General features: G+C 33.7%; 18 protein-coding genes across 20 annotated transcripts; 6 read left to right on the plus strand and 12 right to left on the minus strand.

Annotated features, from left to right (window-relative positions):
* The first annotated feature begins 2,691 nt into the window (after positions 1-2,691).
* On the plus strand, positions 2,692-4,485 carry LOC145571889 (uncharacterized). Of its 2 annotated transcripts, none has more exons than XR_014096646.1 (2): positions 2,692-3,307; positions 3,964-4,485. XR_014096646.1 is itself a non-coding variant. In XM_081630916.1 (2 exons), exons 1-2 carry the CDS (start codon positions 3,683-3,685, stop codon positions 4,354-4,356), a joined length of 417 nt encoding a protein of 138 aa, XP_081487042.1. In that variant the 5' UTR covers positions 3,545-3,682; the 3' UTR covers positions 4,357-4,485. The 2 variants fall into 2 exon arrangements, 1 of the variants encoding a protein (XP_081487042.1); XM_081630916.1 differs by lacking the exon at positions 2,692-3,307 and adding an exon at positions 3,545-3,706.
* A 264-nt stretch (positions 4,486-4,749) lies between these two features.
* LOC145570798 (uncharacterized) lies at positions 4,750-6,838 on the minus strand. Its single transcript, XM_081629936.1, has 4 exons — positions 6,314-6,838; positions 5,985-6,128; positions 5,031-5,903; positions 4,750-4,953 (listed from the first exon to the last, which is right to left on the minus strand). Exons 1-4 carry the CDS (start codon positions 6,836-6,838, stop codon positions 4,750-4,752), a joined length of 1,746 nt encoding a protein of 581 aa, XP_081486062.1.
* A 22,517-nt stretch (positions 6,839-29,355) lies between these two features.
* LOC145570799 (protein ACCELERATED CELL DEATH 6-like) lies at positions 29,356-33,647 on the plus strand. Its single transcript, XM_081629937.1, has 2 exons — positions 29,356-29,649; positions 32,913-33,647. Exons 1-2 carry the CDS (start codon positions 29,356-29,358, stop codon positions 33,537-33,539), a joined length of 921 nt encoding a protein of 306 aa, XP_081486063.1. The 3' UTR covers positions 33,540-33,647.
* A 2,113-nt stretch (positions 33,648-35,760) lies between these two features.
* LOC145570247 (callose synthase 10-like) lies at positions 35,761-81,497 on the plus strand. The gene is made up of 51 exons (XM_081629285.1): positions 35,761-36,224; positions 38,625-38,722; positions 38,908-39,071; positions 40,514-40,622; positions 41,702-41,812; positions 42,417-42,542; positions 44,148-44,237; positions 47,930-48,027; positions 48,162-48,279; positions 48,391-48,519; positions 49,037-49,113; positions 49,203-49,281; positions 51,341-51,433; positions 51,522-51,621; positions 51,737-51,860; positions 51,957-52,143; positions 52,215-52,267; positions 53,114-53,174; positions 53,594-53,675; positions 53,768-53,817; positions 56,612-56,698; positions 56,933-57,018; positions 58,864-58,894; positions 60,477-60,565; positions 60,689-60,770; positions 60,855-61,015; positions 61,243-61,363; positions 61,451-61,548; positions 61,640-61,730; positions 61,809-61,969; positions 62,068-62,177; positions 62,262-62,396; positions 62,574-62,642; positions 62,755-62,917; positions 67,031-67,148; positions 67,369-67,488; positions 68,311-68,426; positions 68,519-68,602; positions 69,023-69,135; positions 72,766-72,818; positions 74,233-74,409; positions 74,727-74,774; positions 75,349-75,507; positions 75,711-75,824; positions 75,934-76,022; positions 76,127-76,285; positions 77,659-77,761; positions 78,914-79,033; positions 79,327-79,377; positions 79,473-79,655; positions 80,965-81,497. Exons 1-51 carry the CDS (start codon positions 36,017-36,019, stop codon positions 81,199-81,201), a joined length of 5,685 nt encoding a protein of 1,894 aa, XP_081485411.1. The 5' UTR covers positions 35,761-36,016; the 3' UTR covers positions 81,202-81,497.
* A 633-nt stretch (positions 81,498-82,130) lies between these two features.
* LOC145570248 (uncharacterized) lies at positions 82,131-90,745 on the minus strand. The gene is made up of 6 exons (XM_081629286.1): positions 89,533-90,745; positions 89,304-89,402; positions 87,388-87,498; positions 86,921-87,193; positions 86,283-86,534; positions 82,131-82,634 (listed from the first exon to the last, which is right to left on the minus strand). Exons 1-6 carry the CDS (start codon positions 90,556-90,558, stop codon positions 82,455-82,457), a joined length of 1,941 nt encoding a protein of 646 aa, XP_081485412.1. The 5' UTR covers positions 90,559-90,745; the 3' UTR covers positions 82,131-82,454.
* A 1,888-nt stretch (positions 90,746-92,633) lies between these two features.
* LOC145570250 (lysine-specific demethylase REF6-like) lies at positions 92,634-100,573 on the minus strand. Its single transcript, XM_081629287.1, has 7 exons — positions 99,381-100,573; positions 97,963-98,041; positions 97,760-97,827; positions 97,524-97,674; positions 96,521-97,155; positions 95,538-96,257; positions 92,634-94,618 (listed from the first exon to the last, which is right to left on the minus strand). Exons 1-7 carry the CDS (start codon positions 100,252-100,254, stop codon positions 92,907-92,909), a joined length of 4,239 nt encoding a protein of 1,412 aa, XP_081485413.1. The 5' UTR covers positions 100,255-100,573; the 3' UTR covers positions 92,634-92,906.
* Positions 100,574-102,873: 2,300 nt separating this feature from the next.
* LOC145571890 (DNA-(apurinic or apyrimidinic site) endonuclease-like) lies at positions 102,874-109,615 on the minus strand. Its single transcript, XM_081630917.1, has 9 exons — positions 109,366-109,615; positions 108,132-108,224; positions 107,473-107,617; positions 106,401-106,602; positions 105,081-105,159; positions 104,799-104,860; positions 103,786-103,872; positions 103,543-103,646; positions 102,874-103,184 (listed from the first exon to the last, which is right to left on the minus strand). The coding sequence occupies exons 1-9, from the start codon at positions 109,591-109,593 to the stop codon at positions 103,099-103,101; spliced, it is 1,086 nt and encodes a 361-aa protein (XP_081487043.1). The 5' UTR covers positions 109,594-109,615; the 3' UTR covers positions 102,874-103,098.
* A 1,366-nt stretch (positions 109,616-110,981) lies between these two features.
* LOC145570251 (CBBY-like protein) lies at positions 110,982-114,587 on the plus strand. Its single transcript, XM_081629288.1, has 8 exons — positions 110,982-111,367; positions 111,899-111,969; positions 112,398-112,556; positions 113,191-113,257; positions 113,599-113,694; positions 113,883-113,929; positions 114,057-114,137; positions 114,242-114,587. The coding sequence occupies exons 1-8, from the start codon at positions 111,053-111,055 to the stop codon at positions 114,363-114,365; spliced, it is 960 nt and encodes a 319-aa protein (XP_081485414.1). The 5' UTR covers positions 110,982-111,052; the 3' UTR covers positions 114,366-114,587.
* A 1,660-nt stretch (positions 114,588-116,247) lies between these two features.
* On the minus strand, positions 116,248-116,969 carry LOC145570800 (uncharacterized). Its single transcript, XM_081629938.1, has one exon. The coding sequence runs from the start codon at positions 116,967-116,969 to the stop codon at positions 116,256-116,258; it is 714 nt and encodes a 237-aa protein (XP_081486064.1). The 3' UTR covers positions 116,248-116,255.
* An 8,350-nt stretch (positions 116,970-125,319) lies between these two features.
* On the minus strand, positions 125,320-126,219 carry LOC145570253 (photosystem II reaction center proteins PsbY, chloroplastic-like). Its single transcript, XM_081629290.1, has one exon. The coding sequence runs from the start codon at positions 126,043-126,045 to the stop codon at positions 125,470-125,472; it is 576 nt and encodes a 191-aa protein (XP_081485416.1). The 5' UTR covers positions 126,046-126,219; the 3' UTR covers positions 125,320-125,469.
* A 334-nt stretch (positions 126,220-126,553) lies between these two features.
* Positions 126,554-133,572, minus strand: LOC145570252 (uncharacterized). Its single transcript, XM_081629289.1, has 10 exons — positions 133,365-133,572; positions 132,201-132,420; positions 131,044-131,136; positions 130,857-130,958; positions 130,321-130,488; positions 130,146-130,234; positions 129,659-129,780; positions 129,299-129,483; positions 128,837-129,121; positions 126,554-127,913 (listed from the first exon to the last, which is right to left on the minus strand). The coding sequence occupies exons 1-10, from the start codon at positions 133,502-133,504 to the stop codon at positions 127,392-127,394; spliced, it is 1,926 nt and encodes a 641-aa protein (XP_081485415.1). The 5' UTR covers positions 133,505-133,572; the 3' UTR covers positions 126,554-127,391.
* Positions 133,573-134,974: 1,402 nt separating this feature from the next.
* On the minus strand, positions 134,975-140,594 carry LOC145570254 (MA3 DOMAIN-CONTAINING TRANSLATION REGULATORY FACTOR 1-like). The gene is made up of 5 exons (XM_081629291.1): positions 140,526-140,594; positions 140,294-140,381; positions 139,691-139,942; positions 137,194-137,288; positions 134,975-137,053 (listed from the first exon to the last, which is right to left on the minus strand). Exons 3-5 carry the CDS (start codon positions 139,929-139,931, stop codon positions 135,239-135,241), a joined length of 2,151 nt encoding a protein of 716 aa, XP_081485417.1. The 5' UTR covers positions 139,932-139,942; positions 140,294-140,381; positions 140,526-140,594; the 3' UTR covers positions 134,975-135,238.
* A 3,943-nt stretch (positions 140,595-144,537) lies between these two features.
* On the minus strand, positions 144,538-148,923 carry LOC145571892 (pentatricopeptide repeat-containing protein At5g50280, chloroplastic-like). Its single transcript, XM_081630918.1, has 2 exons — positions 147,537-148,923; positions 144,538-146,447 (listed from the first exon to the last, which is right to left on the minus strand). The coding sequence occupies exons 1-2, from the start codon at positions 148,349-148,351 to the stop codon at positions 145,133-145,135; spliced, it is 2,130 nt and encodes a 709-aa protein (XP_081487044.1). The 5' UTR covers positions 148,352-148,923; the 3' UTR covers positions 144,538-145,132.
* A 681-nt stretch (positions 148,924-149,604) lies between these two features.
* On the minus strand, positions 149,605-156,717 carry LOC145571893 (putative Ufm1-specific protease). The gene is made up of 12 exons (XM_081630919.1): positions 156,032-156,717; positions 155,061-155,320; positions 154,827-154,914; positions 154,535-154,710; positions 153,931-154,021; positions 153,128-153,250; positions 152,833-152,880; positions 152,616-152,692; positions 151,654-151,742; positions 151,415-151,526; positions 150,938-151,040; positions 149,605-150,178 (listed from the first exon to the last, which is right to left on the minus strand). Exons 1-12 carry the CDS (start codon positions 156,582-156,584, stop codon positions 149,949-149,951), a joined length of 1,950 nt encoding a protein of 649 aa, XP_081487045.1. The 5' UTR covers positions 156,585-156,717; the 3' UTR covers positions 149,605-149,948.
* Positions 156,718-157,781: 1,064 nt separating this feature from the next.
* On the minus strand, positions 157,782-164,512 carry LOC145571894 (protein STICHEL-like 2). The gene is made up of 8 exons (XM_081630920.1): positions 164,311-164,512; positions 161,976-163,623; positions 161,679-161,898; positions 161,033-161,218; positions 160,709-160,933; positions 159,003-159,678; positions 158,360-158,417; positions 157,782-158,200 (listed from the first exon to the last, which is right to left on the minus strand). Exons 2-8 carry the CDS (start codon positions 163,563-163,565, stop codon positions 158,126-158,128), a joined length of 3,030 nt encoding a protein of 1,009 aa, XP_081487046.1. The 5' UTR covers positions 163,566-163,623; positions 164,311-164,512; the 3' UTR covers positions 157,782-158,125.
* Positions 164,513-180,224: 15,712 nt separating this feature from the next.
* LOC145570255 (AT-rich interactive domain-containing protein 6-like) lies at positions 180,225-192,972 on the plus strand. Of its 2 annotated transcripts, none has more exons than XM_081629292.1 (14): positions 180,225-180,345; positions 182,700-183,280; positions 183,426-183,840; positions 184,016-184,055; positions 185,528-185,580; positions 187,581-187,626; positions 188,148-188,237; positions 189,762-189,869; positions 189,953-190,004; positions 190,125-190,197; positions 190,920-190,986; positions 191,081-191,131; positions 191,856-191,948; positions 192,597-192,972. In XM_081629292.1, exons 2-14 carry the CDS (start codon positions 182,746-182,748, stop codon positions 192,696-192,698), a joined length of 1,725 nt encoding a protein of 574 aa, XP_081485418.1. In that variant the 5' UTR covers positions 180,225-180,345; positions 182,700-182,745; the 3' UTR covers positions 192,699-192,972. The 2 variants fall into 2 exon arrangements, with proteins under 2 accessions (XP_081485418.1, XP_081485419.1); XM_081629293.1 differs by lacking the exon at positions 192,597-192,972 and adding an exon at positions 192,032-192,240.
* A 37,864-nt stretch (positions 192,973-230,836) lies between these two features.
* LOC145570256 (putative pectate lyase 18) lies at positions 230,837-233,832 on the plus strand. The gene is made up of 4 exons (XM_081629294.1): positions 230,837-231,041; positions 231,466-232,212; positions 232,834-232,972; positions 233,194-233,832. Exons 1-4 carry the CDS (start codon positions 230,926-230,928, stop codon positions 233,413-233,415), a joined length of 1,224 nt encoding a protein of 407 aa, XP_081485420.1. The 5' UTR covers positions 230,837-230,925; the 3' UTR covers positions 233,416-233,832.
* Positions 233,833-238,278: 4,446 nt separating this feature from the next.
* On the minus strand, positions 238,279-238,833 carry LOC145570801 (mitochondrial import inner membrane translocase subunit TIM17-3-like). Its single transcript, XM_081629939.1, has one exon. The coding sequence runs from the start codon at positions 238,831-238,833 to the stop codon at positions 238,279-238,281; it is 555 nt and encodes a 184-aa protein (XP_081486065.1).
* Positions 238,834-244,043: the final 5,210 nt, after the last annotated feature.

Below are 244,043 nucleotides of genomic sequence, written 5' to 3' on the forward strand. Positions count from 1 at the left end.
TTAAATTAGTTTGAGTTTAATGATCAATCTAATATAATTTAATAAACAGTAATGATCAAATGTTTCAATGAGACTAAAAGCTACTTAACACGATAGCCTGGTGATCTATGTGGAATTCTACAAACATATTATAGTATTATTATTGTATATTTGTATAGCAGTTCGAGTTTGATATCGCTTTTGTTGCACGCATAAAATTAATCTATGGCTTTGGTTGCCTGTGAGCGGTGCGCCTGTGTGATAGCAGCGGCGGTTATAGTTGGCGGTGTGGTGGTAAATGAAGGCAAGTCTAGTGTAGTTAGTCTTCAACGAAAGGGTATACGATTGCCAAACACATTTCTATTCTTCTAAAAATCTAACATGAAAACATCATAAAATCCCACATTTTTTTTAATAAAAAAAGTGAAAATTTCTTCAAATGTACGTATTTGTGGCTTTTTTTAATGTCCCACAGGTGGTCATTCAACATTCATCATCTTTTAATAATATTCTTTGCTGCAATTATAGTAATGGAATAATGGTTCAACATCATTCTTTTTGTTTTTGTTTTTGTTTTTAATGTACTTTACTAACCGTCAAACTAAAGATCTATGGAGTATAGTATAGTTTACAGTTTTACACCTTAATCTTTTTTTTTTTTTTTTTTTTTTGAAGGAACAGTTTTACACCTTAATTAATCATTTAATCGTGAATATTCCCTTTAATTTTACATTTGGCAACAAATAATACTTTTTTTTTTTTAGGAAGCAACAAGTAATACTTTATAGCTTAGTGAAGATTATCATGAAATATAGCTCAAAATCTCGCTTGATAACATTTGTAACACTCCCACATTTCATGAGCTTAGAGTTGTTACCACATGCATATTTTATGCATGTTCTCTTCAGCTTAGTTTCAGTTCAGGTTAGCTCCAATTAGTTCAGTTCTGTTCAATTTCTAATTTTATTATCTCATAAAATATTCATTTTAACTCTATTCAGTTCAGCTCCAATCAGTTTATTTCAGTTCTATAAATCAGAACAGGCCCTTAGGATCAACATATAATTTGTCCTCGCTCTTGCACAATGAAAAAAAATATATTAAGTCGTACACTCTTAAATAAACCTAACTCACATTAATTTATTGGGGACCATTAATTATAGAGACAATAAGATCATAGAATTATTAATAAAAAAAATATCATTATGTTAAAATAATATATAATTAATGGTTATCTTGTTAAAATAAAAATTATCGTGTTATTATAAAGGTTGTCATAAGAGGTGAATTTTTTTTTTTTTTAATGAAAGTCACTATGCTAAAATTAGGATCAATATGTTCAACATAATGTCAGTAGCGAATTTATTGTAAAACAGACCCACACAAGTTTTTTCCATTAAGTCGTGCGTGATTAGATCAATCTAGCTTCCTTTTATTTTACTATTTGAATATAGGGCAAAAGTATATATAAATGACACATGACATGTAATATAAAAAAAAAAAGATTACAAGAAGTAAATATTTAAATTTGAGAAACATGAGCATTGGAAAATAATTTGACACACAAAAAAGTGCTTTAGGCACACCATTGTGAGAGTACATTTTTCTAAACACCTCCCACATAGAAATGCACCAATATCTATAATAGGTGTGTCATATCAATTTCTGTAGGCATTGTATCGTGTAGTAATATTCAATAGTTGTTTTTGAGCAAAGAATATTACAAGAGATAAAAGAATGGCATAGCATGTGTTTACAAAGAAAAGAATAAAAAAAAAAAGGCCAGAACTTAATTGAGGTTTATAAACTTTTCATCTAGGTAGGTTTGGCATCATCTAGTGAAAAGCATTTTTTGTACCAAAATGCATATAAGCATTTTTCGGCTAACTCTGTGCCAGCAGCCGCGGTAAGACAGAGGATGCAAAAGTAGTAAAAAAAAAAAAAAAAAAAAAAAAAAAAAAAAAAAAAAAAAAGAGAGAGAGAGAGGAAATTGTACCATATTTGTGTATAAAATTGTATGTAATGAACTATTATTTATTTATGAAGGAATGTAATATCACTAATATGTAATGAACTAATGACTAAATGATTTTATGGTAGTCATTGTTAAAATGGCTACCACTATACTCAATTTTGATTGACTGATTTTTTATTTATTTTTTGTTGGTCAAATTTATAATTTTGTTGAACATGGTCTGAATTCAATTCAGTTGATTCTAATTTGTGCAAAAGTTAAAGCTTACTAAAAGAAATTAAGAAATTTAATTAATTGTGCCATGATAAATTTACATATATATAATTGGAAGTAAATCTTAATTATTACATTTTTTTTTTTGTGTGTATATTGACTAAATATTAGTGAAATATTGCATCCATAGATGGTTGTTAACTCATTAATCATTACTACATCCAAGTTAGAATCTTTACCAAAGTGATGGCCGGGATCATTGCTTAGTTTAATTTGTTATAGTTTCCCTTTTGATTTCAACAGATCTAAGATTGATTTTCATCACCCGGCTGCCGTTGTAATTCTTTAAAAGCCCCAAAAAAAAAAAAAAAAAAAAAAAAAAAAAAAAAAAAATCTTAATCATTACTATCCCTTGAAAAAACAAATCTTACTCATTATGTAAGAAAATGAGCAAGGTATCCAGCTAGGAGTATAAATAAAGATGGGAACGTGAAATAAGTTTAATAGGGAAGTCAATTAAAACTCACATTTGTATTTTGAGTTGCTCTTGCAAAAATAAAAATAAAAGGACTATAGTTTCATTTCAGCAATGAAAAACAAAATGGGAGACACGGAAAACTTAGGAAACAGCATGGAGGTGATGGATAGTAAGCTTCGCGATGCTGCCATGGAAAGCAACCTGGCAAGCTTCGTGGAGGATGCACGAAAAAATGAAATAGAAAGTGGCTTAAGTGAAGAGTACTTTCTGAGTCAAACCGAAGATATAGAAAATATACTTCACTTAGCGATCAGATATGAGCAAAAGGATTTCATAGAAAAAATTGTAAAGGGTGAGTTATTGCCAAAAGCTGTAACTAATCAGCTGATTAAGCAGCAGGACAAGTTTGGGGACACCCCTCTTCATGATGCGGCATGGGTGGGAAACTTCGACATATTCAAGATGGTCCATGAATATGATCATAACCAGGCAGTGGTCACAAATAGACATGGCAACACGCCGTTAGGATGTTGCTGTTTTCCACGTCAGGGTGGAGATCGCTACTTTCTGGCTAGAGCATCATCTTCAACTAGCTCATGCAACCAACAATTTGAAAGAGACGCCTCTTCATGTTGCAATCAAAAACTACAAACATATAATTAGTAAGTACTCCATCCATCCATTCGTTCGTTTTTTTTTTTTTTTTAATTTAAGTTTTTTTTTTTAGTTAGGAAATTTTGACAATTACCACCTTCTACTTTGGTCATTTTAGCAATTACCACCTTGTATTTTTTTTTTTGAAAATTACCACCTTCTCTTTTTCAAAACACCAAAACTTACCACCTTCTCTCCCTTTAACGGCCACATGACGTCATGCATGGCCCACCGGTTACCTTCCCCTCCCATTTCCCTCCTATTTATTTTTCCTAACTCGATTCTTACTTCTCAGTCACTATTTTTCGCCCAAAAATTCCAGAAATCTTCATCTCTCTCCTCCAAATCAAATTTAATCAACAATTAGCTGTGGTTGCTGCAACATGACTTTGATTCCGAAAAGGCTGGTATGTTTTCTTCATCATAATTTTTGTTTTTTGGGGGTATCAATTTCTGTTAGGGTTTGTGGTTGCGATTTTGGGGATTATGGTAATGTAGTTGAAATTAGGGTTTTACGATTTCAATTAGGGGTTAGGGTGTTCAATTGGTGAACTAATTAACCATAATTTATGAATAATTACCTGGTTCTGTAACTTATAACCACAATGGGTGAACTAATAATGAACTAATTAACTAATTAACCACAATTTATGATTTTTTGCAGACTGAATTTCACATCTGCAAGTGTGGGTATCCTGCTTCGAATTTGACTTCATGGACCAAGCAGAATCCAGGGAGAAGGTTTCAAGCTTGCCAATTTTATGAGCAGGACACTGATAGCAGGGGTTGTGACTATTTCAAATGGGTGGACCTTGAAATGACTGAATGGCAAAAGGATGTGACTAATTCACTCATGGCTGATGTGAATGCTCAGAAGCTGGAGTTGAGGATGATGAAGAAGGAACTGGATGATGTGAAAGCTGAAAAAAGAAGCCTTGCACTTGAGAATGAAGCACTGAAGAAGGAGGTCAAGTTCATGAAGAAGCATGGACTCATGCTCCTTGCATTTTGCTATGTGCTAGTGTTTGTGGTTGTTGTAGTCCTTCTGTTTAAGTAGTTCTGGTAGCTTAGGTTAGTTGGTTGTTAGAAAAACCTTGTTGGTTTTTTTCTTTTGTTGAATTAGGAAAGAATTAGGCAATGTTTTGCCTAGAATGAAGTGTATTGTATTGAATGAAAAAAATGTATCTTTTGGATCCTTAAATGAAAAATGACACTTTCATTCACTTTCTTGTGTGTTGCTTAATGCTTTACATTTTGTATGCAACATAAACCAAATAAAATGAGCATATAAACCAGAATGGGCATGCACTTTAATTAATCATGGTAATCAAAAGCTTGTTCAACAAAATACCATTGTTTCCAAAAGCATACATGTGGTGATATAACCATTGTTCCTAAAAAATTACAGACCACTTAAGTGCATTAGAAATTGTTGAAACATACCCCACTCCTACTTGTACAAGCTACCTAGAGACTTTGTCTTCCCTTTCCTAACAGGCATCTTGTCCCTTGCCCTGCTTGGTGTTTGTTGCTGTGGTTGAGGTTGGTTCTGACTTTGCTGAGTTAATTGAATTGGGTGGTCAACAGCAGACTGTGAAGCATGCTGAGAAGAAGCAGCAGCAGCAGAAGCTTGCTGGGATCCAGTTGCAGCCACCTGTCACATAGAACAGAACATAATTAGATCCTGAAAAAGTTAGTAAAAGCTTGACAACCTTAGGTTAAATAGATTACCTTACTCAATGCCCTAACTTCCATCTTCTTCCTTTGCTCTTTAACCCAAGGTGTGTCTGAAGGAGGTCTGCCACCTTTGTCAACTTCTTTGACCAGCTCAGTAGCAGCTTCATTCTTGCAAGTCTTCTTGTTGTGACCCAATTGCTTGCACTTGCTAAATCTTGTAGTCTTTTTAGGAGGGGCAGCCTTATCTTGATCTTCACCTTGCTCTTTCTTCCTTTTCCTTGACTTAGGTCTTCCTGGTAAGATCCTTATGGCAGGAGGCAATGGTATCCTGAATCCCATCTTCTCCCAGTGCTTAGCATCTGGTACAGGAAGTATAGGAGTGCCATAAGCTTGCAGATAAGTCTCCCTACTGTATGCCTCATCAACATAATCATTTGGATCTACTCTTTTATCCATCAAACAAGCATAGGCATGTATGCAGGGAATTCCAGTGAGCTGCCAATGGTAGCATGTACAGGTCCTTTCTTGAATATCAACAACAACTTGGTCTCCACCAAACTCCACCTCATAGTTGTCATCTCTTGACAGCTGCACAATGCATCCTCTAGCCACATGTTCAATCCTTTCAAGTGTCTTGGTGATGTAGGGCATATTCTTCCCATTCAGTTTTTGCACTCCCTCCCATTTCTCATTACACCTCCTCATCATATACCTTCTCATCCACTCCATTTGAGTGAGAATAGGTTTATCTCTTGCCTCCCTTATCACTGAGTTGAATGTTTCACACATGTTGTTCAGCAACATGTTTGACTTGCAATTGGTTGAGAAGGAATGCCTACACCAATGCCTTGTTGGGATGTTCACCAAGTATTCATATGCATCTTCATTGAGAAATTTGATACTCTCCATTGCAATTTCATGATCAACCTTGAAGGACAGGAGAAAATAAGCAAAAAAAAAATAAAAATAATGCTGAATTTACAGGAACAGGAGGAACAGGGCATATACCAATGTTGTTGCCCTTGCTGCTTGCCAAAATAGGTCTTTGAAAAGGGTCCTAGTGAACTGAAGCTTGAAGTTTGCCCAGATATGTCTTACACAATATCTGGTTTCTGCTTTGGGCACTACTTGGTTAAATGCTTCAAGTAATCCCTATTGGCAAACACACACAAACACACATCCAATTAGTAACATGTTAAGTAAGCAAATTCAGCAAATGTAAGTGAAAAAAATGTATGTAAATGAAGCTGGAATACCTTCTATCTGTCTGACATAAAGGTTCATCCTTCACCTTCCTCACCAGACAAGTTTTTCATCAGCATTTGCAGAAACCAAACCCAAGTCTCAGTGTTTTCCACCTCCATAGTTGCCCAAGCAAATGGAAATATGTTGTTGTTTCCATCCTTCCCAACAGCAACTAAAATCTGTCCTGGGTATGCACCCTTCAAGTGACAGCCATCAACCCCTATGATAGGCCTACACCCCTTTGTAAACCCCTCTAACAAGCCATTCAGAGCCATATACATTCTCATGAATATAGGTGGCTCTGGCCCATCCAAACCATCAACTGCTACCCCCACCCTGCTGCCCTTGTTGTATTTGGTAATTGTTTTCCCATAATCCCAAACTCTCTCATATTCTTCAGCTGCAGAACCATAGATCTTGAGCTTTGCCCTAGCTCTAGCCAACCATGCAGTCCAATAAGTGATTTTAATCCCAGTTTCAATTAACACCCTCTGCCTAAAAGCTTTCAATTTCCAACTAGAATCAGCTTTCCAGTGCTCTATGTACTCATCTCCTAAGTACTCTGAATTCATCTTCTTGTTTGCTGTAGTTCTTACACAAGTGTGGTCTAGTCTCATAGAATAGATTACCTAGTAACTTTCCCTAGGATTGAACCTAACATACACTGTGAAAGGGCATTGGTTTTCACAGCTACACATGGGTTTTCTACAAGCCTTTGGATTCCATGGACACCCACATTTGAACTTGCAGTAAGTCCTAATTCTAAACTTATCATTGTGCAAGAAATAAAAGTCATACCTATTTTCTACAGCATGTTGTCTTAAAGCTTGCCTAGCAACAGTACTTGAAGTAAACCTCAGCCCCACCTTTAATGTAATTGGTTTGCTGAAATCAGTGAGGGCATTAAATGTTGTGTATGGTTCTTCTTCAGAATCTGAACCATGCAAGCTCCTTAGCTCCTCTGAATCATCACCTTCTTCTTCTCTCACTTCTGCCCTGCCTTGACCTGGAACCCCATCTCTTCTAAGCCCCTCTGCTAGACTGCTCTGTACCTCCTGCAATATACCATCCCCTCCCTTGCTTGCAAAAAATTCATCAACATTCAATTCACACTCTTCTTCACCAGGATTCCAATCAACATCTAAATCACTTGGCTCAGAATTGGATGAGCCAGATTCTTTGTCATCCTTTTCAAACAATCTCCTCTTTGTCTTCTTCACCTTCTTATGCTTATCACCCTTATCATGTTTCCTTGCCCTGCTCACTTTCTTACCCTTTCCTTTCTGTGCAACATGCTTCACCCTAGGACTAGATCTAATCCCTTTCAAAGTGTTCACATGCCTATTGAACTCTCTCTCTGATATCAACACAGCCTCCTCAACCTCCCTAGGTTTTCTGATGGGTATTAATTTCTGAGGTTTGGGCTTGGAAATTTGTTGTGTAGTAGGCAAGTTGGGCTGAGATTGAGCTACAGTTGGGCCTTGCTGGTTGGGCCCAGGTTCATTAATTGTGAGGGATGGCAATTTTGTCCTATATGTTGGCATACTCAAAGCCAAAGATTCTGGTGTGGGCTCCAAAACAGGCTCAATTGTGCAATACAACTCCACTATCCCCATCTTATCAACAGTGTCCAGGAATTTGTCAATGTCCAAATCATCCTTAAACTCTCTCCTCCCACTGCCAAGTGTTCTTCCCTTCAGCCTATACCATAACTTAAACCTTTGGGGAACATCCATTCCTGCATCCCTAAACCCAGTAGCAGCAGTATTGCCAAGTGTTGAAACCCTCATGTCTCTCACACTAACTCCAGTAGTTAAAAATGTCCAACCACCTTGATACTCTACAACCCTCCTATTTTTATGAGTCTTAGTAACAAATTCACCTCTTAATCTAATCCTTAAATCAACAAACTTGGGATATATACTTTCTTCCATACTGCAGCACCCAATGCAATAAAAAAAAGCAAACAATATATAATCAATTGCTTGTGGTCAACAACATACACACCAAGCACAGTAAACAACAATAACATAAGCATGCATAACAATTTTAAGCAATATTCTAATGCCAGACCAACCAATACTCAAATCGAAACCTGCAGCTTTCAATTTTTAATTATTTCCACTAATTAAACAATAAAAAACCCTAATTTACAACTAATTGATGAATATAAAACCAGATTGCACAAATTAACATGCAAATACACTGTCAAGTTCTAGGGTTTGTCAATTACACTTTACAGCAAAAAATTACCTCGCTTTTTAACTCCGTTTTGCAATTTCCAAACAGCAAAAGCTCCTAGCTTGGTCCCCCCCTTCAACAATGACGTCTCCAACCCTATGCTAGCCTCTTACAGCGCCAGGAATAATGTACTATTCTGGGCAATTTAGCAAGTACTTTGACTAAGAATAATGAGGAGAGAGAGAGAGGAAGTGACAGGAGAGAGTAAAATCTCAGAAATTTTTAGGTGGGTGACACTAGTAGAAAATACTAAATGGCAAGCGGTTCAAACCCTCTAATGGCAAGCGGTTTTGAACCGCATGCTCTTAGGGGGCTTGCCATTAGCTTTTTAAATGGCAAGCGGTTCTGAACCGCCGCTTGCCATTTGTAGTGAATGGGCAGCGGTTTTGGCGCCAAACCGCTGCCCATTATGGCTATAAATATTTTTTTTTTTTTTTTTTTTTGCTTTTTCACTTAAATTGAAATGTAAACACTTAACATACATAATAACATAATTATTTTCATTAATCAATTGTTATAATATTACATTTTCATAAAAAAAATAATAATAATAATTAACAAAAAAATCTGCAAGTGCATCACAAGCACAAAAAACTAACAGCAAAAATTATACATCTCAATATAATTAAAAATTACAATTATACTTGATTAAAAAAAAAATACTAGATCTAAATTACTATAATACATCTCAATAAAATTAAAAATGTTGTTGTTGTCGGTGCTCGTTGGTGTTGTTGTTGGTGGTGCTCGGTGTTGGTGGTGCTCCAAAAACCAAAACCTCATGAAATTTGAACCCAAAACCACGAAATCGAACTCAAAAAATCTGCCACAAAACCCAAAATCTTAACCTACAAAATTGAACTCCAAAAAACTGCATCAAAACACCAAAATTCGAAACCCACAAAATCGAAATCCATCAAAACCCCAAAAATTTAAACCTATCAAAACCCCAAATATCTGAACCCAAAAATCAAAACCTACAAAATCGAAACCCAAAAAAGTTAATTGCTTGGTGAATCGGTGTTGCACGGTAGATTGCTGTGGTGGGGGTTGCTCGGTAAGTCGGTTATGGTGGGTGTTGCTCAGTGTGTCAGTTTTGGTCGGTTTTGCTGGGTGTTGCTTGGTGGTTTGATGTCGGTGAGATGAAGAAGATGAGAATGGAGAGGAGGAGAGAGAAAGGAGAAGTGATGCGTGAGAAGGAGAAGAGGAGAGAGAAAGAAGAAAATGAGAAGAGAGAGAAAGGGAATGCGTGAAGGGAGAATGAGAGTGGGGTGGAGGCGAGAGAAAGTAAATGAGGAGTGAAGGCCCGTAAAATTTTAGGGTTTATTTTAAATGGCAAGCGGTTTGGGGTTGAACCGCTTGTCATTATAACTAATGGCAAGCGGTTCAACCCCAAACCGCTTGCCATTACATATAATGGCAAGCGGTTCAACCCAAAACCGCTTGCCAATCTATATCAGAAGTTTTTTTTTAAAAAAATGAGTTTTTAGAAGCGGAATTTAAAAACCGCTTGCCATTTGGGGCTTCCCATTTAGTTTATTCTACTAGTGTGAGGATGAATTGATGACATTAATGGTGAATGAGAGAGAAGAGAGACAGGGGAAAAGAGTGTCGAAATAGAAATGAAAATAAGGAGGGAAATGGGAGGGGAAGGTAACTGGTGGGCCCTACGTGACGTCACATGGCAGTTAAAAGGGGAGAAGGTGGTAAGTTTTGGTGTTTTGCAAAAGAGAAGGTGGTAATTTTCAAAAAAAAAAAAAAAAATACAAGGTGGTAATTGCTAAAATGACCAAAGTAGAAGGTGGTAATTGTCAAAATTTCCTTTTAGTTATTAGCAGTATTATTGAGAGAAAATATGTAAGCAAATATGTTTTGGGTATAAATATCACACTATTTAAAAAACATTTTAGAGAGTATTATTACTTTATTAGTCATTAATGAGGTCAAATAAGTGAATAAACAATTTAGAGGGTATAATTGTCCAAACACTATAAATTAAAATAAATTTGTACATATTAATAAGAGTATATATGTAAATACACGTTTTAAACGGTATAATTGGTAGCATATTATTCATAAGAGTAATCTTATACAAGTACTTTTTATAAGATAGGTTTTTACGGAGTATATATGTTAGTAAGAAAACTAAATCAAAGGTAACAATAATTGTCAATTGGTTTTAGTTTTAATCTACAATTACTATGATGTGGTTAAATTATCATCTTACAAAGCCTAATATGTGACCAGGTTCATGGAAAATGTTTACTGATGATGAACAAGGGTTGAACACCAATGTAGCGTCATGGTTGGCAAATGAGACTACGAAAGTATATGATTTGACAAAATTGCTGTTAGAGAAAGACAAGAGTGCGGCATGTTTGCATGACAATAAAAATATGACCCCGCTGCATAGAGCAGCTTTCCTCGTCCCAACTTTTGGTGTTGGAGTCGTTAAATTAATAATTAATAAATGTTCAGAATCTGCAAAGGTGAAAGGTGATTTTGGTCAAACCATCTTACATTATATGATAGATTGTGTAACCAGCTACAAAACAGGCAAAGAGTTGCTTAAAATTCGAGAAATTAACAGCCTTAGGAATTCCGAGGATGAAGCTGGAGAAACACCGTTAGATCGAGCTTGGAAAATGAACATTAAAATGGTGCGAGCTCTACTTGATTCCCCATTGCAGCAGAAAGTACATGATCCCGCATTGCAGCAGAACGTACATAATTCCACATTGCAACAGAATGTACATGATCCCACATTGCTGCAGATTGTACATGATCCCACATTGCTGATCCCGCATTGCAGCAGAACGTACATAATTCCGCATTGCAATAGAACGTACATGATCCCACATTGCTGCAGATTGTACATGATCCCGCATTGCAGCAGAACGTACATGATCCCGCATTGCTGCAGAACGTCCATGATCATTCTAAATCACCAAATGTTTTCGCTCAAAAACTAAATGATTTTGAGGTATGGCCTTAACTACCTAATTTTTTAGATGTTTTTATAGTACGGTCATTTGAAATAAGACTACTATAGTATTTTAATGATTAAACAATATGATCAATTCATTTTTTTCACATTATAATATGAACACAATTAGCCTTTTAATATCTACAATGCTAATATAATTTTTAAAAAATTAAGCGAGCATAAAAATATATTTTTTGAAAAATTATAAAATTAAAATTAAAACTACATAAATGAAACTTAAAATTGGATGGTTCTAATATATATATATATATATATATATATATATATATAAAATATAATAAAAAAATACAAAAAATAAAAAAAAAAACTAAAAATTGGATAAATAAAAAAAAAAAAGAAAAATTTGATAATTACTATCATGCATTGTTGTCAAAATTGAAATTACCACCTCAAGTTTTTTTTTTTTTAATCTTACCACCTAGTTTTTTCCAATGATAAAGGGATACACTCCAGTATATTTTAATTGAAGAAAAATAAGTTAATCACAAAATTTATCATTATTAAAATATTATAATAGTCATATTTTAATTGAACACTATAAATTTTTTTCTTTAATATTTTATGCCATGCTTGCAAGGATATGAATATATATCCCTTTTTGCATAAGGACTTAAGTCGTATTGGAGAGATTGTCCCCATTTTTTTTTTTTTTTGTAACAATTTGTTTGTAATGTATTGGTCCAGATGGTCAGGAGACGAAGGAGGAAAATGGAGGAATATGGAATAGTAGATGGCGTACATCTCCAGTTTCTAAAGTCTAAACTCCGCAAGTTTGGAAATGATTTTTTATTCTCACGAGATTCCAAGGGAAGAAATCTGCTTCACAACTTAATGCAATTAGAAAGGGGAAGTCCTATAATAAAGAAGGGTTTTTATGATTTCATCTTACGAGTTGCTGACAGTCATCCAAAACTCGTTAGTCAAACAGATTTTAACAGAGAAACTCCTGTTCATGTTCTTATGCGAAATTCTCTTAATACCAAAATCTGTGTCAACGCTGATGATCAATCGGGCCAACCAATTGAAACATTAGAGATGTCTAAACTGGTACCAGAGTTACTTGCCTTGTGTTGCAAATATTTTCACATAGCTAAAACAACCAGCACAAACAAGTTTCAAATTGCTGAAAAAGCCGGCGCAGACAATCAGCCCGACACCGAAATAGACGAATTTAAGTATAATTCCCCATGGTTGGTACAAAATGTGGATGGCAATACACCCCTTCACGAAGCATTCAAAGCAAAGCACATTAATTCAATACGGAGAACACTGTTAAAGCTGGATACCCACATTACTGCTAAAATGACCAACAAATATAAAGAAACACCTCTCCATGTTCTAGCGGGATCTTCCTTTGGTAATGACTATCTCCGTCAAATATTAATATCCATGCTTGTTTTTCTTTTTCTACCTATTCTCGACTATAGTCATGCACTCATGCTCAATTATATTGCTAATACTCCATATACATTAAAACAACATTAATTAACATCACGTTATTCTTATTAATAAAGTATATAACATATTTTGGGTCTCAACCATCAAAATATAATTTTGATTGAGTTAATCCTTCAACAATTCTATGTATTACTAATTTATAAATATTTGCTCATTGCACACTTTTTTTGACACAATTCTATGTATTACTAATTTATATTTATTTTTCATCAAAAATAAATTATAATTGTTTTGGTTGAGTTGCTCATTACACACTTATTTGCGAGAAGTGTATCAAAAATCATTAAATTAAAGGTTAGGGAAAAAAAAAAAAGGAATTCGGTGGTATAATTTTTCCGTGGATCACTAGGAAACTAATTCCTTACCTTATTTTATTATTATTACTATTACTCTATATAATTTATTTTTATAACTTGTTACTTAACTTTGTGCGGCAGGCCACATTATGTGGCCGGTTGTAAAAGAACAAAGCAACCCTTGTAATATTGTCCAAATAACCCCTATAATACTGACCGAATAACCATATAACACTGACGAAGTAACCCTTATAACATTGACCTAGTTACCCTATAACGGTAACAAAGTAACTCCCATTATGACTTACGATACAGTGTGACCAGCCACATTTAAGAATTTGTGAATAAAAAATGTTAGGTCAAACATCATTGTCTTTCACAAGAATTTACCTCTCATTTATCACAAACTTATACTGTATATGTTTCTTAATTATATATATTGCATGATCAAACATGTTGGATCCAGTCGAGTGGCCGGAACAAATGTATGATTTGATAAAGGAATTGGTGAACGCAAACACTGAAGCTGCACTTAGTTGTGACGAGAATGGTCTTACCCCGATGCTAAGAGCAATTCAAGCTGGTAACATAAAAATATTTGTGATACTGGATGGTCTTTATTTCCAAGCTGCTGATAATAATCATCTTGAGCTTAATAATAATATTCAATCAGCCATTAGTGAATACCTTCAAAAAGAAAAGTCTCGTGAAAAAAATGGAAGTATATCAAGTGCTGATCCTGATGATGATCCTCTGAAAAAGGCTGAAAACCTTGCAAAAAAGTTATTGGTTGACGATAATGACCATACACTATGGCATATGCTACTAAAACAACCAGATGCCAAGACTCATGAACTTGTAGAATATGTTGATGTAACAAAACCGCATTTGATAGGGTTGTTGAAAAAGGGTGACAAGGAGGGAAAAACGCCATTGCATTTAGCGCTTGAAGATAGACAATTTAAACATGCACGTTGTTTCCTCGATTGTTCACTCAAAGAAGGATAGAGCCAGACAAAGGATCTTCTAGATAAAAAAGACGAAGATGGTATTACTCCCGGCGATCTATTGGCATCTTTTACGGATCATCCTAAAAAGGTAATAACTACGTTACATAGATATATATACATGCTTTATTAATAAAATATCAACCTAGAAGTGAGCTAGTTAAATTACATTTTATAGAGCACGAAAAAGGTCAATTCTCAATGAATAAGTTACTTCAATTCATACTACTCATACTACATTACATCGTGCGTCTTGAGAGTTTTCGATATCGCATATGTCATTTAAATACATATATGATTGAATTGTATAATTCATAAGAAATAGTTTCATTTTGTAAAAATTGTAATTTGTACTTATCTCATCTAGAAGAATAACTGGGACCAATTCCATTTGGTGCAGTTGGACGAGCTTTGGATTGTTTTGAAGGAGGTTCCTGGAATTAAAGATTACCGAAGTATGTATGATATTTCTACATCAGAGATAAAAGACTATGTGAACACAATAGGTGTAATAGCAGCACTCTTGGCGACAATAACGTTTACAGCAGCATTAACTGTTCCTGGTGGAGTAATCCAAGATGCTAAAGATGAAAAGCTTATAGGGACTCCACTTCTTGTAAATATGGCAGCATTTCAAGCTTTTATGTTCTTTGATATATCATCAATGTGCCTATCAACAATGGTCTTATTTTGTCTTCTTTGGATCTTGGCTGCTGGCAATAAACGCAACTCGTTGATGTTAATGGATTCAGCATCTGGCTGCTCTCAATATCATTTCACACAACTCTTTTGACTTTAATGGCGGGAGTGTATGCTACAACCATCCATGTTAAGCCGTGGATTGCTATCTACACTTTGGTATTTTGCTCTTTGCTAATGCTACTCATGCACAAAGAGCTTGTAGTCAGATTTCTAGCACCCTATGGTCATAAGTTGCGTTTTGGTATCCGTTTAATAAGATGGATGAAAAGGGTTTCTCTCCAAGAAAAAAAGGCATGACTAAAATACTCTTTGCTGCTCGTCATCAAGTTTCTTGGACCTATATGGGTCCAGTTGTATATGTGTTTTCTTGTTGTCATAAGTTTTAGTTTTAATTTCTAGTATATTGGTGATCATTAATTGCATGTACGCATAATAAGAAAGTAGAAAATGGCGTGTAGTGTGTCTCCAACACATACTTCCATTTGAAAGGTCGAATGAATGAGATTGACTATGTTTATCACCAATAACAGTGTTATGACTCTAATGTTTGTATTGGATTGTGTTGGAATGTTGGATTAATAGTGGCTTTAAAATCCTTGTTTAAGATTCCTTTAGGATTCTTTTGAGTTGTACTATTTAAACAACTTTTGTAACCTTCTAATTGATGGTGCATTATGAAGGTGTTAGTATACTTTGTTGGAAATTACTAATTAAATATTCAATTGATATTCTCAATTGATTATTGTGAGACTAGTAACATTATCTTTTAGGGTTATAATGCAAGTAGTCTATATATATAAAGCCATTTTCATAGTTGGTAAGACATACATTACATGATAGTGTTATCTCTTTAAAGATTATTATTGAGCAAAACTCTAATCCCCCAAACCCTCACCCTTGTGTACATACATGAATGTGTGGGAGTACGTGATGTTAACCTTGGGGAACAAGTTGTAGTATTTTGTACCTTCGATCTCCGACATTTTTTTATATCAATTATTTTATCTAAGCCTTGATATAGCCTATATTTGCAACAGATTGTATAAGAAAGTTCGTATTATGAAACATTTTTGTAAGCGTGTGAGATATGTAATGAATGAAGTACATGCTACAAAAACAAAATAAATTAACAATGTGATTACTAGTTTATTAATTCATGTAATATATATTGCTTGTTTTAGACATGATATTGTAAGATTATGAGACTCTATGAATGGATAGTATTCCATGGATCAATATTTATAGATTTTGCTATATGTTGAATATTTTAACAGTTTTTGAAAATCTACTCGTTTCGTGTTTTTTTAAGTTTTACAATTTGACCGGCACATAGTTTTAGGCAATTTATTGACTTAATTAATATAAGAGGTAAGTGGGGTAGTTAGAGTATTGAAAAATTGTAAAAGAAATATAGTGGAGTTAATAGTTTATTGAAAAGTAAAGAATATGAGTGGTGGAAAGATATAATATATATGTATATAAAAAATAAATAAAAAAAAAAGTAGTAATAGTGGGTTTGGGTGGGGACCATGAGAGGAGAGATATATAATATTTTAATGTAGCTTTTTGCCAAAAAAGGAAGTGTAACACTTATTAAAAACACGACCGGATTTGATAAGTGTAACACTTATTAAAACACAAAGGGAGTATCAAAATATGATAATGTTTACATGTAAATATCCCTAATAAATCTAGCTTGTATGTGACGAGAATATTTGAGTAATATTATTCAATCACACCCGTACATCCATAGCAAAAGGAGATCATACAAGGTAAATCCAAAAAAAAAAAAACCATTTGGTAAATATATATAAAAACAGAACATGTGGTAATGTACTAATGTGTATCATGCATTGGTGTTGCGGTGGATTTATAGCCAACTAAATTGTCTAATATAATCACAATAAATAACAGTGCCTTGTCGAAGAAGACAATAATAAAACAAGCTTTTACGGCCAAAAAACATAACACCATACACTATTTTACCAATAAAAAATCATTCCCTACAGCTAGATTTAAACAAATGTACCATATACACAATCACAATTTATTTATTTATATTTATTAATTCTTCATCCCTCATAGATAGATATATTAAAAATTATTTTATTATTATGGTCGTATTGGAGTAATTGGACATCCATCATTTTTGTTCCATATTATCCTTCAATTCGTCATCTCAATTCTTCAGAATTTTTGAATTAGAAATTGACTCAAAAAATTATAGGAAAATATTGAGCCTAATAAATGACAAATTATTTTTACTGACCATCACCTGTTATTGCGGCTAATTCAACTGAACTTTTATCTTTCTCAATTTTTTTTAGGTAGTTTTCCCATTTTGAAATAACTTCGTAATTGTTACTACTTGTTATAGTATATCCTTGTCCATCACCTTTTATATCTTTTTTAGTGAATAAGCTTCTACTTTTGAGCAGTTGTTTTAGCTTCTTTAAATTAAAGTGGTAGAAGATGTGTTTCCAAAAAAAAAAAAAAAAAAAGGTGGTAGAAGATGTATATAAAGGACTATATTAGTTCAAAGTTGAAGAAACGTGAGCATTGTGTAGTATTATTCAATGATTGATTTTGTGGCAAAGAATATTAAAAGAGTTAAAGATAGGATATGGTAGGTCATGTTAAAAGCTTTCAAATTTAAAAAAGTTAAAATGTAAATGAGGTTTATTTCGGAAACTTTTCATCTAGGTGGATAGGCATTTGGCATTTGTAAATAGTGAAAGACATTTTTTAAAGTAACAACAAAAAGAAAGAATAATTAATAAGTGTACAATAAGTTAATTAAATTGGTACCTACTTTATCTCTTTGGTTTATCTTTTTCAAATGTTATACTTGTCTTACTATATAAGGAATTTAATACAGAAAGATTATATCTATGAGTAATTTCTTTAAGGAATTTGTTGACTGATGATATTAGTGATGAAACATTGAGAAGAAAGTTAAAGCAAAAATGGATGGACAACTTCAATTATCGATATACGAAGTAATAGTTTAGTTACATATTAAATTAAGTGAGTTTAATTTGGCTAAAAAAAAGCTCAAACATAAATGGCTAATGATGAATTTATCCCTACCTTTATTCTCAACTCTATCAAGACAATGATGAATTAGATTTGATTGAATGAACACAATGAACCCCCCAAAAAGGATGGTTTTTATGGAAAAAATGACAATTTAATAAGAGTGTTTAAAAGTTTCCAATTCAAATATTATTAAAAAAAAAAAAAAGAATTACAATAATTGGATTTTTATTTACTATTTTCCAGCTTTCACATTCTATCTAGCTAATTATAGTACAAATTCGTTCTGAACTACTTGATTGACATCTTCCACTACAACATTACATCAAATTTAAATCTCAACATGCAATTACAATCCAATAGTAATGTTTTCACTTTCTTGACATGACTATATCAAATGTGCATGAGCTGAGATGACATGGAACTAAAAAAAAAAAAAAAAAACTAAACTAGTTCTAAATTATTTTGGCGGTAAAGAATATTAAAAATTGTTAAAATTTAAAAATTTACAGAAACGTGACCATCGTATAGCAATTTTCAATAATTGTTTTGGCAGCAACGAATTTTAAAAGTGGTGAAAGGTTGACGAGCCAAGCAAAAGCAAATACGAAAGGTATAAAAGGAAGAAAGTATATACTCCCTCCGTTTCGTATTAATCGCAATAATAGAGTATTCATAAAGTTTAAGAAAATTTATAGGGTAGGTCCAAAAAGAGGATTTATAATAATATAAAGTATTGTTGGTAGGAGAGAATGAAAGAATATGGGGAATCTTTTTTTTGCCTTCTCATTGATTGAACTATCAATATATACACATTACAAGCATTCCTCTAGGCTATAATCTAGGAGAGGAATAAGGAAACTAACTCCAACAGAGGAGAGGAATAAGGAAACAAGTACAACAGAATATATTTACATATATATCTCTTAACACACCCCCGCAGTCGAAGCGGGAGGACCACGGACGCTAAGACTGTCCCGAAAATCGTTGAACAAAACTTGTGGAAGCCCCTTGGTAAAGATGTCTGCTATTTGATATCGAGAAGGGACATGTAGAACACGCACCTCACCACGCACAACCTTCTCCCGTACAAAATGTATATCCATCTCAATATGTTTTGTACGTTGATGTTGAACAGGGTTACCCGACAAATAAATAGTACTCGCATTGTCACAATATACCAAAGTAGCCTTTTTAACCGGACAATGTAACTCTAAGAGAAGATTACGAATCCAACACGACTTAGAGACAACATTAGCAACACCACGATACTCTGCCTCGGCACTAGACTTTGACAAAGTAGGTTGTCGTTTCGACGACCAAGAAATCAAATTATCTCCCAAAAATACACAATAACCAGATGTAGACCGCCTCGTATCAGGGCACCCACCCCAATCTACATCAGTATATGAAACAAGAGAACTAAAAGTAGATGGGTAAAGATGAGACCGTGATCCAAAGTACCCTGAATGTACCTGATGATTCGCTTTAGAGCAAGCATATGATCTACTCTCGGGTCATGCATATGTAAGCATACCTGTTGCACCGCATACGAAATATCTGGTCTAGTGAATGTCAGATATTGAGAGCACCTGCTAAACTTCGATAAAGGGATGGATTCTCATATGGAACTCCAGACGTAGAACTGAGCTTAGGCTTGGTGTCAACTGGTGTAGCAGAAGGTTTGCAAGAGGACATTCCTGCACGGTCAATGATTTCCTTAGCATATTTTCGCTGTGATAGAAACATACCACCCTTATGTCGTGTCACTGCAATGCCAAGAAAATAATTCAAGGGACCAAGATCCTTCATAGCAAATTCCGAGCTAAGAAGGGCCATAATAGAGCAACGGAGAGAGTCAGAAGAAGCAGTGAGTATTATATCATCAACATACAGTAAAAGATATGCCATGTCGGACCCTTTCTTGTAAATAAATAGTGATGTATCACATGTGCTATTAGTAAAACCAATAGACAACACAAAATCAGCAAATCGCTTATACCAAGCCCGGGGTGCTTGCTTAAGCCCATATAAAGACTTACGCAAGAGACATACATAATCTGGATGAGTCTGATCCCTGTAACCAAGAGGTTGAGGCATATACACTGTTTCCTGTAACTCACCATGAAGAAAGGCATTCTTCACATCCAACTGATGAATCGGCCAGTTCTTAGAGAGAGAGAGACTAAGAACTGTCCGAATAGTGGCCGGTTTTACAACCGGGCTAAATGTCTCACCACAATCAATGCCCACCTGTTGAGTTTTACCATCACCTACAAGTTGGGCTTTATGCCTCTCAAAATCACCGTTAGACTTTGCTTTATGAGCAAAAATCCACATAGACCGAATAACATTAACACCAGGCGGACGGGGCACCAACTCTCACGTCTTATTTTTAATAAGAGCATTAAATTCGTCATCCATGGCCATTTTCCAGTTCAGGTCACGAAGGGCATCAATTGGATTACGAGGTAAAGGGGACCTCGTGAGCGTAACATGAGCTTGGTATTTTTTGTTTGGTTTAAAATACCATGCTGACTCCTTGTGACCATAGTGGGGCGTGAAATTGGATTAGGAGGAGGAATAGGAGTAGTTGGGCCTTTGTCATTTTGGGCTATTGGTGAGGAATGAGATTGAGGAGATACGGCCTGCTGAGGAGATAAGAGTAATGGTGGAGAAGTGGGCTGGTCAGGTGGGTTTGCTACTGTTGGGCCGTGTGGGCTAGAAGGAGCAGCGCTAGAAGGAGAGTGGGTTATGGGATTTGGATTTTCTTGAGTGGAAGATTGTTGTAGATGATATATAGTATAAGGAGACAACCCATCACTCAAAAAATCATATGCCTCCAGAGCTGGAGTATGCAATGTAGCAAAAGGGAAAGTATTCTCATCAAAAATTACATTATGACAAATGATAATTTTGTTAGAAGAAAGATCATAACATTTGTATCCACGGTGGTTTGGTGGAAATCCCAAAAACACACAAGGTGTAGACCGTGGTTGTAATTTATTTATAGAGGTAGACGGGAAAAGAGGATAACACAAGCACCCAAAAACCCGAAGATGAGAATAAGAAGGAACCCTTTGATATAGAACTTTTAGAGGTGTGTGATTTCCCAAAAGTTTACTAGGAAGAATATTGAGGAGATATGTAGCCATTTGTAGAGCATGATGCCAAAAAGATGGGGGAAGAGAGGCGTGGGAAAGAAGAGTACGGGTGATATTATTAATAGACCTTATTTTGCGTTCGTCTTTCCCATTTTGAGGTGAGGTATGAGGGCAAGATAATCGGAAAGACATGCCATTCTTTTTACAGAAATCCCAAAAAGGTCCATTATCGAACTCCCTCCCATTGTCACATTGCATGGTCTTAACATTACGTTCAAATTGGGTTTGAATATGATTTTTAAAAATTAAAAATTTCTCATAAACCTCAGATTTTCTAGCCAACGGAAAAGTCCATAAGAAATTAGAATAATCATCCAATAATAAAACATAATATTTGTGACCCGCAGAACTCAAAATTGGAGAAGACCAAATGTCACTATGAATAATATCAAAAGAAGAAATAGTACTCGAATTAGAAGACTCAAATGGCAATTTAATATGTTTCCCAAAAACACAAGAACGACAAACACTTGAACTATGACGACGATTACAATCAACACTTTTATTGACTCTAAGAAAATCTAAAATAGCATTTCCCGGATGACCCAACTGATCATGCCATAGAGTGGGAGAGATGGCGGCTAGAGCAGATGAACAAGTTGGAGTGTTGATGGAAGAAGTGAGAGGATATAGATCACCCCGGCTATTACATCTCATGAGAGGCATCCCCGTCTGAAAGTCCTTCACAGAAAACCCAAAAGGATCAAATTCAACCGAAACAGAATTATCAGTTGTGAATTTTCTAACAGAAATGAGATTTTTGATGATTTTGGGAGCATGAAGAACATTATTTAAAGATAATGGAGGATTAGGATAGGGTAAACAAGTATGACCATAACCATGAACTGGAATTGAATGACCATTTCCGACAATAATACCACTAGAATTATTGCTCAAATTAAAATAAGACGAAAAATTACCGTTCAAGGATGTCATATGAGTCGTTGCACCAGTGTCCATATACCAAGACGGATCAGGCGGATTAAGGGTCATGGTGTGCATAGCTGAAGCAATGTCCGTGGGAGCATAAGTGGACTGACCAGTTGGAGAAGAGGCCGTATAAGCTTGCTGAGGTCTCGGACCCAATACCCCAGGCCCACGGTTTGTTGCTGGACGGGCCCAACCCTGCGTGGGAAATGGACAGGGAAGAGAAGGCCATTGCGGCCAACCCCATTGAGGGTATGGAGGCCAACCAGGATACCATTGTTGCTGCCCGCCTTGGTGTTGTTGCTGACCGAAACTTTGACCACCATAGCCCCGACCATTTTTGCCGCCGGAACCACCACGGCCTGATTTCGCACCCCCGGTGCCACGACCACCACCAGAGTTCTTACGGCCTCCCTGATTTTTGCGGCCCTGCTGACCCTTGGATTGACCCATATGAGCAGAAACAGAGGTTGAGTCATCGTCATCATTCGGAGCAGCAGCCACCATAGCAGAATCCGAGCCTATCGCCGCCTCTTTGGCCATGCCTGCCTCCTCGAGAGTGAGCATTGATCGGGCTTGGTAGAAGGGGGGAAGGGGGTCACTCTGACGAATCAGAGTACCCACACCACGGTATGCGGAAGTGAGGCTAGAAACTAACTGAAGCACAAGACGATTGTCGGACACCGGAGCTCCGACGTTTCGCAATTGATCAGCCAACGATTTCAATCGCTGACAATATGCAGATACATTGGGATAGTGCTCCATTTTTGTGGTTGAGAAGTCATGCTCAAGAGTTACGGCACGAGAATGCTTGTTATCCTGAAATATTTCACGCAATCGATTCCATGCCTCCATTGCAGTCACATCAGGTTCAAGAATGGTATGCAACAGATCATTCGAAATTGTGGCATAAATCCAAGAAAGGACTGTGGCATCAAGAGTTGACCACATTTCGCTGTCACCATCATCGGCAGACGAAGAAGCCCCTTCCTGTTCTTTTTCCTTGCCTTTGGCAGAAGGAATTATGTGATGCAAAACCTTATGAGATTTTGCGTGAACCTTAAACAATTCCGCCCAAGTGGAATAGTGTTCCCTGTCCATGTCAAGAGTGATGGAAACGTGGTTCTTGATATTAGACACTGTGAGAGCAGGATGAAAAGAGTGTTTAGAAGATGACATTGTGGTTGCTAGAGAAAGAACAGAGGAGAAGAAGGGCGGATTACAGAGCTAGGGCGCAGCGGAAAAGAGATCGAGAAAACCCTAGTCTCGTGATACCATGAAAGAATATGGGGAATCTTTTTTTTGCCTTCTCATTGATTGAACGTATCAATATATACACATTACAAGCATTCCTCTAGGCTATAATCTAGGAGAGGAATAAGGAAACTAACTCCAACAGAGGAGAGGAATAAGGAAACAAGTACAACAGAATATATTTACATATATATATATATAATAAAAAAAATAGTATAAGTGGGGTTGGTAGCTTTGAAAGACAAATAATAACATACAGAGTATTTCTTAAAGAAAGGTTTTATTTTTAAAGATCTTAAAATGAGGTTAGTGGGAGAGATAAATTATAAAATAAGGGTGGGTACTTTTCAAATATAAGATTGTTGCAATTAATACAAAATGGGCATAAAAAGAAATTGTTGTGATTAATACAAAACCGGTAGAGTAATACGTTAACAAAATTGAAATGTAGAGTATGATAAGTTTGCATACTATAGGAAGTAAATCTTACTCATTACAATACCCTGAAAAAAAAAATTAAAAAAAAAAAAACAGAAATAAATCTAACTCATTACGTAAGGAATATGAGCAAGCTAAGAAATCGAACTATTCCGTAGTATGTAGTGAAGTAAAGCATATTATGCGAAGTATATAATAAGAACCCAATTAAGAATGCTAGTCGACCAAAATTCAAAACTCACATTCTATTAAAAAAAAAAAAAAAACGATCATTATTCATTTCAGCAATTGATTTAGTTTATTTTTATTTTTTTCAGAAAAAAAAGGGGGGAAATTCGCGAGACATGGAGGTGATGGATGAAAAGCTTGTTAATGCCGTAAAAAATGGCAACCTGGTAAGCTTCGTCCAGGAAGAACGACACAATGAAATAGAAAGTGGGAGAAGTGAAGAGTATTTTCTAAGTCAAACCGAAGACAAAGAAAATATCCTTCACTTAGCAATCGTATATGAGCAAAAGGATTTCATAGAAAAAGTTTTAAAGAGCGAGGAGTTATTGCCAAGAGCAGTAACTGATGAGCTGATTAAGCAGCTGGACTATTACGGAAACACACCTCTTCATGATGCGGTAAGGGTGGGCAACATCGAGTTTTTCAAGTTACTCTTTGAATACCAAGAGGAGGCTACGGTGTTGACGCCGGTGAGGATGGCCTTGAGTATGCATAACAGAGACGGCAACACGCCCTTGCACCTTGCGCTTATCAAAGGCAAGAATGAGGTAGCTACATTGTTGGCGAAGCACTGTCCAGACCTCACTCTCGGTATGAAAAACAATGACGGAAACACCCCTTTTCATCGGGAAATTCCCTGTTTCTCATGGTGAGAAACAAAATTTGTTTCTCATGATGGCATTTTCGTAAATAAATCAACAACTTTTTCAATATTGTGGGCTCCACAGTTGAATAAAGTTGAAAAAATTGTTGATTTATTCACAAAAATGCCCCCATGAGAAACGAATTCGTTTCTCACGGTGAGAAACTGGGGCTTCCTCCTTTTCATCTTGCCGCAGAGAAGGGCAACATTGAGTTTTTCAAGTTGCTCTTTGGATACCAAGAGGGGCAGCAGGAGGCTAAGGTGATGACTCCAGTGGGTATCAACGCCAGCTTGAGTATGCTGAACGATGAAGGAAACACACCCTTGCACATTGCGCTTATCAATGGCAAGGATGAGATAGCTTCATTGTTGGCGAAGCACTGTCCAGACCTCGCTCGCACTAGGAAAAACAATGACGGAAACACCCCTCTTCATGTTGCCGCAGAGGTGGGAAACATCGAGTGTTTCAAGCTGCTCCTTGTATATGATCTTAAGCAGGCAGAGGTCAAAAATGGAGATGGTAATACGCTGTTACATGTTGCAGTTCTCAACTCCAGGCATGACATTGCAACATTGTTGATCGAACGATGTCCAGACCTAGTCCGTGTAACCAACAAAATGAAGGAGACTCCTCTTCATCTTGCAATCGAACAATACCGACAAATCATTAGTAAGTTTTCTGTTTTTTTTTTTTTTTTTTGAGAACCATTAGTAAGTTAAATTAGAGAATACTTTTGCAATGATTATAATAAATTGGTAGTCATTATAATCTTTAATCTACACCGTTGACTATTAATGTATTTGACTAATTACTTAATGATTTTAAAAAACTTTTGCAATACAAATAGATTAATAAAATATCTATAATCAACCCACCTAGAGATTTAATTTACACTATAACTGTCAAAGTAATTAAGGGCTCAAAGCTTGAGTCTTCTCATTGATCTCAAATCATATAAGTAGAGTACAAAGTTTCCTAAGATAACATCACAAGATATTCTAATAATTATCTTGAGAGAATAAAGGCTATGATTAAGGAAACTAACTTAAATGATAATAATGAATAATATTCTCCTAATCTTTCCTAACACCCCCCCTCAAGTTGGAGCGGGTGGAGTGAAGACGCCCAACTTGGGAAGAAGTTGTTCAAATTGCGATTTGCCCAATGCCTTGGTGAAGATATCGACCAATTGAACATGAGTAGGAACATAGGAGGGATCAATGAGTCCATCGATGATAGCATCTCGAACAAAGTGACAATCAACTTCAATATGCTTTGTTCGTTCGTGAAACACCGGGTTTTTAGCAATATGCAATGCAGACTGACTATCGCAGAACAATTTAATAGCTTTGGAATGATGAACACCTAAGCTCGAAAGAAGACCCTTCAACCACTTTAACTCACAAGTGATGGCATACATGGAACGATACTCTGCATCTGCCGAACTAGTAGCCACAGTTGGTTGCTTTTTGGTCTTCCAAGAAATAGGTGAGAGGCCTAGAAACACCAGCCATCCTGTCAAAGATCTGCGAGTTAAGGGGCATGCAGCCCAGTCTAAATCACACCAACCCTGCAGAGTTAGTTCACTGTCAGAACGTAACAAAATCCCTTGACCCGGAGTACCTTTTAGATACCTAACAACTCGCAGAGCTGCCTCCCAGTGTTCTTTTCTTGGTTCCTGCATGAACTGAGATAAAATATGAACCGAATAGGCTAAATCTGGCCTAGTGACTGCAAGGTAGATCAACCTGCCAACAAGTCTGCGATAAGATTCAGGATCAGAAAGTACGGGACCACTTGCTAGACCAAGCTTGTGGTTTTGTACCATAGGAAAATCGGCGGGCTTGGAACCTAATAATCTTGCCTCTGAAATAATGTCAAGGGTATATTTTCTCTGACACAAAAACAAACCAGAAGAACTACGGGCAACTTCTATGCCCAAAAAATATTTCAGAGTGCCAAGATCCTTCATATGAAAACAGTCACTGAGATATGCCTTGAATGCCCTTAAAGCAGCGGAATTATTCCCAGAGATAATTAGATCATCAACATACACAAGCACATTAATTTGTGTGCGACAATTAGTGTAAGTAAACAAAGAATAATCTGAGTATGACTGGAAGAAACCATATGCCTTCAAAGCAGAAGTAAGTTTGGCAAACCAGCATCGAGGAGCCTATTTTAGGCCATATAGGGATTTTCTAAGGCGACATACCTTATTAGGATGCGATGACTCAAAACCCGGAGGAAGTTTCATGTAGACTTCCTCTTCAAGATCACCATGGAGGAAAGCATTGTGGACGTCCATTTGATGGAGCTCCCAATTTTTAGAAGCTGCAACAGCGAGAAAGGCACGAACAGTGACCATTTTAGCCACAGAAGCAAATGTTTCGGTGTAGTCGATGCCCTCCTTTTGATGATTGCCAAAGACAACCAATCTGGATTTCAAACGTTCAATACTCCCATCAGAATTATATTTGATCTTGTACACCCATTGACTCCCTAAAGGACGCTTGCCAGAGGGAAGATCTTCCATTGTCCATGTGCCATTTTTTTCAAGAGCCTGAATTTCATTTTGCATTGACTTTCTCCAACCTGCATCCTTCATAGCCTCCTTAAAAGACCTTGACTCTTTGCCAGAAGTAATAGCTGCAATAAAATTTCGGTAATATGGAGAAAAACTGTCACAATTTATATAATGCGCTATAGGATAAGGAGTACCTGAGGGATGCTTTGGAGACGGAGTGTTAGGAGAGTGAGATGGAGATGGACTGTTTGTAATAACTGTATGCGTAACAAAGTCTCGGTGTTTGACATTTGGGAATTTTTGTCTCATACCCCGGCCTAAATCTGCCTGAGCTTGTTGTTCGGTGTTTGAGGACTGCTCTGTTGCAGGAATGAGCTGCTGTGTGGCTCCTGTTTGCTGCTGCAGCACTGCAGAGTGCTCCTTGCTGCCGGAAGTTTGCTGCTGCAGCTCTGCAGTATGCTCCATGCTGCCAGCAGCTTGCTGCCGCAGCTCTGCAGTGTGGTCCGCAACCAGTCCGTGGCCAGCAAGCTCCTGCCGCAGGCTGCTTGCGGACTGGTCTGACTGCGGCTGTCCGTGGGCACCTGCAGCTTGCTCCTGCTGCGTGGGCTGCTCACGCACCTGCTGTTGGGCCTGCGGTACACCACCTTGACCATTTTGAGCTTCCCAAAACCCCATAGTCACATCATCAAAATCATATGGCACATCTACATTTATTGGCACAATATTTTCCGGAATAATATTGGACATTATCGGATCAAGAAAAGGAAAGACATCTTCAAAAAATTTCACATCACGAGATACAAAAAATTTTCTCGAATCAAGATCAAATAAATTCCAGCCTTTCTTCCCAAACGGATACCCAACAAAAACACATTTTCGACTCCGACTTGCAAATTTATCTCCCTTAGCTTGTTGATTGTGAGCAAAGCATAGACACCCGAAGGTCCGAATAGTGGTATAGGAAGGTGTGGTGCCAAATAAAATTTCATAGGGTGATTTGTTATGCAAGATAGAAGAAGGAGTGCGGTTAATTAAATGAGCTGCAGCAAGAACACTCTCACCCCAAAAAAATATAGGCAAATTAGCCTGAAATCTCAACGCCCTTGCTACATTCAAAATATGTTTGTGTTTTCTCTCAACCCGGCCATTTTGTTGTGGAATCCCAACACATGATGTTTGAAATAATATGCCAGTTGCATTAAAGAAATCCCGTAAACAATTAAATTCAGTGCCATTGTCACTTTGAACTATTTTAATTGTTTGTGAAAACTGTCTATCAACCATTGCCACAAAAGACATGAACATACGAAATACTTCCGTTTTATCAACAAGCAAATAAATCCAAACAGCACGAGAGTAATCATCAACTATTGTCAAAAAATAACGAGCACCACAAGATGATGCATGTTTATATGAACCCCACAAATCACAATGTATTTTTTCAAATATTCTAGAGGTTTTATTTTCACTCAAAGAAAAACTATCCCTAGGGTGTTTAGCACGAAAACAAACTTCACATGCTTTATTCAAACTACCCTTACAATTATGAACGGGAGGTAGAAGTTTTACAATTCTTTCCGAAGGATGACCCATTCGCTTGTGCCACAGTTCTAACTCTGTTGAAGACTCAGCAATAGCCACATGTTGCACCGTTGCTCGTCCTTCGAAGTAAAACAGTCCATCCCGCCTAACACTCGTTCCAATCAGCTCCCTCGACTGGTCCTGTATAGCACACATATGAGAGTTAAATTGGACAGTATAATTAGTATCATCGATCAATTGTGATACCGAAATTAAATTGCAACGTAAATCGGGAACAAATAACACATGTTTAAGGACAATATTCGATGACAATTGAACCGAGCCTTCCTTTGTGGCGTTTACAGTTTTGCCATTCGGAAGCCCGACTGGACAATGTGAGATGATTCGAGTATCAAAGAGCCATTTGTCATTACTCGTGACATGCCTAGAAGCACCTGTGTCAACAATCCACAAATCATTGTCGAACTCACCATTCAAACGGTCATCGGGCATAGGGCTAAAGAGGGAGCCAAAAAAGATGACATTAATAGATTGAGGGAAGCATATAGGGACGCGACTGGCACATATGACAAGAATGGTCTAACACCTCTCTTAAGGGCGGCTCAGATTTATAACTTGGATACAATTTCAGCATTTCTTAGTCAATCCCCTGAAGCAACATTTATGGCCGATAAAAAATATGGCAAGACACTCTTTCACCTGTTAATAAATCGTCCTTCATACTCTACTCAGAACATTTTTAAACAAGTTCCAGAGATAAAAAGATTACTTGGCTATAATGATTATGAGGGAAACACGTCATTGCATTTGGCAATTCAAGGTGGACGCTTTGACCATGCAATTTATTTTCTTAATGATATGGATCCTAAAGAGATGAACGATTTTCTAAAAAAGGAGAATGATGCCGGTACAACTCTTTGCGATTTAATAAGATCTGCACAAGAGATTCCTGAAAAGGTAAGTTATTATTCTATTCTTCATTCACAAGTTTATACGAGTACATTTATACTACGTATCACGGAAAGTAGGAACACAATTTATGAATTAAATGGAAGGATTATATTTTATTGACGCGACCCACAACTCAGTTAGAATATGACAATGTATAGAATATACTATGTATAAAGCTAAGCTATGCTGAAATTACAAATTCGTAGTATACACATAATGATAGAGTATAAAACATATTCATGGGTCTCAACCAACAACTATCAGCTTAAGCTTTTGGTTGGGTTATTAGTCCATTAACTAGATGTCAAGATTCAGCGTGACACAAAGGTCATGGGTTCATATCTTATCCATCCTCCACTTTTAAGTGAGAATTATAGAAAGAACATATTACAAAAACGTAAGCTATATAGATAGAGTAAATTAACCATATTGTTAAAATGTAACTCGTGATAATTTTTGAGCATATAATTTAGTAAACAATAATAATTTTTACCCCGCATATAATAGTAAACATTTTTTAGAATCATTATATTTTTGGGCTAACCCGGATTCGGGGATATAGCTAAAATGTTAAAGTAATAATAAGGAGTATATGTGTTCACCCATTATATTTTTGCCTTTTATTTTTAATGATGTGTCCTCTCACCCTCTTTTATATTTGTTGTACTTAATATTATATTATGCCCTTGGTTTTGTTTATTTTAACAAATAACTTTTTAGGAAAATTATTTTCCATGTAAATAATTTTGAAGGAATACACAATTGTAAAAATAATTTTTCCTTTGTCTGTTTTCTTACAAAAAAAATATATAGGAGAAATTTTCTCGAGGTTTTAGAGAGTCATGTAAGATTTAATTTTCTTAGCGCGTCATGTAAGATTATAAATTTTAGTTGTAGCCAATTAAATAAGAGATTATTAATTTCTTTTAGAATTAATTAATTCAAATGTCACGCAAGCAACATTGGCGAATGATATTTTTAAGTTTAAATTAATTAAATATAAAATATATTTTTTTGATACTAGAAATTTTATCAAAATATGTAACAAGTTTTAGCACATAAATACAAAAAAAAATATTTTAAAAATTTCAAACAAATCGTGCATCGAACGGGTAGTCTCTTTTCGATGTGACATGGTCAACGCCGGAAAATAAAAGTCAACGATGACTTTTCAACCAAGGGTAGTCTCTTACAACATTTACCCTTTATAAGGTAGTTTCTTACAACATTTTTTTATTAGGTAGTTTTTCACAAAAAAAAAAAAAAAATGCTTTATAAGGTAGTTTTTCATAAAATATCTCTTTTAATTTTCACTTGGGAAAATTGTTTTCTATCCCTTTAAATTACTCACTAAACTGGAAACCTCAAAATATTTGGGAATTTATCAACAGTACACACCTGGTTTTGACTTTTATCTTTAATACACTTCATTAAACTTTCATTATCAATGGTACACCCAAACTAAACTACCTTTTACTGCTGTAAGCAAAACGTTAATCACACATTAATTGTGATTAGTGGAGCTGGTTCAAAAGGAAGGGAGCTTAAAAAGACTAGAATGCCCCTCCCATTTAATCTTACCAAATTTCCCATCATCCACAAAATAATTGTGGTAAATCAATATGATTTTGGAAAATGAAAGCATGTAGTAGATTAAGCCATTAAGGGTAGCTGGGGTGGATGACTAAAGTGATTAATTAAATTTAGGGGTAGCTGATTAAAAAAAAAAAAAAAGAAGAAGAAGAAGAAGAAGAGATTGAGGAAGATACAGGTCAAGGACGACAAAATCTAATATATATATATATATATATATATATATATATATATATATATATATAAAGAGGAGTTTTTTCCCGGGGTTTTAGAGAGCCACGTATGATTTATTTTTCTTAGCGCCATTAAATAAGAGATTATTAATTTCATTTACAATTAATTAATTCAAATGGCACGCAAGCAAAATTGGCGAATGATATTTTTAAGTTTAAATTAATTAAAATATAAAATATTATCATTTAATGTTAGGAATTTTATCTAAATATTTAACAAATTTTAGTACATAAATACAAAAAAAAAAAAAAATATTTTAAAAAATTCAAACAAACCGTACATCGCACGGGCTTCATCTGGTTGAAGTCCATTTGAGAGTGCATTTCCCGGAAGCCATGCATTGTACAGATGCATTTATTTGATTCCATTCTTTTAATTTCAATTTCTAATTCTTTAAAATAATTTTGAGGATGAATAAGTGCTCTACTTCCCCCTTTGTCGAAATCAAAATCAGAATTTAAACTCCTTCCACTTACTATAAACACCTAATTAAAATCACTAACTCTTGACTGGTCACCTGGAGTATCGATCTTTGCCCATCAAATATTGCAAACAACCCCAGGCCAGCTCCTTGTCATCTATCTGTTTAAAATCAGAAATTAAAGTCCTTTCACAAGATGAAAACCATGAGTTATATGCTTGAACACTTTGAGAAGGAGATGAACAGGGGAGATGGAAATATGGGGGGAAGAAGGTGAACAATTATTCAAGCCTTCAATATTAGGAAGTTAATGAGTGGGAGGAGAAAATTAGTCTAACAATAGTAAGTCAAATTAATCAAAATTTTAATTACTGGACGTTTGATTAACATTTTGCTTACAGCAGTTAATGGTAGATTAGTTTGGCTGTACTATTGATAATGAAAGTTTAATGAAGTGTATCAAAAATAAAAGTCAAAATCAAGAGTGTACTACTGATATATTCCCTCTGTTAAAGAAATCGGACCGTCAATCCTTTATAAACTCTTCTTATTTGTCTTCTAACTTTTCCCGTATATATACTAAACCTCACTTCTAAAATTATTCTTACACCTACTGACCTTACACTATCAAAAATATCTTAAACTATGAGTCTGGGTATTTCATCATATTTCATTGGGTTTAAAGCAAATAAAGTAAGTACCATATAATTATTATATTTGAAGTACATTGAGAAATGAGAATAATTATGATCAAGAGTATTATATTTTGTTTTCTAGTAGAAACAATTTCTTAAATGCACTTCGTTTATTTTGTTGGTTTATGCAATTAGTATGTTAAAAGGTATGAAGTGAGATATACATAAATTAAAAATATATATGCGACTAATTTTAGGACAACCAATTTATAATACATGCATTTATAAGGTAGTACAAGGCATTATAACAAAAACTAAGTATGACTAAGTTGTTGGTTACAAATGTACACTGACTAAGACATACATATATACCTTTTGGTACACAGCTTCTAGAAATTTTGAAAAGACATGCACTAGTGGTGGTGGGCATTCGAAGTGTTTGGGATGTTCCTACATCACAGATTCAAGAATATGCAAACACAATGGGTATTGTAGCAGCTCTCATAACGACAATAACGTTCACAGCAGCATTCACCGTTCCTGGTGGAAATGTCGAAGGTAATAAAGGGTTTCCAGCTCTGATAAGAGAGGCAGCATTTCAAGCCTTTATGATCTCGAACATATTGGCAATGTGCATGTCAATGATGGTCTTATTTTGCTTGCTTTGGGTCATCGCTACAACAGATAAAAGCAAGTCAGTGGTGTTAATGGATTTTAGCCTGTTATTGCTACTATTATCATTATACGCTACTTTGGTCGCTTTCATGACGGGAGTGTATGCTACAACCATCCACACCAAACCCTGGATTGCCATCATCACTTTAGTTCTGTGCTCTTTGTTGATACTGCTCATGCACAAAAAACTTGTCATGGATTTAATGGTTCCTGCTGTCAAATTAGGATATACTACATGGTATGGTTCGAGCAATTGCAAATTGTGGAAATTAAAGCTCTATGATTTGAACTGCATGCAACCCGGCCTCTTCGACCAGTGTTTAAATTGGATTAGATGATTGATTAATGATGTTGACCATCCATCTTGGCAGTTGGCTTAACTTCTTTCTCAAAATTTCATCAGCAAGTAACATCATCGGTTGCATTTCCTACCAAAAATAAAAGATATTGTAATTTTTTAATGTCATTTAATTCTTTACATACTAAAATGTTATAAAAATGTTATGGAAAATATCAAGTCTACTTTGTTAATTTATATATCAATGATTTCCTCTGTTTTCCATTAATCTTTATCTTCCTACTTATTGTAGTATTGGAAATCTAGAATCTGCGAGAGTTTAGATAAAAGTAGATCATTCTTTAATTTTGAAAGGAAATATTGTATGGGAAGATACCGATATCAACCAATTTACAGGTTGCATGGGTCTAAGTTAAATATTATAATAATTATATCGGCATTTATGACGGTAGAGATAACGGCTGGTCACCAAGCAGCACGTGGCATTGACCAACTAACACTTGACATAAAAGTGGTGCCACCTGGCAGTTGAGGTGAGTTTATCTTAATTAAAAGGTAGCATTTATTACTTTTTCTCTCTCTTCATATCATTTCTTCTTTCTTTTAAACACTTTCTGACTTTGTCATCGGAGTGGTTATCCCCGGCTCGGCTTTGCTTCAATTTGCTCTGCTCTGCTAAAATCTGCTCTACTCTATTCTGCTGACTCCTGCTCTACTCTTCCCAGAAACTCAAAAGAATAAGGCCAAGGGTCTGTTCTCATAGACTGAACTCAGCTGAACTGAATTGAACTAAACTGAATATTTTATAAGAGAAGGGAATTAGAAGCTGAAATGAACTGAATTGAAAATAAATGTATGAGAACAACCCCTAACTATCACAACCCTAACCACCGAAGCTACTTTAACCACACACCAACCTTAATTAACTTGTAAACACCACTTAAAAATTTAAAAAAGCATGAACACACCTTAAAAATTTGATTAGTTAAGTGGCATAACTTAAAAAAACTAGAGAGTGAGGGATAGCTCAAGTAGTCAAGTGGTTAGAGCTTTCCTCCCGATTTCAGGAGTTCTTATGATCGATTATCACCCCGCCCTTGTGGCTCTTTACAAAAAAAAAAAAAAAAAAAAAAAAAGGCTATTTTACCAAATGCCACTGAGTACTTACAAAATTCACCAAATGCCATCAAAGTTTTCATAATTCACCAAATGCCACTGACAAACAATACAATGACACCTCATGCCACTAAAAGCATATGGACGTTAGTTTTCTATTAATGCAATTCTTATTTCACCAAATGCCATTACTTTGGAAAACTATTTCACCAAATGCCATTACTTTTTAAAATTAATACACAATAATTATTTATTTTAATGAATAAAAATAATACTTTTTTTCGATTTTCGTGACGAATATTGTTCGGGTAAGGTTTTGGGGGTCATTTTGACCCTTTATGGGTACAAATTAAACTCGAAATTGGAAAAAAAAACGTAAATATCCCGTTTCGCATTTTTTTCTGAAAACAAAATTACGATATCAACATACAAAATGGGGCATATATGTTATTTTTTAGTCAATTTCAAGCTCAATTTGTTCCCATAAAGAATCAAAATGACCCCCAAAACCTTACCCGATCAATTTTGATGGTTAAAAAATAACGACACGCTAATCGAAATATTTTTCAAACACACAAAACGGAGCATTTGCGTTATTTTTTTTGTCAATTCTGAGCTTAATTTGTATGCATAAAGGGTCAAAATGAACCCAAAACCTTACCCGATCAATTGATGGTTAACAAATAACAATACGCTAATCGAAATATTTTTCAACACACAAAACGGAGCATTTACGCTATTTTTTTTATCAATTCCGAGTTTAATTTGTAACTATAAAAGGTCAAAATGACCCCCAAAACTATACCCGATCAATTTTTGCCACGAAAATGAAGGAAAAAAAATTATTTTTATTAATTAAAATGAACCAATCATAATATAACACGTGTCAAGATTTAATCTTAATGACTAACTCTAACATTTGGTGAATTTTTTATAGCTCGATGACATTTGATAAATTTTGAAAATCTTATGGCATTTGGTGAATTTTTTAACTACTCAGTGTCCTTCGGTGAAATAGTTGGAAAAAAAAACTTAAAAAAAAAAAAAAAAAAAAAAAAGAGTACATAAAATCCGGACACTCCCAATTCCCGCGATCTTTAATCTGAAACTGAAAAGCTTAAAGTCCACCACGCCACCACCATATCGTGTGTTCCCATAATTTTTCTTTTTTCATTCAAAAGTTTTCCCCCATTTTCTCTCTCCTCCATTCGCAATCTACAAATCATCACTTCACCCCTTTGTCTTCTGAGATTTCTCACTCTTCAAACAGTTTAACCCTAATTCTCTCAAATTTGTTCTTCAAATACTCCAATTTCCCCCCTTTTATAATCGATTTGATCACGCAATTGGTTTCTCGATTAAGTTAGGGTTTCGAATGTTGTAATTGAAGCGAAAAAATATATGGCAAGAGTTCTCGATAATTGGGAACGCCTTGTTCGAGCTACTCTCCGGCGAGAGCAGCTTCGGACTGCCGCTCCTACTCATGAGCGCCACCCTAGCGGCCTCGCTGGAGCTGTTCCACCTTCGCTCGGTCGTGCTTCCCATATTGATGCTATTTTGCAGGCTGCTGACGAGATTCAGGATGAGGATCCTAATGTTGCTCGCATTTGTATGTTTTTCTTTCTCATTTCTTGTCAATTAATGGTATTTTATGATTGCGAATTCGTGTTTTTATGATTTTGGATGCTTTTGCTTGATATAGAGTGTAGTTGTTGGAAATTAATGATATTAAGTGATTAACAATTGCTTAGAAGTAGAAAAAATTGTGGTATATTTTCAAAAATCTTCTTGTTGGTACTTTTTTTGAGCAAAACTTGAATAGAAGTTATAATTAAGACCTGCAAAGTGTTGGATATCAAGCACAACGTTTTCGGTGATTACATGAGCCGGCCTATGTGACTCTGTGAGAACGAGTGAGCTGGTGGCTTAGTGTGGACTTTATGATTTGATGCTTTACTGAGTTACAAACATGATGTTGTATGATTACGAGAAAAGGTGGAAAGGAATGGAGAGGCAAAAATATTGATTAGACATCCTATACTTGGGAGCATTGTAGCTAATATGTACAATACTTAGATTTGCTTGAAAGCATGGTATGTTAAGAATGGGCTGTTTTACCACTCTCAATCCTTATAAAGCTACTAAAGCTTTTTATACTTTACACTCATGGTGCTGTCACTTACCTAAATGGTATCACTTTTGAGTCTTTTACCTTGACGAGAGTCATTACCTTATCCCTCATCTTGACGGTTGACGCTAGCACCTAGTGGCCTAGTGGGTGGTATCCGGGAAAGGTTTGATGATTCTGTACTGCATAAGGCTCAAGCATTCACTTGATGTGAGCTGTTATGATTACCAGCCTCCTTAACCTTTGTGCTAATAAGTGTTGTGATTGGTATTTCTAGCTGAAAAACCAAATGATTTCTCCATGTCCATGAAAATATTGTTAGTGACGGATTCCTTCTTTGAGAGGTCTCAACATTTTGTTTCCCTTCAAATGACGTGGTAGGAGTGTCAAATAGGTGTGAAATTAGTGGACTCAAAATCCATATGCCTTAGAAGAGTCAGAACATACAATAACATTGTGGATGATTCTCCTTTACAAGTTACAACCTTGCTTGTCATTTTTGTTCCCTTATCATATTCTTTTCATTAGCCTTACTCCAAAGTAGATCTTTATATTCCAATCAAGTTCTTAAGGACCAAATCACCTCCAATCAAAGAAATGTCTATTGTTTGCTCTTTCCAATATAAACCACTTCGTTTGTAGTTGTCCCAACAAAGATAAAGAGCACAACCCAACCTCTGGAGTTAACCCAAAAAGCCTGAAATAACAGCCATCTCACTGTGAAGGAAGACATGAAGATCATATCTAGCACCTCTATGGCAGTTGATGTCTTGTTGAGATCAAAATTCTGCTAATTCTGCTTTAGCAAAAATTTGTTAATTACCAGGGCATAGGCTATGTTCGGTTCAACTTATTAAGTTGATATCAATTTATTTCAGAAATAATTGGATCAAATCTTGTCTTTTTATTTGTTTTATTTATCATTGAATATCTTCATTTTCGTAATTCAAAAAATTATGAAGTTTCATATATGAATCTAATGACATCTCATTTGCGAATTTTGTTATTTTTTTAATTTTTTTTTTAATCTTACGGATTAGTGTACAGATTAAGTCAAAGTTTGGTCAAATGTGGAAATCAGATCATACCAAATCAGAAAACTTTAGATGAGATCATGTGAACTAAACATAGCCTAACTACCTAAATCCTCCACATTTTTTCTTATTAGCCACGCATATAATTATATGTACTTTGAATTTATACAGGGCATCATTTCTGTGCTCATAGTGAGCTTTCTATTAGGATGTTTATGTCATAATTGAAGAGCGCAATTCTTAGTCTCCACCTCTACAGTACATAACATACATCATGGTTAAAGAGCCCCACTCGCCTTTGAATGTGCAAATTATTGTAGTTTTCCCCTTGAAGTCACCCTCTTGCGCTTGCTAATAATGGTAAATAGATTAATAGCATGAAATGTACTATTTTGTTGATCTAATCATTGAATTTGGGAAGCTACTGCACTTGTTTGATCAGTTCTTCCCGTTTTCATTTCACTGTGTTGTTTAAACTGCTTCCCTTACATTTCGAAGCAAGAAAAGTTTTACGTAGGAATTGATGTAAGGGGAAACATGCAAAACTATACTCATATTTTTTAAACCGGTCAATAAATAGTAACTGTGTTGTTGCTGTATAATGCCTAGACAGCTGCACCATTAGCTCAGTGCTGTCATGGGTCTTTTGCATATGATGTTGAATGACATTGAATTTCCCATTGATGTAACTCTGTTCCTTTTTCTTTTACTAGCTACTACTGCTTTAATGTATGTATTATTAGCATGGTCTTGTGGCATAAGTTTGATGCAAAATCAGCAATGTCTGGTCTACAATCTATATTGCCTGCTGATGTTTTAATGTAAATACCTTTGTACTGTCTTCTAGTGTGTGAGCAGGCATATTCTATGGCACAGAATCTGGATCCTAATAGTGAAGGCAGAGGTGTCCTTCAGTTCAAGACTGGTTTGATTGCTGTCATTAAGGTATTACATCAATTGTATGTAATTAGATTAATTCCTACCTAATTTATCTTTGAAGCTAGTGCCTAGGGGTGCTAATATGGTTTATTATTTAGAGGCAATTTTTTTTTCTCTCCAATGTGCAAGTATTCCTCTAGATTTCGTCCTTGATTATTGTTTGAATATTTGTAAATTGCTTGTTTATGTAGCAAAAACTTGCCAAAAGGGATGGAGCTCAAATAGATCGTAACCGTGATGTTGAACGCCTATGGGAATTTTATCACCAATACAAGAGAAGACACAGAGTGGATGATATTCAACGTGAAGAACAAAATTGGCGAGAATCTGGGGTCTTTAGTACCAATTTTGGAGAGTAAGTGGATTTTCTACTCTGATTTGTAATGTTTTATATTGCTAATCGAGTAATCGCTTCTTGGCCTATTGGGATTTTTACTCTGATGTGGTTCATAGACTGCTTGTATATTACTTTTTTTTTCTGCTTTTTGTGTTTGATCCTGTATGGTGCATTATCTATCTCTTCATAAATTTATATGGAGAGAGTTGATTTTGGATTGCAGCTTTTTGTATGGCTTATTCACTAGCTATAACCATGTTAATTAAAAATACTATCTTGTTGCTAAATTCTCATAAACTTAGGATGGAAAAACCTAAGATATATTGTTAGTCAAAGTTACTATCTTATTGTTTAACCTAAAAAACCACTAGGATGGAACCTAAAATGTCTTCTCTTCTATTAATTTTTTGATTTCCTTTTTTTTTTTGTGCATATCATGCCTCTTTGTGTTGACTTTTTCCTTTGCATCTAAGTTTGATCACATTAGAAGTTCTCTTTGAATTTTGTAATAAATTCTTCACTTAGTTAACGAAGTTAATGTTAACACCTTACCAGTATTTTGAGTTTCTAATAGCATAATTGTTGTCTAAAGTACTCTGAATGGCTGTTGTGCAGCCTCAGATGTGAGTATTTGATTAATATTGGTTCCAAAAGGCTTTTCATGGGAAAATTTTATACTGCAGATATAGGGATATGCTTACAAGTGTCCTATCTTATGATATTGAGAGTTGTATAGAATTACTTTCCTTCTTTTATGAATGTTTATTCTAGATCTTATCCATTTTCTTAATGTCCATAGTCATTTCGTCTGTTAGGTATCTGACTATCTGTTACAAATACTTAAGCTGAAAGTAAATTTCCACAAATCATTGGCTAATGGTTTGGATAGCTACCTAAATTGCTAATCCCGTCTCCAAATGGTGAAAGTGTTTTAATATTAACTATCACTAAAACAGGCTATACTGACATAATTGATGGACACATGTCTGACCTCTTATGAATATTTTTCCCACCTTAACTATTGTTGACATCATCCTTTTTTTTCCCTCTTTTTTTATTTTTTTTATCCTAAGTTCCAAACTACTAAATATTTCTTTCAAAAAATTTAATGAGATTATGACTACACATTTTTTGAATAAAGAATAACAACTACTATTTTAATTAAATAAATAGTTATTTAATTCGTGCAATGTGCTGGACTAACCAAGTTTGGCTTAATTGTGTATCTGTTCCGAAACTAGGTAGCATTGATCTGGTTTCTGATTTTCCAATGCTTCATGCACATCCGTGTGTTCTATAGTCATGAAAACCAGTATCTGTAACATCTTTACAAGCTAACGAGTTTCTCACTTCTGCACTAGCTAGTTATGGATTTGATAATTCTTTTTCTTTATATCTTATGTAGAATTTTATTTTATCAGTTTGATGAGAAACTACATTTATATATTCTGTTCTTTCAGATTGGTGGAAATGAGGAAAGTTTTCGCTACATTGAGGGCTCTTGTTGAAGTGATGAAGGAATTAGCAAAGGATGCGGCTCCTGAAGTGGGAAGATTAATCTTTGAGGAAGTATGGTTTAATTATGGACTGTTCCAGATTTTTGAGTATTTGTATAAACTATAACTCTCGTCATATATTATTGCTTCATTGCTTGCACTTCCTCTGCAGTATTTACAAATTGAACCAATGAATATAGCTTGTATCAATCACCAAAAAAAGAAGATAGCTTTTAGTAGAAAATATAATGCACCAAATGAAGATTTATACTTCCTCTGTTTTAATTACTTGCAACGCTTTGCCTTTAGCACTTATTTCATTACTTTGGCTACCATTTATGCCACCCTGATGCACCTTCTATCAGAAATCTTCTGTTATTTTATGGTGGGTACTGATTTGTGGATTTAGATAAATGTGAGTAGTTAATCTGAAGTGCAGTTATGTAGTGAATTTTTGAAATTATATGATTGCTAGCTCTAAGTTATATTGGGTTTTGTGTAGGGATTTGTATTCAGTTTAATGGTGACTATATAATTTTGATTGACCATTTTTATGTTCAAATGGAGGTAAGTTAATCATGCTCCTCTAGAGGTTCATATCATCTTATAAAATCATAAAACTTAAAGGACTTTGAGCATGAGTGAATCAAGAAATCTATTATCTCCATTGACCATTGTGTTTTAATTTTGAATTGATTGTGCTCCATCAAATAGTCAAAGAGGGTGCTCTTCTTTGCTTTGACGATATCTTGGAAGGGTTAGATAATATGTATACTCACTCTTAGAGAAGCAGAGCTGTTGGGATCAATACTTTCTGTACTTGTAGTCATTTTTAACCTTGTCTGCCAGTCAAAATCAATGACCTTACATGTTTTTGCGTTGTACAAATGGCAAGTAATTTTTTTTTGTTGCTATTCCAAGTCTCTATTTCGTGGTTTATCGTTATGCTTTTATTCGTCTCTGTGAACCGTGTGTGAATAAACAGAAACAAATGTCTCTTTTCCTTCTTTTCTCAGTTTGACATTATGTATGATTGTATGTAGATTTAGTTCATGATTATTTCTTACCTGAAAACTTAAGTTTTACTTGCCTTGAGCCGATACTTATCTACGTAATTTATATCTCATATGTCTTTGGATGGGTCCATTGCAGCTAAGGAGAATAGAAAAGTCTGATGCTACATTATCTGGCGAGCTCACACCATACAACATTATTCCTTTGGAAGCTCCTTCCTTGACTAATGCCATTGGAGCTTTCCCAGAGGTAAGACTTCTAGTCTTGTTTCTATTTTTCTGCCTCTTGTTAAATATTGTCTACTTGCTGAAAAGATGAGGTCAATGGTTCTAACGTGGACAATAAATATGTTTTCGATTACATTTTATACATGGATGTAAAATGTAAAACCATCTTGTTATTTTCATGTTCATAAATTATTTTCCAAGAGCTTCTATATTGTACTGATTAAAAATATATGTAGAAAGAAAATTTGCAAAAAATATTGGAGGGAAGTAGTACAGGTTTTTTCTTACGTATTGTGCCGTGCTTGTGTCTCCCTGCTTTTATCTTTATCTATTTTCATCTAGTAGTACAGCCTTATGCTATGATTTTGTTACATGTTTTTGTTGCTCTTTTGTCTGTTTAGAAAGTTATTTTATTTTTCTGTCATCAAGGTTTAAGGTTTTGTCAATTCTTGCAGATTTCCTGTTATGACATTCCGTACCCAATAATATGTTTCCCTATTCTTTTGTCTCTGATGTTTGTTAAGCCTTTGGTTATCTTTCTGGTTTGTTTGGTTGAATTTTTCATCTGTACTAGTGTTTTGCGGAAGTTATTATGACTGAGTCTGACTATTGCATGCTTTAATCAGGTTAGAGGTGCTGTATTTGCTGTAAGGTATATTGAAAGTTTCCCAAGACTACCTGCTGCTTTTGAGATTCCTGGCCATCGGGATGTGGACATGTTCGATCTTTTGGAATATGCCTTTGGTTTCCAGGTTTCTTCTGATTTTTTTTTTTTTTTTTTTTTTTTTTTTTTTTTTTTTTTTTTTTTTTTTTGAATCAGTGTTTTTGGTCACAGTACTCCTTTGAGTTTAACTACAATGCGAAATGCTTAATATCCTTGTATTATTTGTTGTTCGTTAATTAGTATGAGGTTACCCCCTTCTGTCCCTCTGCCACGTGCCCACGTATTTACTGTTTCAAACAGTCCGTTCCTCCATTGTTCTCCCCTTAACATGATTATAGTTTCCTTTTTCATCATGTCTTTACTCTATAGCTCTTTTGAGCATTCATTTTTTTCAATGTGCAACATTCCAATATTGCTTTAGTTTGTTTATTGTTTAGTAAAACTATATAGAGAATAGGATACATAAAATGAGAAGAGGTAGAAGATTGAAGAAAGACATGTGAAGGATTCACTACTCTTGATACCACTTGTGAAGGATTCACTAATCTCCCTCACTATCTAACAAGCAAGAGCAGAAATATGAAGCATAGACAGTAAAGCAAGAACAAATAAAAAAAAAGGTTGAAAGGTTGAACCTTGATTGATAGTTGGTAACTTCAGGCAACCACTCTCCAAAGTATCTCATGGATACTACTCTCAATTACAATAGTCTAATTTCATGGCTTTCTCTCCAAGACAAACATTTTCCAGGCTACTGCCACTTCATTAGTTTAGTCTTCTACTACTGTTGCTGCTAGTATTGCCGTTCCACTACTTGGTGTTGCTCTTCCTCTCTTTCAGAACATGCAGGCTTTAATTAGCTTTGCCCTCATGTGCCAACGGTGCTTGGGTGTTTGCTGCTTTCCCCCCTTCTCTGATAGCGTACTCTGATTGGCAGTTTAGGCTTGAGTAGGGGGCCGTTAGTTTGGTCCATTACAAGATATTGGTGATCAAAGGGGTTATGAAGTGACTACTGACCACCATGGAATGGACGTCAAAGCCCTTTTTTTTAATCGTAATTAGATCTTAGGTTAAATCTGAAGGTTGGCTTGAAGTTTTGAGAAAGTAACTGAAAGAATACGGTGGATAAAAGGATATACATTTTTAACACCTGAGGGTTTCAAGTGATTATTTATCCTTAAAGTTTTAAAATATGGCATACTTGGGAAATCTGCTTTTTTGATTGTTTTGGTTTAACAAGGTTTACCTATTGTGTTAATTCAAATTATGTTGGGGTTGCGAATATGCCTTTTATTCTTCTTAGTTCAAGAGTTATTTTGAAGGTTTGAGGTTAGTCGATTGTGGTAAACATGTTATTGGGTGACACGTAAAGAATTTAGTATTTGTTTTGGATTTGCATCATGGACTAAATGACTAATTAATGGAACAGTTTGTCATAGTTTTCTTGAGAGATACTTGTAGTTTAAAGAAGTAACATTTTGCTGGAATGCTGATGGATGTTCTGTTCTGCCTTTATATTTAAAACTGCACTTTTGTATTTTAAGCTTGTATCTTTATAAAGAAAAGTCTTGAGTGTTGCGATTATATACTCCAATGTATGAGTTAAATTACAACGTGATTTGTGCCTATTTTCTATTCTTTGTTTTGGTGATTGTACTTATGCATTTGTTGCGCTGAAATTTCTCTTTTGCAGAGGGACAACATAAGAAATCAACGTGAAAATGTAATCCTTTTAGTTGCAAATGCACAATCTCATCTTGGGCTTCCAGATGAGCGTGATCCTGTGAGTATCTTTGTTTGTTTGGAGTATGCTATGTTTGAACTTTCAAATTTTCTTTATTTCTTTTACTACCTCCGTTTCATATTATTTGCAATGATTAGACTTTTTTCCTCTCTACTTTATGTCAAATCGTTGCAAATTATATATATATATATATATATATATATATATATATATATATATATATATATATATATATATATATATATATATATATATATATATATATATATATATATATATATATACTTCCTCCATTTTTTAATACTTGCAACACACTTTTTTTCACGGTATTTAAGAAAAGTGGGTCTCATATGATTTAAAACACTTAAAAATGGAGGAGAGAGATTGTTGAGAGTATAATTTAGTGGGTCATGAGATTATAATAAGGGTGATAGTATAACTTTTGACATAAAATACTTTCCAATTATAGTGTGTTGCAACTATTATGACATTTGTATTTTAGAGAAGTGTTGCAACTATAAAGAAACGGAGGAAGTATATATATAGGGGAGGGATCCGGTGAGAATAGGCCCATATGTGAGAATTCATATTTATATGAGAACTGATTGAAAATTTTTAACATGTGAGTAAAAATTTAGAACATACGAGTTAAAATTTAGAACATGTGACTCAAATCTAAATTTAAAACATATGAATAATAATTTAAAACATATGTGTGAGTAATAATCTAGAACATCTGATTAAAGAATTAGAACAAGTGATTAAAAATTTATAAAATTTGCTTTATGAAATTTAGAATATATGAGTAAAATTTAGAACATTTGATTTAAGATTATGAACACGTGAATAAAAATTTAGAACAACTAATATAGAATATACAAAATGTGAGTAAAAAAATTTAGAACATACGAGTAAAAAATAGAACACACGCTTTACAATCTGGAACATATAATTAAAAATCTTAAAACATACATTTTAAAATTTAGAACATATAAGTTAAAATTTTGGAATAAGTTATTTAAAATTTGTTACATCAAACTTAATTAATTTATGGTTTAGAACATGTGAGTACTAATTTAGAACATTTGATTTAATTTAGATCACCTAAGGAAAAGTTTAGAACATCAGATTTAAAATTTAAAACATACGGGTAAAAATTTAAAACATAAAGAGTGTTCTCACATAAGAAAAATTCTCACATATAGGAGTTCTCACAAGAGCCGTTCTGTATATGTATATGTATATGTATTTTGGCGTTTTATTTGTGCTTGTATTCATCTGGTGGGGGAGGGAGTGGTTTTGGTTCTTGCTGCTGCCTTTTAAGAGTATAAGTGGTTGAAAGGTAATGAAGAAGAGTAGAAGTATAATTAATGATAAGATGTAAATGTGATGAACATTAATTATAATTGTGCTTACGTATTGTACGAACGGACGGAATGATGAGGGGATGAAAATCTAATTTGGAATTTCAAGATAACTTGCTTTAAGCCTTCCAAGCGCGCATAAAACCATAACAACCCAAGAATTAAGAGCCTAAATGCATGAATGGCTAGTTAGGTTCTCTCACGTAACATGTCTTTCAATACCCAAACAAACTAGTTAAACATGTAACTTATAACCTAATTCGGTCATACGAGAATGAATGAACTAACGAAAATGCCACCTTTCAATTGACAAATATGATAATAAATAAGCACATGCATTTTATGAGGCCTTTACTAATACTTGCTTTAAGCACACATTCTAAGGGTCAATAATTTACTTAATTTGTCTCCTAATTTCCTTGATCCCTACCTTTATAAAAGTTCAACCAAGCGCTTATGATTAGTGTTATGCCAATTACATCCTAAAAAATGTCTATTTACATATCTACCTTCATTATGCATGCGAATTGAATCACATTTGTGGCTTTTTTCTTTCTTTTTTTTTTTTTTTAAACCGTAAAAATGTTCATTTATGCATGTGCATTGAATTGCATGTTTGGCATTTTTCCTTTTTTTTAACCGCTTGTGTGGCATAGTTTTTTGGTTTGTTATTTATTTATTTTTTTTCATTTTCCTCCCTACCTTTTAAAAAATTTGAGATAACTCTTATAAATAGTATTTTGAAAATTATACCCTTTAAAATGCTTATTTACTTATTTTCCCTCATTAATGTTAGTTGACTCTTTTATTGAACTCTTAAGAATAGTGTGCTGATATTTATACCTCTAAAATTTTTTGTTTACATAGTTTTCCTAATTGTTGTTACCAAATGTTGTGACATAAAACCTAATGGAAAGAGCCACATTAGTTAATCCAAAATCATTCCTTGCTGCTTTTACCTAGCTTATAAAGTACTCTATAATGAGATGATCAACTAATAGCCTAACATTAAACTTTAATCTAAGAGTGACAAAGAATATATAATCCAACAAGCATGTGAGTGATTATTGGTTGAACTTTGAAATCATTTTAATTTGTATAGAATGAGAAAGAGTATTGACTGAAGCATAGGATCTTTAAATCATCAAGATTTCTCTTTGCTTGTCAACATTCATGATTTCTATCTATGTTCCTCAAACTCTTCATTTTATCTCATTTAGCATAAACAGTCTCTTGATTCTCTGACTTGGTTAGGACATTTGGACACTTTATTTTATTTTTGTTTAAAATTGTGCAAGTTGCTCATAAAAATAGCCAGGATGGACACGGATGTGGGTAACCGAGTGTGAGTAACATAGCTTAAATTAATTTTCTAAATCTTTATCACAGAAATTGCATACTCTTGCTGTAGGGAAATTATAAATGTATAGCTCTTTCGCCACCTTTGAACAACATGGTTTAATATTGTGAAATACTATATCTTGGATTGAAACTATGAATTTTCCAAAATCAAATTGAATTGCTTTTGTTGAAGCTTTCCTACAAAGCTTTGATTAAAAAATTATGAAGCTTGTTTCATTTTATTTTTGTAATTACCTATAAATTGGTTATATGTACTCCCTTTGTACTCGTAAGTACCGTCTCATTTTTTTGGTATAGTGGTGTTAAAAAAACTTCGACTAACTTCTACTTCAATACCATCTTTGACAATTCCGTTTTCTTACCTTACCTGTTTCTTTCCCCGCTATGAAACCTTATCACTAACTTTATCTATCTTTTCTTGCACCTACCCACATTTGAACATGCGGATCCCTCCCACCCTGCCATTGATTTTATTAAAGCAATTTTTCGTATTATAACAATACAAATTATAATTTTTTTTTTATTAATCTCATTAAAAAAGATATAAATAATTTTAAAAAGCCGTATTCGTGTTCAAAATTAGGACGATGGTCTCTTATCAAAAAATTTAAGAATCGTCTTATCGGGCATTCAGATTCATACCTTTCATTAATACTTGTGCCCTTGTCCTGTAAAATAGATGGCTGACTACTCCCACGTTTGTAATGGCAGCGAAGGTGTTTTGTATTATATGTTTTCTTCACATTTGCTTTATAAAAATATTTATTGTTTAATAATGCCTTGATCACTTTTAATGTTGCAATTGTGTATGTTGAGTGTGAATATTGTTGTGGACTTGTGGTAGGTTGTTTGATTTTTAGCTTTGCGTGCTTACATTTTCTTGAGGCGTTTTATTGAGAGGCTATTTTCTTTTTTGTGTTGCTTGCTGATTTTTTTCCTTTCCCCACTTATGGGATTATGGCTTTGATTGATTGATTGCTGATTTTTTTTCTTTTCCCTGTGCAGAAAATAGATGAGAAAGCTGTGTATGAAGTTTACCAGAAAGTGCTGGACAATTATTTCAAATGGTGCAAGTATTTGCGGATACGGATTGCATGGAATAGGTTGCGCAACCTGCTGCAATTATGAGACCTTGTTTGCTTTTCCTTTGTATTTCATGGGCCATTGGGTGCAGCTATCCTTTTTTCATCTAATGACATTATCTCTTTCTTTTTTCTTTTCTTGGTTTCTCTTTCAGTTCTGATGCAATTACTCGGGAGAGAAAGCTTATTTTAGTTTCCTTGTACTTTCTAATTTGGGGGGAGGCTGCCAATGTTCGTTTTCTTCCTGAATGCATATGCTACATTTTCCACAATGTAAGCTTCCACCCTTGAGTTTTTTCTTTGCCTTATTGATTGTTGCAACTATTCTTCCCACTCTGTTATTCTTGAAGTTTGTAGATTGATATATTTACTTGGTGTCTGCAGATGGCAAAGGAGTTAGATTCAATATTAGACCATGGTGAAGCATATATTGCTGATAGCTGTAAATTGGAAAATGGTTCAGTCAACTTTTTAGAGAAAGTTATAAAACCCATATATGATATAATAGTCCAGGTCAGTTATTCCTATTTTGGGCAACATTTAATTTTATTTTTTAAAAACAAAAAATATATAAACCCCACTTACAAGTTACAACTCTCTTACTTTCTTGTAAAAACCTCATTACTATACACTCTCCTCAGTATTACACATACCTACTCTTTAAACTCTCTCTCCTACTCTCCTTGGTCTCTGTTGCGACAGTTTGTGTAATTCTATCATTTAGGAATGGAGGTAATATTTACTAGTTGAAACATCCTATTTTGTTTTTCTTAGTTTTGAAAATAATTGGCTTCTCCACCCTTACTGCCATTTTTTTCTGTAGTCAAGGGGTGATAAATCTGTTAGTATAAACATGTGTTCTTGTTGTTTATCAAATTGTCAAATATAGCTGAATGAGCCTGACAATATTAATTAATCAGCTCTGTTAGACTGGGACTAGGTTCCACAATGACCCAGAGCTATTTCAAATTTGTATCCAAAGCATTAATTTTGTATGGTAATATAAAACCTGAATATATTGATTGGGCAGGAAGCTGAAAGAAATAACAATGGAAGAGCAGCACATTCAAAATGGAGAAATTATGACGATTTTAATGAATATTTCTGGTTTGTTATATCCTTAATTAAGCTTTTGTCATCTGTGATGCTGCAACCACTGACATTGTTATAATTTAGTATCCCTCTTTCTTTCTTAGGTCGCCAACATGCTTTGAGTTAGGATGGCCAATGAAGGGGGATTCAGCATTTTTGAGAAAACCGAATAAATGGAAAAGGGTTAGTATGATATTTATATATTTGCAATATGTATAATTATTTGTATCTGAAACTTTTATAATATATTGTAAATTTGAAGTGTTATTAGCTGTATATAATTCTATATGATATTGGATTTAAGTGCTCAAATTAGTTTTCTTTCGTCACATGAATGGTGCTTAAATTCAATTAAATCCTGTCCCGGTATGATTTTGACCAAATGTTCATTTACCCGTGCTTCATAGCTTGCTGAAGCCTGGAGGAGAAATCCAGTCCTTTTATTGTTAATTTTTGTTTAATTATAAATCTATTGTTATGATGAAAACAGAACTACTGCAGAAGAGTCCTTTTATAGGAAAATATTGAGAAACTTGTTACAAATTTGCCCTGTTCTGTTGTAATTCCCCCAATAAATAAGTTTCTAATCTCCAGCTGCTTTATTCCATATAGGATGTCAGTAACTTCCTCAATCCCACATTGAATCATGTGCAAAAACTACCTGTAAATTCCAAGCATTCTGTTCCCACCAAATTTTCTTCTTCTTCTTCTTTAAAGTCCTTATGAAAGATCTCACCATAAGAGGAACTTTTGCCTTCCGGATAAAGTTTAGTATCATAAAGGATGGATGAATTGGGGGTCTTGTGGTCAAGGGAAAAATGATATTACAGTATAATACTCTTGTCGAACCCGAACCTCTTGTGGCATATCTCCTAAAACGTCCTTATTCTAGCCTTCCAATATTTATTTGGATATTTTCTTCTGCATGGACGTTAGCTTTTGTGGTATAGTCTTACATAAGAGAGATTATGGGGGGCAAAGAAGCATTGGCAGCGAGATCGGATGGTTTCTTTACCTGACAAGCTATGTTACTCGGACTTGGTACGGGCGTCGGATATGGTTACGTATCTGAGTGTTGGGCTTGGCAAATTGTCCTTATTTTTGACATGGTATGGGGGCACAGAACAAATAAAGAAAGTTAATAAAAAATGATGTTTTTTCCCAAAAAAATAAAAAACAAATGAAAATGAAATATGAAGTGGGAAAGTCAAAGAAAAATAGGAAAATCTATCTCTTAAAGTTTTCCAGGAAATTGTTGACAATAAAAAAAGATAAATAGTAGTAACGTACAATTCTAAAAGACAAATAATTGAATGAACTAGAAAAGAAAAAAAAATAGTGGTACTGTGGTAGTGTACAGCTGTAGTATAAAAATTCTATCACGTGGCACAACCCCAATTTACACACATCGAGTTTTTTTGCTTTCCCTTAAGCTGCCGACTGCCGTGTCCAACTGCCCTTCCCCGAATCTGCTACGGAGTCCATACCCGGATCACTGTTGGGTCAACTCAAGTATGAGGCCTAAATGGCCATGTTGAAGTAACACACTAACACAGCTTACAATCGTTGTTTCTCTTTCTTAGCCTGTAATTGAATTCCTTCTGATGAGACCGATGATAAGAAGCTCATAAATGCTTTTATCATGTCACCTTGTTTGGTGCCATAGAGCTCCCCACCCCTCCCTCTTCCGAATTAAGATATCTATCATATCGGATTCCCTAGAGGCAGCATTCCGATGCCACGGTTTGAGTCGAAATTCTTACTGGGTAACATTGCTCTGCATTCCCTTTTCCTCCAACTTTCAATTCTAAGTTTATTGAACTGTATATTTGCTGCCCCAATGTATAGCTTATATCAATATTACATGGTACAATGTAAATTTTGTTTTGGAGTGACTAAAGCCTGTGTGTATCATACACCCTTACTTTTCTGGCTTGATAGGGATAAACATGCAATTTTTTGTAATTGCTACCCAAAGATAAATTTCGAAGAAGTTGCAGCTAAGGCCTTTTTGACACATTAGTGTAAGTTGTTTAGGTTAAAATTGCTTTAACTAATACCCTCTTACAGTATTACCCATCAGTTGTGGTATATTTGTTAGAAGCAGTGGGATTATGTTGATTTTGCTTATGTACGTATTGTTTGCTGGAGTTCTGTCACTTCTCATGAATTATCTCCATTTTTGTTTATGTGCTGATTATGTGTTGTTAATGCGTGTATCTTGCTGTTTGTTATTTTGCAGACTGCAAAAAGCAGTTTTGTTGAGCATCGGACGTTTTTCCACTTGTATCGTAGTTTTCATCGGATGTGGATCTTTTTGGCCATAATGTTCCAGGTTTGGATTCTTGTTTCCACATTCAGCTTAGGTATTCTTCTATTACAGGTTGCTCATGGTATGAAAATATGTATTGCTACCCTTTCAGGTTTTAACGATTATAGCATTTACTGATAAGCTGAATCTGAATACATTTAAGATCCTACTGAGTGTTGGCCCAACATATGCTGTCATGAATTTTGTGGAGAGTTAGTATTTTATCAGTTTACTCTTATTTCAATTCAAGTTCTTTTTTGTTAACATTCTGCTGCTTTTCTTTTCTCTTCATTCAAGTAAAAAATTGTAAAAAATTTGTGACTATAGGTTGCTTGGATGTTCTGCTTATGTTTGGTGCATACACAACTGCAAGGGGCATGGCAATTTCAAGGCTTATTATTAGGTTCTTTTGGTGGAGTTTAAGTACTACTGCTGTTATCTATTTCTATCTGTGAGTGTGGATCTCTCATTCTCTCCATCATGGCAGCTAAATTTTATCCTTAAAACGTTTGCATTCTGATTCTGCCTATATGTGAATTGAAAATAGGAGGGTTCTGCAGGATTGGAATAAGCAGCAAACTAATTCATCATCTTTCCGCATTTATATTCTTATGCTTGGTGCTTATGCTGGAGTGCGGTTTGTTTTTGGTGTATTATTGAAGATTCCTGCCTGTCATACATTGTCTAAAAAGTCCGATCAGTCATTCTTCCAATTTTTTAAATGGATTTATCAGGTAAGTCTTGGATTGTCACGTATGAGCTGGCTTTTCTTGTTCATTCACTTATAAATGCTCTTTGTTACCAGGAGAGATACTATGTTGGACGCGGTCTCTATGAAAAGCCAATAGATTATGCCAGGTTTGCTTTCCATGCTATGATGCTATCTGCTTTTATTTCTAGTATAAACCCGCAAAATCGGATAACCTACAATAGATTTCCTCTGAAGGGGCTTTAAAGCAAACTTCGTTGCACTGTGAAATGAGTTATAAGAGTTTTCCTAGACGCCTTTTTATATATCTTATATTTTTTGATTATTTATTTCCTTCAAGTTCTTCTTAAATACTTATTGTGATTTGCATGCTTTCTTGTTCCCTCCCTTCCCCACTCTTCATATTTTCTCTCAGATACATGGCATGATCAACACTATTTTATGTTGTTCAAATCTTATACATTGGGATTTTATGCCCTCAAGCTCCTCTAATTTGGAAAGCAGGTCTTTGTGGTTGTTTCTGTAAGTGGAAATCAATTTTATTCTTTATTAACCATGTATAAGCTTGTATCTGCCACTTTGAGCTCTACTGTCTGTATGGGCTCACTTCAGCCCTTTACAAATTACAACTCTAGAATTATTGGTCTTTCAACTAAAAACTGAAAAAAAAAAATTCTATTTCCTATTCTGCAATTCTCAACTCTAGTAGAAGTAAGCAGTCTCAACATTTTGTTTGATCATGTAAGTTACTTTAGAACCAGTGTCGTCTTCTGGCGGGCTATAGGGCCTCTCTTTTGCTTATTCTCTTTGCAAGTTCATAAGGTGTTTTTGTTGTATCCACATTGTGATTTAAGCTCTGTTTGCTTTTGTTCCTTTTTAAGCTTGGCTCTCTCCTGACTAATCTACGTTGTTATTTTGAAGTCACTTTTTTAGTTTTTTTCTGAAAGAGAATTTACTTGGATGACTGATATGCCCTTTATTTCAAATTTATTCAGATATGTTGTCTATTGGTTGGTGATCTTTGCAAGCAAATTTACGTTTGCTTACTTTCTCCAGGCAAGTGTCTTGGTCTTTTTCTCTTTTCTACTGTAGTAAAAACTATATCCTGATCCTGGAACTAGGTTGTGCATTCTGGTCTAGATTTATGTAAAGCTTTAAAATAATGAACATTTGGTTTTAAGATTACTAAAAGTTCATATAGGACTAAAATTTTGAAAATACAATTCTTATATTACTTGAGCAGTAAAATAACATTAAAAAAGTTATGAACCTGGCAAATATTAGTATGAATTCTTTGAACTCAATTTATATTTCAGGCGAGGACATCATTGTACTTGTTTTTTCGCTAATATTTCTAATTGTCACCTTATTTTTTTTGACAACCATTTGTCACATAATTACCATTAATCTATAATAATTTCTCACTTTATTTGTCTAACAAATTTCCTAAGATATAAATTTGGCCAAATTTTCAGATTAAGCCCTTAGTGGAGCCTACAAGAATTATTGTGCAGATTCGATTCGATGAATACTCATGGCATGATTTTGTCTCAAAGCGTAAGAACATCCTTTGCCTGCAACTCCCCCCCACCCCACTTCTCAAACGAAGTCAATTTTTGTTGATGCATTTCTTGTGCTGTATTTTCCAGATAATTATAATGCGCTTACTGTAGCAAGTCTATGGGCTCCTGTCATTGCTGTAAGCTCCTTTTTACATTCCATGTTCTTTTGTCTTTCCATTTTGCTCTCTTTTATAGTAATTGAAATATTATGAGGGTGATAATTAAGAATCTCATTTGAGAAGTCCTAGAGGAAATAAATTAGCTAAATAGTGTAATGTACGTTTGGTTTGGAACTTTCCAATAGCTGAAGTGTTATTTTTTTGGACAGAGGACACGAAGTACTTAGAAACTATTTTGGATTGAGATTACCAGAGTTTTTTTTTTTTAAGAATATAATACAATTATAAAGCACCTCTAAGTGAGGGGTTATTCATTTATTTTCATTACTTTAATTGAAAATTGAAGGGGAAAAAAAAAAAACAAACCCTGCCTATCACTCTGCTTATGCAAAGCCACCATAACACTTTCCATTCTTATAATTGATAGTTTGTAGTTTTATGGTCCATAATCCTTGTCCAATTTTAGTACCACCAGCAGGACTTCAGCACCATTCTATCTCTCCCTCTCCCCTTTCCCTTGTCCGAAACAACAACTTGACCCATAGGGTGAAGGGATTGTTTTCCGGTGCTGGATGGGAGAGAAACTGAGAATTGGGTGGGGATGTGGCCACTGCTACCTAATTTGCAAAATGCTTCACTAATTGCTCAATTTTTATCGCTTTTGAGGCTGTGTTCAGTATGTGTTTTGGGGGCATAATTTCTAATGTAGTTGACTTTATTATTCAAATCTAAGGATAAATGACTATTGATATTACGGTTATATGTTTCCAATCAATTATATGATTTCCTATATTTCAAATAATGCAAATTTCTAGTTTGGATATTCTTTATTCTTTCTTTAGTCATTCATGTAAAAGGTAATTGAAAAAAGTGGAAAGCAACAAGTCTACAACACAAATCAGAGGAAAGTTATATCAAACTTGTTAATGATAAAATCAATCTCTTCCTCACATGTATATAACGTAAGTATCTACTGTATAGTATTTAGATCTCAAATAGGGTAGAAAAGTTATATAAGGAAAGAGAACAAAAGAGGAGATAGTTAAGTCAAAGAAAAAACAAGCTGATGTTCAGTCGTGTGGCCCCCCCTTCCCCCCTCTTTCTAACTTTACCCAATTCCTCTATTCTCATTTTGAATTAAAAAGCAGGATCTAAACTCTGCATAACTAGAATAAGGTAACGACAACATGTTCGAAATTACGGTTTTGGTTGCAATCACAGGGAACAATTTTGTTGTCGTAGAAAACAAAATGTTGTGTTGATCGCGGATCTTGTTGTGATGCAAATTTGTTTCCAGTCTTAGGATTTTATAATAGTTGTAAGCTATTAGAATAGTTAGATTAGACTATGAGAGGCTGAAAGCCATTACTGGGTAGACAATGGCTATTTTTCACTGTATCCATGAATAAAAAGTAACTGTTGAGTGAAACATGGGATCTAATGTTCTGGGGTTAGAACGTTTGATTCAGATTAGATTGTAGATTTCTGGAAAAACAAACCATAAGAAATTGTCTCGTTCAAATGAAAGTCCTTTACAATGCAAAACTGAAATGATGTGATCATTATTTGCACTTTGGTGACAATATTTGAAAAACATGGCCAAGCCAAACTTAAGAGAAGACTGCAGGAGAGAGATCCACCTTATGAACAAAATTCCCCGTTTTTGACTTTTTTTGACTGCTTTGTGGTTAGTTATTTTTAGTAAGGTAACAATTAGTTTTGACTATTGAGTAAGGTATAACAGTGTTGAATCAAATTTTGTAATTGAAAACTAATACTCCCTCTGATTTTTTTTTAATGTTACACTCGACCAGCACATAGTTTTTGACTGACTTTAATATTGTAAGAAGTAAGTGGGTAGTTGGGGCATTCAAAAATCATAAACAAAAGATAGTGGGGCAAATAGTTTATTGGAAAGTAAGTGATGTGATAGGAGAGAAATAATAATGAAAAATCCTATCACGAAAACTTCATTGTGGTCCATGACAATGAATGATTTGATGCGGATCAAGGATCTTGGTCTAGATTTATTTTGTTCAGGATTTATTTTTCCTTATTTTATCCTGTTAGTAGTTGGTTTAATATTATTAGAGTTTGTTAGGATTTAATATTATTTTTTTAGTCATAATTATCCTATCGGGCATGGGATTGTATGCCTATAAATATGATGATTTTCATCAATAGAATCATATGTTTTTGAGTTTAAAATAATTCATTGTGAGATTGATTCGCGTGAGTTAATTTCGAAACGTTGCTTTTCATCTCCTTTGAGTCGAAAAGATCAAAACTTATTGAATTAGGTTTAACCCTAATTGCTAGTATCCCTTCTAGTGGTTTAATCCACATCATCATTTCTGTTACCGTGACTGTTACTATTATCATGACCAAAACCGCTTTTTTTCTTTATGAGAGGATATATATATATGGATGCATTGATGATAAAATAACTCTCGCACCCCCAGCTGCAACTCTGAACTAGTCAAGTATAATGCAACTACAGCCCTTCTCTTCTTAGAAGCATTGCAAATTATATAAGCTCCTGCATCAGAACTATTGCACAATTAACTTGTGGAAGGAAGTAATGGCATTTTATGCTTTGTTGGAGGGGAGGATTGGTAATCTTTTTATGACAGATATATCTTTGAAGTCCAACATAGAGTATTACAAAGTTTGTATGATTTTCTATTAATGTGTGTTTGTCCAGCTATTATAATTTTGCTATTTGTTATGAGTATCACCGAAGTCTTTTAGTGTACTGTGTTCTGCAACTTGTAATCCTTTTATGCTGACCTCCACTTGACCACTAATGCAGATATATCTTATGGATATTCACATATGGTACACGCTTTTATCGGCTCTTGTAGGTGGTGTGATGGGTGCACGAGCTCGACTTGGCGAGGTTTTTATTTTTATTTGATGATTCTTGTATTTTTACATAAAATGGTTTCTGGATAATAAAGACTGCTGCATCCTCAACAATGCCTATTTTTTTTTTTTTTAATTTACAAGCCTCTTTTATCATAAAACAATATTAAATTTCATCCCCTTAAGGCCTCAATGCCCTTTGTCTTTTGTGCTCCACTTATTGATCCAATTTATATGTTCCTTGCTAAATCATGTCGTTCTATTGCAGATACGTTCAATTGATATGGTGCATAAACGTTTTGAGAGCTTCCCTGAAGCCTTTGTGAAGAATATGGCATCTTCCAGAACAAGAAGGTGTGATCTGCTGGTGCCTACCTGACATTGTTGTTTTGTATATGCTTTCTTTGCTATATATTAACTTCTAGCTAATTAGATTTCCTCTTACTATGTAGTTGATATGCTTGTGTTTGCATGCTTTGGTGTTGTGTCTTTGTGTTTTTCTTCTACGGAGGCCATTATAGATTAGGAAAATCAATTTTATTTGCAAGACATGCTATTTGACCCATTCTATGAATTATGAAAGACAATACAACACACAGCATAAAAAGTGGTTCGAAGGTTACATATATTGAAGAGTTCATATTAAAATTATACATCTAGGCCTGTTGATTATTTACTAGCTTCCCATGAAGTAGGCTGCTAAAACTGCTGTACTTTAAGGCCCTTTATATTTCAATTTTTTTCGACTTATATCAGACATTTTTTTTTTCTCTGACAATTTCAGAGAAAATAAGATTTTATTTGACGATTACTCTTTTTACCAGACAAAATAAGCTATTTTTCAACTCCATAAGTTTGTTTTCCTTTTTTTTTGTTCTCCTGAAAGTAAGCTCAAATTAGTTCAGATCAGAAATAAATTCTCGAGAGAGAAGCTCTTCCCTGTAAGATTTTTTGCCCTTTTCTTGAAATTCCACTGACCCTCTGTCTTTATTTAATATATATATATATTTTTTTTTGAAATTCTACCTCACCTCCTTATCCACCACACCTCTTCACGCCTCCTCTCCTCCCTTCCTTTGGTTTCTTCTCCTTTTCCGCCGCTGCAGCCATCGTCGTTGCCGATGGAGATTCCAAGTTAAGCAAGATCTTTTTTGCTTCTTGGCCATTCTGGCAGCATCTGTGGATTGTTGTTGTTGGACACTTCGTGTGGGCTGCTCGTTGATGATTGCTGCCCTCGAATCAAGCAATTGTAAGATTCAATCAATGTGGATGAGTTTAAGTAAGTATAGGTTGAAATGGGCCAAATCTTGGCATTTTGAAAAATTCCATACCAAATTCGGTTTGGCAAGCCTTAAATCCTGTACATACTGGCTGAATTGCGATGTACTAGCCGCACTATTATTCCGTGGTTTGGGGTACTAATATGCAAGTGATGACACAATTTCTTCATAGGTCAAACAACACGCAAGCATAAACAAGACAACGCTGGGTAGAAGGCTTTTGGAATATACTAATTACTTCCCTCTAAAGAGCTTTATTTGCCAATGAACGCTGGTTTGATAGTAACATAATAACAAATTGATTGGTGGTCAGGTATCATAAATAGTTGTCTACGAATTATGAATCTAGTAAAGTAAAGAAATTAGTTAAAGAGACTAAGCAAAGAAAAGTGGGATAGTAAAAGTGGATAAAAAGGAGAGAATATATGTAGGGTAATAGGGAGCTAGAGAACAAGAGCAGTGCAAACCTAATAAGGTAGGATATAAATTCAATTTTTTGAAGTTTTATATAAGGGGGCTAGGATAGAAATTCAATTTTTTTTTTTTTTTTGAAAGAGGGGCTAAGAGATATAAAGAGAAGGGAAAAATCAGATTTGACTAAACAATACAAAGTGGCAAAAAAAAAAAAAAAAAAAAAGTGATCTGTAGCTGCTAATTGCTGTTTCTATTAGAAACTGTTTAATTGCTTTTAATAATTAATTAATGGGTGTTGGTTGTCTTAATGGACAAAAAACAAAAGTTGTTCATCAAGGAGTTTTAGGTCATTAATTTACCAACCTTTTAAAGTTTTGCTGTTAATATAGGACTCTCATTATATAGTAGTTTATTTTGTTGGACTTAAGTGGACATATTGAATATAATGGGCTTATGATTACTATGATATGATGTTCATCTAACAAATATTAATGGTACCTTGCAGATTGATGGCTTTTGATCGACAAAATTCTGAGGTACGTCCATATCTATTTTATTTAAATGGGGATTATCAAATCATGTAATAATGTTATTCTGAGATGCGTTCATATCTGTTTTGGAAAAACTAAGACTTGTAAATCTGTCATTTTAAACTTCAATGTGTTTTATGATATGTTTAAAAAATTATAATGGTGAAATTAAAATTTTTATCTGTTCTTTTTATAGGAGAATAAAGAGGTTTGACATTTGAAGTTCACTGAACTTAGTGCCATACTAATTACAACTGTGAAATCCTAAAGATAGAGTTCTGACGAGACTTTTCCTATTTTTACAAAATCTCAATTGTAACTAGTGATTTGTAGTTTTGTACTTGCCAACCTAGCATATGAAGAATTACAGCTGTAGTCTAACTTGCTTTTATGTCATTGAAATATGGATGGTGGAGTTGGCGATGGATAGCTGGAGCTACCATGGGTGAGTGGTTGCCCCGCAGAATCAGAGGACTGTAATTTATTCAAGACTGACTGTTTTTGCCTACACACCAAATAACAGAAAATAAAGAGAGATGTTGAAACTTTGATTAAAATGCAATAGTGTTTATAGAACCTAGCAGCATTATGCTGCAAATCTCCAATAGTGACTTTAGGTCACAACTCTCACAAATTTTAATATTTCATTCACAACCCCTTCTCTTACTTTATGTACAATGGAATCATTCCCTAGGACAATTCTAGTTGCTGTCTTTTGGCTCGTGAGTGGGTGGCTGGTTGTTGTCTTGCAGCTTCTGTGATGTTTACTCATCATTCTTGCTCCTCTGGTTTTGTCTTCTTTTCTTAGCATACTGCAAGCGTACAGGTGGCCTTCCTTGGGTCATTACAAGGACAACGAGTTGTAGTTTCTGCGCTGGTGAATGGTGGCACAGAGCATGTGGGCTGATTCTGGTAGAGGATAGAGGATGAGTTTGGAAATTAAGAAAGAGTGAATAGGGGAGGTGTGGGAAATAGACTTTTGAGGAGAGAGAAATCTTCTGTAGCTGCAGTAAATGTAACACAACTCAAGAGTAGGAGACTGATTAAGACAAGCTGGTGAACTGAACATTGTTTATAAGATTTGGGCTAACTCCAAAATTGAAAATTTTTGGTCCCCAAACACTTCAATTCTCACAATCACTGAATAATAATCTGTTTTTCTTAAAACAGCATTGGATTATTGCTAGGAATATCAGATATCATTTGGTATAAGTCATTAAGTCGTTGAATGCCTTCTTTTTACTTTGGAATTTACATATACTAATGCTTCTATGGTTCTGCCACTTCTTATATAATGCTTCCATTGCACATGGGGGTAATGCACGTGGTATATGAGAGTGGTTGTAGTGGGGTTGAGGGCATCTTTTGCATTTGATTAGCTAGACTTTGAGAGAATAAAAAGTCTTGGAGTGGGCAAGCCTTCAAGAGAAACTTTAGAAAGGGCTATTTTGACTTTCTATCCTATTGGAACTGCTGAAAATGGATGATGTTGCATTTACTTATGAACATAGGAACTAGAAGGCTGCCAGAATATTACTTGTCCATGAAAGGTTTTCTAATTTGTTTTTATTACTTGCAAATCTAACAGGAGGATAACAAGACATTTGCTGCCATTTTTGCTCCTTTCTGGAATGAGATCATCAAAAGTTTGCGTGAAGAAGATTTCATCAGCAATAGGTATCAAATTAGTGAATTACTGTGACCCTTGTTTTATAAATTTGTTGCAGTCTTGCAGAATTATATTGGGCTATCTGGCTTTCTTTGGCACTGTTGAAAATTCTGACATGGGTTTGCCTTTAGGGAAAAAGATTTGCTCTATATGCCCAGTAACTCTGGTAGCCTTCATCTCGTTCAATGGCCTCTGTTTCTTCTAAGTAGTAAGGTAAACTTTGGTGCCTCTGTTCCTTTTTTTTAATGGTCAGATTTTGCTCGTCGTTGCTCTTCATTCTGTCTTTCATCGTTGCAGATTTTGATGGCTATTGACCTTGCTAGAGACTGTAACGACACACAAGTGGATCTGTGGAATAGAATCAAGAGAGATGATTACATGGCTTATGCTGTTAGGGAATGCTATTATAGTATTGAAAAGATCTTACATTCCATAGTTGTTTGTGATGGGAGACACTGGTATGAATTTCTATGACATATCATTCACATTTGTCTACCACCTGTCAGTTTTTGGCATTATTGAGACAAATTGAAAAAAACTTTTCGTGTATTATTTTTTTTAAAAAAAGGGGAAAGATTGAAATGTCTACATTTGCTATTCCTTCAAGATATATATCAGATTTTCCAAACTAAGATACTGTATCAGGTTTCCGGTTCTCTATTCTTACTGCAACATTTTATTGTAGGGTTGAGAGGGTCTACCAAGAAATTAATGGTAGCATCAGGGAAGGTTCGCTTGTTCTAACGTTATTGCTGAAGAAGATCCCCTCTGTACAATCAAGATTTACCGCATTGACAGGGCTTTTGGTGAGCTGTTCAAAGTGAATAATTCCACCGTCGTTTCTTACAATACTTTATCTTTACATAAATTAAAATCAATTCATATAAATACAGATAAGGAACGAAACTCCCGAACTCGCAAGAGGTGCAGCGAAGGCTCTGTATGATTTTTATGATATGGTGACACACGAACTATTGTCACCTGATCTCAGGTAAAACCATAAAGTCGTTAAATTTTAATGGTTTTGGTGATTATATAATATTAATAATATTATATGTTTTGGTTGGTTTCTCAAATCTTAGTGATCAGATTGAATCATGGAAAATATTAGTTGATGCAAGAAATGAAGGGCGCCTATTTTCCAGGATACAGTGGCCAAAGGATCCAGAAATTGTAAGATTCTTGTGTGTGTGTGTGTGCGCACGCGTGATAACATAAATTTCCTCTTAATGTGTTTCTTCTATCTTACAGAAGGAGCTAGTGAAGAGACTGCACTTGTTACTTACAGTGAAAGATACAGCAGCTAATATACCAAAAAACTTAGAAGCTAGGAGGCGTTTAGAATTTTTTACCAATTCACTGTTCATGCACATGCCTCCAGCAAGACCTGTGTCGGAAATGATGCCTTTTAGGTAATTTAAATCTATGGCTAGCTTGTGAAGGAATTAAAATGGTTGTTCTTTGCCTTGCTAACATTAATCCCCCATTTTTTTGACACCCAAATCGTCAGCGTATTCACCCCATACTACAGTGAGACAGTACTGTATAGCTCTTCAGATTTGCGGGTTGAAAACGAGGATGGAGTATCTATACTATTCTATCTCCAGAAGATTTTTCCTGGTTTTGTTTCTGTCCTCATTATTGTTTCTAATTCACCTACCCTGTGTGGCTTTACCTTTGAAACAAATATCTTTGTTGTTGTAGATGAGTGGGAAATTTTTTTGGAGCGGATCAATCGAGGAGAGTCTTCTGGTGATGTAGATTTTGAAGAAAGTTCTAGTGATAACTTGGAGCTACGTTTCTGGGTCTCTTATCGTGGTCAGACATTGGCTAGAACAGGTCAGCATTGTCTTTTTTAAAGGCAGCACCTTCATCACTCTTTTCATCACCCAATCTTTTATTCAAAGGGGGATTGGTACTTTCTGCTCATGTAATTGTTCAATGAAAGCCTAAATACAACAAATGCAAGATTTGCCAATTTCTTTGGCAGTGTTAACTTATCTGTTCTTATGACAGTGCGTGGAATGATGTACTACAGAAGAGCATTAATGCTTCAGAGTTATATGGAAAAAAGAGGATTAATAGGTATATGTCTAATACATTTGATTTGAAACTTGATGAGGTACATGTGTCAATTAATCATGTAGTTTTTTTTTTTTTTTTTTTTTTTTTTTTTTTTTTTTTGTTTAATTGTCAGAGGAGGACACAAGCTCACTAACAAATCAGTCATTTGAGGTATCGAGTGAGGCGCGGGCACAGGCAGATCTAAAGTTCACATATGTTGTTTCATGCCAAATATATGGACAGCAAAGGCAGAGAAAAGCTCCAGAGGCTGCAGACATTAACTTGCTACTGCAGAGGTATTGTAGCATTTATACTTGGCCATAGCATTGTGCCTTTGTGTATTACTCCCTCCGTCCCTTAAAATTTTCCCCATATTGCTTTTAAGGTCGTCCCTAAAAGATTGCCCCATATCTTAAATGTCCATGGGGGGACCTTAAATTTAGTCTCACAAAAATTACTTTAGGTCCCACATATTTTCACTTTCATTAATTCAACTCAACCAAAACTAAATATAGTAAAATATTGTTTAGGGGCAAACAATTAGGCATGGAGGAATTAGTATCTTGCTTGTTTGTTTTTCAATGAACTGTTTTATTATTATTATTTTTTTTATTTTTTTTTTATTTTTTTGCGAATTTCAAATTAAGCTCTGAAGGCGCTTATAGGTGTCTAGGCACAAGGTAAAGTGGCACATTCACCTTTTTGGTCTAGACAAGGCAGTCTTGGTGGGGGGGGGGGGGGGGGGGCACAACTTTATTTCTAGAAAGTTTTCATATTTATTAAGTGTACCTCACTTATATAAGGTATGCCTAAGGTGCAAGGAATTCCCTTTTGCTTTTTCAGAATGCTAACTAATTGATGGAAGCATTAACATGCTATGAGACATGCTCATATTTAGAATGCTAACTAATTTTCGTTGTTGTGGGTTATTATGTTAACAAATAATATTAATATTCTTATACATAAAATCCGAATCACTATTTTATTTCATTGTTATACCATCTTTTATCAATTTTTTTTAAGGTAAAATGATACTCTCTCCATTCGTTTAAAATTTTCATTTCTTTTAAACATGTTTGCCGATTTTAAATGTTAATATCTCTAATTATATGCACCCACTGTCCCTATATAGTTAATATGGTTTGATGCTTTAGAGTTTTAGGCATTTTTATTGACTTTAGTATTTTATTATGTAAACATTGGTAGCGGAGGAATTTTTTTATTGTAGTTACTGTTGTGTGGGGACCATTACTTTTGTTGGTTGGAATTGGGAGTTGAATTTTTAGTTGATGGGACCAATCCTTTTTAGGAAAGAAATAGTAGTGTATTAGGGACAACCTTATAAGGATAGCATGTCAACTAAATATGGATGGAGGGGATTATCTATTAACTAATACTAAAACAGAATATCGCTGACATCATTTACCTCTATACTATCCTATGTGTCGTTTTCTCAATGAAAATTTTCCCTCCAATTTAATTTGTGATGTCATCAATGATTTTTTATTTTATATATATATATATATATATATATATATATATATATATATATATATTTTCATACTTATTAATTAGTTGGACTTGGATGATGCCAAATTGTTTTGTTATCAACACTTTATACGTACTGAATAATTAATGTCAATCATTGTTTAACTCCACCTTTTCTTCAGATTTTATTAATCAATATGCATAATCATTTTCTTTCGACTATTTCAATTATTAATTGTAATTTATAAATAATGTGGTTCACATATATTCTTAACTGTAAATTATTGTAATATTTAATTCCAATATTTATGTACAATGTAATGCAACAAAACATAAATTTTAAAAAGGATTAATTCTAAAACCTAGTATAAAATATTTAAGAAGTTTGATATTCAAAATGTACTCATTGAGAGCATCAAACGACTGTGTTTTTGCTTGCAAATTAAAACATATACCCAACATGATAGTTTTGATACTTTTTTGTGATAAATGCACATAAATATTGAACAAAAGCACTAGCATTATGATAAAAACTCAAATATTATTATAAATAAAAGCACAGACTATTGGAAAGAATAAAATTATAAAGAGCATCTTAGTTTTAAAAAGCGCGCCTAGGCGCAAGGCTCACAAAGGCGCAGGTCAATGCGCTTTAACCATTTCAGGCGCAAGCTCCTACCAAAAGCGCGCGCCTCAGACCGCCTTTGCCAAGGCGCAAGGCACTGCGCCTAGGTCGCTTAACAGTCAAACGCGAGAGAGAATGAAGATTTGAGTTAAATCTACAGAAAAAGACCAAAAATTTTGCAAATTAAAACTTACCCGGACTTTATTTTACAATTTCGAACAAAAACCCCCAGTTAATTGCATGAATTAGCTTTAATTTTACCACCAAATCAAAAGCCCTAAATATCAGAAACCCTAAGTTGCAAATTCCGAAATAATTGGGGTAATTAGCTGTGATTCCAGTGGATTCCGGCACCAGTCTCATCACATTGTCGCTGGCAAGCTCTCCCAGGTCAGTCATCCTTTTTTCTCTTTCTTCGATCTTTTTTTTTCCTCCTCCTTCGATCTTCTTTCTATCTTTCTCTCTCCTCACTTCCCTTTCTGACGCAAACCACCTTATACCTTTTTTTTTTTGTTTTTTTTTGTTTTTCTTTTAAGACTTTATACTAACCTCATTTCTGTTTTTTTTTTTTAAAAAAAGTCTGTTGAGCTTTTTATTTAACCAGTTTTAATTTTTTTCTTTAAACGTACATAATACTTCGTACTAAGAAAGCAGTAAAATATATATAAATTAAAAATTAAAAATTATGCGCCTCATATACGAAAGGCGCGCGCCTGCGCTTTGCGCCTAGGCTCCATCGGTGCGCCTCACGCCTTTTAAAACTAAGAAGAGCGTAAACATCACTATGAAAGAACTACACATTTAACAAAAATAAAAGGCATATTTTTACATAATGAAAGCACATTGGGTTGTTATTTCACCTAGTTAAATGATGGTCTACATACAACTAGGTAGCAAATTAGTACCTACATGGGCTACACCTATACATCCGGGGGTAGTTTTGAATTTTTTTTTTTTTTCTTATAAAATACAATACTCCCTCGTTCCCATATAATCAATAACATAATACTAAAACAGACACCGAAAATGACACATGTCACTTCCTGGTGTCGTTTTTTCCCTCCAAAAAACACTTTCCAAATAAAAAAAAAATATGTTAACTTTATTTTTCTTTTTATATCTTTTTGGTTGACAACTTATTTAAGACAATAAAATTATACAATGCATATATTTAGTTCATACATTATAATAGAAATTAAAGATTCTTTTCCTCCAAAACAAACACCGGGAGTGACATGTGTCACATCCTGGTGCTGTTCTTTCCCTCCAAAACCCCCCCTCCCATTTTAACAAATTTTTTTATTTTATTTTTGGAATAATAGTATAATACAACTATAATACTCCGTAATATTTATTCCACTTATATATTATTATCTCTATATAAAATGTATACCTTTTTATTTTGTGTTCCAAAATTTTCCATTAACATTTACATAAAATATAATTCCAACTCTTTTTTTAATTATCTTTTAAATGGAGTATTATTGAATATTACTGAAAAAGTAATAAAAAAAATTGATTCATATATTGAAATAATTGCATTTGTTTATTTCACTGGAGGTGGCTCATTTTTATGCATCACAATTAATTATGAGAAAAAGATTATTACTTACCGTGCATCGCACGGGCACTAATCTAGTTGACACATTGAAATTGACACAAAGTTCAAGGAAAGTTTGAGTGGGGTAGTTTTATTGAATTGTTATTGTAAAGTGAAGTTAGTGGAACTTTATTTGTGGAATTATAGCAAGATATAGGCCATTATGCAAATGGATGACAGGAAGGGGGTGAGGGGTTCTATTAATATTAACCCCAAAACTTGTGGGCCATTGTGCAAGATAGAAAAACAAACATTAGTGTGTCCTTGCCATTTTTTTGATAATGTATCAATTATTCAGGAATGGACGAAATGTTAATAATTAATTAAGATTTAATAATGAAATATATCCACAATTATACTTGGTGAAATTATGGTTAACGAAGTAGGTTGTTATAGGGAGCTTTTATTAGAGGATGAATTTGAGAAGATGAATGTTGCTGTGTGCTAGATTTTCATTATACTCCATATTTCACACACACACAAAGTGTGTTAATTGTGTAATTATGTTTATATTTGTTTATGTACTATTTTGGATTTATGGGGAACCTGCCATGTACTTTTTGACAAAGAAAGGTTCCTGTTTTAAATGGGTAGATGCTAATCATCTCTAGCCCAAAAAAACACGATTGAATTGGATATCCAGTATTATGTTTTATGCCTGTTTGTATTGCTGTAAGTAGTCTTCTACCTTTTCAGGAATGAGGCACTTCGAGTTGCTTTTATTCACCTAGAGGAAAGTACTGGACCTGATGGTACCGCTTTGAAGGAGTATTATTCCAAGCTTGTTAAAGCAGATGTACATGGAAAAGATCAGGTAAAATGCAAACTGTGTTGAATCTAATTTTCATAAATGTCATGACTAAAGAATGTGTTGTTTAACGGATGACTGAATGTTTGTCTTTTCACTTTTGTTCATCAATTATTCTGTATGTGAGTGATTTATAACCTATATCATGATTTGTTTCTCCTCCACCTTTTTGTCTTGCTTCTGCAAATTCATTCAAAGGTCACTAAATGTATTTCATCATGTTCAGGAAATATATTCAATCAAACTTCCTGGAAACCCAAAACTTGGTGAAGGAAAGCCTGAAAATCAGAATCATGCAATTGTTTTTACACGTGGAGAAGCAATTCAAACTATTGATATGAATCAGGTAATCCGTTATCTCCTTTTGGTATCAATCTCTTTTACCATCTGATGAATAATATCACTGCAGTATATATAAAAGTTAGAGAATCAGATTAATTTAGTGTTTATAGTGAAGGTGCCATTTAAAGTAGCACCAGAAGGCCTGAACTTTGTGGTTGCTGCTTGATTTGGCATGCTTTATTTCTCCTATATCAACTTCAAAAGTATGTTGAATTCAGGTGCATTTTGTTTCCTTCAGTATATTGTGGATTCCGTTGAGCACTAGTCTATGAAACATTTTTTGTATGACATGAGAGGCTATAGAATTATAGTTTCACTAGCTCTTATCTTCAGTGGGACCTTATCTGTACACAGAATATAAAGGAAAGGAAAAATATTAGGTTGTATACTCATACAACAGAGAATGGAATAACAAGAAATAAGCTACCTGAAACCCCCCCCCCCCCTCTACATACCCTTGAATAGTATGATGAAGGTCCATAGTCCTTAAATTTTTTAAATTGTAAATTTTAGGTTGTACCCATATGATATTCAATATGATTATCTTAATAATAATAGACCTGTTTAATTTTTTGTATATATATATATATATATATATATATATATATATATATATATATATAATGTATATGCATTATATATAATGTGTATATATATATATATATATATAATATATTGATAGATTCATGAAGCGATTTCCTCTAATTATTAATGGGTGGTATCCCTGTGTAATTCATTTTGAACTCCTTAATTGTGCCTTTTTTTTTTTCCTGTGTAATTTCTTACGTGTTTTACCAATTCACTTTTTTCTCTACCTTCATCACAGGATAATTACCTTGAGGAGGCAATGAAAATGAGAAACCTTCTTGCAGAATTTCATGCAAAACATGGTATCCGTCCTCCAACAATTCTTGGTGTAAGGGAGCATGTTTTCACAGGAAGGTTAGACATCTTGTCCCTGCCCGTTTGACACTTTTAATTGTGTAGCTTTTATTACCTATCCTTTATAAAGCGTATGGAAATTTTCTGTGCAGTGTTTCTTCACTTGCTTGGTTTATGTCCAATCAAGAGACCAGCTTTGTGACATTAGGTCAGCGAGTTCTGGCAAAACCTCTCAAGTGAGTTTTTATAGCTTGTTGATTACATTTGATAGTTGTCCCCCCCCCCCCCCCCCAATCCTTTTTGAAGGTACCATCCTTGTAGGTGAAATCACGACTAATAAAAATCGAAACGAAATGTGGCAGTATATTCTCAGCTAATAAAGAAAAAAGGGAAAAAAAACAACCATTTTCAGGCAATTATTTGAGTTCGACACAGATTCAGCTTTGACAAAATTCAGTTTTGAAATTGATTGAGATTTTTTTCTTTTCTTTTTTTTTTTTTTTTTTTTTTGAAAATTAATAAACAATTATTATAGGATTAAATTATGGGTATGTAAATTTCAAATTCTATATTTTCTACTGTTATGACACACACACACAGAGGAATTTGCCTAGAATCTATATTTACCACTTATTTTTTCTTTCTATATATTGCAGAGTGCGTATGCATTATGGACATCCAGATGTGTTTGATCGTATCTTCCACATATCTCGTGGTGGTATTAGTAAGGCTTCACGTGTTATTAACATAAGCGAAGATATTTATGCTGGTATGTATGATTTTTACGCCATTGCTTATTTTCTAGTTATAGTTTATAAATGGAAAATAATGGATAACCCTCCTTTCAATCCTAATAATTTGATTTTTATTCATAGATGATTCTCCTAAAATTTAATGGTGTGCCTTTTTTGTCACTTCACATGTGTCAAAAGAACTTATTTATATGTAATTACTTCCTCATTAGCTCATACGTCATAGTCCGATTATTGTTGTTTCAAGAGAGTGCATGGCTTTCCTGATAAAGAAGACATTTTTTTTTTAATCAAACCTCCACATAAAATTCTTGAAGATCAAACCTATCTTGGAAGGGACATTTCAAGGTCCCTCCATGCATAATGCCTTCTTACTCAGCGGACCCCTATATCCAGCTGCGACCAACCAAAATGAAGGGGAATTGCTTCTTGCCTTCTATGGTTTTCTGTTTCAGTCGGATAGTCATAGTGTTTGAAAAAGCGCGCCTTAGGCGCAAGGCGATCAGGGTGAGCGCTTATTTTAGTCTGGGCGAGGCGTTTTGGGTTAGGCGCACTTCAGCCAAAATTTTTTAACTGCCCATATAGTGCGCCTCACTTCAAAGAGGCGCACTTTGACCTAGGCGCAGCAGAACCCCTATCGCTTTAATGCGCCTTGAGCTTTTTCATACATTGGGTAGTCATGGGAACTTTGGGATCTTGTTACTGTGCACCGATGAATTCTAAAAATGCAAAGCTAGTAATGATTCGAAAAATATAGAAAACAATTGTTTACTTTTGAGCAAATATAGTATGTCTGTGTAGCTCACCTTCTCTTTCTTCTTTGAATCTATGGAAGTATCCATAAATTTGTCACATTGTTGAATCTAAATATCTTTGACTGATGAAGTTACGGAATTTTATTAAGAGGGCAATAAAATTGTGATCTTAAGAACTGCATTTTCTGTTCATCTGAAACATTAACCAAATCACAGTACTCTAATGATGATGTTGAAAATGTATCTTTTTGTAAACAAAACACTATAAATGTTAGGTTCTGAGTGCGTAGTGGAAGCAAATTAAGGATGAAGAGATTGAAAAGTATATTAATAGGGTAGGTATAAAAGCAAGACAAAGTAAAAGGGACACACAATATTTAACGTGTGAAAAATTCTCAATAGAGGCTAAAACCCACCATTGCCGAGCAGAAAAATCCACTATATGAAAATTAGGGAGTACAACTATATAAGTACCCTGAAGTATTAGGGGTAAGTGTTATGAATACTAACTTTCACTATGTATTAGAAATAAACTCACAAAGGAGTAGTACAGAAGGGAATAGTGAAATCGTAGTAGAGAATGTGGATTGTATACAAGGAGGCTTGATATGTAGGAAGGCTTGTGTATAGGTATAGCTAGAATATTTTAGAACTCCCTTCATCATTCTTGTAGCCATAATGCTCTAGAATATTCGAAAAGCATATCTTCTTTTTTTTTGTTGAAACACACAAAGCATATCTTTTTATTACTTACAATTATAAGAATTTTCTAGAACATTCAAGGAGCTTGCATGATACAAGCTAGTAGAAAAATCTAGTCCTATATCTTCTATTATTTCATTGGTTGTTAATTAGTTGGTGGTGAGCTTTGTGGTAATGATGGTGGGTAAGGAAGAGAGAGCAAAAAAGTGGTGGCAGAGTAGAGATAAGCATTATGAATTTCAATTTCCTTTGTTTATAACCAAACATCATGTGCAATAAAGGGGGTTTCATTCCTTTCTCCTCCATCCCCTTTCCCCTGCACAAACCAAACTCCCCCTTAGTGTTAGGGTAGATGAGATCAAGACATCACATTATTATTTGACTGAATTCCAAGCTGTGTAATTTCAAAGTGATAATTAGATTGTGCAATCTGTATATGGATGAGTAAATTAGGGCTCTTTATATTACAACATTTGTCTCTCATTTTTGTCTACTTTGGAATCTGTGACAAAAAAATAGTGGGCTGGAGGGAAAAGTACATGGGAAATTTGAGTGGTTGGTTACTAGGTGATATTTGAGAATTACTGATATGTGAATATTATGAAAAAGTGTTGAACAATGACACATTTTATACTGATCTATAATATGTGATTTGTGAGCGATTAGTCAAACAAACCCAGTCATTGGCCCAAACAATTGGACCTACGCTGAATCATAGAATAAAAATGCGGTATCGGTCGCGATCGCGGTATCACGGTAACGGGATTGATGCGTTAGTCGCGGGCTGGGTCGCGGTTGTAGCGGCAGAATTTTGTTTGAAATTTATTTAAACCAAAAACTATGTTTTAAAATTTTATTTTATTTAATATTTAAATTTTATAATTAATCCATTTAATTTAAGGCTTTTTTTCCCAAATGACAGTCAAATTTCACTTTTAAAAGTTAGGAGTAGTACACAGCGTAATATACAATATACGAAAGTAGTACGGTACTAAATTGAAAACTTGGCAGCGTGAGGATGTTTAACTTTCCTAAAAATAACCTGCCCTACTATCCCCACCTACCCACTTAGTGAATTTATTTAAATAAATAAACCCTGCCAGCTCACTCTTCTTTCTCCTCTTCGAGTTCAGGAAAGAACTCTAGATTTTCATGGAGGTTTCTCCATTTTTTTTTCATTTTCCCCTTTCTTTACCCTTCTTAAGCAAGTACTTTGCTGAAAATTAGCCAGCTGTGAGATAATATCGGTCAATATGGGCGAAATTTAGTTCGTATCGGTCGAATCGGCTAAAATCTCGGCGTTTTGAAAAACATCGCATCAAAACGGGAAAACTCTGATCGGTAGGGTTGAAGTCTGGTACATATCGGCCGAATCGCGACGTATCGGCCGTATTTTATACTATGCGCTGAATTTAAATGGTGCAAGGTGCGACTTTCTTTCAACTTTATTATACTCCTCTAATATTTTAATACTTGCTCCACTTTCCTTTAGCAGTCGTATTACTTGTTTTATTTCCTTTTTTGGAAACTTTTAACAATATCTTATTATTTTTCTCCCACTAGTGTTCCCTAATACCATATTTAATATTTTTCATATTCTCTCTTCTCCGCACTTATATCACTTTTGTCTTTTTCATATTTTTTAATTCTTCAACCAACCCCATTTCCATCATAAAATAATACTTTCTACTATTCCTCTTAAATCCCGTGACCGGAGAAATAGAGCAAGTGATAAACTATGGAAGGACTAGTTGCCTAAATGGCCGAGTTATTGATATGTTAACCCGACTATCTACTACTTGGGGTTGCTACTGTTTCTAAATTTGCATAGCAAGCTGTGTATCTCTTAGTGAGTTGGTCAATGTTCGGTAGTGTTCTACTGGATGTCAACATTGTTTATGATTCAGAATAGAAATTCCTTAGTTTTCTTTAATAGTGTGATAAACAAGAACTTTGTTGTGATTTGAAAATAAGTTCATTGTTGCTCCCAAAGTCGTTAGATTTGGTCTAACAAAGTATAGTCTCATGGGAGATTAGTTTTGTATATTGTCTGTATTAATGTCTCTTAACGATTATCTGCGGAACTTTTCTTTATAGTCTTGTCCTTTACCGCTACCGCAAAAGTTGGTAAACACTATTTTTTTCACAATATTTTTTTGTTATAATTCTGTGTTGCTCCAAATGTTGCAGGTTTTAACTCTACCTTGCGTCAGGGAAATATCACTCACCATGAGTATATACAGGTTTTGCTGACTACTATCTACTTTTTTTTTATTTTTTTTTTATATATATATTTTTTTATCATCTTACTCACCTCCTAAAGTAAGGGCCTATTCTTTATACTTATTTTTGCTTAATAAGAAAGAAAAATTTATTAACGGATTCTCTATTATATTTGTTCTTTAAAGTTACTAATTTTTGCAGATTAAAACTTATTTTGATTGAACCGACTTAATTTTGCTAAAATTAACTTATTTTTACTAAACTGAATTTTTTTTTACTGAATTGAAATTATTTTTACTGGATATTATTTTACTAATGTGAAGTTAACAGGACCTAAAGTCACTTTTTCTACTTCTGTAGATCAGATTTATTTCCCTTGAAGTTCAATCTCCTTTTTTTAGATGAAAAATTATTCCCTTCAAGTTTTTACCTTTTTTTAGGGAAATTCTACGTGATGGCTTTTTTACTTTGGTGGATTTTTTTTCTTTTTTTTTGGTTGTTCCTAAAGAGACCATGTGGTTATGTGTATATACATAGTATGCTCCAATGACTCGTTTAAATGGCTAACTCACAATTTAATGATAGCTTTTAAACTTTAATCATAGATCACTAACCTAACCATAGATAACATCCCTCTTAACCACCCTTAGGCTATGTTGGGGTTAGCTAGCATGGGTTTGTTAGAGGTAGCTGGTGGGTGGGTGGTGGGATTGGTGGGGCTGTGCAAGAGGGCAATATGGTTGGTGGTGGTTGGTTGGTAGTAGTACACATAGATGTAAGTTAGTATATTAATGTATTAAGCGTAGGTTAGCTATGTTAATGTCACTTGGAACCTTGGTTTTAAAAAGCGCGCCTTGCTCCCAGGGAAATGGGCTTTAGCTAGGCGAGGCTCAAGTCACCTACGGAAGGCACGCACCTCGTGCGCCTCCAAGCGCCTTTGGTAAGGCGCGGCTTTGCGCCTCAAGGAAAATAACTAAGATTTAAGTTATAAATTGAAGAATGATGGACATTTTTTCAAATTCAGACTACCTTAGCTTTACATATATCATTATTTAATTTATTATGAATCTTTTTAATTGGTATTAAGTACAATCAAAGTAAAAAATAATTTGAAATAAATAAATACATGCGTCTTGCATACAAAAGGCGCGCGCCTTCGTCTTGCGCCTAGGTTGCAAGGACCATTTGCGCCTTTTAAAACTAAGTTTGGAACACCCTAATTACTTATGCATAAGTAAAATCTCACTAAAGGAAAGAGCAAAAAAAGATCCACCACCTGGAATTTGCAAATATATGTGGCCACTATGTAAAGTTTCCACTCCCCCCCCCCCCCCCCCCCCCCCCAAAAAAAAAAAGAAAAAAAAAATAATAATCTTTTGCATGGTCTAGGAATTGGTGGCAAGACTAAGACCTAATTTATTTATCATTGTATAGGTTGGTAAAGGAAGAGATGTTGGGTTGAACCAAATTGCTCTGTTTGAGGGTAAGGTTGCTGGAGGAAATGGAGAGCAGGTCCTCAGTAGAGATGTGTACAGGCTTGGGCAGCTTTTTGACTTCTTCAGAATGCTTTCTTTCTACTTTACTACTGTGGGTTATTATGTGTGCACGATGGTAAGTTTGTCATCTCTTCTCTCTCTCTCTGTCCTTTTTTGCTCCATAGAGGTAATGTTACTTTTTTAATCTTTGGTTGGAAGAAATTAATGAGAGAGAAAATTGGTGGGACCAAGCGTAATGGTTGTGAGAAAAGGTGTGGTCATCTGTACCCAAAAGTAATGGGGCAAACTGAAAGTGACGGAATAAAATGAAATTGGGGCAAACAATAATGGAGAGAGGGAGCACCTTTTACCTTAATTTTATTTCAGAAGTTGCTGTTTTTCGTTAGTTGATCATTCTTATTGCTGACATCATTGAATTTCTTTTCGATGCAGATGACAGTTCTTACTATATACATTTTCTTATATGGAAGGGTATACCTGGTAAGTTTATCTAGATAGAAGACTTTGTTTTTCCTTGCTTTCTTGAATCGCATGAATAATTTCATTGCAAGTATTCTGGTTTGGTAGAACTCAAATCAGTTTTAATTGATAATGAACTCCATCCCATAATTCTTGGGTTAAATTTCTTTTTGGTAGTTGTATCAAAATAACGTGACTTACAGGTGATTCATTTGATATTCTTTTGATATTTTATTTCACTAGATACAATATATTAGGGAGTTGAATAAAGTTCAGTGCATTATGTACTACGGTATTCAAATTGAGAGTTGTATTGGAATTATTCCAAGGCAATGCATTTTTTCTTTTTCTTCTGGAATTTGAAATCTAAAAAGATATGTAGTTACAGGAACTAAGGAATTTTCTTTGAAATTTTTATCTAGATTTACATGTCCCGTTATTTTTCACAAAATTTTTTTGCTACAACAGTTTGAAGCACCATTTATTAGATACATAGAGGATTATTGACCAAGCTTGTTTAAATTGTTGCAATATTCATTGCATAGCTGTTCTAAGTTCATTGTTGTTCTGATGCCAAGCCTTTGTATATACTCAGGCGTTCTCTGGACTTGATGAAGGGATCGCAAAAGATGCCAGAATTTATGGAAGCTCAGCTTTGGATGCAGTTCTAAATGCCCAGTTCTTAGTTCAAATTGGAGTTTTTACTGCTGTACCAATGATAATGGGATTCATACTAGAACTTGGATTACTAAAGGTTTAACTGCTTATTCTCCCTTTAATATTGATAGCTCAGATGTGCTTCCAGCAAAGTTTCTTAAATGATCTTGATGTTATCCATTTAAAAATTAATTTTTCATTGAACTTATCATTTGCCTTTCCCAGATTTCTTTCCAATCACTTTAATTCAATTGATCAGCCATTTTCTATCACTTAAGAAGATTTTATGATCACGTGCAGGCTATCTTCAGTTTCATTACTATGCAGCTGCAGTTATGTTCTGTCTTCTTCACATTCTCATTAGGAACAAGGACTCATTACTTTGGTCGCACTATTTTGCATGGAGGTGCCAAAGTATATGCTTCTACTTAACTTTTGTATATCATGTCTTCATTTAAAAATTTGTATTTTCTTCTGTTTGCCTGCATTTCTTAACATTTTTTTAAATGATTATTGTTAACAGTATAGGGCTACTGGTAGGGGATTTGTTGTCCAGCATATCAAATTCGCTGAGAACTACAGGCTTTACTCTAGAAGTCATTTCATTAAGGCGTGAGTATTAGCTTGTAAATATATGAACAGATAGTGTTGACTTAATGTGGACATACATTTTATGAACTATCTTTTAAGTCTTAGCATGTCACTATTTGCTACAGGCTTGAAGTGGCATTGCTGCTCACTATTTACATCGCATATGGCTACACAAAGGGTGGCGCTGTCTCTTTTGTGCTATTGACACTCAGCAGTTGGTTCCTTGTTATCTCCTGGCTCTTTGCCCCTTACATCTTTAATCCCTCGGGCTTCGAGTGGCAAAAGTAAGCTCCATGGAGATGTATTTTCTTCTGACATTTTTTTTCACCATTTAGTTTTACGAATTCATTTTTATCTTCATGTGTTCCCTCTGGCTTCAAGGGGCATATAAGCTCCCTAGGTATGTATTTCTAGTCTACTTATATTTTTTTATCACTGTTTTGTTTTACGACTTGTAAAGTTGTAATCCTTTGATTGTTAATTTGCCATCACCACATGACCCTTCACCTGGCCCCACATTGTTTTTCCAAAAGAGATGAAAAAAGGAGAATAAAGGAAAAGAAAAGATAGGCTGACCAGAAATAGTAGGAGACTTTAAATGGAATGAGATATAAAACCTAATTTCTATGTTACTGGAAATTGGGTATAAATTAGAATATGAAATTCTGAACTGCTGATGGACAAGGGAAGTCTGCTTACATCTGGAGCTCCTCTAATTCTACCTCCAGGGGATTCGTACTGGCTGGTGTTTGTTTTTCTTGCTTTTGGTATGGAGTTAGGTGTCCAACTTGTAGGTTGTTAATATGATTAATGCAGCTATAGAGACTTTAAAAGGGTGTAAAATAGATTAATCTATTATATGCTTGGCTAATAATTATAAGGCTGAGTTTGTTTGTTGTATATATTATTGCTGGTGACTTTAGTTTAACTCAACTTATGGATCCTTAGGGATAGATCAGATCAGAACAATAAGCTAATTTTGTTCCAGGTCATCCATCATCATTAAAGTATGGGGTTTTCTGTGAAGAAACAACTCCCTCTGTCCCACAGTAATCTTCCTAAAATTTCCAGTTTTGTCTGTCCCAACTTCAATAATTATTCCCATTTTCTTATTTTAATTGAGACTTAGTAAATGACTTCACCTTTCATCCCTTTGATTTTCAATTCCTTCCTTTCCTCTCCTCCACCAACTCACTCAAAAGTCAATATATATCTCCATATATATGGAATAAATTTCACTAACTTAGATTTCCACTCATTATCTACTTACCTTGCCTCAGCTCATGTGACTCTTTAAATTGCGTGCCCAAAAGAAATGGGAAGAAGTATTTTGGGACAGAGGGAGTAGTAGTTTTCAGCTGATTAGAAAGGAAACAGTTGACGGGTGGCTGTGATGGGCATGTCTGTCATTGCCGGGTGTAGGCTGCTGATAAAAATGACTGCAAATGATTTTGTATATTCATGCCCATTGATAATAAATTTGATTTGAAACAGTTATAGACTGAAACAATCCATGGAAATTCAATCTATCTTATCAACATGGCATGTGAAATTTATTAGTTCAACGACACAGTATTGAACAACTCTGATTCCTTTGTTTCAAATCTTAGTAATTTGTCACCCGTTAATTAAGTTTCACTTCTATCATATTCATTAGGACTGTGGAAGATTTGGATGACTGGGCCGGTTGGCTTCTATACAAGGGTGGAGTTGGTATAAAAGGAGAACATAGCTGGGAATCTTGGTGGGATGAAGAACAGGTTTGTTTTACAGTTATATCACACTCAGTTGTAAATGGAATGGTGTAATAATAAGCCATTCCTTTCCTTGATTGTTGGTTTATTCAGCTAATGAATTTATAAGGAAGCTGATGCTTCTCAAATATAAACTTATAACACTCATAGAGAGACCTTCCACTATGGCCAGTCTTGTAATTTTGATTAATTAGTCATTAAACTTAATTAACCCTTATTTTACTTATAAAATATTGGGACATAGTGATTAGTTTTGAACTGGACTCTTGGCCCCTTCAATATTTTCGACCAAGATCCACCAGTGACAAGACTTGTTGGATATAGCTTAAAGTTTGACGTTATAAAAAATGAAAACAAAAAACCAAAAACAGGAAACAAGAAAAAGGTGTTTTCACTTTTCTGTTGTCAGTTTTCAAAATTATCATGATTTTAATAAGTTTGTCTAATTTTTGTTTCATTATATGACATATATCATATGAGTTTGAAAAACAAAAAACCAAAAAAACAGAAAACCTCAGCGATGCCAAACGAACCCTAATTATTAGTTTTTTTTAGAGTTGGTTGGATTTTTTAAGTGCTCTCTGATTACTACAGTTAACACCTATAGGTCAACATGTTCCTGAAAGAAACCATGATGCTTGCATTAGTGCTGACTGGTGTAATCAGTGAGCTATTACATAACTGATCAAAGAGTCATTGAGTTGTGTCACAATGATGTGTGTTAAATTTTTAATTAATTTACTCCATAGGTGTCTTGTATGCTAAGAAAGTAATCCCTTCTCGTTCTTATATTTTGAAAAAGCCCTAGGTTTGAGGATTCACTCTCGTTCTCTTGGGTGATTTACAAAGATCTAATGAAAATTGAGTGCAGATGTTGAATTTTTGACCTATTGTGGTAAAGCTTATGGTTTGCTGAATCCTACCGCAATAATTAAAAAAAAATAAAAACAGATTTTTGCGGCATTTATCATTTGTCTCTGAGTCTGGTTTTTCCATAGAAAATATATTCAGTGTCATTGGCTATAGTGTATAACTTCGATTCAGGTTCTCCGTGTATTCTTGTTTATTACCTTGTTTTTCTAACAATTGAGTTGTAAACTTTTTTCTTTATTTATTTTTTTTTCCGCTTAATTCCCAACATTGCTTATGTCTTTGCAGGTGCATATCCATACTTGGAGGGGTTGTATTCTGGAAACAATTTTGAGCTTAAGGTTTTTCATGTTTCAGTACGGTATTGTGTACAAACTTCATGTTATGAAATCAAACACATCACTGGCGGTTAGTGTCTTAATCTTCATTGTAAATTTTATTTCATATCCACTTTGCTAGTCTGTTTTACTTTGATTTTAGAGTTGTGGTTCAAAGGGTGAGTGTTTTATTATGAAAAAGTGGACCTACGTGCACCGTCTTTGGTTTTTCATGCAGTTCTGTACTGTTTTTTCCTGCCTTCTGAAGAGGGGGTGGGGTGGTGAAGGGGGCATATTAGCGACGGTTATAATATGTAAAGTTATTTGATATTTCTGGTTGAATGTTTTCATTTTATCATGCTGATCATTGCTATTTATGTCCAGCTATATGGCTTCTCTTGGATTATTCTAGCAGTCATTGTCATTATCTTCAAGGTATAGTATGCTTCCATATTTGAATTTCACATTCTCAAATACCAATTGTCCATTTCACCTTACAAAATCAAATACACTTTCATGGTTAAATGCAGATTTTCAGTTTTAGTCCCAAAAAGTATGCTGGATTCCAGTTATGGATGCGATTTTTCCAGGGAGTCACTGCCTTAGGACTTGTTGCTGCCATTGCCCTTGTTATAATCCTCACTGATCTCACTATTCCAGACTTGTTTGCCTGTGTCCTCGCATTCATTGCAACTGGATGGGGAATTCTCTGTGTAAGTTTATGTTACTCTGTATTAGGACTATTAGTGCTTTTATTATTAGTGTGCTATATATGGGGAAAAAAAAATGATAATATGAATGAGAGAGAAACAAAGAAAGGAAAGGCAGACACACATTGCTTGCATTCTTGCACACACAAATTAAATAAGGAATCAAGAGGTGAATGAAAAATATGAAAACAAATGAAAGAACACATGAACTAAGAGAACTATAAGAGTCCTTTTCTTCCAAAACATTGAGCCCTAGAAAGGTTGCATGTGATAATAAGAATAAACAAAGTGGAGGAAGCCTCCCAATCATATGCACTCACAAACATAGAAGGAAAATAAAAGGGGGAAACTTAATTGAAATTTGAAAGAGAAAAGAAATTGGGATGTCTATAGAAAATTACTAGGAATTGAAACTGGGAGTAAATCCATCATTGGAGTTGTAGGATAGAAGGTATCTTGCCACACTCTAATTTCCTAGGATTATATTTAAAATGAAGTTGCATCAATTTATACATTGAATTCCTGATACTTGTAAGACATGATACTTACTCCCTCCGTGTTTTAATAAGTGTTACACTTACCAAATCCAGCCGTGTTTAAATAAGTATTACACTTCCTTTTTTGGCAAAAAGCTACATTAAAATATTATATCTCTCATCTCATGATCCCCATCCAAATCCACTTCTAATTTTTTATTATATTTTTCCTCTCACAGTTCATTAGTTTTCAATAAACTATTAACCCCACAATCTTTCTTTTATAATTTTTTAATATTCCAACTACCTCACTTACCTCTTATTTTATTTGCCTAAAATTATGTGCCGGTCAAACTTTAACACTTATTAAAACATGGAGGGAGTAGTAGTGTTTTTTTTTTTAAAAAAAAAAAAAGTAAATTAATACTTTGTAATTGCTATGTACTAATGCGCAAAATAAATAATTCTGAATATTATGAAGGGTTAAGTGTTAATTGAAAAAATAAAGATATGTTTTAAGGCCTCAACTGAAAATAAAATTATGAGAGGCATTTTACTGATTGCCAAGTACAGCCATAAATTGGTGATAATACAAATTGTTATCAGTGCACATGACAGGGTTGGATCATCCTGCTATAAACTTGAATGGCATCTTGGTTTGTTTGTATCATGTACTAATGACCAATGCTGAAATGCACTTTATTTGTGGAAACTGAAAATTGCATTACATAGTTCTGGTTATTTTAAGACCACTATTTTTTGTCTTACTTTAGTATGACCCCTTCATCTGTCACTGGTTTACCATTTAATATAATCCTTTTTCGTTTTTGTTTTAGCTTGCAATTACTTGGAAGAAGCTGGTGAGAAGCATAGGTTTGTGGGATTCCATCAGGGAGTTTGCTAGAATGTATGATGCTGGGATGGGTATGATGATCTTTGCCCCTATTGCAGTTCTTTCTTGGTTCCCCTTTGTCTCAACCTTTCAGTCTCGGCTTCTCTTCAACCAAGCCTTTAGTCGAGGCCTCGAGATCTCAAAGATTCTTGCTGGTAACAAAGCCAATGTTCAGATGTGAGGAATGGGAATATATTAAGGTCTGCTGGAGCCTGGAAACATTAGCAATTACTATGTGGCTAAGCTGTAAGATCAAATTCCTCATTGAGAGCTGATCAAGTGTTCAGACATAGTGAAAGCGTTATGGTTATGGCTTCTGATGATTTAGCTTAGCTTCCTTGTACCAATTTTGAACTCTAGCTTTTATCTCTCATTATTTCATTTTATTTTTATTTTGGTTGGGGATGGGGATTTGATTTTGTATATGCCCGAAGATACAGATATATCAATGAGAAGCAGTTACTTTTTTGTGGTCTTGTTTGATCCTCTTAACTATCTACTGATGTGTACTGAATAAACAGATGAGCTGACCAGACTGCGCCAGAATTCGTTTCACCATAATGGAATCCTGGAATGTCGCTTGGAAATGCTTCATTTCATTCTTGGAGATATTTCCTTGCTCAAGTTCTAATGAATCTTGATAACCGAACGTTTTGATTGCCAATAGGCATTAAATGAAAGAAAAAAGTACTATATTTCACTAATGTGCGAGTGGCATGAAGCTACTAAACGAAAGCTGTGTAAATATAAAGGCAAGTGAATACGAAACTTTAAAGACCCCCACTACATGCAGGTGGCACAGGAGAGGCCGGCAGGAACTCCCAAGAGCCACTAAATGGGGCTTAATACCTTAGATTTATGATTTAGGATCCATTTTATTCATCTAATTTCCATTTATTTGAGCTTAGCTAAAATATAAACTCATAATTTCATGATATGAGAGGAAGTTAGCATTACAAGTTATTCCCCTTACATATTGTTCTTGCTCAAAAATTAGAAATCAAAGTTAGCATTAATAGTGCAAAGTGTGTTGCCTCAAAAATAAGTCATCAAATTTAGCATTAATAGTTCAAACTGTGTTGTAAATTTGCAATCATATTGAAACAGATGTTATTTCTCAAAAATAAAAATGCAATTCCTAGCAAGTAAAATATACACTAATCACTGTCAAGCTCGGACAGCTAAAAACATCGCAGGTGTACATGTGTTCAGCAAAAAGAGCTTTGAAGTTAATAATTTACATTTACACATTAATCTGAAATATAATTTACAAGTTGCTCTCAAGTATAACTTTGATAAGAAAACATCAGCCTCAACAAGTTCTTGACAGCAAGAGAAGTATTCTTGAAACTCATTCTAACCTGAATAATAGTCATTACAAGGCATTTTTCTCAAATCTAATGCATAAATATATTCGTGCTTCAGATTTACCATTTAGGATTCAGCTGCCATAGCCTGGTTGTTGACCATGGAGTCACCTAAAACTGGAGTCTGATCTACTGCTGAGACAGTCAACTCAGATGAATGAGCATAGTTTATTGGATGGTCATATTTACAGGCAGGACCATATTTGCAAATTCCATATCGACTGTAATAGCTGCAAACATTTTCACCCTGAATCCTCACATCAAAGCAGCAATCAACGTCAGAAAAATTGAGATAGCATTTTGAAGAATAATACATAAATAATTGACAAATTATCAATTATTTATGAGAGAGTAGCTTGAATTGTATTGATGATCTTGGCTAATATTTATAGCCTACAAAAGATAACCTACACAATATAAAACTCTATCATATAGACTTCCATAAATCTATCTTAGAATATCACTAAGATATATTATTATCCTAAATATAATATCACAAGATCTATATGGAAAATATATCACAATAATATATTTTCCTATATTCCTAACAATAATCATTTTTCAATTACATTCACTAAATTCAGTCAAATTACATCAGATTATAATACTTAAGGTGAAAAAATAAACTTGAATAATGCATTAAACAGTCTCAAAAAAGAACATATATCACAAACAATAAATAAGATAATTTGGGTGCATGGTGTAACCAGATATAGGAACATAGCAACAAACTCCATTATTGCAGCAGAAAAGTTACTATAACTTTTGATCAGAAAGTTCATAGCCTAAATTTTCAGTGTTTTCTAGCCATGGACGATACAATCTCAAATTTAATCACTTTATCACAACATTAAAGGCACTTATTTTTATTCGTAGAATTTTCATATTCTCATTACCTACCAGCCACGTTTTATAGTTTATTTTAGAAGTCCATATTGGTAGAAGACTTTTAAGTATTCCATGTGAACAGATAAGTAGGGGGTTCTCACATATAAAATTTATGAATAAAATAAAAACTAATACCTACCAGCATGGATTAACACAACCTTAACCTTAAACGAAAGAAGATACTTTAATTTCACATTTGATGCTACTACTTTTTTACAAAATCTTGTAAATGATTGTCAGACAACTAGTAAAGGGCAGACCACATGCCACCTCACCGACCTATCCAACTCACGTACTACTAAGCATGGTCTAACAATTGTGTATGAGACAGTCTAGTACGGGACTAGCTGCTTTTTAAACCAACATGCATAGCATGACAATATACTCCCCATGTCCCTAAAAAATAGGCCACATTTCAATTTAAGGTTGTCCAAAATAACAGACCAATATCTAAATTTACTATGTCAAACATTGATTTCCCACATTACCCTTGAATATAAATTGAAGACTACATTGGTATGGCAGAGATGTAACATAAAAATAGTGAAGGTTGTGGCATTTCAACTCAATTACTTAGAAATGTCCCCTATCAGTCTAATTAATTAATGATTTCTCCCTCTGTTTTTCTTTTTTTTTTTTTTTTTTTTTTTTTTTTTTTTTTTTGGGGGGGGGGGGGAATTTCTCTTTGGTGAAAACTTTTTAATTTTCTAAGTGGTAAACGTTTTAAAAATTTATTATCAATAATAAACCTTAATTAGCTTTACTAATGCATTGGTAACATTAATGATGATTTTATGTAATTATTTGGCTAACCCTACTTAACTAGGGCACTAATGACTAATCTAACCTTATAAAATTAAATTATTTAAAAAATTATTTTAAAATAATAATTAAAAAATAAAAAAAAAAAACCTAACTCCTCCCCTACCCCACCTAGCCACTGGCAGGTCCTCCCTCTGCCAGCGGCCAAGCTCCCACCCACGGCGAAGCCCAGCTAGCGAGGCCCATCCACCCCCGCCTTCACCTCCTCTCTTTCCCCTCAACTCGATCTCCCCACTACCTCCCATTTCCCTCACCGCCCCACCGCCGACCTCGACCCCACCCCAAACCACCTCAAAAACCAGCCATCCTCCCCGTCGATCCTCCTCTTCTATTTGCCAACCCAAAAATCATAAACCCCACCCAAAAACACATGAAAACCCAAACCCGTTTAGGTTTTAAAACCGAACACAGAAAATAGGTTTGGGTTTTCTTGTGGTTTTAGGTAGGGGCGGGGGAAGCTACGTCGTCGGCCGGGGTGGGTTAGGCCGGGCGTTTCCGGACAGGAGGTTGGCACCCGGCAAGGGGAGGGGGCTATTGGTGGCTAGGGGGTCAAGGAGGAGTTTGGGTTTTTTTTTTTTTTTTTTTTTTTTGTAACATATATATATATTTTTAATATAATTTTATTATTAGAGGCTTTTTAGTAATTTCAATTTATTTTTTTTTTAAAGGCTTACCATGGTTAAGAATCACTTAATTATATCATTAATATTACCAATGAATTATTAAAGATACTTAGGGTTTACCATTGATAAAACAAGTTTTTTTAACGTTTACCACTGAGAAAATTAAAAAGTTCGAGTTTATATCATTAATGTTACCAATGAATTATTAAAGATACTTAGGGTTTACCATTGATCCCTTTTTTTTTTTTTTTTTTTTTTGCATCACTTGACATCCATGGAGTTTTAGGAGAGTTTATTTGTTCTAATAATATTATATTGTGCAAGTGGGCAAGTAAATAATCAATTAATTTTGATAAAATCTAGCTAATTATTACTCCCTCCGCCTATTTTTTAATTTGCATCACTTGATGATGCATAGAGTTTTAGGAAAGTTTATTTGCTCTAATATTATATTGTGCAAGTGGGGCAAGTGGATGATTAATTTATTTTGATAAAAGTACAATGGAGACCATGAATGAGATAGCATTTTAGCACATGAGAGAGTAGATTTTAAATCATTTAATTAGGGACCATAAAAGAGAGAAATGATACTCCCTTTTTTTTTTTTTTTTTAAATGCATCACGTCTCTCTCTTCCCTAAAACCCCACTTCAAAGTATTTTATCACTTCTCTCTCTTTCATGGTCCTCACTTAAATAATTATATGAAAATAAAAAAACTGATCTCTCACATACTCTTTCTCAAATTAATCATCCACTTTCCCACTTGCACCATATAATTTTAAAGCAAATTAACACACTGTGTAATTGCAAGTGATGCATTTAAAAAAATGGAGGGAATAATATACTCCCTCCGTCCCTTAATTACATTCCTATTTCTAAATTTACACGGGAATTAAAGAACTTGGAGTAACCTTAAAACCCATGATTAGAAAGTATACTGGGAATTACAAGACATTTATTGCTATCTTTGAATAAAAAAAAAGATAGAATGATATTAAATGAAGCACATATCATCAATCCTTTGAAATGAAAAAGGACCAATCACATTTGTTTATGAAAAATAAAAGGACCAATCATATTCGATTATAGTGTTGCACATGGATTCAGAATATTATGAGTAAGAAAATATGAGTGAGAAAATTATGGCTTATGTGCAACCATTAATTGCAAAGTAGAAAAATAATTAAAATAATACCACATCACAACTATTTAGGGATAATTTGGGAATATTTGGTAAAAATTCACTTACTATAAAGGGAAAGTAGGAATGTAATTTTGAAACACCAAAAAAGGAAAGCAGGAATGTAAGTAAGGGACGGAGGGAGTATTTTGAATGGGGTTTTAGGGATGAGACAGGAAAAATATCGTATAAAGTTGCCAAATTTATATGTGATGCAAATATATATATATATATATATATATATATATATATATATATATATATATATATATATATATATATATATATATATATATATATATATATATATATATATTAAAAAAAACGAAGGGTGTAATTAATTGACAGAAGTAATAAACTTAGGAAGTTTAGTTAACTTACAGGTCTTAGAGGTAAACCCAAGTCACTGAGAAGACACGATGGTGACTGAGCCATCACATTTTTGGGATGGTGAAATTTACATGCAGATCTGTATTTACAATCGCCATTTATCAAGAAGTAACTGCATTCAGGTTGGCCAGGTCTTTCTGGAAATTCATCACCCAGCATTTCCTCTGGCCTTTTTAGTAACTGACTATTCATTGCAAATGTTGGTGGAATGTGAATGCTCCTCTCAGGTGGATAAACTGGAGCCTTGTCAATGTTAACATGCATGGAAGGGGGGAAACAAAAAGGACAAGATTGAGATAACTATCAGAGGACAAAAAAGGGAAATAATTTCAAGATATCACTATTACACTTTTCTTTTTCTTTTTCTTTTTCTTTTTGTTTTTTCAAGTTTCCATAATCCAAAGAACTCTCTCAGCTTCTCAACCTACTTTCCTAATTCCAAAAATGCAAATACCAACCACAAAAGCAGAAATATCCTCTATTCAGAGAAGCATACTTTAGAAAGATTTCAACAGCCTAGGAGAAGAATACAGTAGAAGACACTAGTAAACAGTCGCTGTACTTGAAGTATAACAAACATACAAAGCGTTGACATACTAGGTAATCAAGGTGAGTCAGGAAAAGTCTACCTGGTAAGCGTTCCATTCTGATTGTGAAGGAACACCTTGAGTTGGAGAAAACATCAAAGGGATATAAGGAGGATTTTCATTCAAAGTGGTAGGAGGAGACCAAGGTTCAAGAGTTGAATGCGAGGCATTAGGTGCAAAGATGGATCCCCCATTGCTGTATTTGGGCGAAGCATCAGGTCCTCCAGCAGAGGTAGGGTCAGGATGGTTAAATCTACAATTGGCTCCAAATTTGCACGAGCCGTTGCGCATATAAAAAGGGCACTCCTTTTCTCCCTGTGAAGCCAGAACCTCATCACAAATTTCACAAATGAAACGGGACAAGTTAACAAATTCAGATGTAAAAGAAGACTAATTCCAGAAACACAGTACAAGTTTACAGAAATAAACAGATGCTATTTAATCACCACAACAAAATTCTAGTTTCCAAAGAACATATCAACCAAGATGATGGAGTTCTTTTTTAGTACCAGACGAATCGGCAAACCCATAAAATTAAGCTTTGAGGTAGGGTTGGTTTTTCTGCTGTGATTGAATTTACAAGCTTTCCCAAACTTACATCCTCCAGGACGATCAAAGTACTGCATCAGGAGAAAAGGACGAAAATATAGCAGAGTCAAAAAAAACTTGTTATGGTGAACAGTCAATTACGAAGATGCATATATCAGATTCTATCTAATTAAACTCTAGGTAATACTTCATAATCGAGAAAATAAGGGGTCATTTATAACACTACTTTTTACTCAAAGATTGTGTGGATATATCACATGAATATGACTGATGGATAAATTCAAGACAACATTAACCAGTTTTAAGTAAGGCTAAACCAAGGTCATATAGAATGGGGCATAAATCAGTCGCTTCAGTTAGAAAAATGCAGAATATTAATAGTAAAAATGGCAGAAGCAGAAGCACAATGCACAATGTACTTATTAGACAAGATACCGTAAAAGAATAGGCTTTGCCAGTCAAGAATAATAAGATTATGAAACAACTCTATGACTTAGCTGGGACACTCTTCAAAAATCATCAGAACATGTTTGGGGCAAGACAGTTTCTAGATCACTAAAAGAGTTTGCATCAAGGCAACATCAAAGCCTGTATGATGAGCTAACCACCAGGGTAGAATCTGACAATCAGAACATGTTTAGGGCCGAGACAGTCACAAGAGAAAGCATTACGGCAACAACAAAGCCTACATGACGTTCTAACCACCAAGATAGAGCTGGAGCTCATGATGTAAGAGACTGAAGATTGTCTTGAAGATTAAGATAACTACATCTTCAAGAATCCGATATTGGGCTACTTTATCTGTCAATCAAGAAGCATATAACAAATGGCACAAGCAACTATTTATAAATCAATATCTGCTATTATTTCAGCCTTCAGGCATATCGCTTGCTAAACCGCTATGCTTCTAGAATCTAGATAACACCTCTTCTTCCCTTGGTATTAACACAAGGTACTCCTCCTTCCAATAATTTTTTTTTTTCCCCAAATATTGGGATCATTTAAAATACCCACTCATGTTACCTGGCATAGAAAACCTATTCATTGCTTACAGTACTCTATAAAAAGTTAGCCTCCCTCCGAATTTAGATTATGGATTTCCAAGAAAACTCGTTCGTAATTCATATAGCTTGCACAGTTGCACTACTGTATATTAAAAAATAAATAGATAAAAGAATAAACATTCTCCGTCTCTGTATTCCAAAGGCAACAGGACAGAGGGAGGCCCAAGATGACATGGACGGAAAAAGTTAAAGAAGACATAAGAAACTTGCAAAAGCAAGTAGCAATGGGTAGAAGGCTAGAAGCAAATGGAGGAAGAGGATCAAGGTGAATTACCATAGGAGATTGATTACTGGTTTTTTTTTTTTTTTTTGGATCATTGTATCATTCCCTGCATTCCAATTCTAGCCCAAACTAATTGATAATTGGGTAAATTTAAATATATATACATATAGGTCACAAAGTCTAGTATGATTGAGAGTCTCTAAGATTGTCAATATTATGATGGATCCTAGTTCACTCAATACATCAAAATTCAGCAGCCAGTAATCCAATGTTAGTCAGAGGTGCTTAATTTAAGGTATTTTGTTGGTCCCTTTATTTTGGAGGTCCACAATGATTCAAACAAATATGATTACGATAATGCTTATACAGAAAATCACCACTATACCTAATAATATCATATTAAGCCACCAAAGAGAAAATATAATTCTAAGCAGTCCTAAGAGCTAAATATGAGAAGCTAAAAGTAAAAACATTAGGAGTATTAAGCATTAACTACTCTACTCACAAGAACACTGATCAACAAATGATTTTGTCATGAAAGATATCACTCATCCATTTAAAATAAATAAATAAGAAAACATATATACACCTTGCAATCAATCTGTTCTTTGTCCACAGATTCATCCTTTTCCTTCACCTTCTGTATATTAGCAGCAACACATTCTTCCTTTGCCCTCACCTTAACACCCTACAACATTTGAAGAAAAATCAACCAAAAATTTAAAATCTATTTTTCAATTAACTCATCAACTAATTTCTATAATCAAATAATCAAAACAAAAATTAACCCAAAAGCAAATACAAAACTCTTCAATCACCTGAAATCTCCTATTATTAGGAGGATGATTAAACTTGCAATTCATCCCAAACTTGCAAGTTCCAGTTCGAACATAAAACGTACAATCCTCAGCCTCCGGCCTCACCGGAAACTTATTACTATTTCTACGACTCAACACTTTTTCACTACCCTCATTTCTGCTCACATTCTCAATTTCCCCCTTTTCTTCCCCACTCTCTGCCTCATGGTTTTCCATCACCACCGTGCCATCCCCGTCTTCATCGCCATTGTTTCCCACCTCGATTTCAGTCTGAAACCCATCACTACTAATCCTACAGGCTAACTCCTTTTCACTATCCTCAATTCTACTCACATTCTCAACTTCCCCCTTTTCTTCCCCACTCTCCACTTCATGGTTTTCTATCACCACCGTGTGATCGCCATCTTCGCCGCCATTGTTACTCAACTCGATTTCAGTCTGAATCCTATCACTACCAATCCTACAAGCTAACACCTCTTCACTACCCTCATTTTTGCTCACGTTCTCAATACCCTGCTTTTCCTCCACACCCAATTTACGGTTCTCTTTCGCCTCCGAGCGATCAACATCTTCACCGCCATTGTTGTCGGTAGCAAAGCTGTTACTACTACTTCTGCCACTCAATTCACTCATGATCACATCCTCAATCTCCCTCTTTTCTTCCCTACATTCTTCTTCATTGTTTCCTATCTCCTCCGTACGATCGCCATTGTCGGCGGCTTCAATTACAGCAATAACATCATCACTACTATTTCTACCCTTCAATTCATTTCTCCTCACAATCTCAATCTCCCCATTCTCTGCTTCATTGTTTTCTCTCTCCACCTTAGGATCGCCGTCTTCGCCGCCATTAACGGCGTCAATAGAGAGAGAAACGAGGCGATCGTTGATGGAATCGGAAGATTGATGACGATCAAATGATGGAGAAGAAGATTCTGCAGATGAAATTGTTGAATTTTGCTGATTTGTGAGAGAAAGCCCTAAAGGGCAGGTTGTTGATGATGATGATTCTAACCCTAACTCCATTGTTGAAGCTTGAACATTTCAAAACCCTAAAAAAAGGAAATTGATTTCGTTAAAGAGAAAAAGAGGGAATAACAAAGGAATGTGTTCAACTACTACTATTGGCAAATGGAATTAGGTATTGAAATTATACAGTGCAAAGTATTTTTGCATGGAATGTAAGGATGCAAAAGAAACGAATAAAGTTATTGTCTAAAATGGGACTCAAAAGAATAAGACGATGTACTTGTATTTATTTAGGTGATCATTTGGAGTAGTTTTTAAAATTGTTGTTCGAGTTTTGACTAGCATTTAATTTAATTAATTTGAAGTACTTTTTTTTTTTGTTGAAGACAATTAATTTGGAGTACTTAATTTAATAACAACTAGCTATTGGACCCGTTCTACGCACGGGTTATGCTTAAATTATAAATTTATTTGAAACTTTACAAATTATCTTGTCACCAAAAAAAAAAAAAAAAAAACCCTTTACAAATTATTTGAATGAATTTAGTTTATCGTCTTTTGACATATTATAATATTTTATGAATTAGTGGTAATAGACTAATAGTTGTAGAAAAAATGGCTTAAAATCGTAAAATCATATCTCTATCGCATGATATATTAATCAACAATTTGTATAAAAAACTACTTTGTAAATACCAAACACTTAATATAATTTTACAATTTTTACATCAAATGTGAAGGCATGATATTCTTCTTTAGTCTTTACCAATATATGTCTCTTATATTGCGCTTAATATCTTCAAAATTAAATCCCCATGACACACAAAAAATGTCATCCTATGGAATTTCCATAGTATTCTTGCCACCTCAATATTTTCCTTTTCAATCATCATCCTCATTGTTGTAGAAATTTCACATAGAATTTTGAGAGACGTTTCTCTAATTTTTTTAGTTTTTGAAACTTAATGAGTGTGAAAATATCTTTATTGAAAATTTGTATTTATATAAGAAGAGGGGGAAGATAAGGGGTCAAATTAAAGAAATGAATTATGAATGTGAATAAATTGAATTGATAGATGGAATAATGAGAAGAGGAGAAGGTTTAGGAAATTTAATTTGTTATTGAATTAAAATAAAGATTACAAAATATAAAAGTAATGAGAAATAAAGGGGGAGATGAAGAGAGAATTTCTTTGAAAACATAAGAAGGGAGAATGAATAAAGAAAGATGAGAAAGAATGATGACATGTGTCAATTTTGGTTAAGAGAGAATTTCTTTGAAAACATAAGAAGGGAGAATGAATAAAGAAAGATGAGAAAGAATGATGACATGTGTCAATTTTGGTTTGTGTTTTTAAATACTAAGTATAGATGTGTTTACTTGAATTTGAATTCGAGTTTACGATTGATGGGATTAATTTTTAAAATGAGTTTCTAGATAATTTTTTATTAAAAAAAAAAAAAAAAAAACTGTAAAAAGAAAATTTTTCACTTAAGCAAAAACCGAGTACAATGCTATTACACATTTTTTTTTTTTTTTAATATCAATTTTAACGAGCTTGTGTAACCTAAGATTCACAACTATACTTGGTTAAAATTTTATAGAGTAATTGTTAAGATTTGGCCTGAATTAAAATCTCGTGTATATCATTATCAATGTCACTTCTTATATTTCTAATAGTCAATAGGTAATAACTTAAAATAAATGCATGCTTATAATTGATTTTGGCCAAAGTTTTATGTTGGGTCAACTTTTGCTAACTAACACGGTAAAATTGATTGGATTTTTATAGTTTACGGGTAAAATGACAAACTAAAACTTATACATTTACAGTGAAGCCAATAAGTGAAAAACATGCAAGAAAAATTCAAAACATAATCATGGTAGGATTGTAAAATCTTACCACATTAAGCACATACATACAATTGTACATAAGACAATATCAATCATGTAACAAAGGATAGTAACTAGTAAGAGTTTAAGATCCCCATGGGAATTATTACAACCATGAATACATGTAAAGTTATTCTCTTGTTCTTTCCAAATCCTACGAGTAATAAAAAGAACATTAGGAAATATAAAATAAGTATCACCAAATCTTGTACAAATTGTCAAAGTCAACAAAGAGAAGAAAAGCACTTGACCAAGCTAAGTCATAGCATGTATGATTGTATATAAATATAATACATTAGACAAATGGTTCCTCAAGGAATTTCTTGATTAAACTAAAAGAATGGGTCCAATGAAGACCCCCTGACATGACAGATTCAACCATTCTTACCAAATCCCAGTTAAAATGGGAAATCCTAAAACTAAAAATTGAACTAAGACCTAAGGTCAATCAATTGTAACAGATTCTTGACAAGCAATGTTAAATAATGTTTTTACATACCACCTAAATATATTATTTCCTAGCCTTCTTTGCTGCATGACCTGTCTTGCGTTTGTGACGACTGAAATCTGACACAAATCTGAATGTTTGTCCACAACCCGGTTCATTACAGACATATGGGCGAGCCCCGGTGTGCACCCGAATATGTTCAGTGCGGGCCCACGCCCACTTGAAAGTCATTCGACATCCCTTCCAAGGACACTTCAAGGGCCGGTCATCCATGTGAACACGTCGATGCTGAACCAGATACTTGTGTGAGAAGAACTTCTTACCACATCCCTTGACCGGGCATATGTTTCGTTTATGCAAGGCAAGTTCTTGCTTTGAGCCCAAACTCATGCTGCACCCCTCAACGTCACAGGCAAATTCAGCTGTCTCCTCTTCTTCATCTTCTTCATCTGCATCACCAGTGGAGAGAGATGGATTCTTCCTGGCTGGACCCTTCATAGCTGGACCTCTTGATACTGGAAGCCTCATTTTGGGACCCTTTCTTGCTGGAATAGCATTCTTCACGACTGGAGCTGCTTTTTTTCCTTTGGATTTCTGTACTTGCCGCTTCACTGCTGGCTTTGTTTCTCTCCTATCCTGAGTAGGCCTCGAAATTCTTTTCCTTAGACGAGTGCTTGGTCCACCATCCATCTCATCATCATCAGTGACAGGCTCAAATTGTTTATGGACTGGGACCCGCCGCTGAGAAGAGCCTGGACTCCTAAAATTCCTCTGCTCCTCTAGTTCAGATTCATTAGATGGTGAACCTTCAGACTCACTATCCACATCTTTTGGTTGGGATATTACCTTTCTGGCTGATTTGCCCTCTGCTTTCAGCTTCCGATTACAGCTTCTCAATCCATGTTGATGAGACCTATCATCCAGTGAATCATCATCAGAATAATTGTGAATGGCTGCAGCACTCTGATGACCTTTTGCTTTGAGAATTTGTTTGGCTCCTCGCTTCAAGGTTCTAACACTTCTCAAAGTTCCTCGAGGAGATTTAATATATTCTTGTGAATCCTCTGAGTTGGTATCTGGAATTTCTTCTTGGTGCTTTACTCTCTTGATAGGCCTGCATTGTGTTTTTGATTTTCTGACACTTCTCCTAGTTTCTAGCTCAGGCTTATCATCCACTGAATCTTCTGGATCAGTATCAGCAAAATCTGTGACTTCAAATTTCATTTTCTTGGCTATCCTACTCCCTGACATTGATCTTCTCTTCTTTCCTGCCTTTCTATTCGCATAGGGGGTTTGAGCTTTATAACTAGTTTCTGATTTTCTCCCAACTTTCACATCTGATTTCAAACAAGCATCTTCATCAGGATCTCTATTTAATAACAAAGGATGAACCTGATTCGACATCCATACTTTACCACACCATTTACCAGCCATCACCAACTTTTTCTGCCTGCCAAACCCTTTGCCACAGACCTTGGCTTCCGGAGAGAATTTTGATGGAGTACTGCAGCCAAATGCATTATATATGACAGAGTTGTAGGGCATCTGCTTATTATAGAGAGGTGAACGGCTGAGGATGGCACTATAAAAGAGATTGATGCCCAGTTTTACAGCCCAATCCCCATTCTTTGGTGTGGCTTCCTCGCTTTGCAAGGCCATATGAATTCGCTCCTCATCCTCTTTGGTGGCCATGGAGAAAGCAATATCTTTCCATCCATAGTCCATTTCCAACTCTTCTGCTACCTTCTTTGCTTCAACTTCTACATTCGGATAGTCTGAAAATGCAGGGCAAATGTATCAAGAAGCAGCAAGGATTAAACCTCTACAACAAAAACATGTATATTCCCACAGTTATGCTATTCATATGCAAGAAAAAAAAACACACTATAACAATAAAACAAAAACCAAAAAAAAAAAAAAAATATGTATATTGGCTCTCCCATAGCTATTGATATGATAAAGGAAACAATACACTGCCATATTTTACTTTTATCAATTATAACTAAAAATAGATTAATATTCAGGAAAAGTGGACAAATTCTATACACCCCCAATTTTCATGCATCTTATATCATTTCCAAAGGCTCACAAAACTCTCTGCAGAAGACTCCCCACTTCTGCAAAATACATAAGCCAAGTGTTCATGCAAGTAATCTGCATCTGTTGCCAATTGGTCCAGATGACAAGGTTGAGGCCGTAGATCCCTAGAAACCACAGCCTTTGGGTTCAAAAGTAAAAATCACCTATCTAAGCAAGATGAACATAAACATAGCAATAAAAACAGTAACAGGATTACAGGACTGCAGCTGTCCAAAGAACTTGATAAAAAGCCATCAACCACACAAGCTATCCAAGTTAAGCATTATTAATTCTGCTAAAAGGATTCAACATTATACATTACATAATATAACTTTAAGTTTTTATAACCGCATGCTTAGTCATTCAGAACAAGCCAAGCTACATAATATTGACTGCCTTCCCATGACCCGAGTTTCAGATGGCCACTTTTTTTCCTAGAGTCCTAGCAGTGTGGCAGTGTTGAAGGAAGTAGTGAGGTGCTCAGGTGCTAGGTCTTTGAGCTAACATAAGCTAGATGTAGCTCCTTCCCTTAAGATATCAGCCCCTAGTAGACTCAGAAGCTAAAACCAACGCTACACACAGCAATGAATCAACATATAAAAAATCCACACCCACCTGGATGACAAAGGAGTAAGATATGCACCCCACCAATAGGTCGGAGTTGTTTTTCAACCTCAACAGCATGCTCAAGACAGAAAACATGCATCCTTGAAGAATCTTCATCACATCTACGAGGATAAGAAAGATTTGGCTTGCCCACTGGGTCAATAGCACAGCTGTATTTTGCAGTATTATGTTCATCAGCAATAGGCGAATAATTTCGCTCAGAAGTCAATGTATCTTCCTCCGTGAATTTGGCAGAGCAGTTGTGCGAATCATACTCATCATCGTCTCCATTAATTCTTCTGTGGCCACAGTGTTCATAGAAATCAGACCTTTGGAGCGAATCCTCATCTTCACAGTCAGATCTTGAAGAAATTTGGCTTGGACCCCTTTCTAAACCACTATCATAGCCTTGCTCAAAATTTGGTGATGCAGAATCATCTTGGTGAAATCTAGCACCCCATGAACCATCTCCAGATAAATTATCCTCAGAAACAACTGGACAATTGGGTTGAACATCATCTTCATCAGAGTCGGAAGAATGTCCGTATGTCATAGCCAATAAGCCAAGCGCAGATGATTCATTCTTAATTTCAGTATGTGAACCCACTTCTACATTCTCAGAAGTATTTGACTTCATTGTTGAGGTGTGAATTGTGCTTTGACCCTGGTGATCAGTGGAGTGGACAGGGTTACCATATGAGCCTTCAGGACCATTTTTTTCCATGGACCCTGCAATTCAAAACATACCAAAGTTACCATGTTTCCTAGATATAAGAAGAATGTACCCTCCATAAGCATTCAACCAATAGTCGATGCAAATTCAAGAGCCTTCATAAAAGCCATTCATTAAAGGAGCTACAATAAGGATAACAAGCCAGCAAAACATCAACGAAGAAAAAATTGGTTGGGAAAATTAAACGGAAAATTGCACACCCTTCCAAAACATAGCATAGTGAATCATACACACATAGTGAATCATACACATACTCTACCTGAAAAAGAATCTGGGTCTGATGTATTTGCTTCACCATCATTTGGATCAATTCGATGACTTGATACTCCAGAACCAACAATCCAATCATTAAAGGAGCTACAATCGGCTGACATCAAGTACTGCGCAGCTGATTCAGTAGGTTGAACAATGGCAACACAAGCAAAAGTCCAAATCCCACATTTGACACATGAAAACAATCCACGATCTGACAATCCATCTCCAGATGCACCTCCTCCTTTTTCAGTTTCTGAGTGTTGTATCTCACGCGGCACAGCGGACATAGAACCACCAAACTTTGATTTGACAGAATAAAAAGATTTTTGTTGCTTAACATCTCTAGCTAACATAATGTCATCAGAAGCTTTAATAGCTTCCTCTGAACTATATAAGCTAAAAGGTAATCCAGGTTTCACTTTATACTTGGATCCAACACGCAAATTGGACCAAACAAATATTTCAGAAGAATTGTGAGGGAGAAGTACAACTTCAGATCCTTGTCCAAGAGTGTAAAGAAGATCATTATTTTGTATTACATCTTGCACAAACATCTGTTTGACCAGCATTTCACCTTCACCCTTTTTCTTATCTTTTAGGCGAGAACTTCGAGGCCCAGCATTGCTTCCCACTGATGCCCTAACATCAAAAAGAGTGGGAATGATCAGGCTGAGAACTGCCCAAACTTGTTTATAAGCCATATCATAATAAAAAGACAACTTTCTTCAATGACAACAGAAATATAAACCACGGATAAAATGGGGAAAGTAAATAAAGACAATAAAAAAGAAACAAACACGTCTGAACCACTTACATGTGATAATACAATGTACCCACAAACTGATAAAAACCGGCATACTAAACAGTAAACAGAAAAGTAAAAAGCTAATAAACTGCAAGCAGCAATTCATTATAGTTACCCATCATTTATATCTATTCATGGTAAGAAATGCATGGCACTGAAAGCAGAGTTAAGCAGAAAGTCAATCAATAGAGAGAACATGCACCTTGAACATATTGCTAATGCAAGATCATAAAGCAACTGGAAATGAGAGACCATTGGTGGATAATTTATTGAGGCTCTACGAATAGCAGCATCTTTTGCAAATCTCAGCCATTCAGGAGTGGCAATATTAGATGCTTCTCCGCAGTTAAACCCTACATCAAAAAGTTCAAACTAAATCAACAACACACTCATTAGCGCTACAGAGAGCAAACGAACTGGAAAAGAAAGAAAGCTCACCATGACTGAAGCCAGAATGGTAAGCCCTTGGGAATGTGACAACAAACTCCCCTGCATTTTGCACTAACCTGATCAGGAGCAAAAGAAAATGTAGACAGGACTAATTACATTCAAGGCACTCTCAAAAAGGGCAACCTCAGAGTAGAGTAATAACCATGGCCTAGCAACTAGAAATTTGTAATAGCTTTGAGAGTGTTAATCACCTGCAACAGGGAACCCCTGCATTAACAAGCACTTCTGGGGACATCACTGTAGTTTTTTCACCAAGTGTAGCAAAGGTAACTGTTGCATTAGAAAAAAGGATAAATCAGGACTTAACTTCAACCAAGTAGTTCAATTTTCCTTCTCCAATATCAAAGAATCAAGAAATAGCAGCAAGTTAGAGGCTGATGCAAAACCAACATTTTTCAGGGTAAAGCACAAAGAACAGAAAAGGGGAACTTCATATAAATGGTTCAGCAGACCAAAGTTAAAACATCCCCTCAATTAACAACTATGCATAAAACTCAACTCACGAACTTAATCTGTCAAACCACAGTGCACAAGATGGACATAAACAGAGATGATCACAACAAATTATTTTTGAAACAGGACTTGGATGTTTTTCTAGAATACTTTCGTCATCAGACACAGGACTAGCAAATATAACCAGCTAGTAAATAGTAATGAAGCAAGAGTTGAAAATTTTCCTAGCACAAGAAAATTTTTCCCGTTGCATTATGTCTATATCAGCATAATTCCAACATGTCTTTCAGAAGAATTATGGCTAGCTAGCAATAAAGGTACATACATCCAGATATCCCAAGACTTCACTATCAAGTCCGTGAAAGGTCAATGTTATTGTTTTCTGAAAAAAAATAAAATAAAATAAACCTAGCCCCCAAACTGACCCCCAATCTCATGCATCAAAGATCATCAGGTGACAGAAATTGCCACTTTACATTGCTCTTAATATCATTCAATTGCCAACTAGTACCGTTGCTAATCATGTTACATGAACGGAAATGACAAAAGGCACTATCCTAATAAAGAAGCAAAGATACAAGGATAATCACAGGCAACCAGGAGAAACCTAAAAATCTGTACATAGAAGTTTGACTTCGAATAACGTCTAGTCACACAGGTTACAGCCAATCATTGCCTCCTACCAAATACTCCTACACACAAAGCACATCACTACATCAGCAATAACTCCCATCATAAAAATCCCTCCTCTCTCAAGTTCAAAAGCTGCCACAGCCAAAATTCTATCATTATTCCAAAAATAGCAACATTAAAAATAAGATGCAAAACAAGTAAATTTTACAACAACACAGCTCTAACAAGCTCACTAACCTCTTGCTACCAAAATACCATGATCACAACTCACAATCACCCGCTCACACAACATTTGAAAACAAAACATGCTGCACGAAAACAGAGCAAACAGGGCAGACTACCAAACTAACACATGATCACACCATTTTAAGCCTAAACTAACAACCATAACATTATTTCCTACAAGATGAAGTAGCAATAATAACAACAACAATAGCTCCCAAACACTGACATTAATCCATAGTAATAATCAACATAAAACCTCAAATGTAGTAAACCAAAAACAAGCAAATGAACCACTAACCAAGAGGGTTAATCTCTTCACCAAAGCCATGAACCCGAATGACCTCTTCGAAGGCGGAGGCGGCATCCTTAGGACCACCATACCAAGTCTTACCAGCACCCAAATGCAAGTAATTCAAACTATGCAAATCATGATCTTCAACATGCCAAGCAAACCAACTAAACATCATAGCAACATAAACCATAGGAGAAGTAACACCAGGAATTTCCTCCTTCATAAACCTCAACAAAGAGCCATTAGACCTTGCAACACCTCTCATATTCCAATCAGTTTCACCAACATTAGAAGCACCAACAGAAACAACTTCCCCTGTTTTTTTATCTTTCATAGGTATAAAACCAGACCCAGGCATGTCATTAGCATACTCAACAGAAAAGGGTCTATCCCCATTAGCCTTCCAGTAAAGGGTCTCAACCTCGAAAGGCGATACCGCCTTTTTAGCACGATTCTTCAAGTAATTCTTCTCAAAATTCTTAGCCTTAGCTTCAAATTGCTGGAGAGTGTAATACTCACCACTCTGCCACACTGACTTGTGAATGGGTCGTTGTTTTCTGGGGCAAAACCCGACTTGCTGTTGTCGGGTCGTAAATGTGGGTTGAGAATTATTAGGGTTTTGATTACAATTATTGGGTAATGATTGAAGTGAACGATTTAGGTTAGAAATTACAGATTTTTTTGATTGGGGAGGTACAGGAGGAACAATCTTACAAATCCCAAATTTAGAAGCTTCTTTTTCAATCTTGAAAATGTAAGCAATTGGATCTTGAAATTCTTGGATTGTTGGGTGATATTCTGGAGCAACTGGTAGGGTTTTCAGCCATGGAAATACCTCTGGACTTGAATGCTCTGCTGTAACAAATGAAGAAGAACCCATTTCCTAAATTTTCTTAAATTATATTTTGGAAAATTTGGGGAAATAAAAAAAAAGGAATTTTTTTTAGAAAATGGGTATTTCTGCCATTGAAGAGAGAGAAAAAAAGAAGAAAAAAAGTGATCAGATTTGGGGATTCTTGTTCATAATAAAAGAAAAGAGGTGGGTTTTATTTAAGGGGGTTTTATATATATAATAAAAATTGCTCTGCCTCTTCTCTGTTTTTAATTTTAACAGAGGAGAGAGAGAAAGAGGAGAGAGAAAACAGGGGAATGAAAATGAAAATGGTAAAGAGAGTGGGATGAGTTGAGTGAGTGAGTGAGTGGGTTGGTTTTATTCGAGTTGTGAGTGAATAGTGGTGAACAGGTGAAGTGGTGAGGAAGGAGAAACTTTGTATTGGACACATACACAAATTGCACACACCCTCTTTTTTTTTTTTATAGATTTTTTTTTTAATTTAAAAAAAATAATGAGAAAAAAACTTCATAACTCCCATTATTTTCAAACTTTGGATCTTATTTAGTTGTGGGTGAGTAAAAAAATTGTGAAAGTCTAACGTCAAATAATCGGTACGGAGTTATTGATTGTTGTTATTAGATTTCATACCAATTATTTTTGGAGTTGTCGGGATATACTAAGTTATCGACTAATTACTTTTGTTGTTGTATCCGTCAAAAAAAGTTACCACTGTTTTGAAAATAATCTTAATAAAGTTATTTTATGGCTCGCGGTGTGGATAAATGATGAATATTTTATTTGATTTTATTTTAAAGAGGGGGTGATGAAAAATCACTATTAAAAGATGTTCATCACGAGGGAAACACTTTTTTTTTTTTGAATGAAGACCACGAGGGGAACACCTAATGCAATTAATGATGATTTTTGTTAAAGGTAAGGAAAAGAAAGAAATTAGGAAATGTTCCTCAAAAGGGAATTCCTAATGTGATGCAATTAATGAAGAATATTGGATAATTGTTGTTTCTAAACTCTACAAGGTTTTTTTTTTTTTTTTTTTCTTATGAAGTTAATGTTGAATGTTTTCTCATATGATTTACTCAATGATATGTTTAATTAATGTTTAGTTTAATAAAAAGATTGGCTTATCAATTAGTTGGCATGAGGTCAAAACCTCATTACAGTCAAATCCACTTACCTTTAAAAAATATGCTTCATATGTTGATAAGGAAAAAATATTGGTTAGGGAATAATTAGAACATGGCTAAACATTTTCATTGGTGTAGATGTTATATTCTTTTTCTCATTGTTCTATTGGCTTAGTAACAACTTTTCTTTCCTTAAAATTGCTTTTTAGATAGACATTTATCATAATTTAACTATAGAAAGTGAATATTCTCAATTCTATTTTACATTTATTTTTATTAAATAACTGAACATGCATACTAATTCGAGGCATTTTGATTAGTTGTTGGTATTATATAACAAGTTGAAATCAAATTAACAAGTTTAAGGTGGATGATAAGATTTTAATGTCTATAGCCATATGCTTCCCCCATTCATAATGTCTCTTTCCTTCTCTAATTTATTATACTTATATACATGAACAAATAGATTAATGAATTAATGTAAATCCTACTCAAAATTAAAACCATGAACTTGCTTGATTGAACTAAATTAAATGAAAAATTGTAACCTAAAAATGGCTGAATTCAATCCAAACCCAAGCAAAATCAACCAAACATCCAATGTATCCCAAGATTTATACAAACTAACCCTAAACCTAATTAAATTTGCTACAACCAACTTATGATTGACTCAACTTAGTAGCTTACATAAACCAAAAAAATAAATAATAATAATAAAATCAATTCAACTTAATCAAATATTGGCTATTTGGGTAGACTTGTTTTTTTAGGCAAGCTAGACTAATCAAGGATTTTGTTGGACTTAACAAATTGCATGTTACTAGTCATTCTAGAGGTTTTTTTTTTTTTTTTCAAAAGTAAATAAATAAATATTTCCAATCATATAATTGTCGTAGATATGAAGTATATTTAGGACCTGTTCTATTAAAAAATAAGTTCTAATAAAAGTTACCCAACTACAAATTACAATTTAAAATAAATTTAGTTTTAATAAGATTTGATTAGTTCAAATTAGTTCACTGTAGTGAAAATCAGGTGAATAAAACACGTCCTTAGGATACACATTGATAAGAAAACTAATTAAAATAAGGCAAAAAGATTAACAAAATAGCAAAAGATTATAAAAAATAAAAAGTGACGAACATATGACGACGTCAGAATAGTTAGTCAACTAAACAAAATCCGATGAGTGTTGCCATTTCTTTTCTTTTTTTTTTGGACAGGAGTGGTACTTGTTTAAAACCAAAAATATCATCAACAATTGCTCACGGTCTCTTTTAGATGTACTCCGTATGTTTTACATTTAGACTGATTATCCTTGTACATCAACACACTAATGTCTAATGCGTCTCGCCTTCTTTTTTTTTTTGTGTACCACATAGCACATTTCACAAATTCATTTAAACCCTCACAAAAGTTAAAACTCATAAGACTTATAAACCCTCTAATGCATAAGAAAGCTAGAAGAAAATTGGTTATCTGTTAAACATACTACAAAGAGTCCTAACTACGTAATTAAAGATCTATTCGAATACGAGAGTCATATCGCAACATGTCCATTACTAGTGCACAGTACACTAAAGAAAAATTGCTTTGGATTCACATATAGGAAATCCCTGATCGAACCTAATTTCCCGTGAACAGCACTACTCAATAGTAAATCATTTACATACTAATCTGGATCAATAAGCTGGAAATACTTCTCAAACTGCATCAAATAAGGGGGGTTATATACTTCAAAATGTCAATTAGAAGCCTCGTTCAGGGTTGGATCAGGTGAACTTGGCGCAAGCTCGAGAGACACTGGGCAATGGTCACTTCCACAGAAACCTGAAAATACAGTAAAAATTAGTGTCAGATACATCATTATTTTACTTTCTATCCCGTCTACTATCTTGGCAGATTCATCAATTTTGTCTTCCCTTTTTTTTCTCTTGTTTAAATGGTAAAATTTAAAGGATGTAGTCGATGGTGCAGTATGTATTCACCCTGAGGACTCAGATCCACATATCCGGCTTACATTATTAAGAATGACTATTGTGAGAAGTAAAAAATCTCAAGAGATTATTATGAGAAATTGATCTTGAAAGTGGTAATATTAATCAAAAGTATGACTAATAAGAACTACAAGATAAACAATCCAGATTATCCATGTTAAGTTTTCCTTACAAAATCAGACATAACATACCATCCAACTCAATGCCCTGTCCATGCATCTTGCAGGACATTATTCGGTCCTTAAGCATTTCTGACAATAAAAAGTAATCTATCCTCATCCTTTTACCTCGATACCTGCAACAATTCATCATCAATTTATTCAAAGCCTAACAAAGCAGCCATTTGGATTCCTCTACACAAATATACGATATAATGAATACAACAAGCATCCAAAGTCGGTTGAAGCCTTAAAAGCTTGAGTTGAGTCTCTTACTTTCCAACTGGGTTTCCAGACCATGAGAAGCCACACTCCATGTCCTTCTCCTCATGTAGAAATCTGTATGCATCTATTAATTTCCCCCTAAGGCATGATAAATATACATCAGAAAATCAATTTGATAGGATCTCTAACATAGATGAATACATCAACTTCACACACTGAGAGGAAACACATTCTGAGAATTTTGCAGCTAAAAAATAGCTTGGTTAAAGCATTACATGATGAGATACTGATGCCTTGCCCCATCTTCCAATTTTATGACATGCTCAACAAGAAGTTTAAAAGAGCAATCATAATCATACCCATCAGCAAAAAGGGCAGCATGTCAAACATGATCAACTTCATAGGAAGTCACAGCTCTGCCCACCTTTGAATTGCTCCAAAGACTGATTTATCCAGAAATTATAATGTTTAATACTTCGTAAAAAATGTCCCAAATGTCATTTCCAAAAGAATCAACAATGGCTCTTCATAGGATCTCTAAGAGATACATAACAAAACATTTGGAGAGCACTTGAGGTGAGGAATGGAATTTAATGAATCTGTATCAGTCTACGACAGTTCAGCCTATCAGGAGACTGTCAATGGCCCAGGAATACAATATATCAAAAATCTAAAATAGACCTAACCTTAAAGGGAGGAGCAATGTTGGTATTAGACTATAAATATGTTAGATTTAGCTTGGGGAGGAAGGCAGAGTTGGTTAGTGCCTTAGTAGTGAGAGAGAGAACTTAGAAATGCTATATATCAAGGAGATTAGAGAGAAAAATATCAGAAAATTGATGGCTGAGCTCTAGCTTGTTAGTTTGCTAGTGTCCAGCCAATCTAAGGCCAGGAATTGTGAGCACCATTTGATAATTTAACTGCATCAAAGTACATATTCATTTTTGCCTTCTCTTCTTATTGCATTTCTACTTCTTAAGTTTTCAGTCCGTTACACAAACATACTCTCATATCAAACTCAAAAGATAGATGAACATGAATCCAATTCCAAACACAGAACTTACTCTCTCAGCATGGTACCAAAACGTTTCCTTTCAGATATAGTGAATCCAGGCTGCCCACAATCCTGCCAAAAAGTAAGGTGAAAGCCAGGTCAGCCACTTGAATGCAGTTAAAATCATTCAAAAGACAAACAGAACCTAGTTGCATATCCTAGTTAACATCCTTTCCATATAAGCATGGGAGGAAGAAACAGGCATATGTAACAAGTATGCAGATTATGTAATGTGCTGCAAAATACTACAGATGTGTGCATAAATTCTTTGAGCTTAAATATGCATTTTCACCTCTTTATTTGGAGGAATATAGCCATTCATTTTTGCTGCAGCAAAGAAATCTGGATGACTTACATCAATATCTTCATGGCTGCAGAAATTCATGGTAGTCACTCTAGTCAGTTTGTAAGAGTAAGTTTTCCGAGAACAGTTTCACTGCAATTGCATAGATTAGTTTGCCTGTTTCTGACACACCCCACAACCATACTGATTGGAAGCCTCATCAGAGGCACATGGCTACAGGTTATAATGGTAAGGATATAATTACGAGTTCAGAGCCACCAAAAACGTGAGAGCACGAAGTTTGGCATAGCACATATAGATTGCAGATCCTAATTTAAGAAGTTCAAATTTATGCAAATTAACAAATTAATAATTACATTTGAACGGAGGGAGTACTGTGACATTGAAAAGAAAGATGATGGAAAACATATGTTAAGAGGCCAACAGGAAGAGTGGGCATTAAGGAATGACATATACACATAGTCGACATTGAAGGATTGGCATCCTCCTTTCCTCTACTGCTCCCCTTCTTCATTCTATACATGAGACTTGTATTTCTATCCTATTTCCAAAAATTACCCTGCCTTCTTAAATTTTCAGCATGTAAACAGAGTTTCCATCACTAGCATTCATAGTAGGGTAGATATCTAGAGAATTTGTCATAATCAAGTTCATTTGGGAGTGCTGTTACACTAGTGACATAAGGTGATAGTAGAAACTAATTTATGTAAACTGTGTTAGTCCAATGACATACATCAGCTAACTACACTGTTTTCAAATCCATGAGTAATAAAAATAAACAGATAAATATTAACTTTTTTTGTCAGATCAATAAAGCACCATTTTACCCAGGTCCTAAGCTTGCGAGAAACATACTAAACTACAGACATACTACAATTTAATTAGGAAGGCAACCCTGCTAACTAGAGATGGAATACAACTATCATCTTACAAAGGAACCTAAGTAGAGTGATTAGGTTAATGATATAAACATGTTGTATTGTCTGGCCTAGTGGCCGCAATGGTAAAGGAACCAAAACTCAGCCAGAAGAGGTCAGCAACAATATAAAAAGCTAAGTGCCTATGACAAAACATTCAAATCCATTCGGACAAACATGATTAATCTTAGTCTACATCACGTCATCTTTTCCACAACTATGGTCCATTTACCTTGAGGAACAAATAATCAAGAGGGTCTGCAAAAAGAAAGCCATATCTTATCCATCCACAAAAAAAGACTTAAGCTATATCTATGTGGAAAGATCAAAGCAATAAATCTAAAAAACTGATTAAGCACAAATGAACATATACTGTTCATTAAGCAGCTACCTCAAATTCAAATCACCACACCAAATAAGTGGTTTATCAGATAACTGCAAGACAAGCTCCAACATCTTCTTATCCCATTTTCTTCTCCTTACAAATGAGGATTCCTCTTCCTTCCAGCCATTGTTGGGCACATATGTATTTATAAAGCGCAATGACTCAAATTCAGCCAATATCAAGCGACCATCAGATTCATGCTTTTTCACTATGGAAAACGTGGAAAAAAAAAATCAAGGTTCAGTCATGGATGACAAAGTACATAAACAACAATGTACAACGCATTATGTACAAAAGTTCCTTTTTATGTTTAAGAATCAGAAAAGATCAGACAAGGAACCCAATGCAGCAGCAACAACAACAAACCACTCTAGTGCACATAAACAATAGACTCTTTATTTGAATGTTTACACCTTTACCACACTGTTATATCAAGTGCCAGGACAAAATATAAATATTGTAGGGTTTAGACAAGAATTAATTGTTTAGACAAAAAAAATGAAAGCAGAGAAAGATGTTCTAAATATGAAACCATAGGGAAAACAAATAAGCTAGCATGAATGTGTTAAAAATAAGTTAAGACCTGAAGCATCACATGCTCTTTGTAGACATTATCATTAACCATATTTACCCACCCAATTGTTGAACATTCTTACCAGAATCTCAAAACAATCACTAAACCAATTGCTTTAAATGTGAAACCACATTGTTATAGACCAAAGTGCACACTGAGTAGACTGATTAATCAACTTTTTTCTTTTCAACCAAATATACATGCCCATGCAAGGTGAAACTTGCCGGCCAAAATAACTAAAATGCATTCTTGCATTCTAAACGAAAAACAAAAATTCCGTGTGCTTATTTTACTAGAATGAATTTGCATAATTGCATCCATTTACATATGTGATGATAATGCAGTGAGTAGAAATGCCACAGTGAAGTGTTATGACTACATGGTCCAGAAAACAATAACAGAAAAGGTGATAGCAGGAACATCATAGAAGGAAATAGAACATAAAAGATTGGGATTTGAGAAAAAATAAAAACTAAAGGATAAATTCTGGTTATCAGGAAATACCTGAAGGATCTAGAGAGAAGGAGATCTTTTTTGGCTTGAAGCATTTCTTCACAAGCAATGCAGTCCCAGCATACTTGGAATCTGCTAGAGACCACCACACACGATAATTTCCAAATGGAGGACTTGAAAGGGCCCGCATCAACACCTGGATGATTGGTCATGAAAAAGTTGAAAACATGAAAAAGGAAAAGAAACCATACTTCATGTACATTATAGTTGAATTGGGTGCCTCAGAATATATATGAGCTATGAAGCATTAGCTAAATATTACTGGATAATTTAAATCATAAATACTGCAATTGACACATCTTTCACAATTGCATGATTTCCTATGGTTTGAGGTTGAAATAAGAAATCTACAAACACCCTATGAAATGACCAAACTATTATTTTTATATAATGATAGAAGTGGAAATCTATTTAGGGGCTTAGGGCCATTAGAATGATAACACATTCGCCTTTTAAATTATATTACTGAGTTTTATTAGATAACAGGTTATCCATTTAGCTTTATCTCACACATAATAATACTATAATAGTGTGCATGGGCTGTCAGTCAGATGGTTAATGACTTCACGATAACAAAAACTAACTTACTAGACACACAATCACATCATAGAACACATGATTATGCCAGGCTGTGAAGAGGGAAATTTTACCTTCTTTTCTTCACGTGAGGCATTTGTGTCATCCTTTAGCTCGCCTTGGTTCTTGGATGCGCCCTTGGAACCAGCAGCAGGCATCCTTACTTTCTACTATGAATGAACTACTCGTAACATATTCTTTGTAAAGTATTAAAAAGCTTCTTTGCTATTGTAACTTATCACAGGAGAAGTTATGCAAAATTAAACAAGGAGAATAAAAGGCTCTAATAAAAGATAACAGTGCAATGACAGAGGAAAATGGCCAAAATCCAGAAGGGCATATTCACTATCCAGACTCCAGAAACATCTCTCAAGCGCCATTTAAACGAGTCCCTAAAATCCTACCTAGCTCAATTTGCCTTAAACCTGGCATTCTATCTTTTGATTGTTTTCATTGAATAATAACAGAAATATATACCGAGTCTGAAAAACAAAACAAATTATTCAGTTCAGAGGGTTAATCTCTCTCAGAATAACACATTGTTCATTTCCTGGTAAAACTCAATTTTAGTTTTTGGTGATATTGATCCATGGTTACCTTAGATTGGAGTTATAGCAAACTACTAAATCATCCTTCACGTTATCATGTGAGTAGGAACAACTGCCATGTCATTTTCTAACTATTTCTTTAAAAATCCTGACAAATACAAACAACACAAAATCTAATTTACACATTATAAGTAGAACCAACAACATAGCAAAAAAAACCTAAAATCTCCTTAAATATGAATAAAATGCAAATCTCAGCAAAATTATTTAATAACAGAGGTTTAAAACCTAAAATCTCCTTAAATATTAATAAAATGCCAATCTCAGCAAAATTATTTAATAACAGAGGTTTAAAACCTAAAATCTCCTTAAATATTAATAAAATGCCAGTCTCAGCAAAATTATTTAATAATAGAGGTTTAAAAAATTGCTACATTACTACAACAAAAATGATAATGCATTATCAATCAATTTATTATCAATAACCCAAACCAAATAAAATTAACTCAAATCATCAGTTGCCCACATTCTAAAACCCTACAAATTCCAAAACCCATGAACTAAAATGCAAAACTTGTAAAATTAATCAAATGACCAGATGATAAAATGGGGTCACTTTGCTACAACATAAATGACAATACATTCAATTATATCATACTAAAATCCCACAAAAATCAAAAACCCATGAGCTAAAACGCAAAATTAAGCAAATTAGTCAAACACCCAAATAACAAAATTGACAAAGAAAAACTTGAATCACCTGTATAGCAATGATATCAGGATCAAGAGAAGAAACAAGCTTGGAGAATTCAGGCCAGTTGTTTTTGGCACGAAGAAGTAAGCTATTAGCATTCCATGTCAAGAACTTTAAGGGCTCTTTGCCGTCATCTTTTGATTCTCTCTCTTCTTCTTCATTGTCATCTTTGGTTGAAAGTGCAGGTTTTTTGGAAGAGCCATCTTTCTGTATTGGTTGGAAAAATCGCTTCATACTGATACTCTCCGCTTGGTTCTTTCACTTGCACGGAGCTTGGCTACAACTCTACAAGCCTACAAGAACCCCCATCTTGGTTTGGAATTTGCACAATGATCCTTTTTATTTTTATTTTTTATTTTAGCAATCTTTCATTTTGGCCTTTTGGGTTTAAGTTGGATTTAAAATTACTTTTTATATCTTTGTCCGCCTCTTCGGAGACATGTGATTAAATTGGAACGATACAGAAATTATACATTTGTTTGGAGACACGTACGAGCTGTGTAAATGTACATCTAGAGGTGGTTGAGGTGTTAATTTGGATGTCCGGGTTAGGTTTAATAAGGTTATGTGGGATTGGGTTTAATTTCAAACTTGAGTCATGTTAACTTATGTGTATGTAAGAGTTGAAATCTGAATCGAATATTTTTCGGGTCGGGTCGGTCGAGTCAATACGCCTGTACAAGTCCTTATGTTAAATCAAGGTGTTCAGTGTTTAAGTAAGTTGTGTTTGGAATGGATTAAAAAAAACTTGGACTATTAACCTCAACGCCCATGAACAACTTGACTCAAGTGTCGAGCTAGAACATATTAATTATGTTTAATTTTAAAAAAAAGTTAAATCGTTGTGTTTATGACAAATATTAAAATTGTAATTCATGAACAGTCCATGTCCCACCAGCATAATTTTAGTGATGTGTTATGTTATGCTTGTTATGGAATTAGGTTTAATTCATACTGTTTTGTCTTATAGATTTCTCAGTACTTCGTATATAAAACATTATTTTTATAAAAATAGAAAAACCCAAATCTGAGGTTTATCACGTGCAATTGAATTCAACTAAGGTAAAATTAATTTTAGTTCTAAGAGCAACTCCAATGGTTGTAGCTAGGCACTTGCTTGCAATTTTCAAAAGTTTCTAGCTACTAGCTTGTCTATTGGAGCTAAAAAATACAATTAGCTTGGCCAAGCAATTGACAAAAAAGTTTCCAAAATTATTGGAGATTAATATATTAAAATAATTAAATTTCTAGGGCTAATTGAGAAAGTCAAGCTTATTTAATTAGCAAGCTAGTAGCTAACCATTGGGGTACAAAATAGCTATAAAGAAAGTTAGCTTGAAATCATATCTGGCATGACAAGCTAATTTTACAATTAGCTTACCATTGAAGTTGCTCTAAACCATATTGATTATAATGTATGTATTATAATTATCCAAAATAAGTCAAATTAAATTCAACATAACATTATTAGGCAAAAAAAACATAGTGCAAATTAACATAACTTTGTCATGTCAACAACCTCAATTGCAAATCAAAATGAGAGGCCAAGCTAATTTCCCTTCAAATCTCCAAGGTAGGACCATTATATTGCACCATACAGAGTGGCTGGTGACAGATAAAGCAATCCATAATTTCTCTAAATTCTAGTGCTAGAGGAGCGAGAATATCACACATTCTCTCAAAATTTTCTCCAATGGCTTCTTCAGTAATTTACTCACCATCAACAGTAGCTCCTTCATCTTCCCACACAAAATTGTTCAAAATTTGCAATTTTAAGCAGCAAAATGCAAAAATCTTATCACCCTCTTCTTTGTTTGGTAAAAATATAGCTATTTCTAATGATTTAAACACACAAAAATTAATGAGCATGAAAAAAAGATCAAGTCTTGTAAATTGCTCTGTTACATCCCCTGCTCCTCCAGCAGCTCTTCTCTTTGATTGTGATGGTGTTCTTGTTGATACTGAAAGGGATGGTCACCGAGTTTCTTTCAATGATACTTTTACTGAAGTATGTTCTTCACATATTACCTCTTTTTTCTGTTAAAGTTTTTTTTTGGTTTTTATTTGCTCTGTTATGTATATATGATCAACATTTGGTTGTTCTTGAACATTTGATTATAAATTACTAAATGTGTGAAGATTTTGTGACATGGGTATTTACTAGTTTGCTAATTATTATTTACAAATTCTTAACTGCATTCGGGTACATTAACAATGGGTACACTTTTCGAGGTATACTCGGGTGCACGATGGAGGTTCTAATTTATCAAGTTAGTGTTACTCGTTTGCCTTTTGTATTTCAGTCTAAGCTAGTGATTGATCAAATTCATGTATTCTAAATTAGGTTGATAGATAAAAGCCTTTTCAGATTGAATTTTAATGGGATTTCAGGTGAAAATTTTGCCTAGTTTCCCTAGTAGATTATGTTTTGGGCGAGGAGAAATGTTGAAATTTGGTGATTTCTTAGGGTTTTATGAGTTTATGCCTCAACATCTTCATGAATTCATTTCAGACTTTTGAAATTTGAATGAATGCACAGAGGGGACTGGGTGTCTCTTGGGATGTGGATTTGTATGGTGAATTGCTCAAGATTGGAGGTGGAAAGGAAAGGTAATACTATCTTTTTTATCCTTGTGTCAAAAGCTACTTACTACAATTGTCACGTCGCCTTAACCCCTCATAATTAAGTGTATCTTGTAATTTTACAATATTATCCTTTTAATAGTTAGGCCTCCCCCAGCAAACCACTTATTTGGAAATCTAATCATGAATTTTAAAAAATATTACTCGTAAAAAAGGTGACAACTTTTTCACGGCATTCCAAAATGTTATATTGTGTACAAAGAATTTATTAATATTGATTTAGGATAAAAGCAGTACATAATGTGGAGTATTGTGTGTATTGATCTTTCTCCATGTCCTTTTCGGCAGCTTTCTTTTCCACCATTTGAATATTGCATATGTTTATGAACACAACTGAATTACTTCTTATGCCTTAAGCATTTGTTGATTGTATACTCTTATGCCTGCTTCTATAGGATGACTGCCTACTTCAACCAGGTGGGTTGGCCAGAAAAGGCTCCTTCAGGTGATGCAGAGAGAAAAGAATTTGTTGCTTCTTTGCACAAGAGAAAGACAGAGCTGTTTATGGCACTTATTGAGAAGAAGCTGCTGCCTCTTCGGCCAGGTGTTGCTAAGTATGTTACTTGAATTTATGCTTTGTGTAAAGTGTTTGTTTTCATCTTAGCTGTGGAAGTGACATCAAACAAATTATGTGCAAAATAAACTTTGTTGGAGGAATTACACATTCTTGGCCACTTAACAGTATTTCCCTTAACATGGTAAAGAAGCAAATACAAGTTGTGTTATGGCCTCCATGTACATATTATATCTTCAAACTTTTTGTCAGGATATATCGCCTTTTTTAATGATGGAACTGCTTTCTGTTCAGCTGTATAATCCTCATCATTATGGAGAGGGGACCAAGTAGGACTAGCTTTTTCAGATTTCAGTCTTCATGAGACTTGTAGGATTCGCAACTAAACAAATCAAGTCCTCTGAATTCTTGTTCATTTACAAGATATTCTTGTGTCTTGTTTATCATATTACCAGGCCATTATTCTTACAAGTATCACAAATTTGTTCAGGTCCACATTTCAGAAGTTATCTAGCCTATAGTGAGCCACAAAGGGCAATGATGTAGAAACAATTTGATCCCAAGACTTGGATAGCGCTTGACATTTGCATATTATTATTAGAAAGTACATCAATTTAGTTGTTTACTCTTCAGGTAAAAAAAGTTCTGGAATGTTCTGTTCTCATATTGTGCAGGCTGATTGATCAGGCTTTGGCAAAAGGAGTCAAAGTTGCTGTGTGCAGCACATCTAATGAAAAAGCGGTATGCTATGTGTTTTTATGCTAAAGCCAATAGCTTTCAATCTCAATATCTGAAAACATTCTGAACAATAATGATTTATGAGAAGGCAGTATAACATTAGTTTCATTAATCTGAGCTATGATGCCCTGACTCGCATAGGTTGCTAGATCAACATTCAAATTCCTTAAGAAATACAACCAAAGAACAGTGATCAATTGTATAATAATTTGACTTTATCAATTACGCTTGACCTTCATGGTTCCTTGGAACCAGAAATTACAAGCACCCGTTTTTATTCTTTATGGAAAGACTTATGGAATCAGCTTGATAGATGCACTGAACAGTGAACGTATTGGTTTCAGGTCTCTGCAATAGTTTCATGCTTGTTGGGTCCTGAGCGAGCAGAAAAGATGCAGATTTTTGCCGGAGATGTAGTCCCTCGGAAGAAGCCTGATCCAGTAAAGCCTCTTTCCTTGTCCTTTCATTTGATCTTCATTTAATTGTACAGAGTATATATTAGTATCATCAGGCTTCATTTAATTGTACAGAGTATATATTGCCCTCCAACTTAATCATCTATATTTTCTTGTGTTTTCTTGCTGAGTAAAGCTATCAGTTTTCTTGTTGATTCGTTTATTCTTAACAGGCCATTTATACACTAGCATCCACAACCCTCGGTGTTGACCCTGCAAGGTACTGAAGTAGTGATTTCATGATTTTCTTTTGTAATAGCGAGAAATAAAGTCTTTTAAGATGTTAAGCTGTGCTATAGATCAACAAAAATATAGATCAAATATTAATGTTCTTTCAATGTTCACAGTTGCGTTGTGGTAGAGGACAGTGCCATTGGTCTTGCAGCTGCCAAAGCAGCTGGAATGAAGTGCATAGTGACCAAAAGCGGGTAAGTTGCTGCAGTCTTTAGACTGTACACCATTCTGAATTTTGCATCAGATAATCACTGTTAAACTTATGATTATTACTGAATGAGCTCTCTATCTGTTGCAGTTACACTGCTGAAGAAGACTTTGAGAACGCTGATGCAGTTTTTGATTGCATCGGAGATCCACCAGAGGAAAGATTTGACTTGGACTTTTGTGGGAGCCTTGTTGCAAAGCAGTATGCTAGTTAACCTGTTTATGAGTTGAAGAAAAGAGTTTGTAATTATCCAAGGCTTTTAGTGAATGTACAAGCTTTGAGCACTTGAATATATCAATCAACTTAAGTACTTTACTCCATATTTTATAGCAGTAAAGATCACTAATTCTTTGTAATGAGTTAGCTCACTTCTTCTCGTATGTAACAAGCTGTGAATGAAAATCTCACTTCATTGTTTTTTTACAATAATGAGCTATTTTATTTAGATACTATCAATTTTAGGACCTATTCACATTTACTAAATAGAACTGAACTGATTGGAGCTTTTTTTTTTTTTTTTTTTTTTTTGAGGGGGAACTGATTGGAGCTTAACTGAACTTAATAGAGCTAAAATGAATATTTTATGAGAGAAGGAAATTAGGAGCTGAACTGAATTGAAATTAAGTTGAAGTGAATAGGCCCTTAGTAAGGAGCGTTTAATGAGAGTTTGTTTGAAGCACAACTGTGAGTTTTGGTTATGACGAGAGAAGAGAAGTGTATAATTGGAAGAATGAAGGTTTCGCTAAGTAGTGGAGATATCCAAAACAAAAGTGAGCAAGAAAATGAAATGAATGAAGGCTAGGCTGGGTAGTAGAGGTTAGGTGAATAGGCCGTGGCTTATACTAGACTTGACAATCAATGTTTCTAATCATAATTATTTTATTTAAAATAACTAAATAAGTATATTGGCAATAGAATTGAAAATGACTTAACCTGAACTCAAAATCTATCATGAGTCATACTAGAATTGAAATGACTACACCTAAATTGATTCAATCCAAACAAATGACTCGATTATTACCTCTGCGAGATCAACTTCTTTTTTAAAATCATTAAAACCAAAAGAAGAGAAATGATGACCAAAATTGGCTACACAAGTACACAACCATTAGGGGGTACGTGATCAATGTTGGTGATGAGCATTTATTTTCTTTTCCTTACCCTTTTGAAGGGTACACTGTACACATGATCTAGCATATTTGTACCAGTAGGAATTAACAAGTGGACCTACTTGATCTTCTCCTTCATACAGTTGCTTCTGACATTCATAGAATCAGACCATTTAGGACTAAAAGGCCTCATATAATAAGAGCAGTCATTATTAGCACTTTTGCATTTGCCAAATTTGTTAGAGAATCAACTTGCACTTTGATAAGTTTGATCCTATAGTACGTAATACGAATTACCTTTTTTTTTTTTTTTTTTTTTTTTTTTTTTTTTTTTTTTTTACAGAACGAATTACCTTTTCTTTTTCTTTGCTGGAAAAGTGGCAATGTCCTCGTTAGATACAGAGTATTTGGTTGATATACAAATATATGGAATTTTTCTTACAAATTGAGAATTAAAAAGTTATTTCATTGACAAATTTACAATTGTTAAAAACATACACAAATTGGAAAGGCAAAAAGGACTAACAATCAACCAAACATTAATATAAATAATATTGAGTTATACTATAATTATATGTTCTACTCCCAGCAATCAACCAAACAATCATCTAACATTAAAGCTCCACGATAAGTCCATAACAATTTTTTTGGGGTAAATGTATCTTTCTTTGCCCATCCAAATAACCAATTGCTCGTAAACTATTGCATCATGCATGTCGTTTAAAAACAGCTTTTGTACAACTCTAATCTCAGGACACAACAATAACGACATAGGAGTACAACCGATATAACTATATAACTATATACGAAGTACTTCATATTACTCACTCAACGTCCATCATTAACATCCTCAAACATGTATTCATATCACTATGAAATCATCAATTATCAAAAACCAATAATCATTCCTTCGGAATTTCTTTTTTTTTTTTTTTTTTTTTTAAAAAAAAAATACTCTACATTAAATAAAAGTATAAAATCAATCAATGAATAAATCAAATACGAGTAATTTTTTTAATTTTTCTAAAAACGACCTCAGTATCAAGCCCAAACCCATCAATACCCCTAACATAAACCACCTCAGAATGCTTAAACAACTTAACCAACGGATCAACACTAAACAAATCATTAGCAGAATACTTATCAGCCCGCTTAGATACCGCCACGTGTAACACACAAACCCCACCAACCTTCAACGTCCGTTCGATCTCACCAACAAACTTCTCCGGAAAAAGCGCGTGATCAAACACATTCGAAAACTCAAAATCAAAAACCTCATCATCGAACGGCTGAGAATGAAAGTCCCCGAAAACAACCAACGGTGGATACGGCACCAGATCGATCCCAACCGAGTCGATCACTCCGACTCGTTTCAACGCCGCGACTTCCTGGCCGACTCGGGCCCCGATGCAGAGGGCTTTGGAGTGGTTGGAGAGAAGGTGGGAGTTTTGAAGAGAGAGAAAGAAGAGATAGAAGACGTGGATTTTGCGGGTCCAATCTCGGGTGAGCCAGATTTTGCGGAGTTTGGGGTTTAGGGTTTTGTGGAGTTGGTGGGTGAGGTAGGATTGGTAGGAGTTGGTGTAATCGGGTCGGATGATGAGGTCGGTGGGTTTGGGTCGGGTTGAGGAGAGAGAAAGGAAGGTGAGGAAGACGAAGAGAGGGGGAAGGAGAAGGAGGAGGGGGAGTTTGGGGATGGTGGGAAGTTTCATGGTTGTCTTATGTGATTTGTTGCATGGGAGTGTAAAGGGGTTTATTTTTTTTGGAATTGAATATTGGGTTTGTTGTAAATTTTAATAATCTCCGTACTCAACTGTTTGTGTAGTTGTGTGTGGGTTGGGTTATTGTATGAGTGGGAGTGTGGGACGTATGATCGTATGAAAGGGTGTCACTATGTGACTATGAGTAAAGCACTATAGGTGTTAATACGGGTGTTCAGATTGAGTTCGATCAAGTTAAATTGGGTCTATTTTATATTTAAATTATGTTAAATTTTTATGTCTAAATTAATCGAATATTTTTCAAGACGAATTTGAATCGGTTTGAATCGGGTATAGTTTTGACACCTCTAATCATGTAATAAGGACGATATAAATAACTAAATACTCCTTATACGGTATATGTCCCTTTTCCATCTATAATGCTATTAAATTATCCAAGTTCTAAAATATGTTCTCTTTTACTTTCCTAAAATTAAAAAAAGTTCTCTTTTACGATTTTTTTTTTTTTAAAAATCAATTTAAGGCTTGTTCTCTTCAGCTTAATTTCAGTTCAGTTCTGTTCAGCTCAGATCCTAATTTCCTTCTCTTGTAAAATATTCAGTTCAAATCCAATCAATTGTAAAACAGAACAGACCCTTAGAAGAAGTGAATTGCTATTCGTCGCTCCCATTTTACATAGTAACGCTCCCGTTTTGACTTCAATGGACAAATATGCCCTTTATGCAAGTTGTAATATTTAAAAAGGACTTTGTTCCCTTCATGCACATTTTACATATTAACGGTACCCTCAAAGTAGTACACCGTGAATCCCGAGCCCACCACATCGGTCCCAACGACCTTCAAACCAAATCGGTCCCCACGACCACCTTAAACCGTTTTTTTAAAAAAAAATTAATCATCAAGTTTTTTCCGACGGGTCTTGGATGATGGACGACTGGAACATTCGTACGCCGGAGAATGCGTCGGAACATTCTGTAAGTTTTTTTTTTATTTTCTGAAAATGGGACATCCGCCCAAAATTTCCGGATGTTCCATTATTCAGTTTTTTTTTTTTTTTTTAAGTTAATTAATTTTTTTTTTTAATTGTTGTTGTGATTTGGTTTTGATAATTTGAGTAATTAGTAATAATGTTATTATTGTTTTGTAATTGTTGTTGTTATTATTATTATTATTATTATTATTATTATTATTAGTAATTTTATTTTTTGAAACCTTATTATTATTATTATTATTATTATTATTATTATTATTATTATTATTATTATTATTATTATTATTATTATTATTATTATTATTATTATTATTATTATTATTATTATTATTATTATTATTATTATTATTATTATTATTATTATTATTATTATTATTATTATTAGTAGTAGTAGTAGTAGTAGTAGTAGTAGTAGTAGTAGTAATTATGTTAGGGTAAACTGTTTTGTTATTTATATTATTAATATTGTTATTGTTGTTGGTGGTGTTTATGATTATTGTTGTTGCTATTATGATTGTTGTTATTAGTATTAGTTATTAATGTTAATAATATTATTAGTTGTAATATTGTTTTATAAATATTATTAGTTGTAATATTGTTTAAGGTAATTAATTTTTTTTTTAATTGTTGTTGTGATTTAGTTTTTGATAATTTGAGTAATTAGTAATAATGTTATTATTGTTTTGTAATTGTTGTTGTTATTAGTAGTAATATTATTATTATTAGTAGTAGTAATTTTATATTTTGAAACCTTATTATTATTATTATTAATTAGTAATTATGTTAGGGTATTAATTGTTTTGTTATTTATATTATTAATATTGTTATTGTTGTTGGTGGTGTTTATGATTATTGTTGTTGCTATTATGATTGTTGTTATTAGTATTAGTTATTAATGTTAATAATATTATTAGTTGTAATATTGTTTTATAAATATTATTATTAATATTATAAAAAAGAACATAATGACATAAATCGTTGTTTTGTTTAATTTGTATAGGATATGGAATCTGAAGACGACGGTGACGGTGTGAATTATAGTGGGAATTTCGTCACGGATACGTTATTTCCAACGTTTGAGGATGCAGTTACATGGGCGGATGCTGTTTCCATAAATCCGGGATTTATTTTGGTGAAATCGTCTTATAACAAAACTAGAGATGGTCGGCCGTATCAATATTTGAGATGTGATCGGTCACGGAGGAGCAAGCCGAGAGATTTGGAGAACGCGATACGGAAGGACACAAAAACCAAAGCTAATGGTTGTCCTTTCTACATTAAGATATATTATGAAGTCAGCACTGATAGTTGGAAGATCCGTGCGAAAAACGATCACACCGGGACACATAACCACCCAATGATTGTGTATGAAGAGGGTCATCGTAAAGTAAGCAGATTGAGCCCGGATGCAAAATAGGTTGTGCGTGACATGAGAAAGTCCAAGGTTGCGCCCCGTAACATCATGGCAACTATTGGAGAGCAATTTCCTGATGATCATCCAAACATCAGGCACATTTACAACTGCCGGAATGACTTCGGGATGGAGATGTCCGAAGGAAGAGGAGTTGTTCAGCAATTTCTTCATTTGGCGAGAGAGAGTAAGTACATTTACTGGGTCATGTCCAATGATCTCGACGTCTTGCTACATGCATTTATGGTGCACCCGATCACGGTCAACATACTCCGCACATACCCACACGTCATAGGGATGGATTCTACTTACAAGATCAATCGATATGGCATGCCGTTCTTTGAGATAGTAGGCGTGACACCGACAAACCAGAATTTTCTAGTTGGTTATGTTTTCATGCGCAACAAGTGCACAGCTAGCTATCGGTGGGTGTTGCAGAGATTAAGGGAATTGATTGGGTTTGATAAAGAGCCATCGGTATTTTTGTCAGACCGTGAACTTGGGCTATGTGCGGCTTTGAGAGAAGTGTTTCCAAGGACGTCGCATTTACTCTGTCGATGGCACATTAACAAAGATGTGGAGGCTAGGGTGACGAAGATGTTCAAAAACAAGAAGATTGGTGCCAGTTTTAAAATTGGCAAATGGAAACGTATTATGGATGCATCAACTGAGGCGGAGTATGATCATGCTCTGGCTACCATGAAAGCAAGGTGGGCAAGTTTCCGGCAGTGATTGAGTACGTTGAGGGAACATGGGTATGTCATAAAACCAAATTTGTGACGTATTGGACGAACTAAATTCTTCACTTTGGTAACACCACCAACTGTAGAGTTAAGAGCCAACATTCAGCAGTGAAAACGTGGTTTGAATCATCCACAGGTTATTTGTTTTACTATATTAGTTGTTGTCTTTATTTCGTAACTGTAATTATTATAAATAATATCAAAATGTTTTTACTAATTGGAATCAATGGCAGGTTCTTTGGATACCGTATGGGCCCGAGTCCATTGTCATATCGGTAATCGAATTATTGAAATTCGTAATAGTTTGGAAGCATCAAGGTCTAAAATTGGGGAGATGTATAGACAATTGCCACTGTCACGTATAAATGGCAAAGTGTCTCAACATTGCTTGAAAGTACTTCATACGGAGACCAAAAGGATGCGGGATACCCCAGGGACAAACCTCCTCCACATCACATTTGTCATCTCGGTTGGGAAGTCTACCCGGTACATCTTCAAGTTAGTCGGCCTCTTGGCCTTCTCTGGCCTGATAATGTCACATGGAATGCCTTGCACGAAACCAAGCTGTCGAACCACTCTATCAGGCATGTACGACTCTATGATGTTACGGTACTGGATGTAGCCAATGAATAAAGTGCGGGGCACTCCAAGTCCAGGATCAACTCCGTACGGTAGCCAGTTCACCTCACGGTCAGTCAGCGCATCAATTCTAGTACGAAAAGATATCAAGCGCTCCAAGTTCTTGCTAGGACATCCCGCTCCAACATCCCAAGCAGGCGCACGAGGGATATTAAGGGCCCTCGTCAAGGTACCCTGCTGAGGCCGAAAGCACGGAAAGTACTCGTAAATCCACGCTTGTAGAAGCGTGAGACAACCCGCGATCGAATCAGCACCGTTCCGTGATGCCGTGCCCAATTGCCTAAACAAGTAAGCCAGTGCAGCTGTGCCCCAAGCGTACTCGTTAATAGGGACATCCATATAACATAGCTCGTGGAGGAAGGAAGGATGCGTACGGTTACCGCTCTTGTCTATAAACAGTGAACCTCCAAACACTAACCACAAGTACGTAGTATACTAAGCACTAAACTGCCTCTCAACCTCCAATGTCAACTCAAAAATCTTATCAGTCAACACCCCACTACCCTGCCAAATTGTCTTTGTGCCGCAAATCTTAGACAAATCATCCGAAGTCATATCCATGGTAATCGAGCACGCGTCCCATAAGTAGTCTGTGCTAGGTGTAGTGGTGACCATCTTGCCATGTACACGTAGCCCAAGAATGTTGTACACATCAAGTAACATGATCATGATCTCCCCAAATGGCATATGAAAAGTGTTTATATCTGGCTGCCATCTCTCAACAAAAGCAGAAATCAACGGCCAATCAAGTTTTTTAAACATCAGCTCGGGCAAGTGAGACAACCAACTACCATCAATCAATTGGAGGTTCTCCACTGATTGACGACCTCGCCACGTAACCAAGTCAAAACACAGCTTTGACCTACTCAAACACCGCAAAACACTTCGCTCCTGCTCAATCCATATATATCGTGCCACGTGACCACCAAAACTAGGGATAATAATCCTATCCTCAGGACAACCCGACATCGGCTCCTGGACTAACCATGCCTCTGCAGAGCTGGTAGTAGGCTGACTCGATCCACCACTAACAAATCTCCCATACTGACCCCTATATACCATATGATAATCCTGAGGGGGGGCTCGATTCTTCATCCCGGTCACCAACATGACTAGCCGAGACTTCCTCCTCATCAGATGTAGGTACTCCACCTGGCGAATACATGGGCCGACTACTTCCTGATTGTTGGTCTTCCGACCAACCACTAGTAGACCCGTATTGCTGCTCGGGATGAAACGGTGCTGAACGAGATGACTGTCTCCTAACAAACGCATTCAAACGTCGTGATATTGCATGTCGAGCACCAGAACCCTCGATCTACATAAAATAAGAACAAAATCCAATTTCAGTAATAATTACAAAAAATACTACTTGTTTAAAGTTGGACTACAAAAAATACTATTCAAATTAATTAATTTCATACCAACACACCATTAACAACAACAACAACAACAACAACAACAACAACAACAACAATAATAATAATAATAAAAATCATACTCACAAAAATAATCATACCAACCACAAATTTTAAAATATAATCATAATCATAATAATCACAATAGCAAAAACAATAATCATAATCACAAATATAAACTAACGACAACATACTACTACTAATAATAATAAGAATAATAAGGTTTCAACAAAAAAAAAAAAAAGAATAATAATATGAATAATCATAATAAAATTATAAAAATAACAACAATCATAATAATAACAATAATAATAATACTATTACTAAATATAACAATAACATTACAAATAATGTACTAATAACATAATAATCGCAATAACAACAACAACAACAATCATAATCACAATAACAACAACAACAACAATCATAATCACAACAACAATAATCATAATCACAAAAATCATGCTAACAATACATATTACTACTACTACTACTACTACTAATAATAATAATAATAATAATAATAATAACAATAACAATAATCATAATAGAAATCATAAAAATAACAATAATCATAATAGAAATCATAAAAATAACAATAATCATAATAATAATAATAATAAAAATAATAATAATAATAATAAGAATAAGATTTATTCACAAAAAAAAAAAAAAAAAAAAAAAAAAAAAATCAAAAAATCGGAAATTGGGACTTCCGCCCAAAATTTCCGGAACTCCCTTGGAGGATCCGCCTGGAATTTCCGAATCCTCCAAGGTTTTTCCGGAAATTTCAAGTGGATCTTGACTTCCGCCTAGAAATTCCGGAAAAACCAAGGAGGATCCGGAAATTCCAGGTGGATCCTCCAAGGGTCTTCCAGAATTTCTGGGCGGAAGTCAAGACTTCCGTTTTTTTTTTAAAAGCTTTTACCTGTTCGCCGCCGCCGCCAACACCGCTGCCGCCTAACCCACGACCACCGTAAAGTCACCCTAATTCGCCTCGGATCAGCCATCACTTTGCCTTGTTCTTCAAGTGGTGGTTGTAAGGTGGTTGTTGGTGATGCTTGCTTTTTTTTTTTTTTTTTTTTCAGATTTTAATTTCAGATTTTTTTAAAAAAAAAATTCAGATTTAAATTTTTAGAGAGATAAAATAAGAATGAATGAGGTTAGAGAGTGAAATATGTGACTCGTTGAGTAGAAACTCCGTAATTATATGCTAGGAGTAGATCAGGAAATTCCTTATAAAAATGGGAGCTTTAGTATGTAATTTGCGAGCGACGTTTAACAACACCCTAGAAGAAACCTCTACTTTAAGGAGTAAATGTTATTGTGGTTTGGTTTTTAGATTTTGAAAGACATATAATATACCACATATTTGATAAAAATAAAATAAAATAAAATAAATTGTCAAATTTATTAGAATCATCATGGTTTTAAAAATTGGCCCCCAAAAAAAAAATCTAAACCACTTTTTGTGATTTTTTTTATTCTTTTCTTTTCTTTTTTAGTTTTCAAAAAGTAGAAAACAAAAAATGAAGACGAACCTGCATGCTTTAGGTAGCGATTTTTAGCCCGGAAAACGTCTAATTGAAGTAACGTTACGTTGTAGGCCTGAAGTGGTGTTCAATTGAAAACCTTTACTCAAGTGGCAGTTTCCATGACTAAAAGCCGTAGTTTATGATCTGATGCAAATTTTTTAAATAGAATGCTGAGTGAGAAACAAAGAGTTATTTTTGAGACCTATTTTGCTTATCTTATTTTCAATTTTTTTTTTTTCATATGTAATAAGTTTTGATAAGTTTAAATAAGTTCCATTTAGAAAAAATAAGTTCTGATGAATTGAAATTATTACAAAACGGAGAGAATAGTATATTGAAAGTTGAATATATGATGAATTGAGATTTACTAAGATTCCTAACAAGAATATCAAACATAAACAAATTTCACTTTACATTTAATGATTGATCCATACTTATTAATTTCCCTATTCTAATTATTGACATGCTTATATTGTAAAAAAAAAATAAAAAAAAATAAAAAAAAAAAAAAAAAAAAAAAAAAAAAAATCTACAAAAGTTACGTTCTTACGTAGTATATGTACTTGGGTGTACCGGTGTAAGATTGTAAGGTGTAGTTAAGAATATTTTCTTTTAAATAAACAACAAAAAATATCAAATAAACAACAAACTACCCTTAAATGCACCTAACTTTATATGCACCCGAACTATATAAGGAATTGCTTATATTATACAAAGTAGTTATGCAAGTATTTGAAATTTACCTATTTGCATTATCATGAATGGTCTGTCAAACCACCTTTGGAATTACATCATTTATTTCAAACGAATGCTTCTACTGATATAAAGTGGTTCCCAACAACTTAAAAGAGCAAATGGTAACGAATAGGCCCATAAATAAAAAGACTAAAAATGGTAAGAAGAAAAGTGTACATGATGGGATGATGTGAGTCTCATGACATTTAAAGGCAATGCAAGGATTCTCTGATCTACTTGATAGATGAGAGGTGGGTTTAATTCAGTTGTACATATTTGTCACCTGAATTCTACCCTATCCTTTTTTTTTGGTGATTTGTACAGTTGTACTTTTGCTTATTCTTTTGTGGTTCATTCTTTTATACTTCGTTTAACATGGAATTTTGCATAAAAATAGAACTAACATGGAGTAATATTTTATTGAACGAAATTTCCTATTGGTGCGGTATTTCCTTTGTTTTGGGAATAATTGGCACATTTCTCTCTTTTGTCTATTATATAATAGCTTAACAGTTAACACGTTTATATTGATGGAGAGGAACAATCATTTTTTAGTATTCCGATCCGTAGAATTTTCACTAAATGTACTTTACATTAAACAGCTCATTTTATGATCTCCATTCATAATTTTCTTAATCTAAGTGCCCAAAAGATTTGTGTTGGGTCATTCATTCCAAAACAGTGGGAGGAATTGAATGAAAAAACAGTACACCTTATTTCAAAAAAAAAAAAAAAAAAAAAAAAAAAGGTACACCTTTTATTGTACTCCGTATTTAATTTGTTATGTCAAAGTTTATAAAATGTTCAAAACCTCTATTGTATCTAGCGATTGATCCGATATTCAAGTTTTATGTTTGTCGCAAAAGATAATGAAGTTTTATGAAAGCTGCCTGATTTATTATTCTAATATATGAATATACTCCATGTAATTACATTCAAGGAATTTTTTTTTTTTTTTTTCCGCTACATCTTGATGCTATACATACAGAAGCACACTAATCCTATCAAAAGTTTAACAATTAATCACTAGCACCACCCTTTTCCTCGTACTTTGATTGCATGCTATTCAACATCACCACCTCTAAAGCCACAGCACCCGCGACAATCAACGCAAGCAAACCTTGACTACCACCCCCTGAAGCACCCTCACTTTCAGCAACTTCGCTTGCAGCCGAAGCACTAGGCACAATAACAGCACTTGATGCAGCAGTTAATAGCCCGCCAAGACCGAGTCCAACGGTTGTCATTTTCTCGCTTCTCATTCTGTTGATCTGGTTCAATGCAGGTCCCAGGATGTTGAAGAGCACCCACCCTACAGCAGCTGCAACAGGCACTAGAAGGATAAGGCCTCGGTTATCTTCCTGAGGCGACTCGACTATTTGCTTTGCAGCCAAGGCTAAAGGGGAAGTAGCAAGGGGTGAAAAGACAGTACTAGCTACTGCCAAATTTTTAGCAAAAAACAATGGTTTATCAGGCTTGTTAGACGGTTTTAATGACCGGGAAACAGGTAGCGAACCAGGTTTTGAACATGATGAACTAATGATGAAGTGATACTTGGGGATGTGGATTGCAATGGAGGATGTTGTTGCAGCCATGGAGGACACACAAAGAAATCGTAAATCAGACTGATTCTGAGTTATGGCAGGTTGAAAGAGCAAGTAATCTTTTATGTAAAGAGCAGGAGAATATTCAGAGGATTGAAAGGGGTTGTTCTGGAGAGTTCTAACTAGTCTCCAGCAAGTTCTTTTTCGTTTGTATGGACACTGATAAACTGTATGTAAAATGCAATCACATCCACAAATTGTAATGTGCAATAACAAGTCATTTTCAAGACAATTTATTTATGTACGACTCAAATTTATTTTATTTTTGCTGAATCAGCGGGATACAAGAGACTCATGCCCATACCTGGTTTTGGGCAAGCTATCCAGCCGAGACGCATGAGTAGCGAAACCGATGATTAGCAGTTCAAACCTGCATGCAGTCTTATCACTGTTACTCGTAACTGATCGATAATTTCATTGTATTAGCCAAACATCACAAACCAGCAAATTTTGAGGTTCTCTAGTCCAACCATATAAAACTTCAATGATATGAATAAGATGTTAGCCAAGATCACATCCTTATTGATATAGTGACAAAAACAAAGAGAAAAATTAGATCACATTTCCTGCATGGATAATAAACTGTGATACAGATCAGTGATCTCTGATGGAAAATGTCATTGGCTAGTGTAATAATTGGCTAATTTTGTTTGATCCCTATATACAGCGATGAAGTGACCTGGTATTGTACCAAATTACTTGCCTAATAAAATACACGACGACCCAATCAGCAGAATACAGCTTTACTGAAGGACTTCCCAGGGAAAAGGCTGAGGAAACAATATAGACACTAATTTCCATGACGAGCAATCAGCATAAGTTGTTCGTACCACTCACAATTCCCTCCAATTCATGAGGTCAACTGGTCAAGCACATAGAAACATTCAGTGAACAAGATTATCCTTGACCTGGTGTGATACAACTCTGGTCAGCAATATCTAAGTTGAAAATGCATATTCTCAGAAACATGAAACCTTCTACCATCGATGACAATCTCGTAGCTGACCTACTGTACTGGCCCATGTGAATATGTGATTACCAAAACCAGATACATTACTCAGTCACTCAGCACAGGATTGCTAAGGCAGGCATGATGACCATTCCTTCAGCTACATATTGCAGGATATTAACATGAATAATCAGCTAAAGACAATGGATGGCGTAGATTCTCAGCCAAGGCATTTTTGCAGACAAATCCAATTTTTCAGAAATGTGAAATGATTACAGAAAATCCCATCAAACTCTCTCATTGGGTCATGATTTCACCCCCAATCATCGAAAGGATAAATCTATTCTGAACCATCTTGGATGTATATCTTTTTCCAACTTCATCCAAATTATTCCTGCATTATGCTTGAAGGGAAACTTTTGCATATCTTGGACAGAGCCATAACTTTAACCATGTTAGATTTGGCAGAATCTAAAAGGGGATCAGCCTGCAAAGCCTTATCAAAGCAGAACTTTGCTTCGTCCAGTAGGCCCTGAACAACAAATACAAGACCTAGATTGTTGTATGCAGGAGCATATCCAGGTTGAAGCTTAAGTGCTTTTGTAAACATAGCTTTTGCACTATCGTATTTCTTTTCCTGCCTGTACAAATTCCCTAGGTTTGAAAATATTGCATGTGCTTGCTGAGAAGAGGCCAAAATTAAAGCTCGTTTGAAAGCTTCCTTGGCTTGAGATGGTTCATCTGCTAATTGTAAAGAGATACCAAGATTGGACCATGCATAACTGCATTCCCTAAAGCGAGATACTGCTGCTTTGAGGTACTTCTGTGACATTTTAAACTGTTGGGTGCGGAGACTGTGGAGCCCTAATTGGTGCCAGTGCACAACATCATCTGGGTCCTCTCCAATTGCCTGTGAAAAAAGAGGCATTCTTGAGATCAAGCCACAAAGGTCACTTTGTCTAAACTACTCTAGTTGTAGCTTTAAGAAACTACAAGCCCGATAACTATTGCTAGAAGAGGGTAAGAACCAGCTCTCTGCATCACTAGAAGGGTTCATTATTAATATTTCCTCTATTATGTTCTTGTCTTAACTGGATGGAGGGATTCCTAAGCTATTTACATTTCCTAAAATTTATTTGCGAGTCTTAGTGGAAGAGGTTGTATCACTAATGTCAAACTTATTGCTTTAACTTTTAAGACATATATGCCCTACGCAGTTGTAATTTTTTATAGTTTATACTTGTAAATAAAGATTGAAAGTCTATGTCACAAAAAAATTTTAAAAAAAAAATTGAAAGCATTATCCATAAAAAGTTACGGTTATTGAATTTTTAAGAGAAAAGTAGCAATTTATTAACACTAATTGTAAAGTTCAAAGGAGGAGTTGTAACAAATGTGCTTATCTATTATTAAAAACTTCACAATTCTTTGAAGATCAAAAAGTAAACCGAAAAATCAGCCAGATATTTTAAAACTCTTTAGATCGAACAAAGATGTTAGACTGACCTCATTTCAGCTAATTCAGAGGTAACGTAATAAATTGACTGGTCCAACTTCTTAGAAAGTAATATAGGACAGCTTGAAAAGATTAATCTCTGAAAAAAAAAAAAAAAAAAAAAAAAAAAAAAAAAAAAGCAGATACTTTCCGTTGAAATCATAGACGTCATACTCATTTGATGTCCTCATCTAAATAATTTGTAATATGAATAAGCATGTTTAGGTTGTCCCCCCCACCCCTCTCTCTCAGTATGTCTAACTTAGCCACTAGCACACCAATAGAAAAAGTTTCACTACATGCATCTCTTGTATGATTAAAAACACATATCAATGTACCTGCTTTAAGCTGCAAATAGCATGCTCTTCAACTTCCATCAACTCCTTCTGTTCAGTTTCAAATGCTGCTGCAATTTCATGCTGAGCCTGATGAACCATAGCAAGTCCAGCCCAAGCAATTGGAGGATCAATCAACAAAGAATCTGCTTCTCTGAGTATCGAAGCCATCTCATTACCAGCCAAAGATATCTGTTCACTGGGATTTTGTGACCTTTCCGCATCCTCGATACGGTGGATAGCAATAGCATATCGAGTAGACATACAGTTGGGCTCGAGTTTTGCTGCCTGCAAAAAGTAAAGCAGCATTACAAATTACATGCAAAAGACACAGTGGTCTAGCCTAAATATATATACAACTGTAGCTAGCTATTTTTCAGATATCAACATAGACTTGTTCACATGAAAGGACAGCTGAAAGACACAAACTGATTTCATCAGAAAGGTCAGAGAGTACAAAGACACCTTTTCCAAGCACTTGCTAGAGCTTCTATAATCACCACTAATATCATATGCATTGGCAAGATTAGCCCATGTATGAGCTGCTTTAGGATCTGCTTTGACTGCAGCTAATAGACATTCCTTTGCCACATTGATAGCAGCGGCAGAATCTGAATCTGCACCAGCTTCCCCAGCACTGGCTCCAGCTCCTGACAATTAGAGTTAGAAAACTAACATTGGTAGTAGGAGACAAGACAACCATATAACAGCAATATGTAATAGACAATAGCAAAAAGATCCACTAAAGATTTTAAACTAGACAAAAGCAGAAGCAACAAGGAAATGTGTACTGTAAGATAAAGTTAAGAAACAAGTAATTCAAACCTGCAACAGCTGAGCCATACTGGCACAGCAAAATGGTAGCATAGTTGACAAAAGCACTGGGATGGCCTTGATCTTTCAAAATTAGCTCCTGGAAACATTTTGAGGCAGCCTCCACATTCCCACTGAAATTATGAACCAGGTATAAAGAAAAGCCTTAGAACATCAGCATCAAAAGATGACTGAGAACATTTGAATACAAGAATCCTGGTCACTGATGCAAACTACACTAAGACAGCCAAGCAAGGAGTGAACCACACAACACATCAAAAGGGCATTGACCTTAATATATACCGGATGGTAGAATAAGTGAAATTTGTCTGAAGCTTAATCCATGCTTTCAATTTTTAAAAAAGATTCTACAAACAGTTTCAATAATTTACACATGACATATTTAACCTCATGTGTAATGAAGAACTTTTATGATTGCAAAAGAGAACCAGTAAGCCGTAAGCACATGAAAGAGAGAATATGAACCACATTCCCTTACCTCTGCAAATGAGCAAGACCAAGATTTGCAAGGCAATCCAAGTTGTGAGGTGCCAAGGCCAACAGGGAAGACATAACTGAAATAGCACTCTATAAAAATAAAAATAAAAATCAGATCACATGCAGAATAATGTAACAGTTTCTTAACATACACATTTAATAGTTAGCAAATTTACCTCCAAACGACCAGATTTAAGAAGCATAATCCCTAAAGTGTTCCACACAGGTACTTGTCTAATATCTGACAGCACAGATTCCTTTAGCTTCGAAAGAATTTCTTCCAGCTCTTCAGGTTCAAGCTCTTTATCTGAAGCACAATCTCCAAGACTTTCTAGGAGGAGGCACTGAACAGCAAGGCAGCAATTTTAGCACAAGTATACCTTAGGAATAAACATGTTCATAGGACTCAGATAATTTCAAAAAAGCTCCTTGTCGTTATCTTAATCCCATCTCTTTCTTTCCTCTACTCTCCTCTTCTCTTCCCTCTCCTTCCCTCCCTTCCCTTACATTCCTAAAGGGCTAAGCCGGCTAACCAAATAAGCTGTAAATAAATTAAATTAGTGAGTTCGAAAGGTTTGGAAGGAAAATAGTTCCTTGCCTTCCTTCCTCACCTTCCTTCCCTCCAACATTTGTTGCCCAAACACAATTTTAATGTGAATATCATTCTTAAGTATCCCAGCCAAAACAGACTTCAAGAAATTAGAACAAAGACCTGTGCATGATGCATTTGGACCAATGATAACAATTCTGGTCTGTCAATCTCCTCATCAGACCGGAGTAAAATCTCTGCTGCCTTCTCATAGTCAAGCACTGCCTGAAAAACAGTTCCACAATTTAGCCGCAAAAGATAAGTAGAAGGAGTTGAGACCCAAAAATAAGTTTTAAGACCTTAGAGCAACCTTTTGAGGCTGATTCAATCTCTGGTACATTAAGCCAAGTAAAAAGTGAGCATGAACATTTTTTGGAGCTTTCCTTGCCACATGTATCAAACCCTACCGACATAGGAAATTTGTTATGTTACAAACAGGGGGGAAAAAAGTCATTATACAATAGACTGAAAATCAATTGCCAATAATACTAATATGAAAAGGGGCTAAAAATAATTGTAAGACTCCATGATTTATCAAATTTCCAGTACTGCCTCGATGAGACTTTTGTCAGAATTTCTATCTTGAACAGTACTAATCTGTGAAATGAGTGTATATTGCACAATATACTAGTGAATTGACAAAAAAGAAAATTGAAGCAATGCAGGGTTCATCATTAATACCAGGGTCTTATCTGCTCTAGCTTCTAGGTAATCATTTGTCTTATAAATCTAATACAGGTGTCTCACAAACAAGAAAAGAAGACCGAGACAATTGCTTACAGCTACTTGGCAAAATTCTTCTCACCAAGCTTAAAAATCAACCCGTTTAAGCTAGAAAAGCCTACAAACCTTTGGAAACTTGTCACCTAATCCCAGAGAACCTTGAACATTTTCCTTGAAAGCCAAGTTGCCATAGCATGTTCCATGAGAACCATCCTCAAAGGGACAAAGAATTGACAAAAAAGAAAATTGAATGGATTGGAATTTCCATGGAAGAAGATGAAGCTAAAATAAAAAATTATACAATTACCAAATTTGTTACATTCCAGGACCAATATCTCAAAACAAGAATGTGCAACATTTCCGCAAGCAATTTCACCTCTGTTGATACAGATTGTACTATGAGTAAACAAAAGGTAATTTCACCATTCTTCATTACTCTTTGAAGCTATGACAAGCCCAAAACATACAAGTGGACCTTTTGATGAACCTGGCACAAATCTATTCTTCTTTCAGCCTTTGGCATTGCCTGTGATTTGTCCAAGACCCTTTTAAAGACAAAGATTAGCAATCTAACATGGGAATCTGTCTCTTCATAGAACCTCTAAACTACTCCATACTCCAAAAGTAATTTTGCGCTGATAGAATTGTGAAGAACAATAAGCAATTGTAACACTATTCAACATCTTTCCAACACAACTTACTGCTTGAAAACAACAATGACTAAAACATTAAGAACCAACTCACAGTTTTAAGGCTGCTAACTTTTTCTTCTCGAGATGACGGAGTCCCTTGAGAATGTTGATCTCCCTCCGCATCCACCCCACATTCAAGATGGTCATCTTTCCCAGACCTTGAACGGCACTTCCCCATTTTATTTAACCTTCTAGCTTCGCCATCTACAACATCACTGCTTTCTTTTACCAACAAGGGCAACTTTTCCTGACTACTCTCACTAATTGTTAACCTGCATAAATAAAAATTAATCTTCAAAATTGCTTCTCACAAATACCCAATCACTAATAGCTGAATTAAAATAACTTTTGTCCAATAATAACACATCAAATAAGACAAAATGAATCATAGACTTCAGAAGCTCTACCACTCAACCGAAACAAAACAACTAGCTTACTTGAAAAAGTCTATGAGATCAAATTTCTGAATTTCATCTACATCATTGCCCTTAGCGGCTCTAGATACACCCAAGGGAATAAATAACATAGAGCAACACATCAAACAACCAAAAAGACTATACTTGTTGACCTCAATACCTACAATCGACAATATTTTATATTACTATCATAATTTAACTTTTCCTGACTACTCTAATTGATTGTTAAGAATGTTAAATTGCATAAATCAAAATTAACAATCAAATATATGGTTTTAAGCATGTAATAGTTCAACAAAATTCTATAACAAACAGTTGAATGAAAATAACTTAATTATATTAATAACATATCAACCATGCCAAATTGAACCATGGACTTGAGAACCTCTACCACTCAACCGCAACAGAACAACCACTTTATTCAGCAAGGTATCGGGTATAACCCGACAACAAATCCCGTCTACATAATTGCCCTAACAGAACAACACAACAAACCAGCAAAAAGAAAAACCAAATTATGAGACCTCAATCCATATAAATGACGTCCTTAAATTAATTCCACCGTAAATTAAATTTCTTACACACTCTTCCTTAGCCAAAGCCTCTAAATTAATAACACCCCTCTAAATTTTGTCCAAATGGGTAACCAAAATTCCAAACAAAATAGAATTTTTGCCCCATTTCTAAGCTAAAAATCATGTTTCAGCAACTGGGTAATTGCTCAAAATTCCAATTAACCAATACTAGCAAAATAATGAAAAAATAACTACAAAATCCAAACAGAAAGGAGAGAGAAAGACCTAGAAGGAAGAGGGGGAGAAGGGTTGAAGGGGTTGATGTCATCCTCGTCAAATTCAGGAGGATCGACATTTAAGTCGGCCAAAACGACGAGTTTCATAGGGAGTGCCTTCTTCTCCGAGGTTTCTCCGACGGCTGACATCTGCAAATTTGCCAAGCCTTCTTTAAGAGAGAGAGAGATATTTAGTTGTTTAAAGGGAGAAAGTGCGATTTATTATTACAGCAGCACTGTCGAACTGTATTACAGGAGATAATTAGAGTAGACAGATAAATACGAGTAATTACATACATTAGTTGTTGTACATGTTACGAGTATTTATATCCCAAATTCCAATTTACTCGTAATTAACAATAAAATGATAGCTCACGGTAAGACTCTTATTTCACATACTAAACATTTGAAGTTCAAATCCTACCAAATACAAGTAAGGGTACCCCCGGTACTTGGGGGTAAGGAATGTAGGGATTCCTTTACCCTCCCTTTTACTGTCACTCTTAAGAGTCTATCCCGTAATAAATAATAGACCAAAAAACCGTGACGGTTAAGGTATGGTCAGAGTCCTCCTTCTCATAATTTTTTTAAAAAAAAATAAAAATTACTCGTAATTGATACTTTATCCATCCTCTTATGTTTTTAGTCACGTTTCTCTACTTTATTTCTTACTTTATATGTACTATCTTAGTTTGTATTATAATAGAAACTTTATTAAGTTTAACGGAGTGTATAGTTAATACTTTTGTACTATTTACAAACCTATTTTGACTAGATATAATGTGACATAGTCTCATGAGGTTATCGTCTCAACGTATATTTTCATGACATTAACTTTTTATACTTTATGCTAATTGATAATAGAAATTATACGTTAATAAATATGATAAAAGAAATATGTCAATTAAAGAAATACTCTGTGATTAAAAATATACATGATCATCTCATTGTACTTTTAAACCCACTAGACCAATACTACTTGGAAATAGATTAAGAGGATAAGGTAATATTTAAAGACATGAAAAGAGTTGTTTCAAGTCATTTTTTTTTAGTATTTATATTACCTGGTATAAAATTTGGGAGAGGAATATAATTTATTCCCCCAAAATAGTTAAGAAAATCCGTAAGTAAAATCCTTTTAAACAATGAATTATGGAAGATTATATTTTTAGGATTTTAAAGAACTTGCAAAAACTGAAGTTTTTCATTTCTAGCTACATATTTTTTATGTTCGGGCGATACGCCAAGATGATATCTTCGATAGTCATTAATACAGTGTCTTATCCTCTTAAAGAATAACAACAATTATTGTATGATTTAGTAGTTAAAGCTTTGATATATAAATTCAAATCTTACTAAGCAATTACGTTTTCAATTTCCAACATCTATTCACAACTAGTTATTAATTTACACTCAACAATGTTATCGACTGTTAATTTTGAATGGCACATTAGCTGCACTGCAAGATACTAGCAGCCCCAAATGCGGCTGCTGAAATCAGGTCCAGAAGTGTAAGCATTATTTCCACAACATATTTTTGATTTATGGTGGCCTGCAAACTCCTAAAAATTTACAGTGAATTACATCCGACCAATTCTACTCAACAATGTCATCATCATCTAACAAAAAAGTCAAGTCAAATTACAAATAACTAATGCAAAGATTTCGCAAGTCTAAGCGACAAGTCAATTTTAATAGAAATAAAAACTTTATACATCTAATCCTCGAAATAAACTCTATCATATCAGATGGTGAATCCAAGAAAATAAAAGATGAACATAAGGAGCCAACTAACAGCGCGATATTGTGAGGTAAATGCGCATTACACTGTTTAACATGCAAGAGAGAGGCTGACAACTAAATAATATATCTTCACTTCTACCTTCAAGAAGCTGCAGCCAACAAGCCATCTTCATCAGTTAAATCAAAACCTGGCAGGATCCAGTTTTGTTTCTTAGCATGCTCCATGTAATATTCTAATTTATCCTTGGCATTAGGAATGTCGAGCGCCAGGTCATCGAGCCCTTCCTTGACACGAGCAAACCCTTTAGTCATCTGGTTGATCGTGATCAGGCCCTCACTGAAACACTCCTGAAGAAGATCAAGCATCCGATCATTCTTCTTTTCCATGGCCATAATTAGTGCCTTCTTCACAACCTCATGGTTGAAAAAAGGCATCCCAAGATCCCTAATGCACTGACATGCTTCGCCAACAACACCTCCACTCTCGTACTCTTCAAGCAGCTTCATTATCTTGTCCTTGGCATCCTCTACAGCCCACCCGGAGCCACCACCCCAACAGCGGAGGATCCTCTCACCTGCATGGCGAGAGAAGACAAGCGATCTAGCCATATGTACAGTTTCGCTCCCACTACAGTTGGGCGGCAGCTTGCTTGCAATTTCATCGAGGTTCAGAGGGGCCAGAACATCATCAATTACTGCCCTAGCCAAGAAAAGAGCAAGCTCATTTGAGGCATCTAGGATATCAAGTGCCGTGTCTTCAGCAGATTCCAAGAGCATTACAAAGCCATTCACAATATCCTCTGAGGAGAAAATCTCTATATGTAGTGCAGACAGAAGAACAGATGCCATCTCTTTCTCCCTATTTTTCCGGTCCATGGCTAGGGTGATCAGCTTTTTCAAGAAAATTGAGTTTAGCTCCGGAGCCCCAAGATCTTCAAGACTATGAATGAGTTCAGGGATGTCATCAGAAAGGAAGTATTCATGAATTATAAACACAATCTCCTCCTTGTACTTTTTCACCTTTGCATCATCATGCTTGGGGAAATATCCATCATCAGTAGTGGATTTTGAAAATGAAGCATCGAGCCATCCTTCAGATATTGCCCTAGGTACAATGGACTGGAACAGCGATCTCGCGGATGGGATGTCCAGAGAAAGGTCATCAAGACTCTCCTCAACCCGATAGAACCCCTTTGTCATCTGACTGGAGCTTATTACGCCTTCTTCAGATGCTTCCTTCAATAACTTCATGATGAGAGGTTCAGATGATCGGTTCTCCATACCAAGAACTAGAGCTTTCTTCACAACCTCATGGTGAAAAAAAGAAACTCCCAGTTCTCTAATGCACCTGCAGGCTTCCAATACATCTCCATTCTCCACATATTCCCTCAACAGCTCAGCAATCTTCTTTTTCACTTCCTCAACTGTAAGGTGAGTACTGCCACCCCATTTTCGCTCCACAAGTTCTGCATGGTGTGGGGCAGAAAGATAGCTCTTCTCAGCAATTTGAACAGCCTGAAGCCCCTTGGATGACTCTGGAAGATTTTTCTGCACTCTAGTGACAAATGCGGGAGGAAGGATGTCATCAACAACAGCACGGGCAACAAATAGTGCAAGTACGTTAACTGCATCAGGAATATCAACAGAGAGGTCATCTGCCGACTCGAGCAGCAGGATGAAACCTTGACTGATCTGGGCTGGAGTGATGACATCTGCATAAAGAGCTGAAAGCAAAACAGAAGCCATCTCTTTCTCCTTGTCATGCCTATCCATACCAATTGACACAAGCCTCTTTATGAAATAAGGATGGTATTCACTCAATCCTAGTTCTCTAAGATCAGATGCAGCCACATCCACCACACCAGTGTTGAAGTACTCCTCTATGATTGAAACCACAGCTTTCTTGTAATCATCCAAGGGGTCAGTAACAGTCGCTTCAACAAGCTTGTACGGCTCCTGAAGATTAAGATGTATAATTTGGTTCATGCAAGAAAAAAGACATCAAGTATAAGTGTACAATATATTAATTAAAGCAATGTATAACAAGCTGTCATCTGCTAAGCTAACAATTAACAGGTAAATGACAGAAGAAATACCTCCCCACTATCATAGTTAGGATCATTACGGTCTAGATGTGCTTCACATTCAGTATCAAGTAGCCTTCCCCAAGTTCCCTTGCCGCCGGCACCATCTAAATTCATAAATGCAAATCAGCACAGGACACTAACAAAGTAGGAAAACGTGATCTTAGAAAGCATGCTATATTTGTAACCATTCCAGATTTACAGAAAGCGGTTGATAAAATCAACTGCATGAAAAATACGACAGACAAAGGAAAAGAAGACATTTGCAGGGGAAAATACAATAATACACCAAAAGAGCTATAACAGAGAAACATACAAAGACAAATAGCTATAAAAATTACCATATTTAGCTCTACTAACTTCCAGAAGTAGTTCATAATAAGCAAGATCACTAAAAAATAATAATTACGCACAATAGCTTGCGTTACTTAATACGGAGTATCATTTTATACGGTAAAATTACTTGTGTGCCACCCTTCCGATTTGGATGATTGAACAGAATCCTAATTCTTCATACTCTATCCTTCTACACATTTAATGGCAATTCCACAAAACTATAAATACAGGTAGTTTAATAAATTGTAAGTGACAATTAGGTCTCCATGGAGTAGAAGGGTTTATGTAAGCGGTTCACGAGGATAAAGTATTACTATCGTTGCTATATCATTGACACCATCATGTTTTGTCAAGTAAGACAAAGACCTTTTTTTCTCTGGCCCCTATAAGTCCCAAGAACTTAAAAAGTGACTAGCAAAGGCGTTCACAATGGATTTGGCTTTTACACTTTTGGAGCAGAAAGACAGGAGGAAAGGAAAGGAAATAAAAACTAGTAGATTTCACAGCTAAATCTTTTTAGCGCTAAAAAAGATACTGCACATTAATAAGGGAAGGGATCCAATATATCACACCTCCTCCTCTTCCCCAATCTAGAATTGAATTATATATTTTCCCTTTCTCCTTACCTCCCTACTCCAAAGCCCTTCATGCAAACAAAAAATTACATAATTGCAGATCTGTATATAACAGAGTGACAGACCTAGAAACATTTGCAAACATATTTACCCCTAGGATCAAACTTCCAAAAGTTATATAGTATTCCAGCTTTGTTCAATATACATAGTACTAGTTCTTAATATTGCACATTCCAGTCTCCTATCCCATAGATTGATCCCTCCATCCCAGAAGTAACTGAACACTTGTGAACACGTCTCAACATCACATAATCCCCAGCAGACATACATATACTAGATATCTATTATTCTGAAAGCCACAAATGGTAAGACCATCCAGAGAATAAAAAAGGGGAGAGTTATAATAAAAACTCCAGATTCTCAAAAGCAACAACTCTATTAACAAAGAGTGACACCAATTGTTAACACCTCATGCTCAAGTGATACAAGGAAACCAGAATATTGCAAGCAAAATTAAGTAACAGATGCATGTACTTCCTCTATTCTTTTCTCAGTCTACCACAGGGGTTTCATGCTTGCAAAGGAACATTTTACATCATTAACATTTTTAATTTTACCTAAGTAAATACTTCCTCCATTTCTTTTTAGTTGACACGTTTTTTTAGTCAAGTTTGCCAATGTACAAACTTAATCATCAATATTTTTAATTACCGATATGCATATGCAAAAATTATAAAAAGTTAATATATTAAAAATATACATTGTGACAAATCTATCAAGATCCCACTTGACTAAATTTTTCTTCACATAAAAATCACAACACATGGTCAAAGAGAGGTGTGTGAATAGTGTTAAAGTCAAAACGTGTCAACTAATAAAAAACGGAGGTAGTACAATATGAAGATAATACTACATCTGTTTTTTTAAGTTGACCAGTTTTGACTTTAGCGTTATTCACACACTTCCCTTTGAATCGTGTTTTGTGATTTACACATAATGAAAAATATGTCATATGGGGTAGATTCCTCGTGGTATATATTTTCAAAATATCAACTTTTTTTATTTTTGGCTTAACGATAACTACAGTTATTAACGGTTGAATTTGTGCATTGCTAAATGTCATCAAAGAAACGAAACAAGTTTATTAGAAAAACACGTTGTGTCAAATCTAAAAAATCTCTTTTCCTAAGGCATAAATCACAAAAGACGGTCAAGGTTTATGTTAATAGTGTAAAATTTGCAATATTTCGATTAAAAATTCTATAAAAAAATAATAATAATAAAAATAACAACGGAGGAAGTGTGAACCTAACTTTGGGATAAATACCCGAAATTGTCAAATTACTCAAAGTTGTTCCATAATCCTCATAACTCCATTAAATTGCGATCAAGCAAAAAAAGGGAAAGGATTAAAATTAACACATAAAAGAGTGATCTTCATCTTCACTGTTTAAAGATATACTCTATCCTACAAAATAGTGTCTCAATTAACCTAAATATACAACACATACAAAAATGACAGATTAATCACAATCCATAAAACCAGAAGAAATCAATGGAAATTAAACTAACAGCATTGTGAATAAAATTTTACTCACCCTTTTTGACTCTGACAACCTTCCCCGAATGACGAGGTTTCACAGAAGGCGCCTTCCCACCACCACCTCCTCCACCACCTTTCCCACGGTGATCAGAGAGGAATGTAGTCGATTTCGGCGAAGACGATAAACCCTTAGGCGATGATGATAACAACTTCGAAGGAGCCGGTACTGAATTCTCTGAAGCTATCTTCATCCTCTCCCTCTGCTCTTCTGTTAAGAATCCTTCATTTGACGCCATTTCTCCAATCCCTAAAAAATTCACACAAATCATCACACAATCCATACCAACCAAAATCAAATTCAACTCTCTCCAAAATTCCTAACTCTAACATCATGTCCAAATGAAAAAAATTGTCGGAAAATCACACAACAATTAATTCACACACATTTTATCCAAAATCAATATAGATTTTTTATCAACATCAAAAAAATTCAAAAAACACATAAAATCCACATTTTTCTTCAACATTTACATACATATATAATTCCAGAAACACACATAATAACATAAAAAAATGCAATTTAACATTTTAATCAATCAAAAAAATAATCAATAACGACAAAAATGAAGATTAAACCAAAACAAAATTAAAAAATTACCTGAAAATGATTACAACAGCATAAACCTCAAACAAAACCGATCGAAATCCAACCCTCAAATTCCTCCGTTTCTGTACTTGGCCCGGATCTCGAGCCAAGACAGCCGAAAAAAAAAAAGTAAATTAAAAAAAAAAATACAAGATCTTCGGAATAAAATCGAAGAAAGAGAAATCGAATGAATCAGAAACCCTAATAAATTAGGGGAAGAGAGAGAAAAACTGAGAAGAGATACCAGAGTAGTGAGGGTGGTTAGGTGGTATGTGTATGTGTCTGAGTGTTGTCGTTCTAATCGGTTTTAGAGAGAGAAATTCAAGAGAGAGAAATTTTGAGAGAAATGGATGAGAATGAAAGAAAAATATGGGCCTATTTATAGGGAGGCTATGATATACTGTACACGTCAGCAGGTTATTTTTAGGGGAGTTTTTATTTTTTATTAATTTTTTTATTTGGGGTTGCCACGTGGTAATTTTTGGTCTTGCTTTGCATTTGATGTCCTGTGGTTTGGTTCCACGTGGTGTGTGGTCATTGAGTTTGGGTGGGATGGTTGTGAAAGTACTAAAATGTCCTTGATTGAGAAGGTTGGGTTGGAAGGGAGGAAGGGTAATAGGGGTAATTTTGGTGGATAGGATTAGTTCTATCCAATTCAGTAAAGGTGGTGTGCTAGTTTAAGGGTTAAGAAAAATTATTGATCTCTTTGATTTTTATTACCTAATTAAGAGAGGATATGATATGATATGATTCCTTTGGATAGGGCCTTTGATAATAACCATGTTAAAATTGATCTAATGTGTAGAAAACTTGGCTGTAATTTGGATATGTATGTTTGAATTCGTAATACGTTGATAATAATAATGTAATATTGTTGAATATCGTTGTTTATGTTAATGCATGCTTTTAATATTATTGTTTTAACGAAGAAGTTATATTGTTTAATTTAGAAGAAATTAACGTATAAATTGAGTTAATGAGTATGAAGTAAAATAAAAAATTAACAAAGATAGAGACTCCTAAATGCATGTCGTAAAATTTTTGTCATACCTAAAACTAACTCATATTATTCTCCAATAATTTTTAGATGTTGTCTTTCTTAGTTCTACATTATAGTGTCAAGAGGAGAGTGTTATGTCCAAAGTAAAGTTGAGGGGTCATATGATCTCATTTAACTCTTTAGAATGTTTTTTGTTACAAAGTTGATAAATAAAGACTGAAACTCATTGTTTTGAGCATAATTACAACGTTGTTATCATAGATTAACTATTGAGATTTGGCAATGAAATGATATTTAGTATCATCTGACATTTATACAATATAAACTTTTAGAAACAACATTGAAGCATATGACAACAAGCTTTTGTTTGAATGTCAACTAATTTAATTTGTGGCGTGGTGGCAATTTTCGAGATATAGCATTACTCTCACCAGATCAAATAAAGTTTGATTGAGAATACCTCACACCAAAATTGTCAAGAAATTCTTCTTTAAACATGTAAATTAGATGAAGATTACTCTCAATTTCATTAATGTACTCGAGCACTACTGTCAAAACGGTTTAACAGTTCGGTTTCGGTTCGGTTTGAAATCGGTTCGGTATTTAATCGGGTCGGTTTGGAATCGGTTTAATTGTCTCACGGGTCGGTTTTGGTTCGATTAAATAGTTATCAGTTCGATTCGGTTTTGGTTTATTCTTAAGCGGTTTTAATTCGGTTCGGGTTGTAAACAGTCCGGGTAGTAAACGGTTCGGTGCAGATGGGTTGCGGTTTGTTAACGGTGCGGTGTAAACGGTTTTTATCCCGGTTCAAACAGTTTCGGATTGGAAACGGTTTCGGGTTAGAAACAGTTCGGTTCTTTTTTGGTTCGGTTTATAATTGGTTCGGTTCTTTTTCGGTTCAGTTTATAACTGGTTCGGTTCTTCGATGGTTTAACCACTTTAACGTTATTCATATCAGTTCCATTTCAAGTTTACTAAAACACGGTTCGGGTCGGTTTCGGTTTCAAAAAATAAATTGTTTATCGAGTTGTTTGGATTCGGGCAGTTAAATGGTTTTGGTTTGAAATTTGATAGTACTTGCTAACCTCTTGCGTTCACAAGTTTTATATAAAGTCGGCAAGTCGCGAATCATTTCATATTTAGGCATCATATTATAAACAAATTTTCATTGATTTTATAAATACATATTATGTTCTGTTTCAAGTTTAGTCATACTAATCTTACTAGTTTATTACAAAGTAGATTATAAGAGTTAGTGTATTAATGTATTATTGTTTTACAATTAGGTTATTATATGCTTCTTATTTAATCATTTAATCCATTTAATTATATTCCCGTCAAAAAAAAAATCCAAATAATTATATAAAAAAGTTTGTAAACGGTTCGATTTAGAAGCGGTTTGGTTCATAAACGGTTCGGTTTGTAACCAGTTCGGTTTACAATCAATTCGGTTTTTAAATGGTTCGGTGCAAACGGGTAGCAGTTTGCTAACGGTTCGGTGTAATCGGTTTTTTTGCCAGTTTAAACGGTTTCGGGTTGGAACCGGTTTCGGGTTAGATACGGTTCGGTTCTTTTTCGGTTCGGTTTTCTTTCAGTTCGGTTTATATTTGGTTCGGTTTGTTAACGAGTTCGGTTCTTATACGGTTTAACATTATTCGGGTCGATTCGGTTTCGGGTTTACTAAAATACGGTTCGGGTCGGTTTTCGGTTTCAAAAAAACCGGTTTTTAATCGGTTCGATTCTCATTTGGGTCGGTCGGTTTCGGGCAGTTAAACGGTTTCGGTTTGAAATTTGACAGCGCTAACTCGAGGATGGTTGAATTCAATTTACATGTACCTCTATTTGTGTTACAATTGCGTCAGTAAGTTTATGATTTATTTGATTTATTTTTATTACCACATTTCCACCTTGTTGACATAGCATAGGCAATATATTTGTAATAATGTTCAGTTCATAGATTAGGTTATTTTGAATGGTATAACACTATATATAAGACATACTGGTAGTGCCCTAATTATAAATAGATTAGGTGATGATTGAGTTTTTCCAATCCAAAATACCCTAGCTTATTACCTAGGTAATTAAGTTATTATGTTTATTATTCTAGAAAATGAAACTAATGTTGGTACGAAGTATCATATAACATTAAGTACAGGGTGGTGGTGTAAAAAAAAAAAAAAAAAAATTAAGTACAAAATACACTTCTAAACTTATGCATTGAGTTGAGGTATGTGACGACAAAAATTCAACTTCTCTTTTGAGTATAAGTGTAAACTATTTTAAGGTTAAGTCTTTAGTATAGTACATAAAATTGAGATTATGTACATACTAGTTTGTGACTTCCTGAACAAAACAAAAAAAGTTATCGCCATTGAACTTGTTAATTTAATGATATTAATTTCCTTCTTTTTAAAATTTAATTTCGAAGATTCAAGAGTAGTTGACGTCACTAAATATCTTGCATATTTGAGAAATATATAAATTGGAAAATTTTCCATTTTTAAGAGCCTCATTATGTCAATTTTCCATATTTGTGTATTTCTAAATTTGTTAAATCTGCATTAGGTTTATGAATTACTTCGTATATATATAGGCACCTCATGCAAACATATGCAACTTCTATGTTTCATTGTTCATGAAATTGAAATAGACTAAATTACTATGATTACATAATAGAATAACAATAATAATTACGGAGTTTTATATTACATGATAGCATGATGCGTTAATAAGCTACTAATTACGATGATTGTGTTATTACAACAAAACTAAAATAAAACCTTACAAAATAATAAACATGATGCCTTAATGTTCTTTTTATCCTACTAATTAAGTACATGATATCTTATTTCAAATGCATATGTTATTTTAGGAATAAAGTTGAGATAGTTGTTTATCAAATTTCTTATAAAATTATTTCAAGGGAGCACAATGTCCATCATGCTCTTGAAAACATGACAAATCATGTGAGAATATAGAGCATGACAAATCATGTGAGAAAATAGAGCATGATAAAAATCATGCGAGAAAATGAAATTAGTTACATTTTAATTTCGTAACAAAAAAAAAAAAATGAAAAGCACATAAATTTTTACGTGACAATTACTTTTGCAAAAGTCTTTACATGTGGGAGAGTATTGTTTACCTTAAGCTTAAACCTTATTCCTTAGCTCAAACTTTTTTTGAATATTTTTATGGCAATTGATGCCATTCAAGAAATACGATATGAAGCTTAATTTGAGCGAAAATCAAAACATCAGTGTAATTTCAGATTGTATAACAGCGGAATTAGGTTTTACTAGAAAAGCTGGTACTGTAAATATACACAGTCACATACAGAAAACTATACTTGATTTTACAGATTCTGTCTGAACACATAAATTATGGCAGTCGCCAAAACCATATACTTACAACAGAAATAACAGCATCAGGCATCAGCATGAGTAATAAAGTAGTCCATATATTCAGGGGGAAGATAGCAAACTACATGTGACATGACATTCAAGGCATGTGAAGGAAAACATGAAACAACCACCAAAAAACAGTCGGCGATGAGAAGTTCCTGGTTTCAGTCGTTCAAAACAGTTGTTTATACCTTTCCATTTAATTCTATACACTACAACAGAAATACATATATAATACACATGAAAAGAGAAGAGGGCCAAGGTGATCAAGGACATTGTACTTGACTTTGTGCAAATTGTTAGCTATCTAGCCTTCCAGTTTCAGGCATGCAAGACACCAGGGAAAGCTAATAAAGCCAAGAAAAGCACTTTAGTATCCCCAAGGTTTGAGTATTACCGAATTTCCAGTTGACTTGTAAGAAGTTTTAGCACAAGCTTGACTGTAACTCATCGTCCAACATGATCAGGATTGTGAAATCTCACATTTTTCTTCTTGTTCTTCCAGAATTCATCTTTCTGAACTCTCCTTTTATCTTTCACCATACCCATTTTGCTATTGACTATACCAAGTATGGCACTCTTGTCCTTCTTGTTCTTTACAGCCGCTTTTACGTTCAAAATTGATCTGAGCTTCTGGTATGATTCAGCATCTGGGATTTGCCCACTTTTAACCATCTGTTTGTGGTAATAAAAAGCCCTTTTGAAATCACGAACACGAACAAAAGCATAGATCATAGTGGCGTATGTAACAGAATCAGGTTTCAAGTTTAGAGCAATCATCTCCTTCAATAACTGCGGTAACTTTAAATCTTGTCCTCCTCGTGCATATGCATTTATTAGCATATTATATGTTATCACTGTTGGTTGGAAACCGATCTTTCCAAATTCACAGATTACATCCCTTGCTTCCACATAATGACCCTGCTTTGCAAATCCATCAAGAAGAATGTTGAAGGTTACCCGAGTCCCTTCAATATTCTCCTGAATCATGGATTTCCATATTTCCTTTAATGTTTGTACATCCCCAGCTCGCCTGAATGCATCAAGAAGAGCAGTATATGTTTCTATAGAAGGTTTAATTCCTTCCCTCAGCATGTTCTCAAATGCTTTATATGCTTTTTCATGCCAATTACTAATTGAATATGCATGAATCAGGGCAGTATAGGAATGAGAAGTTGGCTTTATACCAGCTTTTTTCATCCTCAAGAATGCATCTGCAGCCATATCACTCATCTTCTTCTGTCTCCCATATGCACTTATCAAATTTGTGTATGATTTGACATTTGGTTCTAGGCCAGTGTTTTGCATTTCCTCAAGAATATTCTCCACAACCTCTGGTTGCATCCTTTTGCTGTAAGCATCCATAAAAATATTGTAGGTAGCAGTTGAAGGCGAAAGGCCTTTGGTCTTCATCTCAACAAAGAGAGCTTCAGCTTCTTCAAGCTGGTTGGATTTACAATAAGCATCTATGAGGGTGTTATATACTATGGTATTCGAGGAAATTCCTTTCTTCTCCATCTCTCCCTGAATAATCAAGGCTTGTTTCTGCAATCCCTCATCACAAAATGTTTTGATCAGAGCTCCTACAACCTCCAAACTCCATTTGATTCCTTTTCTATTCATTCTTTCGAAAAATTCCCATGCATCTTTGGCTTTTCTGCCTTCCTTTCTCATGACAGTAATCATTGTAGAACCAGTCACACGATCTGGGAGGATATTATTCATCTCCATTTCCTCATACACCTTCCAAGCATCTTGATACCTACCATAAACATCTTTGTGTTATAAATCCAAAAAATAATAATATTTTGAACACAGCTCTGAAATTCTCTGCAGGAAACAAGATTTGAGCAATTCGTATGCATCAACAAGAGACTGCATTGGATGACACTTACTTCAATAATCCAACAACAGTGCACCTATACACCTAAGACCTAATCCATCCCACCATAATATAAAATTGACATTTTTTCCATTATTGACTAAATCCTCTTTCCAAATCCTCCCCTCACCTAAAAATTATTCTATCAATATCACTGCCACAAGCATACCATGAGAAGCAGCACTGGTAAGCATCTCCAATTCTCATTTAGGTGCATCTACAAGATGCTTGACATGCAATATTACTATGTCAGATGACTTTCCTACACACTAAGCTTGCCGGTGTTAAAGCTATCAGAAGTCAGAACAGAGAAAAAAAAGAGTACCGAAGACACTGACAATATCCTGGAAACACAATTTCCTTCCAATCCCTTTTTTCCAAGTTCTCAATACCACCTACCAACTAAATTAAGTACAAGGGAGAAGATGCACAATTGTGCAATATAGAAACATAAATATTATTGGAATTATGATAGCACTGCAAAAGAATTACGAGTAATACTTTGTAGAAAATTATTGGAATACAAGATAGTTTTATATGGACATTTTGACGCTTCATTTGGGACTAAATCAATTGCATGGAAATTTTGCACAAAATACCCGTGTCCAACACAAGAACGGAGTCTGAATAACATAGTTGTGCCCTTAATGTTTGAAAAGGTATTTTTCTATTTAAAATCAAGGCTTGGGCAAAACCAACTGGCAAAATAGTCAGCATTGAATGTATGGCAAATCCAATTTAGTCAAACACAAAGGGAAAATTTATACTGTTAAATTATTACCCTAGCTTTGGGTTTGATAAGAGCATTAACTTTCCACCTAAACAAGTATAGATTATAATCATTCTATCATTCATCTAAGCAGAACTAAAATGCAGCACAAAACAAGATAAAATATCAAAATCAAACTCTCTGATTGGCTGATTAATCAATATTTCCAAAAATTATCATAAAAGTATGTAAAGATGTACCTTCCACTGGTTAATAGCCCAGACATTGCAGCATTATAAACATGAACATCCCTAAAATCGCTCGAATCAGGCAAATTCCTCCACAAAATCATCAGCTTACCACCCATCCTAGCCCTCCCCAATGCAGGAAACAACACAGAACAAGCTCTAGGAGTAACCACAGAGGGTTCCTGCAACCCCATCCACTCATAAAAATACAAGCAGCTCATCATCATACCTTCCTGAATCATAAACTCCAACACCTCCACACATTCTGTCTCTCCCACTTTCCCTTCATACCCACTCAACTCCTCTCCCAACGTCGAATTCTCCGGTAAATTCCTCGCAATTCCCAGTATTTCCCCTACAATACCCTCAATCTCAGGCCTCTCATCATCACCCAATTCATTCCTCTCCTCTATTCTTTCCCCCACAAGCTCAAATTCGATTTCGGGTTCGGTTTCAGTTTCCTCATTGTAATCAGCCAAATGCCAAGCAGTTCGACGTTTTTTCTGGAGGGTTAACCTGGATTCCCGAGGTGGGTCTTGAGTTGAATTGCGGGATTTGAAGAATCTGTAAATTGGGTCATCCGGGTATTTCTCATTTTGCTCTTCTTCTTCAACCTCCTCTTCTTCTTCAAGGTAAGGAAGAAAAATGGGGGGCGTAGAATCAGAGAAAGAAGATAGGTTAGAAGAAGATGGAGGTACTGAAGAGAGTGAAAAAAGTTTGAATTTTTGAGTCCCGCCATTAAAAATGGAGGAATTAGGAGAGAGAAGTGAATTGTGATTGAAATTTATGAACGTGAAAGAAGGAAGATTATGAATCATTAGAGCCATTATTGTTATTCGACTGGAAATTTCACTCCTTGTTTTGCACAAAGAATTGAACTTTGAAGAACCCCAGTAAGAGATTGAGTGATGAGTTTTTCTTACAAATCAGTAGTTGTTACTAGTATCATACTACGGAAGCTGAGTTTCAGTTGGGCATTTTGTCGAACACTTGGTAGGCAAGCACAAAACACCTAGAAAATTTATATGTTGACGATATCAAAGGAGTCAACAGTAGAACGCTTTGCTGAAAATCTGTTAAATAGCAATAAATATTAGATAGGTCCTCACCATTGAACACTTCAGAAGCTCTTTGCTTTTCTCTCTCAAAATGCCGTAGTTTTTAAAGGGGATTTTCAGCAAGAATAAGAATTTTTTTTTAAAATCATAAAGATGAATGATAGAGCTAAGATTTTATTTCGTGTTTCAGATATCACTTCTTCAATTTTAACCAACTAAATTTAGCTACTGTATACACAATTATCACCGATTTACATCTTAACCTCATTTGGCACAATTATCACCGTTAATATCTTAACCTCATTTGGTAATTAGCAATATACTTCATTGACTAGAATTATATTTCGTGTCACCTCACTTACTTAAATAACGCTACAAAGTATAAGCAATCACAATTTCACATAATCATTTATTACATATCTAAATACGGATTATGTTTTCAATTCAAGAAATGCATCATAAAATCACGCACTACCAATATACTTAATGTTTATTTAATGTTACTCCGAATTTATTTTTATTTCCCCTTTTGGATACTTCCATATACCCTAGGGGGGTGTTCGTTTAAGGGGATAAAAAGAGAGGGATAAGGATAAAGGATGAGGATAGAAGAAAAGTAGCGTTTATTTAGAGGAATGGGGATTAAAAGGAGGTTGAGGATAGGGATTAAAACAACCCCTTATCCCTCCATTTCTATAACTAGGGGGTGGTATAAGGGGAAGGGATAAGAAATAGGCTAAAAATACCAAATTACCCTTAATGAAATTGATAGGATAAGGGAAAGAGTAGAAGTTAGTAAGGGTATTTTTATAATTTTACTATTTATCCCTAATTTATTTCCCATACTTACCAAACATGGGATAAGAATTATTTATCCTTGTCCCACCTATCAATTCCCTATCTTTATCCTCCCTCCTTATCCCTCTTATTCCTATCCCTCCAATTAAACGCCACGTAGAATTAAAACATGGAACAATGAGACAAGTTAACAAAAATGATATGAAACTAAACATTTTCTATCTCATTGAATAGTCAGTATAACCTTAGAGAAACATACAATAGCAAATGAAGATCCAAACTCCACAGGAAGACAAATAAGATCTCCAAAGTTTTGACCTCATCTCCCTCACAGCTTTGTGAAGTACATGAATTGCAAGACAACCTTGGGCACTGCACAAAACCAGCATCTTAGCTAAGTATGGCATTGCCTAATGAAATATCTGGGAGCTGGGAAGATTCGCTAACCCTCAAAACTTTGCTCATAAAAAGGGTGGTTCTATACAGTAAAGAACCAGGAACTTAAATTAAGCTAGCAGTAGTTATCTCTCTGAGTCACAAGCGATGTAATTCACCACCAGATAGACAGCTAAACCATGTTCGGTCTTTGTGGCAGCAATAGATTGTAGAACTTGTCGGCTAAGAAGAAACTCTTTCCCTTGTTATCAATAGCCTTTTTCCACCCACACCAACCGCCATTTACAATTTTCTTTAGATCTTCACCGCCAGTATAATGAGGATCCAAGATTAGGAATGCACAATCACCACTTGCATCATTGTAGTCAACTCCTAGAAGTGTATACGCAAGGACACCACCACCTGCATCAGTTGGTAAACTCAGATTAAGAAAGCAATATACGTAGTAGCTTTTTTTATTGTGAGAATTTTAAACAAAATAACTTTTCAAATTACTCAGTTGCAATCGTGTAATTTGTTTAAGGAGAGGAGCATTATCAATGAAACAACATTAACCTGAACTGAAGGTTTCTTAATAACTTTTACAGTCAATACCATGACCTCAAAATCATCGAGACTGCAACCACTGAAAGCCAAGCTTACCCATATACATAAAGTGACAAGAGATAGGCAGTGCTTTCAACACCAATCTTAAAAGTTACAGTTCATAAGCCATCAAGAAAATAATAAAGTTCGTGTGGCTCGTCTTAGAAATTACATGCAGAAAAAATAATGAACCACAATTTTGTGGCTCAACAAAATGACAAAGAGAGAACCTTAGAAATGAAAGCAATACTTGCTTAGGTTGTTCAAGATAGGCTGGATAGAGGTTGTGGTCAACTAGATGTTTATAGTGTGTACATTTTAGGCTGTAGTTATGATTTCAAGAAACTGGCAACACAACCAACTAGGATGGCTCAGTATTCTTACACAGATGAACATCCAACTATACTTAATTTTTTACTTTGCCGACTTGGTAAATATTTATACTTTAAAATAATTTCTCTATGGAAATTGTTAATTAAGTGACATGCAGGTACAGATCACCCTCTCCAATTCCTTCATCACATATAATCTTCACACAGACTAGAAACAATGGGATGAGGATGCTAAAAAATTTACCAATCATGATGGGTGTTCCTTGGTTCTCAAAATGCAAGGCTAACTCTCGACATTTCTCAGGAAGTTCAGCTCCAGATCTTACATTCATGACCTTGCAGGTAACCTGTTGGGGGGGAAAAAAAAAAGTATTCACCTCTTGTTTGATAATGATCATACATATGCTTATCTTTTGAGTTCTAAAGCCATGTCACCAACTCAACCTTGCAACACAAGATTCAATGGAATAGGTGTAAACCCACTTGCTTTGACAATGAAATCACATTGCCCTTGTATAATTGTGTTAAAAAAAAAACGCACAGACATTCAATAACTTGTCCATAACACATGATGATTCATAAGTCATTTTTAAAGAATTGCTACCCACCACTGAGAGATGGTATAGAAACAAAAATTCTTCGCAAATAATATACGACAAAGAAAATAGACATGAGTGCATATGAAACTGAAGTAGTACGAAAAGTTGACTATCACACTTACACCCAATAGTCTCTCCAGCACATAGCTTAACTCAATGGCACCAATCCATTCACGTGATCCAATGAAAGAAGGATCTTTATCACCAATCTCCACTAGTGCCTCTTGTATCTCCCTGAGCAATATAACACAGAAAAATGCAACCTCCAATAATTAAGATGCTATATCTATGAAGGATCATTGATCAACATAAATGATAAAGGATATAAATATATCCCAATAACTCCTTTAGACTTTCTCACCTATGAGTTGGAACATCAATTGAAGTATAATGCTGGAGTCTGAACCATGATATTATGGTCTGTAATGAGCGATAAGCGCATCCCCACCCCTAGCACAATTTTTCAGAAATAATTTGTCAGTGGGGGTTTTTTTTTAAAAAAAAATGGTAATGGTAATCAGCAAAGCATTATATGAACTCCAAAGTCCGAACAGACAACTATATATTTGAGAGCGACCCTTCTACATGGTTCCTGAGCAACCCTCCACATTTCCCCAGAGCAACTATAAATTGCAATCACACAAAATAATTTCTAAAACATTTCCATCTCATCTTTCAATTTCCAAATAGTGAATGTCTCATCAAACCATATCAACTTTGATATCTTAAGGCAATATACAAGGGCAGGCATCAGGGTATGTGCCCAATTACAAAGCCAGGAATTGAATCCTAAAATTGCATCATCAAGGCCTATCCTCCCCTGCAAAGCTGCAGCTAACTTAAAAGTTCACTTTGAAACTCAAAGCTGCAGCTAACTTAAAAGTTCACTTTGAAACTGTCCAGAAACTGTGAAGCAGTCTAGCCAGAGGCAGACAGCAAGAAATTAATTGTATCTGGACTTCATAAAATTGGAAATCAAAATATATTACCCATCTAAAATAGATGGGGCAGCATCAACAAACCTAAGAAAGAATCTCCACATCTATAATTAGAGATAACAAAAACTTCTTAACAGCTACCACACTAACTCACTGACATTGGTGACTTGGTGAGTATATCAGAATACTAGGCTATCCCCCCCCCCCCCCCCCCAAACACCACCTCTTTTTCAAGTTAACCTTTACATTCAACACATATGTTCAAACTGTATTAATTAATCGGCTTTGATATTCACTCCAGGTATAAATAATCATTAACAGTTTAACACTGCATCATTTTTCATTATTAACATAACTAAAGACAGACAAGAGGAGATTTCACTACCGAGTCATCAAAGCCATTTTGAAGGTAATGGTGATATTCATAAGAACCTTGAACCAGAGACATAAGACCCCCAGAAACTGCACAAAAGAAATTGACAAGATAGAAAAGAAACATGAAAAGGTCAGATACAGTAAGTCATGCAGTTAAATAGTAAGAAAATTTTTTAAAAAAAAAAAAAAAAAGAAAAGAAAAAAAGAACAGAAAAAAAGTTACTAACCCCCACTACTAGGAATGCCAGCATGTACATCCTTCAGCAATGAATAGCCTAAAGTCACAATCAAGACGCCCCTAAAAAGTTAGTGCATACAGAGAGGCAAGTACAAGGAGCTCCAATATCCGTTCTTATATCCCACAATATCACTTCTTTTATTCCACTTCATATATTTAGCAGTAAATTTTTTAGAAGTACCAAGATAAAGAAGAAAGATGACTACTAAAATTTTGAAAGGTGTGCAATTAAAATCGACGAAGCAAAAAATAAAGCCAACTAGACTCAAAAGTACAGTAATTACCCTTCTTGGATGAAACCCCCTCATTAGAAGTGGACTTAGCAACTTTTAAGGCGTTGGCAACTCGTAAGAGTGGGCGATCAGAAGGTAAACCCAGTCGAAGATGAAGAGACCTCCTTGCTTCAACTGTAAAAACAGATTGAATATATGAGAACATTTAACAAACAAGAACACCTCTGATATGATCATAATTAAAGGTAAAACTTTTGTATACACCCGAAATACACTAATATTAGTGTACATCGAGCAGTATAAGGGTAACTTTTAGCTAATTTTGGGGTAACTTTTTGCCTTTTTCTGGTAACTTTAAACATAATACAATTTTTATATAAATAGACAACAAGAAAAGTTTTATAAAGGTAATTTAATTACAATCAATCATTAATAATTGATTTTTAATCACTTAAGATGTGATTCTTTACTAAGAAAGCGTAGATAATTTTTATTTGTATTGGGTTACTTTTATACATATTGGGGTAACTTTTATTCATTTCAGGGGTAACTTTTGATCACTTAGGCTATCTTTATAATGGATGTACAATAATTATTGTACACCCGTTTTTTTTAAAAGTTTGTGTAATTAAACTCAGCATGTTCCCAACAGGCCCACATATTGGGTTGCAACTTCAATTAACTACGTAAATTGTAGTTCAATATTTGGGAACCAGAAGTCCACTCTTGGAATTCATAGCTAGAATACCTAATGTTATCCGGCCAATTTGCCTGGATCCATTGCCATGGCAAAGGTTTCAGATAAATCAGCTAGCTTTGTATACCCACTAACAATTTGTAACACTTTTATGTACCTTGCTTCAGTTCCGTCTCACCGTAACTCAGTTCATAAATAGCTGTTATTGGGTGCAAAATTCCAGGGGGACAGAAGTGGTATGGACGTATCTGCAAAATAGCACAGAAGAAAATGCGCACAGTTTAAAAACAAAAATAAAATAAAAGTGGTGAAAAATTTATTCGAAAGAGATCAACATCAAATAAGAATCTGTTTACGAGCAATGGGTAAAAATGAAACCACTGTACTATTATAGCAAATAGAAGGAAAAAAAAAAAAAAAAAAAAAGGAAGAAACAAAAATGATAACCAAATTTTGAGCAATTAATTTTTGCAAACAGTAAAAATTAAAATCCAGTTTCAAACACACCAAAAAAAAAAATCGGAAAATGGAGGACTCTAAGCACAACTTTCATTGACATATGTGATTCATAAAAAGAAGCTGAATTCATTATCAGAGCAATGTTGACTGTGTCCCTTGGTATTAGCACAGCAGAACCAACCAAAGAGAAGAAATAAAATAACAATTATATAGCATTGCAAAGATCCCCATTTTCTGTAGGCTATAAAGTATAAACAACAACAAAACAAGAATCCTAATATCCTATACAAGTAAATTCCTACCTGAGGATGCTGAGCTAAGAAAGAAGGAGCGACAATGTTTTTCATAGTTGTTAACTGGTCGAGTAGAGCCGGAATCATTAGTTTCGAAACTGCATGTGAGAGAGGAAGATCTTTGTCGGCATAACAAATAACTTCCAATTTATAATCCACAACCCTCAGTATGGCTTCCTCTGGAGCTGAAAACAGAAGATATAAATGTCACCTATCACAAGCAATTTTGCCACTATGATAGCACGGTTGCAAAATACTGATTGCACCAAACAGATTGAAATAAAGGTAGAAATGTCAATACCAGGACAATACTCTGCAACCGGCGCAACAGATTGAGGAGATATAATCGATTTATTTAAGAGGACAGTCACCTGAATAGTATCTGCACTCTAAGCAAAACAACTTTCAGACGAAATAACCTTGCTCACAATCAGCTTTGATAAAAGCCAAAAAAACAATGCACTAACTTAAACCTAGTAATAATAGCATGTTTCATCAAATAAAATCCCAAGAAAAGGTATATCAAATTCATTACCTCAACATCCACAGCTGGTTTTCTCTCTAAACAGAAGTATGAACAGCACAATGACTTTCCATCAGACTTTTTTGCAACGTCATCCAAAAGCTTAATATCTGAGATGTCTGTTTGAAAGTTCAACTCTGAACCACGGACAACAACAGGACGAGGCAGGGCATCTGAGGATCTGTCCAATGCTTCTAGGATGAATGTGAGTTGGGGGTCTCTGAACATATTGGCCAGTGCTTCATTTGCATGCAAAAACCTGCCCGTGGCATCTGGAGTACACCACGGTAGTCCTTACACTTAGAAAAAGAGAAGCTCCAACACAACTTCTTTTCAGTAATAGAGCCATAACTTATCATTTACCACTAATCCTAAAAAAGTAAGTATCCTACAAAACTATCAACTTGATTAACATTCCAATTTTTACTAATGTGGGATAATCACGGATGTGCATAATCTCAATATATATGGTCTCATAAGTTTGCTACATTCATAGTCAGGAACCTCCTTACATCAGCAAAATTCGTAATCAATACTCACTTAACTCATTTTCCGACAGTAACTTCCATCCATGTACACATTTACCCACAAATAATTTAAGCTTATATTTGAAATTTTTTTTAAAAAAAATAAAATAAAATTTGATCCCCATGGCATGAGCTTAAATAAGTTCTAAATGTCTAAAACCGCAACACAAAAATTGATTAGGTCTTTGTCACAGTGATGAAATAGTTCCCCTTTGCAAGCAACATCATTTATTCAACTAAGCACAAGCATTGTAAGAATAAAATCCATTTCCAAAGAAATCTGTAATGTCAAAATAACTGATCAAAGAAGAACTCAATAAACTTCACATACTATAAATAATTCAAACATCCCAGAATTTCCATCAAATTTTCAGAAATCAATCCAAATATACAAATGCAATTTATGATGTAACAAAATTAACAATGTTACAACAATGACTCGTTAAAAATAGTTACCTGAATCATTATTTGCAGGAAAATAAACAGGTAATTTAATAGGAAGTTCACATTTCAACAAACACCCTCTCTCCCAAACATAATTCTCCGGTTTCTCCTCATACAACACACACTCCACAACCTCCACATTCATCAAATTCCCAGAATTCGCCACAAAAAACTTAACTTCATCGCCACTTGAACCCGAAACACCGCCAATTACATCAAAATTCCCCAAATTCTCTCCATCATACAAAACTTCCCTCAATTTACAAGCAGCACTAATCGCCTGTTTCGCCAATTGTGCCAAATCGCCATTTTTGCCAGTAATCAAAGCTCCAATTACATGAAAACCTCTGATTATGAGTGATCTGAGATCGTCTGCCTCTTTGGAGAAATCAGGGGAGAGAGAATCCGACGGCGAGTAGTGAAGACATCGGACGGTGGAAACGATGGTGAATTGAGGGAAAAATGGTGATCCAATTAGCCATTGAAGAGATTCATCGTTGGTTTTGGGGAGGATGAGTTTAGGGCATAAAACCCTAATGCTTTTGCCGTTGTTCATGGAGGGCATGAATGTTGATTGATTTTCAGTAGCTTGTGGTGGCTCCTTTGCTCGTGTTCAAGTTCAACTGTCTAGACTTGTAACTTTGTAAGAATGGCCCCGATTTTATGTAATTTCATTACGTAAGGGAGTTTTCAAGGTACCGAAAACCGAATGAAGTGTTTTCAAAATACTCGGTATACATTAAGACGAATCTAACCCCAAAATTATAAGTCAACTCTAACCAATGAGGATCTTAAGTGGCTTTTAAGTAGCTCTTGGACAAGGTCACTTTTAATCACTTTGGAGAGTTAGTTCTATCTCTGACTGTGTGACATATATTCATGAGAGACCATGACTCTCTAATGCCATTTTGGCCCATTGGAGTAGTTTCACATAGGTATCTTGACGGTGTATTACACTATTATTGTCTTGTATAGAGAAGTGGAAATAATCATTTTGAGAGTTATGTATCAAAGTATATATGTACAATTATTTGGAGAGTTATGTATCACGTAAAAAAGGTCAAAAGAGTGTAAATAGTGTACTATTTTAAACATTCTTATTTCAAAATTATGCATGTTGTATTTTACTCCCTCCGTTTTTAAATACTTGCTCCACTTTCTCTTTTTGGTCGTTTTTAAATACTTGCTCTATTTCCTTATTTGGAAAGCTTTTACAATATTTAATTCATTTCTCTCACTTAATGGACCCAACTTAAATCATGTTTAATTAATTTCATATTCTCTCTCCTCCAATTCTCTCCACTACTTTTGCTTTTTACAATTTTTTATTCTTCCACCTACCCCACTACCTCCATATTTTATTATTTTCTCCAATTTCTCCTAAAACTCCGCGCATAGAGAAATGGAGCAAGTATTTGAAAACGGAGAGAGTATACGGAGTAGTATATTCTTACTGTGCAGATTGACCTAGTAAAAAATATCTAACCCGTGATTAGGGGTGAGGGATTTGATCCCACAATAGGGGCACTTTAATCCCCTTAACCATCCTATCACTCCCAAAGGGACTATCTCCCTAACCCACGTCTATTTGACATGTGAGGGATTTCAACCCTTGAAGGCCTTCAATCTTATCTTTGGCAAAATTTGGAAAGGGATCCTGAGTCAGAATGTGACGTAGTGTATATACTCCAGTCAATTAAATAACAAGGGACCTGTATTTAATGAGTAGAGTACTTCCCTTTGAGCCAACAAACAATCTTCATATTCTCTCATTAACTTCAGAAGCTGAACACTGAGCATAGTATCAACTAACTAATTAGCTACAAATCTAGTTCCTTCGCACTTGAATGAGTTACATTACATCCATTTACTAGAGTTGATCAAGTTAGCTGGTCTCTTGAATGTCATACCTTTTCGGGAAAATTTTAGCACCATAGAAAAATAAAGTTATACATGTACATAGTACTACGAACTGTTTTCTAATGTCTGAATTCAACTAATAACCATACTGATCTAATAACTATCGCCTGTCTTGTGCCTGGGAAAACATGGAAGACTCCATATCCTGAAAGTCAGAAGTCACATACAGATGCCTATATGCAAGTCTTACTTGGCTGCGGCACAAGGAAGGACCCATTCCACAATATGTGATCTTTGTCGTTGATGCTTCACTTGCCAAGCCTGCAAGACCAATGTTTCTAACTTAGCATTACAAATTGTGTTGTTATAATAAGCCTGACATGGACTATATTTTGCAACAGATCTAGTTTCTTCAATATTTTGCTTGAAGCTCTTGAGCAATCTGGTGCAAGTTTTATAAAACTATCTTCTTGTCTTTACCTTCTTCATCGAAAAAGGTGGTGTTTTCCAACAATGTGACTTTGAGTCTTCCATTTTTCTGCAAGATGTGATAACGATCATATTATCTTTCAAGGACATATCAAGCATACATGACAGCAGTATTTATCTATAGTTAGTATATAATGGCTTTCACTGACTAAAGAACGATATTTTTAATACTCCCCCTATCCCAGTAAAGTTTATGTACGACAGAAGATAAAGCACCCCAACTCTATGTTTAGTTTAACTTTCTACTTCCGGTATGATTTTTCTTTTTCTTTAATGTTGAGACCCACACCTACCTACCCCAAACTCCCAAAGCAATCTTAACTTAGAACTGGGACTGAGTGAGTATTAATAAAGAAGCAATAATACAGAATTTGTTTAGGGTTTACTATTTGTACAAACTAGCTTCTCGACTCTGACTAATGCAAAATTGTAAGCTCATTTTAATGCTGCTTTGAAGTACATATTATACTTCTCTGAGCTTAATTTAGGAAAAATGATATATTGACAGCTAAATGCAGCCGCTCAGTTAAAAGCACATATCATGTAAGTGTGATCTCAACACAATGGAGCATGTTCACCTCATATCAATACATAAAATATTCACGGCTATATATAAACAAGACAGATAACTCACCCATCTTCTTGGTGTGAAATGTCACTGTTGTTGCCGCCATTACTTAAGACGTAAGGATATTCAGTGCAGATATATGCGTCAAAAGATGTTTCCCTACTATTTTGTTTTGGCTGGACTTTTAAGCAGAGTACTTCAGCGGCCTCTGACGATCCCAATTTCTTACTAAGTTTCATAGTTTTAGGAAAGCAGTTGGGCTGAACTTCATCTTCAACAGTTGAAATCTTGCATACTTTTTCTTGCTCATTCAACATGCTATCTTGTGAGACTCTATTAGGTGTTGATGCTCCAGACTTTGCAGTACTAAGTGCATTTCCATCGCTGTTTCTTAGAGTACTAACCCTTCTGTGGCTGCAAATATGAGATACCTGGGATCCACAGGATGAGCAAGTTTCAACATGCTTGTCTCCTTTCATAGCTTTATCAGAAGTGAAGTTGGAAGCGTCTGATGATCGATCACTTCCACTTTCAGTGTTATGTGACTTGTGAATTCTACGGGAACAGCTAAACAAACTGAAAGATGGCCTCTTGGATTTGGCATAACTAGGAGAGAGATTGATCCTGAGCTCCACATTGCATTTTAGAACAGACTGAAGTGAGCTTGCAATAAGTTTCCATGAGCTCTCTGCCTTGGATGCATAATCAGGATGATCAAATTCTAATTCAGCAACAATCAGATCTGCGTACAATAATGTATCATGGGCAAGTTAGTAACATGACTTATTCCTTTTCAGTAATGTTTTTCCAATTAGACATAGATTGACCAAGGATTTTAGTAATTCATACTTCGTATGATTTTGAGCTGAATGCAATCCCCAATCAAATAAAATTACTACTGTTATTATTCTTCTGTGACTACTGCAGGTGAAACAAATTGACAAGGATTAAGTGAAGTGAGCACTTAATAAATGTTTTAAGTAACAAATCTGCATTCCTTTTTGAGTTTACCCATCGAGGTCTACTCGAGATTCTTCTATTTGGCAGAAATCTCGACCCCAACAAGATGTTTAAACTAACTTAGCAGCTAATTGTCTGACTGGACTAAGAATTACCATTAAACACCAATTCCTCAAATGATCTGATACTCTCAAGTCTTGACATAATAGTTATTCTCAATCCGGTAAAGGTGGAGCAATTTGAATAAGTTCAACGGGTAGTGAACAGAAACATCTAGTGTGCGGTATGGCACACTCAACCCTGAAATTTTCTTACCCTTGAAGTCTCATCAAGCATAGATAGTTGGGGCTTTTGGTAAGTACTCACCAGGAGCTCATAATGACTTTTCAATTAATCATTACTATAAATTCTCAATCGAAACAATAGGAACATCACAGCTGAAAATAATAAATCCAAAAATGAAACAAGCACATTAAAGGTTTCAGGGTTGAAATAAATATATAAATCTGATTTTGGCTAATATTTTCAAGAAAAGTATTCTTTTAAATTTTAAGAAATACAGATCTCAGAAATGTACCAAAATGCAATTTATGCCAAAGTCTTATGTATGATAGTTAAAGGTTGACCGGCAGAATAATTCATAATAAACATGATCCACAAGCGTGTAGCGTAATGTGTAAGAAGATACAGTTCTGACTCCTAAGGTAAGCAGGGGTGTAGCGCTCTTATACAGGGCTCATACAACGGATTAAGAGGTTGATTATATAATTTTATCCATTTAAGGAAGGTGGTCATGAAGAAGATGCAATTACCTTTCTTGACCCAAACAGAAGAGAGCTTCCCTCGTCTTCGTAGAAAGCTTCTGAGTGAATTTGACTGGCAAGTTTCAGTGGCTCTGATCCATATAGATTCAACAGAACCTCCACATTCTCCTTGTGCCACCTTTTTACGCAATTCTTCATCAGCACAGTCATATGAGACAAGATGCTTTGATCTCGCACCAAGGGAAGATGTACTGCAACAGTCACCATCTGCAGCTGAAGCAATTGACAGGCATTTTGGTGATCAGGTAAGTATCATTGAGCCTAGACTAAGAATAAGTTTGGTTATAATATATGGAGAAAAGTATAACAAACCTTCAGAATTTGCTGTTCTTACTGATAACCTGGACTCATTTGGATCTGAGTAAGAAGAATCTATAGAATTTAATTGCAATAGAGCTACAGTAAGCCATGTAGTTTGATTTTGGGACACCCTCAGCTGTTTCTCACTTTCTGATAATACCTTCAATGCATTACGGATCTTCTGCATATCTGTCTCCGCTGTAAAATGGCATCATTGAACACAAGTCAAATAAAAAATCTAGATGCTAAAAGCCAACTGTCACTGGAATAACATCACTAGAACATGCCTATCAAATACTTTGTAACTTTTTGCAAAAAACTCTTAATTATTAAAACTGGCAACTCATCTTCATAGCATATAATAGGCAGTAAGCCAGTAATTAAAGCCAAAATTGCCAGTTAGACTCACAAACACCAAGAAGGTGAAATTGAACATCCATCTTTTGGGTTGTCATTCTGACAAATTTTATTGGTAAGTTGATGAAATTATAACCTGTAGGCCATTTAACACTGTGTTGGAACAAGCAAACCTCAAACCTGTAATATTAATGAGTTAGCTCGTCCAGATCATAGGAGTTTCCTACATTTTACTTGCCTACAAACTTTTAAAAGCAAAGAACAAACAACCAAAAGTCCACATGTATCTCTATTAACTTACAAGCATGTCTTCTCAAGAAATTCCTCCGAAGTTCAGAGTCTTCCTCCTGGAATTTCCCAGCCAGAATATCCATTATGATATTGGCAAGTTGGGATATAAGTTGCATTGGGTCAATCCTCGACCTCATCAGTTCCCTTGCTCTTTTAACTGTATTTGAGGTGTCCGCGGACAAAGCCAGGTCAAGTAATTCCAGCATCTCGTCATCTGAAACAGTTCCAACCTGCATAAATGTGACAAAAGGTTGATTTTAGTCAAAGCACTAAACAAGAAGGCAGCAAACGGTATCACAATACTCACAAGTTCATAGGCCAATGTCATAGTGATCTTGCTGCCTAACAAACTCAGCTGATCAAGCATCATTTCAGCATCTCGCATTGAACCATTGGACTTGGAAGAAATGAACTCCAAAGCAGCCTGTTCAAACTCCAATCCTTCTTCCTTGCAAATTTTTCCTAATCTAAGTGTAACATCAACATCCTTTAACTTTGGAAAGTTATATCTTTGCGACCGTGCAACCACTCTTCTCGGCAATTTATCTAGGTCTGGGGTGATCATAATAAAGACAACGTGTTGAGAGAAACTATCCAGGCTGGTCAAAAGAGTTGCCCAGGCATCACCTCGGATTAAATGACACTCATCCAAAATAATGACCTTAAATTTTGAGGATATTGGAGGTAAAGTAGCACTTTTAATGAGGGATCTCATCCTACCTCCACAGTTTATTTTCACCGGATCAACTTCCTTAACATCCCTGCTCCTACCTGCGAAATACAGCATACATTCTTGGCATGATCTACACGGTCTTTGCTCGTCTAGGGAGAGACAATTTAACGCGGCAGCAAATATCCTTGAAGCAGAAGTCTTTCCAGCTCCACGAGGACCATGAAAAAGATAGAATGTGGTTATTCTAGCTTTCAAAATAGCCCCCAAAAGTGACCTTGCTGCCACACCTTGTCCAACCAATTCATCAAAAGATTTGGGTCTAAATTTTTGACTTAGACTTCTAGGACTTTCAGAATATGGAACAATCTCACTGTTAACATTCTTCCAGCTCCTACTTCCAGACATATCAGTGCCACCTGATTCTCTCGATATTAATGGATACTCTTCTCCATCAGAAGCGAGAGATGGGTCTCTATATTTAGGGGTTCTCGACCAGCAGCAGGTTATCCCACATCCATGATATTCCTGGCCTAGAGCATCAATCTCATCATTTTCAAACAGTGATGCACTACGAGTTGACCCGTCTAACAAGGTGTCACTAGCACAAAGGGATGGACTGCTTGCTCGGCTTACAAAATCACCTACTGACCCAACTGATCTCTTACATTTATAAGACTGATTTTGCGTTGATGAATGGACTTTGCCTCCAATCTGAGGAGACCTTACTGTCGTTGAACCATGATTTGAATCCACACCCTCCGTCTGATCATTGGAAGGGGAAGCACAAGCTAACTCTAATCCATGAATCCTATAATCACCACCATATGTCTGATTTCGTAATTCATTAACATCCTCATGCTTGCCTTTTGTACCAGAAACTAAGGACCCTGATTTTCCAACACACTTGCTTACATTATTAGACATAGAAACGGATTTAGGAGTACATTCCTTTGATTCAAAATCTGTCACATTTTCTTCTTCTTCACCACAAGTCCCTAAAATTTTACTTAAATCCCAATTATTGCTTAAATTACCCTCTTGGCAACCATTCCCAAACCTCAAAGAAATCCCATTACAAGAATTTGTATCCCAATGTAAACTATCAACTATAGAAGAGAATTTACTCATCGAATTCGTCGATGGATCCCTCAATGACCTCACCCTCCTAAGTGCCACCAGGGTTTTAGATATAGGTACATCAACCGAATGTCGCCGCCCCTCCATCGTTCAAAATACTATTCCAACAACCTTACACCAAACTACAATGTACTAAAAACCAGACCTGTGTACAAAATAAGGCCAAAAATCAACATCAATTCAAAAAACCCCATCTCCTAACTTAGACAAAAACCCAAAACAAACAGAAACGTTGAATACATTATATGATAATAACACAAAAACAATCAAAATCAAACACCCTTTTCCATACATAGTATAATAATAGGAAAACAAGACGATAAACCCGAATTATTGTTTCAGATGAAAACCATTTAACATTTGATCATCTCTAGAAGACATAATTACCATAAATGGAAGACTAATCAAAAGCAAAACATCAACATTCAACAGTAAAAAACAACTACAGTGCACTATTTCTTGTACCTTTTACCAAAGTAGAACATATAATAAAAAAAAAAAAAAAAAAAAAAAAAAAAAAAAAAAACAGCAACTTCTTCCTCCTTCTTTTTTCACCAATATACAGCAAAAATTAAAAATGAAAAACCCCAACAAAACTAAACCTCAAAAAAATACCCAGATGAGAAAATAAGTATATTACTATTATTTTCAACTTACAGTAAAACTACAGCAAGAAGAGGATAAAATTAAGAGTAAAAAATGGAGGAAACATGGAATCTAATCAAAACTATATAATATAAATTTATATAGTAAATTGAACCCAGAAAAAAATACACACATTGCCAAACGACAAATAATTAAAATAATTAATAAATTGATTAAAAATGAGAACCTGAACATTGAAATTCTGACTTGCTTGAAGTTCACGAGGGCGAGATTATCGGAGAAAAAAAAGGGAAATTGAAAATTTTTATATGAAAAAGAAAGTAAACTCCTACAAAATGTAGCTTCAATATTTGTCTAAATGCTAAAATCTCAACACTAACAAACACAGAAAATCAGCAAGAAGAAGAAAATTTTTATGCTTTTTTTTTTTTTTTTTTGAAATTGTGTTTGTTTTAAAAGTTCAAATTTTTAAGAAGAAAAAAATGATGATGACGATGAAATGAAAGGTAATAATTAATTGAAATAAGAAAACCCCAGAAATTATTTTTAACAAGTGCAGAAAAATGTTCAGTAGCCAGATAGTGATGCAGGGGAGGAGAGAGAAAGAGAGAGAAGAAGGGTACTTTGGTAAATTCAAGTGTACTGACAGTTTGAGAGTTAGTTTGGCTTTTTTTGATGGCTGGCTTGAAAAGTGGAGGGTTCATCACCTATAAATGGGACCAGCAAAATCCACGCTTTTTTATTTTTGCGAGTTTCTAACGCTTTTTTATTTTTGCGAGTTTCTAACGCTTTTTCTTCCTATGTTCTAGGCAACATAGATTAGTACAGAACCAAAAATTGAAATGTACATTGTCCACGGTCTAGAGCTTTAGATGTTAATGAATGTCGACTAACTTAGCTAAGTTAATTAAATTGGTTAAGGAGTAAAATTTTGTGTTTGGAATCAAGATAGGAAATTCTAGTAAAAGGTCTTGTGTCGTCATTGTCAAAAATGATACAAAATTTTTATTAAGGTTAATTTGTAATCACAAAACACAACAAATAAAAAATCAAATTTCGAGGTCAGTCTCATTGAAAATGTGGGAGGAATGTTAAGGGAAACCAAACCTTTACCACTAGATCACGATTGCTTGACAGTATTATAAACATAAATTTTAAATCTGCAAAATATAGATTCAAAACAAATACAACAAAGTTTTATTTTAATTATTATTTGATAATTTTTTTAGTACAATCTCTGATTTGCTTCTCTAATTCAATAATTTTACTTTTAACCCTTATATATCCGACGTGTCACATGTATAAATTTTACGTGCCTACAAATACGAGGAGGAATAATAAGAAAACTAAACCTTTACCGCTAGATCACGTCTGCTGGATAGTACAAAGTACATAACAAGGAATTAGGAATATGATCTAATTTTAACTAAAATAAAATAATGTGAAGTAATGTAAGTTCTCGCAACATAGGGAAGAGAACAGTGGATGATTATATTTGTTAAAATAAAGTACTAAGTTACAAATTCATGACTTAAAGACATAAGTCACTTAAATCATGCTTTGGAAAAATATTAGTACAACTTAAATACATAGCCCTAAAAGTCTAAAACTATGTTAACAATTTCTATAATTAACTATGCACTTGCAATAAAAAAGATAAAAAGGTTAAAATAAATAGGCTACAAAGGGCAATTAACAGTAATATAAAAATACCCTAAATAAAATAGGTTCTGAAATTCTGACATTACTATGCTAAGTTGCATATAATTGAGGGTGAGGCCTCTAAATTGTTTAATTACCTTCGCAGGACCACTAATTAGTAAAATGATGGTGGTAATTATAATTCAAATCCTATAGTTCAGTGCTAACCCAACTTTCATTGGTTCCTTGCTTTTTTTTTTAATCATCTACTTTTTCTTTTTCATATTTTAAAGGAGATTAGCATCAACCTAAGCTCAGGTGGATAATATTCATAATTAGCTATGTTTGCTAACTTTACTTTCTTGACGTTGTTACTTTTTTTTTTTTTTTTTTGGTAAAGATATAGAGTGAGAAAAAAAATATATCGAGTATGGTAAATTCAGAAATACTTGCGTGGACCTGATCCACAATAATATTATTGTGGACTCGAGGTTTATACACACGCAAGTACGCAACTAACATTATATTGAATATAGTGACCCTTATTTTTAACATAGTAACCTTATTTTTAACATAGTAACCTTTAATAAAAGTTGTATAACGTGTCATACTATTGTGAACTTGAAGTACGACGTTATGACTCTAATTTTAATATAGTGACCTTTATTATTTATATTGACCTTATAAAAATATTTCATTAAAAAAATTAACCTTTTATAGCCTATATATTACCAAAATGACTTTTATTTTCAACATAGTGACCTTCATTTTATTATAGTGACTTTTTTTTTATTAATAAAACAACCATAGTTTCTCTAATGTTAGTGGTCCACGATAAATTAGTGTGAACCAGGTCCATTAAAGAATTTGTATGGTAAATTTATATGAGGATTTATACTGCTACCTCGTAGTGTTTTTAATACTTTCAAAATATCAGGACCTCATTCTAGTATTTCTAATACTTCCAGATTTAATACATGAGAAAAAAGATATTGAGATAAATTTATATGAGAATTTATACTACTATGTAGTAGTATTTTAAATAGAGGTAAAGTATTTAAACTTGTGATTTATCATACATGGGACCTCATTTTTAATCACTAGGCCTTCATATAATTAATGTATCAGTAATATTATATATGTTATCTTTTGTTTCCTATTTTACTAATGTTTACTGTGATGGGATTATTTAGCTAGCTAGCTTGGATAACGCATGAAGAACTATACTTCATGTTGTTATATCTAATTTATATCATATGCTTATGACATAAGCGAATCCTATAAGAGATATGGGTAACACATTTCCTACCATTTTTTTAAATAAAATTTTACATTTAAAATAATAAACAAAAGAATTACTCGCACTTGTGGCACAATTAAAATGAAAATTAACAACAACTTGGAACATAGTTAAATTAAACGTTAACGAATAACTAGTTAAATTTGTGAAACCCCGTACCGATAGTCTGGTACCCTCTCTGCCTCTCATAAGTTAATTTATGACATAAATAAGTTAAACATTAATAATTACTTTAGTAATTATCTCACTCAAACAACATTCTCTTCTCTATTAGTTGGAATTTGGAAAATAGACATTGCAGATTTGCAGTCAATAATTGTATGATAATTGTAATAATCCTGTGCAAACATGCAATACAGTAATTGTTACTCCAGTAGTCAATACATTGCACAGTTAATCTTTTTAAAAAAATCAAAATTAATTGATGTGTAGTATGTTGTTCCCCACAAATACAATGCTAATTACTCATTTTCCTACCTGCTACCAAACAATAATCACACTAGTTATACCTTCATTATTGGGTAATTGCACAGCCTCACAATTTTGTAAAATAAATAAACATTAAAATAAACAAAAAAAAGAAAAGAACAAAACAAAAAAAACTGATTGTTTAAAATGCACAAGAAAAGCATATTAATGGCTTTCATGAGTTGAAAAAAAAAAAAAAAAAAAAAGTGGTTGTATTTCCTTAATAGAGCGACCGTTCTATAATACTGTAAGCCAATCCAAACCATGAATCATTGATTTGTTATAGTTGTGGCCTGTGGGAACATCGTTTAGTAACTTTGAGGTCCCAATTTTGACGCCCATGATAATATGTTACACCTTACACGTATGGGAAGTATATCCTTCTCCCCCAATCCTCCCTTATTTGTATTTATGAATTCAAATAATGAATCAAATTTAATTTTTACCTGAGATAATTGTACTAAACACCAATAACATAGCTATTCAATAGACATAATAGATGATTATCTAAATGATAGATGAATTTATCCACACAATATACTACAGAGTATGTAAATTAAATTAAAAAGTACAATGGTATGTATATATTTGCCGATCTAAGATATACTTAGATTTTTTAACCCCAAAATAGTTACAAGATATACTTCAAAAGCGACTAAAGGAGAATGTGTTATATTCATCTAATTTTTACTCATCTGAACTTACCTGAATTTATCTAAACTTAATAGATCTTATTAAAACTTATTTTAGTTGTAATTTGTACTTAGATAACCCTTATATATCAGAACTTATTTTTTCGAGAACTGAACTGAACTGAATTTATTTGAACTTATTACACTTGAAATAAGTGAAAATAAGGTGTACGGAACATACCATAATCAACTAAATTAGCCAAAACCCAGATTCATATAAAACTTTATACAATTTACTTCATACATACTCCCTTTGTCCCTTTATTTCTGCCCCATTGCCATTTTTCGAGTCAAACTTTAAAATATTTGACCATAATTTATCGTTAATCTATAAAAGATAATATAGTCATGAGTGGTCTTGTTAGATTCATCTCATTGCATATTTTATTAATATTATGTTTTTATAATTTTTACGTATATGGAAATAAAGATATAGACGTTTTAAAATGCGTCTTGGAGACCGCGCATAGTCAAATGAGGTAAAAAAAATAGGAAAAGAGGGAGTACTATTTTCACTACTTTCTTTGCTTGATTTTATTTTTATTTTTTTTTATATAGATTATTATTTTATTTGTTTGTTAGATATTTGGATACTTGGATATATATATATATAATATATATATATATAAAAGTAAAAGATCTGGGGAGGGGTGACTAAAAAGAAAGTGAGTCAGCAGCTTAGCCGAGAGGTCACGTAGTGTAGTAACAATTGGAGTACAATTCGATCATTTGTGTCCCACCATCACAATTATTCACAAATCTCCTCACGCCAACATATAACTACACTACTACCTTTTTATGCTCACATAAGTTACATTATTTTCTTCCTCCCAGTCTTACAAGTGATAAGAGACCCAAAGTTTTCAAATTTTATTATCAAAGAAAATATATACAGAAAAAATAGTCATATAAATTTTACTACTGTAGAAGATTCATCTCAATACATACATTTTAAAATACGTAGTATTAAATTTAAAAATTACGGAGTATAAAAATTTTATTTGAAAATGTTCGATGGCTATAAAAATAATAAAAATTGTGACAACTAATTTTAAACAGAATAAGTCGATTTATAAATTATAATAATTCTCCATTGATCTCCAAACTGGAGGTCAAATGCATCAACTTTGACCACACTGGCATAGCCTATAACCATATCATTACACAATGTGTATTACTTATATTTTCGAAATGTATATTTTCAAAATATTCACAATTTACTCTCTTTATTTCAAGATAAATTTTTCACTTTGACTCTTACACTATTCAGTATTCACATATAGTAATGTGAGTATTTGTTAGAATAGCCTCAATGTTTAGTTATTATTATTATTATTATTATTATTATTATTATTATTATTATTATTATTATTATTATTATTATCATATTAATTTCTTACATCTAAAGATAATTAAAAATATTATTGATCAAAAATCCACATTGTTTTTTATGTTGGTCAGACTGATGCAAATAGTTTGAAATAAAGGGAATAAGATATTAAACAAAATTCGATTGAGGATATCATATTTGTCAAAAACATGCTTGAAAAACGTACTCCTAATACCTTGTTATACTCTATAGTTAAGAATAAGATTACGAGGTGAACCCAAATACGAGTAATAAAATTAAGTTTGTATCCTTTTAGAATTGTATACAAGAAACTAATTTCTTTTTTGTTTTGGGGTAAATAAAAGAAGACTTTGGCCAAACCTCAACCTTTACGAGTTTATTTGGTCTAGTTTTTACGGACCAAGGACTTGGAAGTAAAGTAAAGGTTTAAGGATCCTAACTCCCAAACACCCTCACTTGATAAGAATTGAATTTTAGACCTTTAGAATATGAGATAAAAATTACCAAATGAGCTAACACTTTATTGAGATTAGAAATTAATCTCCTATTCTCTTAAAATTAGTACGAAAAATAATATTTAGTATGAGTAGAATATTTATTGTACACACATAAGGAGCGGGGGAGAGTGATGCACATTTATACATTCCGTGCAACAAATAACACACAAACTTGTTTTACGCTTCTTCGGTGAAGAATTTATTTTTGGTTGATCTCACATTTATGATCTTCTGACTTGTGACTATCACTACCGTTTTGCACCTTATTAAAAGGTCTTCCAACTTTTCCCCAAAACCTCAACGTCTAGTCCTTTGTCCTCTTTTTCATTTCCCTTTTTTCAATTTTTTTTTTTTTTTACACATTTAGGATCTGTTTATATTTACTGAATTGAGCTAAACTGAACTGATTGCGGCTGAACTGAACTGAACTAAGCTGAAATGAATATTTTATGAGAGAGGGAAATTAGGAGCTGAACTGAACAACTCTGATTGGAGCTGAACTGAACTGAACTGAATTAAATTGAAATTAAATAAATATGAACAAACCCTTAATTTTTTTTTTAAAATTTTTATACTCGTACATTAATAAATCCATGCAACTAATTCTATAGCATGCAACTAATTTCATAGTTGGTCCAATTTATTTAGTCAAAAAGTACTTATGTTTTTATGGAAACAAAAGTTAAGTATATAGAGAAGTGTGTATTTCCAATTTTGGGTTCATATACTATAGGGGTAATTTAGTAATTTCGTTTTATGTTCCCTACATTGTGATAGGTCTATTTATTTGTTGGGTAGTTTCACCTTTTAATTTTGACGAGCTTAGCTTTTTAGGCTTTTGGGTTGATACTCTCTATAAGAATAGGATGTTGTAATATGTACCCTAATGCTTTGGGAAGCATAAAATAATTTGGCTTTAAGACAAGAGTATTTTGTATTTCTTGCCATGAAAATGGTTATCTAGTTGTTGACCTGTGTTCTTGTGAGGGGGGACATGGAGCAATTTGTACGTGTGGTGGGATTATTTTCCGTTGATTTGAAATACTTGTAACACACGTATTTCTTACAAAACTTATGAATATGTTAATGCGTAAGGAGAGTTAATTAAAATAAATTTATGGACTTATGGAATATCTGTGTGTAAAGAAGATAAACAATAAAGTATCACCAAAAGTGATATTAATGGAAAAGAGAAACACAAAAAGAATAGTAAAATTAGTAAAAGACATGGTAATACATGTATAAAATAATAGTAATCTTGTGTCTAGATAGAGAGTATTTAGGAATAGAGGAAGTAGTTGTATGAATGGGTGATTGGGTATTTAGGATACAAATGATACATATATTGGTTACACGTCGTTACTCGCTCATACAATTAACAAATTGGAGGTATTTAGGAATACAAATTATACATATATTAGCAAGTGACGACGTATGACCCTTAATCTAACCAGAATAATAAGCGCATATTGTACACATGATTTAATTTATTCTTATTCTTATAACTTTATTCTAGTGATTTGTGAACTTTTTTTTTTTTTTTTGCTTCAAATATTCATTGAATATTTTTTAGACACTAATAAAAGCGAAAAAAAAGCCAAAGAATAAAAATGGGCGAACACTCGGCCCAGCGGGCGAACATGCCGGGCTCCGGCTCCGCGCACCTGCTGACACCTTTCGAATGAAAAAAAGGGGAGGAAATATTAGACTATAGAGGAATAATTAAGATTAAGCATAAAAATTAATCAAAATAAATTACAAGATTAACCTTTGATTACATAATCCGAGATTACATTAATCTTTCAATTTTTTTGCAATATTCAATATTATATATAAATAAATTTTCTCAAAACTTCTTAATTATGAAGCTAACATGCCAATTATAACTTATGAGACGTTAAATCATAAGAATTTATCTTTCCTTTTTCATTTTTTTTTGTTTGATCTCACAATTTATTTTGTTATTATTTGACGATAATCTTAGGTGCATGGATGTGGAGGAGAGAATTATTTGTCGTTAATATTGGGTATTAACAACAACGAAAAAAATTTCAAAAATCAAAAATAAAATACTCCGTAATAATTAAGCACTTACTCGGACAAGAAAAAAAGGGGTTAAATGTCACTAAGGTGCTAACTTTTATACCAATATGGTCAATTAACCTTGTTTTTACTCCATCTAAAATACAAGTAACAACTGATCAAAAGTTAGACATGTGGATCATGCAAGGGTTAAATTATTGCATGCGAGTATGTGACAAAGTAGAGTGCATGGAATATAATGAATGCGATAGCCCATATGAATAATATGAATCCATGTCAAACTTCAGCCCAAAACAATGCAATGAGATACTTCACTAAATTTTAGATCATGCGAATGCACAGTACTTTAAAATGCTAGATTATTCACACATTCACAATTTACAAATCACAAATTAACTAAAACGAAATATTTTATGACACAGTAAAACAAGACATTTTCGTTATTGTTTTACCAATTTCGAGCTTGATATAGATTTATAAATGGCCAAAATGACCCCTTAAAATCTTAACCGAACAATTATTAGTACACAAAATAATAACGACATATAAATTAATCGAGACATTTTTTGACACGCATACAAGACATTTGAGTTTATTTTTTTTGCTAATGTCAAGGTCAATTTGGATTCTTAAGGACAAAGATATCCCCGGACAAGATATCCTTAAACCTTAACTAAACAATTTTCAACACGCAAATCGATAAATTAGATGTTTAACGGGATATGATAGTCTGTTCCTAAATTAGTTAACTAAATTTGCTAGTTATTAATAGACCAGACAAACGGGTTGTTTGAGCCGGGTCGATTTCTGGTAAGCAAATATTCATGTCGGGTCTGGTCAATTCAGGTTTCAAGTAAAGTTCGGGTTGGGTCAGGTTCAAGTTGGATCAGTTTGGGTTGGGTCAATTCGAGTAGGTTGATTCAAGTTGGGTCAATTTTCAAGACTAATTGTATAATACCCCGTATTTTTACGTATTTTATTTAAAATAAGTATTTTGTGAAGTATTTAAATAAATTGAAACGTTTTATTTATAGTATTTAAATTATTTATTTTAATAAGTTTAGAAATATTTTATAAAAGGAAAGTTTATTTAATTAATTATTTTATTTAAGTTGGGGTTTAATTTAAGAAAGTTTTATTTTAGTAAAGTTTTATTAGGAAAGGGATTAGAAAAGATTAAAAAGGAAAAGTTTAGGAAGAAGAGTTTCTAGAGAAAGGGGTATAAATATTCAACACTTGGGGCAAATCAAACTTTGCCCAGAGTGGAGAGAACCCAAGGTAAACTTTCTCTCTCTTCTCCTTTATTTTTCTTTTATTTTTCTTTCTTTTTCCCCTTCCCCTTTTTTGGCCTCACCACCACCGCACCACCGATGGGCCGCCGGCCACCGCCAGCAGCGCCACCAGCAGCCGGCTGTGGTGCCGTGGCTGTTGCCCGGTTTTCCGAAAAAAAATAATAATCTTTTGTTTTAAAAATTGATTTAATCCTAGATCTAATTATTAAATATGAGTTTTGTGATTAATATTGTGATGTTTGATTACAAGTAGTATGTAATTTAATTTTCAGATTTTAATTCTAATTAAAAAACCCCAATTTTGAAATCTTGGATTCATAAATTATTAATTATCGAAGGATTATGATATAGGATGGTTTAAACCTTTGATTTAAGTGTTTTAAAGCCTAATTACAGCAAGTTTTCATTAAAATATAATGCTGGAATTTTTGGTAGTGCATTAAAAATCAAGTTTCTTTAAGGAATTTTAATTACCCATTAATTGAGATTAAAGTATGATGTTTTAAATAGAATTTCAGCTTATTTTAATTAAATTATGAGGAGTTTAATAATGGTATATATTGCTGGAAATTTGTGTAGAGAGGATTTTAATACTCTTCTATGATTTTAAATTGTAGGAGACTTCGAAGTAAGTGATTTCTATTAGTCGTTGCGATATTAAGATCGTATTCAAGGTACATTCGCGTACTTAGCATAATTTTTATGATGTAGTAGCATGCTAAATGTGTTTAATTGATTACAAGTAGTATCATGCTAGATTTGGAATGGAAATTATGATTTGGTTGTTATTGGTGATTGAATTATGAAGCATGATTTATTTGTGATGGATTAATGGTTGGAAAATAATAGTTTGGAATGTTGAATATGAACCACACTTTTATTTATGGCATGATAGAAAGTATGTTTAATTAAACTAAATGTTTAATTTGGATCGGAATATATAAAGGGAATTTTATTATGGTTCATATAATTTTTTATTGATGCTTTAAACATGAGAAATGAGCTATGTAATTGTCTATGTACATGAGGAATAAATGGTATGTTGGAGCCTTAGTCCACTTAAGGTGTTTTAACATTGAAGGATAGGATTTTTGACGCATTAAGCGTTTAAGGTGTCTTTGGCACCGAGATAGATTTAAAAAGGGTTCAACATTAAATATTATGTGGTCGCTAATTATTCAAGAATTAAATTAAAGTGTTTAATTGTTTGAATAATCATAATGTTTGATGTTATTATGATTTGTGAGTCATCACCAAGTTTAATAAATTGTAAAGAATGTAAAGTGAAAGAGATTACGCACCAAAACTCTTAGAACGTATATACCTTGAGTATGAACATATGGGGGGAGTTATGCGACTTTATATTTGACCATAACTTCTACTGGAGTATAGGACGTTGTACATTCCTTTTTTTTATTATGCGCAGGAATTCCGCCACTTACGAGTGGTTCTTTTATACTTGCACGGTTAGCTCCCGTGTTAGTACCCCTTTGTTGGGACAGGTTAGGGGGAAACCCGTTCGACGCGTAATCAAAACTAAATAAATTATTTTGTTATTTAGTTGAGAAGTTTCGTTGTATGTGGTGTGCTTGAAAAACAGGTGCAACAAGGTAGGTTGTGTGTTGATAGGTGAATGCATGTTTGTAACACCCTAGAAATTCCTTTATTTTAAAATACCTGTTTTGCCCTGTATAAAACTTTAAATAGGAATAACTAAGACATTACCGCAGCCGTGAAAACGGCTAAGGCAACTATCAAAGACACACAGCAGAAGACTAATTTCAAAACCTTTCAAAACAAGACAACTTGAAAAAGTCAATCGACAAAAATAAAGTCAAACCAAAGTCAAACGAAGTAAAATAAAATCAACCTACAACTTGGAACCATTATAGGCCCTTATTAAAACCAAAACTGAACTCAAAACTCTTTTCGTTAGTCACGCATAATAATCAAGTCATAAACAAATGAAGCAATAAATACATCATATACTTATAGAAACTAGCATGATACGCTCTTCACTCATGCCCATTAATGAATATGCTTCATCACCTGAAAAGTTTATCTCTACCTATTTCCACTACTCTCCATTAAAAATGGGTCATCATAGGGCCAAGATAAAGACAAGGCCAACAAATACACAAAACACACAATCAGCAAAGTTGGGTACATAAGCGTAAATAACACACCAGCATGCAATTCCCTATCAACACACGACTTACCTTGTTGCACCTGTTTTTCAAGCATTCAACATTCAATAAAAGTTCTCTCTAGACACTAAATAATTTATTTAGCGTTGATTACGCATCGAACGGGTTTCCCACTAACCTCCCCCTGATAAATTGAGGTTACTGACACGGGAGCTAACCGTGCCAGCATCAAAAACCACACATAGGTGGCGAAATTCCAGCGCATAATAATAATAAAAGGAATATACAGCGTCCTGTACTCCATTAGAAGTCATGATCAAATATAAAGTCACATAACTCCCCCCATATGTTCATACTCAAGGTATATACGTTCCAAGAGTTTTGGTGCGCAATCTCTTTCACTTTACGTTATTTACCGATTATTAAACTTGGTGATGACTCTCAAACCATAATCATTCAATCAACAATAATTATTCAAACAATCAAATACACCAATTTAATTCTTGAATAATTAGTGACCACATAATATTTAATGTTGAACCCTTTTTAATTCTAACTCGATGCCAATGACACCTTAAACGCATAAAGTGCCACAACTCCTATCCCTCGGTGTTAAAAACACCTTAAGTGCACTAAGGCACCAACATCCAATTTATTCCTCGTGTACATAGACACTTATATAGCTCCTTTCCTCATGCTTATAGCATCAATAAAAATTATATGAACCATAAATAAATTCCTTTTCAATATTCCAAACCAAATTAAACATTTAGTTTAACTAAACATGCTCTCTATCATGCCATAAATAAATATGTGGTTCATAAATAATATTCCAAGCTATTATTTTCCATCCAATAATCCATCACAAATAAATCATGCTTCATAGTCCAATCACCATTAACATCCAAATCATAATTTCCAATCCAAACCTAGCATGATACTACTTGTAATTAATCAAACACATTTAGCATGCTACTACATCAACATAATTATGCTAAGTACGCGAACGTACCTCAAATAAGCCCTTAAAGTAGCCGATTACACTACAACAATTCCCGAATCAAGTCTCCTACATAAAGGGACAATAATACTATATTAATTCTCCTTGTATACACAATTTCCAGCAACTTAAATTTACTTTAGACTACTTAAAATAATCTGAACACTATTTTAAAACCCCTAATTAAACTCCTTTTTAATGGGTAATCACACCCTTTTATAAAAATCACAATTATACTACTTTAAATAAAATTCCAGCATTTTAAATTAATCAAAAACCCTTTAAAACTTCATCAAAATACATCTTTATACTTAAATTATCCATAGAAACATTAAATTATCTCTTACCCTTTAAACTCAAGGATAAAATTTAAAGCATAAAAAAAAACTTCGTTAAAAATCAAAAACTGCCCGAAAATCAAATTCCAGCATTCTTAAAACGCTGTTTCCACATGAAAAACATTACTTTTTTATCACAATCGGATGAATTCAGAACCTGATCGGGATTAATATTAACGAACGGAAATTTAAAAATAAAAACACGAATTTACGTGTTCAAAATAATCTGGAATTAAGTTAAACTAATCAGTAGTTATAATCACCAAAATTTCAAATATCATTACTATAAAAGCCCTAAATCAATTGTTCGTAAAAACCCTAAAATCGTGATTTTCAATAATTAAAAACCCTAGGTTATAAAATTTACAAAATCTGAAGATTATGACATTTATAAAATCTGAAATTATAAAGTTTAATCATCAAAATACAATTTAATACTAATTAAATTAATTTCAAACAATAAAATCGAAACCCATAAATCAATAATTATAATTACACAAATTAATAAAACAAAGGAGAAAGAAAATAAGACTAACCTTTTTGTGTGGGAAATTTTTTGGGGATTCATGGGGTATATAGAGTAGAGAGTGTAGGGTTAAATTTGGGCTTATAAAAATGTGGGCTTAAGTTATGGGTTTTGGAATGGGTTATTCCAATAAGAGTATGTAGGAATAATTTACATTGCCCAATAATTAATAAACGTTTGGCCCAAAATATATTTTACTTTTATAAAATCTTATATTTAAAATACTTTAACCCTTTAAAATATTTAATTAAAATACTTGAGCTCTTAACAATACATTTTATTAATACTTAAATACTTTATAAAAATACAAAAAAATACGAGGTATTACAATGTTAGTGTGTTTAATTACGCTTATGTACTCAGTTTTGCTGATTGTGTGTTTGTTGGCCTTGTCTTTACCTTGGCCCTATGATGACCCATTTTTAATGGAGAGTAGTGGAAACAAGTAGAGAGAAGCTTTTTCAAGTGATGAACATATTCATGATAGGCATGAGTGAAGAGCGAATCATGCTAGTTTCCATAAGTAATCGATGTGTTATTGCTTTTATTTATTTTATGATATTTCTATTGCGAGACTAACGTAAAGGTTTTAAATTGATTTGGTTTGTTAAAGGCCTACAATGGTTCCAAGTTGTAGGTTTGACTTTGTTTTACTTTGGTTTGACTTTACTTTCGTCAGTTGACTTTTAAGTTGAGTCATTTTAAATTATTTTAAAGGAGAGTCTTCCGCTGTGTGTCTTTGATAGTTGCCTTAGCCGTTTTCACCGTGGCGGTAATATCTTAGATGTTCCTATTTAAAGTTTTAAATAGGGCAAAACAGGTATTTTAAAAGAAAAAATTTCTAGGGTGTTACAAATTGACTGGTCAATTTCGGGTCGGGTTAGTTCAAGTCAGGTCAATTCAGGATGGGACAATTTTCAAGACCAATTGTCTGGTCAATTTCAAGTCGGGTCAAGTTTAGGTCGGATTAGTTTGTCGGATCAAGTCACCAAAAATAAATTCATTAAAAAAAAATTGTGGGAAACTTCCATCTTATTTTAATAATAAAGTTTATAATAATTTCGAAAAAAAAACTAAAAAATGAGGTAATTCACCGTTTCACCCTATTTACTTTGGCTATTGGGTCACTTCGAGTCGGGTCATAAAAAACAGATGAAGTATAAGTTTTTAGAGAGTATAAGATTACCTCAAATGAGTACCATGAAGATTGATCTATAGACTTGAGGGATATGAGGTAGAAGCAATGCCACTACTCCATCACATCAACCTCGGTATAGGTTTTTATTGGTGAAAATAAAATACCAAGTATATTATACGGAGTAGTTATGTATTTAATAATTTTGACTGTAATTACAAGACTCGTAAATATTAAGAAAAATTTGTTAATTACAGCCATTTAGGCTTTGTTTGGTTCATTGTTAGTAAAGAAAAAGAAGAGAAAGGAAAGGAGGGGAAAAGAAAGGAAGAGAAAGGAAAACAAAGAGATTTTATTTCCAATGTTTGGTTAATGAAATGTAATGAAGGGAAGAGAAAGGAAATATGCTTTTATATTCTCTTTTTAGTCGAATTCCTCCAATTTCGGGAGGAACGGAAAACTTAAAATTTGTAAAGAGACTTTCCTTTCACTTCCCTTCCTTTTCTTTTAAATTTTCATGTCATTCATCAAACCAAACATGGGAACATATTAAAACATTTTCCTTTTTTTTCTTTTACAGCCAAATCCCTTCAACAAAAAAGGGCTTTAAAGTTTATGTTATGCAAATTGCAACCATTATAAAAAAAATCACAAATTGCAGCCCAGAAGTATGTTATGACTTACTACTATTATTTGCCACCCAATCCAATTTTCCTCGATTTGCATGTCAAAACATGTTTCGTTAAAGTTTTAGGGGGTTATTTTAGCCCTTAAAGATCCAAATTGAGCTCTGAATTGACAAAAAATTAATGCAAGTTTATCTTTTTACGTACCAAAAATTGCATTTATTTATGAGCAACAACTTTTTTACCGCAAAAATGAGATACTTACGTTATTTTTTCTACGGAGTATAATTTCAAGCTTAATTTGGATGGTTATGTGCTAAATTAACCCCTAAAATCTTCCTCGAACATTTTTCAACATGCAAATCGAGGAAAAAACTAAATCGAGTGATAATCTATCTATACTACATATTAAAAGGCGTTCCTAAAAACGTCAATCAGTCAATGTGCCATGCAGTCCCTTTTTTGTTGCGCCACGTCAACTTCCCAACATGATGCCACATCATCATTCAAATAATGCCACAAATTCAGTTAAAAAAATATACTGGAAAAACCTCAATTTTAATCTGACAATGACAATTAAATACGAAGCAAGGAGGATTGAACCTTCAACCTCTTATATCAACGGACACTACTTCACTATCAACGCCAATTATCAAGTGTGTTATTAATATGTAAAAAAAATAAATTAATAAGTGCAAACCACAAATTCAGTTTAAAAAAAACACCGAAAAAACCTCAATTTTAATTTGACAATGACAATTACAATTTTAAAAAGCCTTTTTAATTTTTCTTTTAACGAATGCACGTCTACAACTGTAGCAACATCAGACAACGCCCGCACTACTCACTACTACTCACTAGTTAGTTATAACTCCATAGTAATTTTAGATTGTAAATTGCAATTTTTTTAAATAGCTTTAATTTGCAAAACATACACCAGTGCAATTGGCAAATTTTTCTAAATGGAGTATCATTTGTGAATAAATTTCTACGAGAATGAATGGTGGCGGTTGATATTCTCCAAATCCAACGATTGACATTATATTCGAGTCATATATTTTCATTTTTTAATTTTCCCATTCATTTTCAAGCCTTTTTTCACTTTTACGCTGCACTTCTTTCTCTCTCCTCCATTGCAGCGAATTCCGAGCTCTCCATTGGAGCGGCTTCCGAGCTTTCGCTCCTCCATTGATGCAGTTCTTAAGGTAAGATGCTCTTCTTCAATTATCGAATATCAATTTCACAATTTAGGGTTTAATTTCACATAATCGTTGATTTTTAGTATTCAGTATAGTCAATTTAGGGTTCTTCTAAGGTTTACTAACTATTGACTTGTAAATTATAATCACTGAAGTGGTTTATAGTCAAAAAGAGTGTTTTTTTTTTTTTTGGCTAGAATTTTGATTTGTGAAATTTATGTTGATAATTTGTAAGCTAGAAGAATTTTATGTGATTTCTTTGAGGCTAATTCGATAATTGAGTGAAATTTGATTATTTATGTTAGACCATAGGCGGATAAACCAGATAATCACTCTAGAAATGCGTTTTGAGGAAGAAATGAGAAAAGAGGAAGAGATAATTCCGAATTTAGCTGAAATTTTTGGTATCACTTGAATTGTGAACATGGTAGAGTACTGTTATCTCGATTTCAAGCTTGTAATGTAAACTGACTTGCGTGTTTTGAAATAGGTGTTGATTTACTAAAACCTATGGAGCTAACGGAAGTTGTATTTTTTGTAATTGTCTGCCAATTCAAGTATCTTTAATGTACCTGAGTTTGTGTTGGATGTTGTTTTTCTTGAAATAGTTAAATCCTGACCCGGCTGCGTGTAAAAGGATGACAAATAGTTTCTAATTAATATCTGAGTGTGAACCCGAAAATACAAGGCTACAATTATACTGTGTGCTCATGCTGGATTCCATTGTGTTTCAGATCAAGGGTCAATGAAATTAATATCTTGCTTTCGTGCATTTTATGTAAACTGACTTGTGCGATTGTGAGATAGGTGTTGATTTACGAAGCACCTATGGATTTTTTGTATCATTCATAATTGTCAGCCAATTTGAGTATCTAATGTACCCGAGTTTAGGTAATATGTAAGTTTTTTCGAATTAGTTCCAGCCTGATCTGCCTGTGTGAACCACGATGTCAAATAGTATGTAATTTATTTTATACAAGAACTTTATGCCCTAGTGTAAACTTGGAAACACGAGGTTACCAATTAAGGTGGCTCATTAAAATGCGTGCACATGGTGGATGCCATTGTGTTTCAGATCAAGGGTTATGAAACTTAATATCCGATTTCGTGCATGTTGTTATGTAAACTGACATGTGCGGTTGTGAGATAAGTGTTGAAGTACGAATCACCTTTGGAATATTTGTATCAATCATGATTGTCAGCCAAGTTAAGTATCTGATGTACTTAACGTTATTTTTCTTGAAATAGTTCAAACCTGATCCTCCTGTGTGTGACAAGATGTCAAGCAATTTGTAATTTACTTTACACAAAAAGTTTATGTCTGGCCGTAAACCTGAAAATGTGAGGCTACCTATTAAGGTGGCTCATTAAAATGTGTGCACATCTTATATGCTGTGAAGTGGTGGATGCTATTGCATTTCAGATCAAGGGTTAATGAACTCAATATTTCTGTTTTTGTCGGAATAGGCTGCATGTACCAGACAACCAGGTTTCCCTATACCGCCTCTAAGGGAACTTCTTAAGAGGCATTGAATATTGTTGATGTTGATGCTGTGTAACTTGATCTCAGCCTTTGTAGCTGTAGCCTGTAGGGTTTACTAATTATTTTTAGTGTGTAGCTTAGTGTTTGTTTTTAAAAAAAATTTATACTTTGAAGCTACATATAACAATGGTAAAATTATCATAGTCTCACACTCTCACAGTGCACTTAGGATACTAGTATTAGCTATAAATGTACTCATAACATTGTAGGACATAAGTGGGGTGAATATGGTGGATACTGGATACCTGTCTTGCATATGCACTACTTAGTATTGTAGCATTATAGAGTGACTTGCTAGTTACCCCTTTGTTGCCTCGTAACAAAAAATATGAAGCTATCATTACCTCATTATATGATTTTTTTTTTTTAAAAAAATTTATTTAAAGATGAAACACTTTGATTTTTACTCTATTTTAACGCTCTACTCTCTTTAACATTAGTGATTAATAGTTAAAGAAAAGCAGTGTGATGTGGGATTTTGTTGAGTTCTTCTCGATGTATACTTCAAAGTATCTTTTTTTGGGTGTATATTTTACACAATTAAATAGTAATGATAGTAGTGGTTGAGGCTATACACTAGCAAGTGTGAAGACAAAAGTGTTTAATGAAGTACTCCCTACATTTTATTAATGAAAAATGTAATTCTTAGGAATTTGTTGTGCTCCTTGTTCAAGCTGACTGATAGTGAGGTGCACTATGCCTAAAGGTGCCAGGAACATAGTCTTGTTGTATTTTCCCATGCACTTATAAATCTGGTGTAATATGATACCCTGCACCTAGCAGGTTGACATTTTGTCCTTTCGTGTGTATTATACAGGTGCTTCTTGTAAATTCAGCATCAAAGGACTTTTGGCATTGTTTCGATGACTGAATCAAAGGAGGTCAAACCATCTGGTGATGACATTTCTGGGTCAGTGAACACTGATCCAGATGCTATGAAAATGGAGATGGTCAAGGAGAAACATACAGAGGACAAGGAGGACGTTGGGGAAAAGGAAGAAGGGGAAGATGATAAAGAGAATGCTGAAGAGGAGGAGGAGGAGGAGGAGGATGAAGGGGAAGAGGAAGAGGAGGAGGAGGAGGATGGAGAGGGGGAAGAAGAAGATACAGAAGAATCAGATGAGGATACTGAGGATGAGCAGGATAACAAATTGGAACCTGGGCCGGTTGATGTGGCAATTGACGGTGGGGAGGAAGAGGAGGATACTGAGGATGAGCTGGAGAACCAATTGGAACCTAGGCCAGCTGATGTGTCCATTGATGGCGGAAAGGTGTTGCATGTGGAGGTTTCTCTGGAAAAGAACTCTGATAAAATTGTAGATTCTCCAATTCACGGGGTTGAAAATAACAAAACAGTGCATGCAGGCAATGTCAAGCCGTCAGTAGACGATGATGATGGTATGTCTGAAAAAATCCAAGCAAAAGCTTGTAATGTCTTTTTGATCATATCTAAAAGGAATTTGGTTCGTCTAGTTGCTTTATATTAATATTGTGTATGTTTTAATAATATTCCTTGTTCTCCCCTCAAAAAACAATCATGCAGGTATTCCTGTTCCAGAGGCTTCAGTGAAAAGTAAAGAGGGAACAATAAAGAAACCTGTTATATCTGATGATAAGGGATCCATAAGACCTGATAGTGAAGAGGGCCATGATATAAAATCAGATGATTCACTTAAAGATAGAAGGTCTGCTGATGAAACTATTTCCAGAAATCAATCTTCTTCATTGAAGGAGGAAGAACCGAAGAATGTGGCAAAGACAAAAGAAGGAGCTATGGATGTTGATGACAAAATTCCCAGTCTTGCCTCTAAATTTGACGTAGACACTACAGGTGCAGGGGAGTCAGGAACAGAAGATGAACAAGCAGCTTTTATGATGGAGCTTGATAAGTTTCAGAAAGAACGAAGTCTAGACTTTAAGCCACCAAAATTCTATGGAGAGCCACTGAATTTGCTGAAGTAAATCTCTTGAATCTCTGTGTGTTTGTCGCCCTTAACCTGTACATTTTTATTATTAATATAATATCCTACATTATTTGTGCTGGAGGCTTTTATAGCAATTAAAAATTATTACGTTTAGTTGCTAAGTGAGGAAGTTATGTTGGATCATTTATCTCTATTTTCTTTCTACTAGGCTCTGGAGGTCCGTTTTGAAGTTGGGTGGCTATGACAAGGTATGTTTATTTCATGCTCTCTTTGTTACCATCTAAACCTTGTTCTAATTAGTATATGACTCATCTTCCTTATCCAGAAAAGATGAGTATTGTTTTTAGTGGTGGAACAAGAGGAACTGAGACAAGTAATGGGTTGAACATTATTGACATAATTAGCAGCAAAGCTAATACTTAACTTACTCACAATTCTTTGAATGTTTTTCCTTCTTATAGCTGCAATGCTCTTCACTTTTTACTTGAGAGTCTTCCTAAGGGCTCAGTATTGTAGCTTGCAATTTTAGGCTTATGCACTTTGTAAAATTTTCATTTGAGAATTCTTAGTGTGTTTGGTTGCTTAACATAGGTTTGTGTTTTCAATTGATAACATGGAATGTGGTATTTTAAATTGTCCACTTGTGGAACCTAGTTCATTTCCATATCAGTTATCGTAACCAATTATGACGCTTTGCTATGCAGAGGAAAGCTGTATATTCTTCGTTGTTAAAATTTTGTTTCTAATTGAATAAGCTCTACAAGCTCACTAATTTGAATAATTCTGAAAGTGTATTAAATCTTATTCTACTGAAAGTGTCTTCAGATAATGTTGTCCTGTATTGTTTGGTGGTGCTTATATTGGCTTCTTGATTTCCTTCTCATTCTTTGTCTTCCACTTTTTATATTCCATGTACGCAGCCTAAATATGTCTAAAAGCTTTTATAAATTATTTATTAATTAACTTGAACTAGGATATCAAAGACATTGGTAATTGGGAGAAGTTTCTTTGTTGTATACTCGCCTTTCTTTAGCAAGGAGAAATGAAAATAAAGGCTATAATCCAGGAGATGTTATTTCCTATTCAAAACCTAATCAGCAGATAAAAGCAACATATGGTCGGGAGAGGCTAGATCAAAAGTTTCAGCTGAAGAACATGGCCTGGTTATGTAGGTGCTTAGGTTTGGGCTATGCAAATTTTTTCGCATAGAATTGATTCACATAAGTTTCTATGAACTACAAGTCTGAACTTATAAAGTGCGAAGTATTGCCTTAGTTTGTTTTTAGTTGCCAAGTTAAAAATTTAAATTACACTATCAATTTGTCAATTTATTCTGGAAGTCTAGATGGGGTATGCCTTTTTTCTAAATCATCACTTAACTAATAATTCGTTCAATAGTTCTATGCTGTGTCAGTGGGTCCAAATGCATACCCTATTACCCTTTTCTTCGAAGTAGCCTATAACTAGGCAAATTAGCTAAGTGGTAGACAAGTTGCCTGTGTTAGGCATTGGTTTTCATACATTTGAGGTTTTTAAAATTTTTTGCTTAAATGATTTGTAAAAATGTACTAGTATTATGTACTTTCTTTAATGGAAAGCAGCAAAATTGTCGTACTATTGTTATGAACTTCTGAACTTCTCTCTTTTGAGGGAAGGGATGATGAAATTTATGATTTTTATTGAAGCATATTTTGAATTCTATTTTATTTCTTGTTTTCAGGTGACTGCTTGTAAATATTGGCGTCAAGTGGGAGAGTCATTTAAACCTCCCAAGTAATGGGCTAAGCCTCTTCCTCCTAACACTTTTTTTATTCTGATGCCTATTGCTAATTTGCTAGAAAATTTGTTCATGATCCAATTATTTCATTTGACATTGCACATCATACACATGTATTAGTGCAGATCCAGTGCTATGGAAGGTTTACCTAAGTTTAATATAGAACACTGACCTTTTTACCTCTCGTATATGCTGTGCATTCCAGTCAAATTTGTAGCATAGGGGTCCTTTTGAAACATTTTTTCTAAGAACATTAGAAAACAAATGTCTGTATAATTAAAACTATAACCACAAAAGACAAGGAGTCTTCTGAAGCAGATCATTGGAAAGTAAAAGCAATCCAGTCTTGTTTTTGTGTGAAAATTTGATGCCAATTTAGGACCAAAAGGGAGGCAAGGTTTATTACTCTGTCCTATAGAGCCTTATGATCAGTATTCCCCATCTCTAAATTCTGTTGTTCCTTTCTAGTCGTAGAAATGAAAGAATAGCAAAACATACCCAGTTCTCAAAAGAAGCTTCTTTCTATTGTTCTTCTCAAATCCAATACAACAAACTTTGATCAGACCTGGTTATTGGGTAAGGCAGCCCAATGATAATAGGGTCAGGGCTAAGGTTAAAGTTTGCTAATGGATAGGGTCTTTAATAGACAGGACCCTAATTGGGTAGCGTCAATATAAGGTCAAAATGTTTTTCCAGTTTAATAGATAAAGAAAATAGATAATGTAAAAATAGCATGAATATTTTTCTATTCATTTATATTTATTTATTGCTCTGTCCTATATTTTTTTTTTAATTTATAGTTTATTGGCCCACCCATTATTTATTTGTTATTGACTTGCGACCCACATTAGTCCAACCCGGAAACGTGACCTTTGACCCACTCGCTCTGACCCGCCCAATATCTTCTGGTGAACATCCCAAAAATTAAAAAGTCTTCCAAAGAAACATATCTCCTTAAATCCTTAGAAATACCGAATACGCAACCAAAAAAAGAAAATGATTCTTAAGCGCACATTTATTAGGCTATGTAATTTGCAGTTGTCATTTGTGTGGAGTCTTAAAACAAGTTGACTGTGTAATGGAGTTCACCTTCATTGTCATAAACTTCAAACACATAAGACCTTGTGTGTCATTTTCTGTACAAGCTATTGGCTTTCTGAAAAGCGAAGACTTTTAAGCTTTTCCTTGAAAAGACACTTGTTTATGATATATGTGATGGGAAGGAACTGAAACTACAAGAGAAACATATTCTTTGAGGGAGGAACAATATGAATTGACCTCTGAGAGTCTAAGCAATGTGTAAAAAAATCAAGGCACATTAAGTCGATAGGGGTCCTGCTGTCCCTTGGTGTTTTTTTAAGATGATTGACTATTGTGTGCCTTGTGCGCTTTTGGTGCATATCTTTGAATGAGCCTCACCTAGGTAAAAAAAATTACTCTATCCCAATTACCTAGTGCCCAGGCTCGCTTTATTATACATTTTCCTCTAGACAATAGATTTCCTAGTATACAATCCTAAAAATGCCTCAAAGATTTGAAATTTTGCTGGGATGTTGTTGAACATTAGCTTGTTATTAATTTCTTATAGGGATATAAATTCACTTTCCTTGCAACTGAAGATGTGATATGGATACATGACTATCCCTTCACCTTAAAATCCTCCATCAAACCCAGAACCCTACATTATAGTTAAATTACGACTTAATGTGTCAACAACTAAATGAACCAATGTGGAAAGCTAGGGGGTGATTGGGAATACCTTTTTCTTCTTCCTCTGGTAATCCAATATTGTGTATTAGATTGCTCTTTCACTAAAATTATGAAATAAGTAGACTTTAAACACCATCAAATTAAACAAACCAATTTTATCTAAAAGATAGCACTCTTATAGTCTCTTGCAAAGCATCACCAACTACCTCATTGGCCAGTATGGCCACAATAGTGCAATTCTTTATCGATCTACCCTTAATGGAATCTTTTCTGATAATTTTGACAGGACTTGCACCACAGTGTCATGGACCTTCCGCATATTCTATGAGAAGGTAAGCTCTTTGCTTTGTTAGATCTTATATTCTCTTTCACTCTTTAGAATTAGCCTCACTTGTATTTTAGTATTTCGAACCTTTTTATATGTGTATATTATCACTACTCCAACCCTAGGTAGAAGAAAAGAAGAGCCAGATATTCCTGTACATGTAGAATGTAGTTGGTGACTTGGTGCATATTTGTGAATGTTTTGTGGGAGGGCATTTGTCTATTCCTTGTATGGTCAGTGTTTGATGGTGTAGATGGTGATATGTATTCCATCATCTCCCCTTCCCCTATCCTCCTTCACATCCAATTCTCAAAAACTAAAGAAATGGGGAAAACAATTGAGAACAGGTGAATGTAGCAGATACGTTATAACTGTAGTCATGTCTTTTATTCCCTTGTGTCTAGCTCTGTTATTTTATATTTTGGTAGTTGCTTGTAAGTTTTGTTTATTATATGATTTGTTGTTGGATTGTGTGTGTGTGTTTTTTTTTAACTACGCATATTAATATTTAATAGTTCTTTTTTGCAGGCTCTTCTTGATTATGAGAGATACAGGACAAGTAGTGATGGCTCTAGCATTCCCGGTTCACTTGCTGTGCCTATGGGAGCTGAAAATCAGGTTTGTAAAATTGTAAAGCTAATCAAATGTGTTTGTTTCTAATACTTGTATTTGTCTTATCTAACATGTCACCACTGTAACATTTGGCCATAAGAATATGGGAAAACCCACTTGTATGTGATATCTAATATGTTTCTGAATGGTTGTCCTCAACACCCCTTTATTACTGACTTACTTCTTTGTGGGTGGCTGTTTTTGTAACATATATATTTCATTCATAAACGATCCTTTGCAACTTTCTAGTAATATCTGATTTAAAAATGCTAATTTTTTATTGGCAATATAAGTTTATAAAGAAAAATTTCTTATGCTTGTACCTCTAGAAGAAATTTCTTTGTACCATCATTTTTGTGCATCATGTATAAGTCCTTAACGACTTTACCAGCAATTTGAATAATGAAGAAGACAAAGTTGTAGCAGTAATATGCAAGATAAGGACTAAAGGAGAAGCGTTTATAGTTTATACACTCTTTTTGAACTTGCAGAGGTAGTAACAGAGACTGACTGGATGCTGTGATATGCTGTGGTTTTCAGCTTTCCTTTTTTATCTGTTTGTAGGAGAGAGAGGAAGTTGGAGAAGCATTCTCTTTTGGACTTATGTATGGGGTAGGGTCAGAGATCAGGGACAGTGGAGTCATGTGGTGATGCATAAGGTGGCTATTAGTTTTCTGGCTTTTCCTGCTAAATAAGCTCAACATATATTTCCAGAGTCTGCTGTGAGGAGCCTCTATGACATGGTGCCTTTACTCAAGGGAACCAAAAAGTTCTACTCCCTCCGTCTCCAATTAAAAGTTCCACATCACCCAAAAACCTTGTCTTTGAATAAAAATCAACTTTCACTTATGGCTATATGTATCACTTTTAATCAACCAAAACCCACTATCTTGTTTTTACTCACTCTTAATCAACCAAACCTTACTATCTTATTTTTACTCGCTTTATATCAACCAATTCCCATTGTCATGTATTTTATATTCATCATTAATCAACCAAACCCCACTGTCTTCTTCTTTTATTTATTCTCCCTCTTAACATGTGTGCAAAATGCAAATGGGACTTTATTTAGGGACAGAAGAAGTATGTGAAAGTTTGGGTGTTTTTTGCTTGTCCAAACTGTAGTTTCGTTGTGGACTCGGGATAGTTTATGATAGTAAGTAAAAAGGTGTACAATGTGTCTCCACATTTGTTAGTATGAATACCTGTTAGAAGCCTAGTTTATTTATTTTTGGATTATTATTACTATTATTTTTAGCACCTGCTTGACACTTTGTTGTTTTCCCATTTAAAATTTTAACCCTGGATCTTTCAGCAGTTCAGCACAGTATGTTGATTATTTTTCTGTTCAAAAAAATATTAGCCTTGAACAAAATTTGTTTTGTTCATTTACTTATATCCCATATGCTTCTAAACTTCCCAACCCCTACACAACTTTATTTCTTGATAGAGGGAAGGTAGAGGAGTATATTAAAATTGAATTTGCTAAAACTATCTTGGGACTGTTTTGCTCACATTGATAATGCCCAGGGTTCTGGATCAGGAAGGGCACGCAGGGTTGCTGCAGCTCGAGCTATGGAGGGTTGGCATTCTCAGCGTGTTCTTGACAATGGTGAAGTTAGTGACCCAATCATAAAGGTATTTTGACTGTCATGTTGATGATGTTCCATTTTGATTGGTGAAAGCTTTTTTGTGTTTAATATGAATAATTTTATATTTAGGATAAGAATCTCATCTCGTTGAGCAAGAAAGAAAGACAGCTGAAAAACCTGGGTTTGCCCTCTTACTATGATTTTGTAAATCCATTTGCTAATTTTTTCATTTTCATTTTTCTTGCAACCAGTGGAATCTTTTAATTTATTATAGTCTGCTTATATATTGTTATTTCCTCAGGTGAACTGAAACGGAAAAACCCATCTTCAACCGATCATGCTGTGAAACCTGCACGCAAAGTTCAAAAATTACAGTAAGGCATCTAGATTTATGATTTCCCATGGCTCTGTGATTTTTTAAAATCTGTTTACAACTTTTCTTTAATACAAGTAGTTTATCTTGCTCTGTTGCACAATTAGTGAATTAATGTTCGTTAATAAATTATTTTGTTTCTTCTGAAAGCGGGCAAAAAGAGTAGAAATCCTGGTAGTCTGTATTTTGACTTTTGAGCATAAGAAATCCGCAACTTTTCAAGTTTCAGTTTAGGTGGTGCAATTTTATATTATGTTGTGCATTTCGTCTCCCTCACTTCTTTTAGAACTTCTATATCTTTCAGCCTGTCATCGACCTTTTTCAGGCATTTCTCATTATACTTCATAGTTATTAATGCCATACCCTTTTAACGTTGAGCCCGTTGGTTGCTTGTACTTTTAGTGTTTTTTGGTATATAAAGTTATAAACACATCCCAAGGCTTGCCACAGGCAAGCTGGTTGTTAGAAGAAGATTTTTTTCTTACTTCCTAGAAGATATGAAACTGTTAAAGAAGCAGTTTGTTAAAGACCATAGTCTTAATGTGAATAAAGCTTTCTCCTATCACATAACTACCATGTTTATATGATGAACTTCAATTTTTTACAAAATCAAAAACTGGTAGCTATTGGCTTTTTGCTGAATAGTCCATATATGTTAAATTTATTCTCCTACTACCTCTTACCTGATTTGGAAGCCATGCTGATTGTTTCACTACCTGCCAGATCGGAAACCACAGTAATTGACATTGGATCTCCTGCTGATTGGGTGAAGATTAATGTTCGTGAGACTGTAAGTTTCTAAATTGTTGTATCTTTAATAGAATGCTTTCCTTTACAATTTTTTTATGTACTTATTGGTTGTATTTTCTTTATCTCTGCATCAGAAAGATTGCTATGAGGTCTATGCTTTAGTTCCAGGGCTACTACGTGAAGAGGTGACATTTATTTCTTTTTCTTAATGTCCTTCTAAAACCAATAGTCATATATTAACGTGTAATTCTTTGTGATTCTATTTTTAAGTAATATAAAGCTTTTAATCACTGGGGTTCTCCTTGGTACAGCAGGGCAGATGCCCTTGATGTTGGTACTGGTAGTGAAAAATATAAAATTTAGCCAGTACCAACTCTCTAGGACTTTTGGCCCATTGTTTCATTATGTTTGGTGTGTGTTCGTTATGTACCAATATGTTGTGGTTTTGCCGGAAATTGGCCTTACACCCAATTAAAAACCATATCCCATGACTTAGTATTTCCTTGTATTTCTTTTGGAAGGCCCTAAAGTAACCATAGTTTTAATATTTTGTACCTTCAAGCATTCCTTGCAATGGGGCTTTTTATGCCCATAAGTCCATTTGTATGATTAAATTAATGTAATATTGTACTGTGTGCATAATATCATGCAGTATTATTGCTGTTAAACTTCTTTCATCATCTTTTTATTTGTCTTAGAAAAAAAAAGTACACACCAGTCACATCAAATCAGCTTGTTTTAGGCTAATAAATTTGCTTATTGTTAAATGTGTACTCTAGAGATGTAAATGGAGTTTTAAAGTAATGAAGGAAATAGAAAATACATTTTTGGTGCGATAACCATTGAATGCAGGTGATATTGATTGTAAGAATGTAAGTAAACCTATATGCTTTATTTTACTGTTAACAGGTGCGCGTCCAGTCTGATCCTGCTGGTCGTTTGGTTATATCGGGTGAACCTGAAAATCCTGACAATCCTTGGAGTGTGACACCATTCAAGAAGGTATTCTTTTGTTTTTGGTTACTTTTTTTTGTAAGAGGAATGGTTAATACGTAAGCTATGATTAATCTGAAACTCTAAAACAGATAGATCTTTGCTGTTTGTCTGTTAGACTATCCTCTTGCAGGGCTATGAACCATCTGATTTAGTCCTAGAAGGATAGAATACCATTAGGCTTGTTTAATTGATTCTTGATGCTCTATGGATGTATAAGTAGGCATTACATGTAAAAGGAATTATTCCTCTAATTCTTATCAGTAGTGTTGTAACTATTACGGAGTATTACTTATTCTGCTCCAAATTACTTGTCCCCCCCCCCCCCCCCTCCTTTTTTTTTTATGTAAAATTTCTTTGTTTTTATCTTTAGTCGGGTCCCCCTCCTCACCTACTGTGTTCTCTCCTAAATCTTTCTCAAGTTTATAAAGCAAGTAAAAAGGGGCATAGGGAGTATTAGCTATTTTTTTTAATTATTTTTATAAAGCTAGTAAGTTTGCTGTTTTTTTTTTCCTTTCCTTTTCAATGGTGTAGTCTATATTCCTTTTCCCTTCGATTGTTAAGCTGTCATTTGTGTTTACTGATCTCAATTGTTTCCTAATACATCACAGTATTGTTTTGGTACTGAGAATGTCCCCCATTGCCTGTTTTGATCAGGTCGTTAGTCTACCGTCAAGAATTGACCCACATCAGACATCAGCTGTGGTAACATTGCATGGACAGTTGTTTGTTCGGGTGCCATTTGAACAATATGACTAGCTTCCAGCAGGTTGCACATAATGATTGAGTGTACTGTAATTGTAGGATTGCAGATACTAGTCAGTAGTCACATAGTTGAGGATAGCGTGAGCTTGTAGTGCTGTCGATGTTAGGTCTGTGTTCAATCTGTATCTTCCTGTATGCCTCCAACTTTCTGCACTTGTAGACATTGTAGAACTTGCCAATTGCAAGTTTCTTACCAAGAATGAAATTAGGTTCTTCAATGCATAGAATTGAATTTAGTTATCAATTACATGCTGCAGCCGCTAGCTGATGTTAATGAGTACATATTTTAATTTTTCTATAAAAGATCAAATTTGTTGCTATGCAAGAAAGTTTCAAACAAAAAACAAGAAATAACTTTTTTTTAAATATAAAAAGAAATTATTACAAAATTTTTAAGTAGTAAAATACCTTAATTTTATGATGTACTAATGTTATCAATATAAATATTTTTTGTTGTAAAAAAAATAAAATATTTTTTGTACTCAAATTCCAAACCTTGTTAACCCAAACTGAAAGTGAAATACTACCTCCGTATTTTTATTATGCACAACAAAGGAATATTTTATGTCTCATAAATAGTACCCATTTTGTTGCACATAATAAGAATCGGAGGTAGTAGCTCAAATTAATCCGCTCTAACCCCATACCTTGCTAACCTTAACTGAAAGTGAAGTAACTCAAATTAATCCGACTCAAACCCGATTCGGACGACTCAATGGCCTGGGTTTACTTATTTATGGACAAATAAGGACTTTCATAAACCTGAAAATTTAAAGGGTAGCCCATTATTTTCAGTCTCAGGTCTTTCAGCAAGACAGTCATTTTTTTTAAAATAAAGTCAGTCACCCCTTTTTATTGTGAAAATTTTACCCTACACTACAGTGTAGGTAGTGTTACCTACACCCCTTCTAACGCAGCGTTTTGCGTGCTACCCACACCCCGCAGTAAGCTTCTTCATTCTTCAATTGTTTCCTTTTTTTTTTTTTTTTTTTTTTTTTTCCTTTTTTCCTTTTTTCCTTAATTCTTTGTTTCTTTCTTTTCAAGCTACGTAGGGTATATATATTAATTTAAACCCTATATTTTCTCTCTCTTCAATTGATGAACCTCCATTTTTGTAATTGATCAACCTCAATTTTCACTATTTTTGAATTGATTTTTTTTTCGGGTTAATTCATTCGAATTTGATAATCGTTATTGTTCATCTAGAGATTGCGATGATTTTGATCGTGATTGCGAGCGGTTGTTTCCTTCTGGAGTTCGTTTGGTTGAATCGTTTGCTCAACAATGTGAGTAATTAGCATCATAATTTTGTAATTTTTGATAATTTTGTAAGTTTGTAATTGTATAATGCTCTGTTTATTTGAATAATTTGTTCGTTTGGTTGAATTGTTTGCTCAACAATGTTAGTAATTAACATTATAATTTTGTAATTTTTCATAATTTTGTAAGTTTGTAATGTTATAATGCTTTGTTTATTTGAACTTAATTTATATATTATGATTCATTTTTGTTGTTTTAACTTTCAAATGTGATTATATTATGCTGAAATTTTGTAAGTTTGATTATATTATATTTTGTAAGTTTGTATTGTGATACTCTGTTATGAACATTTTGGTGGTTTAATTTCTTTGCTCTGTGTTTTAGAATTGTGTGTTTTTGTTATGAACATTTCGTTGGTTTAATTAATTTTAAAATTGATCATGTGCTGTTTTATTTTTGAACATTTTATTTATTCATTATTGTTCATTCCTGAAACCCTTTATGTTCATTTATAATTGTATATTTTAATGGAAAAAGAGTATAATATTGTTTATGAAGGAGCATCAAAGTCTGAATTAAAGGATAAACAATTTAAATCTGAAGATGAAGCTTTTGATGCGTATAACGAATATGCTTTTAGGAAAGGTTTTGGAATTCGAATTGGGAAGAGTAAAAGAAGAAGAGATGATTCATTTTTGATGAAAAGATTTGTTTGTTGTAATGAAGGATTCAAAGATGATAAGTGTAAGAATAAAAGGGTTTATGAGAAGCTGGATATTCGAACTGGTTGTTTAGCTTTTGTGTAGTTTCATATTGATCATTTAGGTGTTTATACATGTACAAGACATGAAATGGTTCATAATCATGATATGATTCCTCCTGAAAAAAGGCATTTGATAAGGTCTCAAAGGGTTGTCAATAAAGATTCACTTCTCTTCATTTCTACAATGAAATTGAGCGGAGTCAAAGTTACTGATTCTTTGAGGGTTCTAAAGAAGGAGGTTGGTGGATCTCCTAATCTTTCTTTTACTGCTCTTGATGTGTACAATGCATTATCATCTGAAAAAGCTGTCAAAATTGAAGGATGTGATAGTAACCAATTGATTAAATATTTTGCGAAGAGACATGTGGATGAGGCAGATTTTTACTATGATTTTGAGCAAGATGATAGTGGTGCTTTAGTTAGCTTTTTTTGGCGTGATGGTAGGATGATGAGAGATTACCATTACTTTGGAGATTTGTTGGTTTTTGATACAACATATAGAACTAACAAATATGAAATGATATGTGCTCCATTTGTTGGGATGAACCATCATGGTAATAATGTCATGTTTGGTATGGGTTTTATTCTTAATGAGCGCACCGAGTCTTTTGATTGGTTGTTTGATACATTTCTACAGTCAATGGGAAGGAAAAGTCCTATTACAATTATGACAGACCAAGCACAAGCGATTGCAGCGGGTATAAGAAACATTTTTCCTTCAACCGTCCATCATCGTTTATGTGTATGGCATCTTGAACAAAATTCGAAGAAACACATTGGATCGTTGAGAGCTTTGGAAGGCTTTACAGATTTGTTTGGATATCTTTTGAAGTACTGTGAAACTTGTAACACCCCAATAATTCTCTCTTAAAAACCTGTGAGAACCCTGTATATAACCTGAACAATTTCAAGAGAATTACTGGTGTGCTACCGCCACGTGTTCAAACGTTAAGGCTATATCAGAAATTAGCAGCGGAAAAACTAAATCAGTTATAAATAAATTTCAAAACCAATAACCAAAACCAAATTAAGTTTTACATCTTGGAACCATTAAGGCCCTTAATCAAAACTCAAACCAATAGAAGTAGTATAAAAGTGAAATTAAGTTTAAATAACTTCAAAAGTAAACAGCAATAAAAAAAAAAATAAGAAAAACAATCAACACTCCACTCAAGATCCCACAACCCTGATGCGGATGCTGCATTTGTAAGAACCTGTGGTTAATCTGCTCCCCAATATTACAAGTGTAAAAATTGGATCGTCACAGGGTCATTGAAAGGCGAAGGCCATGACCAAAGAAAAGACACACAAAAGCACGCAATCAGCAAAGCTGAGTACATACAAGCTGCGAAATAAAATAAGAAGTCCCTAACATGCTACTAATAATCAATCATCCTGCATCATTAAATCATAGACTCGACACACGACTCAACTATCAATTTTATTAAGACTTCACTAGTTGATAGTAGCTAACTCATTTATTTAATTCATTGGATTAAGCAATAGACAAGGTTGTCCAACCCATGCTCCATTTGGAACATCAATAAAGAAAACCCCATGCCTCCTTTCGGAAACATCAATAAACATCCAACGACCACGGGCGCGACTCCGTGACCGTAGTTAGTATGAGATCTCACCTAACTCCTAGTTTTGAAAAATATTTGAAATAAGAGACTCGTAGATCAGACGGCCTCGAGAAAAGTACACGGCTAATACCCCATGTACCCCAACCCCTGATTGTCATTACTCCAGAAGTGCACCAATCCAGAGTTTTATTGCTCATCCATCTTGCACTTTACGTGATTTACAGGTTTAACTTGGTGATGGCTCATATACAAAACAATACAATCAATCCAATATCAATTCAATCAAGTAAAACAAGTTTCCAATTTCAATTCTTGATTTAATAGTGACAAGCAATATTTATTATTTATTTCTTTAACTACCTCGGTGTATAGACACCTTGAGTGCATAAGGCACCCCAAAACCTTAACCTCGTCTTATAAGACTTAACTTCCTCCTTTACTCATTCCATTTCCATAATCATGAACGAGTAATAAATAAATCATTCCACCAAATTGCATACCTTTGCCTCCAAGCTCATCTTGCAAAATCAATGCATACACAATTCTTGCAAAGTAAAATAATGCACAACATACGGAAATCACAATGTATAACCAAACAATTAAGCCCAGTCTTCTCTAGCATGATACTAAGTTCTCGATACATTCCTATACATGCTTCTAAAGGCAAGGTTTCGTAACTCGTACGTACCTTGAAAAGAAACAATCCCGCCATTTATTTTCACTTCGATAATCACTCAAGGAGAATTTCCTCCTACAACCAAATAGAAATCAATTACTATTGATTCCTAACACGAAATTACAGCAATATATATTCCCTTGAAACCCCTCAAAAACCTTTAGAAATCAACCTCGAACATGTTTTAAAGATTAACTTCAATGCTTGTATAATAAACCATTCATTTGTGTTTTTAAAACCTTAAAAGCCATATTTTTCAATGGTTAAAAATCACTTTGAATATGTATAATAAATCTGAAAATATCATAATTAACATATATTGTCGTGCCAAATATTTTTGATTAATCTTAAGAACAAATCATATTTCAAAATCGAAAATTGTCAATCTGATGTAATAATTTATTAAAATACTAAAATACAACGGAAATTTATGAAAATTTTACACAAAGTCTATTACTGTATATAGAATATTCATACAAATTTTCGTAAATTATTGATGAACATAAAAATCAGAAAAAATCAAAAACTGAAACTGCAACCCGAAAACTGTCAATTCAAAAACGAATTTTTTTAAAATAGTAAACATGATTGGAAAATTCTGAAAATTTTACACAAGGTGTATATTAATATGAAGATCACTCGACCAAATTTTTGAAAATTATTGACGAGCAGAAAAATAAATAAAAATCAAATACTAAAACTGACAGATTGATAAAAAACATGAACCCCAATTAAAACCCTAATTTTACAATTCAATAAATCTGAAATTTTCAATCAAAACTAACATCATAAAACTCATAATCTTTGCAATTCATAATAGCTTATACTCAAAAGCATTAGTATTAACAATTCGATCATAAAAATTGCAAGGTTTAAACAAAGTTAAAAAGCATGAATTAAAACAAGAGGAAGAATAAAACAAAGGAGAAAGAAAATAAGACTAACCTTTTTGTGGGAAGTTTTTGGGGATTCATGGGGTATTTATAGGAGAGAATTGTAGGGTAGAATTAGGCCTCATGAAAATAATGGGCCAATTAAATAAACAAATGGGTTAGGCTTTGTTTTTATGATCATGGATTGTAGGATATAGGTTCATAAAATAATTTGTGCTAAAATAATATTTTTTTTTTACCCAAATTAATAATTTAAAACTTTTAAAATTAAATTACGGAAAAATACAAATAAATATTATAAATAAAATAAAATTTCATTTATAAAATATTTAAAAAATACGGGGGATTACAATCTACCCCTCTTAAAAGAAGTTTCGTCCCCGAAACTTAATCCAAAAATCCGAAACTTAACCCAAAAACCATAATTTCTCAAAATTATTCAAAATCTTTTGATTTGTATTGCTGTAAATTGCTAGCTTCTTAACATATATATTCAACAAACTCATACTTATACTCAACAAAATTGTACTTAGCCAAAGTTTACATACTTCACTAGCATGCAAACATAATAATAACGTGTAATAATAGGCAAAATCATGCAAAATTAAACAATAAATAGCGTAAATTAGGTAAAAGTGCGAAATTACATCGCATTCTACCCCTCTTAAAAGAAAAGAGTTACGCCCCCGTAACTCACCTCGATAAATAACATCACCAAAGATTTCATTATATTTTCGTATGATAGCTCTCATCTCAATCATCTTTCTATCCTCTACGAAACACTCATAGTTTAACTCACATACTCACACTTTAATACTTATTAACTAGCTCACCAAGTTTTTTTTTCTAATTTCCCAATGAGACTTACACAATTCCTTCATAAGCTTATTCTCCAAAATTCCCAAGTAAAACTTTTCACTAAACACTTATTCCAAGTACATAACCCTTCGAAAAACAAGAATTCTCAATTCAATATTTCATCATCACCACATGTTTTCATCTATTCCCCAAGTATATTCCACAATAACTTCATAAGGTTTTCTCAAAAATAAACTCTCATTGGGTGTAAGGTTTGAAGGTTAGTCAAATAAAAGAAAGAAATATCCCCCCTAAAAAGCCAAGCATAAAATAAATAATATCATTTAATAAACACAAATAAAAAAAAGTCAAATAAATATAAGCTTCACATAATGATCACTAAAACTTATCACATTGCACAATTCATCATTACATGCTTTAATCTTAAAACATGGTACTAGGTGGTAACTACAACCAAATGTACACGATTGAGTAATACATACATAATTTAATTAATCCCTTGCATAAACAATCTATTCAAAAATAAACAACACAACAAGAATTAAATACAATGCACATAGAAAGAAATAATCTATATTATATGCCCATCCTAAGACTACCCAAAACTCACTAATAAAATAAATACTGAAGTTCAAAGAATAAAATAAATATCCAAATTCATTTTATTTCAAAAATAATTAATAGCACAGTCAGTTATAAAAAAAAATACATATATATTTTATTTAAAAATGCCGAATTTATTTATTTAAAATAAAATAATTTTCAAAAATTAAAGTTTAATTTTAAATCAAGTAATTAAATTCAAAATCACAAGAGTTAAAAAGTAGGCGCCTAAAAACTTTAAATTATCTTGAGTGTTAATTAAAACAAACCTAAGCTCTGAGATACCACTTTGTAACACCCCAATAATTCTCTCTTAAAAACCTGTGAGAACCCTGTATATAACCTGAACAATTTCAAGAGAATTACTGGTGTGCTACCGCCACGTGTTCAAACGTTAAGGCTATATCAGAAATTAGCAGCGGAAAAACTAAATCAGTTATAAATAAATTTCAAAACCAATAACCAAAACCAAATTAAGTTTTACATCTTGGAACCATTAAGGCCCTTAATCAAAACTCAAACCAATAGAAGTAGTATAAAAGTGAAATTAAGTTTAAATAACTTCAAAAGTAAACAGCAATAAAAAAAAAAAATAAGAAAAACAATCAACACTCCACTCAAGATCCCACAACCCTGATGCGGATGCTGCATTTGTAAGAACCTGTGGTTAATCTGCTCCCCAATATTACAAGTGTAAAAATTGGATCGTCACAGGGTCATTGAAAGGCGAAGGCCATGACCAAAGAAAAGACACACAAAAGCACGCAATCAGCAAAGCTGAGTACATACAAGCTGCGAAATAAAATAAGAAGTCCCTAACATGCTACTAATAATCAATCATCCTGCATCATTAAATCATAGACTCGACACACGACTCAACTATCAATTTTATTAAGACTTCACTAGTTGATAGTAGCTAACTCATTTATTTAATTCATTGGATTAAGCAATAGACAAGGTTGTCCAACCCATGCTCCATTTGGAACATCAATAAAGAAAACCCCATGCCTCCTTTCGGAAACATCAATAAACATCCAACGACCACGGGCGCGACTCCGTGACCGTAGTTAGTATGAGATCTCACCTAACTCCTAGTTTTGAAAAATATTTGAAATAAGAGACTCGTAGATCAGACGGCCTCGAGAAAAGTACACGGCTAATACCCCATGTACCCCAACCCCTGATTGTCATTACTCCAGAAGTGCACCAATCCAGAGTTTTATTGCTCATCCATCTTGCACTTTACGTGATTTACAGGTTTAACTTGGTGATGGCTCATATACAAAACAATACAATCAATCCAATATCAATTCAATCAAGTAAAACAAGTTTCCAATTTCAATTCTTGATTTAATAGTGACAAGCAATATTTATTATTTATTTCTTTAACTACCTCGGTGTATAGACACCTTGAGTGCATAAGGCACCCCAAAACCTTAACCTCGTCTTATAAGACTTAACTTCCTCCTTTACTCATTCCATTTCCATAATCATGAACGAGTAATAAATAAATCATTCCACCAAATTGCATACCTTTGCCTCCAAGCTCATCTTGCAAAATCAATGCATACACAATTCTTGCAAAGTAAAATAATGCACAACATACGGAAATCACAATGTATAACCAAACAATTAAGCCCAGTCTTCTCTAGCATGATACTAAGTTCTCGATACATTCCTATACATGCTTCTAAAGGCAAGGTTTCGTAACTCGTACGTACCTTGAAAAGAAACAATCCCGCCATTTATTTTCACTTCGATAATCACTCAAGGAGAATTTCCTCCTACAACCAAATAGAAATCAATTACTATTGATTCCTAACACGAAATTACAGCAATATATATTCCCTTGAAACCCCTCAAAAACCTTTAGAAATCAACCTCGAACATGTTTTAAAGATTAACTTCAATGCTTGTATAATAAACCATTCATTTGTGTTTTTAAAACCTTAAAAGCCATATTTTTCAATGGTTAAAAATCACTTTGAATATGTATAATAAATCTGAAAATATCATAATTAACATATATTGTCGTGCCAAATATTTTTGATTAATCTTAAGAACAAATCATATTTCAAAATCGAAAATTGTCAATCTGATGTAATAATTTATTAAAATACTAAAATACAACGGAAATTTATGAAAATTTTACACAAAGTCTATTACTGTATATAGAATATTCATACAAATTTTCGTAAATTATTGATGAACATAAAAATCAGAAAAAATCAAAAACTGAAACTGCAACCCGAAAACTGTCAATTCAAAAACGAATTTTTTTAAAATAGTAAACATGATTGGAAAATTCTGAAAATTTTACACAAGGTGTATATTAATATGAAGATCACTCGACCAAATTTTTGAAAATTATTGACGAGCAGAAAAATAAATAAAAATCAAATACTAAAACTGACAGATTGATAAAAAACATGAACCCCAATTAAAACCCTAATTTTACAATTCAATAAATCTGAAATTTTCAATCAAAACTAACATCATAAAACTCATAATCTTTGCAATTCATAATAGCTTATACTCAAAAGCATTAGTATTAACAATTCGATCATAAAAATTGCAAGGTTTAAACAAAGTTAAAAAGCATGAATTAAAACAAGAGGAAGAATAAAACAAAGGAGAAAGAAAATAAGACTAACCTTTTTGTGGGAAGTTTTTGGGGATTCATGGGGTATTTATAGGAGAGAATTGTAGGGTAGAATTAGGCCTCATGAAAATAATGGGCCAATTAAATAAACAAATGGGTTAGGCTTTGTTTTTATGATCATGGATTGTAGGATATAGGTTCATAAAATAATTTGTGCTAAAATAATATTTTTTTTTTACCCAAATTAATAATTTAAAACTTTTAAAATTAAATTACGGAAAAATACAAATAAATATTATAAATAAAATAAAATTTCATTTATAAAATATTTAAAAAATACGGGGGATTACAATCTACCCCTCTTAAAAGAAGTTTCGTCCCCGAAACTTAATCCAAAAATCCGAAACTTAACCCAAAAACCATAATTTCTCAAAATTATTCAAAATCTTTTGATTTGTATTGCTGTAAATTGCTAGCTTCTTAACATATATATTCAACAAACTCATACTTATACTCAACAAAATTGTACTTAGCCAAAGTTTACATACTTCACTAGCATGCAAACATAATAATAACGTGTAATAATAGGCAAAATCATGCAAAATTAAACAATAAATAGCGTAAATTAGGTAAAAGTGCGAAATTACATCGCATTCTACCCCTCTTAAAAGAAAAGAGTTACGCCCCCGTAACTCACCTCGATAAATAACATCACCAAAGATTTCATTATATTTTCGTATGATAGCTCTCATCTCAATCATCTTTCTATCCTCTACGAAACACTCATAGTTTAACTCACATACTCACACTTTAATACTTATTAACTAGCTCACCAAGTTTTTTTTTCTAATTTCCCAATGAGACTTACACAATTCCTTCATAAGCTTATTCTCCAAAATTCCCAAGTAAAACTTTTCACTAAACACTTATTCCAAGTACATAACCCTTCGAAAAACAAGAATTCTCAATTCAATATTTCATCATCACCACATGTTTTCATCTATTCCCCAAGTATATTCCACAATAACTTCATAAGGTTTTCTCAAAAATAAACTCTCATTGGGTGTAAGGTTTGAAGGTTAGTCAAATAAAAGAAAGAAATATCCCCCCTAAAAAGCCAAGCATAAAATAAATAATATCATTTAATAAACACAAATAAAAAAAAGTCAAATAAATATAAGCTTCACATAATGATCACTAAAACTTATCACATTGCACAATTCATCATTACATGCTTTAATCTTAAAACATGGTACTAGGTGGTAACTACAACCAAATGTACACGATTGAGTAATACATACATAATTTAATTAATCCCTTGCATAAACAATCTATTCAAAAATAAACAACACAACAAGAATTAAATACAATGCACATAGAAAGAAATAATCTATATTATATGCCCATCCTAAGACTACCCAAAACTCACTAATAAAATAAATACTGAAGTTCAAAGAATAAAATAAATATCCAAATTCATTTTATTTCAAAAATAATTAATAGCACAGTCAGTTATAAAAAAAAATACATATATATTTTATTTAAAAATGCCGAATTTATTTATTTAAAATAAAATAATTTTCAAAAATTAAAGTTTAATTTTAAATCAAGTAATTAAATTCAAAATCACAAGAGTTAAAAAGTAGGCGCCTAAAAACTTTAAATTATCTTGAGTGTTAATTAAAACAAACCTAAGCTCTGAGATACCACTTTGTAACACCCCAATAATTCTCTCTTAAAAACCTGTGAGAACCCTGTATATAACCTGAACAATTTCAAGAGAATTACTGGTGTGCTACCGCCACGTGTTCAAACGTTAAGGCTATATCAGAAATTAGCAGCGGAAAAACTAAATCAGTTATAAATAAATTTCAAAACCAATAACCAAAACCAAATTAAGTTTTACATCTTGGAACCATTAAGGCCCTTAATCAAAACTCAAACCAATAGAAGTAGTATAAAAGTGAAATTAAGTTTAAATAACTTCAAAAGTAAACAGCAATAAAAAAAAAAAATAAGAAAAACAATCAACACTCCACTCAAGATCCCACAACCCTGATGCGGATGCTGCATTTGTAAGAACCTGTGGTTAATCTGCTCCCCAATATTACAAGTGTAAAAATTGGATCGTCACAGGGTCATTGAAAGGCGAAGGCCATGACCAAAGAAAAGACACACAAAAGCACGCAATCAGCAAAGCTGAGTACATACAAGCTGCGAAATAAAATAAGAAGTCCCTAACATGCTACTAATAATCAATCATCCTGCATCATTAAATCATAGACTCGACACACGACTCAACTATCAATTTTATTAAGACTTCACTAGTTGATAGTAGCTAACTCATTTATTTAATTCATTGGATTAAGCAATAGACAAGGTTGTCCAACCCATGCTCCATTTGGAACATCAATAAAGAAAACCCCATGCCTCCTTTCGGAAACATCAATAAACATCCAACGACCACGGGCGCGACTCCGTGACCGTAGTTAGTATGAGATCTCACCTAACTCCTAGTTTTGAAAAATATTTGAAATAAGAGACTCGTAGATCAGACGGCCTCGAGAAAAGTACACGGCTAATACCCCATGTACCCCAACCCCTGATTGTCATTACTCCAGAAGTGCACCAATCCAGAGTTTTATTGCTCATCCATCTTGCACTTTACGTGATTTACAGGTTTAACTTGGTGATGGCTCATATACAAAACAATACAATCAATCCAATATCAATTCAATCAAGTAAAACAAGTTTCCAATTTCAATTCTTGATTTAATAGTGACAAGCAATATTTATTATTTATTTCTTTAACTACCTCGGTGTATAGACACCTTGAGTGCATAAGGCACCCCAAAACCTTAACCTCGTCTTATAAGACTTAACTTCCTCCTTTACTCATTCCATTTCCATAATCATGAACGAGTAATAAATAAATCATTCCACCAAATTGCATACCTTTGCCTCCAAGCTCATCTTGCAAAATCAATGCATACACAATTCTTGCAAAGTAAAATAATGCACAACATACGGAAATCACAATGTATAACCAAACAATTAAGCCCAGTCTTCTCTAGCATGATACTAAGTTCTCGATACATTCCTATACATGCTTCTAAAGGCAAGGTTTCGTAACTCGTACGTACCTTGAAAAGAAACAATCCCGCCATTTATTTTCACTTCGATAATCACTCAAGGAGAATTTCCTCCTACAACCAAATAGAAATCAATTACTATTGATTCCTAACACGAAATTACAGCAATATATATTCCCTTGAAACCCCTCAAAAACCTTTAGAAATCAACCTCGAACATGTTTTAAAGATTAACTTCAATGCTTGTATAATAAACCATTCATTTGTGTTTTTAAAACCTTAAAAGCCATATTTTTCAATGGTTAAAAATCACTTTGAATATGTATAATAAATCTGAAAATATCATAATTAACATATATTGTCGTGCCAAATATTTTTGATTAATCTTAAGAACAAATCATATTTCAAAATCGAAAATTGTCAATCTGATGTAATAATTTATTAAAATACTAAAATACAACGGAAATTTATGAAAATTTTACACAAAGTCTATTACTGTATATAGAATATTCATACAAATTTTCGTAAATTATTGATGAACATAAAAATCAGAAAAAATCAAAAACTGAAACTGCAACCCGAAAACTGTCAATTCAAAAACGAATTTTTTTAAAATAGTAAACATGATTGGAAAATTCTGAAAATTTTACACAAGGTGTATATTAATATGAAGATCACTCGACCAAATTTTTGAAAATTATTGACGAGCAGAAAAATAAATAAAAATCAAATACTAAAACTGACAGATTGATAAAAAACATGAACCCCAATTAAAACCCTAATTTTACAATTCAATAAATCTGAAATTTTCAATCAAAACTAACATCATAAAACTCATAATCTTTGCAATTCATAATAGCTTATACTCAAAAGCATTAGTATTAACAATTCGATCATAAAAATTGCAAGGTTTAAACAAAGTTAAAAAGCATGAATTAAAACAAGAGGAAGAATAAAACAAAGGAGAAAGAAAATAAGACTAACCTTTTTGTGGGAAGTTTTTGGGGATTCATGGGGTATTTATAGGAGAGAATTGTAGGGTAGAATTAGGCCTCATGAAAATAATGGGCCAATTAAATAAACAAATGGGTTAGGCTTTGTTTTTATGATCATGGATTGTAGGATATAGGTTCATAAAATAATTTGTGCTAAAATAATATTTTTTTTTTACCCAAATTAATAATTTAAAACTTTTAAAATTAAATTACGGAAAAATACAAATAAATATTATAAATAAAATAAAATTTCATTTATAAAATATTTAAAAAATACGGGGGATTACAAAACTCCTCCTGAATTTGAACATTTCTGGAAAAGGTATATTATGATTTTAATATTTATTTTTGATTTTTATTATGTGATATATTTGATTATTATGTCATATGTATATGAACATTTAGTGTTTTACATATGTTCATACAATTTATGTTTTTTGTATGATATCATAATATTTATTAGTATCCATGTTGTTTATGAACATTATTCTGTATATAAATGTACATATATTAATTTATATTTTGTTCAAATTTCAATTAATGTATGATCATTTCTGTTGTACAGGATGTTGGATAAATACAAGTGTGAAAATGTTGATTGGTTATGTGATTTGTATAAAATAAAAGAAATGTGGTGTCCTGCTTACTCTAAGAAGTATTGGTCTGGTGGTGTTTTGTCCTCTCAACGTAGTGAAACTACTAATAAGTCAGTTTCACGTCTTAATAAGACCCAAGGTTTATGTGATTTTTATCATGTTTTTCTTGATGTCAGTTCTGAGTGGAGAAGTAAGGAAGGTGGCAAAGATTTTATTACTTTGAGGGGTAATAGGCACCTAGCATTTGCTAATATTGGTATATTAGTTCATGCAAGATCATTGTACACTATTCAAGCTTATGTTCTTTTTGAAGAAGAGTTCATTAAGGGGACTGCTTATGATCATGTTGATAATGGTTTGTGTTTTCCAGAATATTCATATCTTCTTTGGAGACCTGGGAAAGATATAATTAAGCATGAAGTTGTTTTCAATAAAGAAACACATGCAGTTTGTTGCACATGCATGTACTTTAGTGAGACTGGTTTACTTTGTTCTCATTCTCTTCGAGTTTATCATTTGCATTGTGTGCGTAATATTCCACAAGAGTATATAATGAAACGATGGACAAAGGCTGCCATGTGTAGTCATGGTATTGAAGAACCTACTTTGAGCACAAATATTGTGGCTACTAGTGTTTGGAGGTCACAAACACTTCGAAAGTTTGTTAAGTTGATAACAAGTTGTCAGAATTCTTTGAATGCAAGGGTAGAGATTGAATGTTATTTCAATCTTTTAAAAGAAAAGGTTGAGAGCATATCAGGTGCAATTGATTTTAGTGAACCTGTTGAAGAGGTTGAAATTGTTGATCTTGAGATTAAGAATCCTCCAAAAGCTAGGCCTAAAGGTGAGAGGAATGTAATGCCTAAGAGTATCTTGGAGAAACAGTGCAACAAGGCAAAGGGTAATTGGAAGAGGAAAAAGTCAATGTACACTCCTTACAAAAGGGGTATAAGGCAAGCAGTTGTACAGGTATATGGTCATTTAATATTTCAGTATTGAACATTTGTGTTTTCTGAAATGAACATATATATATATATATATCGGTTTTTTCACCACATACCCTTGAGTTTTTTGTTTATTCACCGTATACCCATGAAAATTTTCAAATTCATCATATACCCCTAAATTGTTACAAAAATTCACCATATATCCTTAATGAAAATAAGATGAGTAAAATTTGGTTAATTATACATCGAAATCACTTTAGATATCTTCCTTCATCCCCAAAACCACTCTTCTTGTTTCTCTAGCCCTAGAAACCACTCCAAATCTCCATAACCATAACCGTATAAATAATTTTGAGGATGAGAAAATGAAATTTAGGGTAGTTTTGGGGTGGAAAAAAAGGAATGTGGGTGGTTTCGGGGGTAGAGGAATGTATTTAGGGTGGTTTCGGTTCATAATTAACCCAAATGATTGACGAAATTAACAATAACAGGTCATCAAGGGTATATGGTATATATTTGTGAAAACTCATGGGTATATGATGAATTTAAAAAAGTTCATGGGTATATGATGAATAAACAAAAAACTCAGGGGCATATCGTGAAATATCCGTATATATATATATATATATATATATATATATATTTTATATAGGAACTTGACAAGAATGGGTGTGCTGTTACCTATGCTAAATCTATCAGTGATCCCATTGAATTGATTGTTTTGAGAAATAAACAGTCTCAGGTAAATTTAAATGTTAAAAAAATAAAAGTTTATTTATATTTTATATATTAATGATTTTTAATTGTTTAAAAATATAGGTTGGATTGAATTCAGTTGTTTTTAGAAGAAATTCCTTCTAGTTCTAAGGAATCGGATCAGAGTTTTTCTAATGATTTTGATCGGGTATGTTTGTTTGCTATTAATTATAAATTTATTTTATTTTTATGCATATATTATGTATATAATATTTTATTTATTTTTGTAGGCTTCTGGTGAAAGCACTGTTCAATCCAGCATATCTGTTGATGTTGATATTTCATCTCTTGCTAAGGTTTTTTTTTTTCCTTATATGTTTATATAAGTGTTTGTAATTGATCATATATACTTTTAATAATGATCAATTTAATTTTTTAACAGGCGAAAGATTTAAATGTTGTTGAAGGTGTTTCTGCTGTTCATTCTCATACTAGTGTTTCAACAAAATCTTCTGCTGGTGTTCAACCTACGGTTCCTAGGATTGTTCAAAATGTAGCTCAGAATTGTTCAAACTTTAATCCAGAAATGTTCAAATCCAATTCTACAAATGTTCATTCAACAAATGTTCAAGGTATTCCTCCTACAGTTCAAAGAAATGATCAAGGTTCTCGTATTCAAAATGTTCAAGTAATTTCTCCCACATTTCAAAGAAATTATCAAGGTGCTTGTGTTCAACCTAGTGTGTCAACAAAATCTCCTGCTGGTGTTCAACCTACGGTTTCTAGGATTGTTCAAACTGCCCCCCAGAATTGTTCACAATTCAATCCAGAAAAGTTCAAATCCAATTTAAGAAATGTTCATTCAACAAATGATCAAGGTTCTCGTGTTCAAAATGTTCAAGTTATTCCTCCAACAGTTCAAAGAAATGATCAAGGTGCTCGTGTTCCAAATGTTCAATCAAGAAATGTTCAATTAGGTTCTGCAAAAATTTCTTCTAAGTATGACATGTTGTTAGCCTTTTTTGATACAACTGTAGCTAAACGTTTGGCTAATAAAGATAAATAGGTTAGTATATTAGATCTCTATAAATGTGGATTTAACTTCTTATTTGTAATGGTGGTTTAAGTACTATTTTGTAATGTTGAATTTTCTGTTTATTATTTTAAAGACATAAAAATTTTCTGTCTATTTCATATAGTTCTATTTAACTCTATTTTATATATTTTGTAATGTTGAACTTTATATTAGAATTTTATATGTTTTTAAAATTCAATATTTATAAATGATTATATAGTCATTTGTATATGAACAAAAGTAAAGATCAATTAGAACTTTATATTAGAATTTTATATGTTTTTAAAATTCAACAATTATAAATGATTATATAGTCATTTGTATATGAACAAAAGTAAATAACAATTAAAACTTTAGATTAGAATTTTATATGTTTTTAAAATTCAACATTTATAAATGATTTTTTAGTCATTTGTATATGAACAAAAGTAAATAACAATTATCCATTTTATAAAACTTATAAATTTTTTCATTCAAAGATTAAAATGAAATATCAACAATAAATTTTTAACAAATAAAATTCAAAAGTCTATTTCTTAAAAAGAAAAAAAAATATCTATAAGTCTATATATAATATATGAACACATACATATTTGTAAATGAACATATGATACTATTCCTTTGCAAACTTTCTTGCTTTCCTTCTATTTATTCTTGATTCAAAATTTTCTTCAAACAACATTAATTCTGTTGTGTATTGGATCCTAAGCTTCCTAATTTGGTTCACCTGTTGAAGAAAATGAATTATCAAATTTTAATTTTTAAACACTGTTTTATAATTGAACATTATATCTTATATTATTGAACATTTATCATACTTACATTGTTTGGTTTTAAATCACAAATCCAACTCTCATTAGGATCAGCAGTGAAGGTTTCCATATGCTTCATAATGTAAACTCCACAGTTTGTATGATCATCGTTGCTATGCCATTTCATCTTTTCCAAAACAACTGTGTAGTCTTCAATTCTATTTGCATCTTCATATCCAAGGTGTTTCATGTATTCTGCCAATCCTTTTAACTGATAAAATCAACAGAAAAAATTGTTGAATTGTTGGTTTTGTGATGAAGTCATGAACATTTAATAACACATAATTGATCATGTACCAAAGTATAAATGAACATATTATCTCACCATCAATTTTGGTTGTTCTTCATACTTTCCTTGGACCGAGACATGTTGTGGCAGTTTTCTATTGTCTATTATATGAATTTTGTCTTCTATATGATTGACGCACAACAGAAAAAAATGTTGAGAAGTTGATACCGGGAAGAAGACCTGAATAAATAATAAAATATTATTGAACATTTTACTAAATATAATTGAACATTTGTATATGATTATCATGGCAATACCTGTTTGTATCCAACAATGCTATCAATTTTATTCCCCTTCAGCTCGTTGTTCATTCTTTCTATGAAGGATTCAATTCTTTTCTCCATGGATGAGCCTTCTTGACAAACTCTATTTGTGCACATAATGTGCTGTTGAAATAGACACAAACATATTCAAAATTAATGAATTTTTAGCAATTATAAATCATATAAAACAACACCTATACTTTAAAAAAGAAGTAAAACTAACATGAAGCATTGTTGAGAAGTAAATCTTGTTTCTTGGCTTTTTATGATTAAGAAACCTTGCCCATGCATCTATCACACAATTTGTCACTTCAAGATCATCTCCAAGTGTTTTCATTTCTTGTCTATTGATGTGATTCAACCCATCATAATATAAAAGTGCACTGCAATATGAACATTTACTAATATAAAGGTGAACATATTTTCAAAGATTATATTTAACCTTAAGTAAAATTAGTAAAAGTAAATACCTTTCATCTTTTCCACCTAGTGCAAAGTCTACTGCAACTTGGTTCATGGTTTTGTCATCTTTGAATAGATCCTTGTATTTGATCATGTAAGGAGATCGGAAAGCAAGAGGAATTGTTTGCTTTTCACGTTGTGGTCTTGTTGTACATTAAATAAAGTAGTGAAATTAAGAACATTATTTCTTATATAAATAGATATTTATATGTACATAAAAAAATATAAAATTGTAACTTTCAACTTTTTGCTTTCCAGTGTTTTTATCCTTTTCTGCAGTTGACTTTTTCTTTTCATCATTCCTGGACATATTAAATAAAAAAAAATGAACATTTAGTTATCTGAAAATGTTCATTAATAATTTTGAACATTAGTTTTATGTATGTACCTTTTTGTGACTTTTAAGGATGTTGTATCAGTCTCCTTGGGTTCACTGAAATGTCATACAGTGTCAGTACATATAGTACGTTATGTGCGTTTTCAATTCATAAAATGAAAGATATTTATATAACATAAACCACACATTCATATTATATATTCAACAAAATATTGTACACACATACAATAGTTTATGAAACACCAGTTTGAAGTCACAACACAATAGTTACATAAGTTAATTGTTCGATTTAGATAATTTATCCTTACTAATTACATAACCCTAATAGTAAGACATGTCTTCAAGTTTTTACCCCTCCACTTTTTCATCATTCTTTGTTTTTTCAAAAACATCTTCCTTGTCTTGTTCTGCTTCTTTGATTGGATCATCACTTTTTCCACCAATATCTGACTTAGTCTCATCATCAACTTTTGAACCAGATCCTGCATCTAAGAAGAAATAGAATTAGATATGAATATTATTTCTTTGTAAATGAACATTTGACTCTTTATAATTGAACATTCTACCATTTCTAGGCAATCCTTCAATATTTTCTTCTGAAGCTGCTGAAGTTTTACCCATATCCATTTCTTTAGCTGTATTATAAATCATCATTATGGATATACATAAAGTTAATAGTATTACACATAATAATTAGAAATGAAGATTTATTTTTCACTTATGTACGTTATTTATTATATAAATGAACATTTTACCATTTGTTGAAGTTGTTGATGGTTCAATTATATTACCAAGTGCTGAAGTGTTGGGTCCCGTTCCTGTTTTTAAAAATTAACAAATTAAAATAATTTAGACCAGAAATTGAGAATTTTGCATATAAAAATCAGAATGGTGTCTTTGAGTTAGAATTTACCAATGGCTGGAGAAGGTGGAGTCAACCCCAAGCTGAAAGCTTTTCTGATGTCATATTCTTGTTCTTTTTCCTTTCCCTTTTTGGTCATTTGCTTCTTAGAAATTTGCTTCTCAGTCATTTGCTTCTCGGTTGTTTGCTTTTCAGATGCTTGCATCAGATCCTTCTCAGCTTGATCAAGTGCATTCAGGAAATCATCACTGCTAAAGAATTCTTCATCTTGGCTTAGAATTGACGGTTCCCTACTTGCCACCTTTCCTAACACTTCATCAACTTTTTTGACCAAGTCATTTCCAGGAAAGATGTCCTTTGCCTTCACCAATTTTGTAGAAAGCTTTGACAGGTTTGAACAAGTTGTCTTGACCAGGGTTACAAAATTATCCATGAAAACCTAGATTATAAGAATGAATATTCAGAATTATGCAGATGAACATTTAAAATCATATAAATGAACATTTATATTAACGAAATTGATCATTTTTATAACCTGAGGACTTTCTTCAACTTTTGCAGCAATCCTTGGTAGAATTTTTCCTCTCCCAAATCAAATTCAGTCTTTATCCTTTGAAGAACCATGTCTCTTTTCCATACAGATATAATAGGAAATGTTCTTGGAGGCCTTTTGTCTAACCTATGAACCCTATCAAAATAAAACAGCTACAAGAAAACAGAAAACAATAAACATTAACAATAAAAGAAATGAGCATTTATCAAAATATAAATGAACATTTTGTATCTAAGCATTTACCATCAGAAATTGCAGAGGGCCTTTGTAGAACCCCTTGCCTTGCTGCTTTCTCCAATCAACATGACTTTTGATAAGTGAGTCAAATACATACTAACACCAATTCAAATTTTTTATTCTTTCTTTGTCCATCATAGAAAAGAGAAACTTGAAATGACATTGATTGTTTGCACTGCATTTCATCATGCAGTTCACAGCCACTGCTAAAAAGTTGGTTATGAAATGTTCACTTGGTGGTCTGTTTTTGATGAATTTGTCATGTATGTATCCATTGACAATCTGTAAACAAAATGACCAAAATATTTATAATTGTTGATCATTTAATGTATTATAAATGAACATTTAAAACTGATCATACCTGACTCACTGATGGAGTTTTTCCTCCCCATGACTTTCTCCATTTCTTCAGAAATTCTGCATACTCCTCACTAGCTTTATCAGACTTTGCCTCAACAATTGGAATTTCTCCTGTAGGCAAGCCATAAACTACCCTCACATCCTCTACCTCAATTTCTATTTTTTCATTCTTTGGCAATTCAAAAGTTTGGCTACTCTCTTCAAAACTTCCCAATATCCAATTACAGAACCTTTGATCAAGTTGAGGTAAACTAATGTCAAGAAGTGATCCTAACCCTATATCAACAACTTGTTGTTTTTGCTCAGCTGTCATTTTATCTATCCATTGCATGAACTTGACATGTCCTCCTCTTTTTGATTCTTTCTCTTCCTCAAATTCCTCTTCCTGTATTTCCTCAACTTCCTCAGTTTCCATTGCTTCAACTATTTCAGTTTTCATTTTCTTTTTTCCCCTACCTTCGCTCTTTCCTTGATCATACACTACCAACTTTTGCTCCCCCTTTTCAGCCTTTTCCTTCACTAACTTCTGTGTCTTCCCCTTCTTTGCTTGTTTCTTCTTTGGATTTATTTCCTCCTCCTTCTCCTTCTCCTCCTCTGACTCGTTATCTTCCTCACTGGCAGGCTCTGCTTCAGCTTTATATATTGACTCTTCACTATCATCACCACTGTCAGTTGAACTTTCATCAGTAGGATCTTGAGATGGTTCATCAGATGGTACTTCTTGTATTTTTTTCCTCTTCCCAGCATTTTTCTTGGCAGGGCTGACAACTGAAAATTGAAATTTATATAAAAATCATCTCCATATGATTTTTAATGTATTGAAAATGAATAGTAACAAAATGATAAAATGAACAAATTTTTTTTTTTTTTTTATAAATGATCATTCTATATATAGAAATTGAATATTTATAACATATCATTATATACCTGCTTTTCTTTTGCCAGCAACCTTAGAAGTTTTCTTCACTTCTTCTGCAGTTTTCTTTTTTCCACCTATATATTGAAATTGAACATTAATAATACATCATTATATATGATCATTCTATATATTAAAATTGAACATTTACCCTTTTTGGCTTGTTCTTGTACAACTTTTTCAGCAGGAGCACCTGACATTTTTTTAAGAGGTGCTGCAACATATTCAGCAGGAGCACCTGCCATTTTTTTTATTGGAGTAGGTGCTGCAGATGGTGCATCAGCTTCCTTTTGAATAGGAGAAGTCCTTGTACACATTCTTCTTTTCTGACCTTTTTTCACGGTTTCTTCGGGAGGCTCAACAGCCTCCTTCTGGCCCCCCTTTTCAGATTCATCTAACAAAACATCTATTTTGTTTTTAAATTTTATGTTAGTAAAGTTAAAAATGTAATATTTATTATTAAATAGAAAAGTATTACCTTTACATTGGCTTCTTGTAACTCTACCACTTGGCACAACAGGGCTTTTATTTGTGTTTTTCCTTGCAACCATTTTGTATCTTGATTTCCTTTTGGTTGACTGTTCACTCTTTTGAGATGAGGCAGCTGTTTCATCACTTATTTTTGTGAAATCTTTATCCAAATCTTTATCTAGCAGATGAGTTTCATCCTCAATTTCAACATAATCAGATGCCATTTGTGTTGCATATTAAATGATCAAATATAAAACATTAAATAAACATTTATGTAAATAGGATGACAAATGTTTAATATATACAATATAAATGAACATTTTATGTAATGAATATGTACATTTTTCAATATTTACCTTTCAGATTTGTTGTCTTTGGAAAGACATCTTCCACAGTTTTCTCTTTAGGGCTTTTCTCTTTTTCAGACCCTTTTTTTCCCTCTTGTCCTTCTATGAAAATCTAATCAGTTAAAATTGAAATTTATATATCTTATTGAACATTCAATATTATGCAGATCCAATATGAACATTTTATGTAATAAAAATGTACATTTTAAAATTTTTTACCTTTCTGCTCTGTTTCCACAGTTTTCTCTTCTACTGGCCCTTTTTCTTTCTGTTTTGCTTCACCTTCAAAAGTAATAGTATTGTTAAAATTGATATTTATAATTATTAAACAAAAATATTCAATAAATTTGAACATTTACCTCTCTTGATTTCCTTGCTTGCCTTTTTCATTCTTTTGAGATTTTTCATAATTCTGATTGTCGATTCTTTGTACTTCCTGTAAATGTATGATACTGATATATAATTTTGAAATATCTACATTATTTGATTATATTAATTCACTTATTCAAATTTGAACATACTTTGGGTTTCTCTCTATGTGTAAATGTATTTGTTGCATCTTGTCCTTTAAGGTTATTATTTTTGATTTTTTTTTTCCTTGCACTCTTCTGTTGATCATCATTTTTGGGTTTTCTGATAATTCATTAAAAATATGTTTGAATTTACAATTTTGATTAAATAAATAAAAAATGAACATAAAGTCTATAGAAAATGAACATTTAACTTATCTTACTTTTGGCCAGGAGTATTGTTTTTTGTATTGCTTTGCAAATGAATATAAAGTTTATACAAAATGAACATTTAAATTATCTTACTTTTGGCCAAGAGTATTCTTTTCTGGATTGCTTTGCCCTTCTGATTGAACTTCTTTTTGCTTGCTGAAATCAATATTAAAAAATACTTTAAATAAAAATAAACATAAATGAAATGAAATGAACATTATTTTATACATATAAACTTACTTGTTTAAAGTGTATCTTTGATAACTACTACCATATTCATTTTGTTCTATATCCTTCTTTAGAGTTAATGGTTCAGATTTTCCATCTCTAAATTGAAGCAAGTGTATCACTCTAAATGGCACATCACTACATTATAAATTAATTACAGTACATTAGTTTGAATGCATAATGTTCATTTATATATGTGCATGATGCTTCAATGAAATGTACATTTGTTAATTAAGCCTCAATGAATACTCAAATGAACAAATATAAACATATGATCATAACTGTATCTATAAATGAACATTATGATTATCAACTATGATCATATACAATGATGTTTCAACGAAATGTACATTTGTTATTTAAGCCTCAATGAATACTCAAATGAACAAATATAAATATATGTTCATAACTATATCTATATATGAACATTATGAGTGTCGAATTTGATCATATACAATAATATAACCAAATCATAATAACTTTGTGTATGATCAAATACAAATAGCATATTAAACAATGACAAAACCAAAATATTATCAAATACAAAAAGCATATTAAACATGAACATAATATATTCTGTAAATAATTATATACCTTGGTAATGGAGACATTTTTAAATCTGTAGCAATTGACTTGTCAATATCTTTTAATAGTTCAAGATCTACAATTGGAGTCTTTTCGCGGTTTTTTTTCAATTTTTCTACTCTTGACTGAAGAGGTTGATCATCATCGTCTCTGTTTTGTTTAATAAATTGTTAATTTTTTACTAAATTGTTAATTTTCTGTAAAATCTTCTACAATCTCAAGAAATTGAACAAAAATTAGGGTTCATAAATAAAATGTGAAGAAATTGAACAAAATTGAACAAAAATTAGGGTTCATACTCGTCGTCAGAATTTTTCACTGAAGTACTCTTCTCTAAAGTATTCTTCTCGAAAGTGACTCTACAATAACAAAAAAATGAACAAAAATTAGGTTCCATACATAAAATCGCACTACAATCGCCATCGCAAGAAAATGATCAAAATTACTTACTCCTTAGTTACATTTTGCTCCGATTTTGCAGTTTCATCTTGTATGTTCTTCTCCGAAGTGTTCTTTTGCAAAATCACACTACAATCGCAAGAAATTGAACAAAAATAAGGTTTCATTCATAAAATTGCACAACAATTGCACAACAATTGCAAAAAAATGAACAAAATTACTTTCTCTTTATCAAAATGTTGTTGTGATTGTTTAATTTCTTCTCGAATATCAGACATTTTAAGCAATTTTGGAGTATTTTGAAGCAATTTTGCAGTAATTTAAATAGATTTTCGTTGGGTTTGATGAGAGAGAAATGAAGAAGATGGTTTCTAGAGAGAGAAAATAATTTGAAATTTGGAGGGTTTTTTTTTTTTTTTTTTTTTTTTTTTTTTTTTTTTTTTTATGTAAATATATATGTAGGGTAGGGGCGGTTATTTTTTCATTTACTACAGTTACTGCGGTTATTGGGATAGAGTGGGTAATTATTGTGGGTTAGTGGGGAGTGTGGGTAGCCACTCTAAACGCTGCGTTTAGAGGGGGTGTAGGTTGGGCTACCTACACTCGGGTCTAGTGTATACCAATTATTTTTATTGGGCTTAATGTGCAGTTGAATAGTTACGGGCTATGGTGCGAACATCAAATTACGGAGTACATAACACACAAATGTCACAAACCAAACCCTGTTTGTAAAATTGAATTCCCGCTTTTTTCTTGTTGGTTTGTTCTGAATTTCTGATGCGCAAATGCGCAATGCACAGAAACTGTTCGATGAATTGCCTCAAAGAGAAGTTTCACAATTTTCCTGGACCTTTGTTGTACTTTTTGCTTTGGAGATTAAATAATATATTCTAGTGTTTCTGAGATGAAAATTTTGCAGTTTAGACCTTGTTTTCTTGTGTGGATTTTGGTGGTTTTAGACTTTAGTGCAGACGATTGGATTCATAAGATTTTAGGTACTTGGTTAACTTAATGTTTATCCTTTCTGGGGGTATGCAAATTGGTGCATTATGTTGGATGAGTGACAAGTTTTCGAGGTTCGGGTTGTTGGGTGGTTAATCCTTTATATGAGCAACTGAAAATGGTTACGAGGTTCCTGATTTTCTAAACATAACATCACCACTGAACAAGAAGAGAATTCTGTTTGTCCAAGTAATGATCTAATATCGAAACTCGACACATAGCAAACATTCTCAGGATGGATGTGTCATGACTGCGCATGGGTGGTATTGAGGACTTGAGGTAATGCAGTCTTTGCTTGACTTAAAGTGTGTCTGTACTTTGTCAGATTCTAGAAAGTCTGATGTACATATTTCTTCACTGTTATTTCAGGGAATGATGAACTTCAGAGATCATATCATAGCCTGAGCTTGACTAGTCTAGGCTGTTGGTTTTGAAGATATACTGCTGCAGGATAAGGTAGTTTTCTCAACTGGAATGTATAATCTCTCCTATCATTTGAGTTTTATTTAATTGGTGCGTTTGATGCTAGCCTACTTACGAAACATTCCACATACATGTGCTAGTAAATTCTTTTAATAAATTCTGTTGATTTTGCAGTTGGTTGTGTTGCTTCATGTTCTTATGTGTTTTACATGTCTAGTTAAAGTAGCTAACCCACTGCATCAAGCATAGTATTGAAAGCTTACTTCTTGATGCTTAGTAAAATTGGAGAAGTATACTGATAGGACTTAATGAATGTCTCAAAGATAAGGCCCCTTTTATTGGCTGACATTACCAAATTTTCGAATCTGATGCATAATATTTACAGTAGCTTTTATAGTACTTGTAAGAATAGAATAAAGGGTTTCACACTTTTACTATAATAGAAAGAACCCTTTAATCTCCACACCATCCCCAAATTCCACGGTATACTCCATGGGTATCGTGTAAAATACAGTATTCTATCATTTGGACCTTTGCAGTCTACAGATTTAGGGAGCTACCTTTTTAAAAGTACTATTGTTATTCTTATAATGTCTATTGACATAGCACTCTACATGAATGTGTGAATGCACTCACATCATCATTAATTAATGTCTTTCTGTAATGCCATTCGTCTATCTAAGTCCTGTAGCACATATTGAGAATGTTAGTGTTAAATGATATTTTCACCATCCTCTACCTCTATTCCTCCTCACTTATGCATCCACACCCTGGTTACAGTTTTCTCAAGGGTGGTAAACTGGTAACTCACATGCATCTTAAGGACACTTGTCCTCAAGACATGCATAACTACCACATCGTGACAAAATATGTCATTATGTTTAATAACCCCACACCCCTAATGAAACAAAATGTGTACAAAAGGAATTTGTATTTGCAGGAATAAAATTACTCTGTAGAGCAAAACGGCAAGAGTTAAAGCGAGTAAGCAAGTGCACTGAATAAAATCCCAAGTGAAGTGGCTGTTTGTTGGAGATTATAACCATCATTGCTTCTATCAAAAGAGAACGTGGAGATTTTTAGTTTTTTATGAGCAGCTTTGGGATTTACTTTGCATGCCTTTTCTTTAACTATAGGCGCTGATCATTCTCGTCTCTGTGCTGAAGATATTGATGGCGAAATATATAAAAATTTGTGCTCAGTGGAAGCTTTAGCGGATCCTAGATTACGTATTTAGATGTCTAGATACCCCCCCCCTCCCCCAAAGGCCTTGTTCCCTATAAAACCCGATATTTAGGAGAATTTCACGGGAAGATGCTTCTTCAAGTGAATGGCAGTTCCATCACTTCAGTTTCTCAAATAATATTCCTGTAAAGGAGTTTAGGGCTTTAGGCCGATCGGTGTATTATGTCAAAGAAATCATGTCAAAGAAACTAGTTGGGAGGCTTTAGAGAGTGGTTAAGGATGCTGCTAAAAGCGTTCGGTCAGTTTGTATTCCCTGTTGGCTCAATTTTTGTAATAATTGACGGAAGGATTTGGAAGTTTGATCCACTCCACTGAAACATGTATGATAAAGATATATGATTGTAGAAGTCTGGTTTGTCAGGATGTGGGTTGGCAGACATGGATAATAAGGAATTTCAACATTGCAGAGTTTACTAATTTTTAGAGGATAGTTTTGAAAGGTACCATAGGGATCACTGATATTTAGCTACCATACTCTGTACTAGCTCTTAAAGGAGAATTATACTCTGTTTGTGATGGCTGAATACAATGGTAACCAAAAAGTATCTAAATGCGGGGCTGATTGTGTTCCCTTGTGCTCATGTAAAACTGATAATGGGAATACTCTGCATTTACTGTTCACAGTTTTAAGCTTCATATTCTGCCATTATTTGGGCCAATATGCCGCAACTTCCTCTTTTGTACAGATCTGTGGGTGACTCATATCTTGAACAAGCCTTGCAGAGACTATTTATTATTTTTGTGATTGATAGAAACAACGATTTATTTTAAAGGAACATGATGGACCTTTTGAAGGTGTATTTTAAGTATTTATTGGTTAGAGCTGCTTGTAGGTGTACAACTGAAAGTATGAGGCAAGTTTTGGTCATGCCTACAATGCTCCTTTGCTCTATAAGTTTTTCTAGAAGGTAGATAGTAATTATAGCCTAATGCCAATTTATTTTACTAAAGAGAAGTTGTGGTAACTATAAACTCACTAGTATTATTTTTATGGTCATACCCTGCAATTTAGCCTTTTGGTGATAAATATACTTCATTTCTTTCAATTTTTGAAGAGAAGGAAAAATCGAAAAAAGGAATTGCCAAAATATGTGAAGACACATGCAATCCCCTTGTGATTTGGCAGTATTACAATTTCTCCTGACTATAGTACTAGGCCAACCGTGCAGTCATGCACCATATTGTATGTGTGTTGCTTTTAGTTCACACCATTAATCAACAACATGCACTATTTTATGTGTGAATCATGTACTTCACTTGTCCTAACAATCTCTAACATGCTGATTGTACACATGTTACTTGTTTTCTAGGATGTTACACAACATTTCGGAACTCCTGATTGTTGGTTTAGTTCTCTATTTTATTTTCTGTAAGTATCAAAGGGATGAAATCCACACACTAGTAGACCTTTTAGAGTTCTTGTTCAGCCAATGAAATAAGCAACGTTGTGAAATTGGATAATGTTGTTGGCGTAGTCTTGTTGCTGGAGAACTTGGAACCAGATTGCAATATATGTTGGCACAGTTTTGCCTAGCTATGCGCTGCGCCATAGGTGCAATAATAAGCTGAGACACAATTTTCACATTCAGCTTTATTATAAACTTGAATTTAGTTAAAGAATTTCAACCAAGTAAATTTTGTTTTTGTTGTGGAGATACATCATAACTATTGTATACTAATTGCTGTATAGTAAAAAATAAATAAATAAATAGATAATTAAAAAAAATCTGAGCTTGCTCACTAGTCTTTCTTGTTGAGCATAGCTCTGTCCGACTCATGAAGAGCCTAACTTGAGTAGCTCATGAGCCAATCAGGGCATCAGGCTCATTTTTACCTCCAAGCTGCTATTCCCAACAGAAGTGACAACTTTTGAAGGGATTTGTATGTGCCATCTTAGTTATAGAAGTAAGCCAATTTCAACCTTGACTCCCAAGTCCCAACACTTGGTGGTCACTAATTCACCATATATTGGTGCAACTTGGTTTCTTATATACAAGTACGAATCATAGCAGTGGAATTGTTTGCTTGAAACGGAGACAATAGGGTGGAGATTTTATCATCTGAATACTGATACTACTAGTTAACTTGGGTGGTTTATTATTATTTTTTTTTTTGACAAACTTGGGTGGTTTATAATCTTTTGTGGCCTGGAGTTCTTTTCAGACTGAAGCAATTCAATACTGATTGGCAAGATTAGTTTGGATGTCTATTTCTACAAAATTACAATGATTCATGTAGTTCTTAGTAACTCAATATTTGCTATTTATGCATAATAGTATTTATTTTCATACTTTCAATGCAATTACAGTTGTCATCTTTGAAAGGAGTAAAGTGAAAAGAAGTGAAGGATTCATGCATAATCATGGTGTTGGTTTGACTTTAAATTAGAGGCTCCTCCCCCATGATAACTAATTGATTTGTTATATGCTATATTTTTTTGCAGATAAGACATGAGATCAAGTCATCAAGGTTAAATATTATATGGCTTCGGTAATTCAGTATAGTTGATTAATTATGTTTCAAGGCAAAAACATGATTACATGATTACAAGGTACGTTTCTTCTTGACTTATGGAGTATATGTGGGATCAGTAAATTTTTCTCTATGTGAATGACACTGTTTGTTGGGGTACAAGAGAATGATTTCCTGTATTAATTTATGCCGCCGTTTCATTCACATATATGCCTTGTTGCTGGACTCCTGCTAATTGATTCTTTTTTAGCCTTTTTTTATCGACAAGATTTTCTAGCATAAAATAGTAAAGACTCTTATGTTTTTCACCTTTTACTTTCCATTTGTTAAGCACTATGTAGGGTTGATTATACCCTTTACGACTTAAATCTTCCAGCCCTCCTAAATGATTTAGTGTTTTTAGATTCAGATGGGTCCTTAGTTTTTTGAATTTGATTCTTGTTTTTAAAGGCGGGGGACACATAAAAGCTGCTTTTAAGGTTAACTTCTTGTGCATTTGGATAATAGTTGGAACAGATAATTGCATATTTATGAATCAGCTAATTTGTTACCATAAAAGATAGGAAGGTAAAAAAAAAAAATAGATGTTTGTTAACTCTAAGCTACTGTTCTGTTACTACCAGTTGATTGCCATCTTCTTCAGTCAGTTTTTATGCTGTAGTCTGTATTCCTGTAAAAATATAAGAATTAAGTTCTTCAATCAGTGTCACCAATAGGAAATGATGCTAAAGTATCACAATAATGTTTAAATGAAGTTAGAAAAGGATGTGAACAACTTTACAATATGATAAAATTTTGTATCTTATGGAATAGAACTAGATACTAAAGTTTTTTAAAAGACTACTGGGCTATGCTTAAAAAAACTGCAAATTGGTACTCGCAGGTAGGACATATTTCACTGAGTAAAATTCCTTGTATGCATTAAAATTATATATTCATTGATTGGACAGAGGCGTAAGAATCCTAAGATTTAACCTGTTTATGTAAAGGAGTTCTTCCTGTTTATTTCTAAGTTGGGTGTAAAATTTGGCTCAACTTGGCTTGGCATCCGCACGCCCAGACTACGTAACTTTTTTTTTGTAGAAGTTAAGGATAGCCATTGCACTATTTGAGTTGCTGGTGTGGTGGGAAGACCTGCTTCTTTTGTTACCTATTAAAAATCCTTTAATACGATCCTAATTATTCCTAAAGAAAACTGCTTGGCACGAGCATGCCTATTAGCAGCTTATGGTTGCAGCCCTTCATGCGCTGCCTCGACTGCTTTGTTGGCTCAGCTGACATGACTAAGTTTTCTATGCGATGCTGAGATCACATTGTAGGCTGTCTGTCAGCAGCCTCCGTCATGCCAAACACCACATGTGCCCATCTTACGTGGTGTCAACTTTGGTTGTTTCTAGATGCCATGGGGGTTGAAATGACATTTGACTGTTGTTTAGAGAACAGTGAAAACCCTGTTTCAACTAGCGTCATTGGCCACTTTATTTTGTCAAGTGTTATTTCTTTCAATTAGGCTAATTAGTATGAATAGCATACCTAAATAACCTCCTACTTATTAGTGAATGGTGGTTAATAGAGTGATAAATGTGTGTTTGTTGGGGGTTGATTGACTATAATAGCTGTGTATATATTTAACTAATGTGACATTTTGTCTGCATTAAGGAAAAAGGTGCCAAAGAATTACTATAGCGATTTGACTTGCTCAGGTATTTCATGATAAAGCTTGTTCTCAATTAGTTGAAAATAAGTTATATTAAGCTAGTAAAGTTTCCAAGGGAACTGTACTGATATAGACTTAGGTTCATAATCGTGTGAATTGATCTTTGATATTGGTTAGAGTTGGTCCTTTTCTTCTGAGTAGGTTAAGACTTTGCAATGTGTTTGATCTTTGCGATGGTGTAGTTGCATTGTAGAAATGCCAAGAGATGTGACTATTATGTTCCGTTACCATTTGACCAACATAAAAATATACAATTGTAAGGATTTGATTGTCACATTATTAGCTCAAATTATATTAGGTTAGTGAAAAAAAGTGAGGAGAGCTTTATATCAGAAGGAAATGATAAATGTATTACCACATTGGTCCATCGTGCAATGGTACACGATTATGGGATAGTACTACCTGTAGGCATACAGCTGGTTCAATAGGGAGCTCAAGGACATTTCTTTCTCTACGGAGGCAATTCTGGTTCTAATGTCAAGACTTACTATTAGGAGAGGGAAGAACCATACTCTAGGGAGGTTCTGTTTGCTTTAGATTCTTATGTTAATGGATCATCTTCCTAGCAGTTGAAGGAAGAGTCTCATTGTAATTGAAAATTTGAACGGTATAAACTTTATGTAACAAATTGAAGAATGTCCTCGTCTATATGTCCTTTATTAATCCATCATGTTTCAAAATGTTACCTTTTCCACTTTGGTTGTTTCATAAAAATGAAGTATTTTCTGTTTAATCGACTATTTCTTTATTTCTCATACAAAAAGCAAAATTTTCCTCTCTTTCTATCCCCCTCTTCCTTGATAAGTTTGCCAAAAATCAAGATTTCATTTGATTTAAAGTTGTACTCGGTAGTTTCAATACATTCTTCTTCTCAACCAACTTGGGACGTTCTAATTAGTCTTTCATGTTATTTAATATGGACAAATGTATCTTAAAGTCGTTTACCTTTTGGGCCTCACTCTCTTAATACTCTTATCACATTTAACTTCTTTGATAATTCTAACACTTCTGATTATTGTAGCACTTCCCTTACTATATTTTCTCTTTTTTTACCTTTAATTTTTGTATTCAGCTTTAACCAATCCACTTAATTTCCGATGTCCAAAAGCAACATGAATTTCTATTAAAGACATAGCAAATTATTCACATCCACTCGTAATTTCGTGTCTCTGGAAGCTTGATAAGCTATGAATATGTATCATCCAGAATGCAGAATCCTTCTCAAACAGCATGTGTCCCCAACAAAAAACCAAGAAATGAAATTCCCAAATGCAAGTGTCGGTAAAGTACCAAATAAAACTTACATCAACCTGAGGGAAGGGAAGATCACAGTCAAATCTATCATAAAATCAGATGAGAAGTTTCAGATTTTTGGACTTTATAACGTTTACATATATTCCACAAATTAAGGTGGGGGTAAGATAGCTGAATCAAATTCTTAGTAATATTTGGAACAAGTAGCTAGTCTTGAGTGAGACAAATTTAAAGTTGTTCCTGATATTTACAAGTGATACACGTATCAACTCCCCCCTCCCCGAAAAAAAAAATTTAAATAATCCCTGAAAAAATATACGAAGTAATAAGTTATCTTAAAACTCTAGCTTCGCCGACGTATTGATTTTGAGAGCAGTTGCATATAAATTTTTGCGAGTTTGGAATTAAAAAAATATGATGTGAAATTACACTAGCTATTGCATGTGATCAATGTCACAAGACTATCAATTCAAAGAGATGAACACATGGTATTGGACCATAAGAGAATTTAAGAGGCTCTAAGTTTAGAAGTTATTAAGTTGCTTTCAGGAAGTACCTGTCATAATCTTCCTCTTCTCACCGACTAAACTAACATGACCTTTGGGCCCTTTTTCTGCTTATCTTCATATTCATTTTATCTTTAACTCTTCAAAATTTTCAGGGTTTCACGTTATCTTTTTGTCCCCTGTTTAGATTCATAACAGGGTTGACAGTTACATAAATATTGTTAATGCGTTAGAATGTTCTTTTTGTATCAAGAAACAAGCCATGTTATATTTGGCATCTAATATCGTCTCTGTGATTCATCCAACTTCCATGTTAGGAAATTTAGTTGTTACTTGTTAGGGTTATTAGCATTAAAACTTAAAACTCTAGCATTTCCGGGCATTCCAATTCTCCCTTGAATTCTTTATCTCTTACGTTTTTAAGTAGAACTTCCAGAGATGATGACAATGAGAGGATTTAACATCACTTTGTATCACATTGTTACAAATTGTTCATGTTTTTTTTTTTTAGCTCATAACTAGAGAGAAATTTGAACAATCTCATATCAAGTAAGAGTTAAAGGGTAAGAATTGATGATTGAGATATTTGATTTAGTGTGTTGTAAGACTTTTAAACAGTGACACTTACATTTTAGACTGTCTTTTGGGAGTTTATTTTGGTTGTCAGTTAGGTTTTTCTAGTTTATAACTGTAATTTATGCTTATAACGTATAATAAAAGAGTGGTTTTAAGGATTTTAGAGACCCATAGAAGGCATTTAGTGAAAGAAAGGAAGATAATTTTCGGTTATTTGGAGTTGTGATTTACCTTTAAGTTGCATCAAGCATTTAATAAATATCTAAAAAATTTAGTTCTAAGTTTCGAACTAGTCCAAAGTTTGTAACCTCATTGTTTACCCTTTGAACGTCCCACCCAAAAAGGTCCTTCATGACCATCACTATCCTAACATTAAGATTTAAGATATCTACATATGGCACACTATTTTCATTCACGACTAGAAATGAATCAGTCCATATGACACTAGGGAAGTAATAGTGCCCATGTGAAGGGTAGCTTTCTATGATGTGCCCAGGTTTTTTAATTGGTTGATTCTTTGACCATTGACGATGGACCTTACATAGGAAATTTTTAAGGCAATTTAGTATCATCACGTCGTTCATGATCTATACCGATACTGATATGAAACGATAGGATTATTTGAATCCGTTAAGTTGGACTTGTTGGGTGTTAATTTTTTTTGTTATATTACAAAGTTAAACTTGGCATGGGGGTGCACAAGAGGGGGGTTGTAGTGCAACATCAAGCAGGTTAATCACAACTGCTGACGGTCTCTTGGTTGTCTGAAACCTACGGCGAACATTGCGGACAAAATATTTAAGAGCAAAGTATTCTTAAATAAGAAGAGGAAATTGTGGGTAAATAGGTTCAAAATTATTGATACGGAGGGACCCAATTGGACCTACTTAACTTTGATTTTGAGCACAAATGCATGTGCTATTGTCATGAAGATAATGGTACTATTGTGCAATTTAGGAGGTTGTTAACTAATTAATCTTTCTCTTGATTTGGTAGCGTAATGTGCAATTAAGGCGATTGTTAACTAATTAATCTTTTTCTTGATTTGGTAAACGTCTGTTTGTTGTGTTTGGATTGGTTTATCGGGTTGGATACTATAGGTCTACAGTATCAATTCATGGAATTACATTAGGTTACACTTGTCCGTTAGGAAGATCCGTTTTTGAAAGTTTTTTTTCATGCTTATCAATACAAACTTAGATTATTGATCTCTCTGAGTGTTTATAAATATTATAACTGATACTTCAAAAACATGTATTAAGATGAATCTTGTGATATACTCGAAATACCTTATTACTTCTCCTTATGATGCAAAACTAATAGCAACTTAAATTATTTTTTGGTACAAACCAAATTTGTAAATTCAATTGCTTGCCAAAATGCTACATGTTATGTAGAACACGATACATAGAGCGACAATCATGAATTAAAACTTCTATAAACATAGAATCATGTTGAGGTTAGCTTAGTAGTAAGAATTCAATCTTCCTAAAAAAGTATATAGGATCAAATCCCAGAATTCTTTAGAGGCAACCATCAAGATTCAAGCATATAAATTTGGTAACTCAATAGAATCACATGAAATGTTGATAAAACATGCATATGTGAAATGATCTCTATATGGCTAGGAAAATTCTCTCCACTTATCTGATTTTATCTAAATTCAACCATTTTTAGAAGCATTCTGTGATTGTGGTAACAGATTTCAGGCTCTCACATATCTGAAGAAGGTATCAGAAAACAACTCTCAAATTATTGAAATAAGCTTTGGAAATCTAAATTGGGCCCTAAAATTTATGCTTCTTTACTGAGTGCTTGGTAAGTGCATTCTTTTTACATGGGACCTAATATTTTCCCCAGTTAATTAATCTGTTAATCTGGGGTATACAGGATTTTGGTTCTTCAGTGCAAATTATTAGACATAATGTACTGATTTATTCATTGTCAAAGATAACAACTAGGGCCCTTTGATTCAGCTAATTAATTTCATAACTTATCTACAAATTCTGTTGTATGATCTTGCCATGTGATACCTGCCTTTCTTCTTAAGTACTCATTAATGTGTGATTTTTGTTCATGTTCTGTTGTTTAAGTGAATTAACACCATATCTAATGTACTCGAGTCTGTCTTATTCCCTAACTGGAAAATTAACAGATTGAGGGAGAAAGGTCGATACACTCGAATAATTCAATAGTGCCCTTAATTCAAGTCTAAGTACAGCTTACTAATCAAGGATATTAGTCATATTAATGACATTTCACCCCTGTTTGTCTAACTAGTTTAGCAAATAGACTTTTCCTAATGGAGTCCTAGTAAATTATGAGCATTTGAAGTATCTCCAATAGTGAGGTAGTTATTAAAATTATTGGGGGAGATAATCTTAAAAGATTAAGCACTCATCTGGAATTTTATAAGTTTCTTTTGTACTTTTGGCTCTGTAGTGCCCTGTTTCTTGTTGAAGTCTTTTCCTGATTGAACATAAATGAGATATCCATTTTCCTCCACAATTTTTTTTTTTTTTTTTTTTTTTTTTTTTCCGGACTCCGGAAGTTATGTTGTTATTTATGACTCTTTTTTGTTCATTTTATTTCCACTTATTTTAGAATAGATTGTTTGAGATTCATGTCAGAATTAGAAGTCAGATAGATAAGTTCAATTCAAGACAAATAAGGATTACTAAGTTCAATTTAAAACTAAAATAATTTAAATGAAATTTATATAAGTTCGTATTAGTGATGGGTGAAGTGAATGCAATATAAGTTATTCATAAATTAGTAAACCGGATGATATGATATAGCTTGCAACCAAAAAGAAAAGACAACTACTTGTAAATAATTTGGTTTGATAAAAAGGAAAAAGGAACTTTTAAAACCTAAATTATTAAGATTAGAGGTCAATATGAACTTTAGTCTCATGAGTAATGAGAAGACTGCATCCTGCATGGCATTTTCTTGCATGACAATCTGAACTGTCTGTCTTCATTTCCTTACTTGATTTTAGCTATGATGGTGCCAAAATTTCTTTGAGCTCACTCAACGAAAGCTAGTTGCAAATGTTCAAGTAGTATGAGCTTCCTATTTTCTATATTTGACAAACTTTTCTTCATTTTTTTAGTTTTTCTTTTCAAGCAGGCTAATTTGCCATTATAAAAGATCCAATAACAAGGTGAGTCAACTATAGAAGCTCATATATATCATTTGACTAATTTTTGTTAGATAATTATTACTATTATTATTATTATTATTATTATTATTATTATTATTTTTTACAAGAGCAATTTTCACTACATCATTTCAAATTTAATTGTCACATTAGAGTATGTTTTCACTAGTTTATTGACCTTTTTTTATAGGACAAGTTACAGACATTCAATCTCTTAAACCTCGCCGTTGGTAGGAGTCTCTTGCATGCATTGATCATCCAATCTAGTACATTACCCAAATCCTTTTGTTAGTGCCCTGCCTTTTCTTTTACGTAATTTCAAGTTACAGATTTGGTAAAAGCATGAAAGTCCATTTTGTTTATGTTGGTTCTCTTTTAGTATAGTATTGTTATAGTTATTTCAATATAATGACCTTTTACCTTGAAATTGAGGGACCAATTTTGATAGAAATCTTGTTAAATGTAGGTAAAAACTAGATAAAAAAATGCATCATTTTCAGCTAATAAGTACGCCTAACAAACATTAGACATCATCAACTGCAAATTTGCTATTATTTGTGTTAAAACCCACAACCTCCCATGTTTATTGTTTAGGCCCATACTAGACCATGCAATACTTTTAATTATTCTATAGTGTTTGCTAATAATATTGGTACCACATGCGTGATTATCTTTGACAAAAATTATATTAGAAAGAAAACTATGAAAAGTAGATGAGAAAGGCCAATGAAAATGTTTTTGAAATTGTGTATGATTTTATTTATTTATTTTTCTAAGGAATCTGTTTGGTATCTTAAATGATCAATTAGCTGTTTCCTAAAAAAGATTATCAATTAGCTGATATTTAAGATAGCTGAAAGGTAAGTAAGATAAAGTGTATCAAATTAGGATTTCCCACAAGTCAGCATGATTACAGTTCAATTTAGTATTTTTGTAACATTTTGGGAGCGAGGCAAAACTTCCTCAGCTTATTAAGACAGAACGAGCAGAAGGATAAAGGATCCCCTCTCCCGAAGGGCTGGTGAAAATTGAATCCCTATCTCGAGATTGGAAGATGCTCTATGTTCAGCTAAACTAATAATCTTAACTTGAAATGGTATGAATGTGTATGTATGTAGGGTGTTTTTTTCTCTAACGACCAAAAACTACCAGTAGGGTATCCCGTAAAACCAGTAATCACGAAGCACAGTGAGGGACCCACTTAATTCCCTAATTAAAAAGGTAGGTCCCACTTAATTTATAGTTTAATCACGCCATTTAACCCGGCTTTTTACCTCTTTATAATCTGCCCCTCCCACCCATTTTTATCATCCAAAAATTAACAGACACACACTTCAAACTTCTTCCCTCCCTTTCTCCCTCTTCCCCCACACAAATTGCACAAAATTGAGATTGAGAGAGAAAGTGAAGCTCTAAAATGGCAACATATGCAATGTCATTCTTCCTCTTCTTTGCTTTGTTAGCTCCTACCTTTGTTCTTTCTTCACCAGCTGTTGTCCCTGACCCTGAACTTGTTGTACATGAAGTACATAGGTAGGTGCATTCTAATGGCTCCACTTCTAAATGATTTCTTGCATTATTTAATTAATTCGAGCTCCAAGAGTTCGGGGAATTTTTAAATAATGGGTCCGTGTTTTTTGTCAGATTCGTTTACAATCTACTACATTTGTCCAAAATTAATTGTCACATTGTTACGTATCAACTTTTTTAGGAATGAGGAAGTAACAAAATGTGTCACATTATAGTGAGCCGTGCCTCCGAGGTCATTTTTAGAGAATTGAGTCATGGAATTTGAGGCTTTTGTGTGTGAGTCCTTAAATACAACATTTTATTACAATTTCTTGGACTCTAAGGTGTTTGAGCAATTGAGCTTTTGCTTTTAGTTTGTTTTTATAAAAATAGCATCTTGTGATTGTATAACTAATAATGTGTTACATATTCTCCCCTGTTTATGCAGGAGTATCAATGAGTCCATTGCTAGGAGAAACTTGGGCTACCTCTCATGTGGAACAGGCAACCCCATTGATGATTGCTGGAGGTGTGACCCAAATTGGCATGAGAACCGCCAAAGGCTAGCCGATTGTGCAATTGGGTTTGGAAAGAATGCCATTGGAGGCAAAAACGGGCGCATTTACGTGGTCACCGACTCGGGTGATGATGACCCTGTTAACCCCAAACCAGGCACCCTTAGGTACGCTGTGGTCCAAGACGAACCATTATGGATCATATTCCAAAGAGACATGGTAATCAGATTAAAAGAAGAGTTGATCATGAATTCCTTCAAGACTATTGATGGCAGGGGAGCTAGTGTTCACATTGCTGGTGGACCATGCATTACCATACAATATGTTACCAACATCATCATTCATGGCATCAACATACATGATTGTAAGCAAGGTGGCAATGCTATGGTGCGGAGTAACCCTCATCATTATGGATGGAGGACGATTTCGGATGGCGATGGGGTGTCTCTCTTTGGTGCTAGCCATGTTTGGGTTGATCATTGTTCATTGTCTAATTGTATGGATGGATTGGTTGATGCTATCATGGGTTCTACTGCCATCACCATTTCTAACAATTACATGACTCACCATGATAAGGTTATGTTGTTAGGCCATAGTGATTCTTACACTGCTGATAAGAATATGCAAGCCACCATTGCTTTTAACCATTTTGGTGAAGGTCTTGTTCAGAGGATGCCAAGGTAAATCTCTAAAATATTTATCACTATTTATTACTCCGTGATTTTTGCTAATTAATGCTTGTTTATATTATCAACATCATCATACTTTTAAAGACTAAGATTTGGTTCATTTTATGCAATAATTGTTGGTAATACTATATTAATAATGCTTGAACAGGGGATTTATTGTATAAAATGTTAAATGTAGACTTTATTTTATTTTTAATAACTTTAAAATTAGCAAAAAAAAAAAAAAAAAAATAAAAAAATCAAGTTGAAACACATCTTCTTTTCTAATATTTGGAATATAAATAATTTTCTTTTCTAAAAATGTGGAAACTTCTCAATTTTCGAAATTTGTTAAGATCAATTTCTTTTTAGCCATTTCCAATGAGATATAAAAAAAAAGCTGCAAATACTGAAAAAATGAAAAAGATAGAACTGTTTTAACTAAATTAGTGAAGTGTTCGTACTTTGATAGAGGTCAGGTGAGTCTTGACTATTGAGTATTGTGACATACATAAAAATAAGTGTGATTTCTGGTTTTATTTTTTGCTCTTTTGAACTTTCCTATGCTATGTCAAAATGTAACGCTAGTGATGTCAAAAAGTGGGGCTGATTTTGATTCCACAACAATTGCAGATGTAGACATGGATACTTCCATGTGGTAAACAATGACTACACCCATTGGGAAATGTATGCCATAGGTGGGAGTGCTAATCCTACCATCAATAGTCAAGGCAACAGATTTTTAGCCCCTGATAGAAGATTCAGCAAAGAGGTAACGTTTTCGTAACATTTTCGTACCCATTTTGTTATGTAAAAATCGATAAAGTCCCGTGGGTGTTAAGAGTATGCCCCTTAAGACGCATTTTCAGCATATCACGGTAATATATTAGGCAGTCAGCCTCGTATGAGGTATCAATGTATTTTCATGTTAGACATGTTACACGTTTTATATTGTTTAGAGTGACTAAATGAACGTGTTATATGTTTTTTTAGGTGACTAAACACGAGGATGCCCCAGAGAGTGAATGGAAGAATTGGAATTGGAGGTCAGAAGGTGACCTAATGCTTAATGGTGCATTTTTTACGCCGTCGGGTGCTGGTGCTTCAGCAAGCTATGCAAGGGCCTCAAGTTTGGGAGCTAGGCCATCAACCCTTGTTGGCTCAATTACTTCTAATGCTGGTGCACTTAGCTGCAGGAAAGGCTCTCGCTGCTGATCTATAATAACAGCTTTAATTAACAGCAGCAAATTATCTTAACTCAATTGGGTTCAAGATTAATTATTCATAGGAAAATTCTTAATGAAGAGAGAGGGATTAATTATAATCCAAGGGAAGAAACATAAAAAAAAATCCACAGTTTTTTCCTGGAATTACCCTCTTTTTTTTTTTTTTACTTTTGACTTTTTATCTTTGTCTCCTCTCTTCTTTTTATTTTTGTTGTTTTCTTTTGACTGCATTGTTATCAGTTTGATTGTTATTTCTTTTTTTTTCACCCTTTTTTTTTTGTAATTGGGTTGACCCAAGAAAATTACAACCTCGGCCTGTTACTCTAAACCAATCATTTGAATTGTAAGGTTAGAGTTAACAAGTGCAGATGTGTTGATATATAAATTAATGATACTACACTCTTTTTTAGTTACTTATTTATTCTTCCTCTCTTGCTATCTAAGTTGTGTTGTTTGTCCTCGAAAGGTACAAAAATAACGATATGGGTTTAAAAGGCTGAGTGTGGTGTTATTTTACATAGATACATGGCCTGGATTAGCAATTTTAATGGTTGTTATGATTGTGAGGTACAAATTTTTGTACAATCCAAGAGTTATGTATCATTAACTGTTGAGCTTTTGTGCTACATTGGTCGGCAAATTAAGCTATTTAAAGCTTGGAGAGTATGGAGTCCACTTCTTAAGTTTCTTGCAGGCAAAAAGGAGGGAAATGAAAAGGATAGATAACCAATAACCAACACTAACATGTGCCCTCAATTAGAGAATGTAAGAATGCAAATAGTGTTACCCTTTATACAATAATTATATATGGTCACTTTTACACCCACCTATGGAATATAATTTTTAATGTCTATCAATGATCACAAATCAAATTGAGCTAATGTGGCAAGATTTCAGTTGAAGAGTTGAAATCCTTACTTTTTTACTATTCCTTCTGTGTGATAGCATTTTGGAAGTTGGATCTCAACTTTAAGTTTCTTCTCTTCTTGCACTTCTCTTCTTGCATCTTCTCACTATACACAAGGGATAAGGCTTGATCTAGTGATGGTAGAGTTTAATTTCATAACTTTTTTTTTTGAAACCAATTTCATAACTTAAATGTAGTGACATCAAATTTTACGAGTCTAACATATAAATTTGATACTCGTTTATGTGATTCAAGACAACTAGCTATCAAATACAATGATGTAGATAGGATATGATTTCAAATTTTAAGTATCATCTATTCTGAGACTGTAACTAACTAAACTAGTTAACATCCACATCAATATAATTTGTTAATGCAAAACTTTTTTTTTTTTTTTTTGGGAAACCAAATTTAGTTCATACTATGTAGCAAATTATTTTATTTTTCTTTCACCTAACTCCTTTTTATCCCAAAAAAAAAAAAAAAAAAAAAAAAAAAAAAAAAAAAAAAAAAAAAGTCATTTCCAATAACATTATAGAAAAAATTAATGGGTAAATAAATAAAATATGGCACTCCACGTATGCCACGGTGGAGGAGGTAAGACCTTAAAATAAAGGCATTAATTGAAAGTAACCAAGAGTGGCAAAATTAGGTTAGTAATATGATGATGACAAAAGGGAGGAGATGTAGCACATGCTTCTTGGCCTATCTTCTTTTGATGTAACTGTTTTTTCCAACTAACATACCCTCCACCTCTTTTCCATTATTTTGACCATTCCCTTATTTCCAATGATATTGACCATCCACTTCAACTTTCAAAACATTAGCCAGCTCCCTAATTTCCTGTCCTCCCTTAATGTAATTATGTGAGAGCGTCTAAACTTAGTAAAAATATAATGGAGTAGTTAATAATTAATGTCTACGAGAATTAAGTTCTTATATGTCCTTGACGCTTTACAAAACAAATACTTCGTATGTATTAATATTGACTTGATTTAACTTAACTTTTGTTCTCAATCCAACCCGCTTTAACTGGAATCGATATTATTAGAGCCTAGACTGATTTGAAATTGCACAAAATTAACTCAGATCGGTTTGTCAACAAAATAAATTTGTTTCACCCAAATTGCTTTCAACCCATACTGACAATTTTAATTTGGATTATCTTACATTTTATTTACTCCTTCATTCTTGAATAATTGACACAAAATAACCAATTATTATCATGCAAAAAGGTTATTAGATATGAATTAATGTAAAATTTCATATTATTAACTTTTTTTCTACATAATTTTCACTAATATCTAATTGTGTATGTACAAATTCATTTATTGACATGCATTTTATTTTTAATTATATTAATTATTCAAAAATGGAAAATATAAAATACTATGTAAACAGCATGTGGCCCTACAATTACAATTCTACATGCAATCAAATGGCTACAAATTACACATATACCGATATACTCCATTTCTTGGTAAACAAAATTTATCCTAAAAGACTATATGTACGAACTTTATCAAGGTTTGAATTTTGGTTCAATCGAGCAAAATATGGGGACATGCGCACTTACATCGAAGAAAATCACATGTTTAAGAGTAACCTAGTCATTGTGTCAAACTTACCAAATTTACCCGTAATTCATGGAATCACAAGTTTTGGACCCTTCTTTTTTTTTCATCTCATCATCACCATGTTATTTATTCACGTAAAGCCCAAGCATTTCTTTTATATTCACAGTCAAAACTTAACTTTGTTTTTATTTTTTGAATCTATGAGAAGTCATTAGGGTTTTCTTATGACCAAATTATCTACTACGTCATCTTTTATTTAGTAAAGTCATCTTACCTACTACTCTACTAGCTTCTAGAGATGACAATCATATTCTCTAATTTTAGCTCATTCTAATTGCATGTCTTAATATATTGTGACATATTACGAGTATTACAGCATTTAGGAGGTATAATTTCAAAATGTTGGTATATAATACATTTAGCTACTACATTCCGTTCTGATAAAAAATAAAGACGAATTTATATAGCATTTGGTTTATAAAAGATGACAAGGTATAATCCTTACCAATGGCCAACCAACTTGAACTAAGCCAATATATATTAATGCCCCCCTAAACTAGTTAATCTCTGAAAAATTCCAATTGGATAATGCATTTTGCGTACCTATCCGTTATAAATGACAGGGTATAATCCTTAAAAATGACCACCTTACTTGAATCGAGCTAGTATGTACAAGAATTAAACTAATTAATCTAAAAAAACTTCGATACAATAATATGCTTTGCCTTTCTACGATCCTACCTAGAAAAGTTATAAATAAGTCAAAAGTCATAACGAAGTAAGACTCTATTCTTTTAAACTTCTGAGCAAAGTAGAACGAATTTTAACAGATTAGATTTCAGCAAGCAGATGTGAACAAATTATTAGGATGATTTGGCAAATGACAATACAAAAATACCATAAAGATAAAGCCCAATTAGCCCAATGGACCTGGCGCTTTAGGCGGAATTGGATGTCTTTTTAAGTCGGCATATGTCAGCCCATCTCTCCATCTACCATATAATTTACTTCGTATATTGGCTCATCTATTGTGCCAATTATAGAATCATCCAATTGGATAATTAAGGGAATTAAATGTGATTTTTCCTCCCATTCCAATGTGGTTATGTTAAAGATATTACAGTATCATTCATTTTACACTATTACTAATATATAGTTAAAGATATTTATGATGTGTGTAAATAAGTTTTCCCATTGTTCCATAACAATTGAAAAACTTTGATTTTTATCATTACTCTATCACATAATGTTATGGAGTAATAGATAAGATGGTAAATTTATCTTGATGTATATCAGTACAATATCAAGTTTTATAAATTTTATTTATACAAAAAGATACTGATTATCAAATTTATGATAAAATCAAATCGCATCAATTATTATGGAAGGAAGAGGATATTAAAGTCGAAGTGTTACAATTTTTTTGAAACTATTTATTAACTAGCTAAAATCCCGAGCAATGTATGGATTTTACTAAATTATAGACTAAAAAAAGAATTATAGTATCCTAATATACTACGAGTACTTATTTATGCTTATTTTTATAAAAAATTACTTAATGTAAAATATATACATATAAAAATATTCGTTTGATTGTGTAATTAAGATTGAGACTGTTAAGATGTGTTGTATAAACCTGATTTTTACTCATTTGATTAGAACTTATTAGAATTTATTAAAACTTATTATACTTGTAATTTGATCATTTTTACACCTTTACTCCTCTTATTCCATCCAAAAAAAACAATCATACCCAATAAAATTATAGTAAAATTAATAAATAAATCAAACATGGCACTCCTCTTATGCCACGGTGGAGAAGCAAGACCTTAAAATAAAGGTATTAATTGAGGTAACCAAGATTGGAAAAATTACGTGATATGATGATGACAAAGGGAGGAGACGTAGCACATAGTGACATTAAGCCGTATATTAATGCAATAATGCATGTCTTGCTTAAATTACCACTTCTAAGTTTTAACACATTATCATCCCTTCATTGCTAATGCTCTCTATCTTCCAAATTATAGCTACAGAGTACATATGTTAATATCCTCATATAATTAGAATGTTTGTGGAAATTTGTCATGCCACATCTTAAAAATATACTACAAATGTTAGATTATGAGGTGTTATACAATGATGTACTATGATAAATTGATAATAAATTAGACCCTTTTATTGTTAATAATAAGTATAATAATAAGTAGGTATTTGTACAAGTGTTTATTGTTATTATAGTATTTTAACTCACTATAAAAAAAAAAAATAACTAAGAAATTTATTCAAAGTATGACCCAGAGCAACACACTAATGTGGAGTACTAATTAATATACATGCAACAAATATTTCACCATGTCCTGCCCTGCTAATCCCCAGACCTATTCCTTGAAGCTAAGGAATCCCATATACTAACCATGGCTAGGGTGGGAATCGAATGATGGTTTCTCTCCACATTTTTCTTAGGCTTAACATTTTTGAGCGCAATCTTAATGCCTTGATTAACAGTATAGATGCCACCAAACGTGAGGGCAGCGAGTGAGGCAGAACGAAGACCACGAGGTGCCCACATGATAGCTCCAGCAGCGGCGAGTGAGATTGCTTTATCCGTCCAAACAGTCTTCTCACCACGGTATTGATAAAAGACATAAGATGGAATGTCAATTGCCAAGCGAAGACAAGCAAAAAATCCTCCTGTGCGCACGCTATTAAAACGCATTGCATTGATTCCGCCACCAAATTTTGTTCTAATTGACTGTCCTCTATTACTCTTGTGGGCGAAACCCTTGAAGAAGTGGCAGAAACTCCCGCCCATGGTGCCAAACAAGAACCCTGTGCCGACACTTTCAGTAAAGTATTCAAAGTCATACTCTGTTCTTCCTACTATAAACTCCATATAACTTGGAAGTTTGCTATTATCCATAGTTTTTTAACCTGTGACCACAGGTGCAAGTTTCATTAGCAATATAACTTATGCATACTACAGATGTTAAAAATGTAACTTGAAAAAAAAAAAAAAAATCATAATCCAACCATCGATAAGCAAATAATAAAGACCGAAAAACCACTAAAATGTGGTTGCTTTGCTCTCATAATTGAGCCAAATCCTTAAAGCAAGGATATTGTTAGGGCACTGGTTGAAAGACATTGGTTGTGCCACTTAAAGAAATACTTCCTCTGCTCCACAAATATTGCAACAAGGATGAAATAACGCATTTCAAAGCACATTTATATGCTAAATATCTATAACTATATAAGAGTAAAATCATAAAAAGTTGATATTGTAAAAGTATTTTACGAGACGAATCTAACAAGACTCAATATAAATCATAATATGCGGTCAAACAAGCCTGATAAATAGTGTAAAAGTGCAATTGTTGCAATATTACTAGAACGGAGGAAATATATTGTCATAGACATAATTGAATCCTAATACATGAGATTTATGAATCAAATGAAGCCCATAAGAAATTCCTTGGGTAGTTAAATTAGAGATAGTGATGATGGATCGCACACAACTTTGAAGCTACAGTAAGTGGAAAATCTAAAGCAGAGCTTTTAACAACAAAGCTCGTCTGTCGTCTATATTGGTTAGAGAGCAACTACAGTTCTTGTAACACAATAGAAATTTGGCAAGAGATCTAACATTAAAGGGTTGGGCAATACATTATCAACCAAATTTTATTCAATTATCACATAATTCGCTGGTTTATCCGTTTAATTACTAAAACAAAGCAACAACTTACCTCAGAATTATTATTTTAAATTAGATCAAAGATGAACCCTAGATTGTGAAATTGATATGATGATTACTAAAACAAACCAACAACTTACCTCAGAATTTGCTGAGAACAGATAGTTTGTAATGGAGAACGTCTAGTGCGATGTAAAGCTCGCTTCAATGGAGACCTAATAGATTTAACGGGGGAGGAGCAAGAGGAGGAGGCACTGGTTTCATCCGTTTTTTTTTTTCCTTTATTATTATTATTACGTAGTATTTTTTTTGGTATTCTACTCAATTCACCCATTGAGCTAATCTGAATTTGGAGATCGGTTCTGGGTGGCTAGGTTTCAATTTCCTTCCAATTATTGTTGCAGGGATTAAATACGGGTTCTCCCTACCAAATATAATCTCAATCAGCACTACACCAACAACCAATTAGGCCCTGTTTTTTTGAGCTTCTGGGCAGAGCAGAGCAGAGCAGATTGAAGCAGAGCAGAGCAGAGCAGATTGAAGCAGACCAGAGCAGATTTCATTATTATTATTATTATTATTATTATTATTATTATTATTATTTTTATTATTATTATCATTATCATTATTATTATTATTGTTATTATTACTATTATTATTATTATTACTATTATTATTATTATTATTATTACTACTAATACTATAATAATAATTGTAATGCTTTATTATTGTTATTAAATATTAAATATTATTATTATTATTATTACTACTACTACTACTACTACTACAACTACTACTACTATTATTACTATTATTATAATCATTAAATTTTATTATTAAAAATTAATTATTATTAATAATATTAATATTATTATTATTAAATATTAATATTATTATTATTAAATATTAATATTATTAAATATTAATTATATTATTATTAATATTATTATTATTAAATATTAATTATATTATTATTATTAAATATTAATTATATACGAAGTATTATTATTAATAAATATTAATTATTATTAATAAATATTATTTATTTATTATTATTAAATATTAATTATTATTATCATTAAGTATTAATTATTTATTATTATTTTTATTAAATATACATTATTATTATAATAATTCAATATTAAGTATTAATTTTAAGCAGAGCAGAGCAAAGCAGAACAGAGCAGCTCTAAAGAACGGGGCCTTAGTTTCCTTTATTATTACTCCCTAATTGACAGAGCAATTCAATGGGTTAGAGCCTATTTCTAACCTGCCCCAGATTTTCTTTATATATCCAGGTTCTATAGGCCCATTAGTGATACACAATCCAAAAGATCTTCTTTATCCAGGTTAAGTTGGCCCATTAGTAAAGTGCAACATCATATACAAAAATGGATTTTGTCAGAAGCTTAATCAAGTATTTGACTACTTGACTGAAGCCCAAGACTAGGCGAAGAGTTCACCAAATGTTTCATGTCAATGACTCATAGCGGGTGGCAAATAGGTTGATTGGTTTGAGTATATTCGATTTAGGTCATATTCTAATAATGAATGGTCATTTGAGTTTGGGTTAGTTCAAATCGGGTTGAGTCCAATAGTCATTTTTTCAGCATAGTGTGTTGAAATTTTAATAATGAATCAATTTTGATCATGTATACTTTGTGATTATGAGATCTCATGAGATGACTACTCCCCTTAGAAGGGATATTGTTGTTCCCACATTAGAGAAAGGATGATGATTTAACTTATAAATTACACTTTTGAGCGTTCCAAAGATTCGTAAATTATTCTTTTTTTTTTTCCTCGTAATCTCATCGATTAATAAATGCTACCCAACCCCATTTGATTATTAATGAAATTTAATAAGATACCCCATTTATTTAATTGTAGGAAAATGAAATTTAAGAATGCATGCAAACTTGAGTAATTGACTAAACAAAAGAAGTAAAATAGTATGTATTATATATATTGAATTATTGAATTTATTTAGTTTTGATGAGCAGAATCTATTACTCCTTCCATTTCAATATGATAGTCCCATATAAAATCAATCACATAAAATAAGAAAAGGAGAATATTTGGAATCTAGCATTAAAATAAAAAATAATTCATATGTAGTTTTGTCTTATTTAATTTTTTTTGATTTTTTTTAGGAAAACATTAGCCATAATTACATAAATTAAGGGTGTAATTTCTTTATTAAAGTCATGTCATTAATTAACAATTAATTAATCTAACCAATCAAAATTTAATATGTATAAAATAGGAAATAAAAACTAAGTCAAAAGGGGAATACATTCAAATTGAGTAAATCTTTTTAAAACGCCCAAAATAGCATATGAGACTAACAAATTAAAATAGAGGAAGTATATAAAATAGTTCAATATGTGTAAAATTAAGCATATGATCAAGCAATGGACGTCATTATGTAGCGTAATAACTTATGTGGCGGATCGGCAACCAAAATAACGATAAAAAAAATAAAATATATTGTAGCATCTAATATTGTAAAACCTTGACTAATCCACACCCTAAACAGTAGGAATTAAAGGTAGCTTTCTAGAATCTAGCTTCAACATGAAAATCTTATACTAGTAATTAAAATTTTAATGTAGAATGCACTTAGCATCCATTTTATAAACAATGACAGCCGCCCAACCACCGTCCCAATGTCCAATACCACCACCACGCAGTCACGCACCACCGCCCAACCAACCCCATCCCATCCTTTTCAAAATGATAAACCCTAGCATATACGAAGTATATATCTATATAAAAACTTAAAAGAGGAAATAAATCAATTTCATACATAGACATAGCACATAAATTACCTTATTAGCTTCCACATACGCGTGTTTGCCTCTCTCGGCTACTCCACTCCGACTCATTAAGATATCGACCCTTTTTCAGATAGCAAATTTTCTTATTTTTTACTTCTTGATAGTTTAGGTCACGGTCTTGCGAGAAGACGTACCTAAACTCCTATTTGTATTTTACTCTAAAAAAAAATACGCGTGTTTGACAAAGTTATTAGCTAGAATTGACTTGTCTATAATACTTTCTCGGTCCCTATTTGACTTGCTATATAGGGCGGCTAACACATAAATTTCACCATTAATTAATATATGAAAACACATAAAAAAAAATCTTAAATTTTAATATTATTAAAATACTACCTCCAACCTCCGTGTTTTTTTAGTTGACATGTTTTGACTTTAACACTATTCACACACTCCGCTTTGACTGTGTTTTGTAATTTATACGTAATGAAAAATATAGTCATGTGGAATCTTGTTTGATTCGTCACGATAAATATTTTCAAAATATCAACTTTTCATAATCTTTGTTTATCAGTAGTTAAAGATATGAATGGATGAAGTTGTGCATTGACAAACGTGACTAAAGAAACGGGTCAACTGAAAAAAAAACGGAGGAAGTATATATTAATACTAACCTTACTACATTTTACGTGATAATATATGAGATTATTCTTTATTAGTATAAACATATATTTAAAGTTCATAAATAAGTAGTGTAAAATGTCAAACCGCGTCAATTATTTTGAAATCAAGGAAGTTAACAAGTAGCATCAAACATATTACTTGAAATAACTCGAGTAATTTAAACTATTTTAAACTCGAGTAAATAAATAGTGTAAAATGTCAAACCGCGTCAGTTATTTTTATTAGTATAAACTTATTATACTTGTAATTTGAACTAACTCGAGCAACCCTTATAAGAATTAATTTTTTCTAAACTAATAAACTAATTAGATATGAAATAAATTAAAATAAGATGAACAGAATATGCCATTACTTCAAATAATCAAGGTGAATGTAAGTGAAAGTAAAAACACGATATTGGAAAACTTGAATGTTGTTGAAAGTTGATAAGTTAGTTTGAAAGGTGGTTGGTGGTTAAACACCGACATATATATATATATATATATATATATATATATATATAAGAGTAGGAAAATATATTCCTTAATATACGCAAACTCTCTTATTCTAAACACTAATCTTCAAACATATTAGTATATTACGTATATCTTTTAACGTAATACATGTCAATTGGGTACATGATGATTCTTCAGGAATTAAAGTCAATCAAAATTAATTTGATGTAATTTTAACTTTGAATAGTCATGACTTCTTATATATATCATTTATTTCCAAGTTGAAATATACAAGTACAAGTTATAGGATTAAGGACTACCTTGACGTACAACTAATGGCTCTCTCTAATCGTAGAAATGTCCTAAAAACCTTCCTAATTGTATCATTTGTAGACTAATACTAACCCTGTCAAAGCAAAACATAATTAAATTAGTCAGCTAGACCAGTGCACCTAATAATATTCTAGAATCATGAGTTTGGTAGGATCATATGAATGTGAGGGTCCATATTTTTGGCTAATTTATGTACGTGCACGACGTG

The sequence above is a fragment of the Chenopodium album genome, chromosome 12, assembly GCF_948465745.1.
Source record: "Chenopodium album chromosome 12, dcCheAlbu1.1, whole genome shotgun sequence".
In the NCBI taxonomy this organism is placed as follows: Eukaryota; Viridiplantae; Streptophyta; class Magnoliopsida; order Caryophyllales; family Amaranthaceae; genus Chenopodium; species Chenopodium album.

What these genes read in the sequence shown, in the direction of transcription:
- LOC145570256 (XM_081629294.1), top strand. Translation starts at nt 230,926, where the DNA reads ATGGCAACATATGCAATGTCATTCTTCCTCTTCTTTGCTTTGTTAGCT. An exon ending in CTTGTTCAGAGGATGCCAAG is followed by an intron (nt 232,213 to 232,833) that starts GTAAATCTCTAA and finishes CAACAATTGCAG; the next exon opens with ATGTAGACATGGATACTTCC. An exon ending in ATAGAAGATTCAGCAAAGAG is followed by an intron (nt 232,973 to 233,193) that starts GTAACGTTTTCG and finishes ATGTTTTTTTAG; the next exon opens with GTGACTAAACACGAGGATGC.
- LOC145570801 (XM_081629939.1), bottom strand. Translation starts at nt 238,833, where the DNA reads ATGGATAATAGCAAACTTCCAAGTTATATGGAGTTTATAGTAGGAAGA.
- LOC145570251 (XM_081629288.1), top strand. Translation starts at nt 111,053, where the DNA reads ATGGCTTCTTCAGTAATTTACTCACCATCAACAGTAGCTCCTTCATCT. An exon ending in ATTGGAGGTGGAAAGGAAAG is followed by an intron (nt 111,970 to 112,397) that starts GTAATACTATCT and finishes CTGCTTCTATAG; the next exon opens with GATGACTGCCTACTTCAACC. An exon ending in TGCATAGTGACCAAAAGCGG is followed by an intron (nt 114,138 to 114,241) that starts GTAAGTTGCTGC and finishes TATCTGTTGCAG; the next exon opens with TTACACTGCTGAAGAAGACT.
- LOC145571894 (XM_081630920.1), bottom strand. Translation starts at nt 163,565, where the DNA reads ATGGAGGGGCGGCGACATTCGGTTGATGTACCTATATCTAAAACCCTG. An exon ending in TGACATTGGCCTATGAACTT is followed by an intron (nt 161,899 to 161,975) that starts GTGAGTATTGTG and finishes ACATTTATGCAG; the next exon opens with GTTGGAACTGTTTCAGATGA. An exon ending in TTTCTTGAGAAGACATGCTT is followed by an intron (nt 161,219 to 161,678) that starts GTAAGTTAATAG and finishes GCCATTTTACAG; the next exon opens with CGGAGACAGATATGCAGAAG.
- LOC145570248 (XM_081629286.1), bottom strand. Translation starts at nt 90,558, where the DNA reads ATGGAGTTAGGGTTAGAATCATCATCATCAACAACCTGCCCTTTAGGG. An exon ending in AAGAACAGATTGATTGCAAG is followed by an intron (nt 87,499 to 89,303) that starts GTGTATATATGT and finishes CTCCTGATGCAG; the next exon opens with TACTTTGATCGTCCTGGAGG. An exon ending in CAGAATGGAACGCTTACCAG is followed by an intron (nt 86,535 to 86,920) that starts GTAGACTTTTCC and finishes AACATTGACAAG; the next exon opens with GCTCCAGTTTATCCACCTGA.
- LOC145570253 (XM_081629290.1), bottom strand. Translation starts at nt 126,045, where the DNA reads ATGGCTGCAACAACATCCTCCATTGCAATCCACATCCCCAAGTATCAC.
- LOC145571890 (XM_081630917.1), bottom strand. Translation starts at nt 109,593, where the DNA reads ATGAAGCGATTTTTCCAACCAATACAGAAAGATGGCTCTTCCAAAAAA. An exon ending in CTTCTCTCTAGATCCTTCAG is followed by an intron (nt 106,603 to 107,472) that starts GTATTTCCTGAT and finishes CGTTTTCCATAG; the next exon opens with TGAAAAAGCATGAATCTGAT. An exon ending in ACAGGGCATTGAGTTGGATG is followed by an intron (nt 103,185 to 103,542) that starts GTATGTTATGTC and finishes CTGTATTTTCAG; the next exon opens with GTTTCTGTGGAAGTGACCAT.
- LOC145570798 (XM_081629936.1), bottom strand. Translation starts at nt 6,838, where the DNA reads ATGAGACTAGACCACACTTGTGTAAGAACTACAGCAAACAAGAAGATG. An exon ending in CAGCAAGGGCAACAACATTG is followed by an intron (nt 5,904 to 5,984) that starts GTATATGCCCTG and finishes CTGTCCTTCAAG; the next exon opens with GTTGATCATGAAATTGCAAT. An exon ending in AAGTTAGGGCATTGAGTAAG is followed by an intron (nt 4,954 to 5,030) that starts GTAATCTATTTA and finishes TCTATGTGACAG; the next exon opens with GTGGCTGCAACTGGATCCCA.
- LOC145570250 (XM_081629287.1), bottom strand. Translation starts at nt 100,254, where the DNA reads ATGGGTTCTTCTTCATTTGTTACAGCAGAGCATTCAAGTCCAGAGGTA. An exon ending in CCATTCTGGCTTCAGTCATG is followed by an intron (nt 97,675 to 97,759) that starts GTGAGCTTTCTT and finishes TTTTTGATGTAG; the next exon opens with GGTTTAACTGCGGAGAAGCA. An exon ending in CTTACTCCTTTGTCATCCAG is followed by an intron (nt 94,619 to 95,537) that starts GTGGGTGTGGAT and finishes CTGCATTTTCAG; the next exon opens with ACTATCCGAATGTAGAAGTT.
- LOC145570247 (XM_081629285.1), top strand. Translation starts at nt 36,017, where the DNA reads ATGGCAAGAGTTCTCGATAATTGGGAACGCCTTGTTCGAGCTACTCTC. An exon ending in TTCCAGATGAGCGTGATCCT is followed by an intron (nt 44,238 to 47,929) that starts GTGAGTATCTTT and finishes TTCCCTGTGCAG; the next exon opens with AAAATAGATGAGAAAGCTGT. An exon ending in TGTTTCTTCTAAGTAGTAAG is followed by an intron (nt 60,771 to 60,854) that starts GTAAACTTTGGT and finishes TCATCGTTGCAG; the next exon opens with ATTTTGATGGCTATTGACCT.
- LOC145570252 (XM_081629289.1), bottom strand. Translation starts at nt 133,504, where the DNA reads ATGTCAGCCGTCGGAGAAACCTCGGAGAAGAAGGCACTCCCTATGAAA. An exon ending in AAGTTAGCAGCCTTAAAACT is followed by an intron (nt 131,137 to 132,200) that starts GTGAGTTGGTTC and finishes CTATGTCGGTAG; the next exon opens with GGTTTGATACATGTGGCAAG. An exon ending in TTAAATCTGGTCGTTTGGAG is followed by an intron (nt 130,235 to 130,320) that starts GTAAATTTGCTA and finishes TTATTTTTATAG; the next exon opens with AGTGCTATTTCAGTTATGTC.
- LOC145571893 (XM_081630919.1), bottom strand. Translation starts at nt 156,584, where the DNA reads ATGCCCTCCATGAACAACGGCAAAAGCATTAGGGTTTTATGCCCTAAA. An exon ending in GGTTGCAGAGTATTGTCCTG is followed by an intron (nt 154,711 to 154,826) that starts GTATTGACATTT and finishes TTCTGTTTTCAG; the next exon opens with CTCCAGAGGAAGCCATACTG. An exon ending in AAAATGGCTTTGATGACTCG is followed by an intron (nt 151,743 to 152,615) that starts GTAGTGAAATCT and finishes AAATTGTGCTAG; the next exon opens with GGGTGGGGATGCGCTTATCG.
- LOC145571892 (XM_081630918.1), bottom strand. Translation starts at nt 148,351, where the DNA reads ATGGCTCTAATGATTCATAATCTTCCTTCTTTCACGTTCATAAATTTC. An exon ending in GGGCTATTAACCAGTGGAAG is followed by an intron (nt 146,448 to 147,536) that starts GTACATCTTTAC and finishes TGTTTATGGTAG; the next exon opens with GTATCAAGATGCTTGGAAGG.
- LOC145570254 (XM_081629291.1), bottom strand. Translation starts at nt 139,931, where the DNA reads ATGGCGTCAAATGAAGGATTCTTAACAGAAGAGCAGAGGGAGAGGATG. An exon ending in GGTTGTCAGAGTCAAAAAGG is followed by an intron (nt 137,289 to 139,690) that starts GTGAGTAAAATT and finishes TTATGAATTTAG; the next exon opens with ATGGTGCCGGCGGCAAGGGA. An exon ending in CTAACTATGATAGTGGGGAG is followed by an intron (nt 137,054 to 137,193) that starts GTATTTCTTCTG and finishes CTTAATCTTCAG; the next exon opens with GAGCCGTACAAGCTTGTTGA.
- LOC145570255 (XM_081629292.1), top strand. Translation starts at nt 182,746, where the DNA reads ATGACTGAATCAAAGGAGGTCAAACCATCTGGTGATGACATTTCTGGG. An exon ending in AAGACAGCTGAAAAACCTGG is followed by an intron (nt 190,005 to 190,124) that starts GTTTGCCCTCTT and finishes TTATTTCCTCAG; the next exon opens with GTGAACTGAAACGGAAAAAC. An exon ending in GTGTGACACCATTCAAGAAG is followed by an intron (nt 191,949 to 192,596) that starts GTATTCTTTTGT and finishes TGTTTTGATCAG; the next exon opens with GTCGTTAGTCTACCGTCAAG.
- LOC145570800 (XM_081629938.1), bottom strand. Translation starts at nt 116,969, where the DNA reads ATGAAACTTCCCACCATCCCCAAACTCCCCCTCCTCCTTCTCCTTCCC.
- LOC145571889 (XM_081630916.1), top strand. Translation starts at nt 3,683, where the DNA reads ATGACTTTGATTCCGAAAAGGCTG. An exon ending in CTTTGATTCCGAAAAGGCTG is followed by an intron (nt 3,707 to 3,963) that starts GTATGTTTTCTT and finishes GATTTTTTGCAG; the next exon opens with ACTGAATTTCACATCTGCAA.
- LOC145570799 (XM_081629937.1), top strand. Translation starts at nt 29,356, where the DNA reads ATGGCCGATAAAAAATATGGCAAGACACTCTTTCACCTGTTAATAAAT. An exon ending in CACAAGAGATTCCTGAAAAG is followed by an intron (nt 29,650 to 32,912) that starts GTAAGTTATTAT and finishes TTTGGTACACAG; the next exon opens with CTTCTAGAAATTTTGAAAAG.